This window comes from Phalacrocorax carbo, chromosome 5 (genome assembly GCF_963921805.1).
Source record: "Phalacrocorax carbo chromosome 5, bPhaCar2.1, whole genome shotgun sequence".
NCBI lineage: Eukaryota > Metazoa > Chordata > Aves > Suliformes > Phalacrocoracidae > Phalacrocorax > Phalacrocorax carbo.
In genome coordinates, this window is record NC_087517.1 from 35,126,574 (window position 1) to 35,404,689 (window position 278,116).

The 278,116-nt window shown below is 41.1% G+C and overlaps 4 protein-coding genes across 12 annotated transcripts in view; 2 read left to right on the plus strand and 2 right to left on the minus strand.

Annotated features, from left to right (window-relative positions):
- The window catches only part of MYO1B (myosin IB), a 115,664-nt gene extending 61,093 nt beyond the window's left edge, over nt 1–54,571 (minus strand). For 2 of the 4 annotated variants that reach the window (XM_064451990.1, XM_064451989.1), the window contains exons 1-4: nt 54,439–54,569; nt 35,335–35,475; nt 21,527–21,642; nt 3,039–3,133 (exon numbers count right to left, since the gene is read on the minus strand). In XM_064451990.1, coding sequence (XP_064308060.1) covers nt 3,039–3,133; nt 21,527–21,642; nt 35,335–35,475; nt 54,439–54,465 — 379 coding nt within the window. In that variant the 5' untranslated portion in view covers nt 54,466–54,569. Of the gene's footprint in view, nt 1–3,038; nt 3,134–21,526; nt 21,643–35,334; nt 35,476–52,227; nt 52,312–54,438 lie in introns of those variants that run through there. The other 2 variants (XM_064451987.1, XM_064451988.1) reach the window with 2 other exon arrangements.
- Nucleotides 54,572–90,651: 36,080 nt separating this feature from the next.
- STAT4 (signal transducer and activator of transcription 4) lies at nt 90,652–130,555 on the plus strand. The gene is made up of 23 exons (XM_064451994.1): nt 90,652–90,779; nt 92,310–92,454; nt 105,865–105,963; nt 106,713–106,805; nt 108,707–108,785; nt 110,357–110,442; nt 111,337–111,488; nt 112,725–112,883; nt 113,776–113,868; nt 114,730–114,789; nt 115,575–115,592; nt 115,672–115,765; nt 116,342–116,386; nt 119,868–119,951; nt 120,218–120,316; nt 121,524–121,659; nt 122,776–122,828; nt 123,624–123,718; nt 124,154–124,290; nt 124,710–124,901; nt 126,080–126,146; nt 126,655–126,763; nt 128,890–130,555. Exons 1-23 carry the CDS (start codon nt 90,652–90,654, stop codon nt 128,914–128,916), a joined length of 2,250 nt encoding a protein of 749 aa, XP_064308064.1. The 3' UTR covers nt 128,917–130,555.
- Nucleotides 130,556–132,312: 1,757 nt separating this feature from the next.
- On the plus strand, nt 132,313–159,640 carry STAT1 (signal transducer and activator of transcription 1). Of its 3 annotated transcripts, none has more exons than XM_064451993.1 (24): nt 132,313–132,413; nt 135,054–135,182; nt 135,820–135,964; nt 137,223–137,321; nt 139,108–139,203; nt 139,946–140,024; nt 141,093–141,184; nt 141,847–141,998; nt 142,266–142,424; nt 143,764–143,856; nt 144,238–144,297; nt 145,130–145,159; nt 145,243–145,336; nt 146,227–146,268; nt 146,747–146,830; nt 147,374–147,472; nt 147,970–148,105; nt 149,983–150,038; nt 151,109–151,203; nt 153,522–153,661; nt 155,007–155,192; nt 155,819–155,894; nt 156,349–156,451; nt 157,057–159,640. In XM_064451993.1, exons 2-24 carry the CDS (start codon nt 135,055–135,057, stop codon nt 157,078–157,080), a joined length of 2,268 nt encoding a protein of 755 aa, XP_064308063.1. In that variant the 5' UTR covers nt 132,313–132,413; nt 135,054; the 3' UTR covers nt 157,081–159,640. The 3 variants fall into 3 exon arrangements, with proteins under 3 accessions (XP_064308063.1, XP_064308061.1, XP_064308062.1); XM_064451991.1 differs by lacking the exon at nt 132,313–132,413 and adding an exon at nt 133,039–133,173; XM_064451992.1 differs by lacking the exon at nt 132,313–132,413 and adding an exon at nt 134,038–134,349.
- Nucleotides 159,641–159,783: 143 nt separating this feature from the next.
- GLS (glutaminase) lies at nt 159,784–226,776 on the minus strand. Of its 4 annotated transcripts, XM_064451996.1 has the most exons (18): nt 226,393–226,776; nt 218,672–218,768; nt 218,097–218,218; nt 211,848–211,977; nt 211,049–211,128; nt 208,982–209,145; nt 202,437–202,495; nt 194,857–194,889; nt 194,534–194,592; nt 193,326–193,392; nt 192,720–192,770; nt 190,172–190,348; nt 188,913–189,044; nt 187,076–187,168; nt 164,750–164,811; nt 163,721–163,797; nt 163,485–163,548; nt 159,784–163,126 (listed from the first exon to the last, which is right to left on the minus strand). In XM_064451996.1, exons 1-18 carry the CDS (start codon nt 226,734–226,736, stop codon nt 162,970–162,972), a joined length of 1,968 nt encoding a protein of 655 aa, XP_064308066.1. In that variant the 5' UTR covers nt 226,737–226,776; the 3' UTR covers nt 159,784–162,969. The 4 variants fall into 4 exon arrangements, with proteins under 4 accessions (XP_064308066.1, XP_064308068.1, XP_064308069.1 ...); XM_064451998.1 differs by lacking the exons at nt 218,097–218,218; nt 218,672–218,768; nt 226,393–226,776 and adding an exon at nt 212,571–212,589; XM_064451999.1 differs by lacking the exons at nt 218,097–218,218; nt 218,672–218,768; nt 226,393–226,776 and adding an exon at nt 212,098–212,116.
- Between the last annotated feature and the right edge of the window lie 51,340 nt (nt 226,777–278,116).

Consider the following 278,116-nt stretch of genomic DNA (forward strand, 5'->3'; position numbering starts at 1 on the left):
GTACCATCTGGAAATGAGGAAGGAGCATATCCTGCTGTGAGACCCATGCCATTTATCACCAGCCCTATGGACTTAAATAACTAGAGCACTCTCAAGCTAAAGAAGCCACCAATGGACATGGCACATTACCCGCTACTTTTTCATTTAGCCTCAGTATGAGGCATTCAGTAAGGTAAGAACATTATCCCTAGTTGACACACTGGAAATGTTTTAATCTAGCTTGAAAAAAATAGGTCTAAGCAGTTGCAAGATGCAAAATTCAATCAGTTTATATCAGCAGATATAAAATAACACCAGCGTAAACATACAACACTGTACACATGTAATTGTAATTGTGAAGTACACTACAAGTAAAGGAGTAACCACAATTCAACATCACACAACATAATGCAGTCTGTTTCAACATATAATGAATAGAGAAATTAAACAATTAAACTAATTTGAAGGTACAAACTTTTAACAAAGTCTGGAACAATTTTTGGACTCTCAAAGCTGGGTTCATATGGGTGTCAATCACAGACAGAAGCAAATATTATAAAAGCCGACAAACCCTTATGTTTCTGCTGGTGAGGACAAAGAGCAGCCAAAAGAGGATTCTATTTATAAACAGGCTGTGATATTTAGTATGATGTAAGATAGTGAAATTTGAGGCAATATCAGCTGATATACAATGTAATTACTAACAGCTAGAATCCCTATCAACTCAACACAGTGTTCATAAAGGACCCATTACTTGTTCTTCAGAAGTCTGTTACAAATTCAAGGGGTTTATTTCAGGAAAGAACTGACAAACAAGAAGTTATTCCTTGGATTTTGATTCTTTCCTATTTAATCAAATTTGTCTGCTAGTATTAAATCACTATCTCATATTGTAGAGGCAACTGAGCAAACCTGCAACAGAGGAAGCATGCAAGGAGCAAGAATTATAGATGTGTCCACAAGGCCTCTCATCTCATTTAATCGTACCTCAAACCCAGCTCTCATTTTCAAGAATCCATTCTCATCAGAGCTTGGAATTACCAAATTATTTGATTTTAAATATTTCCTACAGCAGTCAACATCTTTAACTAGAGCTACTCAATCACTGAGAAAAGAAAGCATTGAAGCAGAAAATAAGGTATTATGAAGTAATATGCACAAAGACAACACACAGTGACTTCAACATAGGCTTTGAACATCACCGAAAGAAAATAAAGGCTCTTTCTTTTATTAGGAAGTCTGTTTGGTCCAACAAAGATACTAGGAAGGGAATCATCACCTTAACATCTAAAAACATTTAAATACACCACTCATTCTGGTAATGTCCCATGTTTTCTTGCACAATGTTACTGTTGATTAGCAATATAAACACACAGTGAAACAAGAACAAAATTGGAGGTAAATAAAAAAACCCAACTGATGACAGCTCAGTTTCAATTCTTCTAGCCCAAATATGTCAAATGTTCTGGCTACCAAAAATCTAAGCCAGAGTTATATAGGATCTGTACTAACAAGTTTGCTTCCTCAACTTCAGGAACTTCCTCCCCTGTCCCACCCTACCACCCACACACACACCCCCCCCGCTTTTATTTCTTTTTCAGTAGAAACCTGACTTCCTAACTCATAGCCCCATTTCAGCAGCAGTAGTTACATCAAATGTTAGAGAGAGAATAGCACAGATTCTAAGTAGATTACTGACTTGAATTTCAAATCCTATATTATTCCATACTTACCTTTATAAAGAGTAATTCATATTATGTCCCATATGGCTACAAAAATTACAGAACAGTCAAAATCTCTATACAAATCTGAATCTATCAGAATATTTTCTACAAACAGAGAAGTTCAGAAACTCAACCACTGCTACACCTTTCAACTGAATCAATAAATGAAGAAAAGGTGGACCTCAGTTGTATGAGGTGCTTGATAATTCACAGTTCCTGAGAAAATCAGGACTTTAAACAATACCAGTACAGAACTCCTTTCTAAAGTTTGAACTCCTAGAGATGATCCCTAACAATCAGATTAATAATAACTTGATTATTTTAATATACACTTTTACTGAACATACATGTCTTTTTCATGTTATTGAACTGAAAAGGAGGATTATATTACAAGACTGCAAGACCTCTCAATTGGATGCCACTAATCAGGCAAAGGAAAACAGAGGTGAAGGCTACACTTTTTTTTTTCCCCTCCACAAAAGGCTTGGAAAGCAACTTCTTGTTACCCATTTTAAGTCTTGCTCAGTATAAGGATAAAAAGCTCCACATTTTCTGAGATTCAAAGGAAAAATCTCTTAAATTACATAGAAACAGACATATGCGTTCCTACCTGCTGTGTCTTTTGCAAGTCACGTCAGTTTTAAATTGCTATTTCAGAAAATAACCAGCTTCTTTCTTTTTTAAGGTCTACCTAAAATGTTCTGCAGTTATGCAATGCTCACTTGATTTCTACCATTCCAGTTTAAAAAATTAGCAGTTATTTTCAAGGCAATTTCAGCTTTGCCTGAGAAACAGAGTGTTCTGGTACACAAGCCAATCTTAGAATTGCAGCTGAGCACAGCATGCAAGAGACTGATGAATTTTCCAAAGTAATCAGCTACTATTATTTATTTTCCTTGGATAAATGGCACAATCCAGTTTAAATGTATATATGTACTAAAAGACATGAAAAAGTATCAAAGGATTGTCTTCCAGTCTAGAAGACCAAGAGCATTCAGTTTTCTCAATCTTCATGATTCCCACAGGGACAGCCTAAAAGTTTTCTGGCCCTTGCAATACTCCATCACAAAGCTGCATGACTTTAGTATGACTTTGCATACTGATGAGGATACTGTAGCAACACATGATAGGACTGCATCATGATGCCAATGTGAAAAAAACACTAGTTTATATAAATTCACACCTATAGCAACAAGCGTGACAGCATTCATTTTCTGCAATCGCTAGACACAAAAAGATACCGGTTATCTCTCAACTCTTACAAACTCTAGCATCTCTTTGCAAGACTCCGTTTAAGTCTGAATGTTTTTCAGTAAGATCAGAACTGCTTATTACCTGTTTTTCCAGCTCCACTCTCTCCTGTGATGAGGATACACTGGTCTTTGTCTTGGTCCCTTAAAGATCTGTATGCTTCATCTGACAGAGCAAAGCTGCAAAGTAAGAGAGACTCAACTGAGAATTAGGTAAAACAAATACCAACAACTACAATCTTTCCTTCGCATCCAGGTGGGGGTGGACCAAAGAAAAAAAAAAACCCAAGTCATAATGTTCTGTAAGTGGTGAAGCATTCACTTTTCAGAATATGAAGACCAACAGAAGCAAAATGGATACTTTTTCTCAGTGGCTCATTTAGACTTTCCCCAGGAAGAAGCAAGCATAATCTCCAAGTTTTTCTAAAGATAGCAAGCTCAAAAAACCTCACAAAATTTCAGGGAAATTTAGGTAGCATCCTTCATTGAACAAAATGTCAGTGCATCAACAGGACATGTTCTGTCTGAAGGAAACAGGAGAATCCTGAGCACTAACAATACCATATGCTGCGATTTCTACTCTGAAAAGTATGAAGACATCTCAGAACCTTATAAAATATTGAGGATTTTAAGCATTCAAGTATTGCTGGACTTTCATATAAAGATGGAGAAACGTTTCCCAATAAGTGCATTCTTAACTCAGTAAGGGTGATGTCATGTAGTGAAATTAAAGAATATAGTAAGGATCAACAGCTTTCATGACTAAAAATGCCTTTCCATGGAGCTCAGAACATCATGACCCTGAAACGACTGGGCTACAATTTGAACCCAGAACTGCTTTGTTGCCATGCAGCAACATATATTTTGGAGAAATGCAGATGCATTACTTATACTTAGTTCTTTAATAGTCATTTTGAGACAGAGAAAGAATAGTATTGATTTTAACTGCATTTTTTCAGTTTGTAGAATAAAGGACTCTGAAAACTCAGCATTATAACCCCTTGGGAAAACTTAAGCAAGTAGTATCTGAAAAAGAACATAAAAGCAAAATCCAAATAAAAAGGCACACTGGCATTCACAACTTAAAGAAAAAATCTGATAGCCAAACACGGCATATTTTTACATGGAATAAACATTCATTCAACAGACCAAGAGCCTTGTTAGATTACTGCACCTAGTAAAATATTCAATGTTTGTATGTACTTAAAAGTGGATATTGTTTATTATTTGCAGTAAACAAACCATGTATGAAAAATAGAAATGAACTCTCAGGTCAACATAAAATGCATAATTGTTCCAGGTTCAATGCACCTTTAAGGAACTTGATTCTTTATTCTATGACAGTTCAGGAGCTTTGCATTCAGCTGATAACTACGAATAGATCAAGTATTTGTTTTGAATAACATAGCCATACAGTGCTTTCACAGGCAGCCACAGCCCCTTTACAGATAAGCAAGCTCTTTGTCATAAAACTAGTTAGGGGTAGCATGGACAACACAATGCAAGTGGCAAGAGCCACACAGAGCCTTTTCTAGAGGCTCCTACTGCCGCAGCTTGAAAGTTTCAAGTATTAAACCTACATATACGCAAATTAGTTCATACTTATTTCTTTTTTGCTACACTGTCCCTTAGCTGAGGCAGCTCTTCCTTCCGGCTTCTCTCCCACAAAATGTTATGGAGAGCATGTCATACTGCCCACAGTTCAATCTTCACATGCATGTACAATACCATTTATACTAGTGAAGGATGGGGAGGTATTAGACTCGTCTCATATTTGCTTATTTGGATTTTGGATTTGTTTGCTTGTTTTCATGGTTGCATCATGTTATCAGCTCAGCTGATGCTCATGTTATCCTACAAGGGACCAGCATACCAAGTGAGCGGTATTCTGAAAAGGCTGGAAAACAAGTAAACAAGATACCTTACAGCTCCTTTACTACTAAGTAATCACACTTTCCCCTCCCTCCCTCGGTCATGCCAATGATGCTCATGCCATTGATTCCCCCCTCTTTGCGCTCCTCCTGTCCTCCTCTTTCCTGCAGCACATCGCCTTTCTAGCTGCACAACCAACTCAGGGCTCTGTCTTTCTCACTGCTTTTCTCGCTAACTTACACTGTCTAAAGCACTAAATTATAATTCTTCTCTCTGCACAGATGGTTGGGCCATCCACTTAACAACCATGATCAAAGATCATTATCTCCTTTTGATACATACACCATTGAACCCAAATTAAGACTGATTTCTCAAAATTTAATACTGCTATGGTGATTGAAGCATTTGAACTCAGTAGTTCAATTGGAGGTAAAAATGTGTTTATGAGAAAGTAGCATGCTGTAATGTTTTTAGCATTACAACAAAGTCAATTTGTGATGTGCTGGAGAACTAGTTTAAAAAAAAAAAAATTCTGCGGCTGCTGAGAGACCATGGACTCAATTTCTGGCATTCACTATGCTGTCCGGAGTCTGAACTACAGTAGCAGTAACACTTTACCAGACTCTCTTTACAGGACATATTTAGGAAATGAATAATATTTGTTGAAGGCTGCTGCAGATATACTTGTAAATTGAAGAGTACAATGTGCGGCACTCAGAAAATCTTATTCCAGCACACATGACATTCCTTTTTGCAAGGAAAAAAAAAAAAGCAGTAGGATGAAGAGGAAAGAATTAAGACTGCACTGCGCATTCATGGGCCATGTGAGAGAACAATAATACTAACACTCTGGTTTCCACGGATTTGATTCAGAAAATTGGCTTTCAGCAGGAAGGTAAGACTCTGAGATGCTTTTCAAACTTACAGACTGGATGGCTCATTCTGTGCCTGCTGCCCTTCAAATAATCTCAGCCATCAACTAGTATTTCACTGTTGAAACAACTTTCTTGGCAGTAGTTTCACGCCAGAAAATGAAGTCAGCATCAAGCACAGAGAAAGTATTCTCTCTGCTGATATATTGAGTTATGAGTTAATCAGCTTAGTAACCATTCATCTTTTCTAATACACTGAATTTTAGTTTCCCAACAGCCCCTTCAAAATATATTTTACCGCTTGATGTATTTATTAACTCTGTCTGCACTACATAGTTAAAAACACCAAATCATACTTTTTCTCCTCCCTCAGCAGAGAGAGCCTAATAATGCAACAAGACCTCTGAAGTTGGAGAAGAGTGGGATTTCATCCAGTTCTGGTTCTATCCAACCAGAGACACTTGGCATACATTATCTTTTCCTCCAATTTTCTACACAATCCAGCAAAGCCTAATACTTCCTAACTATATCAATTATTATCTACTACAGACAAAAGAAAAAATTCACTTGACTCCTTTCAAAATAAGTTTTGTGTACTTATCACAAGTTACCTAGTAGAAGTGTTCTGAAATTTACCTCTGACATTTCAACCACTGCTCCAACGATTCAATTGGAGGAGGCATAACCAAGAGTGTATTTAAAGAACAGATTTCTTTGTCTTTCTGGCATTGCATAAACAGCATTAGACACATTTATGTCAGAGCCTGAACAAAGGTCTTTATCTCAAAGAAAAAGATAGATCTATTCATTTGTCACATCGACTTTCATAGCATACCGTTACGTCTCAGTCTTTCCTATCTATTGTCTTTTATCTTTGCAGTTAAAAAAAACCAAACAAACAAAAAAACCCAAAACAAAACAAAAACACAAAACCAACTTTGTGTCTTTTGATTCAAACTCTATTTGTTCCAAAAATATAATTTCATTCTATGCCCTGTTAGTTACAAGCATATAAAATAATTTCATTTAAGGTCATTTTAGTTTAGCACATTTTAATGATCCGTAGACCACAAAGAATCCTTCTATTATTTTCCTTTTGGCAGCATTAAGAAATACAGCTCTGCAGAGTCAACATTTGCAACTCTAGGTTTAAAACACATACCACTCTTTGAACCACCTCACAATTACAGAGCCTAAGTAAAATTTTAAAATAGTTTGTAGTTTAAAAGCAGTTATAAACCATGTGTTTTGAATTAGCTGGAGAGTGTGTCAGCAGTGTCATTTACCATACCTTATAATAAGCTCTCCTTTGATTTTTAGGTTTTCATAAAAGAAGATGACATTTTCCTACCACAACAAACACAGAAATATTTATGGGAGTTCTCTTTTAGCTAAGATGTAACTATAGAAGCAATTTTAAATCAAAATGCCACCCACACCTAGCTCAGTAAGAAGGCTCTGCTTTTTTATAGCATGGCTTTCTCAGCCACGTAGCTCCAGATGGCCAGATCTGTCGCAAAGTCCTAACCCAAAAATTCTAACAAAGGGAAGCAGCAAATAGGCCTCCAAGGGGGATTTCCAAAGGGCTCTGGCAATTTTCAGCAGCACAACAGCATCTCTATGCTCTAACAAAACACTGGGGTCAGGAAGAGACAAGTGCAATGTTCTCACCCACTCACCCCAAAATGAGCATCAACTGCTAGGGCTTCATTTGTACGCTCAAGATTGCACCCACAATTACACCAGAGGTAAAAACCTTGCTCTTATTATCATAAATTCAGCTCACAGGAGCAGCTCTACTCTTCCACCATCTTCTTCCTTTAAGCCAAAATCAGGACGATCAGTATTCACCAGCTATCAGTATTTCTTTCCTCCTCTCATTTCCCTTAGCATTCTCAATTAACAGTAATTAGTTAACACTATCTTGAACTCCCTCCAGTTGCTTTTCTAGTCATCAAGAGAGTAAATTCCCTTCATCCCATCTTTGCTGGCTGCTGCTTTAATTCTGTATCTTGGTACCCATTTTTAAACATCTATTGCTTAACCTTGGCTTGCAACTGCCAACTCATTCCCTACTTTCACAGGAAATGACGAAAACCTCTCTTCTTGACCGTTCCAGTTCCATGTGAAGCAGAGCCCTGGTACCACTTCATTTTTGCTCAACTGTGGCTAAACACACTGGCAAGATATTAGGAGCCAGTGCTTATCAAAGACTGTATACTATGCTAGACTAAAAAGAACAGCAGTAAGATGTAAATTGTACATACATTTTTACAGTGATTTTTACATAAAATGTAATTTATATTAATTCTTTCAAGTTTAATTAAAAGCATCATTTAAGTTCCTTCCTTTTCTTTCTGAATGCATAGAACCGGTAACAACAACAACAAAAATTATTTCTTCCTCTCACAATATGCGGTGCGAAAACATCAGAATCACAGTTTGTTTGGGTATAAAAACTCCTAATAGGAGCTAGGAATAGTGCAAGCACATTTTATGCAGTGCTTTGAGGCTTTAAGTTGTAAATCATCGCTACTTGCTGTATATGTTCGCCCCACCCGTTGAAGCCCAGTGGAAAATTCACCATTCAGGAAAAACGACTGTAAGAGATTATTTATAGTATTAGCTCATAGTGCAGAATCATTTAATCTAATTGCCCTAAGGATAAAAAGTGTACTCCCATTTTCCATAATTACAAACTGTCTCATGTTCAGCACTTTGACACACTTGAAAAGAAAAGGTTGATCAGCCTGCCATTGGAGTGAATAAAGTAACAGCTAAATTGATGGAGCATCAGCTAGGACAGACCTTCACAGGCAAGCAGCTGCTCTTTGGAAAACGTCAATCAGGAAAAAAATAAAACAAATTTAAACACCGGGATAAAGAGGTGTGCTAAGACAGATGGAAAGTCTTTTCTCCTATTCATATTCTCCAATTTTATTTTCCTGGTGAGCACAGAAACCTGTTTTATCAACAATACTATGTGGGTACTATACACAGCAGAAGGGTACCTCCTGCATATGCTTCCCCACTTTGTTATTCACATTAGCAACTGTGACGTTATTAGATGCAGAATAAAGTCCAAAGCTGTGTAAATCAGCCCATTTGATTTGTAAGAAGCATCCATAATTTATGGAAGGAAAGGGAGAGGGGAAGGGAGGGTGAAGAGGACAGATAAAGCCACTCTTGATTTTCAAGGTAAAACCCTTTAAAACACAGCCTAATATTAAGCCAGAGAGATTTATTTTGTGTTCCAGTAGACTGGGAATATAATATACCCTCTCATCTCATACACACATTGCAGGTTGATAGAAGAGTTGATTCAGGCCAATATACTGAGCTCTGGACAAAAGGAAGAAAATGTTCTTTTTGAAAATCTTGTCCTTCTCAGGATGAAGCAGATTTCAGACGTGTCCAATGGACTTCACCTTGAAACCTCCCTACAGAGAAGTCCAGCCAATGCTTCTTCCCCAAATACCATGCCTACACAACCTCCCAGCTCACCACAGCCCAATCCATCCCCAGTCCTTCTGCCTCTCACAGGATGGCACACATTTCCCCTCCAGGCAAGCAGGAGGCTTTATCAGTTTTGATCACTTCCTTTTTACTGACAGTCCAAAAAAATGTAGTTTTCTTGAAAACCTACAGTGGTCTTTCCTCAGCACTGTACACAAAATCCAACACTGCAGCCTATGATTTTCTGCCTGTTTCAACATCATCTAAAGCATCTCTTTAGAGCTGCACAGTAGTACAATGGAAAACAAGAAATGCCCTTCACCAGGAGCCTATGACCCAGCTGTTGCATTCTTTTCCTTCAACCAGTGGAAAACAGGATCTCTGAAGCCGAGGATGACCGTTCCACTTTCTAATCCAGATGACAAAATTAATTCTCCCTCTAAATTTTGGTAAACACTATCAACCCCAGTAACCATGTCCACATCACATTCAACAGCTCAGAACAGCAGCGAAAGTGTAAGCCAACAGTGAAATACACCTAGCAGACTGTCAGGAGAGTGACCTGGGCCTGGGCCCAAGGTTGGGTCCTCCTAAGTGATGTAACGTGATGACAGAGCAGAGCAGAGCATTGGGCAGACCTGTGGTGCTGCAGACAACCAAGCTGACAGGTCTGTCTCCTGTCCTGGTAATGTTAACCTTGGAAAGCCCACTACAGCATTCTAAACTGAACTAACATGGACCAGCGCCAGCTATACACCATAAACACCTGCAGCTGCAGACAAACAACAGGTATAACTCATGACTTGGTTTGCCTAAAGAAGGAAATTAAAATAGTGAACTCAGGTGAAGTGAATATCATAAATCAAGGCAGGGGCAGGGAGGACCTCCATGTCATGTGCTTCTCAGAAGAGCAGCTTGGCTTGGATTCCCCCTTGACTAGTCCCATTCCTTGAAATTACATCAGTCAGCTGGATGCCACGTAACCATCACCTCCTTACCCATACTACTACTCAGCCCATAGGTGTAGTATGAACAAGTAACTCTCTTTTCCAAGGCACAGCATTAACTAGATGAGTATGTAACCCAGGCAATCTCTCACCCCACATACCAGGCAGCGTTAGCCAAGGAAGCCAACCAGCTCCTACACAATCACACAGGAGGACACAGCTTGGCCTCTTACAGACCTACAGCAAGTCTGTAGGTCTTACTGTAACATGCACTGCAAGGATTTTATTTTCTTGGGGGAAAAGGGATCTCTGTTTATGAAAAATAGTAATTTTACTGGGCCATGATATCTGTGAAGGGAAGTACAGGAAGTGTTTTCTATTGTTTTACAAAAAACTTATTTAATTAGATGTAGTTTATTTCATAAGACAAATCAGCACTTGCATGTTTGATTTAATGACTGCCTGAAACAGCTTACACTCAGTGGGTTTACTGCAAAAGTATATGCTGAATCTTTTTGGTAGCCATGTTGTCTGTAAGGAGCTCCAGACTTTTCCTTGAACTGCCAGCGCAGCTGCACTAAAGTAGTATGCAGTCACCTGGGAGGGAAGCAGTTTCACGGCACACCAGAAATGCTGGTGGCAAGAGACTCGTGTTTCTGCATGGACCTTCCGAAGCTTTGCAGCCCCTGAGCTTGGGTTTGTAAAACTTTATGATTTGTTCCATTAACAAGTGCGTTCCCCAGTTCAAATGGAGAATCAAGGGGTCAGACAGACAAACGGAACTGTAAGGACAGAGAGGTGCAAACCGATTTTCCATGCCTGGCTTCTGCCAGTTTAACTAGAGGACACAAATTTTTTTTTTAAATCCCAGTTTACTATTTCATCTACATACTAGCAGATTTGAATTGCACCTCTGAACTCTTGCATATATGTGGAAATGAAGGGCTGGTGGGACAGGGAAGAAAAGGGGGAGCAGGGGAAAACAGTCATTCCCTTTCTGCACTGAAATATCCGGACTCTCAATATTTTACAGAAAATTGAATTCATTTCTGTACCTAATACAGCATGTGTCTAAAAATTAGGGAAGTTTACTGGTCAAACACACGTGTTCAGTTCATGTCAGCTTTCACCAAATTTTATGTGAAAGAAATCTTTTCTGTAAAACACGCTTTGAGTATGCTGCTGCGCTGTGTGAATAGCACGCTAAAAGGAAACTCCTCCAATAAAACTGTAATTCATCTTGACTTAGGTGACTAAGCATAATACATATTCCATTAAAATAAAACACCGAGAAACAATTACTCCTCATTTTTAAAACACTGATTGTGGCTAAACACAAGTCCTTACAATTATCCATAGCCATTTCAGAAAAAAAACAGGCCCAGAGTACAGTTAAGTGAAATACTTAAGAGGACCACTCTCTATAATCTTATTAGAGGAGCAATGATCATTATAGCTTGGCTTTTCCTGTACAGATGGGAATATATTGTTAGTTACTTTTTTCCCTTTTCTCTTTTAATTTATTTTGTAAATAGGATGTATCTTTGGGCCTTATAGTTTGAGCTTGTCCAAGTCAGTGGCTGAGCACAGATGCTCTGTGTAAAAAATGCCAGTGACTCCTTGATCTAGCAAATTAAACCACAGTAGGGCTGTACTGGTTGCGGGGTTTTCCTGCAGCAGAGAGGGGAGTGCTGCTCTTACGATTTGACATGGAAAAATGTTTAGCGAACAGGCAGTGTTCCATGTTGCCACCTCCAAAAATGTACTCCTGCTTAGCAAAAAGAAAACTCTGCTTTTATTTGCAGCCCTAAGAAGCATCACCCTGAAGTCAGAAGGTAGAAGTAAGTCGTTTCTTCCCGATGCAGTGAGATCAGAGATACAGCAAGTCAAGTTTTGGCTTCCACAGTAAGTCTGCATTGCTACCATGTGCTCCTGCAGAGACTTCTCTTGCTGCAAATAATTTTATTGCAAAAGTAGCAATACTCTCAGAAAAGCTTGCTCCACTCTGCTAACTGGATAATTAAAAACAAATTCATTCCTTTATTCTAAAGTAATTAAACGTGTTCCAGTACTTAGGAGAAGAGGAACAGTGAGTGAGGTGCCCAGTTTCACATACTCACAGAAAGGGACGTGCTTTCAAAGGTCTCATCTCACAGGACAACAGCATACTGTAGCACAACTTAACTCCAGTATGCTGCATATAGCTAAGAGCTACAGTATCTCACATAAAAAGATGCATCTTGGAGTGACTTCACAGCTTTGCCTGGTGAGGTGGGTAAAAAAATGTCAGCCATGCGTTCGTGCAATAGGCTGCAATGGAAAGCAACAGTTTGCCATCAGGAAAAATGCCAACCACTCCACCAAATCCATATTACAGTACTGGAGAAATAGGAATATTATCACACCCTCAGAGCTATTTGTAAGCTAAATAAGTTGCTAATCGTCAGATTTTAAATCTAGGCTCTGGACCACAAAAGCTAGCATGCAGCTGCCTGCAAGTTTATCAGAGACAACAGTGGCAAAACTGCAAATAAAAGTAATTCAGTTATCTGGAAAACATCTGATGGGCAATGTCAACACTGTGTAATTACATAGGTATGTTGCTACTTTACAGGAGGAGTTACTGAATTTTTCACTTTTGCAAGTAACTCTTAAGTCCTCTTAACAAACCAAGTAGTTTGTGAAGAAATTAAGAATCCTTACACAACTTTTTTTTGCCTCCCAGCTCTCTTCTCCAAATAAAGTACCTCTCATGAACCCCTGGACAATGTGGGCTCTAGAGCTTATCTCAGCTTCTGAGAGCTTGTTAACTCAGGTACAATATCAAGCTAAAATGTCTAGTCAGTCTATCAAATGGCATTTGCTCAAGTTTGTGCATGAGATTTGTGTATATATATCCAAAATTTTCTTTCCATTAATAGTGAAAGGAAGAAATTAAAAGCCTTCTTCAGACTGCTTCAACACTAGGCTTCAGTTCAACCCATGTGGACTGCATTTCATCTACGTCCTTGGCTGGTCTGCTGATACTCAAGGAGGATGACAACCGCACACATCTTTTTTGGTCCTGTGGATACATCCTCACTAAGAATCATCTTGGACTAATTATGACCAGTTGCAGTTTGAACTCCACAAGGTTTAGCAACTAAAAATAATTTCTGTAGCATATAAAAGGAAACCGTGTACCCAAGAAAAATGCAGATTTGAACTAATTTACTGAAATGACCACAATTCAGACCTTTGTTTGTAAATCCCAATCCCAGCTCTCTTATCTATTCAAAACATAAGTAAAAGATTATTCAGTGTGCTAGACAGTAAATATTAAGACTGTGTATTTCCTGATTCATAACATGAAAAGTTGATCTTTAATAACCCAAACTACATTAACCATGATGTACCCAGAGCTGAAGAAATCAGAGCCTTTTGCATGAAGTTGCCAATAAAAAGAAATTGAACAGAAAATGTTCTGTCTCTAAAGGTAGTACAAGAGCTGGAACTTTACTGAAGTTTCTTTAAGGCTTTAAACATTAGCCTTGTTTACGCTGTATCTAAAATCACGACAAAGGCTTCTAACAGAGCAGATGGTCATTTCCTGGTGTGTTATAAATTACTAAAAAAAGAAAATAAAAAGACAACCATTAAACACAACGAGACACTTCCAATGAAAGGATGACAGCTGTTCTTAATTGCATTTTGAAATCCCAGTTCTTAACAGAGAACCATGCTGCCAATTCAGGAAACGCATAATGAAAATTCTGGTCCATGCACACACAATGCATAAAATGGGATTGCAGTCATTTCTGATAGGGCCTCTACCTGCCTGCACTTTTCAGTCTGCATTTAAGAAGCCTAACATAGCAGTGCCTCCTTTTAAGTACTTTGCAGTGTGCAAAAAGTCACAGAATTCTAATGAAAAGAAAAATGAAGCTATCGGATCCTTTTCTAAAAATCAAGTTTTATTAAAAGCTGCATGAAGTGTTTAAAAATGCTTTTATTTACAAGTCTTCTCATAACATCGGTCAATTTTCTAATCAGAACCACCTCATTTTGTTAAGCAGCACAAAAAAGGTTAGTCTTATTTCTAGCCTACACGTACATATGAAAAGCTGGAAGAACTATTTGAAATGTTGAGAAGAGACAAAGAGCAGTGTGTGTTGACAAATTTAGAGAACTGCATTACAACACTGAAAAATTACTGCAGGTCCTTTCCTTTATTTAATTAAGTGCCCACTTCATTCACAAAATTCAGTCAGACATACTCAACGGATTCCCAAGCCTTTTGTGTGAATTAGAGGGATTCTACTTTATGTGACAATGTGAATTAATGAAAAAACAATCTCAGCATTTCACATCCTAAAAATATCAATGGCATAATATGAACGCTAGCCAGAATGTTCCAGTTCCAGAAAAAAAAAAATGAGAGAAAGGGGATCTGGCAAAAAAAGTTACCATTAGTTTAGACTACTGGAGCATTAACACAGGTCTCCAACTATCCAACATATATTAAGGCGCTTTTTCAAAAAATTATCTTTGCTCTGACAATCTAGCCAAACCCCAAAGTTTTTTATGCTTATAAATAAACACAGACTATAACAAATACACTCACATGCAAAAAAAAGAGGAGAGAGATCATCACAGATAACTAAAAACATTTGACTCTCAATCCCCAGCATGACTGAAGTCCAAGGTGAAAGTATGCTGTGTACAGAGGTACTAGTAAATATTTGAAAACAGTTCTGAAAACAAAGTTATTTTGTTGAGGCTCTAAGCCAGCAGTTAATTCATGAAGGATGCCCCAAGATTATTTTCCTTCATACACCATGATGACAATTATAGAGTTACAGAAGCATCTGGAACAGATCTCAAGTTAAGTGTTTCCCTTACAATCTCACTATGTTTTAAAGGTACCCAATTCTTGCATTTTTTGCAAGCTGCTTCAAAAAGCCTGCTGGACATGTGAAGGTTGGTGGGGGGTGGGTTTGGGTTGCCTTTTTTTAAAAAAAAAAATTGGCTAGGACCACACACGGCTCTCCAAATGAGAAACTGATGGATGAGCAGGCTCTATCGGAGCCAGGTGAGTCCTGCCCAGAGAGGGAGGCCTCTGGCTGCTGGACTTCAGGAGCTGTGACTGACAGTACTGCCAGCTGGGACGGCTGTGGAAACCGAAATAATTCGTGAGCCAGTGGATTTGGTGCTTTTGAATAATTTTGTCACAGCAGTATATGCTCCTGTAGCTTCTGAGAGACAGACGTGCTAGAGGGTGGGACCAGAGGCAGAGTCCTCACTGCCTCCTGGGGTGTTCTGGAAGACAGTTTTATCTTGATGCTTTTTATACCCCCTGTAGTCTATATATACTCCTCTCTAGCCCAGGAAGTGTTTAATTGCCACAACAGCACAAAAATCCACCTGGACTCCACACCTCCAGGCCGCCTGATGTCTGGGCAAGCCTGTGTGCAGGCAGCTCCACCCGACCTGTGCTATAGCTCTGCCGCTACACACAGCACCCCATGTCCCGGGCACTGACAGAAGAATGACAGCACCAGTGCCATACACAAAGAATTTAAAGGGCCTTTTCATTTCTTAATTTAGGCAGTCCTACCTAGAGGACCAACGGAAAGGCTATATTCACCTCTGAAGCACTGGGGTGAAAAGGCTGCATTATGTGCTATCCAAACCAACTAAAATAGCCCTGCTCAAATTTCAAGAAAACGCTAAATCGATTGTTGCATGCAAGAGAAACCTTGCTTTATAACCTAAGCCTTCAAGTTCACAAATCACTTCCAAAATGTTCTTCAGAGAATCAGATGGCAATTTCACAACTGCTTTCCTCAAAACTCTTGTTTTCTCTGAAGGACTCCTACCAAGTGAAAAATTTAGGAAACTCTGCATCCCCATGAGTAATGTGCCAGCAGCCTGCAATAGAAGAGGTTCTTCTCAGGCATGAAGTCCTCCTGAGTCTTGAGGCAAGTGTGATGCTTCATCCCATTTTCATCTATACACTAGAGGGATTTACATCCATGGATACACCACATCCAGTACTGCCTCGCTACAGAGGTTAAGAGAGTTATAAAAGCCTGACCCCTTCAATATCCTCTGTAGGGTGTCATCGTCGTCGTCCTCCCCCGCCCCGCTTCTTCTTTCAATTCATTCATAGCATGGGTTTAACAATTAGGTAGTGGCACTCCTCCCTAATTGCTGTTTATGATTTCTGTCAGCCATAGATGTTCCCTCCCTGCCCAGCAGTTAATTTTGCCAACTAACCTCTGAAGTGATCATCTTCCCTCAACTATAAATCTCTTCTGAAAGAGGTACTTTGCTGAGCCACAGGAACAAGACCAAAGATCGTGTCTCTGGAGAAGTCAGGAATTATTAGGAATAAGAGCAAAAGGTCTGCAAAAAGGGGATACTGCAAGTTGAACAAATCCATAGGGAGGATTTTAAAAAAAACAAACACCCCAAAAAACCCCCAAAATGAAAGCAAATGAAGATGAGGAAAGGACAAACTGAAAAGGAAATTTAAGATAAACATACTGGGGCGATGAAGGACCCTGAAGGACCCTGAACTATGGCATAAGCTCTCACCCCACTATCCCCTTCTTCAACAAATAAAGATAGCCTCTGTGTATCTTAAAACTCTGCTACCTGTGGGGAAAAGCTTAGTTTTACATATAGGCAAAAACTATTCTTCACAGCTGGGGCTTTATCATGCCCTTCAGACAAAAATATTTGCTTTAAATCAAGGAGGAGAAAGGGTTACTATAACCTTGGTGTTTCTGAAGACATGCAGTCCTGGAATACCAGCAAAAAAAGCCAGAAGCAAAAATACAACTTCTATATGCACTGCTTACATTGGCTCAAAACTTGAAAAGGGAACAGCAAATTGTATCTATTGTCAGAGTAATTGCAAATACCTGCAGGATAATGATTTGTCCCAATAATTATTAATATAATCATCACTGAAATGGGTAATATTAATAAGTTCCTCATTGTTGCATTTTAACAGGCATCAGGTTGATACCTTTGTGCTTGTATCCTATATAAAGGCAAGCTAGTTTTCAGGAGTTGCCTGCAAAAGTTTAAGTCTCTCTAAAACTGAAAGCTTTTAATGCAAAACTATTGCTTGTTCAGAAATATTAGACTTAAAAGAACTAATAACAAGTAAATAAATATCCAGCAAAATTGCCTAAGTGGCATGCATTAGATGTCTGGTAAAAGCCTTCTCCAGATATTTTCCCGCTGTCCCAGTTATTCACCATAAATACTTCAGTGCATATCTAAAAAAAAAAAAAAAAAATGCACCTTGACTCTGAGCGTTATTTGCTTGTAGCTTGCCGTTAGCAGTACAGTTGCCACTTTCTATTCATCCCTCAACTTAAAACAATCTGTGATTCCTCTAAAGTGAGCAGGCAAGGTGCCTCAGAACATGAAGAGCAACAAAAAGCCACATGCCACCCTACCTCCCAGAGATGGAGAGCTGCTAGGAGCTAGGAGCCAATGTTAAGATAGGAAATGCAAGAAGGCACCTACTTCGCAGTCCCTTAAAGCAAATCTGTTACTGGAAGGAAAGCGATATGGCATGACGGTTACAAAATGGTACTATAAGCTTTTTATTTCCTACTGCCTTCACTTCAAAGATGCCAGCATCTGCCTTTGTCACTGGCGGAAGTCAATGCAAATTAGCAAGATAGACAGCTTGGTTCTCTCTCATGTCTAGCTTACCCACAAGGTAAGCAAAACAGCAATTACATCAACTGATAGAGTAATTACATCCACTGAAAGAGCAGAACAGAAGTGTAAGGACTGCACAAAGCAAGCAGCAAACTGTTTGAACACTGAAATGTCATACACTGCCCCGTCAAGTCAGAGACAGGTTTGATCCTACCTTGCAGATAAAGACAAAACCAGCAAGATTAAAAAAAAAAAAAAATTGAGGAAAAAAAAGCTTGGTAAATTTCCTATTACAGCTTTGCAAATAGCTACAAACTATGGAAACAGCCATTCCAGGAGACCTAGAAAAGTAACACTTTATTACATGGTGCCACAACAACAGTGGTATATTTAGAGAGGAATGAACTATTAAAAGAAAACCTCTTTGATCACATTTGATCAGGTATAACACTATCCAAAATTATCTGACCAGAAACTTTATTCCAGATATTCAGTTTGTCTGCCCATTCAAAATGTGTCCATGGCCTTACTCTAGTTTCCAAAGGTCACTTAAAAAAACCCAAACAACCAACCAAAAAAACCCCCAAACCTGCCTAAATCCTGCAATTAAGTATTAACTAGCGTCACTGAAAGCAGTCACTCTCACAGACGCTCTTGAGGAAACATGGAGCAGGTGACTAGGTGTTCACTCACTCCCTCTTTCAGATTAGGGCTAGGAAAACACATGAACAAGATTTTTCACTCCCATTAATATGTTCCTTCAATGACCATATAGGGAAAAAAATCTCAAGGTATGGATTTCCTTCATGTCATTATATACTTCTCTCTCTGTTTCCTTCCATTTTCATTTGCTCACCAAGCCTGCTATTTTACTGGGACAGTTGGCATTCTCAAGCACATCCTCCCTATACCAATCCACCACATCAACACATTTGCATGTACCTCCAGCACAGACAGAAGGTCATATGAAACTACTGGAAAATAACTAAAACCTGATTTACATTCCTTGTTTCCCAGGAGCTCCCACACAGAGCCACAGCTCTGGGAACGTCCCATGGCAGTCTGCTCCAGAGACGCTGATGCTTAAAACCTGTGATTCCCAAACCTGAAGGTTCTCTCCGAAATGAGAGACCTTGGAGAATGAGCTATCATGCCAATAGGTGACAGCACGTTTATTTCTGATGGAAGAGTTTTGGTGCCATACAGACCTAGTTTCTACAGGAATCCCAAACTGAACCACTGCTAGAAGTTTTTTGAAATAAATTGTTTGCATTTTTCTAGCTAGCACTAGTAACAAAATTAGATGGATTGTTGTACAAAGGAGATGCTGAAATAAGAAACGCACTGTATATAATTTTATTTCTAGGCACACTTTCTAGGTCATATGCATCAGTTTCCTTATAAACTGTCAAGAGTTTTGCTTTGCTGAGGATTATGCAATAGGAACCAAAAGCCTTTTCCCAAAGCACACTTAAATGGTACAGTGGGTGTGCCCACAATCCATTCTTCTGAAGAGGCCATGGCTCAGTGGAGATTTACACATCAAAGAAAAATAAGTATGTACATCTCCACAAATCAATGTGGGGTTTTTACCCCCACATCAGAAGAAAAACCACAAATTGCAATTTGTCTCACAGCATCTCTTCATTAAAGTTCCTGAGCAGCTAAAAAAAGAACAAACCACCTTGAAGATTGCAAGGTCTCTGTGGAAGTGTAGCAACTTCCCCAGATATGTCTGAACCCTGCTTTTAACAGTGGCTTGCTACTCCCAAGATCAGTCAACCCCAGAACTGGCTGCAAGCTCCAAGGCTGGTGTAACACAGATTCCATAGCACTTATTTCATACACCTACAATATTTTAAAAGTATCTTTTAAAGATGGTGAGATGTTTAAGAATTTTAGCAGAGACAAGTGTGACCTTCTTGATTCTGCAGTTCTCAAACATCTACAGACAAGTAGGAAGGAAAGCAAGGTCACCATAAAGTATCTATAAAAGAAACCATAACAAAGATTATTTCATTTAGCAGGTGTCAGAAGACAAAATTTTCATACAGAAGCAATACCAAATAAAGCAAATTTGTGGAGAGATCATATCTGTCCAAGACAAATTAGTCTTACACTTTCCATGACTTGGCACTCTATCCAAACTGGCAAGGAAAATCCGTTAGTATCACACAGTTGAGATCTCCTGAAGTAAGTTAAAATTCAAATTTTCTCACTTCCAACTACCACTCTGAAGGTGGATTTCTAGTGTTTGGACTCTAGAAGACTTTGCTCCGAGATGGTTAGCAGCCTGACCATACAATTATTATCATCAGTGATGAGCAATGTTCATGAAACTTTTTCTACCAAGACTCTCATAACACATACAAGAATGCCTGTTGACCATTTCTAGTCTGGAAAACCATCTCTCAAGAGAGATGGAAAAACGTGGAGATCAATATATTACTATGTACTTGGTTCAACAGGTAAGCAAGTACATAGTACTGACTCAGAATGCCAGACAAACGGCAACTCTCAGATTTTATTTTTAAAATCCTCCATCATATGACAGCAAATTTTATGCAGCTGAACAAAGTTAGCAGAGCAGAAAGTTCTTTTAGCAATCAACTGTGTTAATTTAGCAAGCAATTGTGCTTTCTAAACAAGACTGTGAAGAAAGAAAACCTAGAACATAGCCAGTGTTCAGATCCAAGAGGGACAAGAACTACCAGAAGCTTATTTGATCTGATTAATTGGCCATCTGCATTTCAGTCGAAGTATCTGGAAAAGTTGCAGATGAAGAGGAGAGGTCTAACACTCCTCATTGTAGTAACCACTACGACGTCTAACAAGATAAAAGGATTACTGCAACATATAGACCATGAAGACAAGGTACCTCATTTTCAGCCATACTACCCACATCTGTGATCAAATTCTTGTCCTATTATGAACAGGGCTTAACTTCCATTACGCTCAATAATTCTGACCAGGCCCAAATAATACAGGTCATGTCAGTTCTCTATAACCACAAGGCAAGGCCTTTGACTTCTTTGCAATATGCACCCCCGTAAAGGAATTACAGAAGGTGAATGAAAGTCAGAATAAGACTTCCATTCCTAAATTTAGACTTGGAATTTACATCATGTGCAAATCATGTTTTGCAATATTATATGTCTGTATATATGCTATGTATTTTAGCCTTAAAATCTGCATTATATATTTACGGCACTCTGGCTGCTCTCTTGGAATGAGCTCATTTCCACCCAGCTCAGAAGAGACCAAGCTTTTATTTTCCTACAATTACCATTCAGACATATCCAATATGTTTCAGCATTCCTCAGGAGTTTGTTGTTTGGGGTTTTTTTTTTCGTATTATGCAAAGAGAAATTAAGAGTTTTGGATATGAAGAGTAACACTATATGACTCAAACATTTTTGAGACCTAGAAGCTTTACAGGGCAATCTGGACTTTGAAAGAAACAGATATCCTCAAAACCAGGCTACTTATTTTACAATACAGTAATAAAGGCTACTGCCAACAATTACAGGAAAATGTTCTGAAATGCACATACCAGGATCTAAATACATGAAACAGAAAGAGTAACACTTCTTGACTTCTCTTTAAAATAGGGATGAACTAATAAAAATTCATTCTGGGGAAGTGGTAGGGTGACTTTTGTTTTGTTTGCTTTAATCAACACAGACATTTTGATGAGAGAGACAGCTGGTACCATCTGCTTCAGGACAGAATGAAAACTAAAACTTTTTCACAGTACTTACATGTGAGGACTGAGTTCATAGAAGTTTCGGTTTCTGTATTCTTCCACTTTCTCTGGAGTATAAATGGGTAGAGATCTGTAGGGGTTTATTGATATCACCACGCTGCCAATGTATGTCTGTTGAAGGAAAACAAAAAAATGATGGATTTTTCTTTTTAACATACTTTTGCTGCTTATATATTATTCTCCCATTTAATACTTACGCAAAAATAAACAACAAAAAGCCTATGAATAAATACGTACATACACTCTGAAACATCTTTTAGATGTCTCTCAACAATCACTGTTGGGTACCAAGCAGCAATTGCTACAAAACCGAAAGTCTCTTATGAACATTTTTTGAAAGAAAGCCCATCACAATATTTCTGTGACTAATTCAGTTGGGGGAGGGAAAGGGAAAAGGACACAGATGTTCACGAAGAACTGACTCCATCTGCATGGCAAATGTCACACGAGCTTTCCTGCAGCCCTTAGGCACTCATACGAAACCACATAAAGGCAAGGCTGGAGTTGGACTGCGCTCCCTCACCCGAGGAGGAGCTTCGCGCCATCTCTTCAATGCCTCGAGCACAGAAGAGCTTCACAGGGAAGAAACCCAAAGGCTAACAGAATCTGACAGGCTTCTGTCAAAGGAGACATTTACTGTCAGGATTCAAGTCAGTCAAAGTCCTACCGTGGTTCCTCAGCAGACATGAAACATTATTTTTATTTCTGTATTTTAAACATACTCGCCATTACCCTTGGAAAGCAGACAGTGCAATGCTTTGTTTTACACTGTTAGGTCCCATTCACCACCGAGCTGAGTGAAGACCGATAGCGTACACCATGATTACCATGTCAGTGCACAACACAGTTAATTTGCCTTCATCAAGCCTACTGCCGGGTGCCCCACAGCTCTCTACACCTCCCTCCAGCTGGCAAGAGCTGCATTCAAATACACCTGAGTGGCAAAAAAATGCCAAAACCCCAATTCCACCCTGCCTGCAGATCCTGATCAAAGATTAGTTAAACCTCAGGCATTTGGTAGCTCTTTCCACAACCATGAAATAAATAAAACCTGGTCAAACATGATTTTCCAATAACCAGGGACCCCCTGGGAGGTGTAAAGGCTGTACACAAAAGCCACAGGTTCCCATTATTTGGATTACATTTGCTAGTAACTATGGAAGAACAACAACAGTTTTTACCTAGATCTATGATTTTAAATGGCTTCTTTGCAGTGATACCTTAGTACCTCGCAATCACCATTTGGTTTTCTCCCCACAATTACTCTTACAGGAAAGTGGTGTAATACGCATTTTTAAATGGGAGCAGAGGCACAAGGAGCCCAAGAGTTACTCACCAACAGGTTCAGCAGACCAGTGAATTACCTCCAGAGCTGCAGTCATAAATTTAAAATAATAATTGCTGCAACTCTTCCCTACCCAACTTTCATGTCTAAAGCAATTTTCTGCTGAATGCTAACCAAATTTGGTCCTAAGCAGAAAGCTAGGAGAACAAGATTTCCCGTTTTCGACAGCATGCATATGCACAGGCAAAGCTGTGAACTCACATCGCATTTTCTATCCCATTTAAAACCGAGTTGAACAAACTGATAAAACAAGTAGCATGAGGCCTCCAGAGACTCTCACAGTTCATCCTTGTAGTGTTTACTACCCACAGGATGAAACAGAAGCAGCCACTGCTGACAGTTCACGGTACAACTGCTGCTACAATGAAACACAATACTTCACTAATTGGGTTCAAAACTCACCATTTCTAAACAAAACATGCTTTCTCCTCTCCTTTGGAACTAGCCAGAAACATGCAAAACATTTCCCCCCATGTATCTGAGCCCAGAACAGACCAAATACCCTAGAAACAGGCTGGTTTCACACCAAGAACCCATGCAGAGTGCTGCAAGGCGGAGCAAGCCTGAAGGTGCCTCATGTCTTGGCAGCCAGGCTGAAACTTCAAAGAGGGACAACCCCAATCTGCCTCGCACCTCAACCTGGGAGGGAAGCACCCCTAAAGGCATTCGGATACAGACCATTGAGAAAATCCCAAAATAATTAAGATTTTTGCTTCTTTTAGACACATGCCGAAGTGTGTGCTGATATATATTTTCTTCAAATTAAAAAAAAAAAAATAATAATTGTTCTAGTTTTGTGGTCATCCTCCCCCTAAGAAGGAAAGAGTTTTCCATCTATGTCTAATCTCTTTGGCTGAACGAGAAGAAAAGTCAAGAATTGCCTTTCTACAGTGTTTACTTTACTCTCTCAATATATGTAGCTTTGGCAATTTGCAAGTCTACAGATGCTTGGCAAGAATAACAGATACCCAAGAGTAAGAAGCTTTCTAGTCTTTGCAAGTGCACCCTAATTAGGACTCGTTCCTGATAAAACATAATATATTAACTTGTTTCCTCTTAAATCGTAAAAATTTGTGAATTCAGCCTGTTGTGAAATCAGTGCTGGAAAGTGTCAGCAGAAGAGAGATGAAGGCCAGATCTTGAAGATTATATTTTGAAACAGGAATTCTTTAGAACCTGAAGACATGCCCTTTTCAATTATTCTGTTACCATAATAGCATACAATTTAATTGCTAATTTCCTTGAAGTACCCTGAGATGTCAAGGTAAAGAAAGATGAGTGAAAGTGAAAACCTTGATTTTTAATTTTGAATACAGGAGTTCAAGTAAGATTTATTTAGAACCATCTCTTCATAGCTAAGTATTGCTTAGACGATGTATTTTGGGAATTCAAGTCAGCTGTTTATTGTCAGAGATGAACAAATACAGACCATTTCCTAAAATACCAATATTTCAAAAGGTCAAATGGCTATATAGAAACAAAGACATACTCATTTCCATTTTAAACACCAAGCTAAAGCATGCCAAGAAATCATTGTTTTTGCTGCAAGGCCATTTACAAGAACTAATACATTTCGTCTTCTAAAAATGCCAATATCTCCAAGCTGATGCCTAATAGCTACTTGCTATTGGTGGTCTGTGAGATTCCACATAATGGGGATAAACAGATCTGGAAAATAGCTTTCCCACATACCATCTGCCTTCCCACCAGAACTCTATTATAAACAAACAAAATAAATGGCTTAAATCCTTGAGCAAGCCACAAGCACAGAAACATTCCAGTGCTCAAAGCAGAACGCCCAAGAGTAGTGGGAGACCATACCATGGCATGCTGGGGACTAAAGAGATCCTTCATTTAGCCTGTTCAATGAAAAAATGAAACACCAGAGGAATGGCCTCATGATGATGAAAGCACAGAATACAGTCAGAAGATTATATTTCTTTCTTTGTTTTTACATAGTCCTGTTAGGCAAGTTTGGACAAGATCTGCTGTCTCCTCAAGTTTTGCTAACTAGAGACTCTTGATAATACTCCTTCCTCCAAATTTCTACTTTATTGCAATAACGCACAAAGGCAAATTCTACCTCCTTGGCATGTTTGTCCAGAATCCAGACTAAAAGGACGCTCACTCGTCATTTATCAGTGTATCTGTCACGTAGCACAGCCACACTGAAATGTGCTAACATTTCATCTGCAGAAATCATTCAAATTTCCATCAGGTCAAATGACAACGCATTCTGCATTCTCCACCAAAATAATGCAGACAACTCATTCTTTTTCAGCAAAGGGCTCAAGAGCCTGAGTATGAAGAAAATTCTAAATCACAACTCAACTGGAAAAGGCTGGTATTTGTTATATCACTTCTAAGTGCTCTTGGAGGTGCAACATCCAAGACACTTTGACGTCTCATTCTCTCCCCCTAGGACTGAAAGCAAACATAAGCCCTTGGGGCAACCTGTTACTACTAGTTCAAGTTTGTGTCCATCTTGCAAGGTCTTCTGTGCCTTTCTAACCCAAGCAGCTTTAAGACTGGCTTAAGAAGAGGCTTGAAACAGCATGACAGTGCAAGAGTCCCATTGCTCAGGAGAAGGCTACAGGCAGCAGCCTCTTCCCAGCCAAGGGCTGGCGAAAGCTATTGCTAGAAACTGGCAAACTGCCTGAGACATCTGTGGACCTCTTCAGCTGAGAGGTTGCAAAAACCTTACAGAGAGCCCAGCAAAAGGTCCCCAAACACCTCTGCAGCCAGGACGCACAAGCACTGCAGTGAAATCTGATAGACAGGGAAGAGGCAGTACAGGCCAACTCGAGAAGGGGAGCTTTTAGAAGACTACTAGTAGAGCTTATGGAAGAGTACTTCCCACCCTGGGATACAGTATATCAATAAAGCTATTTTACCTCGGGGGGGGGGGGGGAGGGGGGAGGGGGAGGGGCAGGAGAAATCAAGCAAAAGAAGAAACTGAGGCAACAGTATCCACAGTTCAAGCAAAACCATATTACTGCTAAAGTAGACAAAATTCAGCATTAGTATGTGTCACAGTCACGTACCAAATATGTTGATGGCTGATGGGCAGAAGAGCACATCTATACCCTCCCAAAGCAAACAATCACAACACAGACCACCTGTGTCAAAAAGGGTAACAACAGTGCTAAAATATTCTTCAATATGGACTTGATCCCACAAGTCACTGTGCAAAGAGCAGCAGCAGCTTGAACAAGCTACAGGTAACCCACACCCATCAGGATCAAGCCCTTAATCGTACTACAACCTGTTTTAGATCTGAGCCCCGAAGTAAAAGCAGAGCGTCTGCCAGAGAAAGACACCCACATGACAAGTTGAAGCGAGTGCGTAAAGTGGATGCATGCACATAGATTAACAGATTTCTCTTCTGAGTTTCTTGAGGGCACAGAAATCTTTCTGCTGCTCGGTGAATATTGCTGCTAACTTCACAATCATTATGACAGACTCTAATGTTATTATTAACAAAGCAGATTAATCGTCTCAGCCATCCGCCTCTCTGACTACATTGGGATGTTTTTATACAAACAAACAGAATTCCTACACAGGATGCAATTACAGATGAAACCTATAAAGTAAGCGATGAGGAAGTCAACCCAAAGCAGACACAAGAAATTTTAAGAAAAGCATTTAAATACCCCAGAATGTCAGTGCTTGCTCACTTTTCAAAAGATGAAGACTTGTTTTCATAAGCAAGCAGTAGCTGGAGATTGGATAGAGTCTGTGCCAAGAAACCACTGGTGAAAACATTAGCAAGAGCACTCATTCCAAAATGTTTTATTATTTCTATACAAATAAAATGGGGTGGGGGGAGGAAGTCTCCTGCCATGCTGCAGCCAATGCTAACCTATGTTCTTCAGGGTGAAAACCATGTTTTTACAGTACTTGGATGCTTTTGCTTCTATTTCTGTTATTTGCCAATCTTCCATTAATCTTTCTTTTGTGCTTTTATTTCATATAACATGCACTGAAACCACTAGTAAATGCTCAAAACGTCATCCTCACCTTAGTGGAGAACTACACAGCATTTTGGGGCAGAGCCAACACTGTAACCATCCCTGCAGCCCTACAGGAGGCATTCCCTACACCACCTCCTCTCTTTTTTCAAAGCGTCACATCAGAGGCAAAAAAGAAAGAGTGCGTAGGGAAGACGACCCCTACACACAGCCCACAATACGCATATAATCTTCTGTAATCTTTATTAATGTTTTCTTACCCTTTTATGCAGATATTGCATACTGCCCTACCAACAAGTGTCTCAAACACTATGCTCAGCATCGTGGGAGCCATAAAAAAAGGAAAGGAAACAAAGCACTGCCTTGAGATAAGTAACTCTCCTCCCATGAAGCACTTCAAGGTAAAAAGCAACCAACCTGCTGGCTGCAAAAATCTCTACTCCTGACCCCGGGCAAGTTACAAGGTTTGTTTTACCAGAGTGGCCTGATGCAATGGGCCAGAGGACCAACAGAATTTCTATCTAGATAACTAGCAAAGCAAGATTTACAGGGAGGCAGAATACCCCTTCTTAGACCACAAGCTATCACGGGAAAAGATGTGCCTTGGGCACACAAACCCTTCTTCACATCTGAAGGAGAAGCAGCAGGCTTCTAGGTCCTAGCCTGTGGCAGCTGCAACAATATTATTACTACAACTCAGTAGCTTCCCTCAAAGAGGGAAACTGTTGAGGCACTGCTGGGAAAATCACTCAAACCAACACAGGCATCCCCCAAGGGAGGAAGAGAAGGAGATCTGAGGAAACTCAGGTCCCCTGGGCTACCATCACAGGCAGATAGATGGCTGCTGTTCTCCAGCTCTCAAACCATCCTGCCTTTCAGAAACGACTCAGTCACCATCCCTGCCACTCCTCAAACTCCCAAAGGAAGACCAACAGTCCAGGCTGGACTTCCTGGATAAACACAAGTAAATACTTTGTGGTACATGAGAGCAGAGGGATAGACTCTTCTGCGTGCTGCTGCAGGAGCAGCAAAGGCACAGCCCTGCTACCGACAGGCACGCATGCAGCTAGGCCATACCCAAAACCACAGGGGTCAACAACCCCCTTCAAAACCCAAGAAAGGACTCCAGCTGACTGCAGAAACAGCATACTAAAGATGAACATCATCATGCTGACATCAGAAGGTAACAAAATTGGGAATAAAATTGAACTTCAACAATTATTCAATCATATTACAATGAAGATTTTCCCAGCAGGCTGCATTTACGTATCCCAATACCATAAAACCCTATTCTTCACAACAGAGTTATATAGAGGGATGGTCACACTAGGCTGATGGAGGCCAAGACAATTGGTCTCAATCACATAATTCTGTCCTCCACTCTCTTCTTCCAAATGTAGCATCTGGAATACCACGTATGAGTGCAGCAGGAACAAAGAAAGTCACTGTGCTTGACAGCAATTCAGTAAACTCCTAAATACTGTAAGGTAGCTGAAAAATGAGTGAATCAATAATGTAGACAGACACAGTGGAATAAAGTCGAGTCAGAAACAAAAAGGCTAGCCCCAAAATATCAAAACAACAGAGATCAACAGGAAGCAGCTCAGTCTGAAACAAGCAAACCGCAACAGCCATGCCACCAGAAGGCAGCCACAAGATGCTACCTCAAACAGCTAACACTGAGTTGCTATACTGGAATGCCGAATATGAAATATTGCAGTGATAAAACAACATGTGTTCAGTACCATAAGACTGTTCCTGCCCAAAACAGCCCACAAACTGCACGCACAGAAAATACAAATTAAATGCTGACATCAGAGAAATATTCTGTTTTGTTGTAAGAACAAAAAGCAAACAAATGTTTTGTTGTAAGGAACAAAATGTTGACCTCTGCAAATTTGGGAAGCCTTCAAGAAACAACATAACTGCAGGGAAAAATGTGCAGGGCAGCAGAATAAAGCAGTATCTGGCCTCTAAAGGCCTACGCAGCACCGCTCCCCTCCAGACTCCTCACACCTCCCGTGCCACTTCCACACGCCTCACAAAACAAGCCCAGCACAAAAATAAGTTTCAGACTTATACATAGACTACAATTTATCCCAGATCTCTACCATTTGTGAGTTGCTGTAAATACACTTATAGACAGATGCCACCCTCTCATTTGGCAGCATCCCAAAACCTGAAGGAAAAATAATTACTGAGCTGGGTCGGCTGAGCATATTTCATCCAACTGAAAAAAAAAGAACACCACAATAAAAAGTTCAGGGAGGGAGCTCAACAGAATGACTCAAAATTCATCAGTGACATACGAACTGAATTTTATGAATGTATTTGAAGTTTTCCATGCGGTCTCTAGGTCACACATTTTAACCGCACAAACTGCTCCCTAGAACCTTCAAATAATCAACATTGTGGTTTTTTTCTACTTGCTGAGTGCACTGCCCATGAGCCACATTTTACTCTGTAAAGTTAAAGAAAAACACTCACAGGTTTGTTACTGATATTTACAGATAAGAACTTTTGAAAAAAAAAAAAAGCAATGCAAATTTCATCAATGAAAATTTTAAGAGTTGCAAAAAGAATATAATAAACAATTACAGCTTTTTAATGAGATTTTTCTTGGTCAGACATACCCCAGACATTTCCAGACATGAATAAACTCCAAGATTCCCATTTCCAATTAACACATGCGCGTTACCCATTGAGCCCTTCTCCACAAAGCCACTCAGCATGAGATTACTGCAAAATCTGATAGTCTTTAGTAGGATATTTGGCCAAACTCCAGCTCCACCAGCCTTCATGCTTATTTTTATAGGCACAGCCTCCAGCTTTGCGCTCTGGTATGCAACCTAACACCCGAGGCCATTAAACTTTCCATCAAATACACATAAAACTGAACAAGAGGTAATGAAGCTGTAGTCTGTTCTCTAACTGTTAGGAGTGCTCTTATTGCCCTGCTTGCACCATGGCATGAAACTTAACTAATTTTCTTGAAGGGCTTCCAGTGACCATGGCCAGGATGGTACAAGAGGACCATCAGGGGATCCAGATCTGAATGCTCTTTGAAAGAGGAGCTCTTAGGGAAAAAATCTGGAATTTCAAACAGAGCTGGCACTAGAATCTCCAATATCAATCATTCAGCATCAAACACAACTACCGTTAAAAGACTAGGAAATACAAAAATTGTATTATCTTCCAGTGGAATGAACCCATTTATCTTGTCATCTCTGGCTATGGGGAGAGATTTGGCACTGTTCACTGATGGCTTGATCTCTTACATTTACCTACCAAGACTGGCTAACACGATTATGCAACGTCTGGCAACTTTACAGCATTTTCAAAGCTATCCACATTACAGGTCTCATTCCTCACAACAAACCCCTTTGCAGGTTGTAACCCCAACTCCATTTTAGAACTAACATGTGTAGCACAGACACAGCCATCAGTCTACAGAAAACTGCTTAGAAACTGATATTGAGTAAGCCCTGGTTTACTGCTGCAGAAACATTTCAATCCATTCATATGGCTTCAGTTCAACTTAGGTTTTTGCACTTGGACTCAACTTTTGGTAATGCCCACAATGAAGCACTGACATGAGGGGTGAATTTAACCCTACAACTGAGCCATGAAAGGACAAATCTGTTCCTATTGCCCTTTGAAAGGATCCTGAGGCATCAACTTGTGTAGCTTTTTAGAGCTGAAGAAGCCGGCAGTCTTTGTTAAGCACCAACAGTAGCTCTTTAATAGTCCAATTTGGTTTCCCCAGGATAGCATGCAAACTACAGATTTTAAATGATAAGACAAACATTACTTCCAGAAGTAACAAAGGCTTCCTTGTGCTCATCTGACTCTAAAAACAGAAATGCAAAGTGTAGTTTTCATGAGTGAGGTTCAGGGAGAAAAGTGGGTGGCAAGACGGGAGAGAAGAGTTTGCACTTGAAAATTAACATGTGGTTGTTACCATGAGCACTTGTTCCAACTGTTACTGTTTTAGAAGTTTTCTAAAATATGCAAAAATGACATGAAGTTTGCAGGGCAGAATTCAACTGATACAGAAAGGAGATATTATTCCTTGAGTGATTTCATAAATAAAACCATGCAGCATCCCAAACTAAGTAACTTGTATACTTGGTAGCACCACGTGGCACAGACATAAGCATCTATGTTTTTCAACCACAGATGCAGTGAATGTCTTAATACTTGCAAAGATCTGCAAAATTTTGCCTTCACAGTGTGGATTCACAAACAGTACTCTAAGACCTTAAAAAAAAAAATCACATGATCAAACAAACCTGAAGATAAAAAGGGTAAATGATAATAATAATCTGGCAAGGCATGTCAAAGATACCAAGAAGGGCTTCTTTAAATACATCAGCAGTAAAAGGAAGCCTGGGGACACAGTGAGCCCACTGCTGAACAAGGAAGGGGCTCTGGTAACGGAGGATGCAGAGAAGGCAGAGTTACTGAATGCCGCCTTTGCCTTGGTCTTTACTGCTAAGGTTGGCCCTCGGACATCTCAGCCCCCAGAAAAGAGAGGACAAATTATAACAGAGGAAGACTTACCATCGGTTGAGAAAGACTGGGTCAGAGATCACCTAGGCAAACTGGATCCTCACAAATCCATGGGACCCAATGGGATGCACCCGCGAGTGCTGAGGGAGCTGGCAGATGTTCTTGCTGAGCCACTCTCCCTTATCTTTGAAAGGACGTGGAGGACAGAGGTGCCCGAGGACTGAAGGAAAGCAAATGTCACTCCAATCTTCAAAAAGGACAAGAAAGAGGACCTGGGAAACTATAGGCCAGTCAGCCTCACTTCTGTCCCTGGAAAGGTGATGGAGCAGTTCATCCTGGAGGTCATCTCCAGGCATGTAGAGGAAAAGGTGGTTATCAGAAATAGTCAACATGGATTCAGCAAGGGAAGATCATGCTTGACCAACCTGACAGCCTTCTACGATGGCATGACTGGCTGGGTCGATGAAGGGACAGCAGTGGATGTTGTCTGTCTTGACTTCAGCAAGGCATTTGACACCGTCTCCCATAGCATCCTCACAGGCAAGCTAAGGAAGTGTAGGCTGAATGAATGGACAACAAGGTGGACACTGAACTGGCTCAACAACAGAACTCAGAGGGTCGTAATCAATGGAGCAGAGTCTGGATGGAGGCCTCTCACTAGTGGTGTTCCCCAGGGGTCTGTGCTGGGTCCAGTCCTGTTTAATATATTCATCAATGACCTGGGTGATGGGATGGAGTGTAACCTCAGCAAGTTCACTGATGATACCAAGCTGGGAGGAGTGGCTCATACACCAGAAGGCTGTGCTGCCATCCAGCGAGACCTGGACAGGCTGGAGAGCTGGGCCGACGGGAACCTCATGAAATTCAACAAGAGCAAGTGCAAGGTCCTGCACCTGGGGAGGAGCAACCCCATGCACCAGTACAGGTTGGGGGCTGACCTGCTGGAAGGTGGCTCTGTTGAGAAGGACCTGGGAGCGCTGGTGGACAACAAGCTGACCCTGAGCCAGCAATGTGGCCTTGTGGCCAAGAAGGCCAACAATATCCTGGGGTGCATTAAAAGGAGTGTGGCCAGCAGATCGAGAGAGGTTATCCTCCTCCTCTACTCTGCCCTGGTGAGACCACATCTGGAGTACTGTGTCCAGTTTTGGGCCCCCCAGTTCAAGAACGATGTGGAACTCCTTGAGCAAGTCCAGCAGAGAGCTACCAAGATGATCAGGGGACTGGAGCATCTCCCATACGAGAAAAGGCTGAGAGATTTGGGTTTGTTTAGCCTGGAGAAGAGAAGACTGAGGGGGGATTTCATAAATACTTATAAATGTCTAAAGGGTGGGTGTCAGGATGATGGGACTAGGCTCTTTTCATTAGTGCCCAACAACAGGACACAGGGCAATGGGCAGAAGTTGGAACATGGGAAGTTCCACCTAAACATGAGAAAAAAGGTCTTTCCTGTGAGGGTGCCAGAGCAGTGGCACAGGCTGCCCAGGGGGGCTGTGGAGTCTCCTTCCCTGGAGACATTCAAAACCCGCCTGGACGCGTTCCTGTGCCCCCTGCTCTAGGTGTGCCTGCTCAAGCAGGGGGGTTGGACAAGGTGATCTCCAGTGGTCCCTTCCAACCCCAACCATTCTGTGATTCTGTGATTGTGCAACAAACCACAAGGAAATGATTCGGGGGGGGAATCCCCAAACACATCATGAACAAAAAAAAACTCCCTTGGTTTTGGCAGCATTTCACACTTCTCAACAGAGCATGTTTAAGTATTAGGCTTTCGCACCTACAAGGCAAAGGATCCTACATTGCCAGAGAAAACTGACACCTGTATCAGCTGCCAAAGCACATAACACAGGTAATTACAATGCACGTCAGTGCCAGGCCCAGCCAAATCAGAAACTGAGGGAAGTACATGCTTCACTGTCACTGTCTCAAAGAACTGTGTGTTTGAACATGGTTGTCAGCTAGCATGTAATAGCAGATAAACATAACACAGATTACCCATTTGTCATTCAAACTGATTTCTTTCGAGAAAAAGCTATCCAGTCTACATTAAGTAGAAACATGTAATTAAATGCTTTGCAATCTATAGTATTTTACAGTAAAAAAAAAAAACCAATAACCTTGAGAAATCCACTCCCATATGACTTATAGCAATCCTTTTTAAGAGACTGCGTAATCTAGGGTACCCTCACAGAATAGGTTTCTATCCTTAATGCTTTAAGTTAAACTTCCAAATATGACCCAAAGATTGTACAAGGTAGTACTGTCTTCTTCAATCTGTAGACAAATAGCTTCCTCTTCTCCTTCACATTTTCTTGAGCTTAAGTGGAATGAGATGATTCGGTATCACCCACTTTTACTGTAGGTATTAGGAATATAGTTAACCCTAAAACTTATGTGACACGGGTTAATCATACAAGCTAATGACTGAAAAAGACTCTGAATCCCAGAAGAGGCAGCCACTGCAGCTGTTGAATACGGAGGACTTGCCAGAACAGGATGAAAGGGCAGCAAAGAGGAGTCTGATATCTACCTGCCTGTATCAGTGTCTAAGGATTATCAAGAGGGAACAGACTACATCCAAACGTGAAAAGGAAAACTTAAGACACAAATTTTTGGAAATTTAACTCTCAAAGTTATCAGACAGATTTTTTTTTTTTTTTTTAACCACTGTGGAAGAAATCATTCTGCAAATAAAGATCATTTTGGTCTCTTTTCCAATAAGGTTTTAACAGATACTGAGAGTCCTTGTCTTACTTTAATTTTCTGGTTAATTTAAATTGTCAGTCCAAACTTAAGGAGCAAATAGGTGAAGGTGATACAATAGCAGAGGTGATACAATAGCAGACAGGTGCAACTGTATATTGCCAAGTAAATGCCTACAGAAAAGGGAACAGGCATAACTGTGTAGGGAAATGACTCCAGAAGAAAGATGCATCAGACAATGAATAGCAGAGGTACAAAAGCACAGACTATAAGTAAGGGACAGAAGAAGCAAACAAAAATAACACAGATCCTCCTGTACTGGAAGATGGAAAGGAAAAAATATGAAGATTGAAACACTTACCAAGAAGGAAAAATATAGGCATACTAAAAATTAAAAAGGGGGAGGGCTAAATTAAAATTAAGTACAGAACACATCTATTTGATTGTAATAAGCTGCAGACACAGTTGCTTGCAGATCACAGCTATACTTTGGCATAAATATTTCAGCTTTACTCTTAAGAGACTTACCTTTTACCAGCGGTCTTGGAAAGCCTCTACAAACCATTACACTCACACATCTTCAGCAGCACAATAGATACAATACTGTGCACATTTTAACAAAAATGGACTAAAGAGAGATGAAGCAGGAAATGAATGGCTTAACTGGAATCAAAATTTGCCTCTTCATTCCCAGCCTGCATTTCAACTGTGAGTTCACAGTATCTCTCCTATTGATCATCACTCAGAGATTAATATGCCTGAAGATTTTAATGACTTCCATAAATATCCAAGCTCATTGTTTTTCATTTAAAATCCAACCATTCTAATAAACATAACTTTTTGCAAATCAAAGATAGCAGACAACATTTAAGCTAGCCCTAGCACATTCCAAGCATATACTGTTTCTACATCAACCTGCTCTAACATACTGGAAGTACCTTCTCTGGGAGTGAATTAGTTTTAACTGCAACATCCTCTGATAACAGCAGTATCAAAGTAATTGTCATCATTGGTTCTGGAACTGGTTTTTATGAAAATCAGAGGTCCACCACGTTGTGCAATGGTGAAAATGAAAAAGGAAAAATATCCCAGATGGAAAAGATCAAATGCAAACAATGCAGTACAGGAAAGACTACAGTGCAAGTAAGGTTTAAAATATCCCTAATACAATAGATTGTGTTCAGGCATTCAGTCTATTTGTATCCCTAGAAATAAACACATATTTTAAGAATGACAACATAGCTCCTCATAGGATGTTATTTGTTAACATATACTCACATATACTTCATTGTGATCATAGCGCTTTTTCAGATTATTGATGAATGAATCTTCATCAAGTGGCTCTAAAAGAACCATATCTCCAACCCCTATCATGTTGTCTAAAAGTGACGTCTTGACCTCCATTTTGGCCATTTTCTCCTGCAAAGAAACGAGGAAAAAAAAAACACAGAAAAAAGTTAGCTCAAAGTTATTCTAATTATTCACAGGCATTATGCACTAACACTATTTAAGGAATACAAGTTAAAAACCCATCGAATGGCACAGCTTTAAAATCTTTTTCCAAGGAACATTCTCAAAGTCATTCTATCTATGCAGGTAGTCCACACAATCCCAAAAATTTAACTTCTAACAGTCAACAATGCCTTCTGGTTCACTACTTGTTAACTCTGAAGCCGCATGAAACAGGAATTAGGATTCCAGTGGGCACCACATCCAGATTTTCTGGACAACTTCAATGGTGTTCAAGTGTATGCGAACTCAAGTTTTATCAAAAGCTTCGTCAACTTGTTCAGTGTATCAAATTAGGGTTTAAATTTGTCAGTACCCTAGCCTGAATTTCTTTCTCACGCTTACTTGCATTTCTCCAACACCATCAACTTTTAAGTGGAAACCAACTAAGTGAACTCATGCAGAGACAAAACCCGTGCTGTTTTATCTTATTCATGAACCCTGTACTCGAGTGCCTATATTCCAGTACAGTACTGCTCGTTGTTAACACAGTGCTACCAAATTACTTAATTTCCTAACCAGACTTATTTGGATTTATTTGCAATTTTGTTGCTTAAGAGACCGTTTTTGTTGGGTGGCAACAATCCAGCTGACAAGTGGAGACTCTGCATCTATATAACTGGAGAGGCAAAAGGCAGAATCCGGGCTTAAACCAAGGGACCAGGATCAAACAAAAGTAACCAAGTCCAGTAAACAAAGTAATTCAAACAAAGAAGTCAAGGTCAGACCAAAACTCGCCACCTATTTGATCATCCCAGCCTTTTATCCTTCCAATCCAAATGCTAGTGAAGATTAACTGAGCTCCTCAAGAACTCTAAGCACACAGTTACTACTTTCAGCTTTCATGACAAGACTGAAAAATGAACATATTAGCAGTGACGGCCTGCAAATGGGGAACCAGAGGTGAGAGAATGACTTTACTGACAACACAAACCAAGAACCAACTACTGTAGAGCTACAGCTACACAAAACAACAGTCGAACCTCACCAGTCAGCTGTAACCACTCAGCTATGAAATGCTGTCAGGCTGTCCTTGCTCCCCCAATCACTGCAGCATATTTTAATTCTAAATATTTTTAATCATTTTTCAAAACTTCTTTGGACAGCTATTAGCTTATACAATCACCACTAACTTGCCATAGTAGCTATCCATCAGATAACTAATTTAAAACAAGGAAAGCCTTTTATCTTTCTTCTGACCACAGCCACTGCGTTACTACATGCTATTTGATTTTTGAGAAGTGAGTGACACTTGAGGGATATTAGATCAAGACTTAAGTCCTGTTTGATGTTTTTCCAAATTCAACGAAGTGCAGCTCCACAGGCGGCTAACGGAAGTGATGCAGCAAGATCCCCAAAACCTGAACCAAGCCTGGGAATTACTGGAAATTCACATAGAAATGCAAAAACAGTGCTGAATTATGGTAACCAACCAAAGCTGAGTCAACTCTGCTAAACAAACAGAAAAGCATTTATTTTAAACAAAAACACTGGACAAATATTTTTGTAGAGAAAGATACTTGTATTCTTAAAAGTTCACTTCCCTGAATCACCAAAAAAATTTTAAATATTCACAAAATCTTTTCAGATTCACTTCTGCATCCCATCAAGATGAATTATTTAAACTACCAGACTTCTTTCAATGACCTAATTACTTCTCATACATCAACTAATGCTAAAATTTTTGAAGGCTGAAAAAAAAAGTTCTTCTCAAGTATGGAACTTATTAAATATTGGGTTTGTAGCCAAAAAAAAAAAAAGCCAACATAAAAATCCTAATATGGGCGATTTCAACCTCAAATTTAAGTTCTAAGTAGCATACCTCATCTACCATTGTGAAATTACATACCACCTACCACACTTCATGCATCACTGCTTGGGAATTTCAAGACCAAGAGCAGCCAAACCCATCACGAACATTCATGTATCCCCAAGCTCAGAGGCACGTTTTGCAGAAGAGGTGCACAAAGATACCATATCTACTACTAAAAGCTGGATCAGAAAGTTGTATACAAATATTAATTTACCAATATATCTGAAAAGTTCAATTTTATGGTCAAAGGTGAATTTTCAGCCTGGTTTTTTCCCCCCACAAAAATTTAACATCATACTACGGTTAAAATGTTTCCATTAACCTGAAAGCTAGAAATTATTAGAAACATAGGTGATGAAAAAAAAGGACAACATGCCTAGACATCTTGTTTAACACTGAATTCTCAAAATCATTTGCAATAGCTTAGCCTTTGCAAAATATTGTTAAAGATTACCTCATACACTGATGTATGATTCGTGTATTCTGCCATACCAATGTTGTTAGCCCCCACTTCGGTGGAATCCAATCATAATCCCTGCTCTGGGTTAGCTAATGACAAAAGAAAGTGTAGCAAGCTTGCGGGATAATTTGGTTGCCTATCTGAGGTAACTAGGTGGGGAGAGAAAAGCCAATGATGTTTAAACATACATTAAACAATTAGATTTAATCTATAATTGAATTTAATCCATTAGAAGAATTTGTCAGAAGATTAATATATACAACACTTTCAAAACACCAAATACTAATTTTAAAAAATAGCTTTTTGTAAAAAACCTCTAAAATCAACACACTACACAGAAACAAATATATCAAACCCTTGCTACATTGCAAGACTTTAGTCAAGTTTTTTAACAACACGTCACTAAGCTCAGAAATTCAATCCAAATCCACATCCAAGTATTTGGATTTGTTATATCTTCAAAGATGCCTTGTAGCTGGAAATCTTTTCCCATCAGTGCTGGTGACAGCATGCACACCACTATTTGGAGAACAGTACATAAAAGCAAGCAGCTGCTACCTATATATATATTTATGCACCTTTAAAAGGATGAACATTTCTCAAGAACCGTTTTCAAGAACCAGGACTATGAGAGGGTCAGGACCAAAACACAATCCCGGTGTCTGAGAGATCAGTAATGCTTGAAACCACAGCTGTGCTGGGGAGAGAGCACCAGCAAACAGGAAATTAGGTTAGAGGAAAGAACCAGAATGGGTTGTGTCCTTTAAAACAAGGACACCTTTAGTTATTTTCAAATGAAGATTGCTGAATAGGGGAAGGTGGATGCAGGTACTGCTGTGAGGCTTTATTTGAACTGTGCTGCGATTTCATTCTGGAAATTCAATAAAAAATAACCTAAAAATATAAGTGGTACTCCATTGATTTACCTAATAAATTGCTTCTGTGACTGCAACATCTCATACTGTTGACACCAAGAAAAAAAACAGCGTTGTATAGAAACTGCAGCTGCAAATTATTAATATAGCAACAAATTAGCTCAGCAAAAACCCCAGAATTCTTCTAATGCTTGCAGTCTGCAAATCAGATTCCTCCTCAAACATTCCTTGATCTCTCCCACACCCACTTACCACTTGAGTCTTCTCCCAAATTTACCTTTTTTTACCCCTAAAGCAAACATGGGCAGCATCTCAGAACATCTCCCTTTTTTCTAGTCATTTGTCAAAGCTGTTCTTCCTCACTTTGGTCTCACATTTGGCCTTAAGAGAGCGAGAACACTTTCAACACATTTCCATTCTCAGAAAAATAAAAAAGATTATTCAGTAATCCTTCACAGCTTGATCTGTTTTGTGTTAGACAACATGCTTGGGAGGAGAAGTGCTGGCCATGCTATGTCTGTAAAATGCTTTTATCCACATGCTCCCATGTTACTCGCAGCCTTTTAAAATACAGACTGCTGTATCTCCTACTTGCAATGCCTGGGATTGCCATCTGGCTAGGCCAGTTGAATCTAAATCATTCTTGGCCAAAAGGATGGCAAATTAAAAATTACGCTGTTCCACAGGCACAGCAGTCAGCCAATCTGAAATGACACCTAATGAAAACTCTAAATAGAAGATGACACAGAGAATAGGCAAATCCCCAAAAGCCTTGTACAATTAAGTTCACACATCCTCCAAGGGGGAAATGAAGCAATACCCTGTTATTAGCGTACAGATTGTTATGGAATTGTCCAAGGTTTTCCACATCACCCTCATACAGTAAAACAGCAACAACTGCCAGCAGCTTCCTACGGATGTGTAGTCCTTAGCACACGTTTGCATTTGCTGCACTGGAATTATCACTGGCTGCAGAAGTGGCTTGGTTTTCTTCCTTTGTAGCATTGTAGCAAAAGGACAATTTCCTTATCATCAAAATTGTCACAATAGATGCACTCACATATACTTCAAGCTCTACTTAACAAAAAAAAAAAAGCCTTTGGTTTCACTGCCACCAACTCACTGTAGAAAATACCCACCACCTTCTTTTGTAAGAGTTAACAAAAACAACCTGCAACATCAGTAATTCAATAGCGGTGTTCAAACTGATTTCTTGTTCCAGGTCTGATCCCAAGCTCCTACCAGGCTGTAATTATCCTTGCCCACTCGTTCCCTTTTTCCTCTGTCAGGGAGCAACTGGCCCACAGAAAGCAGGGACACTGACAGGCTGCTGCTGCAAAAATGGCTGGGGACACAGTGTCATTACCTGAATAAAACAAAACCAAAAGGGACTATAGCCATCTTGTACTACTCATGACAAGCTTAAGTACCAATTTAGCAAGAATCACAGAATCACAGGTTGGAAGGGACCTCAGGGATCATCTAGTCCAACCTTTCTGGGAAGAGCACAGTCTACACAAGATGGCCCAGCGCCCTGTCCAGACAACTCTCGAAGGTGTCCAACATGGCCGAGTCAACCACTTCCCTGGGGAGATTATTCCAATGGGTGACTGTCCTCACTGTGAAAAATTTTCCTCTGGTGTCCAACCGGAATCTCCCCAAGAGCAATTTGTGTCCATTCCCCCTTGTCCTCTCCATGTGACTCCGTGTAAAAAGGGAGTCCCCATCTTCTTTGTAGCTACCCCTTAAGTACCGGTACATTGAACTTGGTACAGTACCCTTGTACTGATACAAGAGGCAGGATTTAAATTCATCCTGTCCAACAAACCCCACGTATCTCTGACCTCTGACTGATGCCCAGAAGGTACAAGTTCATTGGGAACACCTTGTGCTGGTTCACCAGGTAAACTGAGGCAGGCTCTGCAGGCGAACTATTATAGTGCCCTTTTCTCTCAAAGCTGGATTTCCCAATACCACCATGTAAGAAAATGTTGATACCATACAAAGAAAATATTTGCTTTGCCTCCAGATCCCCTAACTTTTTAGACACTGGATGCTGCAGGGGTTCAGTCCAAGCAGCATCTGCTGCCTGGCCACTGCCTGCTAGGAAAACCTGCACCCTCCTGCCCAGCTGTGACAGCTCAACAGATGTTGCTCTGTCACCATCAACGGGCTGCAGAAAACAGCGTGATGTTGCAGCCCACGATTTCTTCCTGCAAGAAAATGGACTTCAGAAACCTGACAGACAGATTGCAGGCAGGAATGTTAATAGATATCACAACAGCAGTAAAAGTACTCTTAAAGAACTAAAATGCTTCATCTCATTTCTCCATCTTTCCTTTGGATTTGGCCAATGTCTGAATATCTTCTGAATTCCTTTTCCTCCCAAAGTCCTACTGAACCAGTGTTTTCCAAACTGAAAAAGGTTATAATTTGGGGCTTTTGAGTTAGCTAATGCTTCTCACATCTTACCCACAAAGCAAGGGCTATTATTTGAAAGCCTTGTGCAACTTCTCTTTATTTTCTGTAGGCATTGAACCAGATTCCTTGAGTAGTTAACAACAAACAGCTCCGGTAAATTACAGAAGTAAAATGCGGCATTATGGGGTATATTTGTATTAGGACTGCTGGAATGTTTGCATTCAGCATCAGCTAAATGGGAACAGCACTTTAGCAACATCAGATTAGGACAGAGTTTCGGGCCAGTGACTGCAATTTAGATGACAGAAGATTTGCCTAGCAGAATTCCATAGGAAGAACAAATGCTCCGCTGGCTCTTGCTACTAAATGCCACGCATTTAGCTAAAGATTGGGCAATTTTCAAGATAGAAACAGGCCACTTAAAGTACTGCTGAACAAACAGCTGCAACCATGTGAAGCAATATCATCTTTTAGCAGTTTAACAACGGAGGCTTCACTGCAGTTTAGAAAAACTGACAGTACAATAATTAGAGTTTGTTAGGAAGTGTACAAGATGTTCACTGGGACATTATCTCCTACTGACGTAAACAAGGGCTGAAACTTTCTTCACTAACAGGACTCAAGGCCTTTATAAATGCAGAGGGAAGAGGTTTCATTGCTGTTGCTGGAGTTCTTTGGCATTTGTTGAGGGGTATTGTTGGGGTATTTTTGTGTTGTTGAGGGTTTTAGGTGGGTTTCTTATTTTTACATCAGGTTTGTTACAATCTACATTAAGCAATAATTAGTTGTTATCAATCCCCCAAAAGCGAGACGCTTCTTTCATGCCTTTGTTCACAACCTTTGTCACAAGACTATGTACCACGCCCCTGTCATGTTAAAAAAAAAAAAAACAAACAAAAAAAAAAAAACCCCCCACAAACCTGAGCCACGTAGGCAGAAGATACAGCTTTGCCCTCCTCCTCTTCCCTAAAAAAAGACAAATTCACGAGCCTGGAGGAAGGAGTGAGAGGCTGTGTTTGTGTTTCTCCAAGGCTACTTTTTGTTATTTTTGCATACTAGTTTGAATAACACTAGCATAGATACTACCTGCTGTAAAAGACCATGGGGTGTATTTATACTACTATTTCTACATTTTATGCCCAGCAGTACAGGTTTTCAAATTACTTCTAATAATTTTTTTGCAACCACAACACAACAACCTCCACCAGCAATTGCACTCAGGGGTTGATCTATTTCCTAAGTCAACTTGCATTCTCGCTTTAACTCATATGGGTCAGTCATACAGCCACGCTAGGCTTTGGCAAAAACATTCAGTTCTTCAACATTGCTAAGGCAACCTTCTTTAGCACCTGCTAAAATAGTCTTAAAACAATCAAAATATGTTTGATCCTCCATTTTTACCCTGCAAAAATTCCTTTATGTTTTGGATTATATTGACAGGTTTCAAAAATTATAGATGTGGAGTAGCCTTCCCATAAACAATTATTCCAAAGCCTGATTTTTTTTTTCTTAATTACTTCTGTTTGACAGGGAGAACACCTTGGGCACTTTCAATGCATAATGCATCTGGAAATAAGTCTTCACTAACAAGGCCGTTTGCAGTCCGAAATTCTGGTTAAATTCCCACTGACTTCAGCAGAAACAGGATCCACGGTGGTTTCTTACATTTAGGCTTTTCTTAGTCATTGTCTAACCACAGAGTTTTACAATCATTCCAGGTCCACATCTACAGAAAGGGATAAAACATTCAGAAACAGAGGGGGTCTCCTTTTGGCACATACCGTGCTAAGATTCTCTTGAATCTTTTTCAAAATAAGGAGCAAACTGTGACTGCAAAAGCCAAAGTTGTCAAAGGTCCTGCCTTCTTCCCCTAAACCAAAGACTAGATTTCACAGTAACAGTATTCTTTGGACAACGTGATTTTTTTAAAAAGTTGTCAGTACAGAACATGAACACAAAGAAAACACACTCATTGTTTCAAAAAAAATCCCCAAAAATTAGCTTTTACTACTAGATATCTGAACTCAACTAAGTAGGGGGTGTCCTTTTAAACTGATTATCTTCATCTCTCAAGCTGCCGCTTAAAGTTCTCTGCCAATTTTTTGGGATCCTGCCCAATCCAAAGGTTACGTTTGCCTAGCTGTTGCAGAACAGGGTATGAAAACCAAGGTAGCACTTATTTATTTTGTGGGATCTTCTTTGTTTGTTGTATGTGACACACCAGTAGCTTGCTACCACACCAGAGCTTGTGTTCAGAAGATCTTCCAGTAGCAGCCCTCAAAGTCAAAACATTTCTTTCCACTGGGGTTTCACTCCTTTGGGAGCAATCCAGCAATCAACTGTAATCTATATCTTCGTTTATACTTTCATTATAATGAGGTTTTTTACGTTCCCTTCCACACAAGCGTGCAGGCAGAGAGCAAGCCTTGCTTTCCTCCAGTCAGCACATGAATCACAGATCCCCAATACAAGCAAAAGAAATCTACTTGGTGGGGCAACTGGAGGGAACACAAACTATGTCATGTCATAAGGTGGATATCAAGAGATGTCTTAATACTACAGGGTTAAAACACCAGAGTACATGCTAATCTTCTCCTTAAATGCTTGCATGCATTCCCTGTTAAGTAGTCTGCGATAAGCCTCAAAGATATGCAGGATATGAAACCACAGAACAGGTAACACTGCAACTTCACTCAGCTGCCAACAGCAGAAGGAAGAGCAGCCACAGAAATTCATCACAGCAGCCACTGAACCAGACTCAAAACGGGGCACGAACAAATATAAAGCTAATCAGGAGCTTTAGGAAATCCAGATCACAGAAGAGGCTTTGGTGCCCCTATCTACCTACCACCACGCCACCCACAATAACTAAATGTACCCGTAACTCCTAGAGCAGCTGCCAGGCACCATCACACTCACAGTTACCAACAGAGCAAGGCCCAAGTTTCCATGCACCCATATTCTCTTCCAAGCACTAAAAGTCTGAGTAAAGCTAAAATTTACATGGCTGAAAGCCCCTTCCACACCACTCGCTTTCTTATTCAATTTAAGACGGAAGGAAAAGAAGCCACCCAAACACCACCCCAGAGATCTTACTCTTGCCCATTTCAATTTCCCCTCCTGGAATCCTCAACCGACAGGCTCCTTGTAATATCTGTAAACAATATTTGGAACAGTTTTAACCTAGTATTTTATACAAACAAGACAAATCACGCTAGCTGTACACGTCCTGGTATACACGTCTACTCTGTCATACATGCTCAATGTTGAATTTCATTCAAAGGAGAGAGGAGTAAAGGACAACAGAATAGCTAATTTTCTACACATCTGTAAAAGCAGGCAGGAGAAGAGATTTGGGCATGAGAGTCCCATCAGAGACATGGGCTGCTAGGAGAACAAACACCTTGTTAAGTACCACTGAGCCATTGCAGAAGCATTTCACAAGATTCCCTAGCTGCAGAAAAGCTTCAAATGGAAATTATTACTTCTTTGCAAGTCAATCCATCACAAGAGAAAAACCTGCAGGAAGTCAGACTCGATTAGCCCTACTTCTCCCAGGACTAGCTGCCAAGGTAACAGAACAGTGCAGGGTTTCACCCTACAACTTGCCATCGCTGTCTATTCTGCACATTAATTTATCTTCAGCAAAACACTGCTATTTTAAATGAAATTTTAAAAAAATATGGATGCAAGTGGTGCAGGAAGAGGAAGTAATATTCACCTAAACCCAAGCTAAGCAAGCACCTATTTAAGGGCACGGGAAGCTTAGACACATTACATGTACTGTCAGACGTGTTTGCATAAGTGTTAAACAACATCCACAGTCAGTAAGACACCTGAAATCACAGGATAAAAGTAATCAATTTTTAAATCAAGCCATCTCCTGCTATTCCTGTGTATCTCTTATCAAGAGATATCTCGGACAATGGGGGCAGTTCAAGAAGGTGCATTTCAACACAGAGTAATCACTCTTGTCCAGTCAGCTGTGAAGTTAGAAGCCAGCACACAGTGTTTTTATTAATATCTAGCATGATAAACAAAGGCATTTCCAAAGGAAATGTAACACTTTGTGGATTTAGAGAGGGACACCTTCCTAAAACATCAACAGAAAGCACCTCCCTCCCACAGAAGGAAAACAGCCAGTCTCACAGTGAGCAGAGAAACTCAACATATACTCACAGGTAGAGTGTTTTCCCTTGCTTTGTTTCAGCAAGATCTGTCATCTGAAAGTTTCAGGAAGCAAAAAGATCTATTCGCATGGAATACATGCAAGCTTCCCCTGTGGCAGAAGTATGTTAGGAGGTATGAGGAGCTCCAGCTCCACCCTTGCTTGCCAAAAGATTTTCCAAGGTTTCTCCTGGAGTGAACTTTGTTTTAACACAGGCTTGCGCTCTTTGATCACTGAAGGTAATCTCCAGAGCACTTTTAACTCCCGCAGCCTGACAGTCTGTAAACTGAACAACGGCAAGAGTAGCTGTATCTGTTCTGCATGTTTGAGGCCCATGCCAAAACCACTGTATCATGCAATCATGACTATTACACTGCACTAGTCCAGAGCACGGTTTTTCAGCCTCCTGACGTTTCATGAGAGATAGTTCCAGCAGGCCTAATTTCTTGCCTAAATTTATTCATGGCCAGCCAATATCCACTTCTTGCTTGGGCTAATGCTACAGAGGTTTTTTTTTTTGTTGTTTGATTTTAAGTTTAAATGTGTTTTCTTCCTCCCAGGAAAATATTTAGAGAGGATCTACTCACAGCCCTCATTCTGAATAAAGCATAGCCAGGATTGCTTATTTTCCTCTCAGCAGCTTCTCCATCCCCCAACCATCCCAGCAGCCCTTTCCACTACCACTACTATCTGAGCCCATCTTTACTGAGCAGGGCTAACCAAGGCTGTACAGAGGATTCCTGGTACGTTGTGGCAGCGATATTTCCTCACTGTGACCAGGAATATTTCTTCCAAGAGAAGGGGATTAATTTTTACCCTCTTCACTACTCTTTTACCATCTCCAAAGTTTCACCTGGAATCAGCGCTTCCCTGGCTTACCCTGTGCAACTAAGCTCAACTGCCCCATCAGTCACACACCTACTCTCACACACAAAAACTAGGAAGGGCCTCCAGACACTCAGTAACCAATTGGTTATTGGTTTAGCCGTAAGGTTTAACTTGTGTAGCTTGTAGGTTTAACTACTCCCAAAAATTATCTGCCTCTCAATCCCTACCACCTTCCTTCTGACCTTTCTCCAAGCCTCTCTTGATGAAAAAGGAGAGGAACTGGCATTCCCTGTCGTAAGTTAGACATCCCAGGTATTCCTTCTTTCACATCCGAGCATGCACCCCGCTAGAAAAAGATTTCTTTCCACCCTCAAACAAGCTCTAGCAAAGCTATTTGGCGGAAGGTTAACTGGTCCCTGGAGTCCCAGAAAAAATGGCACCTCTTCATCTCTCAGCCAGCATCGCCAGCACTTCTCTGTTAAACTGCTTATTTGCGTCCTCGAAGGAACAATGGAGAGGATTAATACCAACTTCACTTCCTTCAACAGCTCTCCTAAAAGCAGAACTAGCTTCTCATTACAGTGCCATCCAAAGAGTCCTTATGCAATAAGGACTTTAAGGATACCTCTTTGATCTAAAAAGACACCAATAACTGTCCTACAAATTGTTTTAACACAAAGGCACTAAAATACAGAGTAGGTACAACTTCCTCTGCTCATGCTTTCCCAAGATACAGAATTCAACACCCAGTAGTTTCCTTGTTTCATTTCTGGGGTGCAGGCTTTTCAAAGGTCAGTGGAGAAGTTAAAGCACAGTACCACAACATTACATATGCTCTACTGTGCACAAAAACTGGTTACCTTAAGGTCAAGCCTCTACAAAGGTAATCAAACACCAGTGTGCTCTTGCAGACACCAGGAAGAACAGATTCCATATAGAAAATGCATATAAAAGAGTAGAAATGTTTCAGGATGTGACTGCTCCATACCTGTTTTTATTTCCATTGTAGTAAGTCCTGCAGCTTCAAATATTCTTATTTCTAATTCAAAGTACCCCTGGTAGCACTTCAGAGCATACAAACTATGAAAATTATGGACAATTGCAGAAGAAGGAGCAGAGAGAAAAAAGCAAGAGATCTCACATACAGAACATATTTGTGAGCCCAGAAAACTTGTACCAATGCTGACCAGGCTGTGGTCACAAACTTTTAAAAACTGCTTTCTGCTGACAGTATGGAAAAATGAGTCTCGCCTTGTTGCCTGTATTTAGAAAACAAAGAAATCTACAGCAAGCAATTCTGATAGTACAGTACAACCAACTCTCCTGTTACACAGCACCTATTCCTCATAATTATCTCCTCTTTTTCTCCTTCCTATATACTTTTTCTTTCTTCCTGCTATCTTGCCTTTTAACAGTACTCTTGCCTAGCAGCATAAGGATTTCTGCTAATACAAGAGCCTCGTAAGGACTGCTGCCTCTTCAAGAGGAGAACAAGGCAAAGTTTATGAACATAATTAGTACACCCACACCAAAGCAATTCAGAGGCAGCACTGCACAAAGTCAGGGACAAAGCAATTACCTAAAGTCCAAGATACACCCACTCCCCACCCCTGCAAAGGAGAAAATCTTTGTGACAGTAAATGTTTCTCACCCTCGCTCCTTGGGAGTCTGGGTGTTTGGATTCCTTATCTTGGGCCTTCAGTAAGTCTGGCTGCTAGAGGCCACCTCTTGATTGCTTTCATCCCAAAGGCTCAAACATTAGTGTGCGTCTGTTTTCCACTGGAGAGAAAGGATGCTGCTCTTGCCTCTGGGGTCCAATACGCCTGCTATAATGTCTGCACAGAATGATTCCCCAACCAGTTTGCATCTGAGAAGGGGACTTCATAAGTCTACTTCATCTCTGACACCCTATTTTGAAACTTTAGTCTTTCTCATTGAAATGCTTTCATCACCACAGTGACTTTGCTAGTGGAATTAAAATATATCAAGAAACAGACACAAGTTTACTTGCTGATACTGTATGGGAAATTTCCCAGGAACAAGGAGCTGGAAGAGACAAAAGGATTAAGTGTCTGCATGGTTTTCTCCAAAAGCTATGCCACTAGCTCTTCACATGCAAAAAGACAATTTGGATGATTCTAGCCCTGCAGTCAGATGATACATTAGTCTAAAACCTTGAGTCTGCAAGCAACTCCAAAGACTCTACAGTCACTTAAACAAAGGTAAGCAAAAGGTGAGATAAACTGCTTGGTTTTACAACTTTCTTCAAACACTGAGCAAAGGATTAAAAATGGCAGGAGTCACTGAAAATGGCCACACACACCACAAAAGCACGCTCCAGCTCTACTGAAAGAAGAGCCTCCCACAGGCCAGGCTGGTCCCTGAGGATCAAGCCACACATTTCACAGTTACTCGCCTCCCAGATACAGGATATGATGGCAACAAGCATGATATGCCAGTGGCTTTGGGAGGATGGGGGACAGGCACCAGAGGTAAGCAAAGAAGTAGAGGCCACTTGGTTAGAGAAAAGACAGCTTGGCAGGACAACAAAGACAAAAATGATAAGGAAGTGTGGAAATGAGTTAATGTCCCTACTGAGGTATGGAAGCTGGGAACCCCAGACAGAGTTACAGAAAAAATTTATTTGCTCAGTGAGCAGAGGTACTTCTGCTATTCAAAGGAGAAACACCTACTACATTTCTTTCATATGTTTTTATATACACGAAAGCACATGGAAAAGTTTTGAGAACATCACCTTTCTCTTCCCCCATCACTCTTCCTCAAAACAGGGCTTAAGTCCAACAGCGAAAAAGAGGAGATCCTGGTCTCCACACTCGGTTCAGACGCCAAAATCTGGAGTCATAAAATCCAAAAGAGCAAAGCTTTCACAATCTACAAGCAAAGTGGGGCACGACTGTAAAGGGTGAATATCTTGAGACTAATGCTCAAACCCAGCAGGAAAGATTAACAAAAAGACCCTTGTGGCAGTTCCAGCATTCTCCTTAACAGCTACCTCACAGTATATGACAGAGAGTTGCAACCCTTTCCACTATCACATCGGCGCAAAAGAAAAATCTTTACTTTTACTCTTTTTTTTTTTATTCTAGGAACTGCAGAACAAAAGAAAATTAATGTTATTCTTTACTGCTTCTTTATGACAAAGAATGCCTTGATGTTAGTTTATACATCAGAAATCAAGCTCTGGTTTCCTTCTTTTTGGAGGATATGAATGGAGAGGTTACATAAGGGTGTAATAGGAGCTGTTACTTCCTTTCCCAGTTGAGGAGAAAAAGCTGTGGATCAGGTTACAGACTCAAGGGCTAGTCATCACTACTGCAGCCTTCCTAAATTTTTTGCCAGTAGTCCCCCAGCAAACAGGAGAACGCTACTTAGATACCTTTTATTTCAAAGTAAGAAGGCTCCAAAAATTTAAAAGACTAAGTACCTACCTACTAGCACTAGTATCTAGTACCCAATTTCCCTAGGGGGAAAAAGAAAGCCTTTTTTTTTTTTTGCCTTTGATTAAACTCAGGAAATTCCCTAAGCCTGGTGCATACAATCACTCAAGTCACCATCTTCCATTTCAGTTTGTTCTTCATTAGCACAATAAAAAGGATGAATGAAATATAAGGTAAGATTTATAGGATGGTCTGACACGTAAGCTGCACTAATAAGCTCAGGACACTGACAGAGCGCTTAACTTTGGCCGGCATGGTAGTGTTTGTCCCAGCTCTGACCACACAGGGCAAGCAAAAGGAGGAAACACGGTGTCCAGATGGGCCTGCATGAGCACTAAGCTGTTCTCCAAACCATCCCGCTTGTGCTTTCTTCACCTTCCTCTCCGATTCCCAAGCCACTGCTATTACTGCTGCTGAAGGAAGATGAGATCAGGCTCCAACATGAGGAATTTCTGTTCCCACAGAGCTCAGAGAAACCGGATGATCTCAGAGGATCATGTGAAGCAAGTCCATGACACTTCCATGAGGCAGAGAATCTCCAGTATACTGCCAGCAGTTTCTTAAGAGTGCAGTGGGAAAAACTAATGGCTTTGCTTATGTTTCCAATTTCTCTCTCCCACTTCCTCCTCTCATTTGCCAGACCTTTATTTTCCCTTCCCCTAGAAGCACTCATAGGCTTGTAATGTACATTTGCCCTTCTAAAGGGAATTACATGAAGTCTTGCACAACGTTTGAAAGGGCTAACGCACATAGCTAAATTAAACTACCATCCCCTGGCACCGTTTCCTCACGTAGTTCCCCCCCACAGATGTGATTTAACAGGGTCTCTTACAAAAAAAAAAAAAAAGGAAAGGAAAAAAGGTAAGTTTCTGTGACCTAAGATGCTTTCATGAGTTCTTTCACCTTTGCCTTGTGGAGCACTCAGTCTGTTTGTGGTGCCCATATGGAGCTAGAAGCTTTTAAGGTGTCCATTAAACACGCCACCTAATACCACACCAGTGTTTCCAGAAGCATCTTCTTTCCTAAGGAAAGGGGGGAACTCGTAGTAACCTAACACATCGGTAGTTGCTACACGGTGGTAAACACGAATATGAGCGGTGACCACTGTATGCCACTCTGGGAATAACGGGAACGCTGCAACTATTACACCTTGACACAGAATCAAGCCAGAGGCAGCACGTTGCATTGAGCACTAAATTAAAGACATTCTTAAACTCAGGCCTGGGACAACTGGAAATAAAAACACATAAGGAGAAGAACGCCATTACCTTTAATATGTTTAAAAGCGGCCAAGCACTTCACTCAACTTTAACAGATGGGTCGGACTATTTCTGTTCCCAACCACTGTGTGCTTCTGGGGAAAGCCTTGTTTTTGACACCAGGCTTGACAAAGTGATGATTCATCCTGGGAAAGATGGGCAGCTTGTTGCCAGCCTTAATTCACAATTAACAATAGGACAGCCGGATATGGGAAACTCATGATTCAACTCAAAAATTGCAGAGTCAGCTATTTTACCTGACCTTCACATTTTCCAGTAGCAATTTCTAATCTTTTTAGAACCTATTTTAAATAGTTTCTCCAACATACGTTTTAAGAGGAGTTTGGTTTTGTTTCATTACTGTTATGTTTGTCCTTCAGGATAGTCGTCCTGATTAAATACATTGTAACTGATTTAATCACATTGTCTGAAATGGCAAAGGTTTAAATGACTCAAAAAAGCAAACAGCACGCATGCACACGGACAGATGTGCACACAGGTACTGCGGTAAGGCAAGTGCGTGCTGGTCCTATGCACGTCGTGACCGTACCGCCAGCCCCACTCCCTACAGGCCCTGCTCAGATGGCCATTGTTTTGCACGGGAGGCTCTGGCCACTCCGAAGAACAAAGGGATGCCCTTCCCAAAACACAGCAGTAGCAGATGTCCTACACCACATCCCAGCAGCCTCGGCCTCCACAGGCGCAAACAGATGGTCTTAGCTGGGAGGCTACACCAAGCCGTCCTCACAAGCAAGCTCTTTGGGACAACAACCCTGTCCTGGAAAGTCCTTCCCTCAGTCTCTTCTCCAAAAGTTACCCGACGGCAGAATTTATCATCCTGCTCCAAGTTAGCGACACTCTTCCCATGGTCCTCCCCTCTTCCCATAACCGAACCCGCTCTTTTGAATTAAGCGAAGCTGCGCGCACACAGCAATTATTTTAGACAAGAAGAAACAGATGCCACGGTCTCTTTCCAGAAAAAGCACGCACACGTTCTTATTTTAAAGGGTAAGATCCGGACCATCTCTGCGTGCGCGCACACCAGCATTCAAGCCTAAATTAAGCTGCCTAAAAGCCCACAACCGTCCACCCGATGCTAACGAAACCCACAGCGCCCGTAAATCCTCCCAAAGCCGCAGCTTTGCCCCGGGAAGGCGCCGGGGTTCCCAGGCTCGGCACCCGGTACCACCGCTCCCTTCTCCCGCAGGACCGGGTGCCCAACTCCCCCCTACCCCAAGCCTCTGCGGCACCGGCCCCGGCCCCGCGGGGGGCGCGGCGGGTCACGCCGGGCTGCCGGTACCGGAGCCCCGCCGCCCCCCGATCCCGCACAACAAAGGCGGCCCGGGGGAACCCCAACACCCCCCGCGGGGGGAGCCGTACCTCTGCCGCCGAAGGGCGCTGCCCTCCCGCCGTCCCGCGGCCGCCCGACGCTTCCCGCCCGAGCCGGCGGCGCAGCGGAGCGGAGCGGGGCGCACCCCCGGCCCCGGCCCCGCCCGCGGGGGGCGGAGGCGCCGCCGCCCCCCGGCCGCGCCCGCCCCGGCCCGCCCCGGCCCCGCAGCGCCGCCCGGCGGGCACCGCTCCCGCAGCCCGCCCGCGGCGCCAGCCCACCCCAGCCCCCCCCTTTCTTCCGCGGAGGGCGCTCCCCCCTCCGCGGGCGACCCCCAGGTGCTCCGGGCCGGAGTCCTCCTCGCCCCATCCTCCCCGTGTGCTGTAAAGGTGGGGGGCTCGGGGCGGGGGTTTCACCCGTCCTGTTTGCCGTACGACCCAGACCTGTAAGCCTCTGCAGTTCTCCAGCTCTACCCTAGCATCGTCTTTTATTCCAAACCCCCCCACCATATAGTTCACCTTTCACCTTCAAAAACTAAACAAAAAGAGGAACTGACCTATCTTACCATGAAACCCAACATCCCCGCCTAGATTCCTGCAATAATGTTTTCAGCACCTCCTCAAAACATACCAGCATTTTAAATGCAAGCACCCAAAAGTATTTACAGCAAGCTCTGACATAACCTATCTTATCTTCCCAATCCTGCCCCTGATAAGCGCATAAGCCATCAACAATGTAGGGCGACTACCCCATTGTGTGAAAAGGGAAGAAAAAAAAAGTAAAAAGAAAAAACCCTAAGGGCCATATTCATACCGTGTCACAGCCATTTGCTGGCCTGAAACTGAGTCTGAAGGAAAATAAGCAGACTTTTCTCCCCACCCCCATAAAAACTCCCCAATGCACAGATCAGCCAGGGGAGTATTTAGGTCTGAGTATTACACTCACACACTTCCTGGCAAAATACTCACGTGAAAAGTTTCACTATGTGTACTTTTTCCTAAGAAACCAATTACCACATTGTCTTTATGTTATTTTTTCATTATTGCAAGTAGGCTTTTCAAGCTAACCAAATTACATATAAGAACTATTATATTTAAAGAGAAAAAAAATTTTAAAAAACCTAAAGGAGGAGATAAAGGTAAATTTGGCTTTTTTCTCTGGCTCTTTAAGCCTACGCACTCCACTTACTTCTGCAAGAGTTGAAAAGGGCTGAACCATTGCACTGTTTCTGAGCTGGGTTGTTTTTAAGCTGCAATAAGCTTCAGTTCAGCTACAAGCTAAGCCCATGTTTGATAGGTAACAGCAAAGAGGACCTGAACTGCAGACACACAACCAAAACTTCGTATGTGGCAGAAATCCAGCTTACATCACCCAATTCCATGTGATCAGAACCACACAGTAAAGGTGCAAATTGCACTTTGAAAGCCTTTCTCATTAAAACACTTCAGTTATTTCAACGTCAATACTATATTTTCAGCTACATATGCTATTCCTTGGTAGTCCTTCTGCTTATAGAAAGATATTGCATTCTCACACAATTTTTCAAATCTGTAACTATATAAATGTTAACGACAGCTTTCAGATGAGTTCTAGGAACTCGAGCCCTACAGCCCTACCAATTCATAGACTCATCCCTATTTTATTATCTGTAGATATTCTGAGCAGATGCTTAGCTCCCTAGATTTGTTTTGCCCTGAAGTTTTTATATCTGTAAAAATAATGACTGCTTTCATGAGAAGTGATCAAAACCATTTCAACAAAGTATTTTTCCCACTTGACAATTGAAGGCTTGGTCAAAACTCGGTTCTATGGAAAAAAATTACAGTTCTGATGCCGGTGTTCTCAGGAAGAGAATTTAGGTTTTGGTTGGTCTGAAAGGCACACAGGCAAGAACCATTCCTGAGCAGCACCATTGACCCCATCCCTTTTGCCCTGTTCTCCATTCAGAGGTGAGTGCTTTGCTCATGACTCAGCTTGCTGTTCTGGGACATGGTTATTGCATTCTTTCCCAATCAATGAAGGAAAAAAAAAAAGAAGTAATAATTTCCTTTTACTCCAAATCTGAATGAAAACTAAATTCAAGCTTTTGTAAGGAAAACAGTTACTGTCCGGCCAACACTATTTATCAACAACGCACCCAGAGCAGTGAGTAGCATCACAAGACAGTAACTGCAACCATTTCACAGAGAAAGCACCTATTTCAACTTTACACATTAAAATTATTGTAGGTCATTGCATTGGCATGAAAAGACAACATTTTCTACCTCAGAGGTTAAAATTCTCCATTTCATCCAAAGAGAAGCTTCAACACAGGAAAAAACCAGTGTCGCTTTCCTTCCATGGTCTTACTGCTGTGCTTCAAAAGGCTTAATCGTGCCTGCTTCTCAGGCGCACTCTTCATGCTCATTTGATGCTTAGATTCCTGCAAATGAGAATGACCATCTGTAATAGCTGGTGACATTAGGTAGCATTTGTAACACAGATAATATTAAGCATCCTCGTGAGGCTGCCTTGTCCTCCAGGAAATTAACCAAAAATATGCAGTTTTCCCCAGCCTTCCAGCACTCCATTCCCTCCTTGTTTCAGATCTGTGTGAAAGAAGATATCTCATTACCCATCCTTATTCTGGGGCAATTTTCTATTCTCAGTCTTTATAAAATGTGAATTAGCAGCCAAATGCTACATCTTACACTCTTTGCTTTGTTGTGGCTTAATAAGAAACATTGGTCCTGAAACCGGTGTTCTTTCCTGAAAGCAAGTTAATACAATACAACAGGTATCACAACTCAATCTATAATTTCTTTTTTTTCATTCTACTACATCTATTGGACTACCATAATTACCACTGACTCAATCTGCAGTAAATGAAAAGAAAAACTAAAATAAATTAAAAGGTGTGCCTGGTCACAGATGATCAGGCAGACACCCAGAATTCTTTTCTTTAAGAAATGGCTCATTTCTTAAAGCCAAATGGTATAGCCTGGGCCATATCTCTTGATCAGGGTTAATCAATATTCAACACATAGTCAGGCCTCTTTTGAATGTTAGATATAACCTAGAGAATATTTAAGGGGAATTTCCAACACTGAATCATTAAATATGCTTTCTTTAGCATGCACACGTCATCCTGAAAGGGCAGAGCCAGAGGCTTCGTTTGGCAACAGCCTACAGCAATTTCAGAGTGAAAACAGGAACGTGGCTGCATCCCTGTTTTGCAGCTGGGGAATCATGGACTCACCAGAAGCTGTGGCAGACACCTGTGTACATCAGAGCAGTTTAGGAGCTGCTTATTTACAGATGACCCTTTTTTTTTTTCTCCCTTTGGACATTTCCACAGGTTGGATTATATTCTCTTGACTACAGCCTTAAGGCCTACAGCTTCACAAGTCAAGCAAGTAAACCAACTGTAAAACTAGCTATTGCTAAGATTGGAAGGGAAAAACTAGTGATTCGGGCACCCATTTTGACTGATAAACCACGAATCAAACCCACAACAGTCCTTCAGTCTGCCTAGGACAATCCTTGGCAATTGGAAGAGCACTAGTCAATGGCTAGAAGTACTTCCTAGCCAACCTTGCCGAGAAATAAAACTCAGCCAAAAACAATAGAGCAATTACTTGACAGAGCTGAAAACACAATTTAGATGTCCATGTTTCTAATCTCGTGCTTAACTACAAGACCAAGCTTAGCCATTTTTCCTATACTTGGTGAGAAAATTCTGCACACTTATAAAATGTTGCAGCTATACCTCTGTTCTAACTCAGTGGGACTGAGTGCATACCAGAAGTTTTGGAAATATACCCTTACGGTAGTTATAATACTTTTCCACTTCAAGAAAAAAAAAAAAAACAACAACAAACACAACAGTATTCAGAAGACATCAGCAGGAAATCTTGCTCCAAGGCTGAGCACAGGGATTTAACAAGTCTGTGGCTTCTTTGTCATGGAAAATGGCCACAGGTTTGAGCTCTGTCTGCACACAAGTGAATGATTCGACAAACAAACTGCCAGTAGTCCAGATAATTCCAGTTTTGTGACTGCAAAACCAGAAAGCAAAAACTGTACATGAACACAGCTGATCCTTCACCCTCCTGTGGCAAATTAAATTGCATGCAAGTTAGAACGAACAAGCAGTGGCTCTGTACAGCCACGTGCTGGAAAGCTCCGCAGGTGCTTTGGAAAGCATCGGTTAATTCAGTACTCAGACAGATCATCTGCCGTCTGCAACAATATACAGGATTTGTATTCCCATCTGTCTAAAAACTGTCAACTTTCCATTTTGCCATAACGTCTCCTGATTTTGCCAAATAGGGAGTTTCCCTTGTTGTTGAGAGGCAGCAATATGCCTTCAATTAGCACAGGATTTTTGTTCTTTGCAGCAAAGACCTGCGTAAGACAGCCTGAGGGTCTAGACTTAGAACTGAAGAGAAGAGGTTTCCCCAGGGGACATTTCAGCCTGTGTGTTGGCATTAAGCACAGGACAGGATCTGACAGGCAGCATTCACTTTTTTTTGCTAATTCAGGTTTGAAATAATTTTGGTATGTGATGTAAGCTACCAGAGTCCCCAAACTTAACTTGTAGGTTTCATGCTAACGGTCCTGTGATAGCCGAGAAACCCCTGGTATGGAGGTGGCTCAGCCCCTGCCTCCTGCCATCACACACCAGGCTCTATCTAGCAGCTGAGTGCTCCCTGGAGGCATCAACACATTCGGGCTTCTCAAAAGGCACATCTGGAAAAGTTTTGCCCTGTCAGTGCTAACACTGGCGAGATCTTTACATCAGCATGACCAAGTTACAACGGGGATATGTTAGAAGTTTCATTTCCTCAGTTCTTTCCTTTGAAAACACATTTGAAAACTGACTGGGTATAAGTCTGGGGCTGGCTGATTCAATTCAACAAAATTTCCCCAGAAATGGATTTGGGTGTCCTCCTTAGCAGCCAGCAGGAAGGAAGGATGGAAAAACTCCTGGAGAGTTCAACACTGGCAGACTCCGTGGCTCTGTAAGCACTTTGTACAAGGGCACATGCCCAGTCTGATCCAGTGGTCTCAGCAGCTGGACCCAGTTGCTACCAAGCAGAATGAACCTCCTTGCACTTCATCTGCTCTGAAGGGCTGAGCACCTCCCTGTTACATACTCGGGTGATTATTTTCTGGTTTCTCTTCATAAGTATCTGGGATGCAGCGCACAGAAAAATGGACTCCCCAGGGAAGCAGGTACTACACTGCCCGATGGACTCACTAGCTGCTGGATCAGCACGCTGAGTCATGAAACCAGGAGTCCCCAAACAGTTTGTCTTCTCTTCCTATTTTTTAAACAAACCACATGCAACTTTCCCTGCTAACCTGCCTTAGTAACTTTTCCCAGGATGGATTCGCAGTATGTGTCTGCTTTTCAGTTCAAGGTAAAATCCATTAAAAAAAAAAAAAAAAAAGCAGAAGAAAAGAAAATTAAAAACATAAGAAAGCTATGAGAACCTTCTGAACTGTCACCCTGTAATTCTGCAAATGTGGAATGTATTTCAAGGGCTTAAGGAAGAGTTTGCTGAGAGGTAACTCTTACAATTGCAGCCTTCCTAAATAATATTCCCACACACACCCCAATGAGGTGCACTGTTGATGTCATGGAACAGGAGAAGGCCCCTTTTTTCCTAGTATAACAAATTAATCTTTCCACCCTCTGAAAAAGAAACTTTTTTGAGACATGGCTGCATGCATTCCTTCACAAACACCCCCTCAAGCAAGTCATAAAAAAGCATATTTAAGGGAGGGAAAGGCCCAGTGTCCTGCGAGATTCAAAAGTTCACGTCAGATCAGTCTTCTCATTAAGCGGCAAGGGAAAAATCTTTAGTTTGAAGCTTAGGGAGCACTAGGGAGAAGAGTTTCTTTGGGTACTGAAAAGTTAAGAAAAGCAGTAAAGTATTCATGCTGCGATCTCTGTGCATACAGGAATATACAGTCTGCAAATCTTTGCAGCAGGGCAATTACGGATATCTTTTCCCATTTTATATGCTTCTCACAGAACTCTTTGATTTTGTAACGTATGTGTTTTTGTGGGTTCCCAAGCACATTATGTGATGTGTTAAAGACAGAGTTGCCCTTATACTGAGACTTCTAACCACGTGTAACATCTGTTTGTGAGGATCTTCCTTCCCACAGGCATATGAAAGTAGCAGTGACGCGTTCTTGTGCTTTGTACGGTCCTCTGCTATCAAGGACTCTGCTAAGAAGGAAAACTTGTACTTGGATTAAGGATATTGGACTGTACTGTTCTTGCAAACAAAATTACCCAACACAAAAGCGTTGGAATTGAACTGTAGGTATATTCAAACTTCTTTTCAGAATAAAGCCAAGTATATCATAATAGTAAATCCCACATGTCATGTATCAAGGCTTAACAAGTTGCTGCAGACTGGGAATGACCATTCCTGTGTGGTAGTATGAAAACATGTGGAATTTTCTACAATATATTTATCAAGACTTCTAATGAGGAGTTATGTTTTATTATTATTTTTCCCACCATCTAAAACTGGTCTGCAGTTTACACTAGAATTTGGGGGGTGGGGGGGACCCAAACAAAAAACCAAAACAGCCTACTTCTTACAAAAGTAACTGACAGAAGATGGTGTTAGAAAAAAAGTTGCACCATTTAAGACAACAGAAGTTTTAAAAGAGAATGACCTGGGTCTTTAACAGGAAACTCTGAAATCTTAACAAAGGCCTTATACAAGGTCTTATCACAAATACTAATACTGAACTGTGTACATGTAGTTACATATGAAGAAGTTATTTTATGTATATTTCCTTTAATTATGTATGATTCTCTCACCTTTGTGATTTCCTTAAAGAAGAGTTTAAACAGGAACTGACTATGCAAGTTTTAGGCTGTGGACTCAAACCTTTTTTGGCTCCAAGCAAAAGTGCAGACAGATGGACAGTTCAGCCAAGCTCTTTGCTGGCTATCCACCAGTCTATGAATGGTAGCAACAATGAAAGCAGAAAAAATAATAAAGAGAAATGCAGCATGAAAAAAAATCAATGGCTAAAGAACTCAGAAATAAGATATTTCTGGAAGTTTTATCTTAATAGTTTTCTAAGCCTGAGAGTCTTCCACTTCCCCTGCTAGCTAAAGAAAAGAGATCAACTTATCTAGGGCACATAAGGACAATTTTTTCTTCCAACTTATTTGCAAGAAAGGCCTGTGGAAGGTAACCCAACTGGGATGGATGTGACTGTACATGCCGGACAGATGCTGCCAGCATCAGAGTTCTTCCTATGTTCCCCAAATGTTAACTACTCACTGGAGATTATTCATGTCTTATGTGTAGGGAAATAGCAATTTCTTTGTTCGCCAGCTTTATTTCAACATAGCGAACTCTTTAGGAGTGCAAATTTTTGCCAACAAGAAGCAAATCAATAACATAAGTATATGGCGTGTTTCTGCTTCCATCATAGGTGAATGCAGTGCTTGTAAGAGATGCTATTTGCAACCTCTTGAAGCACGGATCTTGAATCCAGCCTCAGCTACACCAGCATGAACCAACTGCAATTCTAGTGGAAGAAGCAAGGCAATGTAACTGATGCCTCAGCCAAACTTTTATCTCTGTCCAAACAGAAACAGAGCAAACACATCAGTGCAACTTCCCTCTACATTGCCCTATTAACTCTTCATCAGTGCACTTACTCAAGCTACTCCACTACCTGTTTGAACCCAAGAATATGCTTTATTAAATGTATAGTCTGTCAAAATGTATCTTACATGAACGCTTCCAGCATTCATTGATTGTGTATGATTTAGCTATTCTGTGATTATTATTCTGCATAATATATATATCTTCTCATTTTTACACAAGCAAAATGTACATATTATAATCAAATCCTATATATTTATGGTGTTTGGTCCTGTGCATGTGTTGTCCTATGGTATGTATTACAAACCATTTGCTTAAATAGATCTCATCAACAGGCAGTCACAGTCTATCTTTTCTTCAAAGCATCCACTTTGCTATTTCATATTCACTCAAGAAACACTCTTATTGTGAGAGTAATAAACCATCCTTATCTCCACAACTGGTTTAAGTAAAAAGGCCCTGCTACTTCTTGAGAGACTGCAGCCAGTGAAGTGCATAAACCATGTTCATGTTTAAGTACTATTCCTAAATGCATGGTTATTTGAAGCAGAAGAGCTGGACTGAACCAGGCTTTGAACATTGAGAATACCCTCTGTAAAATCCATAATAACTGCTTAACAAAGATCACTATTTTTGATCCTCACACAGATGCTGACTGTCCCACAAGCCCCGGGTATTACGCCCACTTCCAACACCGGGTGAAAAAAGGTAAAGAGAGGAGGACATAAATTAAAACCCTGTACCAAGCCATTTTGGGGGTATTACCCAGCAGACCACAAGAAGACTGAAGGTCACATTTCACTTGCATGAAGAGAGATATTTCTAACTGACACTTACTAAACAAGCAGACTGACTACTTGCTTTAGACAGTCCTGAACAAATATTAATTGAAACCATCTGTAGGACATGTTATCTCTGAAGTAACTAAAGACGTTCAGTTGACTTTGGACTAAATTACCCAACAGCTTCCACACAGAAAAAGCACATTCATGAAAGAAAGTGATTTCCTGTTTTAATATAACAGGCAACTAGAAAGGGCATACACATGACACTATTTTCTTTAGGAAAGCACAACTAAGAGAGAAAAAAATAGCTAGAAAGCTGTCATTTCATCTGTCTGTGAAGTCTGAAGCACCTGCTTAAGGGATTAATTACTCTTTTTGCCTTAAAAAATTAATGAGAGACTGGGTCCTGAGGGAAAGAGATAAAAAAGGAACCTTTCCTCCAACATATCACCCTTCCCAGGGGCCAGGGAGAGTTAGATGCATTGTACTTCGTAGATCACAAAGATTGCTCCTGCCATACATTTTATAAATACTGGAAAAGAGATGAGGGAGAAGGGTGCCTGCCCCTCTTCTCCATCTCATTTGCTGCTTACGCCTATACAAAAAGAATGAGAAGAGTCCAGATTGGTCCAAGTTCTTTGCTGTACTGCCTCTTATATCTAGCAGTTACCTCAGCAGGGACAATGCCAGAAAAACTTCCACTATAGGGTGCTTGATGAAGGTTACTGCACCATACTTTACAGGCAACCACTCTGTGTAATGGTTTAGCATCATGCTAAACATGCTGTCAAAGCCAACGATGTGTCATCAAGGCCACAGAACTGAGCAGCCTGTTGAAACACAGGGCAACAAGCAATGTAAAAAGGCAATGGAGAAGCAGATACTGAGGATACATATGCTATTCAAGCCCTTGAAAGGAATACTCATGGGGAGGGAGTTTCTGTGATCCGATGAAAGGATCACAGATAAAACGCATTTGCTTTGGTGCAAGAATTAGGATTGGTAACTTTATCAAGATAGCACACCAGAAAAGAGAGAAAAATCTCCCAAAGGCTGTATTGCAGCAAAGCTGGTAGACTTCAAGTAAAACTAGGTAGGCTATAATGAATGTTTTTGACTGTAGGGAGGAAAATTAATGACTTGAATCCAGAAACCACCTCTGCCTACATACAGAACTAGGTCTGTAGTAGATCCTTATTCAGCCTGTTTCCTACAAAAGACATTAATTTACATTTTCTTGTTTAAAGAATAGATACCTTTCTCCATGTGAGAAAATCCAGTAGACACAGGCTCAGAGGAATGAATGAGCACTGCCGAGACCACTGCACATTTCATACAAACACTCACCAACGGTTATTACTTTGAGATTTCAAAGCTCATGAGGAAAATGCATTGTTGGGTTGTTGGTTGTTTTTTTTTTTTCAGAGCAGAAACTGGGATATCAACCCTGTTAGTCTGCAGCTGCTCACCTGACAGCACAATGTGAGAGGCATGAGGCCTTAATCAATCTCAGACTTAAGGAAGTATTTCTTTTAAAGGCTATCAACGTTAATGAACAACTTGGTCTTGTTTAAACATCCAGACTATGATGTGGGCAAGTATCTGAGTTCATCATGGCCTCGATCTTTTGAACAGCCAGATTTTATTTGCTAAGCATTGGTCAGGCCAAAAAGAATGAGCTTATCCTGAGTGGCGGTGGCTGGACTTGAAGTCTGGACTTTAGATAGCAGAACATTTAGGATTTGATGCAATTTTGCCTCGGCCACCTATGCCAAGTTTTGGGCTGTCCTTGTAAACCCAGAGAGCAAAGGAAACTGTCCTGGAGCCTCACTGGAAACTGGAAAGGGACACCCTCACTCTAAAAGCCTTTTACTTTGTGCTTCTGTATCTAAAAGCTTAAAAGAGATGACAAATCTTTGTGCCAAAGGTAAGAATAAAAACACAACTGGATGTACTAATGTTAGCTATGGTTTTGCTATTCCTTGCACGTGTTAGGAGCAGAGGATTCCAAATTAAAAGCCATACTGAAAGCCAGAAACTAAATATCGCATCAGTTTTAAAAACAAACCCTTCAGAAAACTAGTCCTTTCACCTCATTTATGAGGTGAATTTATATGGGTTCATTCTATCCTTTGATTAGTTTTTATTGTTTTTTGATTATGCCAGTAGTCTGCCATATTGTTGCAAAAACCATACAGGTGTTTAATTTAGAGTAAAAAGGCTTTTGTGCAATTTTTTAAATCATTAAACTCTTTCTACTAATATAAGATTTTTATTACGCCTTTTGAACTTATACTTTTCGTACATAGTGGTTCAGATCATATTAAAATATCTCCTGTGAAATTGGAATTGCCCTGCATGATTACTAATCTACTAAAACAAGGCTTTTCTAATGCTTACTGATCTGTCCTGTGTACTGTTGCACAACAGCTTCTTACGAATTTATTAATGACAGAGATATCACTATTGAAATATTCAGTACGTTACACTGGGGTTTCCCACTCCTTCCCTCAGGGTAGACTCTTATTGCTCTGGCTCACTCAGCATCTGTATTACTGATACAGTAATACTGCAGTTTTATCTTTGAAGTTTTTGAAGAAAAAAGTTGCACCAGAAAGATGTGCATAGAAAGGGGTATGAAATACCAATTAATATGTTCAGCCACCTGCAGAAACAAAGCCCTATCCTCTGAAAGTAAGATTCAACTAATTAAGGGGCAAGTGCACACTTACTTGCCAGTGACACTCATTTGGTCCTTTACATCCTTTTCAACTGGAGAAGAAGGGTTGCAGCTACTTCCGCAGCCTCTTGTCCTTCTTGCTTTTTCAGCCTTCATTGCAACGAAACTTTTAGGAATTTTAGTGAAATTCATATTCAGCAAATAAACTGTTTCCTGAAAACCATGCTCTAAGTCTACACTGAAGGTATCAGGTGGTGAAGAACTTCACCTTTTAGCTTGATCCTGCAGCTGCATTAACACTTCCTCAGGATAGTCGAGCTTTGTTCCAAAGCTCTTATCTGCCACCACTCCAAATACAACACATCATGAAGCTCAGATTCAAAGCTATGTACACAAAGATGTGCTGGAAATGTCACTGCCAACGTAATAATCCCTTGTCCACATTACATGGATATTTCAAAACAGACACACATTTCAGGGCATTTTGTTTAGAATAATTTTATCTCTGTATTTAAGAAAAAGCATAATGCAAGACAAACTTCCTGAAGTCCAAGCACAGAGTAGGATCATGCAACTGCTTCACACAGGGTTAAATTCACCACCACGCTGAGATCTAACATGAGAACACCAGATTATCACTTAAATAGTAAATTTTTGCTTTAGGACACACAGCTTGCCAGTCCTCATTAGCAGAAGACTATGGCACAGCTGAGGAAACTGCTCCCCTCAACTTATATTTTCCTAAAGGATCCATAGAAATGTAAGCTGAATAAGAGAAAGGAAAAGAGAAACAGTCTGCCCCAGATGCCAGCTGACTGTTTAATCTTAGGACAACACCTACCAGCTACAGCAGCTGGAACGCATGGATGGGAGCCCCCAGACTGCCTCTGAACCACCTCTGAAATGGCCAAAGCTGTAGCCATGGCAGAACGGAGCAATACAAGGACTGGTTGCATGACCTGAAGTCATGCTTTAGCCTTCACTGCACACATTCCCTTAGAGCTGGTGTTTTGAGGCATAATTGCTCATCTAAGTTAATATTAAGCAGTTTGTAATTTTAACTAGGGAGACCATGCATCCTGTAGTCTTGTCTTAAAAAAATTTCTAAAAGTAAGGCTAATCACTTACAGATCTTAGATGTCACATTTATTTTTCAGTTGGCACTTGAAGAGTAAACAAAAACAAGTTGGGTTTGTTTTTTTTTTTTTTTATAAAAAGCGAAATCCTGCCCATCTGCTTTTGTCCTTCCAGCATCTATGTTAAAAAGTCTTGAGCAGCATATACTTCCTCCCCCCCCCAACCATTTCCTTGTGAACCAGTTAGCTACAGCTGGTTTCAAACATAATAATCATCTATGGTAACTCATTTTATTTGCACAAGGGATGTGTTAAATATTGTCTTATTCTCTTTCTTCTGTGTACTCTTCCTAAAAAAGAAGAAAGTGTTACGTATTCCAGCTCTACAGGGTGCCAAACATAGACATCTCCTGAGCAAACAGAATAAGTTACTCAGTATAATAACTATAAAGACAAGAATAAGATTACAAGAAAACATTCTCTACAGCTGCAAACACTAGCTGCAAAGGCTTAATATTCACCACCATAACATTTTCATGCTGGGCCTATTCCGATCCCTTCTCTTCCCATTGCTAAAGCAAGCAGAATTTTTTTCCATTATTATAGAACTCCTATGTACTATTTTTGCAGAGAGGAAGGGATGTGTGTTGATAAATTAGTCTGAAAGCCAATCAAAACTAACACTGGATCATGCGTCTCTTATTTTATGGTTTGACACCCCCCACCCCCCAAAAAAAAAAAATCAGAAGTGAATAGCCTGAGGAGTTTCTGCTTTGGCAGGACTAGAGTAAGGCAGTAGCCAAACACATTGCTACTGGCATCCAGTCTTGGAAATTTTAAGCCAGCGAAATCATAGCTTGCTTCGGTATAATTCAAACAGATGCTCAAAGGGAGCACTGCAAGGCTAAGAAAAGAAATTATGCTAAATGTATTTTAATAATCAAAATGTCTTGAACAATCAGGAGAGGAGAAATATGGTATTTCTGTGTTGTGAAACTAAATCAGGAACACTGACAAAAAAAGACCAACAACCAAACACGCATGGTAGTAATTAGATGAGAATTCTCCCCTGTGCCCTAAACCAGTCAGTTTGGCCTAGTGCTGTGTATCAAATCTTGTATTTTATAGGTCTGAATTTTTGCAAGCCATGCATCTTCTGCAAACATGCAAAGATTTTACAAAGAATTGTAAGCCATCAACCAAGGTCTGTCTAAATGCATGTATTGCCATTTCCTCTAGAACACTGTTAGATATTTTGATGTCATTGCTCAGATAGGAAAAAAAAAGGGTTCATAGCAATAATGATCTTACTCATTATCTTATATAGATATGTGATATAAAAGTATGTGCATCACTGTAGCTGCTTTACATTGATTGTGGTGGGGAAAAAAAGCCATTAACAAATGTAATGACTGGTTAAAGAAAGCTCATGCCTAACACCGTTAGGGTCAATCTCAGCTATTCTTATGAAGCTCCATATGGTCTCTATAGGAAACAACTATCACTTTATGAGATAACACAAGTTTCTGTCCAGCTTGTTCAGTTTCTAATGGAGTTTGGAAGTGTCTGTTCATTCTGCTATTTTGAAGTCACTCTCCTCATTTTTTAATGACTTTATAAACAGAGCTATTGTCTCCTGGATAGAGTACTAGGTCTGATTTCCATCTGTATTAAATACTCCTTATGACTCCCTCCAGCAGTATAGGGAACCTTCAAGGAATAGTACGAAACTCAGCCTGACTAAGGCCCATTGACAATGCCACAATGAGGCAAAGGGGCCTCGTTAGAAAGTGAGAAATTAGGCTCCCTGGCATTTAAAGAAAAATAAAGCAACCTACAAGATATACATAACATTTCTGTTTTCTTCATGAATAGCAATGATCCATATGGTGACATTTAATCTATGACGGCTGTATTCATTTGCAATACTAAGTAATAGCTTTCTAGTCCTGTATTCTGAATTGGTGGATACTGTTGTCCTCAAAATCCTACAGTGGACTTGTGGCAGGGAAGTTACAAGAATCTCTGGCTTCCAAGGCTTAGGCACTGATGATTTTGTGGCAGAATGAGGGTAATTCAGACCACAGCATTTTCACAATCACACTATGCAAGTCCATGTGGATAATAGACAGGCATGGCATACAAAATACAGGGTAAAAGAAATGCCCTTTATCCAGCCTACAACATGGCTCCTGCACTCCTCAAGATCAACAGTAGAAGCAGCTTCCTGCAGCCTCTCTTTAGAGAAACTTGAGGGGGACCATAAATCAGGTCAATACGATAGGGTTGTTAAAAGAATGAAGTATTAACTTATTCCAGATCCAGAATATTCTAAATTGCTTTACTGAAACACTTCCAGTGGCTGCAGACTGAGCTCTGCTCTGCTAGTCACAGAACCCAGAGGCATCCAAAACTTCTCACGGGCAAGACCGTCCTCTGCTGTACACTTCCAGCCATTTTTTTACATCACTATTTCAGTGTACTGAGCAGTTGGGTTTCTAGGCATTACACAGAGAAATTGTTCCACATGCTAAGAGATACCTTACATGTCACAGGTAGATCTAACTTGTCTTCTTACCTTAATTTTGAATAGGCCCATGATTATTTTACTGTGATGATTTTTGTTGAATGTATTTATAAGAAAATATCACTTATTTTATCACTAATTGGGAATGAATGTGAATCCAGCACGTATCTTTTTTGTGTTGTAAAATTACATTCTATAGTGGCTTCAGTTTTTCAGAAAAAGAACAGAAGACACATTAGTGGAAGGCAAAGGATTGGTCTCATGATCAAATTTAAGATATCAATTCTCTATTTGTCAAAGTTATTTTGATTAGCCTTATCATGTATCTTATACAGCATAAAAATACAATACAACAGAAAAAGTAAAAGCGCCATTCATTCACCAGATAACTTTTCACATGCACAGAAAAGCTGTACTTGATAATACAAAGTACCACTACTGACTCAAAATCTGGTAGTCAGGCTATCTCTAATGATCTCATGCTTCTGCTATGATTCATGAATACAGAAATCCATTAAAATGCTTTCATTAATCCCTGATGCTTTTACTGTATGCAAAAGGCATGCAACTTAAATGCCGAATTATACATAGGCTTTAACCTTCTGCGATGATTCCCTCCTGAGTCTCGTTGGCTTAGGGAGGGAAGCAAATGGTGAACTTGAACTATGTCAATGAAAAATTTAAAGACAAGTTAGGGCAAAATGTTTTGCAGTACGTGACTATCATGACTATCACATCTGAGTGAGTAAATGATATTCTGAAGGCCATGGTTCATCACCTTTTTACATGAATGGGAAAGCCTTCAGCTTTACCTTGCTGAAAATAGCTTGTGTAACCCCTGTACAAACTGGTACAGCCAGGAGCTGAGGGACAAAAATAAAAAGTAGTATGCTATAGTTTCTTTTATTACAGTTTCTTTTATTAAAAACAAGCAATTTGTTTGTATTTCCCCCCCAACACTCATTGATAGTCATTTACATGCAATGTTACATGAGCGCTTTTATTGTTGTTGCTCTGAAGACAATCATATTGTAAAAATTAGGTTCCATTCCTTGTGTTTTCATTAAATTAGCAGTTAACAAAAACAAAGAAACAAAAAAATCACACATGCGGACAACAAAGATACACACTAACTCACCAGCTCTATATTCTCACTGAAAAGCAGCGATCGCTGTCCTGCATAGCTGCTTCCAGAGCTGTTGGAACTGCTTCCACCCACAGGAATCAAGAGAAGTAGTAAAATGCAGCGTTTTAAAAATTAAACACTTCTATGAACTGAAGGATATGGTTTTCCACCTCCTACATCCTTTTGGCTGCCTCCTTTCAAGAGGCAGCAATCAGGCGACTGCAAATAGAAGTAAGCTATAGAGCTGGCCCCAGCTGGTAGCCAATTGCTACCATTTTCAGGCTGTTTGAAATGTTTAGTTGCTTCTAGCTCTCTTCAACCTCAAAATTATTCACTCTTACCTGATGAAGTTCTTCATGGACTTCCCCAAAAGTCTCCAAAATACCCAGGTGCTACTGGAGGAACAGTTGTCCATCAACACAAGCGTGTAGGAAATCTGCAGAACCAACGTAGCTAGAGCGGCTGCTGAGGGCTCACCAGCATTGGGCAATGCTGCCACCTACAAGAAGTTAACCAGCCTGGCTAGACACTCCATCCTTTCTGCAACTGCCTTCACCACCATCACCAAACCATTTCACAGCAAGACAACTCACGCAGCTGTTATTTCATCAAACCCTCTCAGAGAGGGGTCACTCAAGGCTTTTGCCTCGCAAGAGACACTCAAGGCCAGCAGCAGTGCTAGGTCTCTGCCGCTGGCCCCTCCGCCCCACACCATTTCTGCCTCAGGCTGTTAGCTGAGGTAAATACCTCTGCTTTGTCTCCACTGTGATACTGGAGCACAATAACTGGATTCAGTTAGCTGTGGCATTTTACAGGGAAGTATCCCCCTGCAGGTAACTATTCCACCAGAAAGCACTCCTTCCTTCTCTGGCAAACACATTACCTCAAATGCCCAATCCCACAGCCTTGATCAAGTAATTTCACTTTTGTTACTGACACCTACAAAACAACCAGCATGTCCATCTTCACCACAGTAAATCCAAATTAATCAGATCAAGGGAAAAAAGAAAAAAAAATATGTCGCACCTAAGGAGGCAGTGTTTGCACCACGGGAGGTTTGCTTGCAAGCTTCTTTCAAACCTGAATTTAGCACTTGCCCTCTTGTTCTCTTCAACACCACCAAACATTTTTCCAAGATCTACTGACTCTTTAAAGCAGCACAATCACAACAGCAAGTCCTGTAGCAATCAGTGACAAATGTTTGCCAGAACAAAGACAACATACATCTATATATTTAAAAACCAAGCAAGAAAAACATATTTTTCATGTCTCTGTTTGCAATATAAAATCAAAACTGTCACATTTTTCCTTTTTTCTTTCTTATTTTTTAGGGTAAGTTTTAAATTGACTGCTATACTGGAAATACACTGAGGAGGATTCATTCTTTTTGTTCAGATTTGAAAGATTAACTCTTCAATTATTAAATTATATCCACAGCCAATGACCTGTTGTGCAGTCTATTTTTAAAAGCACATTAAAGGTTAGTGTAACCAGAATACCTGGAATAAGAACATTTAGCAAAACTCTGCTATGTAGAAATCTGAAATTAGTGTTTGAGATGAAAACTGTGGAGATCTATGATATCAATTTACAGTTAATCCCAGGCTTGCTCTCAGGGGGGCTCAGGTCACTTTTTAATGGCTTGTAACAGCTGCACACCCACACAACCCTTCCCTCCTCAAACCACCATGCAACCCAGAAGCATTGTTTCCATCTATAGGGATGATCCAAATCCTTACTAAAAAGATGTGATGCCTCCTTTACTTTCAAAACTATATATTAATTTACAAAAGGAAGCATATCACAAATTAATCTTTAACGAAAAAGTGAGCAGGGTGGGAGTGGGCTATTTCAAGCTGGGATTGATGCATTTCTCTAGAGCCACCAGGGGGTCCCTTTGAGGTTCCGCTAAAATCCTGGTGTCCATATTCCAGGGGATTTGTACTCTGCAGCATACTCAGCAGAATAGAGGGAGGAACCAGAAACCTCTCCAAAGCATCACTCTGCTTACCGCTTAGTTCTCCTCTTTGCAGACTGAGGCCAGTCCCTCTAACAGAAGCATCATTCCTCCAGGAATCACAGGCAGATTAGTAAAACAAGGGCCCTTCATGCAGGTCACTGTCTCCTCTACATCTCACCCTGCCTATAAACTTCAGTGATTTCTGTGAGCAGGCTCTCAGAATGCACTTTTCAGCATCTGTTTCCTCAAGAATTCTGCATGTCTAAACCCACTGGAGCACACCTCTCCATTTAAAGGAACAACACCTCATTTTGCAAGAACCCACATTTTCAGCATCTGTCCCTAGCCAGAAAGTCTAATAGACATTGCCCTCAGTCAATGATGTCTGATGATGTCTCTCAGAATTTCCTTCTGAAAATTACACCCCATGTCAGGCTTTACTGTTGTAAATTCCTTTAACTTAAATAACAACCTCAGAACTCAATCCATAAGTGACTAAGCTGAGACACAAAGGGACATGAAATAAAATAAGTGCTAAAATTATGTGACCCCTTGAGAATAAGCTTTATTTTTGTGGTAATTTCTGTATTCTGTAAGCTCAGGCAGGAGACGATTCGTGCACACCAGCAGCCAGCTGAGATGGCATGCGAAGACTGATCCATTTTGAAAAAAGTATTACCACACTAGCAGGCATCAGCAAAGCATCAGCACAGCAAGAGTTAAGAGCATGTGCTGTACTTCACTGGTGGGAATAGTTTGGGAAGCAGAAATAGTAGGAGTAGGATCCTTTACAATGACTTCAGTTTTTAACAACATATTTTTACAGGATATCCCAGTTAAGCCAGGCAGCTTGTTTACAATAGGGCCCTGTCCAAGGACAGCTTAAAACTATTACACAGTACATACAGAAGGACAATACAGTCCCAGTACAAGCTACCAGCAGCAGTAAATCATGTCAAAGCCTCATGTTACACCTGATTAACTGCTTGGCTCCAGTACTACAACCTATTCCAAGAATGCTTGCTTCAGTATAGTTAAGAGTTGTCAGAGAATTTATGTCATCTGATGGCAAATTGCATAAAATAGTGCCCTAGTGTATCATTGAAGAAGCATTACTTGGCATGAGCTGCAAGAGAGCATGCTGCACACCTGCAGTATCCTCTGGTGCTATGTACTCCTTAAAAAGGGATTCCATTTAGACGTCTCATTTACTAGGAGAAATTGCATCACCTCTGTCCCAATAGGATTACAACTCTATCTGAATTACGCTTCATCAAACACATCCAAAATTTTATCACTCGCGAGTCAGTCCATCCTCAACATGGCCACTGCCATTAAACTAAATTTCCCACGAATTTTCTCTTGATTTTGTGCAACAGCTTAAAAATAGATGTCCTCGTAAAATTGAAGAACTTTTATTTTCATTAAACATACAAGCCTGTGAGTGGACCAAACAGTGAAATCTTTACACTACCTGAACACAAAGGAAACCTTCTTTCTGTGAAGCTCAAAATCAACCCAGGCCACTAAAGAGACAAATTTCAAAAGCATCCTAAGTTTCATAGATTGCATGCTTGTCAAACAAACAAGACACTATGAAAAGCAGGCAATAAGCCTTATGAAGTCTATGTTTATCCAACTGTCAATCGGTAAGCCATATGGCATTAACTGAGATGTCATGCATCTTGATCAAGAGTTAGAGTCCTGTAAGTCAGCAAAAGTCTTTAATAGTAAAATCCATTAGCTCTCTGTATGCGCAGCTTTTTCCAGAACTGCTCAAGAACTTAGCAGAAAGCTGGAGGTCTGTTTTAGCAGAAACACCTTTTACACACACACTTGAACAAATCCAACATTTCTGTAGGGTTCGTTGCACCTGGCCAGCAGGAGGCTCATTTATATTATTTTATAAGATTAATTGATCACCACCTTTTTTTAAAGTACAGTCTCATAATTATTATCTTTTTCCTTAGGCAAGGCAAGTGATACTTCAGCTTTACCCTTGATTTCATAAACTGTTGACCTGGTTTGTACTTTATGGCTCTGCAGGAAACAAAAACCCAGTAAAGAGGACAAAAAAGTCCATGCATTTAGCATATTGCAACACACATGGTGGGCTGAGCACCTGGAATTCTCCTTCTTGTTTACTGAGTGAGGCAATTTCTTATTTTAACAACTGTATTGCAGACCACAGTAAAATATTTTCTTCTAAAATTGAAAAAGGAACTTAATTAAAATAAGAACAAGTCTTCTAAAACTAACAGCAGAACAGCAGAGCACACACCCCTGGACTGCAAACCTATTTATCTACTTTTTCTGCTCAGTTGTTACAGCATTTCCACAGCTATTACAAGAAGAGTAATTAACAAATGAAAAGTCTGATATTCAATCACTTTTCCCTGGTAGATATCAAAAAGTACCTCTGGATTTAGTATGGAGTAAGACCCAAACTAAATATGTAGGCTGTGGCAAAGCAGATATGCAAAATCTTTTAGAAATCCAGATACGGAAAAGCAGATCATCCACAAGCTGTAGCGACATTTAGGGCAGAAGAGGGCATGTGAACGGTACCACTGTGGTGGCTTTTAAGCATAAGCGTCCGTGGAACTGAGAGGTAAGAAAGAAACCAGCACACGTCCACTAGCAAGGTGTGACAGGAGACACAAGCACAAAGCACCAAGGAACAGCAATTTGACATGGAAAATGCATACAACAGCATCTGGGGCTGGGGTGAGGCTTTCAGGTAAGCAGTTAATGCTGGGACAAATGTTTGGGGATGGGTTAGCTGAAGCCAGCTTTTCAGAGGACTCCTATCTCTGAATCCTGTGCAGCACAGGACTTGTCTTGACAGATGGCACAGCTTCAAGCGACAGTAACACTGGCAGGACCGTCTCTAAGGCTGCCATGTTTTTGGATTCAAAGGTCACAGCTGCTTAGCTGGGAAAGGAAGAAGGGAGGATGAGGGGGGAAGCAGCTCAGCCATCACTGAGCTCAGCAGCTGTAAGAGTCAGCAGGGCTGAATACAAGTGCTCACAGGGTTTAGCAGACTGCTCTCCAAGCCTTTGGGTGAGATATGATCAGAGGGCTGCGCTGCTGTGACGCAAGCCACTGGGCACAGCGTATCGGTTCAGATGCAATATACAAGATCATCTTTGTGGCTAGAAGTCACGCTGACTGCTCAGCAGAAAGAGTGGTCATGCTGCAAAGGGACAGCTAGGTCCAGGAGGGCGCTCACCACTTGTCACTGCCATTTAGTTGCCATTTGCAGAGCTCAGCGTCTTGAGCAGCCTTGATCCTTGCAGATTTGAGCTGAACATTTTAATCAGCTCTGGTTTGGAAAATACAAAATTAGTAAATTTGCTTTACCCAGTTTGTTAATCTCCAGGATGTTTTATCAAATGGCGAGAAGAATCAGAGGTTCAGCCTCAGTTAAGGTTTCGGTAAGTTCAGCCATTCAAAGTTCAAGGTGTAACTGAAAATATGTGACTAAAGCTAGCCACGTTCATTGCCTTGCTCAATTACCTGCAAATGCATTATGTGGAAGCAGCAGTATCTGCCTATACAGACTTGGTGACTAAGTGCAGATATTACTTACACTTGATTTTCTTTTCCTGGTCTTGCAAGTCTTCACCCAGAGCATCAAATACCAGAGCCATGATGTGTTAACACCACCTTTCCTGTTGAGCTGCGCTCTACCATTCCATAGTACATTTCCAAGAAGTTGTGTGCCTCTGGTAATTCAGCCTGCTAGAGGCACTTGTAAGGCAAAATTGAATGGAAACTGCTGCATTCCTTTCAAATGGATCCATGCAATTTTTAAATCGACTTTCAAAAATACACCAAATATACCTTGTGGAAATAAACTAACAGTGTGGGTTGCTGCCTGAAATCATTACACAGCTAGCTCAGGGCATTTAGTGTTGTGATGAAAGAAAAGAAACAAGAGATTAGCAAGCTTCACAGAAATAACATGGTTTAGTAAATCTGACCCTTACCCTTCCCCAACAGAAAGTTTTACATCACCTAGATTTATAAATACAGTACTGTATGTGTCGGTTTTCCCAAATTAGAACTCCGCACTGGTAAGTTCAATATTATACAGGAAACATGCCTACAGTAGAGACCTGAGTACTGCTCTTATTTAGACATTCCTGCAGATTTGTGACATTATCATTAGTTCACTACACAGCTTTGTAAGAAGAAGTGATTTTAGTGCAAATAAGTCTACCTTCTCATAAAAGGGCATGTACATTCAAGTGTGGTACTGAAAGACAATTAAAGTTTTGCTTTGCCAGTGTATCAGGCTAGATCAGTTTTTCCTAAGGAACAAAACAAAGATAGGTAATGGACTTCAGAATGTCTCAAAGCCAGAGAATTAGGAGCTGAACTGTCTAAATGCATAGCAATCCTCAAAATCCTGACAAGCTTTCCCTTATTTAACTTCAACAGGCACCATTTGTAGATGAGCATATTTTGACGAAGTTCTGAAAAATAAGTCTCTGGTTTTTTAATATTTCCTTTATTAAATATTCATATGATAGTATTTAAACAATATAGTGGCAAGTTTTAGCATGCGCACTGAAATGGTATTTTACTACCTTCAAATAACTGGCAGGATGAGGCTGTATTATTCTTCCACTGAAACTACACCTACAGTATTTCAGCATTACAACAATTTGCACTTGCATCATCTTTTCCCTTATTAAAAAAAAAAAACTAACACAACTTGACCAGTGTTTTTACAAGCAAATCTTGCTCAATTAAAATGATACATCCAAACAGATTTATGCTACACCCTGTTTTCTCATGAAAGTACTTAATTCCAGGTGATGAGTATATGTGGGTGTCTGCTCATGACTCTGAACTCCTGTTTTAGATGTATGTTCCAAAGATACTTTCCATACAGTCACGGTCAATGTGAAGGAAGCAGGAAAAACTGAATTGTTAAAATTTCACAGAAGGATTAAGAAAGTTATGTACAAGAAAAGAGTTTGTTTCAATGCTAATTTTAGCAGGATTCAAATCCATATTTTTAAATGTTTTACTTTTTTAAGGCTTCAAATCTTGGAATCCATGAGAGAATAACAGAGTAGAAACTACAGTGTGAACACTAAAACAATAATAAATAATCTGGAATGTTTTCCCCTAATTAAGTTAACAAGAGGCCTGCAAACATTTCTAGTACTAAACCTGTCAAATTACACCTAACAGTCACTTCTTGGTGTGATCTCACCAGTATTTCCTTGGTTTGTTACATATCACATCCCTAACGTGTGATTTTCAGCAGAAACACTGGCTGTTTGGGATCCATGCATCATGGGACCCTCATACCTAGTTGCACAGCTGCTCCCAAAAAAGAGTAACAGGGAAACAAACAACAAAGTTAAGAAGCAAACAACAAAAGTTGACAGATAATGACTGAGGTGATCTTTAAAGTGACCTGTACTGTACTTGAATATCCTTATTTATCTATATCATGATGATTTTAGTAACACTATCTACTTGAAAAAAGTTAGGTAATGCAGTTCTGATTATACCACAAGCCCCTATTAACAAAACTAATGCCCATGCCATCACAATAGCATTCACGTGCAAAAACAACAAGAACTTCACAAGCAGGACAACACTGATAAGCACTTTGGGCGAGAGATGCATGCAATGTTTAGCAAAATTGAGTCAGGACCTCTAAGCACCATCACAGCACACACAATCTGAGACACAACAGTCCAAAGCCTGGCTATAGGCTGGATGGGAAGGAATGATTGCAAGAGGGAATTTTTATTGTAATAAAGCTCATTACACATTAATCTGATACTTCTATTTTGTATAAATGATGCACAACCTCACCAGTCTGAAGCATCTGTGTGTTCATCATCATGCTTTTGTTCCTCCAGGTCAAACAAGCATATCTATTAGTGATTAAGATAAAAACACTAAAAAAGAAGGAACAATAAAGGAACCATAATTAGAAAAACCTCTCTGAAGGCAATACCAAAATAGTAAAGCAGATCCTAGAACAAGTGAAATGTTTTATTACATGCTTACTACTGTAGCCTGGCAGATAACATGACATACACTAACCTGAACATTGATGGAAGGCCAAATGGGCTTCTACAGTTTGAATCTGAACTTTGCTTCATATTGCTTGAAGTGCTTTTTCCAACCAGCACTCTCTTTAGTCTATTTTCTGTATTCAGAAAGAATATTTACAGCTCATGGAAGAAAATACTGATCTTACGTTTTAATGGATAACAGCTCCTTGGACAGTCTGAATTTCAGCGTGAGACATTACTTGCTTTCCAATATACTGGAATTAAACAAGCCTCAGAACACCCATTACTTTGGCTTAGTTTCAAGAGGTTCCCCATGTCCCACCCAGCTGGCAGACTAGGAAGCCAAGCCAATGTTTAGGCGAGTAAAGGTAGCTATGGGAACAAGATCTGGTTTTGAAACAAGCTATATCAAGCAGGTCCAGAGGAAGGCCATGAAGATGATCAGCGGGTTGGAGCATCTCCCTTATGAGGGCAGGCTGAGGGAGTTGTGGTGGTTTAACCTGGAGGAGGCTACGGGGAGACCTTATAGCAGCCTTCCAGTACCTAAAGAGGGCCTACAGGAAAGATGGGGATGGAACCTTTACCAGGGAATGTGGTGACAGGATGAGAGGTAAAGGTTTTAAACTGTAAGATGGTATATTTAGATTAGATATTAGCAAGAAGTTCTTTACTGCAAAGGTGGTGAGACACCGGAACAGGTTGCCCAGAGGAGTTGTGGATGCCCCTTCCCTGGAAGTGTTCAAGGTCAGGTTGGTTGTGGATCTAGTGGAAGGTCTCACTGCCCATGGCAGTGGGGTTGGAACTAGATGATCTTTAAGGTCCCTTCCAACCCAAACCGTTTTGTGATTCTATATCCTACCAATATTATCTTTCTGTAACATGAGGTAGAGATCAGTCTTATGTACTTTCTCAATAGGATCTTTTTGAATGGCAATGCAATCCTTTTACTTTTCATTTTGGTAGTTTCATCAGGATATCTCCTTATAGCCTCCTTCTTGCTAATTACTCACTACCTAGCACAACATTAGCTTTTGGTAAAGAAACGCACATGGAAAACACAGTCTTTACCTTGGTGAACTCAGGCAATATAACCACATTGCTTGAAAACAAAAGCATTCATGCAACTCAAATGTGGCCACCTCTGAGGCACCACACAACTCCCACATCAGCGCACAACCTCCTTTCATTTCAGAACCTCATTAAATCTATCAACACTTGTATCTCTTCAGAGTGATGAAACAGAAAAGGTTTTTAGACAGTGGTAGGTTTGCTGTCCCCTAGCTATAATCTGCTGAATTTGGGAATTCCCTTCACAGTTGTTTCCCCTCTTAATCCTAATGGAAATGGCACAAAGACTATAGATTCCTGCATTTATTCAGAATTTGAATCCTCTGTTTGAGAAAAAAAATATGCAGTTCACAAAGCAATATAAAGATACTTGTTCTCACCAGAACTGCAAAATAATAAATCTTCAAATAAGCAAAAAAAAAAAGTATTTTCAAAAAAACCGACTTCAATTAAAGTGTGGTTTGGTCAGTTTTCTTTTGAAGATGCCTAACATATGGTATGATTTACACAATGCTGGTAGTGAGTTCAAGACAAGATTAAAATCTAGCTATAGAAGTATGCAAAATTTAACTCAACGCATCAAGATCACTCTTCTCATTAGCTGATGAGTATGGCCATTTAAGTTTGCATAGATAGCTAATTCCTATTGCTAAATATTCTCTTAATATTAAGAAATGTATTTTTATATTTTCATATGTATGGCTTGTAGTCATAGCTGATGACATTGGAGCCGCCAAGGGGTGGATATCACTTGCTTCCTCAGACAGGGCAGTCCTCTCCTCCCAGATGTGCACTTACACACCTGGCTCCAACAATCTTAAGAACAATAAAGAAGTTTGTGTACAAGGGAATGGCACTTTACAAGATGTAATCTTCAAACCATACAGCATACAGACTCCGGCTGTACCTTCTTCCCTCAAGAGTTTTTGCAGGCCCCTTCTGAGGTGCCCCTGGGGCTCAGCCCCCCACGGCTGTGCCAGTCATCAAGCCACTGCACAGCTATCTCTCCCAGCAAAGGGAGACATGACAAGCAGGTTGGGCAAAACCCCTCGGCTGTCCATTTTCTTTCTAAGGCTTCAAGGAAAGAAGTTACAAATTGGGCCATATACTACAAAACATTACAACCTCCAATAATATCACACCTTTTGGCATCACTCAGTGCCCTGCACCTCCCAGTGCTGTGGCCTCTCTGTGCCTTCAAATACAGTGTTATGTTACTTCCTTCCCAGTAAAAGCACTTTTAAAAACAACAACATATGGCTTGTAAAACAAAGTTGAAAAAAAAACCTAAACCACAAGAGACATTAACATCAGTTTAACTGAGAACCTCTTGCTCAGTTCTCAGGAGTTCAGAGAACTCAGCGGTTTCTTTTTTAACAAAAGATAGTGTTGTAGGTTATCTGCACCGCTGTACCTATTGGAGCAGCACTTCTCAGTCTCTGGGTCACAAGTAGGTCACAAACCTTCATGCAGCAGTCTGCAAAACAACACCACACAAAGTAAGATTTTTGTGAAAGATATGCATACATTCCTAAGTATGGAAAGAACTAAACAAAATCAGCACTGGAAAAATGGTAATAATTCAAAAGCTTTGCCTCATTTTTTTGGCTGCAAATGATAATTACTATGGCAGCACTCCACAATGCATTTGTGAGTTATTTTTTCCCCAAAAGAAGTTAGGCAATTCTCAGATTTTTTTTTTCCAATAAGTTTAGGAGGCCATATGAATAAAAAACCTTGAAAAACGCTGGTCTAGATGGCCTCACCATCAGCATTCCCTGTCTGAAAATCTAAGAGTTGCAGATTCTCACCAGGCAGATGCTAGGGATCCTGAACTAGAGGAGAGAAGAGGAAAATTGAGATCATAGATTTCCACTCATGTTGGTTTTAAGATCAATGATACAAACTGTACAAAGAGGAACTCTCTATTCTATATTCAAAGTATTTAGAGTTGTGAGAAATACATATCATTAAATATTAGAAGTGATAAATGAGTCAAAGAACATCAGGGAAAAAAGGTGAGTTATGGCTTGTATTTTTAAAAAGTACTTTCATAGTACCTACCATTTTCATGTCTTGGCAACATTTACATTACTAGACACTTAGGACAGAAGAGAAAAAGCCCTTGCTTAATTCCTGTTAATCAGCGTGAGTCTATCACAACACTGCTTGCTGAGATGCTCCCCCAGCACACAAAGGCCCGACAAGGACACATGCAGATACACACAAGTAGTTCTTTACTGTGGCCCTTCCACCCAACTTGGCCACATGCACAGAACAGCAACAAAACAGCAGTTTGTTGTCTAACACAAGGCCGCATATCAAAGCAAACCTTAGCCTCATTTTTAATTAAAGACAAGATCCTAAATGCACTTAAAATGAAATCTGGGTGGCGTTTAGGAGCTGAGCTGAGGAATGCGATCCTCAGAATTGGTGCCCAGTCTTTTACACACCTAGAATTTGTGGGTGTCTGAGTGATGCCGTTGAAGTTGTGCCGCCCATACCCGGATTTGTTCAACAGCTTCCTGCTCACTTCAGCCCTAACCCAGTTCTGATTCAGGACTCTCTAATTTGGCAAGAGCCTCAGCATGCTCTAACCCAGAGCACAAGCTCAAACAACACACGACACGCACCAGTCTCAGGGAGGAATTCTTGCTGCAAACATCACCCTCCCCTTCAAATCCATGCACTGCTCTGCAAATAAATTCGTAAGTCAGTATTTGAGTTCTGGTGAATGCTTTAAAAACCTGGTGTCACTTCCTTACCAGGCTGAGGGAACACAGGCATACCTTCTCTTTTCCCCTCCCAACAGACTCCTGCAATCCTGAAACTGCAGGCTGTTTCAGAGTGTTACGGAGGGAGGATGAGGAGTACTTTCTCCCACAGCTGAAGCTGTGCCACTTCATCCAGACCAGGAACGAAAGCATCATTATACCCAACCACAAAAGCCCTCAAGCTTTTACTGAGAAGGCGGCTGGGCTTTGATTCCCACTGCATGTACTCCAGACATCATAACTTCTTCATATGAAGCACAAAGTCCTTGGCCCGTGATGCTGGACTGCCTGAATGACCAGGCTACAATGAATCAGCAAGCTCTTTCCTTGAGTCTCAAATCTGTTTCTCCAGGGGAAATAAGAGAACACCCACTCCCACCCTAGAGGATGCTCATAACCAGAGCAGCTTTGGGTACAGCACAAGATGTGAGCTCAAATGACCACAGGCCAACAAAAGAATTGAGCTTTGGTTTTACCTAATGTAGCCTTTTGTAGCCACAAGCTGCTTTCTTTCCTACTGGCATTTCACCATGTTAGCCAGCTCTAGAATCACTTTTTCCTTCTTGTGAAGACAAGATAACAAATTTGGAAACACACTATAAAAAGCCGCCTGGAAAATTCAGAAACAATCATGATTTTCAAAATAAATACAGGGTCATTATACTCATCCATACTGCTCCTCCTTCCCTGCTGCCATGGGAATCACACTGAGTGAGGGATATGCCACTTTGCAGCTAGCCTCCCCATCACAAGGGCCGTTACCTACAGCATGCTGAGGGGCTGAGACCCAGGAAAAAGCAGGTTTACAGAGCAAAAATAAAATCCCATCTGACTGGGATTTGTTATAGGAGGCTGGAGAGGAATAGAAGGACCCAAGCAAATACCACTTTCATACATCCTAGAAGGAAGACAACGAGTCCATAACAGGCATGAGATTGACATCCTCCTTGTCATATCCAACAATACAATTACAGTCAACTGTACAACTGCTTCAGATTTCTTGATATCTTATTACCTAACCAAGGAAAAAGCTGACATTATTTCTGAATGTGTGCTTTGTTATACAGATAATAAAAAAAGATTTTTCAGACAGTTACATAAATCAAGAGGTTCTTTTGGTACCTTCAGAGTTAAAACCTGTAACTTTAATATAGAATATTTCAAGTATTATCAAGCAGAGATAATCAGACTTTGGTTTAATTGCTCCCTCTGTGAAAAGACTTTATTAAATTAATTAACCAAGTTATCTTCTCAGAGCACGATCCATTACTAATTCTAAAATTATTGATCTTTTCATTTGGAAGTCATTGTTCAGCATCAAACTGTTTTTTGCAATTAGCATATACTAGCAAGCTTAAAACTCAAGGACTCCTCTAAGGACCTAAGAGACTGCAAAATGAAAATATTCCTAAGTATGCTCAGAAATTACCATTATGCATAGTCATCTTGATCCCAGGCAAGGAAGGCAGTAAGAACTTAAGTAACTATTGACAGCACAAATCCCAAGTGAGCGTACTATGAAAAATTTTTCTTTTCTCTCATCCAGCCAACATTGGCTTACATACTAATCAAGTTGCATCACCAAGGGTCTCCATTTTGCCCTCCAAGCTCTACCTCACGTGAACATATACACAAAACCACAGCATTCCCCAGATCACACTGACTTCGTATTCTTTTCTCACACTCTACTTTGGAAACCACTAATCACAAAGTCTTCAGCTTCTGAGCAAACAAAAAGCAATCATTACCAATTGACAGAAAAGCTGTTGTATAAAATAAGAAAAAAAGCTTCCCGAGCACCCACAGACTACACTGAGTGGAGCCTATTAAAATAGCACTACTAGCATTCCTAACAATCTACATAACTACAAACACACAAAAAAAGGAAACCTGACTCCAAAGTAATTCAGGAAAAGTAAAACTTAAATTTGCACAATAACATTTAGGAAGCGGAAGGGTTAAAGCAATCGTATAAATATCAGCGATGAAAATCCTGAAAAAGTAGTTACTGGAGGAGGGATACAAGGCAAAGTAGATTTGTGATGATATTCCACATATGCAGTTCTTAATTATCAGAAGAGAATCTCATTTATACTAGAAGGTAATTAATACAAGGCCCCCAGAGTTACTCTCCTTCTCCTTACTCTTCTAAACCATTTTCTTTGCCCTCACTTCTTTCCATGCCTCCTCCATTTCCCCACATGTGCCCTTTCCATAAACAATGACAGATTGCCATTCAGGTGGAATTGAGACCTTTCAGATAATTTCTTCCTCCCTTAATTTTGTCAGTGCATAAGTTTTCATGGTGACTGTAGGACCCCACATGGCATTGGCCTTAACTTCTACAAGTGAGATGCACAGGCTTCCTTCTCCTTAAAGGAGTACCTCCTTCCTAGAAAAAACGAGAATATCCAAATCTTTCCTTTTGAGAGCCAATATCTCCAAGTCTTCCCAAGACACACATTAAACCACCCAGTGTGAAATTGCAAATATGACATCAAGAGGTAAAATGATAAATAAGGCATGCATCAAAGCAACATACCTATTGTTCACAGATAACAATAAAAGAAGAGAATTCTTGATGTCCCAACTTGACAGAAGAACTTGACAGAAGAACTTCTCTCTTTGATCTTACAGTGAACCGGTGTAGAAGATCCTCTCCCCAGCGACAGGGATGGGCATGGAGCCTCCATTAGGGCTCAAGAGGTCTGAGCGCAGGCACAAGCCACAGAAAAAAGCCTCACAAGGGAAGTTCTCTACCTACAGGGCACTAGTTTGGATGCGTTCCTGTATTGCTGAGTGGTCGCTCTACCTGCACCTGCCAAAAAAACAAAGCTAGAAACTGCAGTACCCAAAGGCCATACTGCCACGAAAGCAGAGACCTGAGCCCAAGTCAGTGGGAGAAAACTTCATTTTCTATAATTCCTGATTTCTCATTATTCTCTGCATGTCAAGTTGATCAGTTGTTTCTAGCTAATATCATCTTGAATTTGGGTGAGATATGTATCTTTGCTTCATATCGATTTATACATCTGCACAGATGGTTCATTCATTACTGGAAGGGGGAAAACAGCAAGTTTTTCAGTAACTGAACACAATGAAACACCCAAAACCCCCCATATTTTCTAAGTGTAACAACCATTCTTTTAGCTATACACAAACACAGAGCTAAGAGTTCTTTCCAGTATTCATAACCAGCTTGTTACAACGTGTAAGTTGAGGACAACATTGCTGTTCCTGTCTTTTTCTCCAAACAGAGGACAGTAAGGAATGTGACCTGCACGCACAACTGCTGATTTATGCTGTGCTGACTAGGAGGAACTACACTGTCAGAAAGACAATTTCTCATGATTACCATGTTTACTAGTCTCACTGAGACCAGAAGTCTATGTGCTGAATGTAAGAAGAAAAGCTATGAACGGTTCAGACACAAGGCATAATGCATGTAGAACATGTACAAGGTAAATCTCTCCTTTATGTAAAAGATAGATGACACATAGTCTAATTAAAGGTTAGTCAAGGAGTATAATGACTAGAGGCCAAACATAAGAGATTATAATCTTGATTACATGTTGGTCAGACAGATCAAAGTAATAAATTGGCTCAGTGTTCCTAGAAACAACTTTGTGAACTTTTGATGAGAAGATTACCATGTCCTGAATTCCTTCTCCATCACTTAAGACTTTTTCTTCCCTTTAAATAGCCCGCACAATTTAGACACTTGCTTCTTATTCTCCTGCTTTGACCAGTGCTGAAACACTGGTGAAGCAGAATGAAATGTTACACTGTGAAGATTTAACCTTGACCTGCTGAACCCAACAGTGGCTTGAACCTTTCCTGGCCTGTACCTATCTGTACTCTCCAGGGCTGCAGCCTGCACCCTCACCGTACTACTGTGACTCAGCGCAGCTGAAGAAACTCCTTCCTCTCCATGGGCTGCCCTAGGCTCTTTACTTCCTTGCCCCCCACTTCACAAGCATCGTTTCAGCATGTCCTGCCTTGCCAGTGTGCCTCACTGAATTCTTCCACTGAGTGTGAGCCACAACTCTTTGCCCCTGAGCTTCTCCTTTCAGCCCACGCAGCTGCCTCCTTCACACCCTCCTCGTATGTTGTTAGTTCAGCAGTAATTATTGCATGCCTTGAGCCATCTCCTCCAGGATCCTGCCCACGTAGCTCTCCTCCAGAGCTTTCTTGAACCGACCTAGACCATCTCTTTCTTCTCATCTCAGTCCTGCTCTACAGCAGTTTCCCTCACATGTCCAAGCATCATCACATCCTTCACCTAACACACCTCACTGGCCCTTCTTCCACCAGCCTCAGAAGGGAACCTCTTAGCCCTCAGCTCTCTGACAGCATGCTCTGCTGCTCTACACCCTCATCTCTCCCACCTGTGCTCCTCAAACAGCCCTCCCCACTCAGGCTGCCTTATCTTCCCATGCACACCTCAGGCCTTTTCATGCTCGACCATACCTCAACCCTTTTCACCATCCAACTCTAACAGCCTACAAGCCTCTTTATTCCCCTCCTCCAAATAAAGCACCCTTCCCTTCCACAATCTTCAGTGAGCTTCAGTAAAGCCCCAGGGTTCCCCCTGACTCTCCATCACAAGTGACTCCATTCATTTTCCTGCACCCCTTGCTATGAGGATCACACCCCTGTTCTCCTGCCTCCACAGCTATGGTTCATATCCAGCATCCTGCACCCCCAACAGCTGGTTTCACAGCTGCCCTCCATCCCAGCAACTGACCTGCCTTCACTGCCATACCTGCCAGAAAGTGGGGGGAGGAAGTAGGGAAGAGGGGAATAGGAACCATCTTCCCAGAAAGCTGATCTCTGAACCTCAGATGAGGAATGACCTCTGACTATCCTAGGTTCTGAGAACAACACCTAACTGAACTTTTTTCTCACAGCCTCTTGAAGCAAGCCTGAACAGATATTTGCATGAGTTAATAGGAAGTGTAGTATCCCGTTAATAGTAACTGCTCTACCATATAGCTTCTTTTCTAGGTTAAGTGGAGAAACAACAAGCCAAAAGGGTATTGGAGACCCGTTACTGTCTTATTTTATTGGGATGTTACGAACTCCCTGTCTTCTTATCATTATGGATAGCAGTTACGTAAGGATGCTCAGAGAACAAGTACTTAATCTGAAAAGAAAAATAAATAGTTACCAATATTTATTTAAAGGCTAAAGAAAAAAGTACAGTGCAATAGTTCCCCCTACTGACAGCACGAAATAAAGTTATTAATCGTTGTTATTTCCTGGGTGGTCCTCAGATTACTAATTCAATGTCCCAGTGTGGTACCTACACAAGCTTACCAGTACACAGTAAAACACATGAAAATCAGCTACCTTAGAAAATTATAAAGATTCACCAAATGGTAGAGAACAAAATTTGACAAAACTCCAGCTGATCCCTAAGACTATCACGTATACAAAATAGCAGTATGCAGTCCTATGAAAAGATTATAAAATGTGTGTGTGTATGTATTCTGAATGAAATGCCAGGATATTCATCAGCAAAACCAGAAATGTAAGTAAAGTGCAGCTATATAGCTTCCTATGCTTGCTGAAATCTAAAAGGGCAGATGGCAGGCCTGAGCAGAGACTTGCCAAATTCTGCCTGTATTTGGGGACTGACCTCTTTGGACAACAAGCAAGTCTGACATTCAGTCTTGTCCCCAGTTCCCAAGAAAAGGCAGTGAAAATGTTTTCATTCTGCTCTAGCGTCAGCTCTTTTAAGCCAGTGGCAGCTGAGTTAAGTCGGAATCAAGAACAGCTGCTTACAGAACTCAAAATGCAGTTTGGGACTAGATGTGTGTCTGGCCATGAACAGCAATGGAAGCATTCTTCCAGCCTTGTATGCCTAGCTTTCATTTCTGAGTTGTAAAGCTGACATGATTTTGCACTCTGGTCATTTAGCAAAAAAATAAGAGGCTGAAGAAAGTCCTCTAGTACATTATAACCTCATCTCACTTGAAAAAGGTAATGAACAAATATGCAATGATACAACATAAAAGAATAACAGGAACATGCACTGGACCACACAATTACATAAATCAGGATTTTGCAGACTTCTGTCGTGATCCTGGCTCTCTATATACAAATGCACCTGAAAAAATCCTAAATGCTATTAAAAATAATGCCAAATCTCATTTCAAGCACATTTACAGTGAATACAATACCTACCTAGCCAATCCTCAGGCACAGGTCAGCTGCTGCTAAGTGTATATAATCTTCTAGAAAAGTTGCCTACGTATCAAAGCTTCTCACCTCACTGTTCCCTCTGCTCTGTTTGGAAAAACGTAATTACACATCAATAGGGACACACACTTTCCCCTTAACTGCATCTCCAGCACCTGGCTTTGTCGCTTGAACAATGTTTCGTGTTCCTCCCAGCGCACAGAATGTGTTAATACCACTTGGTCAGCTCCCCGGCAGGTTCTGTGAGCATGCCTCTTCCTCTAGGTTTGCACAGCCTCGCACAGAAAAGCCTTGCTCATGACTGGGGTTTCTGGTAAGACAAAATACGACAGCTAAAACAATAGTTGCTCAAAATGATCCTCCCTAGGGCAGACTGCAGCTGCTTCGCATCACACCAGAGCCACGATCCTACCATTCAGGTTCTGTGCCAAGGTAAGATGGATTTGAAAAGGTCAGAATTTAGCATCTTCCACTTACTTTGGTTTTAGCAGTATTACACCTGCTATCTAGAAAACCTCTTTCTGATAATGTACTTCTCTAGGAAAAAAATACTTAGAGCTTGTCTCTGTTGCCATAACCCTCGCTGTAAGAATATTAAAAATAGGTACAACATTAGATCGTTACCTCCTCAGGACAGGGACCAAATCTTTTATCATGGAGAGAAGCTCCCGTGTCCCAGGTACTACCCAAAATGAGGAATGTTGTAGGAAGCTACAGCCCATGTAATTTCCATGTTCTACCACCAAAATCCTCAAAGAGCTCCCCTTTGCCTTTTAATCGGTGTTTGTGGCGCAGAGGTGGGATGGCAAGTGCATGCGTGGGGTGGCCAGTGGCCCCATGGTGGCCCCATGCATCTCACCATAGCAGCAGAAGCCTGGTACCCGAGGGGAAGGCCCTGTGTATTATCATAAAATCAAAGAATGGTTTGGGTTGGAAGGGACCTTTAAAGGTCATCTAGTCCAACCCCCCTGCAGTGAGCAGGGACATCCTCAGCTACATGAGGTTGCTCAGAGCCCAGTCCAACCTGGCCTTGGATGTTTCTAGGGATGGGGCGTCCACCACCTCTCTGGGGAACCAGTTCCAGCGTTTCACCACCCTCATAGTAAAAAATTTTTTCTTTGCATCCCATCTAAATCTACTCTTCTTTCGTTTAAAACCATTACCCCTGATCCTATCACCCTCTAAGTACTGGAAAGCTGCAATAAGGTCTCCCCGCAGCCTTTTCCTCTCCAGGATGAACCACCCCAACTGTCTCAGCCTGTCCTCACAGGAGAGTTGCTCCAGCCCCAGGATCATTTTTGTGGCCCTCCTCTGGACCTGCTCCAACAGGTCCATGCTTTTCCTGTGCGGAGGGCTCCAGCGCTGGACGCTGCACTCCAGGTGGGGTCTCACCAGAGCAGAGTAGAGGGGCAGAACCACCTCCCTTGACCTGCTGGCCATGCTGCTTTTGATGCAGCCCAGGATATGGTCATCCTTCCGGGCTGCAAGTGCACGTTGCTGGCTCACGTCCAGCTTTTCATCCACCAGCACAGCCAAGTTTTTCTCCACAGGGCTGCTCTGAATCCCTCCACCCCCCAAGCCCATATTGGTATTGGGGGTTGCCCTGACCCAGATACAGGACCTTGCATTAGGCCTTGTTGAACCTCAGGAGGTTCTCACAGGCCCACCTCTCCAGCTGGTCCAGGTCTCTCTGGATGACATCCCATCCTTCTGGTGTGTCATCTGCAATTAGAAATCACAGACAGAATTAGAGAGATTTTAATGTTCGTTAAGCCTCCTGAAGACCCTTCTTCTTCTGAGCTTTTCTTAGACAATTACCATGGCTTTTTTCCCTTCGATACCTGCCCCGCGCGTTTCACACCACAGCCGTGCTGAGGCACCGGGGCGGGGCTCGGGGGTGTCGGGCATCCGTTTGCGGGGCTCCAAGGGCTCGGCGCAAACCCGGCGGCCCGGTACAGAGCCGGCAGAGCCCCGGTACCGGCGCAGGCCCGCGGGCCGGGCTGACGCACAGGAAGGCCGCCGCCGGCAGGCCCGGGGGCGGGCGCGGCATAAAGCGCGGTGCGGCGGCGGGAGGCAGCCAGGCAGGGAGGCAGCCGCCGCCGGCAGCAGCGCTGGGCGCAGGCAAGTGGGGCGCCCCGGGGCCGGGTGGGGTGGGCGGGTGGCCGGGGCGGGCCGGGCCGGGCCGTACCCCTACTCATCCCCGCGGCGGGGGCGTCCCGTCCCGCGGCGATGCGCTGGGGCAGGCGGCGCGGAGGGGCGGGGGACAGCCCGGGAGCCGTGCCGAGAGGGGCTGCCCTTTGCGGGAGGCTCGCAGGAGAACCCGGCGGCATCTAAGCGAGCGCTCGGCCGCCCGAAAAGCGGGACGCGAAGCAGCCGCCGCCGCCCGCTGGCTGCTCGAGGCACCCGCCGCCCGCCTTCGGGGGCCCGCGAGCTCCTGCTCGAACCCTTCCTGCGCGAAGGGAAAACGCGGGCCGGGACGCCCCTGGCCGAGCACGTTACAGAAACCCCATTTGCAAACCGTACCCGTGTGCCTTGCAAGCGTTTGGGCACGTGAGCGTCCCTGCGCGTTACGTAGAAGGCCTAAGGGGGCTGCAGCCTGGGCAAAACCTTGCCCTTTTATCTTTATTTTTTTTTTTTTCTTTAGATAATAATAATAAGTTTTCTTGCTAATCTTTTCAATATATCATAATCACCAGAAATTGCAATAAATGTCCCACAGTGAAAGCGAACAGGCTTACAAAATCTTTGTTTTTCTGAACGGGAGCTATTAATATATCATTATTTGGTTCCTTGTATGTATCTCAAGAAACAAGGTCTGTGATTCTTTCTAACTATCAGCGTAGCAACAAAAGCAGCGAAACATGCTATAGTTACTCCTTCTCAGCAATTTAAAGAAACAAAGTAAACTTCCGAGCAGTATTTTTTCCTCTTCTGAATGAAAGTACTACAGAGAAGGGAAATGCCACCGGGCACATTTCCACTGACGTTACACGGTGTCCTTCATACCACACACAGAATCATCCCATCCAGCCTTTGCTGAGGAGAAACTAAAACTTGTCACTTTTACTTTTGCGTGAGCAAGTACTCAGGACTCTGCTACGCCTTGAGATACTTCATCATTTATTTTTTTTTTTAATCTCTAACTTAAGAAAATGCAAAATTAAAGACCACAACATTAAAAATATGATGCATTCTCTACTTCAAAATGTTGATGTTCTGAAACTATGATTCAGAATTTGAAATAAGCTGTTTATAAAAAGGTGAACTTTCTATAAAAATGTCCATTTTGATGAAATCTTATCTGCTTTTTCAGGAAAAAAAGTTCTATCCGAAACATTCAAACAGATGTAATATGTTGACATACTGCAGCGTAATCTTTAGTCCACTACTGGATTTTGTGTAGTTTGTTAACATGAACAAACATCCTAACAAAAGGGAAGACAAACTCTAGTATGGGATCATGGTGTGGGGGCAGAGCCCACCCGAGGAGCAGGGTCCTGGGCACAGGCCCCAGGGCATCCCCCTTCCCAGCTCATCCACGATGGCCTGTTCTCAACTGTACCACTGACTTTTTATCTGCATGTCACATCTAGAATTACAGCCTGGCATAGCCTGTCCTGAGACAAGATTTTATCTCTAGTCTTTCCCCAAACTGAAAAAATCACACTGAAAATGGTGTTTTCACCAGTGGGATTAATGGTGACGTGGTGCAACCCTGGAGCGCAGGTATCCAAAGGGTAATGTTCTGAGTGGATAGAGAGTCATGCAGGCTGAGGTGTCTACGTGGACAGCCTGCTCACCCAAAACAATTTGCTTAGTCCATGGAGAGGAGCAGATATTAAATTCAGCCCACCTAAAACCTGGAACAACCAAGCTTCTAACTCCAGTATCTCAGTAAACGACCAAAACTTAACCTGGGATAGTTTTTTTTTTGAGTAAGATTTTCAGAGCCTGCCGTTGGGTGATGCTACTCTTGCTTGTCTTACAGTTCTCATATGACTTTACATTTCCCAATTTTTTTTTCTTTTCTTTCTGTAACATGAATCCTATGGCAATTAAAAATGGAAAGGATGTACTAGATAAGCAATTTAGGTTGTAAAACAAACAGTACTCTCCAAACAGAAGATACATAACGTACAACCATTATGGCTTTAGGAAAAAAATGAGTAGTATGAATTCACTAAGAGGAGAGCAAATTCATTGCTTTCTACTACTCTTTCATAAGAATAGGTTTACCTGGATTTGAGGAGTACAATCCTAAGTTACTTCTCTTGATGAGAGATGCCCTGTGAATCTCCCTGCTTTATAAGCATCATACAGTACCCCAAAACATTTGCATTAAGGAAGAAAATTGGCAGAAGTGTCCATTCAAGTGTAAGAGCTAGAACTTCTTTTAACCATCATGCTCACTTTTCTCCCTCTTCCCTTTAACTGACTAATTTTAGTCACGTACTGTCTGTTTTGAAGGACGGAATAAACAGGAACATTGAAGTATATAATAAGAACTACAACGAAAATAAGTGATTTATTCACATTGGATTATTAATTCATATTCACCTTTCAAAGCCAAACAAGTTTAATCTTTTCTTTTGCAGTATGTCCCAATGGAGTCAAGTTCAACAACTGGAAATAAAGTTTTTGGAGCAGGTAGACCAGTTCTATGATGATAACTTCCCCATGGAAATCCGGCACCTACTAGCACAATGGATAGAAAGCCAAGATTGGTAGGATTAAATTTATTTCCTCTCTTTCTATGTCAGTCCCAAGCAATTCTTTCTTTATCTGGCAGATTTTAGGGTGCTTTTTGTAAACTTTGGAGGCATCTGTGCTCCAAGAATAGTATTCCACTAGTTGTGGATTTAGCCCATTGAAATGTCAAAGTTTAAATTTAAGGAGGTGAGGTTTCATTTGAACCTATTCCTAAACAAAAAATCCAATAAAAATTGTCTCACAAATTAATGGTATTACAAGTTTTTCAGAGAAAAAAACAATGCAAGTTAGTTTTCAATGGAAATGTTATACATTTACCTCTTGCAGCGTAAAAGTATTTACTTGTCCAAAACCACACTTAAAGCTGGATATATAATTTTGAGGAACAAGACAGCTATTTTCAGGAACTGTTGTCTAGAAGGTGAATTTATGCACAAATTTGGATCAAATTCACTGGATAGTTATCTTAAGAAAATTCAAAACTAGATGCCAAAAAAAGTTTATTAGTCATACCAGAAAGAGGCGTCAATTTTTCAAGCTAAAGCCACAAGACTATTCGAGGACTACTGCAAAAAACCAACAACCATCTGCTAAGGAACGTAATCTTTCCTTACGGTTTACAGCTCAGTGTTTATGGAGCTGTAGGAACACGGGAAAGGTTCAAGTCTCCTTTTCACCAGATTTAGCAGGCATATCTCAAACAGACGCCGGCCATTTGGGGGTCAAGGAGAGAGAATATCCCAAGGACAAGGTTGCCGTACAGTCCAAAGTCTATCTTCCTCTGTTTTGCTCGCCAGCGTTACTGCTCTTCACGTACCAAGCTGTTCCATAAACAGCAGAACCAGTAAAGGCTGTTTCTGTGTGTGTTCCTGTCCTTTGTCCCCTACATACCCTTCACCAGTAGCTTCAGAGTGTTCCTGTATCCCCAAATAGTTTGGCCGGGCGAAGGCTCATCTGGTGCCTGGTGTGAAGATACATATCTGCTGACTGGCCATCTGGCTGTTGCCTCCTGGAGCAAGTCATTACTGCCATTTTCCTCGGTGGAGGCTCTAATTTGGATTCCTCTCTTCTACCAACCTGCCAGTTTTCTGTGAAATTTGTAAGAACATACTATCTTTTGGAGTTTGAATCCACTGTCAATTTTGTCTGAAACTGAGCAGCAAATGCAGAAATTATATTTGTACAGCTGACAGAGTGAGAGGGACAGCATGAATAAGCCTCATTCCCTCTGGGAAGTGGGCTAAAAATATTTAAGTATTCCCTGGACTAGAGAGTAGAAAACCCTGCTTGTCTCCCCTCTGGCTGACTCTATAGCCTGTGCTAAGAACATCCTCACCCTGTCCTTATAGCTGCAATCTGCGTGAGTATAAATAAAAGCATCATAAAATCAATTATTCAAAAACCTCTAACTATATGCAAGTCACCATATATTTAAAGCCTTTTCTTGCTGCCTAGATTTCCGAATGGATTATAATTTTCTTTACAGATAGATTGACACTTCTTACATTTTAAACGTGTGTGGTTCTCCTTCATTGTTTCTTTAGGGAGGCTGCGTCTAACAATGAAGCAATGGCAACGATCCTTTTGCAGAATTTGCTAATACAAGTGGATGAACAGCTAGACCGAGTTTCACAGGAGAAGAATCTTCTCTTGATACACAACCTGAAAAGAATCAGAAAGCTGCTGCAGGTAGGTCGTTCACATGACAAATTGCATACTTACTGGTTTCTAAAGGTAGTGCCTGATCTCTGTTGAACGTGGTTTGTTCCTGTGCACAGCTCACAGCTGTCCTGATTGCTAGAGACTCCAAGCAGCTATAGGAAGACCAAGCCTTCAATGAGATAATTCAAAATAAGAATTTCAGTGTCTGTTGATTTGTGGAACAATAATTCATATTTTAATGCACCCTGCTCAGATACAACAATGCTGTGACTTTTTATCTTTGTGTGTATCTGTATCCCGCTCAGCTCTTAAAAATAAGACTGTGTAGTGCTTATGGATGTTCATGTTCATTACAAATGTAATTACCACCTTTCCGACGCATACAGATTTTTAACTGTGATTAGCTGTGGTTATCTCAGAAACAAAAATGCGTATTTTGGGCTTAAAGCAGCACCCTGAAAAAGGAACCCCTATAAATCATTAGCATGTTTGCTATTTTATGCTTAGCTGGGATAATTTGTTATGAATGGCTTAAAGGATTTTCCGCTAGGGTTCTGCAAAATTATTTTTATTCTGATTGGCTGAATGTTTCTCTAATAAATGTTTATCTAAGGCAAGGATTCTCAGAGTTCCACTTCGTTAGTCACCTACTTCCTGACATCTATCTGTCTTCTCCATAAACCAGATATGCATCTGAGTTTAATGAAAGTTTGGGGTTTTTTCTCTTCTTTGATGGTATTTTCCATAAGTACTTAAATGACAGTTATATTGCTTGCAAAAAAATTTTCTTTATTTGAGATAGACATATATATGTGCATGTATATTTATACACACACACAATGGTCTGGAAAATCTTAGCATGACCTTGCCAATTATTTTGTTCTTTTTATGGTTCTGTGTCTTTCTATTCTTTATCCCTAATGGTGGCCTCTTAAAAATGTGACAATATTTCCATTGCTACCGGCATTATGCAAGCAGTTTCATGTAACTTGAAACTAAAGTTGCTTTTTATTTCTTTTCTGGTTTGTGTAGCAGCACTATCCAAAATTTCAGTACTGCTCAAACAGCAAACTTACTTAACTGCTTTTGGAGTTAACGGCAGAAAGGTTAATCCTTTTCCTTCTGTCATGGTCTTGGCACACTTTACCACAGTAGGTCTGAGGTAGAGCTGTATCACTTTAGTAAAGATATTCTCCCACAGTAGCATACACATGGAAAGAGGATTTCAGGGCCCTGAAACAAGCAGTTGCATTGGTGTATTCCTGGTTTAACAGACCGTGCATTTATGATTATACCAGCACAATGCGCACATGCAGAAGGACCGGCATATAAGTACATGGAGGCGCTACAAAATTAAAGTCTCTCACTGTTCCTTCTTCTCTTCACACCACTTATTTTATTCTAAAATTTTTACCAAGACTTGAAGCAGCAGCTCTGCGTGCTCTGTGAAATTTGGTGTACTGAGACAAGCAATCAGGCCTTGGTCACACACACACACACACAAGTTTACATAATAGCCAGTGTGAAAACGGCCAGAATGAAAGCCATCTCCATTAAGTCCTGTTGTGTTTGGAAGTTATATTGTGATGTGCTTTCCCAAAAAGCACAATGCAAAAGAGGCTTATTCCAGAAAAGCAAGAGAAGGGGAGTTTTAAGTGATTTCTGATTAAGTGGTTTCTCAGGTGGCAAGGATCTGAGTCACGATTGCAGAACAAGCCAAAACTCACAGGTGTCCCCATTACCACTGTACAGCTAGGTTAGTTACAGTCACCATATATTAGGTACAGCAGCAGCGCCAGCACCAGAGCTGTTTTTTTCCTTCTCTAGATAAAGCAATAGTAAAGGTCCACGTGGAGTAGCCTAACCCGTCATTTCACCTGAGTGCTGGCTCTAAAAAGAAATGCTGCACAAGTTGCAATGTGCACCAACATGGTCTCTCTATCACCCTGTAGCACTGTAAGGCCCTGACTTAAGCAAGCAGCGAGGTCTCTCTGCTCCCTTGGGTTGCAAAGGTCTGTAGGCTTGCAGTCTAAAGCATTATGAACTTCTTGAGAGGATATGTGGGATGCTGGAATTATACCACTTATTAAATAGGATCCCAGTCTTGAGCTTTGCAGTAAAATGTTTCCAGCTGAGCAAAAAATACATCATCTCTCTCCATCACTGAAAATGTTGGCCTTTCTCCATTATATCAAGATGGCACATAACCTGTAGTTAGACAAAAAGCTACTCATTCAGTTTCAAAATACACATGCGAACCACAAGATACTGCACGGCACCTTTCACTATTAGAGTCTTTTCCTGATTTCTTATGACCTTTCACACTATCACCCAACAGTCTGTTCTGATTTCCAAAATAATTTCTATAGGACCAGACCCTTGCAATGGGGTTACTATTATTATTATTATGGGTAAGGCAAATAACTTAAACTATGTCTTAAGAAATCTGACAGAGGTATTTTAGATTTTTGCATAAAATATTATGTTACAAGTTCTGTATTTAGAATATAGGTGATAAATGCATTTTCAGCCAAAGTATGGGCTGCATGTTCTATAAAGCTGCACAGGCAGTCTCCTGAGCTTCAGCTGTTAAAATTATTTCTTTATTGGTTAGGTAAGTACATCACAAAAAAATGCTATAGTAGTTGTAGTCGGCTGACATCCTATCCTTGTTATTAACTGTCAGTTATTATTAATGGACTATGAACTGTATGTGACACACAGTACGGATGGTATCTGCTGTAATGTCTTTAAATTTCAGTATGCATGTAATTATGGGTCTACATTTTTTAATGAATCTCTGGCTATATTTTGTTGCTGAATATATGAGAAGTTTGGAACTGGGCTTTTGGCTCTCCACCACCCACCAGCTGGGTCCACTTGCAGATATCTAACTCTTGCAATCTGAGCTAGTTTGTGACAGTTTCACGAGACACCACCAGGAAAATGTGACTGATATACACAGTACAGTGCCATGGCCCCTTTTGTCCCAACATACCACCTAGAGATAAGGAGACTGGCAGGGTATGCTGTAAAACTAGTGAGTTCTTTCACCAACTTTGATGAAGGAAAGGCTGGGTTCCTAAATAGGAGAGGAAGCTGCATCTTTTCATTTCTGGTGACTCCACGAACAGCATTGGTTTGATTTTTCTCTGAATGTTAGTTACCATGAGCCCACCTTTATCTCTGCTTTGCTCTCTAACACAAGCACTTCTTTGAAATTTCACAGTTCACTCCTCTTCCTTCCCCTCTATACCACACACACAGATGTACAGACATGTACAGCATGCACACATACAAAGCTGTTCAACGTCAATACATGATCTGAGTGCAATGTTTGCTCATTATTTTGAGCCAAATTGTGTTACAATATTAAGTATTACTTGTCAAACTAGATTATGCTGGAAACCAGCATTTATCACTAAGTATGCAGAGTAGTACATTGAGCTATGGTATAGGTTCCTAAAGACTATGACAATGGCAATAATAAAGTAATTAAAATTAGAGAACACACAAAAGCCATTCAAAAGTGATCTGTAGTTCTTGACAAAAGGCAAAATGAGAGACTAATATTTAATTAGAAGTACAACTAGATCTTTAATGAAGAGCAGCCTTAGAAGAGGAAGCAATGCACGCTTTACAAATGGCTTGTGCAGCTGTTTGCTAGATAGCAAAGAACTCATTAGGATCAAGATTCCTCATGCTGCTACTGAATCTAGAGACAATTATGCCTGAAAGTTACGAGCGCTGCAGCGAAGCACACCCCATCTGAAGGAACTCGGATGAATGGGATTAATTTTTGTTATAAAATAGAGAAAACATTCTATTCTGAGCTTCACCTGTAACATTTTTACAAAAGCATCTGAGTTGCTCTATGAAAATAATGATGGAAGCAGTGGAAGAAGTGAGAAATTGCCTGCCTCATACTTGCAATACAAAGCTTTGGGCAATCTTAGGCATTGTAGAAGTCGTATCAGGAACACGGATCTGCCTGACAGTCTTGCTTTTGAGGCCACAGGGACCATCCCTATTCTCTCACCATTAGGAAAGTAACTATGGAATGTGGTATTTTTGCTCAGGCTGCTGACATTTCCAAAATTATCTTGGGGCAAAAAGAAATATTGACCAGGAAATGTGCAATTTGACAAAGTTATAAGCACTTGAAAAAGTGCTGAGAAACTTGGCTAAGCAGCTGAGTTTACTGCTAGCTCTCAGTAATTTGTTTCTCTATTTCTTGCTTTCATTGAAACATTGCTTTTTGACAGTAATCTGGTATAAGTGCACATATACTAAAATCAGGGTCAGTGTTTTAGATTAAAATTCTTCATATTTTCTTCTTATGTTATTATAACTTCTCTAGTCAGTAAATCGGTTTCATTATGGTAGAAGAACAGCCTTTTTTTGCAGTGCTCCTCGGTGGGAGACTACAGCGCAGTCACTTGCTAAGGTTAAATTCTCTGTTCATCCTCCTACAGAGCTCCTGCTCCCCCCACAGCAGTTCTGGAAAGGGATGAAGAGAGAAAAGTGTTTGGAGGCAGTAGGGGAAGGAGGGGGGAAACTATGTCTGTGGTTCTTTCTCCTGCTTAAAACCTAGATGGAGAAAAGCAAAGCAGATGAGTAACAAGGAGGTGGTTTGTGCTGTTGCCACGACAACAAAACATAAAGGGCAGATGTTAAGCTCAGAGAGCTGCCTAGAACCTTTAGGCATGAAATTGCAGATGCAACAGTCTACATGACCTTAGCCCATGAACAATTACATCTTAGTTTTCAGGAGGAATGTTTTTAAATGACAGCATACCTGTCCCTGATGTAAGCTCCTGTGCAACACATTAGATTTAGTACACAAAGACTACTGCTAAAATATAGAGATACTCATGTAAGACAAACAAAATCTAGGTTCCTGACTCACATGCCAAAATCTTTGGCTAGGGGAGAGCAGCCGGGCTGCAGTGCACCAGGGGAGCCAAGGCAGCGGAGGCTCAGAGTAGCCTGGGAGTCAGGGATGGCCACCGTACCCCAGTGTCCCACCACTCCATTTAGGAATGGCTCTGGCGGGCGATTGCCTGCGGGTCTCTGAGTAACACAGTGCTGTTCACCTCAGGGATGTTCTTCCCCGCCAAATCCAAGCTGGAAATTTGGAGCACTTGGCAGGTACCTGCAAGATGAGGTATAGCTCCGTGGGATGCAGCTGGGCCTGTGTGTGGGTTCAGGTGAGCTCCCAGGAACTGAAGAGCCGCTGGCTGTTCTGCACACTGTGATGGGTGCACGACAACTGCATCAGGAAAAAGCAGAAATTCCCGGAATCGCCCTACCCATAATTGAAGCTCTCATTTATCCTCTAGAGTCAAGATAACTTTTGAAACCAAACCCTTCTTATTAATGGCAACATGCATCTGTCTCACATCGCTGTTTACAATATTCAGGGGAAAATCTGATTACACAAAGCTTCCTTTATAAAAGTGAAATAACAGACTTCAGGAATAGAAAGAAGGGCTACTCTGCTCATTTACCATTAAAGCCTGAGTTAATGAGTATACTGTGTGCTCCATAAACATTTTGCTGTAAATGATATATATTCATTTAATACTCACAGCAGATTCTCAGGTATCGGTGAACTTTACCCACTCACCAGCCCTGCTAAAGCCTAAGATGAGGGGAGGGCAGGTAGTGGGGATTCTGCCCGAATAAGCAGGTCTTTGTGCACACCAGGAACATCTTGGGACATGCTTACAAAGGGACAAGTAAGGCAGAATCACCAGATTTGCCATTCATACCAACTAACTTTGGAAGCGCTATGGTTATACTGTGAAGTTGGGAAATAATACTTTAGTTCTATTTCTTCCTCCTAGATAGCCCTACTTCTTTATGGAAAGATCTGGCATAGCATCTGAAAGTATCTTCTGTCAGCCTAATCGATGTATATTAACATTATGGCACTTTGTTCCATATAAAATCCACCGTTTCTAAGTAGTGCAAAAAAGTAGCATCTTACTTCACATGACGCCACTTACAACAGTAACACAGTAGTGCATTCCTGATTCTGTTTCAGGTTTTGAGTTATACTGCGCAGCCTATTTCCATCTGTAATGAGAACTGAACACCTTTGTGCTTCTCCAGATAGAACTAAAGTGAACATATAAAGGTTTTTATTTTAGTTCAGGTGACCGTTCACGCAAGTCGCTGCACCAGAAAGGTTTGGCCTTGATCTCCATGAGGAATCCTAAAATTATTTATTTCAGTGCATCAAAGAAAATGCTGAAAATAGCATTAGATATGAAATAGGACATTCCAGTTGTACTTAACAAATATTTCTAATAAGCACTGTGTTGGGAAACAAGTTGCGAATAATGGAAACATAGCCATTGATGTTTAAGTTGCAGTTTCCTGTTAAAACTTACAACAGGGTGAGAACGGAACAAAACAGAGAAAGTTTCTAATACACCACAGAATATCTATTTTAAAATGTTATTTACACATATTTTGCACTCATGTAACCTGCCAGATCAACAAAGCAACAAATTATAGTAGGAAATGTGTTTCAAACTAATGTGTCCTGCTGCGTAATACAATTCAGATTGGTTTTTCATATTAGTATCTTGCCTCCAGTGAGTTCTCCAGTTCAACCATTAAAGCTGTTTACAAAAAAATTTGGCTTACAAATAGGGAACCCCACATAGAAGTCTGTACACTAAAGCATCTAGCTCTCTACTCTTCGTGAGAGTGACTGCACATCAGCTAATAAAGATTTTTTAAAATGGTTGGCACAAGACCGAAAAAAGGTTACTTATTAGATAATAACTAGGAAATCAAAAAACATTTTATTTGAGGAATGTAACTAACAATTTATAAACATTTTAATTGTGTTTTGTAGAAGCAATGAAAGAGTTAGCTTACAAAAAGAAGTAAAAAAAACCCAAGCAAACAAACAAACTAAACAACATCATCTAGGCTTTGTTCTTTCTGTAGTATTAAGGGTCCAGTTTGAGTCAAACATCTGCCTGAGAGATTAGTTAATAATACTCAGGTCTCTGTGTCCAGAAGATGGAGGAAAAAAAAAGAAAAAAAAAAAGAAAAAAAAAAAGATCAGTCTCTCCTCTGCTGCTTTACCCTTTTTCCTAGGGAACATTGTACTTTTATTTATTCTAAAATAAATCCCATTTAAATAAGAAGCATTGCTGCATTATTCATCTCCCGTAGCAGCACAGCTCTACTGCCTGATGATGAGATCTACAGCCATATATTTTCTGTAGCTGTCTCTCCCCCTACCTGCTTAGAAATCTGCTGTTTCTATAGACTGTTCCTTTGACTAGTCTTAGCGTCTGTTGGGCTGGATTCAGCAGTGGAATTTGGGGGCAGGTTGGGGGAGAGAAGAAAAGACCTCTGTCCTCATAGCTTATTCACTGTGTTTATAGCTGTGCCTATTGCAATTTGTTTGCACGTGCCCTAAAAAGAGCGTACAATCTTTTGGAAGTTATGCATTATACAATACGAGAAAAGCACAACTACAACGTTGCAGACTTATGCATTAGGATTTCCCACACATCATAGGAGTTGTCTAAAACAATGAGGTTGCCTTTAAGTTCTCTCATGTATTTTGAGAGGGGGAAGGGGAAATCTAAAAATAAAAGTCTAACAAGAGCAGCCTAAATAGATAGTGTCACAGGTACTTCCTCTTAAAGACCTACATAAAGCAGAGCCATTTTTCTACTAGAAAATGATTTTTCAGGAAGAATGCCACCTGTTTAAATACAGGCTTTCAAAAAACTCCCAAGCACTTTACCTTTATCAGGGTACCACAAGGACCGACTCTTTCTTTGTATTCTAGTACTGCCTTCATTCGACTTTCTGTCTGGATGCACAAACAAAGGTAGAAAACAAATCAAGGCAAAATGTTGTTTGTCATATTTGAAGGTGAAAACAGGAAACAAGTGTGTATGGTTATGCCTAACCACCCACACATTTCTGTGAGATACACAACTATATCAAAGGTTTTTTTCTTTCAAAAAAATGATAGACAAAAGGGGTTTTTTGTCCCCGTTTTTTAATTACTTGAAAGAAGAGATATTTGCTTATCTAGAAGGATGCTGAGCATCAGCCAGTAAAATAAGCATATCACAAGTGAGCAACAGGGAAGGAAATGTATTTTTGTTTGACTTTATAATCCTGTTTCCTCTCTGTTTGTGTCCCACCTCCCTTCCATCAGCTTCTTTAAATATTCATTCAACTTCAACAAATACATCAACAGTCATACTAGTTAATGTTCCATGCCTCCAGTAAAGCTCTTACAGTATAACAGTTAAAAGGTTCAGTTCAGGCAGGGTTATTCTAGCAGAACCAAGAAAAAATACAGCTGATTTTTGGATTGTTTGGGGGGGAGAAGAAAAGAGAAAAAGCAGGGGAAACCCAAACATATTCTGAAACACTTTTTCAGAATTAGAAAGCACTAAAACCTACTCAAGTCCTCTATAGGTCACCTTGAAAACCAGGAGATAACCAGGTGAATCCCTGACTGACTTTGTAAAGGTTGCACAGCACGTCTTTCTATGTCACAAGTACAGACCAACAGTCATTAATACCTAATCCTCTACCTTAAGCAGTGAAAACAGACTCGAGATGCTCAAGCAGTGCATATATAGTATTCATCTATAGATGTGTGCAGTATATGGAGACCTTTGACACATGAAATGAAAGCTTTCCAATATAACTGTGGTTGGGAGTGATCCACTTGGCAGTGATGGAGCTGCCCACAGGAAATAAGCTAAGTTTGGGAAAATTAAAAAAAGGGGAAGAATAAGAGAATGAGTCTCTGGCATAGTTTTCTTTGTTCATCTCAGGAAAAGCAATAAATTTCAGATACTAAAATTGGCAGTAGTTTGGTGTTCTTTCTAAAAGCACACGTATTTTGAAGTGTCATAATAGGTATTTTAAAGTTTCTTCATGATCTTACAACTTACAGAATCAAATCTTGCATTTCCCCAGCCACTGTTCCACGCATCTTAGTATATCCCAAATAGTTCAATCTGGTTAAAAATTTAGCTAAAGGGTCTAAACTCTGCACACTATAATGCGTAAATTGTTTTTGCACAAATGCCTCTGGTTTTTTTCATGCTCTAGTAAGATACTATCACAACAGATGTCTCTGGAGTAGAGACAGCACATGCTGGGCAGTGGTAGGAAGGTTTTCTCCCAAGGAAGTGTCATCAGCCTTCAGAGAAATTTTCACCTGTTCAAAATGAAAGTTTAATTTCCCTTGTTTGCTTGAATTTAGCATCATGCTGGTAGTTATTGAGAGGAAGCCAGTCCAAATAAGACTATTTGTTGTTTGTTGTAAATCATAATACGGAAGACCTCATCAAAATGGAAAAGGGGGGGAAGAAAATTTCTAAGAACAATAGAATTACAGTAATATTAGCAGATAAGAAAAATTTTGAAACTTCAGATTAAAAAAGGATCCTCAATTTCTCTTTGTTGGTACTTATCAAAAGACAATTATAAGTTTTCCCTATAAATATCGAAACATAATAATACAATTTTGCATAACTACAGAATCCACACCCTTCCTCCTTTCCTGGCTGCCAACCCTCATGTCACACTAAGTTAGGATTCCCCCGTCTCAAGCCTTTTTTTTTTGTTAAATTTCCTTTAATTTTTCAAATAATACTACTCTTTCAACGATAGAAAATAATTTTCAATTAGTGATTCAGAACCAAAGGTCATCTTGAGCAAATTCTGCCCTGAACCAAAGACAAAATGGAAGTGCAGAACAGCAAGAGTTGTCACTAGATGTATAATAAGGGAACACCGAGTCGCACACTCTGAAGCATATTTACCTCTGAGAAGCATAAAACATGGGGAGAAAAAAATTCAGTGTTGTTATTCTAACAGAGTCAAATACATTGGTTATTGTAACTTTTAGTAATTATTGTTATTTAATAATTTAATTTAATTAATTTATTTAATAAGTTTATTTAATTTATTATTTATTTATTTAATAAGTTATTGAGATACTTAACGTTATGACTTATTATTTATCAACCTGTTGAGTTGCAATCTATCTGATAGATTACTGCAAAAGAGACTATCAGTATAGTATATATTGTACTAAATAGCTGGTTTAGGAGAAGGGAGCTCAAGACCAACGGAAGGGGATGACCGCTCAGGCTGTAGCACACAGCTCAGCTCTGTGCCAGCTGTCCAACATTCAAAGCGTCTGTCTATCGCAAAGGCAAGGCCTGTTCCTAGCCTTTGCAAGCGTTTGTACTGCAGATCCACCATTATTCCAGCTTTCGTCCAAGGGTTGCTGCTCTGGGAGGGCAGGTGGCAGTTCTCTGTTGACCTGCTTGGTGTCTGCTCAAAATTATTCAAGTAGAGCTGAACAGGCACCAGACAGACACAAGTACGGGAATCACTACGGGCACAGCTTATTACTAGAGCTTTATGAGTTAGAGAAGAAAGAGGGGGGGAAAAGTGAATTTCCACCTCATCTCTTGATTCAGATGGTTTTATCTTAATGAAACAAAGAAAAAGAGAGAGAGAGAAAGAATTTCAACGGGTTTTGCATATGAATAGTATCTAGAAATGCTAGGAAAGTCCCCAATACCTGGCATTTTTTGTGGGGGATTTTAAAACATCCCACTGTCAGAAGATTTTTTTGAAGTGCCTCTTCTACATAAATGCATATTCCAGGCCCAAGAAAGAATTTTTATTTCTCCTTGACTTTATTAAAAAGCTTTTGTTTGACTCCTTTTTGTCACAGGGCAAAGACAAAAGGCAACCACCAGCTCTTAGAGTGCTTGAATTCTGTTGGGCAGTGGTAAGCCAGGACTAAACACCCCTCAAGCTTCAGGTAGCCTGCAGATACCAATGTGTTATGGTCCTTATATACTAGCCATATATGTGGAAGGTGGGACCCTGTTTTATGAGCAAAAAAATAACAGCAGCAAACAGAAACCAACAGGCATTAACTGAGGAATTAATATGCGCATCGGTGGATTTACACCAGTCACAGATTTCTCACCACAGCTTTAATCCTAAGCCTTATTAAAAACAGGACTTTTATTTTTTCCCCCTCTCATCAAGGCGCAGGTAGATGTGACAGGCTTAGCAGCTGAAACAAGGCACGCCTGTTCTCCCCTCTCCCAACCAACCTCTCCTGACTTCATGTGCACTAGTCATAACAATAAACTCATCCTTTGCTGAGCAGTTTCAGTCCACTGAGGAGCAGAAAACCCATTCAGCAAAAAGTGCAAGTGGTTTCCATCCCAGTTAACAATCTGGATTAACTCACTAAGGGGTCAGACAGTCACTAGACTGGCATGAGACAAGGGCTGGCACCACGCAGACAGGAGCACAACCATTCTTTGCAGGAATTAATTTGCTCTGGCTGTTGCGGTTGGACCCTACCTTTACCTTCCTTCCACATGAAGCTCCACTCCACTTTCCATTGTTTGCAGGAAAATCACAGCCATTTCCCATATTCCCCTCCCAAAGTTACATCCTGACACTACACAGAGACAGTTTAGGAATATGCTTAATAAAGGGGACCACGGATATTCACCTGGACCTGAAGTTCAGTTGTGCTGAAGGAAGTGTGCAGGAAGAACATGGTTACTACCCTTCTAGCCAAGAAGCTGGCAGGGAGAAATGAGTAACGGCAGATATTTAGCACTGTCGTTTGACATGGAAATCAGCAGTATATCCTTAATGTTAAATCCCCCGTCACCACCCAGCAAGAGGCAGGCGGGAAGGGGGAGCTTAGTGTTTCATCTAAGACATAGCGTGTCTTGGAGTAGTATTACTCACCACTTCTTTTTTTCCAGAGAAACTCCTAAAATCAGAGTCTAGACCATAACTCCTGTTCCTCAGGGTAATTGATACAGATGATTGCTGGAGGAAAGCACCACCCTGAACTGCTTTTAAAGAGGTCAAAGGAGGCACAGCACTGGGACTACTTTGGATGTGCACTGGTTGCACTGTGGGGCATGTACTTTATATGTCCTGGCTGCAGAAACCTTAGAAACCCTGGTTTTATTGCCAACAATACCATGGCAGTCAAAGCTTCTCTAGAAGAGAACATTTTGTACATCAGTTATTCAGTTTTAAGAGTCCTGTGTCTTTCACCTTAGTCTCTACTTGGAATCAAAGTATAACCAACAGCTTGGTATTTAATACCAAGCAGCTCAAACCAGGTCTCCATGATTAAAATTACCATTTTAAACAGCATATTTCTTTATCTTATAATTGAAGTCAAAACAGACTATGAAAAAAATCTTTCAAATTACTTAGATTTCATGCAAAAAATTATTCCGTTTTGTCTGTCTATTAAAAAGTGTTAGAGGTATGTTCACCATCATAGTACTATTTGGAATACAGAAGCAGTATGTTCACATTTCTATCATATGTGTTCACACCCTTGTTTTTAATACACCAATTAGTATAAGATAACAAAGGAAAATATAGCATCACTTTACGTAGGTATAAACTTATTGTGCCACATTCAGAGAAAGCAAGAATAAATGAAGGCAGCAAAATATTGTGAAAATAAAAACTGATCAGAAAGAGGGAAAAGTAGAACTAGTCCAAAAGTGGAAACTGTACAGGAAAATAAATGAACTGGATTAATTCTAACGAATGGCTGAAAACTGTATGAGCACTGGATAAAGGGCATCTGAATGAATGATACATGAACACTGAATAAAAGGCATGAAGGATATTGGGAAACATTGAACAAATACATCACTATGAAAGATGCTGCTTGAGAGTCCTTGATCATTCCAATTTGATAAATACAGCACAAGCCAATATTTGGTCAGATTGTACCCAGTCCTCACTCGCGCATCAGCAATTCTGCACCTTATTTATGGTGGTGTAAAAACAGAGAAATTTTTTGGTTCTTTGGCCTGGGTCAAGAGTTGCTTCTTCCTTCATCTTAGGCACATTATTTGTTGAAGGAGAAAAATTGTTCCTAGACATTAAAATTTAAGTATTCTGCTTTATGCTGAGGAGGCTTTTCTGCTTGTATCATTACCGTATGGATACGCTTACAATTTTCTGTTGGCAGAAATGCTACATGCTAACAGCAACATCCTGTTGAAAATGGAAGACATGATAAAATCGTGCACAGAATAGGCTGACAGGAAAGCCCTTTCAAAACAGCTGTGTTAGCAGTAGAGCAATTTGATCTTCAGATGATGTACATCTCGGAGTTGTATCTTTATAATCTCCGCAGAACATTGTTAAGAATATTTTATGACAATAGCACTAAGTGATGCTGCACTACAAGGCTGAACCAGCACTAACAAAGGTCAAGAACAGTAGAGGAGTCTTTTCTACCTGCATCAAGCTGTAGCTCATAGACACCAAGGCACATTGATTGTGATTTCCAGAGGGACCCCTGAATTCTGAATTTTTAAAAGTTGTGTTTACTTGTGCTTGCAGGGCAAATATCATGGTAATCCCATGCATATAGCAGTGATTATCTCAAACTGTTTAAGAGAAGAAAGAAGAATATTGGCTGCAGCTAGCATGCCTGTACAGGTAATGGATTACATTTCATTAATCTGCTCCATGTTAACCTGCTCACACACTTTTAGGACCTAATCCTGTCCTCTCAGTCCACTAGTGATTTCTGTGCACTAGGGGTTGCCAAATGTTGCCCTTTAAACTCACGTTTATACCTCGTTAGTGGCTCTACTGCTGCAAACATTGCTACAATTGTCTACTGTGTCACAGCTAATCTTCAAAGAATTTAATCTGTGGGAAAGGCTATAAAGAGCTTACTCTCTGCAAAACAGATGTATATATTTCAAATAATGCAATGCATTAATTCATATTAATTATGCAATGCAAAAGACATTCCATCTGATATGTTGTGAAGGAATTGATAGTTTTGATGTTGTTTGAAGAAAGAAACTTTAAAACTAGGTATAAAACCTACTTTGGGGAAATCGTTACATGGTTAAAACCCATATACAATTTTTAAGTCAAATGTGTTCTGGTTTTTATCACCTGTGAATATAATACCTATCCTTGTATGACTATTGTGGCATGAGTCTTTTTCAGAAACCTAATAATCGGTGTTTCAGTTTCTTTAATTTACTACATGTTTAATGTTTGCAGTATACCCACACCCTTTCACCTTTCAGTTTTCTAAAGTTAAAGCAGCATGATTTTCTATCTGTGGAACTAAACAGTCTCCAGCTGGTTGAAGACCAGCTTCTGAATTCCCTCTCTATGCTACAATTTGCCATACAGTTACTATGACTCGTTATTATTACTTATCCTAGGGGCCACTGGAAAAGTCTCTGCAGAACTCCGTGGTTTCAGAACGACAACGAAATGTAGAACACAAAGTGTCAGCCATCAAGAACAGCGCTCAGGTATTTTTTTGGTCCTGTTTGCTGCTTACGCAGCCATGATTTTCATACAGCCATACCTGAACTATCTTCAAGCTGAGTAGCACAAATACTTCTGCTAACAAGCTCTGCCAACCATTTTCCATTATTCTGAGGACCTCAGCCCAGACTAACTCAGGACATACCTGGATCCTCAGGTTTTTACAGCTGCTCTGGGTTCAGTGTGAGAACTACCTATTTTAAAGCTATCACACTTATCCCTGTAGGAGTTGCAGGCAGACCACTGAGTGCACTAAGAACACATCTACTGTCTTTAAAAAGATGCGACGTTCAGTAAACATGTTTCTGCGACTTCACCTCTTGTAGTTGGGTCAGCAGTAGCTAGCCTTTGTGACCTCTGAGTCACATACCAAGATCTTTGTAAAGCTGAAGGCTACATAACATAATTACATGTTTTGGAGACATGAGGGCAGAACACTGGGAGCTAATGGTAACAATTCTCCAGGAGTTTCCCATACCATTGCAGGGCAGAGCTGAGCTGAGCCAAACCTGTAGCTATGTCCCATAGAGACATCGAAAGCTCAGAGAAGACCTGCCTGTTCAGTTCAAGGCAGAATAAGGATTCAGGTTAGCTACAGTCTTTTTGCTATCCCAGCCCCACTTCCAGCTTTGCAGCAGTCCCAACATAGAAGTTATATTTGAATTACCTGTCCATATGCTGTTCAAGGGCAACATTTCTGGTATACTAGAAAGAGGTCCCAGTAGCATTTTCTCATCAGTGCCTCCCTAAGGGTTAGAGAGATTAAACCCTTAAAAGGATAAAGCTAGCTTTAGAAAAATGAGATACTAGATCTCTATCTATGTATACAGTTAGAACGTAAGAGTTGCAGAGCAAAAGCAGACAAAGCTGCTCCTTCTGCCTGTGTGGGGAAGTGCAGCCATCCCTGAAAGACCAGTGAAAAAGGTTCTTTTTAGTAGGTAATTAAGCTGAATACAGAAATCAGCCAGCTCCTTGTGTACGTTATTTCATACCTTACACTTATAATTTAGAAGTTTAGTTTCCAAAATAAAGAGGAAACCAAAAAGGCTAATTCTGTGCAACCTAATTTAGCAAATGAGGTTTTGTATTTTTACGGACACTTAATGTGAGTATCTCAGGGAACTAAAGAGGGTTGTTTATGATTTGTTGGCAGAATCAAGCCTTCCTATAAACAGCACAGGAACAGGCCTTCGAAGTAAACCAGATGATTTCCTACTCACAGTTTTATTTTCCTTCTTTTGATGTGTTGTTTTTTTTAAATTATCATTGTTTGGTTACTAGAAGACACCTTCTAAACTTTTGGCAGTACATATGAAAACAAACCCTTGCAAAAAGCCGAAACAATAAAAATATGTTTCACTCCTTTACCCAAATTCTTAAGTAATTCTCAAAATAAAGTCTCTGAGCTCTGCTCCTCTCTCTGTCTCCACCTTTCTTGGCTTTGCACACCCCATTCCAATTGCCATTGAAGTCAATGCAAAATTATCCATTTGCCCTGCTTTAAAGTTCCAAGAAGAGTTACATTATTGGCATAATAATTTCAATTTAGCTCAGGCCAAATGTAATCATTCCTACTTTCCACTATGGCATTGAATTAGTAAAGTAAAGAAGTGGTTAGGCTGTACCAAGTACTGTTTGACTGTAGGAGAGAGGATAATAGTTGGCTTTCTGAACAAGTAAAATAAATGTGTAGTTATAAATGAACATTTATAATTCAATAATCTTTTTTAAAGTTTACAAGATAGTAAACCAGCGTTTCCAAACTGCTTAGGGATTTTCAAATGGTAGAAAAAGAAAAATACTACATTATGCATTTGTCTATTACAAAACAAATTCCTGTCACCATGAACACCCAAATAATTTTACATTCTTTTCCCTGGGAAAGATGACTGACCAAGATGTCAAATACTTGGAAGACTTGCAAGAGGAATTTGACTTCAGGTATAAAACAATACAAAGCTTAGGTAAGAGTTTTTGTAATAATTTTTAGATTCTCTAGGAAATGGCTGATTCTGCAGCTAGACCCCAGTATCATGTTTTTTTATGCGTTACCCAGATACTACATGTAAACATAAAAATGGGTTTTTAGTTTATACAAAGAACATAATGACTCTTTTGGGGTTAAGAGGGGATCTCATCAAGCAAGTATAGTTTTTTTATAGATAAGCTGCATGATGGCATGAATAGTAGTATTTTTCTTAATTTAAAGAACTTATATTTCAATTTCTTCACTTTTGACATTGCCCTTTCTTGGCAGGATGTGTAAGAGCCTCTTATTTCCCAGAATAGAGTTGTGCAAAACTGATTTTTTTTGCCTCTAACTTGGTTTTCTGTTCTTTTTTGACCACAGTGGTGATAACCAGCTGGTAAGCACTCTGAATGCATGTTTGACCAGCCTATGATGGTTGAGATATGCACATGGCAACAGTCCTTGCATGATCTCTTTCAGAAAAGAAACTGAGGTCCACTTGTGTCTGCTCAGATATCTTCGTATTATCTAGCTTTGAGCATGCAAAGATATTGGGCTTGAAATGTCCGAGTTCTTAAACATGTCAATCCTATATATTTAAGGCTGCGATACGGCCAGGCAGTCAGAAGAGATCAAGTTGCCATGGTTTAATGGATTGTTAGCCATCAGGCCAATCATAATTATTGGCCACACAGATGACTGAAGCCTGCCCTGCTTGCAAAATAAAACATGCTTACGTAAATGACTTTCAAGGCTTAAAATTTCACTGTGTCAACAAACGCTCTACACCAGCACAGCCAGCTTGCAGTAACTTAAAACGCGTATGAGCAATTGCGGTGGCTGAGCTGACAATCAGTTACTTGTCTGCCTCTATTGAAACATTTACCCTAACGTAATGGGAAGGTGTCAATCCAGAGCTTAGCAGAGACACAGTCGGCACCAATTTCTTTTTTGAAGGTAGCATGAAAGATGCAAGAAGAGCAAAAGGTGGGGGAAGAGCTGCATATGAAATAGCATCGGGCAAGCCTGGGGAAGCTTGAAACTAATGCATGATCCAGAGAAGAAAAAAAAAAGTTATGGAGAGGGGGAAATACCCAGTGATCAGTACTCCTGGCTGCTGAAATCCCCACAGTGATGGACACTTCATCTCTCTTTCAAATGCCTCACCTCCATTCTGTCAGCCAGACCTGTAATTCACATCAAGTCCAAAGAGCCAGCGGTCTAACTGCTGACAGCACAAGCATATTTCAGTAAAGATCAATCATTGATCCAAGCCAAATGAACATAATATGCATGAGTATGCATGTGAATAAGAAATTTACAGATTTCTAGGTATCATCTGTATGTTTTCTACCTTTTCCTGTTCCACATACACATCTAACAAGTGGAGTCATAGAACCTTAAACTTAGTCCATTCAAATGAATGGACTATTACATAATCTACTGATGCCTGCAGTTTATTTTTTCACTAGTTCATGCTGCAGTCTGGTCGTGGTTTTTTCCCCTCATAAACACGAACACACACCCACACATACATTTATACTGATTTTTTTTCATCCCCTGCAGAGCAGAGTGACAAAAACAGCGCCCTCATTAAACAGGAAATGTTGGCGTTGCAGGCGATGCTCAACACTTTAGACTACAAGAGAAAGGTGAGTGACATATTTTGTCATTTGTGGTTCATTTGCTTTCTCCCCTTATTTCCACACCCAATACCCAAATGTGCATGCATGCCTTTTTAAATTCTCCTCTTTGTCTGTTCTTCTAATAACAGAGGAGTTAAAAATCCATAAAAGGTTTGGGTGGGTATGGGTGATCTTGACTAGCAGTTAAGAAATCGGCAATTAAGTAATGGCTCAACCAAGAATATGGTTCCGCACACCTCAGAAGTGAGGAGAGGGTATCACTTCACAGGATGTCTTATGTACTACCCTAAATGGATAACTTAGCTGTCGATCTGTAGCTTTTAAAGTAAACAAAAAGTATTCAAAGCAAATGTAATCTAATAATTGCGAAGAAAATACAACAACAAAAAAAAACCAAACCCCACCAAATGTACATTGCTCTGTTCATCAACCGAAACTTGCAAATATAACAAATATTGCCCTGACCACTTGTTTGCTGGCACAAAAAAGAGTATCTTTAGGCAGTTTGTTTGAGTCCATGTGCTTTTTATGGATAAAAGCAAGCAAGAAAAAAAAAGTGCATGGGATACAATACAAAACAAAAGGACTTTTTGACCTTGACAGTACTTATAATGCCAACTTCTTGGAGGTGTTACACCCACAAAGAATGCAACTATCCTCCTTCCCACACCCAAAAAAGGAACATTTACCGAGGAAGAGTTTATAGAGATTCAGGATTAATTTCAAATACAATAGGTGATAAATCCAGTCACCTCTGAATTAAAGAGACTAAAGCGGTAGTGGCTAAATATGATTACTTTAAAAGTAATTGAAAGAAATGTAATCAGCACTTTTATGATAATTGCTGAGTTTTGTGGCCGTTCCCTGTGGTCAGTTTGTGACACCTTTCCTATTTTACAGGAAGTACTCAGTAAAATAGGGCGTGTGATTCATGAAATCGATATGCTTATGAGCAACATGCTGACTGAAGAGCTGCTAGACTGGAAGAGACGGCAGCAGATTGCCTGCATTGGGGGGCCTCTCCATGGTGGGCTTGATCAACTCCAGAACTGGTAAACTTGCCTTGAGCTTGTGTTTTCACTGAAAACCACAGGAAGTCTGCTGCACATGAAATGATCTTTCCTTTAGATCAGTTACCTTGCAGCAGCAACAAATTAATTAACAGCTAAGCAAGTAAACAGCAAAAATACAATTTGTTTTGGTGGACAACGTTTGTTATTCAGAATTAATAATGTTACAGTGAACTGCTGGGCCTGAGCCCTGGCAGTTGGTCATTTTTTGGTTTAACAGTTGTTCAGATACATGATACATACCCTCCTGGGAATTTTGCTTGAGTAAGAACCGTGCTGACTGAGTTTGTCACTGAGGACAGTGGGAGTTTTGTCTAGGCAGGAGCCGGGTAGACGCTTTATGCTTTGACTCACTAGGTGCATCACTCACTCCTCCAGACTTCAAACTACACAGGAATTGAATGGCAGTAGTCTCTGTGGTGGCCACACTGAGGGTGACTAAAAAAAAATTTTTTAAAAAGGCAAAAAAAAAAAAAAAAGGCATTATATTTAAAAACAACGCAGCCAGAGAATGTAATGTCCTGGTTATTTCTCTCCCATCATCAAACTTCTGCAGAAGGTGAAGTAAAGAATAAGAAGAAAAAGGAAGGAAAACAACCAAGAACCTTTTTAAGTTTGAAGAAAAAGTATTGTTTGCCTTTTTTGTGTTGTGTTTTGGTTTTTTTTTTTCCACTGAAGTATTTTTTCCATTGAAGGTGTTAAAAATAGCTAAAAGATGCGATTTTTATACACATGTACCCTATTGAACTGTTAGCAAGCGTGTTTGGATTTGGTTTTCCTTATTGTTCTTACATTTCTGAGAAATGCACGTCCTCAGTCTTTGGAACTTTTTAATTTTCTATAAATATTATCCTTTTAAAGAGTACATTTTGCAAAACCACTAAGCTGTAGGAAAGACAGAAAACTGGCATGAGTGTCCTGCATGTAAAATGTCAGAACTGTGTATCTATTTCTTCCAAATTATCACAGACAGCATTGCATGGCTCTTGAGGAGGCCTGTTGTAAAAATATTTATCTTTGAAAATAAAGTAGGAAATTTTGCCTGATGTATTTATATACCCCTGTAGACAAAAGATGAATGGACATGAATTTGGATAAAGCTAGAACGCACCAATTGGTATTGATTCTGATTTCCCCAAGCAAGAACATCTGTAGCCATTATGTTCTGAGTAGACATTTACATGAAAGATTGCAAACTAATCTTTTGTCTTGCTGTAGTTTTACGCTGTTGGCTGAGAGTCTTTTTCAAGTTAGAAGGCAACTAGAAAAACTGGATGAACTGTTGACCAGACTGACTTATGATGGGGACCCTATTCCAGTGCAAAGACCTCAGCTGCTGGAAAAAGTCAACTTTCTGCTCTACAATCTTTTCCGGAAGTGCGTAAGCCATTTTCAATGTACATAACTTTACCTGAACTGACACAAATTTATTGGCAACAAGACCACCATATTATTAAGAAGAAAAAAAAATTAAGAAAAGGTTGAGTCTCTGAGGATCTTAAAGACCAAGTTTCCAATATAAAAAGTATGTACAGCTGTCACCAAAATTCCTAGAAACTGAAGGTGCCAGGCAGCTTCTCATGTGTGCTAGTTAAGGGCTTGTGGTCAAGTTCTGCATCTAGGTGAGCACACAAAATCCACTTATTTCAGTAGGAGTCATTTACATACTCCTGAGAATGTGTTGGGGTTTGGGGGTTTTATTTGTTTCTTTGGTTGGTTGGTTTTAAAGTAAAATGGCAGGTGCTAATTTGTTCCTTGTCTTTCCAATTCCCCACCAAGACATTTTATTAATACACAAAATATCATAATTCCTCGTCTTTCGCACTGGCTATATGAGAGAGACACCACAAGTGACTATCTGAAAGCAAACTATGGTCAGATTTTTTTTTTATAAAAAGCAAAAAAAGATAAAACAACTGTTCAATTTTATTGGAGCCAGGCTCAGTGTATTTTCATGCTCTGTTTTATCATTCTGATAAAAGTCTTGGTCTGCCAGAATTTTATCAGCCTGGTATTTTAGGACTATGGAATTTGTTTTGTTTCAATTTTTAATGTATTCCAAATATCTGTTTCTTACGGGAACAATTCAAGTGTAAGTTAAACCACTGGATCATTTTGACAACTGAATGTTGGAATGCATGCCTCCTACTTGAGCATCTGGAGAAAACTCTAAGATATAACAGCACCTTCCCCCCCCCCCTCCCACCAATACAGCTGTTTGTTTATGCATATCTCTAACAATCTACTTGTTTCACTTCTTTTCACACAGTTCATTCGTGGTTGAAAGGCAGCCCTGCATGCCAACACATCCCCAGAGGCCGATGGTTCTTAAAACGTTAATACAGTTCACTGTTAAATTAAGGTAAGGGGAAGGAAATCTGATATAAATTCCTTCATTTGTGTACTGCATTTTATCCTAGGAGACTGTTTCAGAGTCTAGAAAGCAAAGTGCACCAACTTCTGTTAGAGATCCTTTTGACTCCAGGGAGAGTTTTCTGGAATAGGGAAATAGAGGCCACAGAATCTGTCACTTGTATTAAGTGTCAATAAAGAGCAAATCAGTCTGAGGAAGAAAGGCATGCTGTGGCCAAAAGTCAGCACCTTTAGGATTCTGTATGCATTGAATTCTGTTTTAATGACTTTGCAAACTGAATAAATAATGATCCACATCATACAAGCCAACATCAGAATACTCGGAGCCACTTTTGCACATAGGAAAGAGAAACTTCTGCATTTTGGGGGGCTTGGTGAATCAATGACAAGCTACCTCTTTCCCACTAGCTCCTTGCCTGACTTTGTGAAAAGAGCAAAGGTGGTGGAAATGACATGCGAGTTCCCCTCCCTTGCAGCAAAAAGAATGCATGGAGGGTTGGAGGATGGAGAGAGTACATGAAGGAAAGTACACGTACATCTATGGCGCAGTCACAGATTATTCGTATCAGTCTCTTAATTATTACCTTTTTGTTGCCTCTCTACCCATTCCCTCAAACACATACTAACTTTTCCACATACTTGCAGGGAGGGTAGTACACCTACCACTGGAACAGCTCAGCCCCTCCTTCTGAGTATATAACCCTGTAAATCACGATATAATCCTAGATGCCTAATCTGTTTTCAGATTATAACCATTTCCGATACTTTGGTATGGAGCTGCTGGTCTCTAATATTTTCTGGTATTAAATTTACCCTATTAATATTCACTTTTACATTTTCTGTTTTGAAGGTTGCTAATTAAATTGCCAGAGCTAAACTACCAGATCAGAGTGAAAGCAACTATTGACAAGTAAGGAACTTTAAAGTGAAGTTATTTTCTCTCTCCCTACAGAGACAACACAGGTTTTTCAATTGCTACTCTATCTGACTTAGAAGTTGGTCTTAAAAGGGGGAAAACAAAAACAAAAAACACACCCAAAAAAACCCCAACAACAAAAGTTAGAACTTTTTTTTTTTTAATGTGGAAGACTGTCTTTTTTTTTTTTTAAGCTACTGTTTCTAATGGTTATTTTCAAATTCGAGGCAGGAAGTCCATTTAAGATTTGTTTCAAGACTTAGATAAAATTCATCAGTCTGAAATAATAACATCACACAGCAAAACTTTGATTTAAAGTGTACTGCATTTATGGGATAGTTAGCTTTGAAATAGCACTTATCTCTGCTTGCATTAATAGGCCCAGTACCTTCAATGCAGCTGCTCCAAGTAGTACATGAAGCTTGTGCTTGAAAAGGTGGTGCTGTAATTAGTAACCACGGAGCTTAGAGTTTTACCCCTGACTGAAATTAAGACTGCTACATAGAGCCCTTTCTAAGGCATTTTGTACTTTGATACCCACATAGCATTCCAATGGTAGAAAAAAGGCTAGATAAAATACACTACTTCCATCTGGCCAGATGCAAAAGTCTAACTGGACAGTACAAATTTCTTTATTTTAAAAGTTACAGTTGTATTGGTAATACAAATTAACAAAGCAAAAAATGTAGAGTCTCAAGATAAGTTTCTCGGTGCGAGTGTGGCTTACACATTTACTGATTCACAGTCTGTTTCCTTCCCTTGCCCCTCTTCTATTTTAGGAATGTTTCAACTGTAAGGTAAGAAAACAAAATATCAGATTTCTTAGCTTATCCAATACAATATTATTTGAGTACGTAAGTGTAATGTCCTCTGTAGTAATCGTAGATTCGTTCTGTGTGGAACACATGTGAAAGCAATGAACATGGATGAATCCGCAAATGGAAGCCTGTCAGTAGAATTTCGACATTTGGTAAGTTTGCTTTTTTCTTGTCGTGCACCTCTCAAAGAAATAGAAGTGTCTTTAAAATCTATGCAGGGAGAACTGTGTTACTGTCAAGTCTCTGCTTATTTTCTTTTTCCTTATACAGAAAGTTTACTCTGTAAAGTTTAGTCTTTTGAGAGACTATAGTACTGCTTCTGTAGCTTCTCTAGTATCCCAGTGAATCATGCTTTCTGACTAGATTCCCTCACCTATGCCTTTTTTTTTTTTGCTTAACCACAGATGCAGTGCATCAGTGCAGTTTTGCAAACGGAGATGGAGATTGAGAGTCTTTAGTGCTTTTTTTGTGCCATGTCCTTCGCAGGCACCCTAATGAAGATTTTTTTTCATTAACTTAGTTCCTTTAAAAATTATTTTAAAATATCAAAAAACTGTTCACTGAATAGACTTTTCAAGGCATAGCATCAGAGCCTTCATTAGAGTACATTTGTATATTGTAAACAAAACCTTATTATACTAAGAACATCATGGTTACAAGTGACAGTCTTTATATGTACTTTTATCTGTAGTTTCTTTGCCAAATTAATACTGTTTTGCTTTACACAGCAACCTAAAGAAATGAAATCAAGTGCTGGAAGCAAAGGAAATGAGGTTTGTGCATTTATCTTACATATTATTTTTGATTACTCTCAAAAGTATTTCAGATCAGATTTTATTTATATCCAAGAGCAACCATACGCTGTTAGATTTTTGAAATATATTATCCTTATATTAAGATAGGACCAATTATCACATGACAGTATAGTATAATGAGAAGTACTCAGGAATTTTAATTACATGCCTCAAATTTGTGTATAAAAAAGTTACACAATAGAAAGTAGGAAGTAGCCATCTGAACGTACGCATTCCTCTTTAAGGCTGCCTTTGTTGTCGTTTACATTTTGAAACAAATAAGCTTTTTGAGTTTTTTGCTGAAATAATTTTTCCTATATGAATGGTTCTTTAAATATATATTGTTAGACAAATTTACAGCTGAAGTAAGGGTATAATAATATTTGCATCAAAGAAGTTTGCTTGCCTCAACCAGGACCAAAAGCGTCCTTAGTTTACCAATACTTACCCAAATCCGGTCGTAGGTTCCCCTCTTGTGGTGACACCATACTATGACACGTTCGACCTAACAAACCAGCAGGTACTTTGCAGTACCCAGATTTCAGAGACATGCATATGCCATATGCAAAGGTATTGCAAGTGCTTGCTTCCTAGCAGAGGAGCTTAAAATCTGTACATTCACAGAATCACAGACTGGTAGGGGTTGGAAGGGACCTCTGGAGATCATCTTGTCCAACCCCCCTTCTAGAGCAGGGGGCACAGGAACGCGTCCAGGCAGGTTTTGAATGTCTCCAGGGAAGGAGACTCCACAACCTCCCTGGGCAGCCTGTGCCACTGCTCTGTCGCCCTCGCCCACCACATTTTTGCTTTGTGGAGAACAGAAGTCAGAAATATTAACAACAGTGCTAATCCACACCCAGAACACCATGCTCCTGCGTTCACCTGTACTGTAGAGCGCTTCTTCCATTCCTGTGTGACCCTCCAGCACCCCTCATGTCCAGACCGCCAGTACTTCTTTCCCTGCCCAGCTGCTCTACCCTACCTCCTTCTTCTCAGCCCTGGCTTCCTACAAAGCGCGATTCCCCTGAGTGCTCCAGGTGTCACAAACAAAATCACAATCACAGGCAAGAAGGCTGCTGCCTTCATTCATTCACTTTCTGCATCGCTGGCAGGAGGGGAAAGGAGAACTGCCCTGGCAGGGGAGAAGGCAGGATGTCCTTATCCAGCAACTGGAGGCAGAGAGGGGAAAGGCACAAGTACACACAAACTCTAGGGTGGCCACGGACTATCACCGTAAATTTAGCATTGCTATTTAACAGCAAAAATCTGCAGATAAACCTCTGACTGAAGCAAGAGTCAGAAGCTTGCAGCTAATGATACAGCCTCTGCCAATGCTACCAGAACAACTAGTGTCTGCTAAGATAACTGAAGTCGTAAGATGCTTCTATGAATGTCACCTACTTACCTAGGAAAGGAAATAGCCTATACTGATTTAAAGTATCTCCATATCAGTGTAACTTTTTGGCACAGTAGAAGTGCTAAGGAAAAAGTTGTATTGGCAAGTTTCAAAAACAAAATAAAAAAAATAATGAAGTCACATCACAGCCCAAATAGGTGTAGTTATATAGGCACAAAAGTTATTACAAGTAATCTTTAAGTACAAAGCAAAGGTATGATCAGCATCAAGAATTTTAACCAAAAACCTAAACCAGAAGATACCTGTGCATGCTTCACACGGTGCTTCTGAATGTAGTAACTTGCGCCCTGATTAGCAAGACTGAAACTCAAGGCTCGCCTCCCAATTACTTTGCTACTTACAAAGTCTTTTGCATCAAGACAAACAAATGCAAAAACGTAGGTGTAAAAATATTGGTGCTCTACTTTTTGTAGCATTTTACTCCCACTTTCACACATTGTACCTTTATAACTATATAATAAATAGGGCTGGGGAGAATTAAGACAGCTGAGCTGTGGTTCACTGCTAACTGATTTCCTCAAACAGAGCTTCTCCTTGGTTAAATCACAGTCTGTGAAGTCATTATTAGCATGAACAAGCCGGGCTTTTCATTAACAACTGAAATTTAAAAACTTCGTTTGTTACAGGATGTTTAATAAGCCAAGAGTGTAGTTGTTAAGTGTGACTTTTGCCTTGTAAAAAAAGTGGAATCTCTCTGTATTTTAGATTTGTCCTTTCATGTAGATATGCATTTTTGCCTAGATTTCTCCATGAGAAAAAATTTAAGCTTTTGCAAAATCCTAACAGGGGTGAGGGAGAAGGGGAGTTTCACCAACCCTTTTCAACTTTGTGTCAGCAGTACAGGTTGAGCTGGATTGACTCAAACTGTATTAAGAGCTCATTTGATGGATGAGTATTTAATGTAAAAGCCTTCAGCTCCAAGCTGGATTTTCCCTTTGCAAGGCAGATTTATTATTCAGATGCCTGAGGATCTCCTGTGGTCTCAATCCCCCATTTATACAGTATTTTTTGTTGCAGTGGCCTGTACATATCATGGAGGAGGTGCTCCATGGGAAAGATAAGGCCACGAGGCACTTTCCCAAGGAATAGTTTTATTTTACTTTGACTGAAAGCAGAGCATTTCATTAAATGGAAGCATTTTGATTTCGGATTTTTTATTTTGTTTCTTTTTTAAAGTCTGACAAAACGAATGTGTGTTGGGGAGGGGGAAAACAACAACAATCACCACCAGGAAAAGGACAAATAGATTTTTATATTTTGAATCCTGGAGATGGAAATGTATTTTGAAAGATCTGTTTCCCAAGGGGCAGAGATTTGGATCTTTACAGAGCTATGCTGGTTTGTAATCAAAACAAAACTCTTGTACTACAATCTTCAATCTACTATGTATGACAAAGAGATTTATTTTTTTTTCCATCCAAGAAAAGCTTGAGTTTTTAATACCAGATGTATTTTGGATTACTGATTTAGACCTCTACTTCTTCAACTAGTACCATCTAAGTACACTTAAAACAAACCTGTGTTCCCAGATGAAGGAACTTGTTAAAGCTGTGGCTTTTTGGTTTGTTTCTAGTTTGTTTCTCCTTGAAGTTTAACATCTGTTTAAATTGGAATTGTCAATCACTAAAGAAACTTTAGGAAAAGAAAAACTGGAGACAATCTTTATCAGATACAGACACACACAAAAATCCTTAAATTTTTTGTGTGCACACCTGTGCTTAAAAGCACCATTTTAGAACAAGTTAAAAGCAAAAGTTAAAAGTTTAAAAGTATTGTTAAAACAATGTTAAGGGGTTTGTTTTTGTTTTGTTGTTTGTTTTTTTTTTTTAAAGATTAATCAGAAAAAAAACCCACTACATTTCTGGACTTATTTAATGTCAGAGCTTAACAAACAATTTCCTTCACTTCCTTCTTTCCCTGTTCTACTTACATATTTGATATGTTTTTTCTTTCAAAGTTGTGTAATCTCAACAGTCTGATCACTAAAACAGCGTTAGATCCCAGCCATTCATTCACAGGTTTATAACCCGCTTACTCCCGCAGGGCCCTCACATGGTGACCGAGGAACTGCACTCCATCAGCTTTGAAACACAGGTCTGCCTGTATGGATTGACTATAAATTTGGAAGTGAGTATTCTAGACAGATTTTCTGGGGCAAGAATAAAAGGCATTTTCCAGCAGCTTATAGAAGAGCAACTACATTGGGCCAGACCACAGGTCCATCTGTACTAGATGCCACCTTGAGCAGTAACTGTAAGCAGATGCAAGACTCCCAGAACTTCTGGACAGAAGTGTCCGCTTCAGGAAGGAAGATGGGGCTAAAAAACAGAGCATAACACAGGCTAACAACTTCCTTGGCAGCACTTACATACTGCATTCATTCTTTCCACCAGACCAGCTCTTTGCCTGTGGTGATGATTTCCAACGTTAGCCAATTACCCAATGCGTGGGCTTCTATTATTTGGTACAATCTGTCAACCAACGATCCTCAGGTAGGTCTTCAGTATATAAGTACTGACTTTCTGCACTTTCACTTTTCTATTATTTGGTTACCAAATATATTCATTCTAAGCCGGCTGTGTTTCCCTCTTAAACGGGCCTTATTTTCTTCACATACATCATACTTTAATGTTGTTCGTTTTATCTTTTGTTCCCTGCCCAGATATAAAACCATAGGCATGCACAGCCTTCCTCTTTGTAGGCTAAAATAGTAGTTCTTAAATGAAGGAAAGACTGTAGCCCTTCTCCACAACTTTTCCAGTTTGAATTTGTCTTTTTTGGATGCAGTTGACCAAAACTGTACATGGTACAAAATAATTCTACTAGTACAATTCAACACTGTCATAGTAGGGGTACAGGTGGGTCTGTAAGGTACTGAAGTGCTGCTTTCCCTCATGCATTTTATAGGAGCTAGTGCTTTCTATGGAGAAGATCCTATATGTCAGGTAGCACCTTCTAGTGGCTCTAACTGTGAGCAAAAGCAGAACCATTCTTTCTCGGGCTCCTGCTGGCTCAGCACGTATTTTAGATTCAATTCACTGTTAACTGCATTTGCAGATTGCAGAATAGCTCTCAAGCTTTCAGACAGGGATTAGTGGTGATCACACAGATGTTCGGAGGAGTGAAAGGGTAAGTCAGTTTACCACAGAGTGCCCCTGAGAACAATGGCAGGCCAGCTGACCAGCAGCCTGGACTTCATTATCACACAGTAATACTCCAAAGAGTTTCTGCAGTCTCCAGTATGTTCATTACATGTACAGTCTAGAAACCGAATGAAAACTAAAGAGCCAAACAATTCGACAACATATTGCTATAGGAGTATGTAACGGTTTAAGATTTCCATGCACAAAACATAGTGGGAATATCTGCATTTATTGGACAGGATTTAAGCATATTTTCACTCTTGTAACAAACAATGCTAGCAGAAGCATAGTGAGGCATTTTATCATCCAAGATGCACCCATGGACTCTTGCTCTCTCTAAGGAGTCTCCCCCTACAACTCTGCTCAGGCACCCACGTGGACCTTGGCAGGTGGCTGCAGGTGGGAAGGCCAGCACTCGTTTACCCCGATGTATCCCCCCTGCACACCTCATTTTTAACACTTCCAGACCCTGCTCAAGTACTTGCAGCCTGCTTTTACAGCCTGTAGTGTATTTCATGATTGCTAACTGCTAAACAAAGCACTAATTCTGTTGCAGAATTTGTCTTTCTTCAACAATCCTCCTGCTGCCACTTTAAGTCAGCTCTTAGAAGTACTAAGCTGGCAATTTTCATCATATGTTGGCCGTGGACTCAATTCTGAGCAGCTCAACATGCTGGCAGAGAAACTTACGGGTAAGATTGTAGAAATATACAGATTTTATTTGCTCCTGGGCTCTTATATTTGATAGTTACAGGTAATGGCTTTAAGCACGACCTCCACTTCCAGAGCTGACTTCAAAAATGCCACAATGACATTTTTTTCTTTAAAGAAAAGCATGCGTCAGCTTGTTCTTACCAAAGTGATTCAACTTCCGAACTTCCAGGCTCCTAAACTGAAGAAAGAGGGCATCAGAGTCACACTGAACTGCGATGTTATTTTGTTTCTTTAGCAAGTAATTATCTCATGCATCTGAAACCAAAAGGAAGCCTTTTTGCTTGCTTATGAGATTTGGTTTGGGTTTTGTTTCATTTTAAGTACCCGTCCTTTTGAATCTGTGTAGTTCTGGGACCCATCCTTCACTGGTGACAGCATAGCAAAGAGGCCCTGTAACTTCTGCAAGATATACTGTTGAACACACTGATCTGACTGTCCCCCAGAAGGGAGAGGCCCTAAGGAAAGCTGGCAGAAGAAAAGAAAGCTTTATCTGTTTCTGGAGAAGAAAGAATTATAAAACATATTGTGATCTGTAAGAAACTCCAAGCTGAGGGTGTAACGATACCTCTACTGACAGGCAAGAATAAAAGCATTTGTCAAAGACTGGGGGGAATCTTTTATTGCTTTCAAAGCTGGGAAGCAAAGACTGGTTTCCCTGGGTAACGGTCACTTTTTCTGATGGTTTCTTGGAGATTTCTTTCTTAGTGGAGGTAGCAGAGTTGAGAGGTGCCATTGTAAATCAGCAAAAATCATAAAAAATCAAAAATAAATTGTCTTTAAACATGGAAGCTTGAGATAGAATGAAGGCCAGAGAATTAACACTCGGGCTAAAAACTGAAACTGAGCACACAGTGTTGCAGAAAGAGTCCTAGACTACTTTAGACAAATAGTCCCAAAACTACCAGTATCAGCTGCTTCAAATGGATACAGAAAAACTGATCTACAGCCCCTTAGCATGCCCCTCTCAATCCCTCCCCAAGTCTGGAGGTACTGTACTCCCCCCTTCCCCCCCAGCTATACAGATGTTAAGCTGTATCTATTTCAAAACTTCAGAAAAACAGACTCACTTTTCTTTTTTCTCCCCCCTCTCTCAGGGCAACAAGTCAGTTACAATGAATATCAACTATCCTGGGCAAAGTTCTGCAAGGTACAGTTCCAAAAGTAAAACTAGACTCCTTTCTCTTAATTCCCACGTGTGAGCCTAACCGTCTCGCAGATGCTACTGATAAGATTCCCAATTATCATATGTGGGACTTGTAGCCCAGCGCAATCACATTTACTGTAAAAATTTAACTAGGAAAATAATATATGCAGAAGTTTAAAGCTTGGGCTAAGAGATCTACTTAGTTATATTGCTACAGATATCAGAAACTGTCATTATAGTGTGCCCTGTGTTTTCCTGTAAATGATCAATATATTATAAGCTTTGATAGCACAATATGTTTTCATAAAGCATACAGTATTTTTTTCATATGCTCAGTTGTGACCTAAATTATTTCAAGTCAGTTGATAATTCAGTAACTCTGATGAGGAATAGAAAAGTTACTAGAAAGAAGGGTAAACTCATTTCATTCATGTTAACTACATTATTTGAAGACATAGAGAATCTTGGAAGGAACATCAACTTTCTCGTCATCATTTCCCTCAAAATGTAATTTCATAACCAGGAAGAAACAACAAATGTGATTTTTTTTTCTTGAAAAATGAGGCGCTTCAAATGCATATCTTAAAAATCAACTGTTGTTATGTCAGGCTGAAAGAGAGACGTTACTCAAAATAGCAGTTCATATTTGTCATTCACGCTTGAACAAACTAGATTATTCTTAAGAAACTGAGATAGCCATGTCATGTGGATATTGGGTAACAACACGCTTAACTCTCTTGTGTGTTTTGTTTTTGTTTGTGTTTTATGGTCCGTTTGTTTTTTTTTTTTAACCATTAGGAACATTTGCCTGGAAAGTCTTTTACCTTTTGGGTTTGGCTTGAAGCTATCCTGGACTTAATTAAAAAACACATTCTTCCTCTTTGGATTGATGGGTGAGCAACAAGGCAACACCTGTATATTGATGTCTCTCTGCTTTGTCTTTTTTCTTTACTAATCTCAGTTTTAGCTATGCAGACAAGAATTTGCAAAGAGTTTAATACTTCTGTCTCACTCTTCCCATTTATAACTTTTTGAAATTTTTGCCAGAAGGAAACACTGTTGAATCTCTCAGAAATGCAGGTTTAGATATGTTTATCAGTCCTGTCAGTGTATAGTCAAGTACTGTGATAAATTTCATCCTGCTTCACTTTGAGCAAATGATATATTCCACATGTAAATCACATGAAGCTTTTGTCATAGTTTCAAGAACTTATAAAGCTTTTGTAACCAGGCTTTGAATACCTATATGAAGTTTGTCAGATGCATTGCACAGATTGAATTCTGTATTTTTTTCCAAAAGCAAACCCACGATTTCCTGTTATACTTAGGTACGTAATGGGATTTGTAAGCAAAGAGAAGGAACGAATTTTGCTCAAAGACAAGACACCAGGAACATTTTTATTGAGGTTTAGTGAAAGCAATCTGGGTGGAATTACCTTTACTTGGGTGGATCAGTTAGAAAATGGTAAGTATAATTAAAAAAAAAAAGATAAACAAAAACCACAACATAAACCTCAAACTCTGCAATACACCTGTAATACAAAAGCCACAGTTTCTTTGGTTTCAAAGTAAAATTCACATGTATCATATCTTCGTATGGTTTGGGGCAAGATACAAGTATCATATTTACTGAAACACAAACAAAGCTCTGAAAGTTTACCTGTCGGTCCTTTATATTAACTATGTAAGTTCACTACCTCCTTACTGCAGGCTTTACATTTGTTTCCACTTGTGCAGAAAGTATAACTTGAAAGATACTAACATTGGTATAAACAGCTAAAACTCACACCACTGTAAACTGCAAAAGAAAGGCAAAAATTCATTCCATCTGCAGATGCTGATCTACCAGTTATCAGCGGTGACAGTGCCTTTGTATTTTTACAGGAGACGTAACATTTCATTCAGTGGAACCCTATAACAAAGGTCGCTTATCTGCACTGCCTTTTGCTGACATACTGCGCGATTACAAAGTTATTATGGCAGACAACGTTCCTGAAAACCCTCTGAAGTATCTGTATCCAGACATTCCCAAAGATAAGGCCTTTGGCAAACACTACAGCTGTCAGCCAAATGAAGGTTGGGCTCCATTTCTGTATTAACCCTTTCTGCAAAGCAGCTGCAAAGGCAAGAGGCAATTTGAAGAATGTGGGGAAAGGAGAAAGGGAACAGATTAAGATGCCTCCTTTAATTAGCATCATTAAAAGAACTGTTTCAACATGTGTCTATTATTTAGACACCTTCATTTTGCAAATATATCCCTGGTCTTAGAGGTCACATTAGAAGTAATGACAACAATATCTAGAAGAAGCTAAAAAATAGATCTTAGGGTAGAAAGAGTCAAAAAACAGGATTTTTTTTTTTTCCTGACCGATGCATGTCAAAATTCAGCGCTCGGGTGTTCAGAAGAGACGAAATTGAAGAGTCATCCTGCTAATTGGCTTCATAATTGTTTAATACTGTAACATGCCATTTCTTTAATTTCAAGGAATTCTGTATTTTCCAAACTTTCCAATACTGCTTTATTCCAGCAGTATAAACCCTGGCAACTGCACTGGAAAATACAAACAGGCTAGACAAGAGTGGGTCCAGACATGCTCAGGCCCATGCTCTTTCCTGTCCAACTTACAAGTCAGGCCATTTTTAGATCAAACTTGCTCTCTCTCGAAAACGCCCTCAAAGCCTCGATTTTTTAAATCAATAATACACATTCTTCCAGACTTTCAGTATAGAAGGTTACAATTCCATTTGAATTCAAATTCCTACATTACTCAAAAATATTTGGAGGCTAGCAATATTTTTCCTCTTCATTTTAATTCAGTGGACTCTGCCTAATGCTCCAATCCTCTGAAAATGTATGTATATGCTTAATTTCATGCAAAAGACATTGCTGAAGCTGTATCTGTAGAGACAGAGCTCCACGCAGACTGTAATCTAGAGGCTCAGAAGCACCAAGCTTGTGGAGTTACAGTGTGTTCGGTTTTGATGCCCTACTGAGGGCTCTTTTATCAGCTACCCTATTAAATTCTGAGATGGCAATTCATATCAAGGGAGCACAGTCAATTATGTGACTAAGACCTGAACTCAAAGACTAATCTCAGGAATTCCCCTCATTTTTATGGCCGCTTATTTAAGCGTAAACAGGAACATTTCTTTTTTAATACATTATGGTGTGCAGCACTTAGAGCAGATAATCAGTTTCAAACAAATAATAAAATTACTATGCATTATTTAATTTTTCCAATATTTACTTTTAGTCTCAAAGCCCTCAGATGGAGGTGGCAAAGGCTATGTTCCTTCTGTATTTATCCCAGTCTCCAAAATGTAAGTATCCTCCCAGATATATTACACTCCAAATGTTATATTTATTAAACATACATACTGTTTCAAAGTTTTCCCTGCCCCCCTTCCCCTATGTAAATAGTTTGGGATAGCAATACATTGTGTGTTTTTATTTGGCCAAGGACTGCTGAAGACAAGAAAGGGAAGTAAAGAACGTCACTTCTACGGTGCTTTCCCATCCATGTGGCAAAACATTTGCAAAAATTGAATACACTTTACGACACTGATCTACTTATCTTTCACTGTCTCCTTTTTCTCTCCAGTAGCTGATATTACAGAGTGAGACTTATCCTCTTTTCCCTTGGTCCTATCTCCTACATTTTTAAACATATACCAGGTTGTCGGCATGTGCTTACAGGGCCACCAGCAAGCCTGAGTACAGGCTTAACTAACTTAAGCTTTCACCACATCCACTGCTATGCATCAGGTTAGAGGGATTTAGGTTGCTTTTAAGATTATTTTTGTGGTTTTTGTTTTTGTTTTTTTAAAGCTTAAATGATTCTAGAGATCCACATTCTCCATCAGATCTTCTTCCAATGTCTCCAAGTGTTTATGCTGTGCTGAGAGAACACCTGAGCCCCACAGTGATCGAAACTGCCGTATGTTGTAAACTTTTTGATTCATAAGTTAATACTAAGCTGGATATAAAAAGGCTGCTTGTAAAATTATGAAAAAAATTAGAGCTTTCATCACTTGCCGTATTACATTCTGAAACGATAGTGCAGACATTTTGTCTTCTAAATGGGACAGGATGATGCAAGCGTACTTGGAAGCACTGTGAAATCATCTGACACGCTGGCCAGTGAGCCACAAATCGAAAGATAATCAATAATCTTTCATAATCGAAAGATCTTAGAGTCCTTGCACAAATGAAGCCTTCACACTGACAAATACATAATGATTACCCTAATTCTGGAGATTCTGGGGTTGCTCAGGGAAGATGCGTAAGGAACGTAAAAATTTCCGATTCAGCAAACTTGCACAACTTTTTGGTGCGGCAAGTTTCTATAAGGGGTACCAAAGTGAGAAATTAAAAGTCAACTAAAACATTTTTAGCAAATAAAACTAATATTCACTAAGTATATAGAAAGACTGGGAACATCCTGTACCAACATCCTATTAAACATATTTTCCTCTTTTACTTACTGACTATAAATTGTGTTCTGAATTATCATGGCTTAGAGTACTTAGACCACTGATGTATACCCACTGGGGATTTGTCCAGCAGATTTCTGTTAGGAAACATCGCAGTGGTTTGGCTTTAACAGCTTTAAAAGAAAACTTCCTTTTTAATCCTAGCCCTTAGTTTTCTGTATGTTCAACGACTTATGATCTTAAAATAGTTATGTATTTAAAAGCCTGGGAACTCCCCTTCCAATGCCTCTCTGTAAACACTCCTCCTCACCCAGAAACAGAACAAAACTAAATCAGAATCCTGACTGTCGATGACTGGAAGCACAGTTAAACATTCTATAAAACCAGAGGAGTTCTTTAATACACACCAAGCTGAAGATCTGTTCAAGAGCAAAAGATTTTTTTTTGCTTCTTTACCTTTTTCTCTGATGGTGCTCACGACAAACTAGTTCTCCAGCTAAAATTGAAATACTAGCCTGAACAAAAATTCTGTGTTAAAACCTCCCATACCTGATCTGAGGCATGTCCCCACTCATTTGTTGTTTGGTTTATACATATGAAAACTGTTCTGACCTTCTGAACTGCATTTGTGAACTACACAGGCATTTGTACTTCCTGAAGTTTCAGCAGCAAAAAAGAATAATTGGCTTCACTTTTGTTTATAATCAGGCTCCAAAACTTTTCAGTTTCTTTTAGCATGCACAGTAATTCGCAAACCAGCTCAGTCCAGAGCTTCCAAAGCAGCTGCAACCATCACCATCTTTTGGGGTTGCAACCACGCAAAAAGAATGTGTTTGGTGATGAGTTAGGAGGGTTAAGTACAATCATGCTGCAGTTTTAAAAGGTACTAGAGAAGTGGTTCACTGCTGCTAGATGGTAGGTGGATTTCTGGAGGCTTTTTCTACAAATGGTTTCAAATCCTACGAGAAATCAGGGAAGAAAATAGTTTTGTACGGAAGATCTTTAAAGAATTCCTTCCTTCCTTTTTCCATTCTATTTATCTTGCTAAATGGGAATGAGGAAAATACAGAGGTTTTTTTTTCCTTTATCACCCCAAATTCACACATTGTAATGTACCCTGGGGAAGAGCTGCTAAGTACAGCAAGCAGACAATCTGCATTGTTAAAGCAATGCTTTACTCCATGAGATGCCAATAAAAACCACCATGTGAGATACTGAGAACAAGAGTGAAATCTGCAGCAGGACAAAATATCCTACAAGTCAGTCTTAGCAAGATGTACTTTCTGCAGTCTTGCTGAATTCCCTTCTATGTCCCCCCTCTCCAGATTCCCCGACCCATTGGGAAAATAAGGGCTCCAGTAACAATCCCACTATACATATCCATAGGCTGCAAGAACCACAAAAGTTCATATAAAAATACATGTCATTTTTATTGCAACTGTTTCCCACACAGTACTTTCTAATGAACATTCAAGAACTAGAAACAGGATCCTCAGATCCTTACCAGTTTGTGTTTCTTGTCAGAATGATGCTACAGTTACTCTGAGCCAGAGAAGGTTTCATCTGCAGTTATTTCTGAATGAACAACAGTAACTGCTATAAGACTGATCTTTTCCTTCTTTTCTTCTAGCTGAGTTCTCCTTACTCAACTGACTGAAGTTCACATACTGGAAAAATCAGTAATCATGTGAACACTGCATGGGTTAAAGATGAAGTAAATTTTTTTTTGCCATCTTTGTAAATCAGCATTTCCTGGGAACCATTATGATGTTATTCTTGGGCCTCTTTCTGTTATTGATACCATGTAAACCAGGAATCTTCTCCCTAGGGATTAAAAATAGCCTCCTGGAAGTCAGAATTGCTGTCCTCACTGATAAAAGGCCAAATCCTTTCTGGCTTGGAGGTCATTTCACTTCAGTGGGACCCAGCAGAGATAAATTTTACTTGCAGAATTAACATCCACAGAATTACTGTAAATATGAAAGTATAACACAATGTTTTGCTTCTGAGAACAGCATATAAGGATGAAGACATTAACGTGTTTGGGGAAATTAGGATTTATTGTATTAAAGATTTTTCTGTTTAATCGTCACCTTGTATACTAGTGGTTTAGCTTCTATTTTAGAGCGAAGATTCACATCCTTCTAAGTTCGAATGTGCCATAAGTGTTAAGGGTTTACTTGTTTTCCAAAGATGAACTACCTTCAGCATAGATTTTTATCTGCTGCCACACCACAATCTGTGGAAGGAAGGCAGAATTATGAAGAATGTGTGGGAAAAGGGAGCTCCAGAAAAGAAACAGACACAAAATTTGTGGTGCCAAAAAGGCTGTATCCACTTTGCCACCGTAAGAGAAGGTTAGTAAAACTTACCCCTCTCATAAAATAGTTGCAGAAATAAATCTATTCGTGCATGAAGCACTCAGATACTACAGCAAGTACTATCAGAAAGTCTACAAAGAAAAAAAATCCTGATCTGACACAGTTTGGATACTATCCTGGTAGATGTGAACTGGGAAGGACAGCTTTTAAAAACAGCTACTGAAGAGCTGCAGCATTTGCTGACCACTGGGAAATTTGTGCTACGTGGCAAAATATTACATGCCTGTCAGAGACTCACTTAATAAGCAGAATAACTAGTTTTTTATATAAGTGGTAAATTACCTTTTTTAAATAATCTTTTTTTTCTTTCAGGCACAGTTTCGTGCTGTGTTTGGGTTGTTTGGTTTTGTTGTGGTTTTTTCCCTTCAGTGTTATCCCTAAAAACTCTGTTAATAGAATAATAAACAGGCAATTCCAAGGCCACTGCCTTTCATGTATGCAGGCTCATTCAAGATCTAATTATTGTCTGCAGAATGTATGGTTAAAGCATGCAAAGTTCTTAAAATACATATGAACACTTGAGGATTTACACTCTTATACTCTTGAGCAGGTACAAATTAGACATCTAGGATGAAAACATAGCCTCTTTCAATCAGTAAGACCTGGATTTTACTTTCATTTCTCCCTTCTTACTCACTCCACTCACTGCTGACATTAGCTGAAAGCAAGTGAATAGTAAGAGGATAATGAGATACTTCTGTGATACACAGGAGTAGATTTTAAATGAACGAACAAATCTCTGTTCATTAATCTGAGTGATTCAAACCAAGCTGCAGACAGTAAGCCATCTTCTCCCAGAAAGCATCATGTATAAATAATTTTCCAGAACAAGAGCAATTGTGTATATAGTTTGGTAACATCTGTAATTTATATGATCAGTATGAATAAAAACAGATTTTGGCTTAAAGTCGGATGCCTAGACTTTTGTGGAATTCTTTTCAAGACCACAAAACTAGAGTTGTGCCATCTCTTTGTTGATCTCAAGTCTGAACTACAAGTAGCAACGCAGATGTCTAAAGCAGCAAACATAACTTCACCTCACAGACAGAGAAGTGCTGTAAAAAAGGTCCAGACATGGCACATGAATCGATCTTCTCTCTCCTTCCTCCCCACTTCGTGGTGCAATGCAACTCTTCAAGTCTCTCAAGTCTTGACTTGAACATGATATATTTCGTGTTACTAAACAGCACTGTGGAACAGGTTTTGGCATTACAGTTTTTACCATTGTTTTAAAACACACTTTGCAAGGGGTAGGTTTAACATTTAATTGAAAGGCATATGACTTCACATCAGTCTGCTGCTTTAAAGGAACACTGGAGTCCTCTTCTATAAGATAAACGTATACAGGCTAAGCCTCCTTCTGTAAAAAAGTGAGGATTTTGTCCTTATGCCACTATGAGAAAGAATAGGGTTATTCAGTAAAGTTGGGAGGGGGAAGAGAGAAAAACAGGCTGAAAAGGATGCCTCAGATACTGCCAGAAGAATCGAAACATCTGCTTTTAAGTACTTTTACTAACTGTGGTTGTGCTTCCACTGTGTTTTGCAGCAGCAAAGCCGAAAATAACTGAGGGGGGTGAAAAAAAATAAATCATGTAATTTTTCTGTCCTTTGCGTCTTGCCACATCACCATAAGGACTAAACAAATGTAAGAACTGCCAGTTACCTTCTACTATAGCTTTTATTTATAGTCACATTTATATCTACTGTCTGGTAGCATTTCATGCCATAAAATTTACCAAACAGGCCTTCTATGTAATTGTTTCTTCCATGGACTAAGAATTGTCTCCTCTGAGGAGAGAGGGGGATGAAAGGATCCAAGTATCCTGCAGACCCGCACCAAAGCCTGCACTTCAGTTCTTCCCATCTTTGTTGACGCTTCGTACGTGAGAAAAGAACACAGACCTTGCGTGTCTAAGCAGTAGTAACAGCATCTGAGCAAATAGGACTATTGAAAGATGACGTGAAGGAAAAGGAAGCCTCTTTATCATGAGATATTCAGTGGGAAGAAAATTCTCAACAGACAGAACTCCATGAACAATTGAAACACTTAGCCACCTTCAGCTTACAAGCATTCTTACAGTCTCTGTAACTGTGCTGGAAATCCGGGTTACAGTTCAACCAACAATCGCTACTGTGTTTGTACAACCCTTCAGTGCACTTGTACGCCTTCCTTCCACACGTGCAACGTGAACAGTCAGGACAACGGCTGCCTTTACAGACTTCTATGCCCCCGGTATTTATTTCCAGAGCCGGCCTGTCACTATGCTGGCTATTTCAAGGGGAGTTGAAAACCGGGAGATATTCTTACTGCAACGGCAAAAAGCAGGTTGCTTTCTACCGCTTGCACGTTGGAGCCACTTTTAACTTCCTTTAATGCTTTTAACCCCCAGAAGCGGTGGCCATGAAGAAAATGAGGCGTCGCCGCCCCCCCCCCCCCCGGTACAGAGAGTCGGGCCGGGCAGGTGCCACCGCCGTGCCAAGTACTCCGCCGAGACCGAGGGGTAGCGGCGGCGGCGGCCAGGCCGGGGCAAGGGAAGGGAAAGGATGGGGAGGTCAGGCCACTCCCGGGGGGGAAGGCGCCCGCCACTCCTTTCACTTTCGCCTTCCCCTCAGCCGGCCCTTTCCCCGAAGTCACGTGGGGCGGCAGTTCCCGCCTCGGCACTCCCCGCACCCCCCACCCGCGCCTGCGCACTGCGCGCTGGGGCCCCTGGGTTCCCCGAGGCGGCTGGCACTTGTCGGCGCTGGAGAGGGGTCCCGGAGCCTTACCCGAGAGGTGAGGGCAGCTGGCTTCGACGGAGAGGGAGTGGGGGACGGCGCCCAGGGCGTCGGGAGCGGCACGGCGGTGCAGTCACTGCACCTCAGGGGATGAGGGAAGGATGGCCAGTGCAACTAAACCTATGGCTCCCACCCGCTACCCCTCCGCTGGCTCGCCTGCCGCTCGGAGATCGCCCACTGAACTCCACACTTGAGTCGTCCCTCCCGCAGCAGCGGGAGCCATCTCCTAACGGTCTCCATTCCTGACAGGGTCACACCCCTCCCTGCGGGGACGCGGTAACAGCACCACCGTCTCCCGGGCAGCGGCCCCTGCTTTCCTGCCACCTGCTCACAAACCCTACTTTCAAAAAAGTCTCTCAGCTCCCTCTCGCCCCGCTCCAGGCCTCTAGCACAGCCCTGCCAACAGAAAGGGAGGCCTGCCCCCGGGGCGGACGGCGCTCACCCTGTTTCTGCTTCGCCTACTATTGCGAGCAGCGCCGCGCTCCTCGGCGGCCTTTCCTTAACGCCCGCAACCCCTCCCTGCGTGATGCGCTACCGCTGCCCGCACACCCTGCGCGGCCGGGCGGGGGAGCGGCCCGCCTCCCCAGCGCGGCTGTGGGCGGGGCAGCCCGGCCCTGCGGCGCGCCCATTGGCCGAGGCGGCGGGCGCTGCGCCCCGATTGGCCCCGCGGGCAGCCGCCGCTCCCCCGGCCCCGCGGGTATTTCTGGTCGCCGGCGGAGGGTCGCGGCGCGGATGCGGAGTGCTCCCTCGTCGTGCGGGTAAGTGCGGGCGGCGGCTCACGGACGCCAACAGCCACGGCGAGAGCGGGGTGCGGGGGACGGGACGACCGCGACACGGGCGAGCCGCAGTGCAGCCGGGGAGAGGCGTGCGAGGCCCCGGCGGCAAGGGCGGCTGTCCCCCGCCCTTTGCTCCCGGGCTGCCGTCGGGAGCTTCGGCGGCGATCGCCCGGCCAGTCGGGTGTGACACGGAGAGGGAATTGTTAGTAGGCGGCGGGGTTAAACGTAGTCAGAACGCAGGCTGGAAGGAGCCCGAATTTAGCCGTGGAAGGCAGGCCGGAGCCCGGGCAGGACCGAGGCACAGCTGCAGATACGGCCCCTTTTGTGCAGAGGTGCCTCCGGGCTGCGATCTTACTGCCGTTACCCAAGGGAAGGCAGGAAGGACAGCAAAATGGGGTTTCCATCCTCCACCACTTCAGTTGCCAGTTTGTCAATGGCAGGACGAGCTCTGTATCCCAGTATTGATCTTTGTAATGCCTTTTCCACTAAAGGTACTGACTTCCCCTTTTTCAGTGTTTCCCTGCTCGCCTTTGTTGCATTATGATATTGCTCTGTAACCACCTCTTTGGCTGGTTCTCTGCCACCGCTCCCAAGTCATTTCCCAGTCTGGCTGCTTTAAGACACGGGAAGATTGGAGTACAACCCAAACCAGACTAACTTTATGCCCATAGGCAAGTTCTTCCAGCTTTCCTCACCAATGTCACATTTAACTGTTTGCCTTAGTGTCACTACTGCATACTCAAATGTAATCTGTATCCCATGCACGTCAAAATCCTCAAAGCCCTCACTTTAAACATCGTAGCATTTGTAACTCTGATTTGCTTCTCACATATAGAATATGCCACTCAGTCGCTGAGGGAAATGGCATACATTCAGAGGAAGCCATGTATAGAGAGTCCTTCACCCTGATGCTTGGATAGGTTCTACCACCCTTTTTAAAAAAGTTACAGATGCAAGTGGACTTGCATCTCACCACTGATGTTCTCAGCCTGGACCGTTCCTCGGACATAACTTCACATGCTATTTCCACTGCAAGACACTAACCTGCAGCACAGCGAGGAGATGGTAACAGGTCTGCAGAGACCATATATCAGAACTGTATCAGCCACTCTGTCATCACAGAAGTCTTGTACTGCATAGCTTCTCTCAGTCATATCAGTAAGTGACCCGTGTCTGCTGCTGCACAGATTGCTTGACTTCACCCTGAAAATTTGATCATGGAAACTAAAGCATACCATAGAAAAACCCCAAATTTCTTTCCAATAATTCTCCATTTAAAGTGACTCGAGATCCAGTCCATTTTCAGAGTAAGCAAGTGAGGAGACAAGTAGCACCTGTAAACAGGCCCCTGGAGCTTCCTTTGGTTTCCACTCACACTCTTGGTGATGGGGAATACCTCTGCACCAACAAAAGGTGAAACTCCACATACAGGATCTTACTCTTGCAGAGTACAGGCAAACACACAGGTCCTCATTCCCATATCCCTGCTAAGCAAGGGAGTGGTAATGCTACCAGTACCCTAAATGCTGTGAAAAGGGGTTCAAAGGAAAAAAACTGCAAGTTTGCGTAGGTAAGGGTGATTCAGCTTTGAGTTATTTTTTACAGCTTCGTGCACTGTCTTAATTTACAATTTTTTTTTAATTAAACAAGCACAGAAGTTGTATTCCGTTCTAATGATTAGCATTCTAGAACTGTCAGAGCTAAAAATAAAATGTTATTGTTTGCTGGAAACACTTTTCCTTCCTACATCTCCAATTTTGCCAACGTTCATGAAAAATTTAAAAGAGTTACTTTTCACCAGTTCAGTCCAAAAACTACTTAACATTGTTTGTTTGGTTCCCCTCCTCCCCCCTTGTCCTCAGAATGACTCAGTGGTATCAGCTACAGCAACTTGATTCCAAGTTTTTGGAGCAAGTTCACCAGCTATACGATGACAGCTTTCCTATGGAGATCAGGCAGTACCTGGCACAGTGGCTGGAAAACCAGGACTGGTAAGCATAGAAATTGGCCTTCAGGCTGTGTGATATGCAATGTTCTCATACATGCAGTTACAGGCCGCAGAAGAATACCGGGGAAGCAAGCTGCTAGGTGAACCCTTGCTGGTAGGATGCTTCAGTAGCTGTGTTGGTGCTATAGCCTGTGTTCCTGCCCCTCTTCAAGGCTTTCTAGAGGGGCCTGACACCTAGAGCAACAAATACACTCTCTCGTATTTCTTTTGGTTGGTTGGTAACAAAAGCAGCTGTTTTAAAACCAATCATTTACTGCCTTGGCAGCTCAGTCTCACTGTTGCAGACTTTGAAGTTCTGCCAAGATTTCTTTGGCGTGTCTTCTTGTAAAAGAGCGGTACAACGTGCACATGCATCAGGTTCAGTTTAGCTTCTTGATGTGCGTGGAATGAGTTAAGTTGCACAGAATGTGGTAAGAATAATACAAAGAAAAACATTTCTGTATCAAGGAAGGTCAAGTCAAAGTTGAGAGAATGAAACTGGCTTATGTTTCAGGGTATTTCTTACTACTTGCATACACTACAACTAGAGTTGGGGATTAAAAATAAAGTACTCCTGTATGCATTTCTTGAACACTGTACTGAAAGCATATTTAACGCAAGCATGCCTTAAATTATTCTAGGGAACATGCAGCCAACAACATATCTTTTGCTACGGTGTTATTCCATGACCTGCTGTCACAGCTTGATGATCAATTCAGTAGATTCTTGATAGAAAACAACTTTTTGCTGCAACACAACATAAGGAAAAGCAAACGAAATCTTCAGGTATGCCTGGGTTATATGCCTATACATTTGCTTGGATTGCTTCAGTAGCACAATTGAATGCCTGTAAAGAAACTACCCTGCTATGAGGTACTTTTGCAAAGAATGTGTGAGAATCCTAATTTAAAAGCCAGAATTAAAATGTTGCTCCATTTTTGTTTTAATTGGCTACAGTTAGAAAGTTACAGTTTTGTCATCAGTACAGTTACATTTTCTGAGAACTCTAGGAAAGAGAAAGTTGTCATTTGTAAGGTGTTTACATAGAAGTATTTAGAGTGCTTACTTCAATATACTTTCACTTACCCTCCACCCCTTCCCCAGCCAGTTTCTTCAAGCGTACCAATAAGCTGCAGAAGAAACACACAGGAAGAAATCTTTCCCATGAAACTGCAGAACTACCATTAATAGCAAAGGACATGTCATTACACAGCACTTCTGTGCATAATATTGTACTGACAAACAAAAGGGCCAGAGCAATTGGTAGTGAGTGGCAGTGCAGAACATATCCTTAGTGGACTCAATTACTTTCATTAGTCAGTCTTCCCCTCCTCTCTGTAGGGCTCTGTGCCAGGGGATCCTCCTTAGAGTCACCTTCCCCACAGCCTATTTCCAACACACCTAGCTTCTCCTCACCCCAAGTCAGTAACGAGGCCACTGTTTTCTGAGGAGAACAGAACATGACCAGGCTATGCTTATCTGATAGTAACTATAGATCAGCACTGAAAGATTGGTCAAGAAGGCTGGTACAGCTCAGTGACCCCGCCAGGGCAGCACAGTCCTTGGTGGAGCAGGGCAGTACACAATCCAGAGCATTTTTCAACTTAGTATGCATGTAAAGCAATAAGGTTGAATTTGTATCCACAGCCTTGTGTTCATAAATGGCAGCTAACAAATCTCCTTCACATCACTGAAGAGCTGTACCTGTCAAACTAGAACAACCACCCTTCAAAAACAGCAGCTACACTTCAAAGGTGTGGGAGGGTGGCCCTCAAGAGAGGATGAGCTCTCTCTAGGTCTGTAGGGTAGTATCTCCCTTATCCCAGTAGTGTCTCTGACCCTTTACTCTTGTCTTGTGCCAAGTCCCACCTCTTCGTATGCTAATGAACTAAAATAGAACCTTCCAGGAGATGGTTGCAGCTTATGACCAATGTGTGCCTCAAGGCTCATGCACAGTCACCGGCTAATCTCTTTGCCAATCACTTTACTGAAGGACAGGAAGTTATAGATATGAACTTTAACAATAGACTGTCTTTAATGCCAGGATAACTTCCAAGAAGACCCAATACATATGGCAATGATCATCTACAACTGCCTGAAAGAAGAGAGGAAAATACTGAACAGTGCCCAGCTGTCAAATCAGGTAACACTCTTGGAATGTCTACTGCAGTTGTATCTACCCTTTGCTATTATTTCGGACAGAGTGAGAGGAAGAAGACTGAAAGATGAAACAGGCTGTCCTCTCTCTGTCCAACAATATGTTTATTTTGTCTTTAAGAGTGAACACTGATACATACCAGCTGGACAGTGTGGCTTGTTTGTGCAAAAATAGTTTGTATTCCTCAAGCAATGTAAAAGCTACCCTTTTTTTAATGCTTCTGTAGTATAGCCTGATGTGCTCATCAGATTATTACAATCTAAAAATTATGCTTGGCTTAATTGTGCAGCAATATTTTAGTTTTTTACTTCTGCATTTTACTCCTGAATTTACATCATTCTCCTTCCCAGTTATCTCCCAGTAGTTCTTTCTATTTGGGTTTTTTTTTTTTTTTTCTTTTTAAGACGACCATTTATTTCCTCTGAATCATAGGTAAAGCCACATTCCTCTTCCTCATCTGTCCTCTGACTTTTCATCCTTTTGGTTTTTTCTTGGTAATGAGAAATGTTTTGCAATAAAAAAATTCTGCAGTTGGAAAAGGCCTGCAAACTATATAGCTACATGTGATCCACTTATGCAATAAAGTGATGACTGACCAACCACATGAAGTTCTGATACTGAAATCCTTCCCTCTAGGGCAGGTTTTCAAATGCTTTTTGGCAGAGTGGGAATAGCACTGGGGCATAGGCTTTCAAAGGGCCTAACGCAGCTATATCCAAAACAGCTCCTCTAAAAAGGTGACTCCGGCAGAGCCCTTGTAGCTGCAGCGCAGCTGTTCAGTTTCTGTTCTGGCACATGACAAAGCACTCAACTGCCTTTCCAGCATGCAATATATTTAGGTTAAAAAGGGAAATAAGTCCTCCTATACTTACTGTTGGCACTAGGTACAACACCATACCCTACCTCTGCTTTCTGGTAAGTGCCCTCATTTCCCAAAGCTGACAAGATAAAAATATAGAACAAGCACAGTTACAATCATCCTAAAAACAAAAGGAGAATCCCAAGTGTTAAGAGTATGCTCAGATTACCTTAATAGTCTGACTTACATATATGATAGGGGACTTTTGGCCGTTTACCAAAATAAATACTTCAGATGACCTTAGCTTAAGTTAAAGCGTTAATTAGAACAACACATTCTTGACTGTCCCACATTGGAGGAACAGTTTCTAACACCAGTAGTACTGTTGATGTGTGGAATGAGAAATCCCATCTTTTAAATTACTGCAACGCTTCAAGTGATGTCATGCAGTAAACTTCCTGAATGATATTGAGGTCATCTAAAATGTGCTTGAATCTCTGTAGGAAAGAAATTGCATGCCAGGCTACCCCATTTGCCTGTACACAGGCCTGTCTTGTTCTTGCTCTTAACCCATTTGTCCCCATATCCTGTATGGATGAATTTAATACTTGATGTAGATGCCATACAGCCTTCAAGGTTGTTTTCTTGAAATACATTTACTAGGTACATGAAGCTAAGCAGTCAAAAGAACGGATTTGTGCAGAGAGAAAACAAAGTATGTTTACAGCTTTGTATTGCTATGATTAAAAATGCCTGTTGTGTGGTGATGATGCATTTTTTTAATCCTCCCTTGTTTCTTGCAAGTTCACCTGAGTTCAATTTTATATTATAAAACCTTAGTATGATTTATCAGAACAAACCACGCTTCATCAGGTGGTTTGTCAACAAAAGCCACTAACTTATATTAATGAAAAACCTATTCACTGTTATGGGTCGCTCTGGTTTGACTTCTGTTCTGCTTGCTTCCCTCAGATGGAAGTAGGGAGCTTACAGAACACCATGATCGGGATGCTGGACAAGCAGAAAGAGCTTGATGCAAAAGTTAAGGCTGTAAAAAACAGCGTTATCGTAAGTATAGCATAACTATTTATAGTAGTATTTGTTGATTCACACGTGTTGACAAGCTTTCAGTACATAACACTTTCTAAAATGACAGATAAAAGTAAGGTAATAATTCAGTTTTCAAGTCCATAACCAGCGATTGTCTGAAAACAGAAAACAATTATTTGTCAGCAGCACCATAATACAGATTGGTACTTAACTGGTTTAGCAAGATCAAATTTCTTGTGCCTAAGTTTCAGCAACAAGAACATTCTACCCATCTGAAATACTAGCAATTGAGGGAAAACTTTCGAAGTCATATACTGAGCAATTTGTTAACTAAAAGACAGATTCTCATTTAGCATCTAGATGTTTATTGTCTTAACAAATACTGTCACGACACAAAGCTTTTCACCAAGCAATACCTAAGAATTCGAAAGTTTATTTAAAATGCTGTGTGCTGTTGCAAGGTTTTCCACTGTAGCCTAGGTTCTTCTAAACTCTGTGAACTTATATGGCTAGACATTGAGGGCTTTTCCATATTTTATAATTAACAGATTTTACTTAGATGAGAAGAGGGAGGAAGAGTGAATAATAAGGTGATTAAGTTTAGGATATTTGCTGTTAGGCAGTTCCAGGAAACAGCATTGCTACAAAACTAGACTTTATCTCTGTAAAGGGCTGGTACCATGCAGTTCTTAATCAGAAGTAGTCTTGCATTACATGAGAGTATTGAATAATCGTGGCCACATTCATTTGTGCTTTATAGGACGTGGAGCAAGACATCAAGACATTAGAAGATATGCAAGATGAATATGACTTTAAATGTAAAACCTTGCAGAACAGAGGTGAGTAATTTATCAAGGACATACAGTTTGTAAGAGTAAACTCTGCTGTCTTATATCAGGAAACTAAACGTAACAATATGCAGCCAAACTTACTGGTGATGTCCCTTCTTCATTAGTTCTGCTTTATGCTGAAACCTACATTTCTGCAAATGCATTATCTACATCCATCTGTTCTTACAAAAGAGAGCCTCTTTGTTAACATAGCATTCCTGCATTCCTTTGTCCCTTTGCTTCTAGAAATAGCAAATCCTATAGGCGCTGTGACCATTCAATCATACACCTAAATAGTTAAATTTAGGCTTTTCTCTGCCATCTCGCATTTCACAACTGCCTTCCTGCTTCAAGTTTTGTAGACCCTTGCTTACTGAGGGAAGCACAGGCAGCTGTAGTTCACGCTGATTTCATTATATAGTTCTGTCCCTCTTTTTGACTACTTTGTTCTAGAAAAGGCTTCAGTTTCCCACACAAATTGGCTGTTGACTGTCCCTCAGAAAAGGGACATGTTCAGAAGATGTTAAGGGGAGCATTGAGCCATGATGTTTTGTACTTGGAGGCAGGTAGCACTTCAGTGAGGCGATGGGAACCTCTAACTTAAGGGCAGTGGGCAGCAGAGGTAGTAGCTAGGGTGACTATGTAGGATCTGTCAGTCTGGGCCACCCTCAGGAGGCTCCAAACATCCTCAGTGAGCTTCTGTTGCCAGGTTAAGGAATATGAATGATTCATGTCTGAAGTCAGCATGAGAACAAATTGCTCAGTGTGTGTCTTTACACAATATAATTATTTTAAATCAGGTTCTTGCTCTAAACCGCAAGCAAACTCACACTTCAATTAATGCACTGGGATAGTGGCTTTTCCTTGCATTAGTGCTTTATATGTGGACTGTCCTCTCAGAAGGGGAAAAGAAGGAATAATAAAAAAAAAAATCTATGAGGCAGCAAATGTTTCCTCCCTTAAGCTTTAAAGACACTTGCCATTAGTCAGGCAGGTCCCCTCTTCCCTCCAGTGTTTCCCCACCCATACTTCAGCACTCCTTCAGCCTCACCTTCACAATCTGGACTTATTTTACAGAGCATGAGTCCAACAGCGCGTCACAAGAGGAATATAAGAAAGAACAGATGAATCTCAACAAGATGTTTTTATCACTTGACCTCAAGAGAAAGGTAGCAGTCAAGTTTTTCAGAAGGCAACAGCATACGCTTCATTTTGAACATGTTTGTTTTCATTGGGTTGACATAACTCATAATATAGAAGAAAACTTTTCTACTACTGTCAGCTGAACTAAGATCTCATTCTTTGCATCATGACTGAAAATCTAGAATCTCTGCATGCAGTTTTATTTCTCTTCTAGCAGCCTTTATCAAACTGTCAGGCAAAGCTAAAAGAACAATGAGAGGGAAAAGGTGTCATATCAATAGCCATGTTCTTGAAGAAAACACCGATTAAGAAACTTGGAGCTGTATTAGAGTACATGTATGTATATATGAGCTAAATGTGCTCACTCTTGTTGCAGTGCTCAAGTCTACAGCAAGCCCTAGGTCGTCCCAGATACACACTTCGGGCATACATGGATGCGAGACACTGGCTCTTCAGAATTCAGTGATACTGAATATGCTTTGTCTCTCCATTGTTCCTCTACTTAATCTAGTAATTACTCCAGCTAAAAAGAACCAGGTGTTTTTAGAAAACATCCTCTGTTGACAGGAACTATTAACTTTGAGGTCCTTGCAGAGTTTTGCAAGACAGATCGCATTGGCTAAAACAATACTTAGTTTTCCTGTATGAAGTGTTTTTAATAAACAGCATAATTTAATATTTTCTGTAGGAAGTGGTGAACAAGATAGTACAGCTGCTGAACACCACAGAGCACACACAGAGTGCTCTTATTAATGAGGAGCTGGTGGAGTGGAAACACAGGCAACAGACTGCATGCATTGGTGGCCCACCCAATGCCTGTCTTGATCAGCTGCAGAACTGGTAAGTCTCTAGTCAAGGACTGCATTGGACAGGAACTTGAAGTGTATCATGCGGGAAAAGCCCATCTGAAATACACTGATTATTACACGTTTTCATTCTGGCACAGCTTAACTACGCTTCATTGATTTTATCACCCCACCACATTTCCAATGAGCAAGACGTGTTCTCTGTGCACTGGCTAGTCCTTAGGGACAGTCGCCTGGCTGGTGTCTCAGCACTATTACAACACAAAATCATGCTAGAAGTAATAAGATTGTCTAATTGTAGGTTCACCATTGTTGCTGAAAGTCTACAGCAAGTTCGTCAGCAGCTCAAAAAGCTTGAGGAACTGGAACAGAAATTTACCTACGACCCTGATCCCATCACAAAAAATAAACAAGTTCTGCAGGACCGAACACACAGTCTTTTCAAACAACTCATCCAGAGGTAACAGACAAGAAGGATCTTTTTGTGTTTGCATGAATAAATGGATGGGGAACACCTTCCCTTCTGTTCCCTGCACACTAACTTTACATCTGAGGTTTTCCCAAGTTTGTAACAAACATTAAACTAAATGAGTATTTTTGAGATTCACCCTATCTAGGATTTTCACAGGTTTAGGTCCAGGGAAAGGGTTTGTGATCAGAATTCATTTAAGTTAGCAGGAGTTATGCTACAATACGCACTGGTTACAGAATCGAACTCCTAGTTTGTTAATCCATTTCTTGCTTTAAGATTCAGCCCTGCAAAGTTCAAGTAAATGAGGGCAAGAAACACTCCACACCAAGCTATGCCCAAGGTAAATACACACACACTGGATTCTCCAACCCTTTGTCTCTGGACACATTTTCTTTGTCTCCAGCATAGTGAGGCCAGCCCTATGTCTGTGCCATCTCTATGAGGCAAGTTACTGTAGCTGGTGGTTGCCCTATATAAGATCAGAGTCCCATTCTGTAAACCTACAGTGGACAGAAATTCATGCTGCGGGTGGCTTGAAACTAGCAGATAAGAGCAGGGGCTTAGCAGGAAACACCCTGTGTGGGGGACTAGAACCCAAGGTTTCCAGGGTCCCATTGACTACTAATCTTCAAGTGAAAAACACAGGTACTGCTTTTCAACAAAGTGAAGGCAATTGTGGAAGTCCAGCTACTGTTTAGCTATCTTACCTGTGAGTATAGTAGAAGTAAAGCCTCCACGCTACCTAGGACTTGGTAACAATAGAAATACCTCAGGATTTACATCTACAGAGACCAGTGCTACACAAAAGGTGCCCAAGATGGCAACAGTTTGGCGTGCATCAGAACAGGTTAGCCTTGGCAGTTTGCTTCCTGGGGTTAAGCTAGCCGTCATCAAATCCCTAACTAGCTTATCTAGCTCTTGGGCACATATTGTTACATAGCACTGTAACCGTAAGAACTTAGCAAACCCTGGGAACGGCAAACGAAGCAACACTCCTCACTTGGATTATGCTAGTTACATCACAGTGTTTACGTGCGGTTTGATTTCATGGAGGTCTGAGGTAGCACCCTCCCTCCTCTAGCCATCAGTGTAGTTCAGGAGAAGCCAAACCTTACAAAATCACTCCATACTTGCAATATTTCTAGCCCCATTGATACAAGTGAAAAAAACCAACACAAAGGCCTCTGTATAGATCAAAACTGAATTAGTAAAGTGTACAGCACTACTGGTAAATCACCATTTTTTAAAGTTCACTTTTAATGTAATTTCATATTCCTTAAGGACAACACTGATAAATCAAAATGCTTTTAATCTGTTCTTTCCTTAGCTCCTTTGTGGTAGAGAGGCAGCCTTGCATGCCAACACATCCTCAGAGGCCATTAGTCCTGAAGACAGGAGTACAGTTTACTGTAAAGCTGAGGTATGTTTTCCCCTTCTTGTTTTGTGGTAAGCTTTTCATGTCATTGGCTTTCTACATCTGAAAGGGTTGCACCTCTTACAATATAGCCTAAGTGCTGAGGTCAGGAAAAGGAAAGTACCATGCGGCAGGGGGATGTCTTCTAGCAAAGTTCAACTTGCATTTAGCTTTCACCCTTTACCAGAAGCGTGGAGTACTGAGCGTACAAGAAACACAACCTAACAACAGAACATATACATGCAGACCACTGTCATGCAAAATAACAACTCATTTGCCTATCTAGTTTCCTCTTTAAATCAGGACATGGGATCGGTGTCCACAGACCTTGCTAATTCATCCTGTCTTCTGCAGCTGGAATAATTCTAAAAAACCTTCTCTTTCCAGATTGCTGGTGAAATTGCAGGAATTGAACTACAACTTGAAAGTGAAAGTGTTATTTGATAAGTACGTTGCATTTTTCTCATCCCTGTGTATGCTAATGGTGAGCAAGTCCCCACATTCAGAAATCCAAAAGGCAGTCATATTCCAAGTGTTGAGTTAGCCAGGAGCAGGCTGGTTCTCCATGGCAGTAGGTTCAGCCTCCCTTTTTCTTACCCATGCCCTTGCTCTAAATCTCTCTGCCATAAGAGTCATGTCACAAAGTACAGAAGTCCTCTGCATTTGCTTTAAGGGCAGGGAAAGAAATGTTATAGGCTATCTAGAATAGCAACAGTGGCTGTAGTGTCATGAAAGGGGGTTGTGCTTTTAAGAAAGCAGGTGAGTTTTAGTCTTGCCATTCAAGTCTTTATGGGGCATTCTGTTCACTTGAAACAGCTCTGGCATCCAGAAACTTGCAGAGTCAGGGAAAGGAAAACAAATTCTCAGAGCTGAGGCTCTGAGAAGGACACCAGATATAATGCAGCTCAGTAAAATCCAGAGTGGTAGGAAAACAGATTCAAGTGATGCAGCAATTTATTCAAGAAGTTGTATGGTTTGGAAGCAAATTTAGAACAGTACTATACAATTTTTTCCTCAGAGCAAGAGTTATAGCCTATGTAGTAAAAGGAAGGACTTGCTTTGGTTATAAAGCCCCCATAGGAAAACTTACACCTCTGTAAAAGATAGCCTGTGTAGCACAGTATTTATTTTGGCTGCTTGAACCAATTGACTCCCCTTTTGCACAAAAGATTTCACAGAATCGTTTTACCAGTACTCAGTCAGCTGCTAAAACACAAAAAACATGGGCGCCTGTGGCGGAATCTTTAAAAGATTTGTCTTTTTTTTTTTTTTTTGACAGAGATGTAAGTGAGAAGAACTCAGTCAAAGGGTACGTGACATTACAGTTTGATATATTAATATTGGGTTCTTTCAATGAATCAGAGACTCATTCTTTTCTCTCTCTTTGTGAAGGTTCAGGAAATTTAATATTTTGGGAACAAACACAAAAGTAATGAATATGGAGGAATCTACTAATGGAAGTCTAGCAGCAGAATTCAGGCACTTGGTAGGGGAATTTCTTTTATTGACACATCCATTTAATTGTGTGGCTAGAGGGTGTGGTAGGAAGAAGACAAATTGCTTTTGTTATTGAAGTCATTGTTTACTTTTGTGTAAGAGGAACTGTGAACATCTCTCCTCCTTTGTTCTTCCCTTTTTGAAATCTTTGGCCTGTTTCAACTGAAATGCTATTGCTTTTGTCACTGAAATAGGGCCAGAAAGGCAAGACTATTTGCTGCCATAGAGCTTATGATGCAATGAGTTCTTCGGAGGAGAAAGAAAAAGGCTAGAAATGCTGGTTTGGGCCTTTCAGAGGAAGGCCCATAGGTAGAAAAGCTTGGAGTAGTCTAAAGAGCCTTGAAACTGGAAGAGGCAAATTATCTAGGAGGGAGCAGCTGCAAGAAGTTCAGTGCCTTCACCAGACTATACGACACTTATCTCACAACCTGCAGATCAAATCAGATTGGTTTCACCTTTACAACAGGAAAGGAAAGATGCAAGTCCTGAACCAGTGAACACCAGAATTCTCTCTCCCTCCCTCCCATCATTGTCCTGAACAGACACTGTCTGGAGTTTATTGTCCAGTTCAAGGGATACTTTGAGAAACTAGTATTTCATCTGATCCTTCCTAATTTCACAGTGCTTCAGTTCTTATAAGGCCTTTTACATAAAGGCATTACATCATAAGGGTGCAACATCTATTTTCATAGATGAATAGTTTATAGTAGTAGTTACCTATAGTTTAATCTTTTGGCTTCTGCAGCTTATAACCAAATAGGATCAGGCAGCAAGTTTGCATACAGTTGAACAACTAAAGCATGCAAACATTTTCATCTCCTACCATTTTAATTTGTAGCCAAGGTAAATGAATGACAGGTTTTTTTGATCTGTTTGCAGCAACTCAAAGAACAGAAAAATGCAGGAAGCAGAACCAATGAGGTAAGCGGTACTAATTTCATTTGGAAAGGCGTTCAAGCATTTAAAACACCATTCTGCTCAGTGACATGAAGAAGCACACAGGACAACGAACAGTAGGAGAGGAGTTCAGTGTTTCTAGGAAACAATCCATGTAGGAGGTGTCTACAAATGGCAGCTAGTACCAGAACGGTGCTCCTGTGGACTCTGCCCTATTGGTACCTAGCTTTAAAAGGACATTCTGGCAAGGATACTTTTTTTGTGGCCTCAGGGCAGGAGCCAAAAGAAAAAAAAGCACCTAGAGTTCCCATTCTAACAGGCATTTTCAGGAAGTTGGCATTGTCACCTGGGTTTGACCTGTAAACTGTATCTGAGGCGCAGAGCAAGCAGCCTTGGGCAGAAAAGGTTTCTCCCCATGATAAATCCACTTACCTTCCCCCCAATAATTTTCAGTCCCTGAAAGGTTTTTGGTTTTTTATTACTTTTTTTTCTTTCTTTAAAGGGTCCTCTCATTGTAACAGAAGAACTGCACTCTCTGAGTTTTGAGACACAGCTCTGCCAGCCTGGCTTGGTAATAGACCTAGAGGTATGTCTTAGATGAAACAGATGGACTTAAATTCCTGTATGACACTCATGCTGACAATCTAAACTTCCTTTTATTTTTTTTTTTCAAAAGTACTTGGATGTCAAACACTTCCAGTTATTTCAAAATATATGAATAACGGTTCACAACATCTTTGTATATACACATACAGTGAGGATGCCGTCAAGTCTCTGGGTAGATAAGAGTGGATGTGCTTTACAAAGTATCTGATAACCAACCCTGCATTTTAAGCTCTCTAGGTATCAATTCCCATTTATTTCAGAAGCAATACGCTATGAACTCTGTTACTGTCAGTGCTATCATAACTGACACTATTTGGAAGTCTTTATCAGACAAAAAAAAAAATCACCCGAGTCTTTCTAGTACTTCATCATACCGACATTTTCTCCCCTAGATATAAACCTCAAGTGAGAGTTAAGACCATGCAAGGAAGGAATTACAATGGAAATGTGTGTGTGTGTAATCTAAAGGACTGCAGTAGTGGTACAGGGTAGTCTGACATGTTTCTTTTCGTGTCCTTTTCAGACCACATCCCTTCCCATTGTTGTGATCTCAAATGTGAGCCAGCTTCCAAGTGGATGGGCTTCTATCTTATGGTTCAACATGCTGTCTACTGATCTAAAGGTACTTAAAAAAAATACCAGAAATACTGTGTGTCATTTTCAAGCACTGTCTATATACAAGTGGCAGCTGCATTTTTTCCATGTAGATGACTCCTAATAGCTTTCAGGTGGGGGAGGAGGGCAGAGAGGCACAACGACTTCCCTGTCCTAAACAGAGCAATGTTTGAAACCCAAATATACTGAATACAACCTTTAATATCTGTATACAGTACACAGTGAGAAGCCAAATAAACATTTAAGAATTCAAATACAGTGCACTTGAGTAATCTAGGAATTTCGCCGATGGGGAGAAAACATGTCCAAAGCAAAGTCCCAGAGACTGATTTTCATGGTAAAGAGTGCCTGTTAGAATAGCAGCCTGCTGTTCCAGGTATGTCTCATGCTGACATTGGTTCTTAAATCTGCATTCTATTTTGGCAATATACTTTTGTAAATTCATGTGGCATTCCAAAATTAGTGTTTATTAACTGTAGATTGTATTTTTCCCTTCCATTATAGAACTTATCCTTCTTTCTGAATCCACCTTGTGCAAAGTGGTCTAAACTTTCTGAAGTTCTGAGTTGGCAGTTTTCTTCTGTAACAAAGAGAGGACTTAATGCTGATCAGCTGAGCATGCTGGGAGAGAAGCTACTTGGTATGGTCTGCTTCCATTACTTTAAACCTTTTGGTTCTACTGAACAAGCAGATGGCTCATTTGAATTGAAGCTGATTCTACATCTTTTCTGCAATCTAAGTTTTCATTACCTCTCACACCTTTTCCTACCTCATACAATATCACCTCAGAGCAATGAATGTTTTCCAGTTTTCAGAATGGTAGAGTTTGCAAATGAATGTCGGGTCATAAAAGAAACCTGCAGTTCTAACTTAGGAGTTCTGTGCATTAGGGTAGTGCAGACTGGGGCTACTTCTGCCTTTTGAAGAGCTACTGAAGTAGTACACATTTAGTCAATCTCTGAGGTGGCTCTTTCGTGGCATGTTTTGTTTTTGGGTTTGGTTTTTTTCTTAAGTCCATCTCCATTAATTTTAACTTATGCCTGCCACCAAGTACAGTGGGGGCTTACTCTATCTGCATAAACACAGTTGCAACGTCAAAGTGCAAACATGGTCATATTATTAAGGATATCAAATTGAAAGTCTCCCAGTCCTTTGTGAAAGCCTAATCAGCTACCAGTTTTGTTTTCCAAACTCCTTATCAGTTTGCCTGATAGGCAGGGCCCTTGACAGAGCTGCTGAGTTTGCATACTAGACTCTAGGTAAAAAGTACTGTTGATTCAGTATATTCCACTAATTTTTACGTTTTATGAAGCATTTATATTTAAAGGGTTCTTACGTTAGTGGGTCTAGGTGGCAAGTACAGCATTCCAGTCTCTAATTCCCATCCTCTAGTTTCCCCAAGACCTAGGATCTGACAAATAGCTTACGATTTAATAGAATACTTCACAGAATTCTGCAAGGAGAATAGATTTTATTAGTCTAATTAACCATGATGAAGGCTAAGTGACCACTGTCTATTTCTACGCTCAACTTACATTTCAGACCTTCAGAGATTCTTTGTCAAGCTCTGGTAACAGTAGGGATTCTAAATCTTACCTCTACATCTAGAAGTATTTCACTACTGAAAAAAATCCAGGTAGCTGAAACACTGCATATTCATGATCCCATAGTGCAAGGGGACACAGAATCTAACAGGGTGCCAGGACACAGCTCACCTGCTGTTTTTGTGATGTGAAAGTTAACAGAATCTTGGTCTCTAACACTAGTAGCATCAGAAACAAACTCCCTAACCCAATTTATTTTTAGAGACATGAGGGAAAAGCAGCATATTTCTGACTTTATTGAAGTCCATAGCACGATCTGTATGGAAAGAATTTGGCTCTGAATACAGTTGGTGTGCAAAGGTCTAGCTCCTGTAGTTGCAGCATAGGATTTTCTTTGTGGTTTTGATGTGGTTATGAGACACTATTGACATAAAAACAAGGTGGGGAAATGATTGCAGCAGGAATAAGATGAGCCTGTGGTTGGGGCAAACCTAGGAATTGAGTTTCTTGGGCAAAGGCCTGCACGTCACCCAAATTGAGACAGGAAAGTGCTTAATCTCAGAATGACGATGTAGGGTCTGCCAAGCTCCTACAGAAAAGCTTACGAGTTGCAGTTTTATTGTTTTGCTGGAGAAGAAATATGCAAGACTCCAGTCTCCTTCCTGGAAGCATTTTTGAAACTGGCAAGTGTTAGGTGTAGCACAGCAGAGAAGGTGTCAGAATGAGTTTGTTCCCATTACACGACGTCTGTTTAAATACATTTGGTCGTTCTCATACAGTGAGATTCTCCAGAGGGGAGCTCTGCAAGCTCTCCCTGCACTAGCTATGAAAATACTGTAGCCTTGCATGTCTTTTCTTAGTCCAACAGTTCAGAGTTGTAAACAAACATTCAAAACTTGGTGCTATAAGTACTTTCACTTTGGTCTTACTTAGTAACTTATAAAAATGACTGAAGTCAATTTACTCTGTTCAGGGCCAACAAGTGGAGGATCTCACGATGGGCTCATTCCTTGGACAAGATTCTGCAAGGTATGAACTCAGTTTAAAAATTGAGATGGAAGAGGGGGCTTTGCCTTTTTTGGCTTTTAGGTGCTTTCTTTTTCGATAGTGTACCCTAATTATGCTATAGCTTTTTGGTGGCAAGGTTAAAGTAGCAGTAGGAGGAAAAAGGGCTTGCAATAGCAAGAAGATGATGATTTTGAGATGGCTTTTATGCCATGTGAACTACATAGAAAAATGCATCTTTCAAACACAGTATCTTCATTATTATTAATGCAATTGCTAAAATGGAGAAGTATTCTATTAATAACTATTACATAATGCATTAAAACACCCAGCAAGATGAGCGATTCCTCTCTGTCATAGTGAAGGACATTTCCCAGGCCAGGGGCAACAGGATTAGGGTGAGGATTAGCACAGGGCAGTCAAGAGGGTCAGTATAATAGCAGAAAGCCTCATCATGAGATTTCACAATCCTGGCTGCAGCAAAACAGGAGGACTTCTCACACTTTCTTTGGCTTTAGGCCCTAAACTGGTACAGATAAGCAGGAGATGACAGCAGAGAGAAGTGGAAGAGCAAAGCTCTTCCTTGACCTGCAAACACTCAAGTTCATTAATACGAGTGTCTCACAAGGAATTGAAATCCAAGTCTGAACAGAAGGTGTCTCTAAGCTGTTCTGCTAGCCCCCACGGGATGGTTTGGATGTCCAAAAGCTCCAATAAGGACAGTGCCCAGGCAGGAACCAGAGCCTTTCTCTGCTCTTAGACCAGTGCTGTTGCACAAGAGGCAATGGATCACTTGTTTGTGGGTACTGAAGGCTCAGGCAGGCATTGCTCTCACACTGCCTCTTGCCTTAAGATTTAGTACATGCTTCGTTCCCAATAGTTTCTGTCCTTCTGGAGTAGAGAAGCAGAAAGGAAAAAAAAAAAATCATGGAGAATACAGGGATAGTGGAAAGGAAGAAAAAGGGGAGAAAAATGCAAGAACAAATAGATGCTGGCAGGATTGAGAGCTTGCTTCCTTTCCACTTAACAAAAGCTGTGTTTCATTATCCTTGTTATCCCCTCTCACCCCTGCCTTTCCATATTCTGAATTTCAGGAAAATATAAATGATAAAAACTTCCCTTTTTGGCTGTGGATTGAAGGAATCCTGGAGCTTATTAAGAAACACCTCCTGTGTCTCTGGAATGATGGGTAAGACTTGAGTGAAGTTAACAAAGATGATGTCATTGCCTCAGACAATGACAGTTGCCTCCTCATGCCTCCTACTGCTAGACAGTAGGATAGCAGTTGCCTCCTCATGTTGTGAAGCTGTTCATGCAGATACCTTGGATCCAGAGTGAAACTTGCAGCCAGAAGAATCAGAGACAAATGAATTCTAATAGCGAAGTAGTCTTTAATGAGGCAATTGCTTAAAACAAAAGCATCAGATAGCCAAGCTGTCCCATTTAAGTCACAGACCAGGGCTTTGAACGTTAGGGGTTTTTTTTTTGCCTCTGCTCCCGCTACAAATAGGTTCTTTTCACATCCTAGACAGAGCATCTTATGTGTTTGACATGGAAGAATAAACTGCAACAAAGTATAAATCATAAAAATGATCATCCATCTTAAAAAAAAAAACAACCAAAAACCACAAGCAAACATTATTGTGAGCATCCTCTAGGTGGCAGCAGCCAGACTCTCAACTTCTGTATCTGCACCGTGAGGTCAGACAATAGTCTTTACTGATTTTAACAGAGTATTATTAATTTGTAAGACTGCCAGATGGAAAACCTGTTCAGTTTGCCCTTTAATACCGGTTAGTAAACTTTTGGTTCTGGTATTGCTGTTTTCAGAAGTAACTGCTGCCAGAAACAAGTTCAGTCAAGGTCACAACCCAGCATTTTAGGTTTAGCCATGTTAAGACACCCTGTCAATAGCACACTCGCAGTGAAGCATCCTAGTATCCCAAAATTTTGCAGAACCTACAACAGCAGGATGGCTCTGCCTTGCTATATTCAGCAGCAGACTTTGAGTTATTACCTCCTAGCTCCAGATGAATTCCATTGAAGCCTTTTATAGTACAAGCCTTGTTTTACTTCCTAAAACCTACATATTCTTAACTAAGCGGACTCCAGTGCAGCAGGATCTTTTGCCACCATTACTGAAGCTGAGTTGCAGTTCTCTCCCATTTTGTGTTCTACCTCAGTATGGCTGTGTGCCTACGGGGTTGTTTTTCATGTGTCTGTAGTAGTATACAGTCTTGAATAGCATTACTCATTGCTCTCAGTTGTGAGAGCAATCCCCTGCGTAGGGTTTAACAGAAAGAAGAGGTGCAAGTTAAATACTGAATGTAGTCAAAATCAGAGATTTAGTACTATCAGTTTTTCTTCTTTTACCTGGCTTTGTTGCCTAGTCACGGGTCTTTGTTTTCTTGAAAGGCAAAAAGGAAACTAAAGGGAAAAGCTCTTGCAAACTGCAAAGATACTTGAGTGGGAAAGAGACAAGTCTAGTATTTATTAGGATGGAGATTCCACTTGTATACAAAAGTATAGGTATTACAGCCTCAGGAACACTTGCCTTTCTTAATACATGAGGGATGGAAAGGCTAAAGGCTATCATTATTATACACAGTACATTTGCTACCAAACAGATTTGTTACCTAAACCATGCCATTAAAAAAAATCCAGACCCACAAATGACCCAAAAAACCCCACCAAACCCATAAAACAGGACAGCTTACAGCACCTGAAATTTCTAAGCGAAGTAATGATTACTTAGTAGGTTTTGTGCAAAAAGCACCTTCTCTAACTTAATGCAAGAAAGGACAGTAGTAGTAGTAGTACTCAAAACTTCATTATTGATGGAGCATTTTGAGGAATAAGCAGCAGTGCAAAAAAAAAAGAAAAGAAAAAGCAGTTGAAGTTTGACCAAGTTATGCCCTAGTGCTGCCTCCACAGTACCTATTCAGACCAATCCATTTCTCAAAATTACCGCACTGGCGTCCTTGCCTACACTATGCTCGGCAAATGTCACTGTGCTGAAGTCACACAAGCTTAACAGCTCATCTAGAAAACATGCACAAGGAATAAAACAAACCCCATGTCTGTGTGATGCAATCTAGCTGCTGGCAAACTGTTTCATCAGCCAAAGACAAGGAACAACTGTTCCTTAACATACTTTTGAAGTTAAAACCGCTAGCTGGGATCTGACCATATTGTACACATGTAACTATTTCTGCTTCCGTAGCCCAGTTTTGCCAGCAAAAGACAATCTCTTATTCCGAGCTCAGAGAGGTTATTGTATAAACCACCATGCAAAAGGAAGAGTGCTGAGGGAAGCTGCGGTGATTCATGACTTCCACAGGGCAGCTTCAGCCTGTCAGTCCTACTGCTAACTTCCTAGCTGTTCACAGGACAAAGCCATCTGTAAGGCTGTAACAAGTACTTTAGCTTTTTAGCTTTCCTAGCTAGCCCAGCACAGCTTAGATTTTACACTGATGAGTAAACTCAGCTTTTTTTTCAACATTACAGCTGCATCATGGGTTTCATCAGTAAAGAGAAAGAACGTGCTTTATTGAAGGACCAGAGTCCAGGAACATTTTTACTAAGATTCAGTGAAAGCAGCAGAGAGGGAGCCATCACATTTACTTGGGTGGAAGGATCTCAGAATGGTAAGTCAGTAACAGAGAACATCTTTGTCTTCAAAAAAAATATAAGTTTAGATCAGAACAAGAAGCCTTTACCCTCTTTCACAGTGAGAGCCAATACAATACACCACCCTAGTAGTCCCCACCCTTACAAGCAGCCAGCCACAAGCCTTAGCAGATACATGGCTTACTTGGTGTTCATAAGCCACACAGTGGCTTGTTTAGGGTTTCAGCGAGGATTAATAATACTTCCCAGGTACTGCTTCTAGCCTGAAAGTCTGTTGAGGACAAACTGCCTAGGCTGTCTCCCCTGCCTGCTTAAAGGCTCTCTTAGCAAGGCACCATTAGTACATACATATCCACATCTCCTTCCAAACCTCTGTCACCTTCCCCAGCAGAGATTTTTCTCCTAGGAAAAGTTCACTACAGTCACGTTCAGCCCTCTGCACTATTGTTCTCTCCCACAACTTCACCTTGTGTGCAGCTCTCCTCTCTCAAACAGTTTTCCTTAACTCATGGTCCAACACATTTATCCCTTCCTTCCCATGTTTCCCCCAGGTAAACCACATATTCACTTACTTCATTTTCCTAGTCGTTCTCTTTCCTCCTGTTCACAGAAGCAGCACAGATTAAGAGCTTCATTCTTCAGCTAGCTGGGTTATTCACCCTCTATCAAGAAAGAGGGTCTAGAGACTTAAAAGCTGCAAAAAGATATAATCTCCCTTGTAGCCAATGAGGGTTTTTCCTTATCATATTACTTAAATCAGCCCCACCTGCTGGGATGCTGCAGCCGTTGACACTTCACTTGGATGAGCCCAAGACCTACAACAGCTGGAAGAGAAACTGCTTAATGTACTTGAATGACTTCTTTCCCCTTACTACCTTCATATCTGAGGCACCCAAAAATTGAGCAAGGAAGGGTGATGGTATTTGGAGCATTTATGGAGGCTTTATCTGTCTCTCCTTATATTTCATAAGAGCCCCAAGTGGTGTATTAGGCTCAAACTTCCTAATAGGCAATAGAGTTTGGATGACATCATTTGGAAGAAGGTTGAAAAGGTAGCACAACTTTGATTAGTTAATGAAATATTGGAGTTAATTTCCACAGACAGGTCACCCCAGTCATTCTGGATAGAAATTACACCAAAGGCCATCACTATACACTTCCTGTATGCTTTTCTACCTCACAAAACAATTATGCTCCCTTTGACAGTCAATAAATATTTACCTGCAGCGCATTGGGTGTCATCCAGGTAAGCCTTTTGTTCGTGTGACCTCTGAATTTGTGGAAGCGGATGCAGCTTTTCTGGGCAGTTTTAGAAAAGGCTTTGAAACCACCTTTAAGAGTCACTGCTTCTCTCACCTGCAGAGCCCCAGTTTCATTCGGTAGAGCCGTATACCAAGAAGGAGCTCTCTGCTGTTACTTTCCCTGATATCATTCGCAACTACAAAGTGATGGCAGCTGAAAACATTCCTGAAAATCCACTGAGATTTCTGTACCCCGATATACCCAAAGACAATGCCTTTGGCAAATACTACTCCAGGCCTAAGGAGGGTGAGTGCTCTAAATGGCTCATACCGTGTAAGTGTGATGTTTGTTCCCGACGTATGTGGGCACTGTAATTTCTGTGGCATAGAAAGGATAGCAGTTGGACTGAGTGTCTTGGCAGCCTAACCCATGCTTGAGTGCTGCTCAGCTGAAAGGTAAGAACGGGTACCTAAACTTCAGCAGGTTAAGAAAAGGTCTGTTTTTAAAGAGGCACAACATGAAATCTAGTCAGATGAAAAACCGAAAATGTAATTGTCACTGGCCCTCTCATTCAGCTTTCATATGAGCCTGTGAGATATTTCAGAGATGTAGGTTCCCACTAACAGCTGGAGCCATGATTCTTATTTGACTGTTACACAGGATTGATCCTGGCTGTGTGGGCCTGGCAGGATGTGTTGATACAGCTACATCAAACTTCAGGGGAGGTTTTATTCCTCATTTTCTGTAGGGGAAAAGCAAAAAGGAAAATCTGACTGAAAATTGAATAAATTAACCATAGTACAGTAAAATGCATGAGAAGGAGGCTTGCACATTATCTGGGTCACAGGCTTTATTTTTGGTACAATAAAGGTGGTAATGTGAAGTAAACTTGTTTAAAAAAACCACAAGCTTTTCTTTTTTCCTCCTTGAAGCACCAGAGCCTATGGATTTGGATGGTCCCAAAGGAAATGGCTACATCAAGACTGAGTTAATCTCTGTATCTGAAGTGTAAGTTTCCACAGAAATTCTGGATTTCTAGTAACTGATGATAAATTTTTAGCTGTAGTTCATGTCTCTTCACAGTATTTAAGATGTAGATGCCCCTGTCAAATCTTTCCTCTCTTTCTCTTCAAGGGTCTGAGCACACCACATTTCATGCAGTGCTGTGTTTGAAGCACCATTTTTAAGTTAAAACCCCTAGAAATTTGCAGGTAGCCGTACTGGAATAATTTCTTGAAAAGCAAGTTCTTTAAGACTTGGTGGACTTGTTTGATTAGAATGTAGGTCACTGAGTAGTCTTGGTTTTCATTTGAAGCCATGCTGGCTTTGCAAAGCATGGTGTATTTCTCACAGGCTAGGTCTCCTTAACAAGAGACCTCATTAGTGGCCCTTCGGGACTCAGTGCCAGTAGTCCAGCTGTGCCTCACTTCTTTAGTGACTGTCCCTGCTCTTCTTCCATTAGCCACCCTTCCAGGCTCCAGTCTCCAGAAAATCTGCTCCCCATGTCTCCTGAAGACTTTGATCAGGTGTCTTGGATGGTGGGCCCATCAGAGATTGACACTGTGGTATGTATCACAAGCCTTTTGCAGGAGGCCTGAGCCAGAACTTGCTTTTTTTCCTTTTTATTTTCTCCCCTTCAAACATACATTATGCATACTTCATGCAAGCTAATGCTTGAGAACGTGTCTCTTCAAATGAGTAGGAAAAGCTGGGAATCCAGAGTTAAACCGGGATTGCTATCAGTTGTTCTTTCTGTTGGTTTGTGGGGTGGGGTGAAGAACAGGCGAGCAAAGCTTCCAGCATGTATCTTGCAGGGGGAGGGAAGATGAGAAGGAAGGAGTAAGGCTGTAGTTCTTCCTGTGGGGCCTGGGGTGGGGAGGGAAGGTGGAGCAGGAATGCAGCTTGGAAGTGTTGCCCTGCCAACGCTGGCAATGTATTGCCTGTTACCAAAGCAGGGTGGCCTTTTTGGGGTGTACTTTGGAAAAAAACTTGCTAATTAAAGCATGGCTTTACCTGTCGTCCGTCGTCCCCCCACCCATGGTAGTTTGATCCTAAGATGTGAATCTGGTGCTATGTGGGGAGGACCTGGTTGTGCTCTGGGATTAGCAAAGGCTAGAGTATCAGGGCTTGACTTGGCTTGATTAACTGACATTTACTTTTCATGTTGCAGATGTGCTCAGCATATTCAACTTAAAGGTTGAACTTTTTACTGCATCAACACAGCTGATTAGCTTATGCGTCCCGCTCTGCAGTCAATGACTTGGTGACATGCTTCACTCCAATTCTTTGGTCTCTCAGCCTGAAGGTCCAGTCGCAATTTTTAATTAATGGGAATATAAACAGCAGTCTGGGTAGCCTCCTTACATGCGCTTTTTTGTTTAGAAGTTCTTTGTTAAAGAATTTCCAGTGAGCAGGATACTGTACCAGAGCAGAGGAAGAAAGCAGGATAGGAATGAGAGGTCCTCAGCAAGCGATGGGAGAAACATGCATGTTTTTTTTTGTTTAAGGGAATTAGTTAAAGTTTAAAACAGTTGGCTGTACACAGAAGGCTTCAAAGGAAAGCTAGTTCTTTTGCAGAGGTTCTGTTCAGAAAGCTGGTACCTTCTGTGTAACTGCTTCTGAAGAACTTTCACAGCTCTGAATTCTCATCTGCATCACAGAAAGAAGACAAACACTCTGCAGGTATATGCCACACTGAATCCATGCGCTGCTGAAGTTTGCTGGTTTTATCTTTTCTAAGGGCATGGCATACTGAGAGAACATAAGCCAGAAATGTTATCTGCATTTCATTTTTGCTTGTTTCTTAAGGCAAGGTCTTCTTGCATAGGGCATTTGGCATGATCTTTCTCATAAAGAGCGCTGCTTAGGACACCACCTTAAAGCTGCATTGGCATGTGCTGAGTTTGCCACTCCACGTGTACAATCAAGACTATTCCTCTACAGGCTGGAATCATGCTGTCCAGCAGCAGCATTGGACAAAACGAGAACCTACTCTTAAAAAGTACAAAAGCAATTGGAGTATGTTTTTACTTACTGTGCTTAATCTAGCGAGGTGAGGACCTGGTCACTTGTATCTTCTACAATAACACATGCCCCATTTAGGTTATAACAGGTGAATTGGAACCTAGTTTTCTCATGCACCATAAACCAGAGCTTTATTTAACTGTTGATTTGAATAGCTATAAGACCCTACAGGCTTTGATAATGAACTGTTTTTGCCATTAGGGATGAGGCACAGGGAAGTGAAGAAGTTAAATTTATACTGAGTAAAGGCTGCATGACATGCAATCGCTAGTACTTAAAGGCTGAAGTTGTGCTTCCACCAGAGGAGAACAGGTTTGTTTCTCTGCATGTTTGAAGATAAGTAACAACTCACAGTTAAGAGGAAAGGTTGTCTTAAGCAGCTGGTCTCTTGGACTAAGGGCGTGGATTAGTCCAGACTGCTAACTAGCACGCAGCTGAGCATAGGGGCTGCAGAGCGCTCATGCTCGCTCCAGAGGTCCCTCCAACCTCAACCCACGTGTGACACAGCTGCTACTGCAGCTTCTCAGCCCACTGCTCTCTCTTCCCAGTGCCTGGGAGGGCAGTGGTGGCCCCTGTGCCTCACAGGGATCGCAGAGCTACTGCTCTACCGTTCAGCAATACTAGATCCATCAGCCGCTGCTTAGAAAATAAACGACTGGTTCAGTTTAGTGTGTGGTGCCCAGGAAGACTAATGTCCCCCCAGCAAAAGCTCTGGAGAAAGAAAATATCAAATACCTAGGGCATGTAACGTAGGTATTTAAACAGAAAGCATTGCTAAACTGACATTTTTTGCTGCCCTGGATTACAACAGTTAACAGTGCTACACAGAATATCACAAGTGGTGACTTAATGCTTTTAGCTTGTAACTAGCTGAATGTATATCTTAACTGTAATACAAAAGTCAAGTATTTGTTTCTTGAGCTACACCTTGTACTCATGGTCTATATGAAGCAGTTTGTTTTCATTACTTTTATACTTCAGTTTTATTGACCAGGGTGAAATTTTGTGAGATCTAAAGCAATGGCTTTGTCTTCACACAGCCAGAAGTTCTAAAAGCAATGGGTTTTCTCTCCAGTGGAATATTCTTTTACCATTTTAAATATATGGAACTGTCAGTTGACACTTTTGCTCCTTCGCTTGTTTTCTGGCTACTTCTATTACAAAGATGATGTATCCGCCAGTAGTTTACTGCGTATCTCATTTTAATTGTTTTGCGCAACTACACAATTACAGCTCTGAAGCCAAAGGCAACAAATGCTTTTGCCTCATTGCCTTGTTGGAGGTCAGTCTGCAATAGCGGGTTCTTAGAAGGTGGCTGTTAGACATTTTTTTTTATTGTTGCTCACATCATGTCACTTTTTTTTCTTCCCCAACCAAACTTTAGAAATTCAAGTTGAGTTTATTAGTTTGAGTTGATGGGATAACCAATCTATAGCTAAGCTTTGTGAGCTATGAAGTGGGCCTACTGGTATGTGATTTTTCTCTGGGGCTATTAAGTGACACAATCCCTTGCCTCACACATGTCAGGCTTTTATTAACCACACAGCCAGAAGAATAATAAAAAGGAAAAAAAACTTTTGGTGAGATGAAGGATAGCAGGAGTGAAGAGTAGGCAAGAGAAAGCTGGAGCTGTTGAGGGCACTTAGCCAATCCACTTAATGCTAGGGTTCTTAACAAAAAGCAGAGCCGTGTCCTTTCACTGGTTATCAGTGTAGGTTTTAAAAGAAAAAGGCAGCTATATCTGAAATTTATTCTCATTGCCTGTAAGCGTGCTTTGTAAAGGACCAGAGTAGGTTTTCCTGGACAGCCTTCCCCATGCCTGAAGGCTTATTTCAACATCAGTCACACAGATAACCAATAAAAACCATCATCATCATCTTTGTATTTCCATTTATTATGCTGTAAAAAGCAACACTATCTGGATTTTATTTCTTAAAATAAATAACTTTCATTTTCAGAACCAGTACAGCTCAAGTTTAGATTCATTCATGGGAAACTGCTAGAAATACATTCATCACTGTCTATTCCCCACAATACCGAATCTAAAAGTCAAGATCAGCCCAGTCAGTTACAATGACCAGAAGTACACTGCCAATAAGGATAGTCACTGATAGTCCAGCTTGGAAGCAAAAAAAGTCTGGTACGATACATTTTGTTCACAAAGATAGGCTAATTAATGCTAAGACTATCACAATATTTCTCAGTACAAAGCATTAAGTTAGCGTAACGATTTCAGGTTGTGGTACAGAAGAAACATAGATGACAAAAACAAAGGAGTGGGGGAAATCCTCTTTGGAGCATAAGGAAGTCAGCATTTGATAAGATAACCAAAAAGCTATTTACGGCAAAATCTACATGTCAGTGTCATGAATGATAAACAGCCAAACCAATGTACTGCATATATTCATATTTATAAATAACGCCATCTCTAAATAGCTGCGCTGCTGAATTGGACATTACAAAATAATGCATCTTCTCACAATGAGAAAATACTAAAACTAACCAGCAAAAATGCACTGAAGCTAAGACTGGCTAAAAGCACTCAGTATGATTCAGGAAAGCATTAAGTTTAGGGACAGCCATGATCTTTAGTGTTAACTTAGTTAAAATGCCTTGTTTTGGTTTTTCGTATATGTATTATCTAATATTATACTTATATTTCAAAAATGCTAGTTTGAGCAATGCAAATTTCAGTTAAATAAAGCTAAATCAGGTATTTTTCTGATAAGCTAAAGGATGTTTTAATATGAAAAAAAACTATGGAAGAAGTCAGACTAGCTGATACAGATATACAGATACAGAATACCAATCCAGGGTCCAGCTGAAAATATTCTCTGCACTAAAGCTGATAGATCTTTTGCCAGAGCAAACATGTTGGAATTTACTTCAGGGTGCAGCAGAGAAGAGGCCTTGTGCTACGCAGTGACCGATGTGGCTCAATAAAGAGCCAGAGGCCATTTTCTTTAGTTCTTGATTAGAACTAAGGTGGCTGGGACACAGGATGTGAAAAGAATAAGTTAAAAGCCTTCAGAAAAACAGTTCATCCTCAGAAAAAAAAAAAAAGGGGGGGGGGGGGGGGAAGGCAGCTTAAGAACAGTAAGATTCTTGAGAAAAAGTGTTTGATAGCCATGCCAGCCAGCTTCCAGATGTGATTTCAGGGCTTCAGACTTCCAGACTTTTCCAAAGTTTCATCATCATGAAGACAGTCACTGCTTGTGATGAGTATCAAGCACTTTTCCATGTGATTTGTCCTCCCTGCGGGGAGGCAGTATGGCATATTGACAAGACACTGTACAGGAACTCGAGAGGATTTACTCTCAACTATCCTGACCTGCTGGGTCACTCGAGAAGTTACTTCTCTCTATGCCTTAGTGTACCCATTTGCAAGAGGAGGATAACGTGGTTCAGATCATCTTTATAAAGTGCTTGGGCCATCCTAGAAAGAATTTGGGCATTATTTCTGGAGGATTTTGGTACCTAAACACAGAAAATTTGAACTTTCAGATCTGCTAGTGACTTGTACGCTACGTGCTAGGATAAAAATAGCCATATACACAATTCTCAAGCACAAGCTCCTTTTCCATGTGCTAAACGATTCTTGCCTAGAATTCTTGTGCTAAAATTCTTGCCTGTGCCTAACAACTGCGGTGTTTGGTGAATATCGAACTCTTAACTTTGACTGCTCACTTCTGAGGTTTTATGCCACAGAACTGGCAGACGCAATTGCACATGGGGTAGGGAACTGTTGTAATGACGTATTTCTGCAGACAACAAGCATCTGCATCTATACTTCCCACAGTGGGGCATGTACCAAGCGGGCTGCGGTGGCAAGACAAGAAATGCCACCGCTCACCACAAAAGGCATCACCTACTTGTGCTCCTGAACTCCTGTTCTGCACCAGCGGAATCCCACTGATGCAATATCCTGCTCCCTGGTCGATGGTAGTGCAAGAAGAGAACATACTCAAAAATTTGGCTTAACTCCTGCTCTGCTCATGCTTTGATTGGCTCTATGCTCCTTAAAGCTGTTTCACTCCATCCATGTTCCTTATTATAAGCCTAAACTAAGTCAGATTTACATGTAGTATTTGGTTTAGTGCTTTGCTGTTCACATACTTCCATTCCCCTCGCTGGTTCCTGGCGCAACCGCCCCAAACACCACACGTGAGCCCCAAAAGGGGGTTTTTGCAGCTTGTCGAGGCTTGCTGTAGTGCGAGCGTATCTGCGAGGAACACAAGCGCATAGAGTGGAAGCACCCGCTTGCCCCAGTGACGGGGAAGTACTTTAGCAGCTGAACATGGAGAGAGAGGAGGGAGGCGAGACAAAGGGAACTGAAAGAAACGCTTGCAAAACAAAACCAAAAAACCCACTAAACACTGTTCGATGTTACAAGTCACGTTCCCCTATGCCATTTGGTCAAACAAACCTTAAAACAGACTCCCTGACAAGACTATCTCTAAGAACAAGCCTAGACCATAGACAACTGTCACCTATATACTCCGTTTATATTTATATTATGTAAACAAGGTTGTGTGGAATTTTTTTTTCTCCAGAGTTAAGTGCAGATCCTTAATTAACACACCCAGCCTAAATCTACATCAGCATCCTCAGCTTTTGAAAAACCTCACTGATGCTCATGCCTGACAGTACTCTGGCTCATCTTGGCCATACTGGAAAGAGAGGGCTATAGAAACAAACAAAAAAAAGATCAGCAGAAAAATTCCTGACCACAGACTAGAGTTCACATAGAACACAAAAATAAATTAAGTAGTGCACAGTAAAGCCAACAACAGCAAAATATTTTGTACATCAATTAAATGCAGCATGAGGTAATATTGCTCACATTATGGAGGGAGATTCTTAGTTGGTTTTGTTTCTTTTGAGAGAGATTGGATTTGTCCTGTGCGTATAGAAACTCCTGTAACATAACACTGAAGTAACAGAGACTTCTGTAAAATATATACCACTATCAGATAGAAACACACACGCTCTTCATTACTTATGTATACCACAATTAAATAGGTAAGTGATTTGATTCTTAGGATCTAGCTGAAGATGATTATAGCAAGCCATCTAGATTTTTGTGAACCGTTCGGTTCTCCTTTCCGTTGTTGGAATCCTCTGACGGTGTATATTGGACCTGGTATTCTTGAAGAATTTTAAAAACATCATGGTGTCCAAAATGTAAAGCTTCATCCATAGGAGTGTTATTCCACCTACAGGAAGGAGCACAGTATTTCTAAGATCAGCACCTAAGTACAGAGCCAAAAGCACCAGAAATGTAGTTCTTTACATTCTGTGATAATTATTAAGCACACAGACCACACTAAGTTCAGTGACTGCGAAAATACTTTGTAAGCTGAGCGTAACCTTTTAAATAATGGCTTTAACAATTCATCATAGCTTTATTCCCGTTTGCTCTGCAGACCCTATAGAGAACCAGTAGGATCCTGTTCCTTCTGCTTCAGTGTACTGGCTCAACACATTCCACTCTTATTTGATACCTCTCCTCATGGGAGCTAGAGGGGTGCTATTAGAGCATCTCTCCTCCAAAGTGGCAGTAAAACCACTCACCTGTCTTTGGGGAAAGGATTCACTTTGCATGCTTCCAGCAGAAATTTAACAACATCCACATGTCCTACAAGAAAAGCAGGACTGTGAGTGTACATATTTAGATGTATATCTCTATATGTATAGACACATACAAAATTTTAAAAAGCAGGTATGCATATAGAGAGAGTGAAGATGCTGTAAAGAAGACCGACCACATTCCATTAACAGGAAGCGAGTCACATACAAGGAGACATTACCTTCTGCGGCTGCTACATGCAGGGCTGTTCGTGAGTCATAGTCTCTTTGTTCCATATCCATTCCTGACAGAGCAAACCTGAAAAATTCAAAAACCCCCCACGATTACAGAGAAGTCTTACATAATTAAAACAAATTACAAAACTAGCATGGAACAATACCGCTGTGCTAAAATGATTAAACACCTCCTGCAAGAGGATATAACCGGTATCAAGAGCACATCATACCTTCAGTTATAATGAATGGGGCCCTTACTGCTTTGGCTCTAAAAATAAGGTAGGGGCTTAATTTTTTTGTGATATCTAGCTGTTATCAAGAAAAATAGAAATGTCTTTGCAGGGCTCGTATCAGTCAACATGTTAGATTTAAAATCTAACAGGGACAAGCTAAGCCATAAAAGGCAAAGTAAATTTATGCCGGCTGAGGAAACCCAGGAAGGACACCCAAGTCTGAAAATCCTGAACAGCGTTACAGTATTGGGAGAGGTCTTTCATCATGCTGTGGTGCTCTGGGACAGCAGAGCTAAACTATACACATCTTTCCAGCTACTAACTATATTCAGGTATATTCTAGCCACATTAATACGTTTATTTGGTCTCTTACTATTACAACACTAAGCATTGCCAGATTCTACTCCAGACTTAGAAAGCAAAGCTATATTTCCTAGCCTCTCCAACAATTCTGTCCCTTTTCCAGCCTGATTTTTTTGTGGCAGTTTCAGAATTGATTTATAAAGCAGGCTAGAGTACAGCTAGGGTTTTCTGCCATCACTATGAAATGACTGGTTAAGGAAGTTTATTTCAGTACGATCCAAATAAAGGGAAAACAATGGGATTTCAGGATAGTGTGAGGGTACCTTTGTGATGGTTAGGATTGGGGGGGTTGTTTGTTTGGTTTTTGGGTGAATATATTCAACCTCCAGTGCAGCTCAGACGTCCCCAACACAGACACAGTGCATATTCACAAGTAAACAACAATAGCAGGCACCAAACAAGCAGCTTTCCTATTCCCAACCCCACACTGATTTTTACCTCCGGAGTGCAGACACATCCCCTGTGTAGGCAGCAAACAGCAGATTTATCACAGACTTCACCTACAGAGAGAGATGAAAGCCAGTTTATTTAGCTTCTTTCCTCAAAAAGACGACAAATTGAAAACCCAGAAAAGCCCAGCATGGCTAGTTGGTCCAGTGCTTATGAACCTGTTCATTTTATCCCCTTCTCTGGCCATATTTGCATTATAGTATACAACACGAAGAACTCGTTCCAGCTTGCTTTGCTACCGTATGCTTACTTGTATGTCTGTCTTTTCAAGGCTGAAGTCATAAGGACAGTAAAAGAACCAGAAAACGTGCATTTCTATTCTACTGTGGTAAAAAAACATGAGCCTTGCTGTAGGGACAAACTGTATTTCTCTCTTTGATTGCCCAATGATACCAAGTATTGAATTACAGAGACAGCATCACTTTGTACAATTCACAAACCATAAACACCACCTGCAACAAACCCATTCTGGAAAGTGGGATTTTTTTAAAAAAATATTTTTTTTAGTTTATTTTTAACAGGAGACTCCTAATACTAAGAGAAATCTATGTCAGCAAACGGTACCGGTTTTGCTTGGTATCACAGACTTTCCTTGTGCCCGTCTAATATAGAGGCTTTCTTCAAATAAACAATATTAAGCAATTTCATCACAAAATGAACCACTACAAGAAAAGCAAGGTCTCAAGGCAGACAAAAGTAGGACCTCCTTAGATCAAATAACACAGGAAAAGTCTCAGGCAAGTATTGCTTTTCTCAGCTGCATTAATGAGGAATAAACCATACTGTTAGTCTACCAATGTCATCCCATGCACATTTTTACCATATCCTGGCTATAACAACACTAAAAGTTTTAACAAGAGCCAAAACGAATGAGATAGATGGTTTGAAGCATCCCACCTCAGCTTCTTTCATAAATCAATATGGCCACTTCTAGACACCATTTCACAGCATTTTCCAGTAAACTTTCCAAAAGCTGTGTTGTTGCTTTTTAAGTTGAGTCTACAAAGTTCTGTCGCTGCTACCAGCCAAGTAACAGAGATAAAGGAAGAAGCTGATGCTGCGTTGACCTTCCACAACAAGGAGGAGAAATAAACAACAAAAAAAATATCAAGAAAATCACCGCCCACAAGCAAGTCTCCCACCAATTTCTGCAAAAACACTGGCATATTTTCACAGGGCCACAGATGATCCAACATCTGCGCCTCTTATAAACGAAAGTCGTGGAATTGCTTGTTGTTTTTCACACCTCAAATATGCACTGACGCAAAGAGAGACTGTTAGGCAGAAGGAGACAGAGCCAGGATGGAAACAGCCACACTCCTTACTCGAGTATCCACACACTCGTGCACCTCCTTTTCAGTGTGCACTACGAGGCCCATCAGGCTTAGGAGCCTTGCACAGCAAGCGTGCGGCAGGCTCTGCAGGTCTCCATCCCTTCTCAGGGGGTTCAGTATCTCCCCCAGGCTGCTTCTAAACCTGACCGGCTCCAAAGGCTGGGCCCCTGGGCTCTCACAGCACTGACCCCAAAGCACCTGGGTCACCTCTAACTGAGGCAAACCAGAGATCATTTCCCAGACCCTTCTCACAAGCATTACGGAGGACAGGCCTGGCGTAATTCTGCTCTTCCCATAAAAATTTTTTTGTTTAAAGCTTCTGGAAAAAAAAATGCAAAACAAAACAAAAAACCAACAGCAACCAGGAATCCTACAGGACATGAGCACAGGCTTTGCTCTGGATGCAGAGCCAGCCGTCCCTGACTGAGCCCACCCACCCCTACAGCCTTTTTTCTGCCCCCACCCCAGGCAGGTCCTCTCCAGGCCGCCCCTGCGCCCCGCAGCTGGGCTCGCCTTCACTCCAACCCCCAGCTCAGTACAGCAGTTACAGGACCAGGGGAATAAGCCGTGACAAGCACCCCACAGGGACCTGCGTCTCATCCTTTCTGTGGTAAGCTTGCAGCCGTCACAGAGGCAGCATCACTCGCATCACCAAGTCCACTTAAGGGCAGCAAACTCCCAAGAGCACTTCTCACTAGGCTTTCAATAGAAAAGAATCACACCAAAACACTAAAACCTCCTAAAAGAATGTTCACCTTTTATAGACTCTGGGCTACAGATTGCATTTAAATGCAGGCACGAAAGGGGAATTTAGTTTGATAATCTCTACATTTCATCAGCACAATCAAGAGTCTTCCTTGCCGAGAGGGGAGTGGAGCATTGCTCTACTGCTGGGGCCCTGCAGGCAGACCGGGCTGGCTGCACTCAGGCGTTTCAGGTCTGCAAGGTGCTGAATACTCTCCCTTTTTCAGGACCTAGGATGAGCAAAGGACATTCTGTGCTTAACAAAAAACAGTTGCAGAGGTAACCAATAATTTTGGCTGGGCTTCGTTGTTTCTGGAAATACAAATATGTATTAAAATAATAAAATAAAAATAACACATTCCTTCCTTACAAAAAATCACTTTGCAAGTATAGGTGGGGCCAAGAATCCCTCTGGATTCAGCTGAACATTTTGCTAAAAAGCCATTTTCATTTTCTATAACGATGTGACAGATGTAATTTGGAGATTCCTGGGGCTTTCTAACACAATAATCTTAGGCCATGTTTCTCAGCAATCAGAGAGTTTAAAGCCACTCCTTTCTGAAGATAAATAACTGGAAATCCAAGGTTGCATTGTTATAAAACTGAACTTCTTGACAGATCAAAGCAAAAAAATACAAGTCCAGACAAAAAGAAAGAGATCTGCTTGTTTAGTTCAGAAGAAGGAAATTTGAGAGGAAATATGACTGCTCTCTGTACAACAGTAAAGGTAGTGGGATACAAAAGGCAGGAGAAAAACAAATTTAGCAGGACAATTATCCAAAACTGGTCAGAAACAAATTCACGCTGGAAAAAAGCTGACAGTGTAGCCATCATAGCTAAAACAAACCCCCGTAGGGCTACCTGCCCCCATTTTAAGTGAGACTTCAACGATTTTATGGAAGAATTAGATTGGATCTGCTAGCAACAAAACACACAGACTCTGTAACTTCACCCTACTTTGTCAGCAGCATAGTCAAGGCCAAAAAGTTAAGAAGTTTTATAAGGTATGCAATGAAATTGCTCAAAAGGCATCCAAAAAACAAAGATGGACATAAAAAGTGAATTCAAGAATAAAATTTTAAAATCTGCAAATAGAAAATACATTTTCAATTCCAAGTAAGAACAGAGTTTCCATGAGCATGTTCAGGAACATCTCAGTTTTTAGGAGAATATTAATCTAAGTAGCATATATATTAAACCATCATATAAGAGATTATAATTTACATTGAGAAAAGGTTATTATGTGAAAATAACTTGCTGCCAGAAGCTTTGTTGCTGCACAAGATCTCACTTAGGCTGCCACAAAAATCAAGCACAATCAAGACTTCAAAAATGCAAGTAAAAACTCTCTACCCCCAAACTCACAACCTACTAGCCTGAAATAACAGGTCCATTGCAAAAATCAAGAGCCAAAGAAACTCTAAAGTCGGAGCAGCAAGCACATGACTGTGGGGTTTTTAACTGTAGGGAAGAAAAAAAATAGCAAAGAGAACAGATGAGCTGTATCCGTTCAAACTAAGTAGGGCACAAGGGACAAGGCAATTAATTCAAGTGTTTAGAGACTCTGTCAATGAGCTTCTCACCAAGTGGTTCATTATCTCCTCTACGCCATACCCAGTACTGGTGCTTGTTAACTGCACCGATGAATGCAATTTTTCCCTCGTTTCCAGAAACAGAAAGTTTCCCTTCAACCCAACGGCTACTAGTTGCTTTTCACTACTGCACAGAATTCCTTAACTACGAAAATTTAATAAAAGGAGAAGGATGGAGTCCCTTCACTATATATGAGTTGGATCAAACATTACCATACAGCAGTGTCAAACCCAGAGCAAAAACTGTTCCGCCTGGTGCCAATGGGAGATAAAACCCCCGTGCACTGCACCAGATTAACTTCACAGCTCTCGTTACTATGCCAGAAATACAGAGCTCTACTCACTTAGCTACGATGAAACCATCTTTGTACACAAACACCCCTTCCCAAGTGCTGGATATAAACCTTGTTATCCAGGTGGCGAAACCAACAAGGAGAAGTTCCTCAGCAATATTTGTGTCACCCACCATTAAAGATCAGAAGTCCCAGACCACACACCTTGTATTTTCACCTTCAGGTCAGTAGGTGTTAGAGGTCTCAGACTCAGCTGGATGAGGCTATGACCAACTCGGTCTAGTGCTGGCAAAGGTCCTGCTTCGTGCCAGAGGGGGCCGAATGACCACGACCTCCAAAAGGTCTTTTCCAACTAACCGTTCTGTGAGTCTGCGGGCAAGAACGTGAGCAGCACAAGGAAGAACAAACCAAGACTGTTGTTAATGAAGAACTACACCGAGGTCAAGTTAAAGGAAGGAAACAGAGTTCAGAGCAGCAGGAAGTTACACTGCTGCAGCAGATATTTCAGATAAACACAGGGGGCCTAAAGGGAAAAAAGGGAAAAAACCCAACGCAAAATCCCAAAAGCACAAACTGAGTGAGATACAGCATTGAAAGGTACAGAGGAAAACTGAGCATTAAAGGGATTCCTAGTCCAAAGCTTTCAAACTGCAGTTATTTTAAATATCTCATAAGCCTGATTGTGCTAAAAGCTTTGAAGAAGTCTCCTTCCAGCAGCAGGATTCAGATGTGAAGCCAACTGCACACGAACAGAGGAAGCGCAGCAAAACACGAGGGCTGCCTCGGCGTTTCAGGGCGGGCGTGCCCAGCGCCCGCAAGTACACTGCTGTCCCCCATTCCTCTCTAACACACATCGTCAAAGGACTTTGGTATGACACCACAGCTTCTGTTTTGGTTTTCAATTTCTCAATGTAACTACCTGAAAAACCTAATGAAAAAACTAAGTTTAACTTCAGTATTAATATGCTGAAGTTACTTATTGCAAGTGAAATTTCAACACATCCAGTTGATCTGGAAAGCTTGGCAGGTATACGGGAACAGCCTTGGTGGAGTATTTGCAACATAATAGTCTTTCCCAGTTGAGCTGCATACCCAAATCCAGCCCAGATGAGAAGACTTAAATAGTCTTAGTCTCATAACAGCCAATAGCAAATCCCCATACAAGACTGAGATAAGAATCACTTCTCTCTCAATACAGACTGGTTTAGAGGATTTTTTTTTTAAATGTAAAAAGCACGTGTATCACTGTCTAGCTCTAATGCTTATCAACAGAAGATCTCTCCAAACGCTTCACAGAAAGCAAGCTGCTATCATTATCAGCACTGAGATGGGAAACTGAGGCCCAGAGATGGAAACGAACTGCTACGGTCATGTGGAGAACGCAGGACAAGCCAGCGCCTTCTGCCCACTGGCACGCACGCTTCAGCATTATTATAAAACAACCAAAACTCAAGTAGAAACCAAACCCAAGCAGCTGGCCATGCCAGCCCCGTGCTCTGTACCTGCCCACGCGTCCTGCAGGGCTGTCTGCCCTGCTCTGCTCCTGCTGCAGTGACTCCAGCACAGCAGGGCGAGCCTCTGCTCCATACTCCGCTTGTGTCGGGAGAAAAAAGCCAAACAGCTGTGCACACAAAGAAAACAAATCCTTCAGAAAAAAATTAATTTAGCTCAGAGCTGGATTAATTCCATGAGAAGCTCTGAGCTAAAAAGGTCACTGAATCTGGATTTTCATTTCCTACTGTGTCCTGCTTCCTGAGAGTACCCCCTCCCCCAATTTCTTTGAAAACATTACAGAATGTACAGGCTAAAGAAATATTACTTCCAACTTTACTGTTTCTCCAGGTGGATAAGGAATACAGTCAAGCCCAATAGTTTAAAACAGTGCTGCTAAAGGCAATACCAACGAGGATAAACAAACAAAACCCCGTAAATCTTTCCAATGCTCTTTACAGGATGTTTAGGGACAATGCCACCAGTTAGCCTTCAAAAAAGATGTTCAAAACGTTGGGAAAATAGAGGTTGTTTGCATGTTATTTCTCAAGAACTTTGCCACATCGGAACTTTACTAGGCACCAGACCCAGTGTGGTGACAGGAGACTTTCAAATACAAGGAAGATGAAATAAAGAGATAGTAGAGCTAGTTGAGAAAAAGAGGCCGCTACTCTCTTCTCTCACGTCTCATTTTTTGTGCTTAAAGTGAGCCGCAGTTTTTCCTTTTGGGAACCCTGCCCTCCAGGCCAACTAGCTTGAATAACAAAGTTTTAAACATTCCCCTGCACCGCACAAAGGCAAGGAGATAAATCAGGATACAAACCCCCACTCTTGCAGCTCAGGACTTCCCTAATGACAAGCAACTGTCACACTGAGCCCCGGTCCCTGATGCACTGGGATCTCAGAGCGGGTATATCCCAGATAAAAGCAAGACTCCTGGTGCATGATACCACCCACTCTCCTGACACATGCTCCCAGCTGTAGAAGAGCTGCACTGAGATGGGACTAAAGGTCTGCAGCCCTTCACCAGCGCAGAATACACAAGAGAAATTAGACCAACTTGTCTGGAAGTGTCTTTGAAGCACAGTTTTCCATGCCACTAAAACCTCCTACCACTGCAGCACGGTTAATTTGCATTTATGATACCTTGGCTATTTTCTGTTGGTACCTGCACCAACAGCCGAGGATGACGCAGCACAATTTCACCATTTATACAGAAAGTCCGACAGGTTTTATTTCAAAACTGCGGATCCCAGCAACGCGTTGTTACGACCAGGAGAAACATGAGAGTGCAAAGCGCTCAGTTATTTCTCTTCCACAGTCTCTGCTCACCCCGCTGAAAGCCGCCCCGGTTTGGCAGCTGGGTGATACTGACATACCAGACGCACGAGCGACGTGCCAAGCGATGCCGCACGCCTCTCCACCCCGCGCCCAAAGGCCTGCTGCAGCCGCTGCCCTACGTGCTCAGCTTTCGCACCCATTGTCAACAGCACACGGCTTCGCTAATCTGGCTCAGCGCTGGATTAACTCTGAAATTTGAAAAATAGATTTTTAAGCTGTCTAAGGTGAGCGTTTGTCTAGTGAACCAGGATTAATGTTTCATACTGGGAAGAGGCCAACTACTATAAAGTCTTCCTATTCTCCTGACCTTTGCAAATATCACATACTGACAAGCAACGCAACAGCAAAGAGTTTACATAAGTCAAGAGGGACTGCATGAAGTAATAAAAGCTCCAAAAATCAACCTAAGCTTGACTTCACAGTACTGCTGTTCTGCTACTTTTCCGGAAGCTGATCCCATGATGAGGGCCATGTGACCGTGCAGCAGAAGCAAATCAGTCTTCTCACCCTCTGGAAAAATTACAGGTTTTTAGATGCTCATTTTATCAGTGGAAAAAATCTTCCTGCTGTCTAAAAGATGCCAATATAAATTCTCAAACAGTGATGGCCTATTAAAAAAAAAAAACAACAAAAAAAAGCACACAGAAAAAGTTCATCTAGACCACAAATTAAACGATTCAGTCACCATGTTTTTACACACTGAATTGGCAATCCAACTGTGCTGAAGATTAGCCCACAGATTACTTTCTCCCTGCATGCAAGGTTTCAAAATAAAATTCAGAAAGAACTGCTCAACATTAATTTTGAAGTTTCAACTCCGAAATCAAACCTAGAATGCAAATAGTCCCTAAAAGGACAAAAATGAACCAGAGACTAATCTCAGAGAGGAACACACGTGCCTGTACATTCAGACACTAGACAGAATTGCTTATTTTAAAAAGTTGGCCATTTTAATATTTACAATTAATTTGCAATAAACTGGAATCTGCTCTCCAGGGCCCACTGACAAGGCTAGTGAGGAAAAATCACTGTTTAAGTCTAAAAGAGAGCCACAGGTTTCCTTAAATATACCATTCTTCAATATGAAGTTAGGCTGTATTTTGGAAGGAAAGAAATCTCAATTGAAATTCAGTATCTTTGCAACTGAGCTTCTGCTTTGCTTCCCCTGAAATAAAATGAAAGTTCTTACCTAAGGGTAAAACATTTACTTTTAAAAGTAAAAGCTAAGACTGCCCCTTAAACAAATACCCACCCCAAACAATTCAGGTTTGTTAAAAGCACTGAACTATTACTCTGTCCTCTCACCGAAGTTTCTTACAGCTTTTAAAACTGGTAGTTTTCAGTCTGCCACAAACTGATCTCTAACACCCACTGTATTTGAAGGGCTGAACTGATTCTTGGATGCCCACAGAGACAGCGCTGGAGAAGTGCACGTGTACCACCTCTCACACAGAGATTTCAAAACTCAGCTAAGCATTACCTCCGTTCCACAGCCGAGGCGTGAACGTCTGCACTTACCCGCATGCCCCACTCCAATGCAAGCGGCCTGCTGGGATACAACACCCAAACTTAAGCGCAGTGTTTTATTCACCGAATCCCAGACTAATTCAGGTGCCACCCAGGTGAGGGCTGGCTCTGAAGCGGACTCCAGAGCTCACCTGGTGAGGTTCTGCCCAAGCATTCCTAGGGATGGACAGTCTGTGTAGTCACCCATAGCAGCTTCTAGATTAAGCCACAACATTACCTTATGCTACAGAAAACTAACAGTTACATAAGAAAAGATAATTTCTCTAAGTAACTTTCTGAAGCATGCAAAAATAAGTCTTTTGGCTCGAGTAAGAGTGATCAACAGACCACACCTACCTCTTCAGCAACCTAACACCAAGTGCCTCTAGCAGAGCCTCTTGCCTGACATTAAATGAACACAAGGCTCACAAAAAGTTTATAAAGTTAGAATTCTTTGGGAAAGTCTTTGTTCCCATTGTACTATAAATAATTAGAGGATATGTGAATAAATTAATGCATACACTTACACACATTAATGACATACAGAAATATTTGAAAATACGAACAAGGCTAGCTGCTCCATAACACTTTTCAGTTTCTTCTTCAGGACTTCCCCCCCCCCCCCCCCCCTTTAGCCTATTTTCTGCACTACTGATTCTTGTTTCCTCATGTAATTTTAAGAAAGTGCAAAAACTAACTCTAGAATCTGCAAATATTTACTCCTCCATTTTGAAACTAACACAGGAAACAAGACTTTGTCAATTTTTTTTCTCCAGTCCATTTTGTAACACACCAACTATCATTTCTTTTCCTCTAGACTGTGCAAAGCTTGTCTTTGCAGCTAGAGACAAGAGACCGATACCCAGCTCCATTAGTTTTACAAGCTGTGGGGGCAGCATTTATTTTTGGAGTCAAAGCTGCAACAGTAACTTCCAAAGCTGCTACCATGGGGTTTATTTTTGGAGTCTCCCTGGTGGAATTAACATGAAATGCTGCTTGCACAGCAATTATTCACACAGCTTGTGCTGTTGGTCAAAAACTAACAGACTCATAAAACATTTATTCCTCAGTAACTGCCTCACAGTTTTTAGCGTTCGTGTTCAAGCACAATTCCTGTATATACTGAAAGCCTTTCCTCCCATGAGTTAAGTCCAGACTGCAGGCGCACAAGAGGCTGTATTTTCACACATACGTACCCAAAGCAGCTTTAAACCAACTGTACTGCTTTAGCTACAAAAACCTCAGGCAAGCTAGCCAGCTAGTTAGTTGTTTACCCAGGTTCTCAGTCTCCCCTTGCCTGTACCAGATGGCAATACAGTACTAACAGCTTTCAGTCTGGAATCACTTAGATGAGTTCATTACATTTATGATCCTATGAAGACCCATTCCAGCAGTCCGTAACCTACCTACGGACCCTTACTGCATCTGGATAGCCGAGCTGATTACACAGGAACACAAGAAATGCATTATTCTAGGTAATGTTACTGCTTTTTTGTGAATTTTTACTTCATTAAAAGTTAAACAAATGTGCTGGATAATTTTGTAAGTTAAAAGGGTTTCTTGACCTTTAAATTACTGACGAGATGGCAGCAGTCAGCAGCTGCTAAGAGCAGCTAGGCAGGCTATGGGAAACGAATGGCTGCTCAGTTAGCAGTCAGCAAGTAAGCGCATGAGAATGAGTTTCAAGGGCAGCCCTCGAAGGGCTAGCGCTGCAGCTACGGCCTCTCACCTCAGCATCAGACCGCACTTCGTACAGAGCAAGGAGGAAGGTGGGAAACGTTATGAGGACAGGTGTTACTGTTTGCTAACAAATAGATCAAGTCATCAGGAAAAAATATTATGCAATCCTGAGATGACTTTTTTTAATTGTGTATCAAGCTGGTCAAAATCCCAGTGTGATTCTAGATGTCTTCTTATTGCAATTCAACTTTTAAAATTGTTTCCAATCCATATCCAACCTCTTCAAATAAAGCTGATCTTTTCTTCTTCTGACTTCGTACCTTTTTAAAGTGGCAGATAGATACCGACAAAACAGTTCTATGGTCCTAAAAGTGTCCCTTTAGGAGTCTGAAAACAGAACAAGGAGTTTTGCCTAGGTTCAATTCAGACATAGGCACACTAAGATACAAACAAGCTTATACTGGTAGCTCAATCTCAGTACCTGTCACAGAATCTGTGTATGTAGCTGAATGCAAGAGGCATTTAATTAAATCAAAAATATACATTGAAAATTTCTCGTCACCAGGGAAAAAAAAGGTAATCATAATGCCCTTCCTTCACCCCACAAACAACTGTCAGTCTCCTTTACTGGATAACGTATCAGCTAAAGTCGCAAAAGGAAAAGGGCAGCCTTCCTGGAGGGGAAGGCTGAGCACAGATGGTTTCTCTCTCTTTCCCCTCACTCCTACTCATCTACCAGTTTCAAAGGTATTTCTACCATTCATGTTTCCTTCAGATTCAAACCTTTCAGAAATAGATCAGAAACTGCAGATAATCAGAGTACCAATATTGCATTTTAGAGTAAACTGATTTTCTTTACCCATCTCTGCCCAAAGTCCTTTTTTAATCAGAATACTTTAAAATTATTTAAGTATTGAGAAGTATCTAAAAATGATACTTGCTACAAGCTGGCACAATACCATAACTCTTTGCCCACCTTTTCTGCTCTGTTCCCTAGAAGCCTAACAAGGACACAGGAAGCAGTAATTAGGAGCAGAAGGTCACCTTTTCTTCCAGTTACATTTGGAGCTATGAAAAACATATGAAAGACTGTATGAGAATTCACCTCTTCCAATACCAATCTCTTGCTCATAAGACGATCAAGTGGACACATTTCTGGAAAGAGTCTGTCTCACTGGTATTCCTCAAAACACCACCTCTCTACCTATGAAAAGGTAAATTCACCTTAACTACTAACAGGCAGGAGGTGCAAGCTGTTCATGGAGTCAAAAAATATCCTTTATCTCATACGGAGAAAAAGCGTTATAAACTCAATTCTACAACTAATTCAACCACTGCATGCTCATAGATCACTACATTTAATTCTTCTAATTTTTACATGATAAATGAGATGTAGCATCTTGTAACTGAAATTTAAAATACTATGTTTTTCCAATACAGTTTGTGAATCTATAAGTAAGTCTACTTCATGCTAAGTTTGGTTTTGCTCATGTGCCTGAAAGACAGTAACAACAGCACTGACTGAATTGTCCTTGAAGATTGCAAGCTATGGAAGCAAAGATCTTATTTCATGACAAACACTGAATTTGCAATGAATTCTTCTTCACAGTTCTTCTGGTTATTGATTAATTCTGAAGTATTAGTAAACTGATTCTGTTTAAACTACAGATAGGACTATTTAATGAAAATTAATTAAGAGCTAAGCAATTAAACTAAAATCTACTAAATTAAGTGAAATATCTACTTACCTTCAGTAACAGATTCTTTCTGAAAAGACCATGCCCATCTATTCCACTCCCGAGATGTATAAACCCCACAGGGTGAGCTGAGGCTGTTTTGGCCAGCCATGTTTCTCCACTCCCACCACTGCCTCACCCACCAGAGACAGAGGAATCAATTCTTCACCAATACTGACTCCAGAACTTGAGGTCCAGAGGTAGTGAGTCACACAAACCACAGTTCAGCTGAATCCCTGCATACAAGCCTCTCCCCCCAAACCAGGGCATTCAAACTAATTTTTATCTAGAAGAGATGACATAGTACCATAATAATGTACAGGGTACATGGATGGGGCAGTTCCTTATTTCCTGTACCCTCATTAGGGGCAGGAGGTACTCAGCACGATGGTGGGAAAAGTTGAGGGAGGAGCAGTGCATGATTGGTTGTGTCTTTCCCCTTGTAGCAGAGAAAACCACGATTGAAGACTAACTGGTTCAAGGGGTACACAGAAAAAAAAAAAACCAACACAGAAGCCAGAGCTCAAGATTCAGAGCCGACAACTCCATCAGTATTAGATTACAAGATCCAAGGAACAGAAATTTATCTAGTTGGAAGACAATTCCTGCAAAAAAAGCTTCAAGATTCCCTTACACACAACTATGGTAATGCAATATTAAGAAGAGGTACTAGGATGGATGCAGCCAATATTGCCCTGTGATAGGTACCTCTGAATAACTCACACATGATCCTGAATTTTCCAACACAGAAGGCCTTTAGTAACTAGTGCTGAAGCTTCACCAGGACTTAGATGATGCAATGACTAGAGAGCTCCCTTCCCTGTGCACAGGCATGCTTGGACAAATAGGCAAGACTGGTAGAAGAGTATCTAACCTGAGGTGCTACTCACAGTTAAAGATGTCTTATCCTTTGCTTCATACCCATAACCTTTATTTTGGGGATGACTATGTTGATTTGAGAAGTTAAGAATACTGGGAAGAGGAGAGAAACTCGAGTACCAAAACTGCCTTGACCAGATTACAAGAAGCATGGTCATGCTTGGTTCCACCTGCTGTTTCTGACTTCTGATATCAACGAATTAACATACTTTTTACTTTTGGAGACAACAGAATTAAGCATATCATTGACAAAACTCCCAAAATATTAAGTAAAAATTTCATCATCTTTCACTAGACTTAAGACCTAGTTGGCTAATTCCACATGCTTTTTGTTTTTTTTAAAGAAAAAACCTTTCATGGACATTTGTAAACTCAAATCATGCCAGCGAGCAAAATTTTTGAAGACTTAATAAGGAAAATTGAGTTAGAATAACTATATATATATTTATATATATATTTATAGAACTATAAATTGAGTTAGAATAACTACAGTGAATCAGGCTGTTCCAGAGAACCATGACTTAACAAGAGGAAGTAATAGAAAAATCCAACCTGGCTCCTGTCCTGATGACAAAAAGATGTTACTGCTGTGTTGTTTGCCATGAACGGTATGACAAACGAATAGTAGTTGGACAAATTATTTCAATAAAAAGTTACTGGATCAAGTGAAACCATACAAATTCTAGGTGCTAGGTTCTAGGTGGGGTGCATTTGCCATTAGTATTTTGGATGGAAATACTTGAATCTTGCTGCCACGTCCAAAGCATAAAAGTGGAAGAAAATGAATGACCCTCTCAAAGGCTTTAACTTACTCTGCTGTCAAAGTTTTTCAGAATTTCTTATCAGCAATGAAATAATGTTTTGTCAGTAAATTACAATGACTGGAAGTCCCAAAATGGTAAAGTAACAATTCTTGCAGCAAACTTTTACAGAAATCTTCAGGTCATCATCATCTCACGATATGGACTTTGGTAGTTCCTGGTTCAGTCCTTTCACAGGATAACCCCTGCAAACACTTCTGCAACAAAAAGCATGCAGAACATATACAGAAGTCTTAACCAGGGGAATGAACACTGACCAACTGACTCCGGATGCAGGAAAAAAAAAGAAAAACAAGAGCCTGTGAAGTAGTGGATACAGACATTACTAACACTGCAAGATTTGAGACCAAAGGACTGGGATCAACGATAGCCACATGAATAAAGCAGAATGCTGATGGGTGATTTAGTGACACTAGCTGTATTAAGCAGACAGGACAAAAGAGCATCCGCCTTTTCAAGGACCCATTGACTGTGACCGATATCCACACAACTGAGTAATGCTCCCGCTTTCCACACTGTAGGTACTTTGCAATTTATGGACCACAGTTTAACTACGGGACTTGGAGCAGGAATTATACCCAAAATAAAGGAGAACATTCTCAAAAGATATTTACTGAAACTTCACAAACAAGCAGGAGGCTGACTATACCCCACAGGCTAAAAGCAGACTAGAGGAAATCCTACCAGAAATTTTCACTCTACTCTTGTTGGGAGGATTGTTTCTAAACAATTAAGAACGAGTTGCTAGAAACCTTCTAATTTTTTGACTATTTATTCAGTACCTCCTTTTCTTGCAAAAGAAATATTTGTTAGCTTAAACAGATCACCTGCCTGCATGGTTTTATCTTCAAACACTGGGAACATCATATTATTCCCCATCAGCCTTTGGTATACAGGGCAAAACATGCTCAGCTCTTTTAACCTGGCTTCTTCATGCCCTCAGTCATAATTCTTAGTCCTTTTCTGCAACAGCATGAGTGGTTTGGTTTTTGTTTTATTTATTTTATTTTTAAAACACACATTTGACCAGAACACTTTATCTTCTGATCAAGATTACATTTTAATTAGTTGTCTTGAACCAATTACAGGTTAGAGAAGATTAAAAGACAAGTCCTTTAAAAGAAGGGACAAGCGTGAAGCACACTTACCATACAGAAAGCCAAAGCTACACATACAGCCAAAGCAAGGTCTACCAGTTTAAAAAAAAACAAACTGATTTTGAATAATGAGTAATTCCTGAACAAAGAACAAAGTTGCCTGCCTCAAGGAAAGAGCTGGGTTAGTGAATGACATCAACAGGAAGCAAGCAACGTTATCTCTTCCTATCACTCCACTCGTGTCCTCAGTTCATTGTTTTGATAATGAGTGCTCTGATCACAAGGGGTCCTAACAGCAACATGCTGTCCCTCAACAAATACCACACTTCCATGTTTGCATTTAGCCTGTTACTTTTGAAAAGAAAAATAAAGGGAATATAGCATTTTCAAATCCTTAAATCACTTTATTCCCAATAGTATAACAAAAAGAAAATATTTAGGACCCAGTAGGAAAACACAGCAGAGGTAAAAATGTTAGTTATTGCTGACCAAAAGCCATTTTTAATTATGTTGCTTCTAGGATTCCCTAAAGGCCAAATTTCCACATGGTGGTAAGCTCATCATGGACAGTGAAGAGACAGGGCTCACCATCACAAGCTGCAGAAAGGGTAAATTTCAACTGGAGGTTAAGAGAAAATTCTTCACAATTAAAGTAATAAGGCATGAGGACGGGTTACCAGTGAGGTTACAGAAACCCCATCCTTGGAAGTTTTCAACACTTGACCAGCCAAGTCCCTGATCAACATGATCTAACTGATGTTAGATCCTGCTTTGAGCGGAGGCTGGACTAGATGATCTCTAGAGATCCCTTCCAACCTCTATGACCTTATGGTTTCATTCTTAGGTTCCTTACAGTCACTAGAATCTCCTGCACTTTATACAAACGTGTTATGACGATTGCACCTGGCTCAGTAAAAATGACCTAAGAAAATATACAATATGAAGATAAATTCCCAATTTACAGGGTAAACAAGAATATTTCAAATTCTGTATACCAGCTGTTTGGCAACTCAAGTGAAAAGCCTACTTAACAATAACACTTAGCTACTAAAGAACCTTCCAAAGAAAATAACAGATATTTGTTGACTGTACTATCAAAACAATTACTTAAATTTTCCAGAATATTCAACACGTAAAAAACCCCCAATCAAATTCAAGCAATTTCACTGAAAAATCATTATTAACAGAAGTGCAGACACAGGCCGGGGGGTACTTCATTCCAAGTCTGACCAAATAATAATGAAAATAATGTACACTGATCTTTAACAGGAAAAGCATTACCAACTGCGCATAATTCACAAAATAATAGTGCTACTTAACCAGAGAAGATCTAACGTAACTGATCAGAAAAAGGCACCAGAGGAAATGTGGAAAGAAGATATGCAGAAGACCTCTTTTGCCTTCTGCGAGCATAACTGGTATCAGGAAAGCATGCAGACTACAGAAGGAATTAGCTATGTAACAGCTAGGTCAAAATCAGAGTAGAGCAACAGGTAGAACAGGAAGCATTACCTTAGAACAGATACGCTCCCCGCATAAAGAAATACATGAAAATACAGCCGGCTGGAACATTTTTGAGGGTAGAAAAGCATTCTAAAATTATTACCCTTTCCCCTTGTCCTTCCTTCAACCCTGTTTCCCCATCAACCTCAGTGCCAAGGTGCCAGTGCCTATTATTTTCTCAATGTGTAAACGTGCTTGTCTTTCCTTTTTAAAAATCTGCATAGTCCAGTTAACTCCAGACACCCTTACTATACATCATGCATCCATTTCAGCTTCACTACCTCGATTAAATTCTGTTTAAACTACTTAAACAGATGCAAAAAAACCCAACTTGCCGCCGCCACCACCACTCTCCTGCCAGCCTCAACTCTACTGTAGGGCTTTATTTAGTAAAACCGCAGTTTCAGGTGTAACCACTACGTAAGGCCTGCTTATGCACAAAAAAATAGGCCTGTGCATTTTCAGAAGTACCTGAATTATGGGCAGGGCTGTGCCACTTTGGTCTTGCAAAAACTTTTAAAAGCTAGGAGTTCAAGTGATATTCAAAAGTCTGTATAAAGCAGCATTAGAAGCCAAAAATAAAATTAACTTGTACTTGCATGAAAAGCAAAAGGAAAAAGGGCGTTTCTATTTTGCGCACAACATTCTCTAGAAAGTGCAAATGGTAAATTAGAAGCCACAATTGATTCAAAGTAGGTAGTTTAATAATTTAGACTGCAACAAAGTGTTCCAACATATCAGGACATAAATTCCTGAAAGAAAGAAAATGGGCTGCATATGACCCATCCTTTAAAAGCATGTCATTACGCACACTACTTAGTCATGCGTTTTCTAGACAGGACAAGTGTGGAACAGACAAGATACTGGTATGATGAAAAAAAATAATTAAGTTCTAGTTAGATTGGTACCGATTTAAAGCCTCTTGCCATCCCTGCAACTACTATAGACATTTGTGACACTCAAATTCCTCAAAGAGACTCTGCACTAAAGAAATTATTTGGCATATTTAGTCATTCCAAGAACTCTGCTAAAAAAAGTCTATTATTTCACTGGAAAAACTGCTTCTGAACTCCCAACAGAAAAGTACAGAAATATTTACACAAAATAAAAAAATACTGAAAGCCTACAAGCAATGTTTAGGGTACTAAAACATTATAAATTATTAAGCTTGTAATTAACTACTTTGCTCACAGCTAACTACTGTGCATCAATGATTTGTATGTATCAAGACAGAAATAAGAACAATGAGAAAACAACATACTCTGTCCCCCCACCCGCCTGCCCACCCTCTTCTGACTGCATTGCCTTTTTATTCATCTACCCACCCACTGGTCTTTTGACACAAATGCACAATGAAAGCCAAAATAAGAGCCAAAATAATTCTAGAGTGAATCACCTGTGGCTCTTTTTGTATCTACTACTCTTCCAGTTTTCCTTATCTCAGTGACTTTTAGCCAACAAACTCCTTTGATATGTGATATTTTATGTACAATGAACATACATCTAATTTTAAAAACATACCAGTAACTGTAGTTTATAAACCAATCTATAGAAAAGCTAAATTCATAATTACAGCCACCCTCAGTATGGGCATGTGTAGTGACAAAAATCTTGCCTCCGAATCATCTCATTATCAATTCACCTACTATTTAATACCTCACATTTTCATGGGGGAAAAAAAAAAAGTAAGCCTGTGACAAAGGGCAAGTGCTCTGCCAGGAACTCAGGTTCAACTAACTGCCATTCAGACCCCACTGCTGCTACTACAAGGATGTGGTTTTTGGACCACCTTCCTTGCTATGTGTGATTTACTACAAGCTATATTTTTCACTTCATAATGCTCAGGATTAACAGTTACTACCCTGGCGCTGGCACCATTAACCACATATTGCCCTAGTGACTGAATTAGTACCTTCAAAAACACACGAATTCAGTGGCGTTAATATCCTACTGTACCATGACATTTTCATTAGGAAAGTCACGGTGAGTAAGTTTTGCTGCTTTGATTTTTACTTTCAACTTTAAGCTAACAGTTCAAAGAGAAAAAGAATTGGATTATCGTACAAAATGTTTAAGAAATGTAGAAGGGTTTTCAATGACTGGTTTAATTAAATCTGCTTATTCCACCTACTTTTCCAGAACTTTATCTTTTTTAGAACGGAGTGCTCACTAGCTCACTTCAACCTCAAAAATATGTTTGAACAGATCTGTTCTCCATTGAGAGAAAAAAAATACAATAAAATCAGCTTAAAATAAATTTATTAAACAATACAAAAATAAGCATGCTGGAAATCAAGATACATAAATAACATACAATGCAAATGAAAAATGGAAAACGAGACAGGTAACAACTGAGCCAAAAAGTACAGCACAAACGCTAAAATAAAATTTTAAAAAGCATTTACATTTCTAATGAAATGTTAATGATGCTGACAAAGAAAACCAAACAAACAGCTAAAATGCTTGAATATCAAGAATTGCTATTACTGTAGCACAGGTGAACACTAAAACCATTGCAGACTTCAAACATTCAATGACTGGCCTCTATCACTGCGTTCTGTCATCAGACCCACTCACCAAACATAACGCAGGCATGGGTAAGTCGTCATGGCAGACCTGACTGTGGTCCCAGCTATCTGCGTACCCTGCCGTGAACAAGAGCCATCTGCAAACATGGCAGGCCAGAACAAGAAACTGAGCATAGGCAAGTTACAAGATAATTGGTCCAAAGGAGTCTCCTCCTGACCCCTCCTAACTAGAGGCTTGCTTAAATTCTGAGACAGGCTTCAAAAGCATATATTACAGAACTTAATATGTATCTAAAGATTGTGTAAGCTGTACCCTAAATATTCTTATTATGCATATTAAAGATCTAGTAGTTTCCTTAATTTTGTACTTCCCATGCAGGACTTGCCTCTACCACAAGTTTTGTATGTAACCAGCAAATATAAATATGGTAAAGGTTTTTATTTTCAAGTTGAAACCCAGACAGAACAATTTTCCGTCTTCAACCATGTTTTTAGAATTAGCTTCAAATAGTACTAAAATCTGAAAATATGTGTAGAATTAGATCAAGCAAATCCTGCATCATACATTTTCCTTTAATTAAATCACTAATTTAGCAGGCAACATGTCACCACTGACAATACTTTTCACTAGCAGCACAGACACATTATGTTCCCTCTTGCAACTGAGGGTATTTCAGATAAAGCCATGTCGTTAGGCAAGATCTGAATACTTGTTATGTCTCTGTAACTACTCTTTTACTGTAAAATCCTCAAAAAGGTGAGATGTTTTTATAATGCAAGACTGCCTTTATTTTCAAGATAAGTACTGGCAAACCTAATCTTATCATCAGTGATAAGATTATAAAACAGCTATTATTCAGCAATTTATGACTGATGTTTGTTACTGACATGCACCACAGATTTACCTCTTCATCCCAGTAGGGCTTCAAATTCAGTGAAAATTGATGTTCTGTATTGTTTTGCTTAAACATTTTAATACTAGGCTTCAAAGACAGGAAGCCCATCCTTTTACAATACACTGCTAGATGAAGATTGTCCAGGGTTTAGTCAGAGCTTATTTCAAATATTTATGCAAAACTAACAACATTTAAAGGGAGTAATTGAAAACAGCTTGCTTTCTCAGAGAGCAAGAGCTTTGTGACTTCAGGAAGATGCATAAAGCAGTCATCCAGATGGGTCAAAAAAGGGACAGGAAAAACCTAACTCTCCCTTTATGCAAAACTCACACATGAATGCACTTTGGAGTTTTAGATAAACTAAAAAGGGAGGGGGACTGGGGGGGGGGGGGGACATGGGGAAGGAGGGAAGTGTTACTAAGGGATTATCTGGCATTGCCTCTTAAAATACTCAATAAGCCAATACCATTTATCATTACTTGGACAAGTTTTTGACAGTTTTATGAACAGGATTCTGCATGTGTAAAGGGGGTGGGATATATCAAATTATCTGCAAGCTTTTGAAGGGGAAAGCTTTATGAAAACAGAGAATAATTTTCTAAGATTTTTAGCATCATTAAGAATTTAAAAGCTAGAAGTATCAAGAACTCAGCAAGTCTGTGCCCTCTGTTCAGCATTGCCTACTGAGCCTATTCGAAGCTTACCTACACCATTTCAAGATATGCTCTACACTCAAGATACTCAGTAGTATCAAATTATGCAGATGAACAGATCTGGTTTCCTACAGAAGAATGCAAGTCCTGTTTCTTAGCAAGCTGACAGAGATGCAAACTCACCATTATTTTAAAAAGTGGCAATTAATAATAACTTAAAAATTTGCTCATGTGTAAGTAAATGAAACCTCTGATCTTATACATGAATATGCACACACATTAGCAGTTGAAAAATGAGTTAACTGTGAACAGTTTTAATAGTATCTACCTATCTGCTTTTCTCTGAATATATTTCCTGCTCACAACTCTGTTTCCTGCTCATTACTCGGTTGGTTACCACACTAAAAGCAAGATTGCTTACATTCCTCTCTAGGGTGGAGCACAGCATTATTAGTCAGGCAGAATTCTGAGTCATAACTACCAGCTGGCCATACAAGCAGCTAGCAAAACACTCAAAATAGTTTGGTAAGAAATCTGTCCGCTGCATTAGTTAACTTGCAAACAGGCATGGTTTTTCCCCCCCTTCTCCCAGTCTTCCCCAGCCATTTTTACTCTTTTTATTTAAGTGTAAGCATTTATAATTAAAGATCTGACTAAAAAAAAGTCTTCACTAGCATGGATGCATGCAAAGGATCCATTTCTGTTGAAAGCAATTTGAAAGGTCATGTTAAAAAAAAAGGATACAGTAATACCATGACCCAGAACCTATCTCCACTCAATATATAATAAATTTGCTGTATTTTACTGACACTATTTTACTTTATTTTAATTAACATTCCTCTACCTTTACATGCTGACCCTGATCAGAGGACACATCATAAGCTCTTGCTTAGATCTAAAGTTAATTTACTTAAAATACTCAGATATAAACAAAAATAAGCAGATATACACAAAAGTGGTATATCTTTGAACACATTCAGATTTACCTTTTTTTTTTTTAAAGTAAATGAGTTAAGTAACTACAAAAGTCAGTTAACAGTTTTGGGTTTTGTTGTTTGCGCGTGTTTTTCCCACGTTGAACTTTGACAGTCTTTTTGGTATAGCATACACAATTTACACAAAGTGTATAAATAAATGAAACACCAGGCAACCAATATTCAAATCAAAGTTAAATCTGGAGATGCTTGAGGGTTTTTTAAATAAAGAATTTAATGAAACTAGAACCCATTTCTTTAGTTTTGCTCTCCCCGACCTTCCATTCTATACACTACGGTTCTGGAGATGTCCTCGTTTGATTCAGGTGACACTTTTTTCCATACTGTTTCTTTTAAAGCAAGTTCTTGCTGGAGATTCTCATAGTCCATTGGTCCAAAGGAATGCTAGTTGTTCAAGCAACATACGTTATTTATTAGTGTATTTGAAGGAAAAAAATCCATACTTGCAGTCAATGCTAACAGACTCATGTTTTTTACCTCTTCACATAAACTGTTATATTCTCTTTTCCAGTTATAAAAAATTCAGATTCCAAATCGGGTATGTTTCAGACATATACATGCAAATAGAAGCACTTTAAATATCTTTCTACTGGATCTTCTCCCACTGAAATCTTCTTCATGCCTTAGTTAAAGCATGAACGGTGGTAAAAAGCAAAGAGGTTTCCCTTATCTCAAGCACCCTCACACTTTTATCTTTTGTACATGTAGTTCGAGTGGATTCAGTTTATTCTCAGAGACTGCTTACACCACCTCCTTTTAGTAACAGGCATTTGTCTACAGCACTGTAACACCTGAATTCACTGCCTGTGCGACTCAGCAAGTCACATGGTCTCAGTTATATCACTCTGGAAAAATGCTAAACATACATCTCATACATTGCAGCCCAGAACAAAAAGGCTAAGCCCACCAGATGGTCAAATCTTTAATAAAGGCAACCAGTACAGTAAAACTCCTTGCAACTTTTATCAGATACCATATAGTTACTCCAGCAAGGGAGATGAACTGCATGAAATGGAGTTACAAATCTAATATGAAGTTCTACTATACAGAATCCTGTGATAGTGTGGCCCACCCAGGTAAGTGTCCACTAATAATGTAAACTAACTAGTTCATCTGAAAGCTTCGATGCAACACATGTCATTGAGCAGTTTTGCATTTAGAGAAAAACTTTCTGTATTTCTTCTGACGTCTACAAGCAATACTCACTAAACACACATTAACTTACCCGCTGATCACCACCTTCTCTGCGAGGATCAAGCTTTTTTGCAAAGTGTCTCAAATTATCGTAGTTATGGAAATTGCACAAAGAAACCAGATCCTGCAAATATTTAGTGAACATACATTACTATTTGCATATGATAGCCAAATACATATGAGATTATAATACTACCACTTATGTTTTATGCCATATCCTAGTAACTTACACCAGTAATAAGAGAAGCTTATTTAATAAATCAACACCAGTGTCTGTAAGGCCCTTTGAACATAATACCATGATATGATTAAGTTCTAATAACACCTTTAAACTCCTTTCTAAAGGAGTACAAAACAAGTAGAAATTTGCAAAATATCTATCTTAATATATTTGTATTCCAGCTCTGTGAAACACTTCAGGAACAGGAGTAATAGTCTGGGCTAGTCTAGTACATAAAACTTCTATCAAAAGAATGAAACAAGAAAGTGTGTGACGTAATGGATTTTAATTCCATTTGAATTACAACATGAAAGGTTATAATTACTGAACTTCGCTATGTTGTATTTTTAAAAGTGAATGTTACATTCATGTTGCTTGTATGCCAATACCCTGTATCAGATTTTAGGTCTCATTATAACACAGAATAAATGCAGTAAATCCTTCACCTAGTTATTGTTCTATGATTTCATATTCAGATTATCAAGTACAAGACTATTTCCTAAGAAACTTTAAAGTATTTAAAACTAGAATTAGTAATTTCATACTCAATTTGCAGCTGAAATTGTACAGATGTTAAATAGAAGTATGAAAATTTTAGCTGCTGTTCATCCACATGAACTAAACCCATGCATACTATAAATCCCATGCTGTTGTTGATAAGCTAAGACTAGATATACATGTGTTCACCCTAGGAACTTAAGTTTGGATGGCCTTCATGCAGCTTAATCGTCATCATTACTTTAAGAGGGGTGAGTAAGGGGAAAAGAAAAAAAAAGACCAAAACAGTTATGCCTTCAATTTCCAAAGCATTACTAACCTTACATTTCCTGTGGGGCTCTAGATAGCCTACTGTTCTCTTTTGAGACCTCTCCTCCCCTGCACCCCCATTTCTGATTACTCAATCAGTATTACAAGGTGGTTTTAGCGAGAAAATATAAAAAAGGATGACAATGTTATTTACTTCTCTTCTCCCACAAAACATCTTTATTATTCATTACAAAGTACTCTACAAAATCCCTCCTGCTTCTAATACTGCTATCAATCGGCTGTCCACAGCTCTTTCAAAAATGAGACACGAAGCTAGGAAGAGCTTGTCCAATAACTGGGTCTGATCTATGAAAACATGTTTTAAGTGAGACGGTTTACAAAAATAGATTTTAAAAAACCCATCAGAACAGCAATATTTCATTAGAATCTTCTTATTTTATTTTAATGAAATAAAGAGTTACACTTCCAAAGTTCTGAGAATTGTTTATTTTATGACTGGAGAGGAAAAGAAGTCTATAAATAGAGCTCTAGAGCTTCTGATGCAGTATACGAAAGACCAGCTCTTCCATTACTTCATGAAGTGTTACTTTTCAAAGCTCTTCCACAAGAAATTTCTCCAGTGTTTCTGGCATCATACTTTCTTAATGCTCACTGAATTACAGTGTTACTTATTACTGAAATGCAAATGTCTCTTCTTGGACTTTCACCCTTGGATCAAATGAAACATGCTATGTATGGAAGAGTACCAAATCGTTATTTAATTCACTTAAATCCCAGCTATACTAACTGAAGCTTGGTAAACGTCAGCGGCAAAAGGATGGAGTAAATAAATAAAACCCCCAAAACAACCAAAAAACCCACTAAAGGCAATGCTGCTTACATGACAAAAGTGAATTCCTTTAACACTGTTGCCCATCTTGTCCAGAGGAGGTGACCAGCACATCAAACCCATGACATTAGGAACAACCAGAAGAATCCCACCAGCAACTCCAGATTTTGCAGGAAGACCAACCTAGAGAATAATTAGAAAGTTACTGTCCTCTGCAGACATTCTCCATGATTCTAACAGAATGCACTAGCATTTTGCTGAATATTATTGTACAACATTTATAAAAGGTAGATCTGGAAAGCATTTTAAGCTGGGAAAGCATTATTACTTATCTCTCTTCAGTTAGACAATAGCCTGAAGCACCATTCACGGCAGTCCGAGGTACACAATTATGAAGTTATTTTCTCCCAGTAAAACAGAGTCCAGTAATACAGTGAAAAAGATAATTCAAAACTATTATAAAAAGCAATTATGACTAAGCAGTAGTAAACGAGTGTATTGTCATGAACAGTTTGCAACTAGGCAGTAGTACAAGCTATATACCTGAAAAAACCCTTGACTGAAAAAGGTAAAAAACAACCACCCAAGAAAACAAGAAGAGTCTGTCCATAAAGTCATACAATAACCTACTTACAATCTGGATAAAAGTATTGCTTTTTTCCAACAGAAAGCACATGTCACATATCCCCATAGCTCTGTAAGCAATAACTTTTAGGTCACACAAAGCATCATAATCAATTTTACATGTATTCAGTGAGGAAAACAGAAATGCTCAAAAACAAGACGCTGAAAACACAAATAAGATGCAATACATCTTGAACTACATGTAAGAAACATACTGCTGAAAAACAGAAGCATGGTGCATATGCTGTCTATGACAGCCACTTTTATAACACATGAGGTCAAGTCATGAAAGTCTGAGTCAATGAAGAAAAAGCAATTGCCTGCAAATGCTTTCTGCTGTCCTTTACTACCATTATAGTAGGATTTCTTCAGTTATGCTGTTTCCAGTTACATCTGGATCAATCACCTGTTTCTCTCATGAACAGCCTTTCAGGGACAGTATTTATATTTCAACATGAGAAGGACTCCCAAATGTGAAGTGGCAGAGAATAGCAAGTACTATAATGTATGGTATACTAGTAGTGCCATGAACTCTAGATGAGATTTTCCCATGTGGTGTGTTCAATTTCTAAACAATTCATGTAACACCCCCTCCCTTCCCCCAGAAGCATGCAAGTAAGCCCTGGAACATGGAAAACAGATTAATTGTCCTGGTCAGCTATAATTAATAACTGAAAACCACTTACATGGAAGGCAAACTGCCCTGAGAAGTCATACATGCCACAGGAATGCATTAAACTCAGGGTATTCCGGACTGCTTCAGGACTGAGTACTCTTTCACCAGTGATTGGGCAAAAGCCACCATTAGCCAGAGTTGCTGCCATCACACTTGCCGATTCACACGTTACTTCTATTGAGCAAAGCTTATGAAAAAAAATTTGAGATTATAAAGTACTGATACTTCTAGCACAAAAAGGCCGACTACAGCAGGATCAACAATATGTCTCTATAGAAATAACATTTCAAATAACCTGTAGCATAACATTTGTTACAGCTGATGCTAGTAGCATCAGTTAATAGGGTCTGAATCTTCCTACTATGAAGATCCCAGCAACAGTGTTTGTAAGCCCTCTTACTAGTTTGTGATAGTATTTTACACAGGTTAGTGTCTCTGCTTGAATCCTCCCCCCACCCCCCCTTACACTGCTTTGAGAGGAAGAGGTCTGGAAAACAATCTTAGTATTCTGCATCTGCTTAAATGGCAAAGCCACAGAATGACTGATTTTTTTTTTATTTTGGGTTTTTGTGTGGCTTTTTTTTTAAGCCTTACAAGACCACACACATCTATTAAAAGTACATTTTAAAGCTGCAAACTCTAGTACATGCAAGTCTTAATGCCAGCACTTCCTACTGATGCAGCCTTATTTCACCTTTCTCTCATATATGCTTTTTGATATATTAATGATATGACCACACGATAGTTTCTCCCAGGAACCCTGCTTCAGTACAGACTATACATACTTTGGTGACACATCAGGAAATGTGATATGATGCCATCACCTGATGCTGCCTCATTTCTGCAGAAACCAAAAGATAAGTTGGTTTCAACCTGAAACTGAAATGCTACTCTGAAAAATAAACAGCTAGTGCTTGTATTCTTGCTGTTGCCAAACAGTCATTACATAATACTTCATGAAGTTACCTAACCCAAGTTTGCATGAGTAGTTACTACCTGGAATTCTTATTTTCCGGGTGCCAAACTCAATACATCCTAGTCCAATCAACTGGAGTTGCAAATCAAGAGATTGTCAGAGACGCATCTAAAATGGCAACTGTGTTTTAAACATATGAAGTATCACATAATATCACCTACTTTATTTAAAAAAAAAAAAAAAGAGAAGTGTTTCTAGGTTCTCAGTTTAAGTACCTGCAATTTGTACCTCTTCTCTAAAATGAGAGTAATTCATCCTCACTTTACAGAGACAACAGGAAAATAAGTTTATTCCTGTTCGGAAAGGTTCTAGGAACGAGCATTACAGAAAACCCAAAGAAATAACTGGCCTTGGAAGTAGAACCTGAGTGTTGGAAAGTATGAGTTGTACAGTGAAAAGAAAACAGAACTGCCGCTCATGTACCAGCTGCCTTTTTTGAGTATGGATTGAAAAGGGGATTTTGCAAGAAAAAAAAGAATGACACATAGTCATGAAATTAGATATCACAATATGCACAAAAATGAGGCCAAATTAAAATACACCAGAAAAGTGAGTTTTGGTATTTCTTAACCTACAAACAGCTTTGCACTCAGAAGCTTATTACTTGAGGCAGTGGGATATGAAGCATTTAAAAAGCATATTTAAACAGTAAATTCAAATAAATTATCAGTTTTGTTCTGTAATAACAGAAATTCAGAATAGACTATTAGCTTGTACTAGCTTCCAACTCAACAAGAGGCCATCTAAGGCTAATCACATATACCTTACTTCATAAACAGTCATTTGATTTAAAGATTAGAGCAGGTTAATCCCAATGCAAAAAACAAAATTTGCATTTAAAAACGTTGTTTATAGTTTGCGTTAGTAAAAGCAAGTCTCATGAATCAAAACCAGATTCATTTTGAGAACTAAGCTCTGGATTTTTTTTTTTTTTTAACTATACCAGACAGACTGAATCAGTAACACAACCTGAACTACCTCTTGAGAACTACAGGCAGCAGAGCTGACCGAGTTGTGAATGTTTTAGCATTAGGAAACCCTAACTGAGGAAATACCTCACACTTGCCAAGTTCTCATTTTGTGAAGTTACAAATAACTTACTGTAAGTTAAAAAGAAAAAAAAAAATGGGGGAGGGGAAAGTATATGACTACAGTCTTTGTTCTATTCATATGCATTGAATCAAACAAAAAGGAGACAATATTATTTCATTTATAACACTACCCTTGAGCTTACAATAGAGCATGCACATACTATTTTAGTTACACACAGTTCAAATTATTTCACAGTACAATAAAGAGCAGCAACCCAAAGAAGCAGAAGTACTTTGTCAAACTCACTGAAGTAGACACTTTAAGCTTCTAACTACTAGTGTTGCATTAGCAATAAAGACACCTAAGTACATCACCTAAACAAAAGCAAATCTGGATACATGAAATGTACACCATTAATTTCCAGAGTTTAACAGAAGCTGACAAGTTTAACTATAAGCCATTAAAGCCTTCACATCTATGAACAAATCAGCTTCTACGGCTTATAACAGTAATTCTAAGGCTATAATGAGACAATTTTAAAGTCAGTTACCTGAAAATAGAAGTCTAGTATAGCAACCATGTCCGTGCCTTCAGGAAAGCACTGAGGAAGAAAAATAAAGACAGTCTTTAGGTAATATTAAGATGTTTATTTTTTTGAAATATCACCTTTAGAGAGACAAAGTAACCTATATTCTTGCTGGCATGTTAAGCATTAGGCAGATTTAAAATTAAGTATTTATTTAAATGTAACAAATATTAAATAGAAATTAAATAGAAATATTAAAAATTATTAAATAGAAATATTAAATCATGTCAGATCTGAAAGTAACAGTGCAGTGAGGTCAATAAGCTAGGTATTAAAGTATTGTCAGTACAGCTTTCAACAACCTTAAATCAGCAAACTGCAAAATACATCTAGTTTTATAAAGTCACCTGTATAGCACAGATTATTCATTTTACAACAAATAAAACAAGTTATCATGGCTATGATACTGAAAAAAGTCACACACTTTCTAGATGACAGCATTTTGAGTATCAGTATGAAAACATACACTATTAGATTAATTTATGCCATACTGTACATTAAATAAAATCTTCACAGACTATGGAAAAAACCACAATACAGCCTTCAAAGTAAAACAAACAAAAGCGCAACCTTTTTTTCTTTCAAGTAATAGCCGATTGCAAAGTTTCTATCTCCACTCTCTCTTTCGGACTGAAACCTTGAAAAAAGATAAAAAAGTTAAAAGAAAAAAGAGACAGGACAACACAAACTTCCAAAAAACGCCAACTTTCAGAAACACATAATGTAATTCACTAAAACTGCAGGTAAAGGATACATTACTTCTGAACACAAACATTCTACTAATGGGACAGAAATTGCCATAGAAGCTCACCCCAGTACACCCAGCTAGAGTGAATTAGCTTTAACATCCAAATACGCAACACTACTGGTTACCTGCACATACATAAGCTGACTTGGAGATAAGGCAAAGAAGTGTAAGATCCTGCTCTTAGAAGCGTTTCTAAAAAGGCTGTAGTGGAATGAAATATCCCACAACGAGCCGTAGCAAAAGGGTCACTCGCAACACTGACCAAACTAGACAGGAATCTGAGGATGAGGTAGCAGGTCGAATAGTAACCAGAGGGATGGCTGCACTGTTTATCGTGATTATTAATTTCAGGATGAAGCCTAAAAGAGGAATCTGTATGGGTACAAGGGTAGGTAATTCTCTCCTGTCTGGTTCCTTCCACAGTAAATGCTTTTACATTAACAAAGCTCAGGAAAAGCACTAGTTACCTCATTCTGCTTCTCCCCACGTGCATGCCAACTAGCAACCTGGAAGCAACTCCACTACATGGAATCTTTATGATTCTCCCAGTGCCACCTCAAAAAGCTCTCAAGATTTTTGGAACACTATATATTGAGTTAATGGGGGGGAATTGTTTTAGAAGAGAATTTAAATATGCAAGATAAAAAAGCATGAAGAGGCCCAAACGCATGAAGTACACTTTCTAAACGTTTGATACGCAGTTATCAACATGCAGAGTTTAATTTTCAATATGAATGCCAGGAAGATAAGAGTTGCACTTACAGCTCTCGCTGCCATAGCGCCAACAGAGCACTTAGAATAATGAAGTTTCAAAGATGTAACCAACACTTTTACGTGTGATTTAGCCATGCTGATGTCAGACATGCTCAACTTCAGTTTTTGGAAATTTTAAGCCAAAGACACCCTCTAATCTTCAGGATTAAATGACTGTTTTAATATAAATAACTGAACTTTGCCGTAAGCTCAAAATGGCAACTCTCAGTTGAGACAATTTCCATCTAACTTCATCAAGTAAATAAAAAATACTTACGTAGCATTACTGAATCCAACATACTCATTACCAGCCATTTTATTCATGAATTGCATCACCTGTTAGAGAGAGATGAGGGGGGGAAAAAAGCAAACTAACATTTTCAGACATTAAAAAGTTACAACTGATAAACTTCCAATCCAGCCTCACCCCAAATCTTGTAACACAATTTTACAAATTCAACGCAAATCACTAAATGATTAAACAACCAAGTAAAGACAAAACATCTGAAATTACTAAGATTTCACTTTCAATTCCCTTGCCATCTTGAGACTTTTACCACTGAGTTTAGTTAAAAAAGGAATGTTATAACATTAACTTACATAGTCAAATTTTTCTGCATTATTTGCTCCTTGCTGCAAGAAAAGAAAAAATAATTTACAAAAATTGTTAACATTAGAAAGAAGTTATTTCACTTAACAGTACTAGGATTTTTAACTAAGGTATGAGGCTAATTAAGAATAAGGTACTACAATCATTTCATGTATTAATGAAAAAATTAAAGTGTTAGATAAGTAAATCTTTAATTATAATTTAAATTAAATAATCCTATAAGAGACTTAAACACCTGTATGTTGGAAATTATTTTAAACTGGAAAAGGTATGCTTTATTTTAAGTGCACTCTATTCAACTGCATGTGTTTAGCACAAGTAAATGTGGTAGTTAAAGCAAAAAAATACAAAAATAACTACAATCAGTATCATTATAATGAAAACACTAAATTTTTATAGATTAGTAACCCAAAGGTATTATATTACCAACAGAGCTGAGCATAGTAAAGTTCAGGCTACTGAAGTTAAAATTTTCCATGGCTAGCACCCATCTAAAAAGTTTAGATTGAAGACTTAAAAGAAAGTCTTACCCCTTACTATGAAAATAATTTCATTTCGTCAGAAATATCTGACTTGATTAATATCTGATTAATGTCCTACCTATTAAAAATCAAACAGAAATAGAATTTCACAACATAGAGTACATCATTGTGCTAACAATGTAAGGAAAAATCTAAATCCAGCTTAATAAAACTTAATTCTTAGGGTTGGTTGGTTTGGTTTTTTCAGGGAGGATGAGGGGTGTTATCTTGGGGCTTTTTCCTTCCCCCCCCTCCCCACTTAAGAAGATTCTCAAATTTAGTAGCTGCCAGTTAAAGATGCATTAATTCTTTACATATCTTTGACGGGCGTCCTTTCACCAATTCCTATAGCAAGAGGGGTGGGAGGTAAAAAATAGCACATGGTCTACTGGGAATTTTTAATTTTTTGAAGTAGCCAAGTAGAATTTTTTTTGAGGAAGTTTAAAAAACAATGGCATCACATACACAAGTGTAAACAATGTATCTGGAGAAGATGTTTTAATAAATAATTTTAGCATTAAAGATACTCTATTTAGATAACAAAACTGTTTAACCTCTCAAATAATTCAAGACACTACTTGCGCTGTGTTAAGTATGGGAATGGGGAAAAAGTGGAGAAACCTGAAGCTTTATATCAACCAGTACTTTACTTAAAGAAATGCGTAAAGCCAGTCTCTGTATGTGAATTAGGGTGTTGCAGATAATCTTTGAAGCCCATGCATCAGCTCATCTACAAGAGGATGCACAGTCATACACGTACAATCACTAGCTGAAAGGAACACCACACTGTTTTGTCAAAATTATGCGTCAGTGGTTACCTTATGCTTAAAGGCTAATAACCTTATTCTTAAGGCAACAATATCTAGCTAATTTGCAATAAGATAAAAAAATTCATGACACATTTCATCAAAATGTTCCTGTATAATATACCAGAACACAAGTCTCAGAAAGTTAACTCCAAATCTGTTCAATGAAAAATAATTAAAAGAAGAAATTACCAACTTCATTGAACTGTTGCAGTTGTCAAAATATTCCATAGATCCTAATGCTGTAAAATATGTAACAACATTTAAACCACAAAAACCTTTTCAACCTTTCAAATGCACAATGAACATCTTTTTCTGGGAAAGTGGGTCAGCATTAGTTATGGGATGCTGCATTGATAATTGTATGGTTAGACATGTATAATAAATTGAAACAAGTTCTTTTGTTAAAAAAAGAAAGAGGGAGAAAGGGATCATGCTTTCTTCAAAAATATAAATATATAACACTTCACTTCTTTGGGGTTTTTTTGCATAGCTGAAAAAAATTCCTAGCCCTTCAACAAAAACCTAGTTTTACTAGCAGCATATGAAATCGGTGGGCAAAAGACTCAATACAAACTTTTTCCACATCAACTTGTTATAAAAAAGGTTTCTTTTAAAAATTTACATCTAATCTCTTATTCTGGGAAGAAAACCTTCTGTCTACTAACTCAGATGACGCAGTTTTAGTCCTTGATGTTCCATACACTTGTATATATACTTTATATCAAACAAAAGCATTGTTACAGAAATCAGACTGCACGTATACATAAAATATTTGCCTAAATAATCATATGACCAAGAGCTCAGTAGGGATTTAACATAACACAACTAAAATAGAAAACTTTGCTTCCATACACATGATGCCTAAAAAACCCAACCTATTGGTTTCCCTCTTTCAGCAGCTGACAAAGGTATGCTGCTCCTCCTACAAAGCTGAAGAGACAGAGGCAACATACATTCTTTGATTAAAATTCAATTGCAAATATAAAATCCTAACATTCAGAATACTAAGCAATTTTTCCATTAATTTGAAGAAATACAAGAGACAACAAAACTACTGTTCTTGCACAAGTGCTTCTTATTTTTAGCTTGATTGTATAAACTTATGAGGTTGGGGCACTGTGACAATATTTTCCAAAAAGCATTTTTATTTAAGTTCAGATGCAATTCATCTGTCTAGAACATCAAAGGAGACATTCCATGCACTACCCTCCACAAACATTTACTGAAACATATGTTCATATACACACTTACTGTATACATGCTTGTGTGTATATACATATGAAAAAACACTTCTAAATGAATACAAAATGAAATTGAAAATGTTAAGATTGAAGCAGTTTGATAGGCAGAAAATTCAAACTTGCAGAAGACAGCCCAATATAATTTTGTAAACACTTAAAACCACTATGGCTGTCAATCATAAATTTGAATTTTTTTATTGTGTAAGGTTTTAGTGTTCTTCCCCCCCTTTTTTAAAAAAAACCCACACAAAAAAAACAAGGTGCTTTTATTATTTGTATTTCTACTAGGAAAATATAAGCAGTTGCTATAAGCAGTTGCATAGATGGCATGCCTTCATGTACCTAGGAAAGAGACCTATGGATACTCACCAGAGCTTGCAACAACAAAATTAGGCAATATTTATTAGAAAAGTAGCTAATATTAGCCACTTTACATTCATCAACGTTCAGTGTTTATTTTATTAGACCACATAAGCTCTTACCACATGTCTCTTGTTAAAATAATTTTTCTATTTTTAATCTAAGCCAAGCTCATAAAAACATAGGGATCAAGAGAAGTTTATGGTCTTCTAATAGAAGATTATTTAAAAATTAATTTCTGGTTTTTTTTTTAAGCCAAATTTATAATCTAACACTATTCTGTGATGAAAACATCCAGAAAAAAATAATAATGGTATGTCAGTGTGCAAGGAAACATTTTTTTACGTTAGTGCATTTTACATTAACTTAACTATTAATGTCTTCTAGTCTTCTGTACTTACACACCTTTTAAATTATATTTGTTAATCTGGCCTGTTCTGTGAGAACTGGTGTCTTGACTGCTTAGTATGCCATTTTCAGCTCTGAAATACTTGAGAGCACTCTGTCACAGACAGTATTTGACCCACTAAGACCAATACTATTACTATTTCAAACACACATAAAAATTACTTTTGTGACCTTCAGGTATTAAATACTCACATATGTGACCACTGAATATATGTCATATCAAATATCACTACTACATACTCTATGTCAAATAATACCCAATGCATTTGAGTTATAATAAGTAGTGCAGAATAATGTGAATGTGTGTTCTATCCAAAATTAGTTACTACAAGAAAATGAATAACTTAAGAAGAGAGTAAACTTCACCAGAATAAAGACAAGTATCTGGTAGAGAAGATCACAACACCAACACATTTTAAAGCAGTGTGCATGTACATCAGTCTATGAGGAAGAATAACTGGAGTGGGTAGCATAGAGCAATTAAGCAAAATCTGTACTATTTATTCTAACTATATTGCCAAATAAAACCCAGTAAGCCATGGATTTTCCCACCCTTCAAGTATTAGACCATAACTGGACAGGTTTCTTAATAACTGTATTCTGACAGCAAATAGACCCTTGGCACAGCCAGACAGGTTTTTCTACCCCTCTGCCACATTTATTTTATGACTTATCAGCATATTTAGAAAGCTTTAAAGTATTATCGGATACACCTCTGTTTTGCACAAAAAAAGAAAAGGCTTCATTGAATTAAGCTTTCTCAGGGTCAATAAGATCAGCATTTTCATTTTCTCATACATCAATTTTTTTTGCAAGGACTACAAATATTGCCCCCACAACACGTCTAAATGCTTCCCACGTTAATTCATACCATAGGATATCCCCCTTCCCCAAGCACTCAAGTCTATCATCACTGTCTGCGTAAGATTCTGCATGTGTTTGTCAGCACTTCCAGATTTACATACACTGTATTTGCCCAAACCTTTGCTGTTTTACTAGGAAAGCTTTTATATACAGATGGAATCTTGAAGTATACAATAAAAGTGACTTAATCTTAATCCCTTGTCCTCTGGTAATTCCTTCCACAGCCACCTGCCTTCTACATATTTCACTCTGGACCTGTCCTCTTCATCTCATTTGCAGCTCTAATGCACTACCCTCCCTAGTCAGTAAAGATACATAAAAGCAGGCAATTGCTAACACAACCAATGATGTTCCTGGAGATGACACACTTTGAGAAAATACTTTATTGCCTGTAACATGGATAGATTTTAATGCTTTGATCTGTTTTTTCTTAAACCTTAAACTCAATTCTCAAAGTGATGTACAGAAAGCTGCGTAGTTACAGAACACTAAATCTGTGCTAGATCCATACATGAACTGAATCTTCCTTTTTCAAGCACCAGTATTGCCTAGGAGACATGGAAGAATTTACCATTTTATCTAATAACACTTGCCAAACACTCCTGGAATTGCCACTATAATTTTCTTTTTATAACAATTATTTGAAAATTGTTATAACTATGTAATTTATATAACTAGTAATAAGGGAAAATGACTGTACAATTTACAAACAAGGTAGAAGGTCCTTAGGGTTCTTTGAAAATTTTATTTCATTAAAACTGGCCCACAGGACGTCTTTTTGCTAAAACATTTTTATTTTAGATACATGCTTTAAATTGCTGCCATAGTCTGTGGAGTGTAACACAAGTGGTTAGAACAGAGCCATGAGTTAAGGCACCAAAACGTAAATATATTGCAGTTCCAAGCACATGACAGTAGGAGAATCATTTAAGCTGGTAGAAGTATGATATAGTCATGCCTAAGTAAGCCAAACAAATGTACAACATGCACATACGCTTCATTATTTATTATTATGAATAAACATAACTAAACATAACATTACAGTTTAGGTCTATGATCTTTCCAAGGTGCACATACTAAATTCTTAAGGCAGCCAAAACTGGGTATGTGATGCTACGAAATCTTTTTTCCCCTAAAATATTAATGTATTACATATTCTGACAAAAAGATAACCCCAAGCATCATCTCTTATTCACATATAATCAGAATTTGTCAGATTCTAAGGGCAGTTGTGTGCAAGTTCATGCATACTAACAGCTAAATTCAGTACAACATATGTAAATTTTGAAAGACATTAATTTCTCAGAAAGAGATAAAATAATGAATATCAAAGGAGTTAAAAGCATTCTTAACACCGAAATACAGCTATAATCTCTCCATAGCTATCCAAATGCTATCATAGCTAAATCTGTCATACATGGTAAATCTGACCATGTTTAATAATCCCTTAATTTTCTTGGACACTAGGAGCCATATGCAGTCTTCAAGATATGTAAGTAACACCTTAAACAAACAGAATGAATGCAGAGGAACAGAGGGCAAAACATGGGTTAATGAATCCACCTTTTCTAGAAAAAAGTAAGCCTTAGATTAGATCAAATATAAGTGTGAATTATTTAAAAATCACCGATTAGTTAGTAGGAATATTTTTAAGTTGAAGATTGTAACAAAGTTATTTCACAAAAGAACAGCTATTAAATAACTTTATACCTGTGACCCTCTACGTAATTTTCTTCAGAGTATGTTTAGTTTGGTTAGTTATTCAAATGATAAATGCTATCTTAGTGAAAGCAGTACATAAAATAATCTACATTTTAATCACACTGAAAACAAATAATGGAGTGATAAGTATGATATGCGTCCATTAGACGTGCAGTTACCACATGCAAAAAGTCAGTGCAATGCAATACTCTTCATAAGAACACTACAGAAAAAACCAAATAAAAATAAAAAACACGACGCAATAACAATCCCCCAACCTTCTAACAAATATCAGTTGCATGCAGTAAACAAATCTATGTTATCTATTTAGAAGTACACAATTTATCAAGAATTATGTGCCTTCTGCAGGAGGCACATGCTTGTGTTTTGCCTTATGACCAGTAGGGCATGTCGTAGTAGGACTAACGTTTTCACAGTTCAGACAAATGTGTTAAGTCAAATTTTAAAATTCACTGTTATCCAAGTGAATTTCAATGCTCAGTCAACCTTTAAAAAAAATATTAAACGTGAATGAATTTACCTGTCATACTTAAGGCCATTTTCTTTCACCTACAGCTATTAAAGATAAATGTCTTTAAGCAGAAGTTCTTACACCTTCTTTAAATATAAAATAACAGAAAATCATGATCTAAGTAATTTTAAAATCAACAATTTGGAAATAGGGAGGTAGAAAACATACTGTAGCTAACGGACTTCAAAACATAACCAAGACAAAGGCTGTAAACAAGATTTTTAGACTTCAGAAGTAACAGTATAAAGTTTTCTACTTCGAAACTCCAGGGGACCGACATATTCCCCACAACTCTACACAGGTACCCCTAAAAAAGTTTTTTTGTATTAGTGGCTGCTAAAAAAATGCAGAAAATACAAGCGAAGTATCTGGCAAACATTAGCATTGCATGGAATTTATGCTATTTACAACTTCAAGAGATATATACAGCTATTCAAAGGAAAATAAAATACAGCCTTCCAAAAGTCACAAGATCATGGACTAAAGATGCTAAGTCATTATTCAGCTATGGTTTACTCAGCAAAATATGAGTAACTGTTTCCAAATACACTTATTTAAGAAAGCACATTTTACACTCTAACAGAAACTACATTACATAGATCTTAAATATAACTTAGCCTTACAGCATGTTAATAGTGGACAAATTCAGTATTAAGACTGATGTGCGAATATAGCTGCATTGCTCCTGTACAAATTATAGTATCTTCATTTTTTCTGGACAGCAAGAAATATTTCGTAACTTTATGCTATACAAGAGCATCAGACATTCAGAAACATATTTCTGAGTGCTATAAAGTATATTTCTGAGGACATACTCTTAGCATTTAACAAGTATGAGGCAACTCTCTCAATAGAATATCAAGTGTTGTGCGGTTAAAGAAGGAAACAAAAGAAAAGTAAAAACGCTAAGGAAAACCAGTGTGTCTCAGTTGCACATTACTGTTTAAAAATTGCTAGTCTAATATTGCATTTGTTTGGAAAGTGTTACTATTTCCAAAACATCAGAGCTTGTCTGCCTGCTAAGGACTAAACTGCCATCAGATATTGCACAAAATGAAAACAGTTCATAATCTGTAGAAGATTCTCTACATCTTATTAAAATACTCTGAGAGAAACTAAAAATGAACTTTTTACCTTGATTAAAGACGTGATCACAATTGCTCCAGCGTTCACCATAGGGTTATGAGGCCTGTCTGTGAAATAAAATTTTCATTTACAAGTATATCCCAAGACACATTTGTCAAACAAAACCAGTCAAGTGTTTAAGTGAAAAATGACAAATATTAATCTATGACTTAGATATGATCATAGAATATAATCCTAAATGAAAAATACTGTAAGCCAACATCATACACATTTTTGTTTCTAATTCTGAGCAAAGTATTTTACAGTTGAGAACAACAGCCTAATGCTACTTAACAGTCCAGGAAATCAATCAGTTTGGCATAATTTCTTTTCAGGAAATTTCTAGTTCTCTCTAGCTTTCCAAGATTTGATTAATACAAATCAATTTGCAAGTGGAACCACCCCTAAGGGACTTTTCAATTTTTCTCCAAGTTACCAAGTCTCAGTGATTTTAAAAGTGTTCAAACAAGTTCCTTTAAAATAAATGAGGCTTCCAGTTCTTGAATTTTCTTATTGCTGTACATAAATACAAAATCCTGATCCTTTTTAAGAATCAGAGATGTCTACTGGCAGCTGCTGAAATACAAATAATTTATTCATCCTTACTAGAATTTAACTTGCATATACCTGCTACACTTAAGTTTTTCTTTTCATCGCTAATCTCCGTATTAAGAGTATTTTTGCATTCCCAGTCATCCTTGGCTGCTTATGTGAATAAATTTTTTTCCTCCTTTTTCCAAAAAAGCTTTCCTTCTCAGCTGTCTACTTTTCCCAAATACAAGTTTTCATTCTTTTTTTTTGTAACTAAAATTTTTGCTGTGCCTTCTAACTAGGATGTTGATTTTTGATGGTTCTGATGTCTGCAAATCTCAACCAATTCTCAATACATTAATATTGTGACAGGTTTGGATTCTTTTAATTTGCTGTTACTTTCTCTCCGAATTTGAAAAAATATTCATTTTAAATAACAAAGTATTCACTATTTTCATATATAGTACACGCACACTGAAAGGAACTTGAGACAATTGCTTTTTGGAAGTTAGTCTGATATTCACAATACATACACACACACACTTTCCCATGAAAATTACACTGGTCATGGTCAATGACACTTACCCGTCTGTGACTATCAGATAATCTACAAAAACTAACAATCTCAAATTCCTTTTAGTATTTTTCAGAAAGTCAATATTAGAAAGATGTTTTTAAAAAAATCAAGTTATTCTGTTAGTGAAAAAGACCAATATCTCCTGTCCAAGAAAGTAAAGCTCCCCTAAAATACAAACTTAACGTCTATATACTATTTCTAAAGTTGTTAGTGCCATTCCTTATCTCTGCAACAGACTCATGAATGATTCTCATTTCATCTGATTGTACTTAAGATCCACCTATACTGAACATCCTGTTCTATTCGTGTCAATAACGCAAGAAACCTGGGTCAAATATATTTGACTTCTGATTAAAACCAGACTCTAAGTAGCAAAAAAGCGTAGCATTTCCATAGCTTCCTAACTCTGACTCTCCTTAGGGACCAAAAACCTGAACACCAAAGATCTTACAAGTCAAAAGACTATTCACAGCATCACAAGCTCCTTCTTGGTCCTTCTAACCAAGGAGGGACATCTGGAGGTCGTCTCCTCTACCCTCCCACTCAAAGCAAGACTATTGCCAAGGTTACATCAAGTCAGTCATGCCTTTATCTAGCTGAGTCTTGAAGACCTCCAAACATGTCAAACCCTCTGTCTTTATGCATCTTGTTCCTCCTAGATGACAGGTTTACCCTAATATCCAACCTGCACCGCCTAAGCCACAGTGTGGGGCCGCTGGCCCTTGTATCATCTGCCACTACCAAGAAGAGTTACACAAACTTACATCTTTGCAATTGCTCTTCAAGAGTTTTAAGTGGCTCCCAGGAGAGCCCCTAACGTCCCCTTGCAACTGTTCCTTGGAAGTTATGTGCCCTGGACCCCACAGCACCTTGGCAGCCCTCCACTAGAGCCCCTTCCAGTTTTCCAGTGTTCTCCTTGAACTGGGGATCCCAACTCCAGACACATAGTCCAACACAACACTGGCCTCACACATGATGAGAATACACTGTCACCCTCATTTCTTGCTCTACCTACAGTTCTCTTTTTTCCAGCTTCCTCATCAAGTATCATTCTAGTCCACAAACACATTAACGACAAATACAACCCATTCTAAAAGTATTTTTTATAAATGTTTTGCTCTTGATTCCTCTGCACACCTCTATTGTTTCAATCTGCCACACAGTATAAAGCAAAAAAAAACCTCAAATCCCACAACAAATATATATTTGAATAAAAAGTATGTGCAATTTTCATTTAGCATTCATCAACTCAAAAGCTTATCAATGTGGTAAAGTCCATATAACAGAATATACCCTCAGAAATTCTATTGTATCTCATTTCCTTGAGGACATCACCACTTTCCCTTCAATGTCACAAGGCATTCTTGGTTACCCTTTCCTCTGCTCTGAAGATTTCTGTCTCTCATTGCTTAACATCTCAAACTACATGTACCAGTTCTGGCCACTTTACAACCAACACACCACCATGTATTGACCTCACATGAAGAATGGCAAGAACCTCCTGGTGAAAGGAGACATGGACTTTTCTGAATGTGCTTCTGAAATTAAGTTGAGTTCTCTTCACCCCTTGACAAGTCAACAAGTAATAATCATTGTTGGAGCCTTAACAGCTAAGGGGAGGTACCACAGTCCGGCTTACCACACGCTAACAACAGCTCTTCTTTAAGGGTCTCCTGCTGCTGCCTAACACTAGCACGTCACAGAGCTGAGTAGGACACCTTCCATTAATACACCACTGCCTCTTCTAAGCAGAATAAACCCTGTCAGGGTATCCAGGTCCCAGGAAATCAATTTTCACTATTATCTGGATAGCAGCAGATAATGCTATCCAAACACTTCCCATACATAGGTATCTATAATTGACAGATAACCTTTCTATCCTGCCACAATAGCTACAGGCTTCTTGAGAGGTGGCTGATGCCCCAAGCCTGTCAGTGTTTAAGAGGCATTTGGACAATGCCCTTAATAATATGGTTTAACTCTTAGTGCTGAAGTGGTCAGGCAGTTGGACTAGATGATTGTTGTAGATCCCTTCCAACTGAACTGTTCTATTCTATAGCGAAGAACCTCTACACATACTTAAGATATACTGGCTTTTTTTAGGGGCCAGGATGCCTAAATAAAATCTTAAGTTCTGCAGGATTCCTGCTAATTTAAAAGAAGAGGTGTCTTCCTTTCCCATCAATAATACTTCCATCCCCAGGTATTTTTTCACCTCTTCAGGATGTATAGGTTCTGACGCTGCATTAATTTTTAAGGAAAGTTATACATAGGTTTCCTTCTAAAGCAGCAGCAACTACTGATTTACCTCACAGTGGGTGCCATCAACAAGGGGATTCCACATTGCAGAACAACAAGGAAGAACAAGGAACTGTAATTGCAACAGTTTGTCAAAGAGGTGAAACAACCTAATCTATTAATCTTTAGAAAGAGGTATCAAACTCTGCAAAGCTAACTGACACACATCACTAAAAACAAAAACACACATATATGCTCTGTATGTATAATCAAATAAAGGCAAATATCTGCTCAGACTGAAAAACAGAAAATCTTTTACACAACTTCTCCGGAAGTCTCTTATATTGCTGTATCATCTCATTTTTCTTTGGAGTAAATTCGTGTTTTTATCCTTAATGAAAAGAATAAGCCATAATAACCCTTCAACTTCAACTGGGGTGCCCTGATTAAGTCTAGCACTGATTCAACGATATGCCTCTTGCTTAAACAACTCACCTAAAGCCTCTGAATATCAAACACACTATTCTCCAATACAGCATTCCTTTTCCTTCGGGAAGAAGATATTTGTCTAGAACTGCCTTTTACATTGGGAACTACAATATATTTAACAGGTATATCTAAATTTAAAGTAAAAGAAAATATAATTTATTTAGCTACCTAAAAAAAAGAATCTCTCCACTGGACACCACTACTGAATGGTGGAAAATATGGGGGTTTTTTCCCCCCTCACAACTGCTCAACAATTAGCACAATTGCTCCAGCAACCTGCCATGCAATTATGCCATATGTGAACTAGACCTTTCCCCTAATAAGCTCAAATTACAGTGCTTTTCCTCTGCCAGTTCTTCTGACCTTTTTGGTCCATCATTGGTCTTAGGCCTTCTTTGTACATCATTGTACGTCACACATGTTGCATCATGAACTCAATAGGCATGAAAAAAACCTGCAAACTGCTGCTCAATGGCCATAAAAATAATTCCAGATGATACCTATTTCAGACACATTTTACTACATAAAATTCCTGATCTACTTCAGTTAACTAGAATAATCTGTTTTTAATTCACATGGGAATTGTTTTAGTCCTCAGGAAATCGGAATTGTTCGATAGGCCATATGTTCCCTTTGAAAAAAATTTTAAAATTGACTCTTCACAAGGCTGCAGACGTTTCCAAATTTCCATTGCACAGCACAGATCTTACTCAAAATGAATACAATTCTTCGCTAGTTAACATTTTTAGTTATGATTTAAAATTGTCCTGTAATATTCTCCATTCTTTCCAGCTTGAATCTCAATACTAGTAAACAAAGTAGTGAAAGAACATCCTGCTTTAGGAATCTTGAATGTAGTAAGTAGAAAAAGTAGCTTCAGGTGCATGTCTAATCAGTTTTCAAATACCAGCATATCACTTCTTAAAATCCTGATTACAAACATGGAATTCAACTATATCAGAATAATTAGAAAGCAAATACAATACCTATATTATATATATTTATTTTCAAATCTGATCTTCAGAGTAGTTATGCACATTCAAACTGCCAAATACTCTGCATATCCAAACTTCATACATAAAATCTACAAGTGTAATCCCTTCTTCCTTTCTCCTCTTCCACTTGCAGAAACTGAACCTTCCTTTCCCTCCCTATAACTAAACGTTCCTTTTTACTAGGCTTCTACCTTCTGTTTTAGTCTTTCATTTAAGGACTGTATAGATGAAAGGCTGTTTGGGTTAGAACTAACACATTTTCTTCCTGTCAGTTATATCAGCCACACAAGTGCATAAATAAAAACTTCTATCATGAGATTTAGTCCTCTCTATTAATTTCATGCACACTGGTCAAACTTTCAATAATCCCAATTCTCTTATTGCATAACAGTCTTATAAACACTTTTGAAGTCTAACAGTACTATAATAAAAAACCACAGCCTAACAATTCATTTTCTCTCATAGTTCAACCTTAAAAGGAGCAATAAAGAGATTAGCTACAATACTTAGTCATGTCATTAAAAATATAAAAAAACAGAACACCTATATTGACCCAAAGGAAAAAATGGGCAATTTTTAGCACCATCAAAACTTTTTTTATATGAAAGCTTTCTTAGGACAGGAAAGGCAGTCTTCTTCACACTGTACAACATTGTATTTGGAAAAACTAGGAAAGCAAAAGTGAGACAGCAAAGCTTGACAAAATGCTTAATTCCCTCTTGGAGGTATACAGGCATACTGGTATTTCATTACCACTTACTAACATAATAAAAAGACGACAAATTGTCAAGATCCATTTTATTTCTAAGTTTGGAATTATGATTTTAAGGTATGTACCTTCATCATAATTAGGTATAATTTCTATATTAAGAATATAGATATTTAAGTCAGAATTCAATTCAGTCCTTGACAAAAATATCCAAGCCTTATGCTGTTAATTAAATATTAATTGCAATACCATGGCAACAGAAACATTGTCTGTTCTCTGAGAAGGACCTGCTAGAAGAAACATTTGCCTTTCACAGACAACATCCAGTATTTCCTCTAAGGCTACATGAGTCATCCCCAAATTTTTGCTACCATGTTTTTAAAAATAACACATGCTTGACAGTTAATATAAAATGAAAAGAAATAATCTAGGTTAAGTACTGTATAATAAATTCTTGCTAAAGCTCTCCTGCTGCAGGAAAAAAACACATTGTTTTGAATCAGTAGCCAAATTCAGTTTAGAATAATCTGTGGGAAGATGTGTTCCATTTTGCCTTCTGGAAACTAGCCAGCCCTGGCCTTTGGCACCAGCATCTACTTCTCAGAGGACTGAGAAGGGAAGTTATATACATATTCCTTAAAATGAATTTAACATATCTGATTCTTTCACCATCACTTTACAGAAGGCATGATTAAGGAACACTTACTACCAGCTCAACTAAATAAATATACATCTCAAATACTTGCCTTAACAAAATTCTTTGGTTTTTCCTACAGCTGGATACTAGTAAGTAGAACAGAAGTAATAAAGCATCTTTTACTAGCATTCTAAGTTAGGCAAAAGTGAGCAACAAAGGTTAAGCCTACCTTGCTGATGGCAAAATATTTTGGGACACTGTCTAATAATAATACTGAAGAGGATACAGTAAAATGAAAAGACTGAAAAAGCCATGTAGTTTGTTTTACAATTTTCTAAAATTGAGTATTTGCGTTACCAAGTATTATATATCTCTTACCATCTTCATTCAGGAACAATTTGTTGAATCTTAATCCACTAGGCTCTTTACCAACATATCTGTGCACATACTCTGTGCCAAGATCATTAACAGCAATAGCATATTTCAAAGGCTTTACACAGGACTGAAGACAAAATGGAACTTTGGTATCGCCAACAGAATGCCTGGGAAAAACACAGATGAAGAGGTTTGAAATTTCCTGTTTGTCAGCTGAGGCAGGTCATGTGTTAAATGCTTCGTTTATCCTTCAACCTACTAGGACTATTAACAAAAACACCCCAAAACCCTAAAAGCATATTAAGTCTCATTTTGAAGAGCAGATCAAAAAGATTTAAAGGTTTTAACAATTGTCTCCATAAGCTAAACATAACTGTCAATGTAAAAAAATAAAAGCAAGTTCAGAAATAGGTTTGTACCAGAGCAAAATAATCACCTCAGAGCTCTACTATCGCACTTACCCTACTCAATTGCAAGCTCAACAGGGTACAGGCACTATACATATTTACTTCTATATGAACAAAGATGAGGTCCAATTCAGTTTTGGAATTTGAGGGAAATAAATAGCTATATTTACATTACCTTTGATAATTGTAATAATATACCTATGCAGTTATTAAATGCTATCTTTTCCAAAGTTTACTTTCAACATGTAAGTCAGACTGCATTGAAGAATGACTCATACAAGCAGCATTTGCTGCATCTAGAGCAAAGTGCTCCAAGCAACCACTTGTCTGATGGCAAAATCAGAAGTGTATTTCCTTCTTTTCTTTGCAGAAAATGTAGAAGACTTCAGAGAAACTCATAAAACCATTTTGGCATTATAAAAACCAGCATTACATAACATAAAAAAATTTAATTAGTAATGTTATAATGCCAATTTTTTTACATAATAGCCAAAAAAAGCAAAATTAAGTATTCAAAAAGGAGAACTTTTTTACTTTTAAAGCTGTTTTACTATGAATAACTTATAATTCAGACACTTAAGCAGAGAGCTGCAAAATACTTCAACTCACTTGTACAGCTCTTCCTCTAGAGATCAGAAAGCATATGGCTGATAAGATACAAACATACAGATCATAACAGATCACATTAAAATGATCCCAAATCCACATTCACCACAAGCAAGTCTGATGCTCTCTCAAGAATGCCCCATTCACTTGGGAAACACCAATACCTAAAAACTATGATACTCAGAATATGCAGTATGACTATATCAAACTGCAGGACAGCAGAGACATGCAAGCTGATGAGTATCTCACATTGTGACTAGACAAAGGTGGGCACAGAAGAGTTCATATTACTTCTCAGCTAGATGGTGAGAGATACATTTGGACTCATAACCATCTGATACACTGAGTCACTACTCAATAAAAATAAAATCATTCTAATTATATCTAAGGCCTATATATACCCTTACAGGAGACATTTTAATAAACCTGAAAAGCAAAATCATGTTAAATTCTGTCCAGTTTCCACATCTCCATTTTCTTTAAAAAGAAAATGGATCAGATTTTTTTCAATGACATACAGTGATCATACAATAAAGCTACAGTAGGAACATTAAAATGTAGGAAAAGAACTAATTTTTGAGTACATCATGACTTTCAGAAAACAAATATAGCTCAAGGCACGGGTACTATCAGGCAAAACTCTTCAACTTCCACAGATTAATACTACGTAAGCATTGTCTGTCTTGTCCTTTGGTAATCACTGAAATTACCCACAACTTCATTACTGTGTTTGGATAATAAGCACAATATAATCTAGACTTTAAATACAGTATTTACAAATACTATTTAAACAATATTTTATCATAATAGCAAAATAATTCAGCTTAAACAGGGAAGTTGGAAAAAAATGTTAAGACAGACGACCAAGTGGATTTCACTTCTTAAACAACTCCAGAAAAGCTCTTTATTAAACCTTGAGATACCATGAAGCACTGGGTATCACAGACTATCTCAAGTTGAAAGGGACCCATAAGGATCAAGACCAACTCCCTGCTTCTTGCAACATATCAGATAGTTCAAGTAATCGAAACAGTAAAATCTGGAAGTTAGAATATACCTCTGTCCATCCACTGTGCAAAGTGACACACCCCACAAATCAGGGCTGAACTTGGCCAGTTGTGGAATATAGTCAGCAACCTATGACAACATGAAATAAAAACAGAGGCATTACCACATCAAAATACTTAACTATATGTTAACATATATTGATTAAAATAAATGCCAATGGAAAGGATACACAAGTTACAACTGAATTATTCCATGAATAATCACCTAATATAGCTAAAACTTCATTACAAATTATTATATTCACTAGATCAATATAAAATATACTTTTTCAACAGAAGTACAAACCTCAGCACATTCTAAAAGAAATCTGTTTTGTTACATGTTTAGGATTTTCACTTCCTATAACATTTTAGCTGGTAACAAAGTTTGGAGTTTTTAAATTAATTTATTGAAAATAAACACTAGAATAAACTTTAATACTAACATAGGTATGGTGTTCACAACTATTTCTGTCACACAACCCAGCCAGTTGTGTAGAGTAGCATAATTGCTTTACAGACTAACTTTAGTCTGACAAATTATATAGAGGTTTTATAGTTTATGTAAAATAAAGAACACCACCATCCTATCTTTCTAGCCTCAAAATTGTAAAACATCATTAGAAGTAAGGAGCTTTATTTCTAACAGTTTACAAGTCGCAGACATAACTGAACTTCCAAAACTATTTTATCAAGTTACCAGTTTAACATTTTGCTAAAAACGTTAAGAAAAATCTGCCAACTTAAACATAGTCGGTTAATAATCAAGAAATCTATAGCAGTGTGAAGTTGGATTTACAAACAGGTTACCTTTCCTCCAGACTGTTTTTTAGCACTTTCATATAACTCATCAATATGTGAAGTAAACGACATAAAATCTGGAATGACAAACTTCCTCCTGAAAGCTTGAGTAAGCAACACAATGTTACTCTGTACACACCTGTAAAAAATTAAAAAATCTTATTAGTATTTTGACAAAGTACTATCAAAAAGCCTACTTAAGCAGCAATTACATGCTATTTAAATAAGGACTATCAGCCCCTTGAAGTTATATACCCACATGAACAGGTCTTTATTAGAAAGACTTTTCAATTTTCCACTCCGTAATTTATAAATAATTTTAAAAAATTTAAAATTTCATTGCATTTGCTTTTATGCCTTTTTATTTAGAGCCCTTATTTGAAGTTTCAACTTTAAGGCTGTACTGCAAGGCACTATCAATTTGCCTTCAAGTAGCGTCTAAGCTTGCAAAAGGGATCTCAGCCACCCATTTCTTTGGATCAAGACGTGCGACAGCCATCTAAACCAGCCCTTGTCCAAAGAAGTGCTGATTTCAGAGTTGGATCTGACTTCTGAGGTTCAGGGTTGGTTTCTCTCACTTCCAACCAGTTTCACCATGAACTGGACAAGAACACTGCCAACCATGCTGGAATGAGTTTCCATCCTAGTAAGAATAGAAACATGTGGAAGTACTTCACAACATCTTCTAAAGTAAACAAAAGTTAACACAGAGCAATACCACAAGTTTCTTACTTCAAACTATCACTAGTTAAGGAATCTTTGCTGCCTTTTAACCCAAAATACATTTAACACCTGCACCCTCTGATCATCAGCCTATCTGGTACATTTAAAAAACTGATAAACCCTTCTTCCAGGAAAGGGCTTATCTAGAAGGGGCAGGAGGGAAGGATCAAAATACAAGCTGAGACACACTGCTTAAAGTGGTGTGCCTGTGAGTGGGGGGTGAGCAGGAGCAGGGGTGGGAATTGGGAGCCATTATCACAGCAGTTGAAATATGTTCTGACAAAGGGTATTAACAGCCCTATCCCAGTGCAAGGAAGAGAAAGTGAGGTTTATCACCAAACAAACAATTTCATTAACACCTTCATTAAATGCAGAAAGAAACTGTTAATTCAGACAAATGGGAAGTTAAGAACATCTAGGCCCATATTACAAATGAGCACATATCCTTCCAGTGAAGACTTATTTCTCTAAAAATAAATTTTTTAGTTTTGTGAATACTTTCACTTGGAATAGATACTTCTAGTAATCCTCTTATTAAAAGTCATTATCAGTTCAAAATGAAGTTGCATGAAGACCAGCCAACAGACAGAATTATCTTCCCTTTGAATCCCACTCTCTTTTTTTAAAGCTTCAGTTTGACCTCCTTCATACTTAGGAGACATTATCCCAAATTCAGCTGACAACCATTTCAAATTCTGGAAGGCACTACTTTCCAACAGTGAAAGAGTAACAGTAGAGAAGTTTCCGTTGTACACACTGGCATCTTAAGAATTACTCTGTAATAAGCTGCTTTGACAGGTCTATGTTAAAATAGCCAATTGAGTTGATTTTCTTGTAATTTGTCATGCTTATTCACTCCTTTTTCACATATCTTGCAAAAAATCCTGTTAGTTTTTGTTCCCAGCAGCCTCCAATTAGTTACCTACTCCAGGTGCAACAATCCCTTTTCAAAAGCAATTAACAATTACAGCAGCTACATCTGCTGAAAGAATAACACCACACACGTGCACTAGGTTTAACCTTCAGATATACTTCTGCACTGTCTGAATCACCTGGACTGCACTAAGAACTCTTGTAAAAGATATATTTTTTTTAATTTTTTCTGAAGTTCACATAAGCCTGTTAAAACAACTGAAGAATACAAAGTGTGGAAAACAACAAAAATGCAGCATGCACTGAAATACAGTCCTGTGATACCACATTACTTTTCTAAAACAGGAAGGGCAGTTATACGCTCACCAATTCACCCCAGATCTAGGATGCTCACTTCAATAATGCAATCGTTTTAAGCTCAAGATTGAAAGTCACTGCACAAATAGTTATGCTGGTTAAGGACATTACCTATTTCTGCAAGAAGTTATCATTCCCAGACTTCTGCCTAGGTCAGTGTTTGGGTGTTTATCCTAGTACTCCTTAACCTGGGCAAATGCTATGAATTCACAGACATTAAGTACTGGGGTTCAGTTAATCTAGAAGAATATTTGGAACAATTACTGCACAGAAAAAGTGGCAGAGAGATCTTAGTAAACTCCAGTTAATGGGGCAGTAATACTTTCAGTCAGAGGACACTAGCCTTGACAGCCTCTAATATTTTGCAGCTGGCATCTCCTCCCCACTGGTGTTTAACTGGTTTATGTTCCAGATAACCCTTCTGAGACAAATGGTCTGAGGCTCAGGAGAACTGGAGCAGTAGGAAAAGATCACAGGGAGGAATTTAAGATTTATCTATCAATATATTAATTTACTTACTACAGTCAAATTTTACTAACAACATAGCCCTTATCCCGCACATACTTTAGCGGATAGGTACACTAAAAACTTCCCACATCAAATTCTTCCATTTCCCCAAACTTTATAAACTCACCCAAAAAACTTCTGTCTTGCCAAATCCTAATCCAAGCACTTCTTCCCCCATATGAAAACACATCTTTTCAAACTATTAAACTTCCCCGATACATTTGAGTTAGGAAGATTAGGATGCAAGTCTTATGACCTATAATAACTTTCAGTGAAAGTAACAGTTTTGGCTTGTTTGTTTGGGGTTTTTTTTTGAAACTGAATCTTTGGTCTCTAGCATTAAGTTAGGGTCACTTTGTTTCCTGTATCATACAACTTGTTACATTCATCCATTCTTTTTCATGTTCTGGCTCAACTTGCTGATTATTGCTTCCCTACACAAAGTAGGCATCTGCTAAAAACACTGTCTGTACTCCCACCAATTTTGAAGAGCTGTTAATTTATCTATATAGCTGAATGGATACTTTTTCCGCCGTTTAAAAAGCTAGAGGATAAGCATTACAGAAAGGAAAGTGAAGCTTCATTTCCAACTAGCAAGACAACGCCTGCACATGTGTTCAATATATTCAGACATTTTGGAAAAAAGTGACATTTTGACAAATGAGGTATTAATATTATAACAGTGGAAGTCCTCTACATCTTCCATCAAACACTTTCTAATTGCTCAAACCAAGAGAATGAAAACATAATGCCTGGGTTAAGCATATCTGAAATGAAGGTTTTCCTCAGGATTTGCTACCCAGATTGAGAGAGCAGCACAGCCACTTGGAAGCAAATTGATAACCCTGTTTGAGATCCAACAATAGACTGTCAGGTTTATGCTTAAAACACACATACCCAGATTGCTGCTTCCTACCTGCAGATCAAAGATGTGGCTAGCAAGACCACAGTTCTAGGTTAACAAATTGGGACACACAGCACCTTGTGACAAAGACTAAATCTACAAAGCCAAGTAAGTTATTCTGAAAAAGAATTAAGTTTAAACCTCAGACTCAGTAGCTATCACCTCATGTTTACATCATTACATGTTTATCATAATTTTTATCAAGTTTACATCATTTCCAAAATAAATCCATTCTGGTTGCCTCATGCCTTTTCTTCCCCACCTCTCACATTGACCAAAATATTGTTAGTTAAGAAATAGGCTTTTTGCAAGTCTTCTGCTGTTTTGTTAGCAACAAGCTGTGAGTTAAGAGAAAAAGCTAAGGGGGGTAGATTTTTTACAAAGGATTTCTTACAAAGATTATTAGAATTTTTTCTACAAATTAGCAACAACATCATAGAAACATCTAAAAAGTAGCGTATGTCAAAATGTGCATGCTTTGTGAGGAAGGTTAGCATGTACTATCTTCCATATTTGTTAAGTTGCCAGATTCATCTAATAGTTAAAAAGTACTACTATTATTTTATTAAGTAGTACCATAGCTAGGGTACCAAATAAGCAAAGTCTCATACCAAGCTAACTAGCATGCTGCGCTGCTTTCAGTAAGCAGGCTGTTCTCAGCAAGGTATCCTTCATGCTACAAAGACCACATGTTACATCACATAGATGCAACACTAACAGCTAATTCAAGAAGTTTGTCAAGCACTCTCTAGAATGTGCACCAGTGAAGCTTTCAATTCAAGCAGCTCTGGAGATGAAAGATTAAAAAACCAAGTTGTTCTGCCTGTAACATGGAGATTTCTTCCAAATTTTTATTCAAGTGGAAAGCACTATAAAGCCAAAAATATTCAAAATAAAGCACTTTTAGTCACACTAACCACTAAAAAGGTGTTGAAACTTCTGTTACAAAGATGGACAGTACAGATGCATGAGCTAAAAAATTTTACAGGTAATTTCTACTGGACTTGATTGATTTAGTCAAGCTACGCTATCACTAATCCACATCACTGATCCTTCATGCTTTATTTGATCTAGAAGCTTTGGATTCAGATTCAGCAGGAGAATTACACCACTGACTTTTATGCTTAGGGAACTGAAGATTCAAAGTCCTGAGGTAAGTACAGCTGAGTAGATATATTTCTCACCTCAACACCTGGAGAAGAACAAAAAATACAGTAACCTTGTACAAGTCTCTACACAGCAAACAGCGTGCCTAGAAGGAACAGATAACTGAAGTTGGGGGGTGTGTGTGTGTAAATTTATAAACAAGATTAACACCTGCTGCTGCAAAGGAAAAACTAGTGTGTGAAAAGAGATTCACCTCTCCATCCCATGGATAATCTTTATGTTCAAAACTCTTCCTACACAAGAAGCAGCCACGTAAGCTTTCAACAAATTATCAGAGTAACAACCACTCCCCTAACACAGAGGATCAAGTCCTAGAGATATGACATAGAACACAGGCTAATATTCAGCCCTCTAATTAGCAATCACTTATCCTTTTTTAATGTAGAGCCCTTGCCTAAAACGTAATTCATAGTTTACTATTACAAACAAGTCTTCTAGTATAAATGTAATGCATAATAGCAAAAGCATTTCCTTTTCAATCCAACCATACACCCAGGAAGGTTTCTGACTCTTAACAATTTACAGTTTTTACTGTGCTGACAACCAGAGAAGACATGGTCTTGAACTTAAACACAAGAATAAAGTTAGTCCGTGTTGTACATTTAAGAAGAATGCCACATTTGTTGAATCAATTGACTTTCTTACTGTCACACACAGACATTCAGTTTTTCTCAATGTACTTCCAAAAATGTTTACATGTATTAGAAAATAAACATATATACTTTTGTTTATATAAATGATGTAAATATACAGTATAAACATACACTGGATACTATATAATTTATAGACTTATATGTATATAATATATATGCAATTACATATGTAAACACACCAGGTGTTATACACATACATTATTTTAAATTTTAACTGAGAGGAAATAGCACTAAACAGCATTAGCTCAGAAATTCAAAAAATGCCACAGAACAAAAATGTACCAATTTTGACAAAAAGTATACTCTTCATGAAAGAATCAAGTTTTAGATATGTCATTTAGCCTGCAAATGGAATAAGAATATAGACTTAAAAATAGCCTACAAATTTAATTTCAAGATTTAAGAGCCTCTAAACTTCCAATCTTTTGGCACACAAAAACTAAGCAGGGGAGCAACAGAGTGTGCTTGGAATGAACTGAAGACAGCCTGAACAGTGCTTATATTGTTCAGCTAACTGACCACAGACTTTTCTTTAAAAAAAGTATCACTAAAATATGGCACATAAATCTTTTCCAGAACAGACCAAAGCAGTGTCTACAATCCTAACTGCTCTCCTCTCTACATATCTTGAAATTTAACTTCACTGTTTTTCATATACTCAGTTTTAGAATTAACTACACACGTGCTCTGAACATCACACTACACAGAAGCAGCATCCTGAACTTCAGATTAAATATTATAATGCAGCAAGAGAGAAGTTTTATGTACTCATACCAAATACTCCATGCTGCATCAATTAATTTATTTGGCATCTGACCAAGAGTTGCAGCAGGGGGTCAGATACACATGCAAACAACACTGATACATTAAACTCTTGTGGAGATCACACAATCTGTCTGCTGCATGAAACCAGAGAACAGACTCATGAAAACGGCATCAGTAGGAGCGTGTGCTTGACCCCCTTTCTATTTACACATTGGTTTATATACCTTACGTCTCTCCTAAGATGGCAGTCAGTAACACACAGACAACATTCACTGAGAATTATAGTTACATTATCGACAGAAAGTTTACTTTTTAAAAAGGTCTTTGTCCAGCATAACACCATCTGAAGTTGTCTGAAGGGTCAGTCTTAACATATCCATGCACTCTTTCAAGCGGGGATCAGATGTACGTAATCCAGTAGATTTGAGTGCCTATTACAATAAAACAATAATTACTTAAATGAAAAAATATGCTATTACAATCAAGTTCTCTACCACTCAGTCTTGTTTATCAAGATAAGAGACATCTGCCACCGCATAATCAACACAGATATTTTGACACCTTATTGATCCTTTTGCCATTTTCTTCTGCCATTTTGGCTGCCTCTGATGTCAAAGTATTACGGTCATTTGAAATCCACAGCAGTGTGACTACATTTTACACAAGTGCATACTCTTTGGCACAACAGAAAAAACAAGTGAATAATGATACACTCATTCTCTCACTTAGTTACAGAAACAGTGTTGGGGCAGGGAAAATAGTTACACTCCTTGCTGCAGCTAACCATGTATAACAAATTCTTTGCTTTGTATTCTTGCATTTAGAACATTAAAAAAGCTGGTAGTAGTTAGCTTTCATACAGCACTCTGGAACAGTAAACTTACAGTTATGAATTTATGAACTGGTATTTTTTCTTGTCCTTCTGCAATGGTATAGAAAAGTAGATCTTCTAAGCTAGGAAGAAGACCTTGCTTCATTTTACTGGAAAAAAAAGAGATACATGCATAGATTAGTTTAGTGTATATTTTTATTTATACACATTTTTTCATTACTCACAAGGAAACGCATTTTCACTATCAACATTACTACTACCATTAACTTCAAAGAACACTTATCCGTGAACACAAAGCTTACTTCAGCTTTAAGTACGGGGAAAAAAGGGTAACATTAAAAATAGTATACATATACATTACAATAGCAAACATTTTTAACTGCAACTAGTCATGTTTTTACAGACATTCATTGCTAACATTGTATTTAGAAGTCTTTTGGAGCAGATCCATCACATTTCCCTCTTCTTGATGTTACAGAGAATAGACACGTTACTTGCACAGGGGAAGAAGGATTTGTAAGACTCAAAGCCCTACATGCCTCATAATAAAGCTGTAAGAACGGACTGACCCAGTGGTTCCACAGGTGAGAGAAGGCAAAGAGATGATGCGTGTGTATTATTTTCTTTAAAATAGTACTCCTAGGAGGAATCTGGAAGCCCTTGTCCTTCTAGAAGCTTATGTAAGCCACAGCAGTGACAGTGAACGCAAGCAAAGCCATCTGCAGCATAGTACAGTAACCTGAACCAGCTCCGCCACAGAAGCAGTAACTCTCATCCCGTGTACTTAGCAGAGTAAGTGAACATGCAGTGCAGACACATCTTTAATGGTCAACATGTTTATCAATGTAAATATGCTGGCTCTCCAGGGATTCCATGTGTTAACTATTTTACTCTGCAATATACTTCCTGTATGCTTGCATTTCTTTGTAACTTATATTTCTATTTTAAGTGAAATGTGAAAGAAACCTACCAGATTAAGAACCAAGAGTCCTTCCAAGAGAGAAAGCTGTACTACTGACAGCTTTCCCTCAAAGCTTTTGATTTAACCTCTAAGTTTTGCCCTTCCTTGATGTTCCAAAGCACCCTGCAGCAGGCAGGAGCACAAGTCTGTACTCAATTCTTTATGCTTCCCCTTTAAGTACAGCATCGCAGCATACAGCTGGAATGTACACTTCCAAACTGCTAGAGGCAGTGATAGCAAAGGGCTTCGGATCAATTATTTTAGTCCCCTGAAGTGCTTAGGTTTGTTTCTAGAGAAAGTCAGTTTAGAGAAAGCCAATGTTCTGATGGTTGATAAGCAAAACTAAATAAAAAAAACAGTTCTCCAGTAAACTTAGAAATAAACTAAACCACAAAGTATGCAGTCTTACATTATTTTAGCCATCAATTTTCAAGCTCAATCTTATAATTTAGTAATATTGGCAATACTTTGTTACTCTACTGTAATATATAAAAATTATTGCCCAAAACCAGAATGCTTAGTGGCAATTTATCCATTTTTATGAATGTATGCATGTGTGTACCAAAAGCATGTCTAAATTCTAGTCATGAAAGTTTTCACAAGATTAGTAATTCTTTGAATATCAGTCCTCAGGGTTATAACTATGAAAACAAAATACTACAACTAAGCACAGACCCTAGGTAGGCCAATGCAATCTTACAGAATGACGTTTAATCCTCCCTCCTCTCCCAATACTAGCTTACTTTAGCTCAACAACAGGCCAGATTTATGATTATTTTTAATAAAGATCTGATTATATCCAAATACCCTTTTAAATTTAAGGCAACCTTTAGATTGCACTTGCCTCCCTCCTCTCCCCGTAACTCGCGGCAAAACCCAGTAGTAAAAATCTCACTTCTCATTTTCCAATTTATTTAAAACACTGTACTTACATACTAAGAACAGAAGAGAGCTTTGTAAGCCAACAGAACTTTCCTTGTCTTCCAGTCTGGATTTTTTTTTTTTTAAATGATGCTGGCTGAGTAGTACACAGACAGGCTGGTAATTCAACCAAGACAAACGCTCACAACTACCTCAAGCAAATTACTGAACACCCTTTATCCTAAAGAAAATTCAAGTCTTCCACGCAGCACACTACGCTTTCAATCTTTTGAGAACAGTATTCCCAGTCACGCCAACAGAACCAACAATCAAAGCTTCATCCTGTACCATCCTAATTCTGCAGCTATGTGCTTTGGGTTTTAAAGCCATGCTGAGTTACCTAATCTACTCCCCTACATTTTCCCCATTTACACAGAGCATTTAACTAAGCTCCCCAAAGTTTAGAGCTTTCATGTTTTAAGGAATGCCTGTGCTACCTTGTTACTGGATTGCTGAAGGTCTTACAGAGGAAACTTCCATATTTCACTTTGACAAAACAAGCCAGCAAACACATTGAGAAATGTTAACTTATAACCTATTTAATTACAAGTTTCTTTTACAGCTGTTCCCAATGTGGAATTTCTATCTGGAAGGGTGCAGGAGAAAAAACTCAGACATTTGACCAAGATTTTTATCTGCCTCTTTGCAAGATTTTAATCTATTAAAGAGATGTGCACCTCAGCATAAATTCTCTCTTGACATAGTTTCCATATCTTTCACATCTGCTGCTGTTCAATATTGGGTCAGTCAGCCTAATTTAACAATGGATCTGCACTGACTGCCAAAGCAAAGAGGATGGCATTCAATATATTTACAGAAAATTGCTCTTTGTCAAATAGTCCATCTTTCGATAAAGTTTATCAGCTAAATAGAGGTGGAAAGGCTTGCTCTGCAGTTTATCAGGTCAGTGATGTCAGTAACTAATATTTGTTTAACCTAAAAGCTGTGTTTTAGCAGCACGAGCACACTTAGCAAGATAGTGCTGTTCAGCACACATTATGAAGAGCTGTTTTTCCAGTCAGGGAACCTGCAATTTCCACAGTCAAATTAAAATGGAAATTCCAGTTTGTTCCATTTCATAAATAATGACTTTTGGTACTTATTTTCCTTCTTTAAAAAAAAAAATTAAGCACCTGACTATTATATAACTTCTTCAGTGGTACTCTGTGGACTAGAAAACTGGCAGATGCTCCAAACTTATCTTTAAATATGAAGAGAAACAGAATACAGGAATTCCAAGCACGAGGACTTCGCAGTCCATATTGTTCCTTCCCTCAGCTCTTCCTTTTGCATCAGTATGATGCTTATACCAGATCCCACAAAGAATTTCATTTTAACAACAGCTGAATTATAATTTCTACAATATAGAGGAGATTAAATTTCAAATACGGTGAACATTCCTGCTTCATACTTCAAGATGTAACTGCCAAAATGGAGAACAAGATTTATAGAACAAAAGATATAAAAATACGTTACTGCTAGTAATAGTTTCAGGTTCATTATTAACCATAAGACATCAGTCAAAAATATAAGATCACAAGAGCTGTCACAAACAATGGTCTCTCAGGGGTCCATATTAGGACCACTACTGTTTAACTTCTTCATCAATGACGCAGACAGTGCGATTGAGTCCACCCTCAGCAAGGGTGCAGAAGACACAAAGCTGAGTGGTAAAGTTGACACACTGGAGGAAAAGGATGCCATCCAGAGGGACCTGGACAAGCTCAAGAAGCGGGCCCACCTGAGCCTCGTGAGGTTCAACAAGGCCAAGTGCACAGTCCTGCGCCTGGGTCAGGGCAACCCCCCAGTATCAATACAGGCTTGGGGGTGGAGGGATTCAGAGCAGCCCTGCAGAAAAGAACTTGGAGGTACTGGTGGATGAAAAGCTGGACATGAGCCAGCAACGCGCACTTGCAGCCCGGAAGGATGACCATATCCTGGGCTGCATCAAAAGCAGCATGGCTAGCAGGTCAAGGGAGGTGGTTCTGCCCCTCTACTCTGCTCTGGTGAGACCCCACCTGGAGTGCAGCGTCCAGCGCTGGAGCCCTCCGCACAGGAAAAGCATGGACCTGTTGGAGCAGGTCCAGAGGAGGGCCACAAAAATTATCCCATCCTAACGAGGACGGGCTGAGAGAGTTGAGATTGTCCAGCCTGGAGAAGAGAAGGCTCTGGGGAGACCTTAATGCAGCCTTTTGTACCTAAAGGGGGCTTATAAAAAAGACAGGGACAATCTCTTCAGTAGGGCCTGTTGTGATAGGACAAGGGGTAATGGTTTTAAAACTAAAAGAGGGTAGATTTAGACTAGATATAAGGAAGAAATTTTTTACAGTGAGGGTGGTGAAACACTGGCACAGGTTGCCTAGAGAGGTGGTAGATATCCCATCCCTGGAAACTTCCAAGGCCAGGTTAGACGGGGCTCTGAGCAACCTCATGTAGCTGAGGATGTCCCTGCTCACTGCAGGGGGGTTAGACTAGATGACCTTTAAAGGTCTCTCCAACCCAAACCATTCCATGGAAGCTGCAAGGGCTGCAACCTGCAGTTGGTAGCCACTCCATCTAAACAGGCATTTTTAGTTACCTGTAGTAAGATGGCAACTTCAAGACAACCAAATGTCAAGTCACTAAATAACTACTTTCTGCTTTAAAAGTCAGGGTTGGCCACATTTTGCTCCTCCCTCTCACCTTAATCAAGACCTCTGCAATTTAGAAATAGCTTACACTAAGATAAGCTATGTTTGATCCTACTACTGTCCAGCATAAGATGTAAGAGTGCACATTTACTCTGAAAGTAAAAGCAAGCAATGCACAATTATACTGAAAGTAGAAATAAACATTACTAAATATTATACAAGTTTATGAATGTACTGGGTTATTGTGTTTCAAGTATTTAAGCATGAACATAGATATGATTGCATTTTAATCCGCAGCCTTCATTAATCAAAATTACCAGTCTCTAACCACTCTCAAGTTTAAGTTCAAATATTTTTCCTTTCCAAAAGATACTACTAAGTTTCAGGTCGATACATAGAGTGAAGGCTGGATAGCAGGGATAAGGAGGTGGTGGAAGACATTTAGGAAGAAACACAGAAGGGGATCTGGTTATGCAATGGGATACTAGTTATTTCATCAGCCACAAGACCTCATAATTTATTCCCTCTATGAGGAATTAAACTGTTCTAAATTTCTGTACAGTCTTTGCACAAAACATTTCAAGTTTTCACTTGCAACTCCTACTCTCTGTACACAAGGACTGGTTAAGCAAGCAAACAAGCAAGAAAACCTTTGTGCGGTCCTTTGACACTGTAGGTTGTTCTAGTAACCTAGGACCATGACCTTACAACCAAATAGAAAAAAGTAATGCCCCAAAACAAGAGAAAAGAGAAAACATAGAACGGACTACAGTCTTCCCAGCTGGGTTCCCAAACCATCTGCCAAACACAACTCAAATGATCCATACTGCTGGATGGCAAAGCGCTGGAATCAGCGGAACACACAGACTACACTGACTTAGCCTAGCTGTCAGTTTAGTCCAGAAACCTGTCTTTAGGAGGACTTCTCTTCTGAATCCTGTACTCTGCCTTAATAAAGCAATTATTTCCACATGCAATTTACAACTGCTTAAGGAAGATTGTCGTAATTCTGCATTAAGAAAGCAGCCTGGTTAACGTGCCACCAGGAATTCCTGCACAGCCTGAACTGAAAAGAAACTGTTTGCAGCTTTTTCCTTGTTCATAACTATATGCTGTATGTTTTATGTAATTGTTCTTTGGGGTTTTTTTTTTTGTAGTAAGGCTCAAAGAACACGCATCTGACTTTCAAATACATCCTTTCATCAAAAGCCAAAAATGATTAAAAGTATATAACTGGTTTGTGACTACATAGCCTTACCAGATGCATTAGAAGTTATAGGATTTCCCTAACTAATGCTAGCTATAGGAAGCTGCTATAAAAGCTCAGTTTAAGAGAATGTTACCTCTTTAATAAACCACCTTTTCAACATTGTCAAAAACCCCTCATGGCTGGTATACTGGTTTTTCCTAAGTTTTTAACGGTACTGTCTGTATTTCTCACTGAAAATAGAAGTTCAACCTTTATAAGCCACACCTACTTGAGCCACAACTGAATACTATTTTTTTCCAAAACATTATGTATAGAGCTAATTCAAAGAGGAAACTTCATATATGTTGAACAAGAGTATAAATAACAATAATACACATGATTGTGAATTATATTTTATATGGTTATATAACCTGACACTCATGCATTTTTTTTTTTTTAAGGCATTTGACAGCAGACATTAAAACTGATACCTCTGAAGATGACTATATCCCATTGGAACAAAAGGCTTGAACCAAGCTGAGCAGCTAAGACATTTGGTGTGAGAAAGGGGAGAAGAACAAGATGATAACTTCTTTCCCCACCTGCCATGTTAAAGGAGTACAAGCTCATGCTAAAAAAAAAAACCACCCCAAAACCACAACTCAAAAGGAGAACTATTGACAAGCTAAGGGATGAAGCCTTCCCAACTGGCCTTGTGGAATCTTTTCCAGACTTCCTCTTAGCATTAGGCTGGCAGAGACTTTGCTCAGTATTAAAGAAAGGTACTTCTTTCTTGGCCTTACTTCCTCTATCTTTTGCTATAAGCATAGCAAAGCCTGGGAAAGCACCTTTGTTTTAGATTTTAATTATGCTGCCCCATAAGCAGCACAAAGAAGACACATGGGCTGCCTGCAGGAAAGCCAAAGGGCATGTTCCAAACACACACAAACGAGATGGATCTTCATGGGGCTTGCAGTTAAGCTGTCAAACTTCTCATAAAAGGCTATCAGAAATACTAAGCATACTCAGGTTCAAACAAGCAAGGGGCAGAGTATCAGATGGAGAAGTGAAAAATGAACAACTTTTTCAAAACCTGATTAATGCTGAGGACTAACAGGGCAGGGTGCTAAGAAGAACTATCAATTCATTTACCTTGCCTTTACACTCTACCCCCGGTATCCATTAGTGGTCATCACCAGGGACACAAACTGGAGCTGAAACACCAATTCTTTCAAGAATATTTCAGGTTCTAAGCGAAGGAGTACTAATTTCACATGTATATACGGTATTATCATTCTATTACCTGCATGTACCTTTGTCACTTCGGGACAAGCCAGGAGCTCCTGGCACAGGGGCACACCCTGCAGCACCTAAGGACGCCTGTACACAGCACTAACTGGCCGTGACATCCATCCCCAACTGCAATAGATGTAGGCACGGCGGAGGCAGCGCCGCAAAACTTCCGAGGCAGGGCCATACACCACGTACGCTGCCTTTAATAATTAACATAAGATGACACAGCTTCCACTTCTCTTGGAAAATATTTTAGGCAAGTAGCAGCGCTAGCAGGAACACCCTCACGCACGGCGTTCTCCTCTGAGCCAAAATACGAGCCCTCCCCCGCCCCACATACGAACGTGCGCTTACGCGGGAGGGGCCCCGCGACGAGCGCGAGCCCCAGGCGCGGCCGGGCCCCCGAGAGCTGTGAGGGGAGCCCCCAGAGACCCGCCCGCTCCCGCCTTTCGGGACCCGCGGAGCCCCGGCCCGCCGCGCAGCCCCACCCCGCGCTGCCCCACGCACAGGCCCGGCCCGCCCGGGGCGCGGCCGCTGCAGACCCCAGCCCGCCCGCGGCGGCGAACCCCCCCGGCCCCGGCGGGGCGATCCCTGCGCGGAGCAGCGCCCTCCCCGCCGCCCGGGCCTCGCACCTGCCGGGGAGGCGGCCCGGCGGCCCCCGCGCCCGGCCCGGCCCCCTTCCGCAGGCACCACGCGTGCCAAGGGGGAGGCGGCGCTCACATGGCGCCTCCGCATCCCCCGCCGCCCGGCCCGGCCCTGCCGCCCCGCCTCGCACTCACTTCTCCCCCCCGACGCCGCCACCGCCTCCCGCCAGCTCCTTGCCGCCGCCGTGGTTATTGTTGTGGCCGCTGTCGGCGGGGGGCTCCCCGGGGGTGGGCGGCGGCGCTTGCGCCCCCTTCCCCGGCTCCTCCAAGGCTCCCTCCGAGCGAGTGCACAGACCCCGCGCCGAAGGCGGCGGCCCCGGGCCGCGGCGGGAGGCGGGCGGGCTCAGGCCGAAGGGGGCCAGCGGCGGCGGGAGGCGCCTGGGGCCGGCTCCGGGACCCGCGCCGCCGCCGCCGGCCGCCCCCGGCGGGCCGAGCAGCAGCAGCTCCCGCAGCAGCGCCGAGCGCCACAGCCGCATCATGCTGCACCGCTTCCCTCCGCCGACTGCCCCCGCCGCCGGCCTGCGGCGCCGATCGCGCCCCGCCGCGCCCGCCCCCGATCGCCCCTATTGGCGGCCGCCGTGTAACTGTCAGGCATGTGGCGCGCTCATTGGACGGGACGGACGCCACTCCGACAATGGGCCACGCCCGCCGGCGCAGGACGAGCCGCCCGCGGGCCACTGGGTCTGGGTGCGCGAGGCCGGCGGCGCCGTGCTGCGCAGCGCGGCGGGGCGGGGCGGAGCGCGGCGGGGCGGGGCGATCGGTACCGCCGGCGAGGCGCGAGTGGGGCGGGGCGGGGCGCGAGTGGGGCGGGGCGGGGCAGCGCCCCCCCGCGGGGAGGCCCGCCGCACGGCAGGGCGGTGGCGAGCCGGGCCGGGCCTGCTGAGGGGAGCGGGTCACCCCACCCTCCCCGCCGCCTCCATGTTCTGCCGGCCCCGGCCCCGGCCCCTGAGGGGAAGGGGAGAAGTTTGGGTAACCGCTCGCCGCCCCCCGCCGCGGCTGGTCCGGGCCGTGGCCCAGTGGCGGTGGGGAGGGGGAGCGGGGCGAGACGGGCACCTGCGGGTCGGCCGAAACGCTCCCGGCGACCCTTCCCTTCCCCTGCGACGTGTAAAGGGGTCGGAAACGGGCTGAGCGCCGGCCGTGTCGGGTTTAGGTTGCCATGGATACAGCCGATTTTTATTTGATTTTTAAAATTTTAAGGTTTTTAACTATCAAGCGGGCCGCCTCTCCCGGGATAGAGGAGCGGGCGGCGGGTGCAGCCGGTCACCGGTGCGGGCAGGACGCTGCCGCCTCGGGGGGGGGGGCACGCACCGCCGTCCCACCGCTCAGGCGGGGTGCGAAAGGGCTCGGGAGGCAAAGCGGGAAGAGTAGTTCCCAAACTCGTTGGGGCAAACGCTTCTCTTAATGCACAAATCTGCTAAGGGGTTTCCATGCGCTTGCAATAAGAATGGAATTGCGTAGCCCATTGCCTAAATTTGCTGTGGAGGCCGAAGCATACAACTTCCAAAAAAACCCCAAAAAGCGGGCGAGGCATACAGCACCTGGGCACCGAGATGAACTGGGCACGGCTCGTCTCATCATTCGCATCAGCAAACATTCGATCAGAGCGTGAAAATTTTCCTGTTGCTCATTTACAGCCCTCAGTGTGGGAACCGCCGACCCATAGTAACGCAATGCTGAAGGCCAAAACGAGAAGAGTAGCAGAGAATAACCACAAGGCTTCAGTGAGAGGTATAAATGTCACTCCTTACATAGACTTAAGCTTCTGCCACAGCATCCTGCCATGCTGCTTGCCAGCATACAGCATCTTGGAAGTCACAGATTTTGCAGTTACTTGGAGAAATTCTTCGCTCAAGTAACCGACTGCTAAATTTGTCCCAGATGAGTACAAACCTCTATTAGTAAATTGTATCCATTATGGGTAACAGTAGAAGAGGAGATCCAACTTCACCAACACAGCCGACCTAGAAACAAGTATTTAAATCGCCACTAGCTTTCTCACTTCAGGAATCATCATTTTTTGAGCAAAAATGTAAATACTTCTGGCATTCTGAGTCTATTACAGCTGATTTTCCTTGTGAACAAGTGCCCGGTGTACTGAGGTTTATTTCTTTTGGTATGTTTATCATGTTTGGGGGAGGGGGAGCTGGAGAAGTTGTAGTTCTGAGTGAAAATGATCTTGCTGCACACTTTATTGGAAGTGTTTTACTCTGGAGATATGGATATTTTGTTTTCCACCATCCCCCAGTTTGAAAGTTTCAGCTGTCTAGGCATAGTAAATGGCTCTGAAAGAGCCACGTAAAACACAGAAGGTTTTTTGTTACCTGTTTTCCATGCACTCTGCGTTTGAGATAATCACACAAATAGGCACGGAGAATAGGCTTTGCTTATATTTACACCACAGCACAAATGCTCACAGGAGTTCCTTCTGCTAATAAATTGTCACAACAGCCATGACAGTTTTTGGAAGCAGATTTAAAGATAGCTGATAATCTACGCCTGTAAAATAAGCCACAGCGCACCAGTGGTTTTCCTTCCCGCTGAACAAGGAAACTTGAAATACCAGTGTGGGATGTGTAATCCTGGTCTACAGTTACTTCACATACAAAAATGCAAAGTACCTACAGCTCTCACATATTTATTACATTACCTATTATATTTCCTGGAACTCATTCTGGATTTCTATTTGCTAAGCCTTTTTGGCAAGGCAATAACTGCCTCTTTTATCCTGCCACTCAGTAATAATATTTCTCATCTTTTAAATTCCGTTATGTAAAACACTGTAAAGATAGAAGTTTCTCAAGCACCTTTTCCATTCTCTCTGCAGGGGCTACTGCTGCAAGACTAGAGACTGCAATGGCCTTTCCAGTATGTGCATTTGGTCACTAACTGAACACGCAGTTCTCCAGACATTTACAAGATTCCCCGCTGATTTTTAGCGCCAAGGTGGTATTTTTGGTGGGACAGCTGCACTCTTTCACAAGCCAGCTGTTTAGTAACTGACCTGGTTCAAAAACTCATCTAATTCATCTCTCATACTGTAGGGGAGAAGAGGAGGAAGAATGCAAATTGTAATGATCTGGATCTTTCCTTTCAGTGCTTTAGTTTCATTTCAAAGCATTGCAAATAAGGTTGTGGGAAGGAAAACAAAAGTACTATATTAACAAAAATATTTGCCTCTCATGACAGTGCCCTGTGTTACACATTCTTGACCCTACACGAACTCTTCAATTTTACTCATTTCCTTTTTTTTTCCTGCTTTGTATGCTATTGCCTTGTTCCTTTATTTAACCTTTTAGTATCACCTTCACACCAGAAATCTCCCAAATCTAGTATTCTTCAATAAATCTTTTCTTAAAGCTCACCACAAGAAATTAATCCTCAACTTCTCTCCCTGGAAATGCCCTTGTATGTGTTTTTTAGCTCTGGAGGGCAGAAAAGGCAAGTTGCTCTGTGTGTGGAACTACAAATGCACAGCTCAGGAACAATGCAAAATGAAAACTGTAGTTTCAGATTCACAGTTCAAGGGCAGCAGTGACTCATTCCCTATTCTGAGAACTTTTGCTGCATACTTCAGGCCATCACTCCTTGCTCCTGCTATGACTAAGCCTGAGAAGTTTCACCCAGTGATTCTCTCCCTCCCAAAGGCACAGGTATACTAGTAAGTCTTAATTTAAAGATTAATTTTTTTTTTTTTTTTACTTTTAAAATAAGCCATAAGAAATGTGGTAAAGACAACAGCAGAAATACATTCCTTTGCTTGTGAAAAGTATTCTGCATTAAACCTCTTAAACTGACCCTGAGTTTTGTTTTGATCCAGGTGTTAGACTGGGCTTTTCCATACCTCAGTGAAACCGTCTTTAGACTTCCCTCTTGAGCAGAGTGATATTACTCGTCTCTTTGGAGATAGAAGACAGGCCATCTGCTCTGCCATTCTGTGTTTCACACAGTATCCCAAGACAAACAGAAAATAACAAGAATGGTTTCCAACATAGTGCAAAGAAATTTGAAGTTAAAATTCCCTATAGCTTTTATTTCAAGTTGGTTACACAACTGGCAGTAACCATAAGCCGATGAGTCTCTTTTTAATTTCCACAACTATACAGACAAAAATTGAGAGAGATAATTTAAGAAGACATGGTTCTTCAGTGAAGGAAAAAGTGTATCTTTTAAACAGGCATTATTTTTTAAGTATTTCCCTTAAGCTGTGTTATAGCAAAATATTCCTAGTGTAACCTTCTAAAAATAATGCATGTTTCAGAGGTTTTTCTTTCTAAGAGAGGCATAGCAGCGCTAATCTTGTAGGAGAAAGGGCTCTGAAAAGCAGGTGGAAAGAGGTCTTCCCAGTTCAAGCACACACACTGATAACAGCTTTCAGGAAGGTTAAATCCTCCCATCAGATCGGCAGGGCAGATCTCAGATAAGCAGCAGAAATTAAGGATTATCTTGACTACGACATGAACTGTTTACTTTGCTATTTTAAATGGTTGTGTTGGCTCCGTTTCATTTGTTGCTGGGTAATGCTTTCCAAAAGAGAACTGAGGACCAGACACCGCAATTTTGACTCTATTTGAGTATTCCTACCAATTCTAGCAGCAGTTCCCAAAAATAATTTTTTCTCGTGAGGCTAACTTGCTGCACGGTTGGGTAACATTTTGATATTGATTCGAGTGAAAGGCGCTCAGTCACAAAAAACATCCCCCATTGGATTGTCCAGACGATACGGAACAGCTACCTCTGAGCATAGAAGCATAAGCAGTAAATAAAGTTACTATTTAATCTAAGAAAAATGAAGGTTTAAATGTTTAGGCACAATAGCTCAATAGAAATCCAACAAGTAGGGAAATATTCAGAGGAATAATTTACCTGGAAGGTAACAGTAGTTGAGGGAGTCACCTCAAGTAACAAGCAATAGAAAAAAAAAACCCAAAATAATCTTCCCTGTGTAAAGCAATAGAAAAAAAATCAAAATCAAAATCATCTTCTGTGTGTAGTGCATCAATGAGACCATAGCTCATTTCTCATCGTGCTCATACCAGGCAAATATGGGCAGCAAGGAATTAATTCAAAGGAAAGCAACAAAAATATTTGGAGGATTTGCTGAGACTGACATGAAGAGAGACTACAAGGGCCTGGAATGTTCCTTGCATGATTAACAGACAATATATGATGCTTTCTAGTGCATATGACAGAGCAAGGAAATTATAGAAGTATGTTTATCAAGTATGATCTGCAAAGTCTGGCACAATTTTTTCTTATTACTCTATTAACCTGTTTCCTTTCATCTTCGCCAGTGAGACAGCACCATCGTTCCTCGTGCACATTATCAGTTACAGCACTTTTCAGATGCAAAATTCTGTATACATCGGAATATTCACCTTTAGAAGCCAACAGCTTACCTACCAGAGAAGTATTCTCTGCTGCATCCAACGCACTGAATATTATTTGCACTACAATATATACCTAAATCATAGCATTACAAACCCCGTGCATTCCATTCACAATCATGTATAATGCTTAATTATGATGACATCTGCCAAACCACAGTGCAGGTCTTGATACCACAGCAAGCCAGGGAGTGGGAGCAAACTTGGATTTTCTGGTTTTGTTCCTGATCCTCAAATGTTAGCCTTGGTAACCTTGTGCTAGCAAATAGAAACGAGGAACAACATCATCTGGCTGCTCCATCGTATCCCAGGTGCCTGCGCCGAGCGTGCATGAGTGAGCCTGGGAGCTCAGGGGAGTCCATGAACTCATGTCTAGCTGCTTTTGAGAACAGACATGTAAAATTGCTGCCTACATTTAAGCAAAGGTCAGAGCACTTAGGCTGACCACAAGCTGGCTCATCGTGTACAAAGCTATGCAGTGCTGGTGATCGCTGGCTGGCCAGTAACATCTGCATGTGCCACCCCAGCCCCGAAGTGACGGAGGTGACAGTGCACTGCAGCCACACCTCATCCAGAGCTGGTTGCTTTCACCTCTGAATTCCAGCACCTTACGAAAAGGCACTTGGAGAGATGCAGTCTTTCAGGTAAAGACACATAAGTGAATCCCATTGAGTGGTCCCACATCGGAAGAACCCTCTCTCACCCATCTGGTTTTGCCCTTTCACAAGTTGAGGTTGAAATTACTTGTGGCCATGTAGAAGCTTAAGCTTAGAAGGGCACCGAGGCTTAGGAGCAGGGCTATCCACCCTGGAGGAAAACAAAACAAAACAAGGTAAAATCAAGCAAGCAAAACAAGCAGTCGGACTGTAATGGGAACTTCTCAGCATAAGTGGTAATCCAAAGAGTTTAAAAGTCTGCGATCTCCAGAAGGCTCCTCGGGCGTACATAGAAACCACTCTGACCAGGTGCAGGGAATAACGCTAGCACCAACAAACCCCACTACTTCTGAAGTGGCAAACTAATCAGCAAAACCAGGCGTTTCTTTCTGCCCAGGTATTTTTGGCACCTTCTCATTTTTGCTGCTGCACTAAGGGAAGAGGAATGGACACTTGAGGTGATTCAGGGCTCAGCTTCCTTTGCAACTGCCATGTGTTGCAAGTCTCCTTGCAAGCTGCAAGACTGTTTCAGTCTCTTGTGGAATTAAAAACAAGCAGCCCTGTAAAGACTAATGGGAAAACATCCGATGTTTTTTAGTTCTCGAAGGGTGTAACCTTGACAGATTCTCCCCTCCCCCACCATCTAATTCCCTCTTTATATAAACACCTAACTTTCTTCAGGAGGTGAAAGGAAGGAGGCAAGGGAGCATAACAAAGCAGACACTCTTGGTACCCACGGGCAAGCCTACGTGTTGCTGGTGACTGTGGACATGCTACCAGTGGCACTTCCAGTAGCACGCAATGCGCCATCACACTCCAAGGGTATTTAATATTTAGACAATTACTTTTGAACAGTTCCACAGCAACAGGCCAGTGGGGACCGAAGATTTGTGAAACTGGATTCAAAGATTTAAAAAATAGAGCACTCAAGATGGTAAATTAGCCTGGATTAAGCATGTGCTTTTCTAAACTAGTTTAGTGCTTAAATGTGTGTACGTCCATCCTAACTTCCAAGACAACAAACATTCGAAATCCTTGTGAGGTATTTTTGGTGCATTTGAAACATTTGTGAAAGCACAAGATTTGTGCTTCTTTAGAGTTAACTGCTGTCACGGAACATCTTCGCATCGTCTTTAACTGCTCCATAATGCTCCATCTTTTCAGACAGGGCTTGAAACGACTCTCAGTGAAGTCAGGAGTTGATGGAAAAATGCACAAGAGAAGAGAACTCGACTTTTTAAATGGTATTTTTAGCCCTCACCACAGTTTCCATAGCAGTATTAGACCCAGTTATGCGGGCTTTTGCATCAACTGACTGGTTTGAAATTTGGAATGTTTCTAACATTACATGATCTCTGGTGGCAAAGTCACTTATTCCCACGTACATGCCATGGCTTGTCACCCCCTCACAGTTGCTCTGAGCCAACTATTGAATTCAGTCATGCTGTAAACTGCGTGAGTGAGACAACCTGGGTTAAAAATCGATGGGTGATAATTCTCCTCTTTGAGAAAGAGGAGTTTCACATAATAAACCTGTGAAATATGTCTTGAGGAGCTTTGAATTAGGCGTGCCATAGGATAGCTCAAAGGAAGAGCAGTAGCCAAGAAATCTTGATAACTTTGTTTCTCTCTGTATACTTGGCCTTGTACCACAGGAAAGGGATGTTGTTGGACAACTGACTTCACAGGCAATTTTTAAACCATGACAAAATGCTTGGATATTTTTAATATTTAGATAAAGTTTCATTTGGTAGCTCAATCAACAAGCAGGGCTTCAGGCAATTAGATACCCTCACAATAAAGCATGATGCTAAACCAGTTGTCTGTCTGGATCATACAGTTATATTGATTTAGGAGGAAATATAAGCAGTTACAGAATTACTAGAGCATCCCTCATTCTGTCACATACTTGCGCACAAAGTAACCTCATAATACCCTACAGTAATCACCCAAGACACCTAATTTAAGAACAAATCTAACAGAGCCTGCCAGTAACCCATTTGATTTCTGGGGTTTTTTGGGTCTTCAGGCTGTTTGCTATATATGCTGTGTCAGACTAAACTCTCATTAGACACTTAGGATCGGCTCTGCTGAAACAAAGTCTGAGCAACGAGACCAGAACCTAGCTGTGTCAGGGAGAATACTTTTGGGCTAAAAGGACTTTAAGAGAACAAGTTAAAAAGTTAACTATGTTGAGTATTTTGGGCCAGAAGGGCATGCAGAACAGACACATGTAATTATTCATGTATCTATGGTTAAGAAAACATCGCCCAGACACCTTTCTATTTCCTTCCCAGCTTTGACTCACTGCATCATGTCTGTAGCAGAATTATAAACTCTCAAAATAGGGCACGTGTATTCCTTTTAGTCATGTTTAATCAAGAAGTTAATTTGGTTTATTTTTTGGCCTTTCATTATGTGTATTCTGATGCAGAAATGTATAAGTTGAGATAAACTGAAGCTGAATAAAAGAACAAGTTTTTCCTCTGGTTGTCTATCTTCTAAGGTTTACGTCTGTCTTTTGATTGATATACTTCAATAAAGAAAGCAAGATCTAAAATAACAGTTTAAATAGTGACTCATTTTGTTCTGCTTTACCTGTTAGCTACGTTGTTTGATATGTCAACATATTTTATTAATATTAAAGGTGAAATTCAGAGTTGAGAAAGCACAAGCAGTAGAATACATTGCTTCTTCACACAGCAGTATGGTTGAAGGGAATGGTAATAACTGCTCAGTGTGACTTAATCTACCTTGGTGTAGAGCCAAATAAATTCTACCCTTTGAAATAAAAAGTAATTCTTAAACTACCAGTAGTTGTTAATGATTACTAGAACTGGAAATAATCAATCAAAATCCACATCCTAGTGATTAATAATCTTCTACAAACATCCTGAATATAGAGATTATACCCTTTATTTTAACAGCTAACAGGGAAAAGGTTAATTTACATCTCAATGCTAATATGCATAACACGAACCATTAACTTAAGAAGTTTATGAACTGATACATGCACCAGCTCAGCCCAATGACCCTGTACTTAGGGGAGAAGCTGAGGGATGTGTGTGGTCGAACAGTGCTGATCATTTGCCAGGGATGTGGCCCGGTTCTGGCTGCCCAATGCACCCAGCCAAATGGCATTCAGCCCCGCTTGGGATTACCATCAGCGTAAGTGATTGTTTGCAAAAACCACGAGGAACGGTGCTCTTCCCACATAGTAGTTCTAAAAAAAGATCGCTAGCATTTTTTTGCATCCCTGAATAGATCTCGCACAATTGCCTCCAACGCTGTCTTTGAAACGTTACAGGGAGGAGGAAAAGAACGAGCGCCTTTAATAGTGCTACAGCTGTGCTTCCTCGCCTGCTTATTTCTGTTCCCCGTGTGCTTCTAATGTTTAGGCAACATTTATTGGCATGCTGGGACTTGCATCTTAAAAATCAGAAGAGCATTGCACGCCTGAGATGGAGGGTAGAAGCAGCGTAGTCACCCGATGGCTGTCACCCAGGCAGACGGTCATGAGCCCGTTGAGTAGTGTTGAAACTCAGCGTTGGGAATTTTGTGCTCCAAAAAGAGCAGCAGCAGAGCAGGCTGGCTTCGGCCTCCCCATGGCAGGACAAAACTAGCTTCTCTGTACCTCTGTTACCTACTAGTCTTCTGAGTTCAAGGGCATGGGTAATAGGCAGCTGTGCTGCAAAAGTTACAGGTGTAACCTTTGAATGCATGTTTCAGAGTTTATGTATAAAGTCAGCCTGCTTATTCCAGCTGGAACTTGAACTGCTTAACCTTCAGCTCTCAGAGGCTTTCAGATTGGAACTGCAAATGGATGGAGAAGATTTTTTCCCAAGAGGTCTGGCAGCCTGTTACACATTACCTCAAAGCAGAGTGGGCAGAGGGATGGCAGGGCACTCTGTCTCAAGCCAAAAGGGATGTCCTACGAAACAGCCAGTCCACTGGTCACAGCTTGCATCTGTGCAAAGGTCTGGGCAAGTTTGTTAAAGGGCCATGCGACGCCCAATGGGAGAGGTCATGCCTTCCTCAAAGGTGTCAGGGAGGAGATGCTAGGCTTCTACTGAAGACAGGAAGAGAGCTAGGTGTTTGAAATTCTTTAGAATTGGGCTGCATGAGAATAAAATTAGTCTTAACTACTTTACTCTTCCTCCCTAAAGAGTTACATCGGTTTTTTACCTTATAATAATAAAGTGACAAGAGGAGAAAAGTGATGAGAAATGATGCTACTTGTAACCATGAGGCATGTAGTATTTTTAATGAAGCTTATTAGTTTTGTTTTTATGGAAGAAAAAAAAAAAAACCCAAACAAAATAACCTATGTTCCGTAAGTGATCCTATAGAGATGAACTGTGCCATATTGTACTAGAAAAATCCAGAACTCTAAGTGCAAGTTCACACAAAAGAGCAGCCACTTAAAGAAGTACCTTTTACTAAGCAAATAATCTGTTTGCTCTCACTGTTGTGAACCTTTTCAGTTTTTATTCATATCAGTGCAGCAGATTGAACATCCCTTTGCATGGAAAAGGTTTCTTTCCATCGCATTTTATGCATCCTCGGTAGAATTGGCTACAATACAGTACATTTTAGCGGGACTGCCAATCTGTTCAGCTTTTGTGCGGCATGAGGCAGCACACGGGAGGACTGCTCCTGGCACAGATGCAGCCATTGGTGCTCTGCACGCTGCCCTGAATGTCAGGGAAGATGGGCTTTTGGAGCTTGGGCTGGTGTCGTGAGCAAGTAGGAGCAGAAATAGTTTAGCAAATAGCCAAACACAGAGGGAAGCTTATCATTTTTATAATAGTCTTTTAGAGATAAACCTTGTTTAAATCAACTGTTCTGAGGAGAAGGAAAAAAAAAAAAAGGCTTTAAAAGCCTTTTCTGCCACGAGGAAGTTCATCTTTCATGAAACCTGGAGGAACAGATGTTACTGCGTTCCCAGGCAAGTAAAATCTGGAAGGAAATGAACACCATTATCCAGGAAATGGAAATGATTGGAAGCAGCTGTAAGCTGGAGCCTGCTGGCACTCCCCAGCAACTTCTGTGGCTGTGGCTCATCCCTGCAAAATGGGGCTTTGGTGTCCCTTTAATTCATTTTACACTGTTGGGGACACCCCCGTGAAGGCTGGCTGCCATGGCCCCACTAGCACGCTTCAGTATCAGTTTAGGGAAAGTGCAGATGCTGTCCTAATCCCGTGTGGAAGCCACGACAGAGTGCAAACCCGGTATTACACAACAGGGTCCCTTCTCTGACTCAGTGGAAAGGATTTCCTGGATGCCCACGGCAGTGTTCAGTCAGGAGGATACGCAGGCGAGCAGGAGCACAGCTCAGTCAGTTACACCACAGACATGACCTGTCCAAGCACTTGAAATAAGAGTTACTGACACATGTCTACACTTCTGGGCAGCCTTCCTGCACACAGGACCGACACGCGTGTTGCAAACCCATGCAGCTATTTGGCTCTAAACCCTAAGGATTAAAACAGGATCATGCAAGGCTTCCCCTGTGTTCTCAGGTCTGTGCAGCCAGGGTCCATATACCTGTGCCTGGCTCCTCCTCACCACAAAAACATCCTTCCTAGATGCTGCCAGGAAAGAGCGCTGTGATTACTGTCACCACACAGCCATCTTTTGCACCCTGGCCAAGGGCCATCAGCACTTCCAAGGAGCTGAAGATAAATGAAGCAGGGGCTTTTGGCAATCTGATAGTGCTGCAACTATGCAAAGCAAGATTTCCCTGCCCCAATAAAGATGCATGATAAAACAGACTATAATACTGTAGCCACAGCACCACAAATGCAACGTCTTGCATTGGAAAGCATTTGCAATAATATGAACGGGGTTACTAACTGCTTGCATTTTTGGATGTGCTAAATCATCTCAAGAGCTCTGACACAGGGCAAGTGGAAGAGATCCTCTTTTGTTCATCTGGAGGTGAACCCCCTCCTGCCCCCCTGTGTTTATTTCACTACTCAAGCCCTGCTGAGAAGTCTACCAGCGGTCATGTGCTTCATCAGCTGCCTCGGGACGTGCAGGCGACATAGCCACAGCATTGAAGAGACTGCACGACAATAACAAAGAAAGCACAACTTATCTTGAGTGAGTTAGTCTGTGTGCTCCAACTGGCTCCGAGCCCTAGCTCAGAAGGTCACATAACAGACATATCATCCTGTGAGTCATCCCCTGATACTGCATGTGTCTGGCATAACTCACGTGGTTTGGCAGCGTCGAGGGAGGTTCTTTCTCCTTTCTTGCTGCCCAGAGTCAGTGTTGCCCTACAGAACATACAAGACAGTAAAGCCACCAGAAGGCACATGTACAGCAACTTGACCATGTTGTTAGTCATCAACACCTCCTAGAGTGGCAGCACCGGACAAGATTCATGTCATAAATGTCACTTGCAAAGCTGTTCAGATGGCGAAGTCTGTATCAACACGGCCAAAGTACACCTACCTACACCAAAAATAAAGACTTACGACCCAGATCAACTAACTGACCTACACCCTCTGAAGTCCCTGCTTAAATACCAGAAAGGGTGCAGAACTTAGCCAGGCTTAAACAACAGACATATTCGTGAAACACTAAAATAGACTCCTGATTGACACAGCACTGTGGAGTCAGGCCCATCAGGTAATACAGATTTTATTTGTGGTCTGTAGCATTACACCGTCTAAATCCACTCCCTAACCAGACAGTCAAAGCACTGGAGACACGATTGGCACCCTGACAGCACTAAGATATTGCCGAGCATCACTCCATCATACGGGTGCACAGTCAAAGCTACCATTCTCCTGCACAACCACCGTTTCTGCTCAGGCTAGCAGGTAACAGAAGCTAAAGCCACAGCCTGCAGCAGCTGGCTGGCATCAGCTGGGAAAGGAGGCACTGAAGACACACATAAAAGTGACAAGGTACATTAATCAGAGAGAAAGGCGGCAGAAAGCTCAGATGCGGTAGATCATCTGGCAGGTGACGGAGCAGAGGGGTTCGTGAGCAAGGGAAGAAGAAAACAACAAAAAAGAAGCCATGCAGTACACGTGAAAATTATAATCCTCAGACCAAAGTCAGGCCCGAGGCCCCTGAACTTTGGCTAAACTTAAACATTAAAAAACCCCACATACACCAGAGGGAAGAAACGCTGTTTCGGGAACAAGAACATGGAACTGACAGCTGAAAGAAGCAGAAGCAAGGTGAGACAGGAGTCCCTCCGGCTTGCCAGGTGTGCCTCCCTCCCTTCCAGGTGGGCACTGCCAGTTAACCTGCAGGAAAATGCCACATTTAGAAGGAAAACTGCCTCACTGGAGTGTGCAACAGCACCTAGCATGCAATTTGTCGGTGTAATGACAACAAAAGGATTATGCTAATGGCAGGTAGTTATAAAGAGAATACAGTGACACAGATCATGCACAGTACATCTTTCCAGATGCAAAAAGAAATTGCTACTGTGATTGAGCAGTCTGTTGACCATGCAGACAGATGTTTAAGATGGGTGCTCAAAATCAATTTTTTTTCATGAAGAACAGAGCAAGCAATAGTCTTGTCTTATTCTGTCAGGGTAAGGTGATTTCCACAGCATTAGGTTCTGATGATCACCAGCTCAAGGACAGCTGGGTTTTTTTTCCACAGTGAAAGAAAATATATCATACATTTCAACTTCTAGCTAAAAGCTGTTATCCCATAATGCTGGGTAAAGTGCTGCAAAATTCCAGGCTGTTCCATGCCACTGGAGAGGTTACGCATGCCTGTGCAGGCTGTACTAAACTCAGAGAGATGTTAAGCCATGAGGCTACTGGACATAGCGCTCAGTATGTGCCACTCCAGCTCTGGTCAGTTTTGAGGCCTGTTGCAGGAGGAGTGCTACCAGCAGGACCTTAGTGGCTGCTTTTGACCGTCCTCGCTATCAGGTTAGTGCTGCAGCTGGTGCAGTGGCTGCCCCAGGCCTGCTGCAAGCAGCAGCAGCACTACCTGCTAAGCGATTTCCAAGAGTTTAGAGACCACCAGGGTGAGGATTTTGCAGCCTGAGGCATTTAGCACCTCTGGCAGACACCAGAGCCACAGTGGCTGTTGCTTTCTGCCAGCAACACGTAGCAGATCCCAGCCTGCGCAGCTGTGACACTCGAAAGCACAGCACAAGTGGCCGCCACCATCACCCTGGCAGACGCTGAAAGAGCATGAGTTGAGTGGAAAATCAGCCCAGATGACCCTGTGAGTCACAGGGAAGTCATACTGTATGCCTGGAACAAGACATCTATCTGTATGACTATGTCCACTCCAGAAAGCTACATTATGCATTTAGGGATAGACACCATGTGAAGAAGAGTGATTAGGAAAAGCACACACAAAAAAATCATGGGTTAGAAAAAAGATGCTCAAGAATACTTTTCTAGATGCTGCAATATTTTCAAGAGGCAAAGCTGAGTGATTTAACCAAGGCTCTTACAAAAGAGCTTATACCCTCTTTTGCCAAACTTTTTGCTGAAGTAACTCATCAGCAGTTCACGTTCAGACACAGGGATGTTTCTTCGGGGCACATTTGTTTTTATTTTTTCAGAAGCATGTAGTTTACATCTGAGGAAGATCAATTATTAACTCCAGCCTGAGACGGAAGTGTACAGTTTCAACTTTCCTGAGGGACAGGTACCTCATTGTGTTTCTAGATCTGACAGGTTCTGGTGCAGTTTGCTCTCACCCAGGAGGTTAAATACCAGCACGCAGTGATGCAGTCCTACTGGGAGAAAGGACACGGCACTAAGTGCTGGTGGGAATAAGATAGGGATTGTTTTAATTCAAATTTTTACAGTGTTAATAGAAACAGTGTTGTGAAGAAGGATTTATTATTCCTAATTATTCCTAGGGCTTAGGTTTTGCTAAAACCTGTTAAGAGTTTTTGGCAACGTATAATATTCCCACACCTGTGCTCAGCGGGTGATGTTTTAGACCTCTACAGAGCCACTTATGTATGTATATATTTACTGTGGGGAAACATCCTTGTGCTTCAGAAGACTGCTCTTGAAATGTAACTTTAAGCTCATTTATCAGACCTAATTGAGCTCTTGGATATCAGATGTTTCTGCACAAATAAAGTTTTTCACTGCACAGCAGTGTATTTTTACCATTTTATACTGTCGATCCTTTAGTGAGGGGAGCTGTAGCTTTCATTTAATAATGCCAGCTTTTTATCATTACTACCTAAAAATTATCCCCGCTTAATGGCTATGTGACACAGCAACATCACCTGTACATAGTAACAGCAGTGGCAGCAGGTGGTACACGAGTGCTCCCGCAAGCAGGTTTCACATGTGACACGACCCACTTGCCCTCAAGGCGTATTATGGAGCTGAGCCTGCTCCCTCAAAAGCCATACCAGGTTTGGGCATCTCTGATGATCTGCACTAAACACCTTCCTCAGAGGTGCCTCTCCCCTTCAGGGAGGATCCATTTAACTCCAAAGCAGAGGGGCTGATCGAGTGTTTTCAGGGTAACTGCTGAATTCCCAAGTCAGTGGGAAGTCTCTGCCCTGTGCTGTGGTCTTGGAAGTTGGGCTCACAGCGGGTAAGATCAGGTGAAGCTCTTCTGTTGGGTGACAGTCCATGCACAGCAAACGTGGCAGGGGTTTATCAGTTTTGGCCCTTCTTTTCTAAAATGAGCAAGGGAACTTCCCCACATCTGCTCTTTTGCAAATTCAGTTTCTGTCTGACAGTACGTTTCACTAGCCTGCAGTCACAGCACTGGAGGAAGCACAAGTAGAGCCAGCGGCTGGAGTATTGCCACAATGCTCTGCTTTGGGAGACTTTACAAAGTAAGTACAAAGAAGACTTTATACTCTCCCACCAAGGCTGCATTTCATCCCGCCCTGTCCCAGCGAGCCCTCTGCAACCGCTGCCTCGCAGCTGAGACACCAAAACCCGAGGGAGTCACGTGGCTGTGTGGCAGACTAGCAGATCTATTTAGATTGATTATACTTCAAACAAAACTGCTGCTGTCGATGTCTATTTCCATTAATATTTCAGGAACATTTCATAACCACTTGCCCTTTTAATTAAAATAATGTATTACCTTTGTTGCTGAGCCAGCAGTCTTTGCAAAGCATCTCTGCTGTCTTTCTAGCACCTTTTTAGCTCAGGAAGAGACCCGTGGCACAACAGAGCCTATTGGCCTGATTTCCCCTCTCGAAACCTGTGGGCTGCTCAGGCATGCATGCAGACTGATGAGGCTCTTGTGGACTGCAGCATGAATGATCTGCCCCGGAGTCAGAGAGGACAGCTCGGACTGGGTGACAACGAAGAGCTACAGCCAGGAAAGTTTGCTGACCCAGGGAAAGGACCTCTGTCCACCCAGCGGAAAGTGCCTGGTAGCCCAGAAGGGATTTATAGCTCCCAGCTGAGAAGTCAGCTGAAGTGCCAGTCTGTAATAGAGACGCTCTGCACTGGCTATTACAAAGAAGGTTCCTGTTCAGGCAAACTTGTAGATGTTCCTTTGGCATGACTGCACACACTCCTCTGCAGAAGGAAGCTGGTGGCGTCCTTCACACTGAAGTTTTGCAACGTTATTTAAAGGAGCGTTGTTTTTCTGGCCATCCGTTCACCCTCCTTTGTGACACATCACCGTGTTGCTTTATGGATTTCTCTGCCGAGGAGAGGCTCGCCAGAGAGCTGCGCTTTCTGGCAGTTCCCTTATAAGGCAAAGCTCTGGGCTTAGCTATTCCCTTAGTCTTTAGTCTTCATTGCAAAAATAGACCTGTGCTCTGGTATCCATTGTACCAGTATCAAACTGGAAAGAAGAAAACCAGAGTTGTTCTCTTTTCCTTTGCTAAATGCCAGATTACTTCACTGTTTAAAAAACCCCACCCCTCAAAAAACAAACAGTGCAGATGAATTGTAATGCCTGTACAATTAGCTTTGCACACCAACAATAGCTTGCGATCTCTTCAGCACTTGTCTGTTTATCACATGTTCATATAGGGCTTAACTCAACAGAGCTCTGCCCCTGATCCCTGGGCATTACAGTCATGTAAGCACTACAGAAAACAGGGAAAGCCCCATCAAACAATGCCCTGTGATGACTTGAGTTACCAGAGGACTGGGCTGGGCCCATACTCGTCCCCCCCAGGAGCACTCTCACAAAGGGTACCAGGGAATGGATAACAGCACATGCACCAGTCCAGCTGACTCCCTTTTGAGCCTTTAGCCAAAGCCAACTGTTGTCTCAAATCCAGGGACTGCAGAGCAATTTGAAAATGACAAGCGCTTCAGTTACTGCAGTAGCAATACTGAGAAGTGAAAGGAAGGGACAGAAGAATATTCAGACAGTGGCTACATATATATTTATACTACATTCAAGTTGGAAGCCACGTTTAAGCCAGGCCATGAATATGGCCTTGAACTGATATATGCTTGAACTGATAAGGCTCAGCCCAGATCTTTTCATTCCTAAATTTTCAAAGGAGGTGCAGGGAGGTCAGTCTGTACTTAATTCTGCACATGATTGCGATACACTGGGCAAAGTTATCCTCGTCAACCATCCTAACCCATAAAGTCTTAACAATTAACACCTCGCTGCTCTGTAAAGTGGATTAAACATTTGCCAAAAAAAAAAAAAAAGCTTTTCTTATAGAAAACCTCATTGCCCAGATCCAGTTTCAGGCACAGATTCAATGAACTGTTGAAGCAAGGTGACAGAGAAGATTATAATCTGCAGCAGACAGGGCAGCTGAGGATAGCAAGCCAGTGGCCAAAAATATCTTTAGCCTTCGGCCTTCTCTGCCTAAGCAACAGCAATTGCTTTGGGATAGCAAATTAACCGAAGTTATCATTTATTTGTAAATGATTAGCAACATCCTCATTGATTTTTCTATAGGCCTGCCATTGGTCTGCTTAAAGGTTGACAGCTGGAGCTAGAAACACAAGTCACCCTGCTCTGCAAGGCAATTGAAAGGAGTCATTGTGTGCTCCCTAGCTTGGAGATGACTCACTTCCAAAGCTGAAATGCCATTAGTTATGTGGTGGTTTCTTAAACCCCAAGAGCATTCAAGTTGGAATAATGTCATGGAAAAATAAAATGTCATGTTAGCTGAAGGGACAAGCTGAAATTCATCACCTTGCAGCTGCTGCCCGCTTTATTTGTCACCTGTCTGGTGGGACATCGCCTTACTAAGCATCGTTTCCTTTTTGAAGGGACACTGATGAGTCCTTTGCAAAAATAGCGCATAAAAGAGTCTCCCTCCAGAGTCCCATGATCCTTCTTTCTCTCCAGCAAAATAGCTGTGCAGCAAGGAGGCCACACGGCCTGCGCTCGGTTGGAGGGGAAGGGCTGCCTCCGTGCGCACTTGAGCCCTGCTGAACGAGTGCCTAGTCATGTGCAGAGTCAGTGGGGGGTTAACTGCTCCACCCAAAATTAATCTCATAATAATCAAAGCATGCGCTTCACTGTAGATAACGTCCAGGGCTACTGTGTTACAGGAGGCTTGTCAATCAGGCAGAATGTGTAGCATCTCCCATTGCTTTCATGGGTTATCTTACAAATACTATTGCAGCGATCGGAACAAAGCCCAGGAGGTCATAGGTGCTACTGGAAGAAAACAGAAATATTTTTGACTGGTAGGTTTGTAGTGCAAGAAGAGCTGCGGTGCACTTTTCTTGTTTTGTTTACTTCCTTGAGTAATACCACCATGCATACCACAGCGGTGGCTTAATCCAAAATAACATTTTTTGTGAGCGTGAGAGAAGGAGGAGTAGAACTGAGAAAGCAACATGCTATAAAAACAACGCCAACTGGACATGCAGAAATGAGGGATATTTTTTTCTTCTACAAAGTCATTAACCAAAACAGAATAAAACCTGTTGTAACTAAATTCAACTTGCTCTGAGCCAATCTCCCCGCTTCCTCCTGTGCCTGCCACATCCAAGTTACTTCTCTATTTAGCAGCACAAGGCATAGCCCTTCCCCACTGTAACAGCAAAATCAGCCCAGGCTTTTCACCGCATTTCACAAAGTTTGAGAACTGGCACGTTATGAGGCGTCGCCGCTGACAGAGATCTTTCATCAGGAAAAACAAACAAACAAACAAGCCAAAAAAAACCCCTCAACCATAGAAAATGTATCGGCATTTTCCTCATACCACTGACATTATTGCTTGCATAATCAACATTACTGCTCAAACATCCCAGCTATATAAGGCATTTCCTTGCTGCCCTTCCCCTCAATGGCTGTTAACTTTGCAAGTGCTGCAGGGCAAAGATCTATCTTCCAAGGCTTTGAAGTGCTTAGCACACGTTGGCATCATATAAAAGTATTGTAAAATATACACAAGCATATATCTGCATAGATTATTATTATTAAGGCTGTTGCTATATTTGCTGGTTATTTTACTGTGCAGCAGCTATCTGACCCTGATTTATTATAAGCTCATTATAGATTTATACAAATGCAAAGGTAATCTAGCAAATGCGAGCAATTTATAATTTTCCCGACAAATATAATCTGCAAAAAGATAGAAAATGCATCATTTACAGGACAGGTCTAGGAGAGGGATTAGAGCTGATGAGAAAAGCTGTCCAGAAGCACAGCCTGCAGGTGTAAGCTGATACTGCATTTCAGTCTGCAGGGCTCAAACTGAGCTTATGCTTATGAAAAACCAGTTTGTTGATGAAGGTAAAGCCCTCCTTACAGGATAAAAATGGGTTATGGATGTGAAAGGGGTGCAAACTTCACAGTTCCCGGGGCATAGCATCTAAATACACCCTCACAAGAGCAAAGGCCAGCCACTTACCTTTTCTAAGAAAGGGGCCGAAAGAGGACTTCCAAACCAGTTATCACACAGAATCACAGGTATGAATATAAACACAGGGTACTGGGAAAAAGGGAGAACGAAGGTTGAATCATCATATTAGTGATGATTTATTCTTGAAGTTCTTCCTTCCTTGAAGTGAATTAAGCACTATAATTTGTAATATCACCTCTTTCTCCAACAAGTCGGGAAGACTTGGATTCCACACAATCATTATTTTCACCAGATACAGAGAGGATAAATGCCAAAAGGAAACATGGCTTTCCTCCAGGTGATGCTCCCAGTCTTCAGGGAGCTTCCTGAGTGAGCTGCCTGCAGCCTGCTCACCCTGCCACCTACCCTTTCTGTCTCCATCCCCTTTCCCACAGTGATTTCACAGGGAGAAGTCCAAACTCCATATTCCTACATCCCCAGGACATCACTTTTATTACCAGGCAACACCAAGAACACCCCGACGGCTTCCCTCCTGTCCTACCAGCACACCCAGGACGAGCAAGCTTGGGCAAAACCCCAGCAATCTGCTACAGCCAGGGGCCCCAGGGGCTGTAGGGCACCCACCTATCATAGGCAGGGCTATGCTGGTACTAGGTTGCACTGGTTATCCAAATCATGGGTGGGGAAGAAGAGAGACCCCTGATGGGTCCTAATGCTCAGACAGCTGTGCTCCCAACCACGCTCCCTGGGGGGTCATACACCAGAAATGGAGGGTCCTTTCAATTCTTCCCTCGCTGGGGACCTATCTCTCCATCAGTCATGGGACTCCCAAATACATGAAAATTGCAGTACATGTCTCGAAAAAATGCAGGCGTTCAGCCACTCCAGAACTAATGAACAAGTGTGTCTCTGGTCTGACATTTCTAAAAAACCTGAGTTTCAGCTGCATAGCAATTTTTCAAAATTGGCTCCATTTGAGAGGTTTCAAATAGGATGGCCAATGATCACCTACAACTCTTCAAACTTTCAGCCTTAATATTTGCCCTGTAAGGGCCAGATACAATTTGAAGACACTTATTGCTCCCAGGTAATTCAGTCATGCTGCTAACAGCAGCGGCTTTGCATGTGGAAATCATGCAGAGTAACTATTTCTGAATCACTACAGACATTTTATTTGGGTATAAAGGGAGCATTATTTCCTTGATTCTTTTTTTTTTCTTTATTCTTTTCTTTTGGGTGGAAAGTCATATGGAGGCAATTATCTCACAAGCATCTGGAACAGACACCAGAGCAGAATCAAAGAACAGGTTGTTGTTTTGGTTTTTTTTTCCCTGTTGCTATCCTGGTAATTTCCTTCATATGGAAAAGCCCTGACAACAGGCAAGCTTGCAGTGTTGCTTACCTCTCTTAGGGCATGGAGAGGTGTCACATGCAACCCGCTTTGGTCTTTGCCATTTCAGCTACACACATTATAAGGTCATTTTGGTAGGCATATAGGTCTAGTAGAGAGATTTCCAAACGCATTGGGATCTGCTGTGGGAGTCCTGCCAGTCAGGCAGCCTCCTGCAGCTCCCGCATCACTGCCCGTATTTTCAGAAATGAAAACCAAGAGAGAGGTACCATGGAAAAAAAGTTAATGTAGATTATAAAAGAAAGGAAAGCTGCCTTTTTATAAAGTGTATGTATAGTGCCTTTGCACTCTCCCTACAAGCCAGCAGGGTGTGCCTGTGGACCAGCTTTCTTACACAAACACAACTCATTTTTTGCCTTAAATGATGCAAACTCTCTTCTTTATGCATCATATCTTTCTTCAGTCAAAAAAAAAAAAAGAGGCTTTGCACCCAATTAAACTAACAAAAAAGGATCATCCTTGCTGACACGACACCACCTTTCTGGAGTTTCTCGCTAAGGGTACAACTAAACTTGAGCAGCACTTAAAATGAGCAGTAAGGCAAGAAATGGAAATCACCTCTGGTTTTCTAATAAACATAAAACACTCTCAAACTCCTCTTTACACTGCCTACTCTTAGGCGGATCAGCTTGGCAGCCTTCCCACCAGGACCTCTAAAACGAGATTTCCTGAGAAGGCAAACGAGGGCACCGCAGTTCCTTCTTCCGCCCCAGTCCCTCCAGGCCCCGCTTAGCACCACTAAATTTAGTGAGTTCTCCAGCTCACAGGGTTGAGCAGGGACTGTGCCTCTGTGAAGTGCCCCATCAGCAGCACAGCCAAAATTGCCTCCAAGAACTGGATGCAAATGCTGAATTGCAGAAAATTGAAAGCTAAATCTATGCAGAATAATATCTTTATGGGACCAGGAAATTTAGTTTACTGCTGAGTGAGACACACAAGGAATTAAGCTGTGCAAAAAGACATGAGAAATAGCATTTTAAGCCATTTAAAAGCACTTTGTGCTGCTAAAAGGAATGCTTGATTTTTCCCTGCTGCTGCATGTTCAATATTGTGCCCATCACTCTGTGACTTCACCTCTGCTGACCCAAAAGAGCTACAGCTGGCATTTGATCTATTCTTGACACTAACGCAAAAAAGCTGTCCTGGATCACTAGCGAGTACCATCTGCTCTTTGCAACTGAAATGCCATCAATTCACAAACTGGGGCCAGGAGTTTCAAAAATAGCTAGTCTAAAGTGAGATGCCTCAATCCATATTTAGGCACCTGCTTGACTTTGAGGGAGAGCTGAGCGTGCTTCAGCTCCCATTAACCTGAACCTGAATTCAGTGCCCCCCGCCATTCCAGCCTTGGTGGTTTCCTCTGGATTTCTCCAGCCTGGACACTAGCAAAAAAGGACTGGTTTCTATTAAATGCTGATCTAGCAGTCTCCCAGATAAGTGAAATTCTCCAAAGCATCCAGACAACCAAAGTTTGAAGTGACTAGATTGCTACTGACTTTCCATTTCTTAAGCCAGAACTACCTTTCATCTCAGTTACTTCACAAAAAAATGAAGTTAGAATGGTAATTTTCACCTCACAGAGAAAATAAAAGACAAACTCGAGTTTTAGTGTTTACAAGGTAGAAAACAGTTTGCAGAAGTGATGGGAATGTTATGCTAAATTTGCAGCAACCGTTCATCGTGCCCTATTTACATGAAGGGTTTTCAGGAACGTCCTTGTTCCAACCATGCTGATAAACCATATCCATTTTCTTCTGGAGGGGACCAGGGAAATGCAGTCTCATATCTACCGTGTACGTCCAGGAAGACATTTCTGTACCATGGAGGTCTGGCATTTTTACAATGCAACATAAAAATCCTGAAAGCCGTAAAAGATGTTTTTGCTGTATTAGTGACTATCATTTTGATGTGAAACCCGCTTTAATGAATACCTGACAACTAAATCTTTTAAAGGAATGATTTCACTTGACATGAATGCATTCAGCTACTGTTTGTTGAATGATATTCTTTTTAAACAGCCAGCCAAAGAATACAGTGACACCGTAAATCAAGGATTTGCAACCTTTGCAACGCTCAGGACCACGTTTGAAATGTGTCAGTGGAGTCAGGGCGATACTGGAATTAGGAATAAGCTTAGGGGGATTTGCATAAGCAGAGAGGCCTTCAGCAAGTTGGTATTTGCTACATAGCCACAGAGCAGTCCTCACCACAAATGTTATCAAGTACTGTACACAGAATATCTTTTTCCAGCCAGCATATTTATCTTTTTCCATCAAATGCAGACTGACATAAAGCCAGCCTCCATGGGACAGGTGCTCACTGCTTTCAGGTCAGGTCTGGCAGCCTGTAATTCTTGCTCAGCTCCAGCCTCGCTTCTCCAACTCAAGCAGAAAACCTGGCGTGTAAATACGCCTTGCAGCTCCACAGCCCTTCCAGGCTCTGCAAAATGCCGTTCACGCACCCTTTGACTGAGTGGGTCCCTCCTGCACCAGAGCAGTCCGCCAGGTTTTTGCTGGACCCATGGAAGTCAACGAATTTGCAGTCATGGGGGTCTCCACGCTCCTGCGCTCCATCACTACTGCCTTCCTCCCGCAAACACAGCAGGCAGTTAAGGGGACATAGAGGGCAGAGCTTGCACAAATCTGATAAACTCTTTACAGCAAAATGATAAAGCATAAAATAAAATCTGGTGATGTTCAAGAGCTTTGTTTCTATCTGAAAACATGGTCACCTTTCTTCACGGCAATGGCATTAAGCTACGTTGCATTGGTTCGCATTCAGAGCAGGTTCTGTTGACACTGAAATAATTTGAAGTTTAATTAGTTTAGAGGTGGATTTCTTTTTGAAAACTCATTTTCTGCAGAACCAAAGAAATCCAACATCTAGAGAGATACATCCTGTATGCATAAGTGCCTCGGACAAGTACTTTCCAACCTGCCGAAATGAGTCAGAGTACTGAGAATACCAACTCCGAGCACCGAGAAAGCCCGTACTGGCAAGTGGTAAGAGATGCATGCTTTCTGGGAAAATAAAAAGCCACAAAGTAGATCCTGTTTCTAAAGGGCAGCCATGCCTTTTTTTCACCAGCAGGTGTCATATGGAAATAAGACGTCGTCTCAGCAGATACTGCATCTCCTGCCCTGGGGCAACAAGCCTGTCCTCGGTTCAAGGTGTCTGGGGTACACGGTCCTGACAGGGAGATAAATGGAATTATCTTCCAGCTGGACAAAGACCGTGATCACTCAGGGATGTATTACATCCCACACAGGGGACCTGGGGAGCATTTCAGAAGCTGCCTCTCACTAAGCAGTTGTCTAATGGGTCGCACCACCCTTCTTTCTCATACGAGTTCATTACTGATATAGGGCAAAGATGCCGGCCAGCTGACACTTAGGTGCTTCATTAGGGGCACTAGCGTTTCCTTACAGATGCCTCGTGAATTTTTACCAGGAAATATTGCTCTTTTGTGCCACTTCAGCCTGCATTGCTCTTTGCACTGAGTCACAGCTGGGTCCTACAGGCTGCCTGGTGCCAGGCTGCCCTGCTGCCCAGCCCAGCATAAATACACCGATGGGGGATTTTAGCAGGGCATGTCAGAGCGAGGGTTTGAGTCATGTTTCTTTTTGGAAGCACTTAGATTCCCAAAGCGTCCCTTCCCAAGATGTGAGTTGTGAATGGTGAGCAAAAAACTACAGGCAAATAATGATCTCTCATCTCATGGCAATTTCTAAGCTTTGGGTAAACACTGTCTAAGTCATTTTTTAAAACACCTCAACAGCTGCTCTCACTCAATGGGATCCTATGGAGCCCAAACCTCTTCTCTATCAGCCTGCCAGAAACACTGCAGGCCTCAGCATGGTTGCACAGCAGCTACGCTAATCCCCACCACTTTCAGAGCATCATCTCCTGAAGGAAATCTTCATGGGTGAGTGCCAGGAACTCACCCAAACCTCTATCACCACTTGCATTGCAGACTCCCTTGCTCCTGAGGACTTTGCTCAGGGGTCGGTGAAAGGTGCCCCCAGGTACACCGCAGGCTGGGGCACCTTGGTGACAGCCACTTTGTGAAACCTCAGCTCTGCAGGGGAAACCTTTTGATGGACACCAGGATGAAGGGAATCTGGCCCTGGGTAAGTGCCTTCAGCTCTGCTGGACCACTGGTAGGAGGGAGTGTCAACAATTGCTTTGCCCAAAAGGCGAGACCTGAGCTTTAGTTTATTAATACCCAGAAAGCAGGCATTACCTGTGGGAACTCCCCACGTTAGCAGCTGCTGGACCACAAAGTTTCATCTGCTGAGTGGTTAGGAGTGAAGCAAATCAAAACAATTCTAACTCTATTGAATATAAGCATTGATTAGTATGGTTCATGGAGTCAGGGGTCTTCGTGATTTATGCCATATTATCTTGCTTTGGAGAAAGGTTTTTCTTCTAAGTTTGCTGCCAGAAAAGTGGGCCTCCTTTCCAGAATCCACATAGCCTTGTATTTTGTTCCCCTCCTGGATGCTTCATAGAAATCAATTTTCAACAGCCCTGTGAAAGTGTGGGAGTATGAATGTCTGACATCGACCTGCATAGCTTCAAGCATTCTCAGGCCCATCTACTGCTTACAGGCTTTATCAGCCTATGCTAACCTGAAATACCTTAAAATAGAAATGATTCATTTGTAAGAACTGGTGGCTAGCGTTTCTTCCATCAGCCTTCTTTGAGCAAGAGAAGAGACTTTCAATAAAATAAAAAAAGACCAAGGAAAGCATGAGTTTTACTGAAATGAAATGCTCCAGCAAAGCTTTAAAACATAAGAATAAAATAATGGGGTGACCAAAACACTCGTTACAGCTGGGGGAAAGGAAAAGATGATAAAAAGGAGATTTACATTTCTGACCAATGCTCTACTTGTTGGTCACAGGATTTGTTTTCCTTTCACAATCTCCATTAGACATGGCCAACACTTCACCTGGACTTCCCAAACAATTTCACTGCTAGTTTATAGCACCTCTTCCTTGTGGATGAACCATTCTGCAGCACAGGAGTAGCAGTGCCAGTTCAGGCATGCTCCAGCGCTTGCTTCAGCGGAGGTTTGGGTTGCCAGTCATCCTGTGGCCGGCACCTCCTCTGCTCCATGTGAGACTAGCCTGACAGGAGCCGGTCCTTCGCTCTGCGCTTCTACTACAGGATGGCTTTTGCTCCCTCCCTTTCTGCGTTTGGCAGGCACGTTACCAGTACAGACCTCAGGAAAGCAAAACGCAAGATATTTGTGCTTCACTGGCTTTGAGCAGGCAAACAGTCCAGCTCAAGTAGCACAAGCAGCAGACACACACACGTGGCCCTAGCGCTGCTCTGCAGCACTGGGACTGAAATGACCCATGCTCATTTCTGCCAGAAGAGAAGCGCGTTCACAACTGAAGTCATCATCTCAGGATGGAGGTGCTCTATCAGGGTTGCAGGGTGGATTTCCCATGCGCACGCACAACACACACAGGGAGAGAGGCAGACAGAAAACACTCACACAAGCGTTTATATGACCCCAGTGGCTTTGCTTGAGCACTGCACAGCCACATTACTCACATCATCTCACTGTCCATCTACTTTCCCACCAACTGTTTCCAGCTATCCCTTTCCAGCCCTCATTCATCCTGGGACCAGCAGCTCCAAGAGGCTCATGGCAGGGAATGCGTCCTCATGCAAGTCCACTGCAGTGGCTACAGGCAGCAAGCAAAAACCCACCTGTTCCCACATCTTCCTCTCCAGAGGATAACTGACTTTGACACCCCAACATCTACCAATGCTCAAGTAGGGAGAAAATAAGAAACTTATTTAAATAAACAAATTCTCTCTGTAAATGCTATGTGTGGCCAAACCTGACCTCACAAGGCACACGGAACTGCTCCTCAGCTGGTACACAGGATATCAGTAAAGGATATTTGCTCAGAGATAACAGCCCTGGGAGGAGTGAACGCCAAGACTTGTGACAGGCAGAGATAAAAGTGATTGGAACTTAAAAAAAAGAGGAAGAATAAGGAGAAAATTAAATGTCACCTTTTTCAACTACATATTAATGGTCATTGAATGGACACTAATGTTACACTGAAAAGCAAACCAGGTTTTGCCTTGAAGCTGTCACTTAAGCTGTAATCTGACGTATTTTTGCCATGACGGTGTCGCCCTGTGCTTTTTTCATCAAGTGCAGCACCGTCAGTGAAGGGAACAGCATTTATCCCTTCATGGGGCCTGGAGGACCCCTCTCTGCTTGCTCAGAGGGTGAGGGGACAGGGCGTGAGGCAGAGAAGGGGCCCGTGAGGCCAGGGCAGCTCCAGTGCTCCTTGCTCCAAAGCCAGAGCGGTGGGGCTGGCAGACCCTGGTAAGGTGTTGCACCAGATGAACTCTGCTCCGCCCCAGTCATCCTTATGAATCGCATCTGGAAAGGCACCTGGAGGAGCACAGTTGTGTTTTGCTCCTCAGATGTCTCTTCTCTTGCAGAAAGACCAGACTACAAGCACACAGATCATGATTTTCTCCATATGAGTCTTTTCTGACCAAAGCCCAAACTGCCAGAAATGTGGGCCTGGCTGCTACTTATAAAATGACTTACCCTTTCCCTCTTACAGAAGGGGAGCTGTTATCAATAAAGCACCTTTTTTTTTTTTTTTGTATACTTAGTTGAAAAAACCCTTGTTATTCTTATGGTTTTAAGCGTACGTGTCAGAGCTTTTCTTGTCTTGCCCAGGCTAATCCTCCCACGTCAGTTTGCTCCCACAGTCACTTGTGTCTCAGCGCAGGAAAGCCCCTGTGCACGAAACACTTATATTTACAGACCATTGGCTGCACTGACCTCTTCACATGCTCAGGGCTTGCGGCGAGCCCGGGGCAGCCGCAGCCAAATTGTTTGGCTGTATCAGAGCTCTGCTGGGGTAGGGTTGGTGTCTGGTGGGAACGAATTAGCCTCCCACATCCATGGCATATCACCCATCCCACTTCTTCCCTTCTTCATTTCAACGCTTACTTCAATTATAAATGTTTAAATTGGAATTATTTATTTTTTCCCTAATCCAAACCCCCTTTGCCTGTGCAGCTCAGGTAATGAGGCATGATCAGAGTTTCAGGTCCTTCTATAGCCAGTTGGCCAGGTAGCACTGGGAAGACTCAAGAGGAGACCCTTCGATCTAGGAAAAGAGGTGAGAGGGATGATTTGGTATCAATGATTTTGAAAACATTAAAAGTCAAATGCTCAGCAATTATACAATTATGACATTTAGCAGAAGCAGCATAAAAATAATTCTTGTTTACATTTAGTGAAACAGAAGAAAAAATAAATATGCAGGGTTTTTTAACAGAAAACAATTTTTGTGAGTTCACAGAGGAAAAGCACTCTCTTCTCACTCCTCCCCCTTTGCTGACTGCAGCTGGTCCACCCCAGGTGCCTGTGGGGGGACAGCAGGAGCAGCCCCTTCCCCTCCTCCCTCGGGAGATGTCCCCCCACCTGTGTGCCTGCACCCCTGCACTGCACCCTGTTACAGGGAACCACTGGGGTGAGGTGACGCTCCCCACTGCCCTTTTTTGTAGCTTAAAAACACCCACAAAACTCATTGCCATTGAGCTTTGCTGCCTCGGAGAGGCCATCGGGCTTCTACCTGGTGTCCCACCACCTTCTTCAGGAAAACGAAAGTCAAGGGAAGTGCTGGCCCTGCTGGGCTGTGAGATCCCCGTACTAAGAGGGGCCCAAATTTTTAAAGATCACAGGGATCTTGGCATCAGCCCCTGAAGCATCTGGGCAGATCCACAAGCTGGTTGACATCTTGACCAAACTGCATGTAGTATGAGGTGAAAAGCCAGCATGGTAAAAGCCTGCCATTTGCTGTCATCCAGGTGGTTCAGGGGAATGGTGAGAAAAATGGATTTGATTTTCAACTGCTTCAAGAGCCTTGGGGGAAAAAAAAAAAAAAAAAAAAGACAGACGCGGGGAGTGGAGAAGCAGCGAACAGCAGCGTGCAAAGGCGTGGTGGCAAGAGGATGAGTCAGTGTGAGCAGGCTGGGGCGAGGGCCGTGCGTGGGACTGGGGGAGTGGGGACGCGGGCGGGCAAGGGCTGGCGCCGGCACAGCCCCATGGGTCAGGGAGGCTGCCTGCTGGTGCGGCTGGGCGGGCGGCACGCCCCAGCGAGCTCTCGCTCAGGGTCCTTGCAAAACACATCGGCTCCAATTGCCACAGGGAAAAATAAATAATAATACCCCTCATTTTACACAAAACTAGAAAGCAGAAAACTCCTCCAGTTAATGACTCTGGGTTCTATCCTGTGTACCAAACCTCAGGCAGTTTTGCAGTCATCTCAACCTGGTTTTAAACCTACGCTGCTTCTCCCATGAGATACAAAACTCTCCTGCCCGACTGCACGGTCCATCCCATAGGGTGAAGCTTTAGGGGAGCAGTCTTGGCTCTGGGGAGAGCCTCTGAGCAGGAGAGGGCTCAAAACGCCCAGCCCTCAGCCCCCTTGAAATAGCTTTCCAGATTGAACGATCACTGTAATTAAAATGGAGTCAAGTGTCATGGCAGGACGGCAGCTAAATTACAGGTCTGAGAGGTGGGGAAAGGCACACATCTGACTGCCTGACAATCAAAGATGGTAAATGAAACTCTGAGCTCCGATACACTGTAATTGCACCCCAATCCAAGAACAGACAGGAATAGAAATTTGCCTCAAAAAAAATCGCGTTGCAATTTATTCTCTCCTTTTCTAATCCATAGTTTGAAATGTAAGTATTTTACATTACAATTGGTGATACCTCTAGACCAGAGGTTGCCGAAAATGAAAAGGGAAAATAAAAAGCTATGTAAAAAGTAAGCCTGGGATATCTCCAGTAACTTATATTCCATGAAATTGCTTGCGGACAATGTCCCGGGAATGGCAGCAAGTAAGGTGAGCACCAGGGTAGCTGAAACTGCCAGAGTTTCAGCTCACCTCCATAGAGTTCCTCACCCCCATCCAGGTGATCCATCCAGGACATCCATCACCCAGCCGGAAAGCCTCCCAACTCATCACCAGGTGTCTGTCCTTCCTGCTGGCAAGGATAACCAACTGTAAAGGTATCAGGTTGGGCAATATTTTCGGTGAGACCTTGTCTAGCTACAAAAAGCAAATTGTTGTACCCAGGACTTCTCTAGAAACGAAGCGCGGTTCGGGCGCAGGAGCTGGCGGTGGCCGTGTCGGCGGTGGCCTTGTTGGCGGTGGCCGTGCACAGCTCTGACGACACTCGGCAGAGGACAGTGTTGCTCACACACACTGGGAAATGCTGCAAATGCGTGGGCAGCATATGCTACAGTGGACACATTTAGAAGCACTTATACTGACACTTTTAAAAATAGATTTATTTTACACATCTACTACTTCAAGAGATTGTGTTTTTTTAATTATTCAAAATAACACCCTTTTTCCCCTGCTAAAGTGTGCTCTGTGTAGCAATCAGAGCGAAGAGCAATCTTTTGGTCCCTCGCCTGTGCAGAACATCTCAAAAAAAAAAAACAAAACAAAGAAAAAAATCAATAAATTATAAATCCTCCTTTCCATGTAACAGCCATCTGCTCGGAGAAGGAAATCCCCACTACATATATCCCCTTACAAGGCCAGCTGAGCAGGGTGCAGGGCAATAATAGTTATTTACCAAGCAATATCTTAAAAAGGACCCATGGACGTTCTTTAGTAAAATACACTGATAGACACAGGGACTTTCTACCAGAAGTTGAGAGGTTTTGTGGAGCACACAGGTAATCCTGAACAGGCAGACCTGCACAGTCTGGAAACATGCAGGAACCCACTTGTAGGACCTAGGAGGACACCTCTTCTGGGAGCTGTGTTTCGGCACACAAGATGCTTATGGCTCATGAAACGCCTGAGCCGCTTGCCCCTGTTGGCAGCAAACCTAATTACAATTCATCATTAAATCAAACATCTCATTTTTACAGAATGGCAAAGCTGGGCTTGGAGGGTAACTTTTAATTTTTTCCCCCAATCCACTCAAAAATTACTAAGACTCAAGTGAGTTAATACTATCAATTAAGTCAGTGGCACTGTTACATAGAAATAAAGCTTAAACATTAAAGGTACAAAGGTCAACTGAAAGCAGGTATCTGGTACCCCCAATCTCTCGGCCAGGTCACGTGCAGGGGTTTAGCTGGGTACGCAGGTTTGTGGCCGCAAGCTTTGTATTTCCTTCGTCACGTATTGAATGAGGCCTTTACTGGTTTATTTATTTTAATCAGATTTCCCTCATGCCATGCAGACTTATCAAATCTGAGTGGCAGGGCATGAAATAGCAATACTTAAAAATAGCAGCGAGGAAGAGAATCTTGCTCCACTTCCCCGCCGAAAGCTCGTATACGGGGCTGCCAGGAGGTGGGTCCCACAGTGCGGAGTCGGCAAGCTGGTATAATACGGGCCCTGTTGCCATTGTGGGGGCACCAAGACCAATAGCGAAGGAGCCGAATCCAGGTCCTTTGGAGGCAGTTAACTGCAAGTGGTTTGCATTCGCTGCAAAGGCAAGAGGTACAGCCCAAGAGCAAGCTTTCTGGACTGGATTACTGGGGTCACATCACAAGTGGGATCCAGTGCCAGTATTTAGAAGCAATAGTGATGGGCACCATAGGAAAAAAAAAAAAAAAAAACCACAAAAAAAAACCACAAAAAACCAAACACAAAACCCACCAGCTTTAGCTTTTCTGTGAGCTCTGGGCATGATCCTAGTCCCACAGAAGTGTGTGGGTGTTTTGCAACCATTCCCAGTAAATGTAGATCTGTTCTCCTCTCCTTGTTCCCTTACCACCCCTTCCTCCTCCCAGCTTTCCTCCGCCAGCAGGAGATTGCCAGGGTCAGAGCCTGCAGCCCCAGGCAGGGCTCCACCACCCGTCCCGTGCCCTCCCCATGGTGTGCATGGCAGCTGGAAACCAGCGAGTTTGCAGCAAGCAGCCGCCTGACTTGCCTCCTACACCAGGAGCGATAACTGGCTCCCGGAGCGGAGCATCCGACGGGAAAAGCCCGCCGGCCCCCGAGTTGCCAGGAAGGAACTATTTGGGAACACCGCATTTGCAACCTGCGCCTTTAAATTCATTTTACTATTACAGTCATTTCGCTAACTACTTAATTGCAGCCATCTATCTGCGTCTGTCTCGGTCCGACACCCACAGATGCAGCCGCCCACGCAGCCACCCACGCCGGCCCACGCTCTGACTCATGCTCCGAGCCGTTGTCAAAAAAACCCCGCTCCCTGCCGAACACAAACGCTCTCTTCAAACGTGTGCTGCTACTTTGATCTATTTCCATAGATTCCTGTGAGTCATCTGATCCGTCTCTGATCTAAACCCAGTAGACTAGAGCCTACATGTATGTTGTTTTGCATGAATTTGACTTGCATGGAGAGCTGACCCTGCTGTAATGCACAGACATGCGAGCGCAGAAGATTCCTGGGAACTTCTTCCAGGAGGGAGTTGCTTACTTATCCAAAAAGAATAGTAATTATTTCCTATTGTGCTAAAAAAACCCTCAACAATAACACACACACACTAAAAAATGAGGATAACATTATTCTGGGATATAAGACCTCAGTGATGCTCAGAAACCCTTTCCATCAAATCCCCTTGCAGTGCTTTACCACACAGCCTTTTCCAACCCCTACCAGCTCAATACCCTCTCCCTTGCTTTGCAGATGGTGACACGGTGGTGCCAAACTGTAACGTGCCCGTTTCAGCAGGAGCAGGAGCCAGCCCACCACTGGCAACACAGCTTAATTAAGGCATCGGGGATGATCAGTCCTGGGCTCTGCAGGGGCTGTGTGGTTTGGCTGCTGTCACAAACGAAGGCAGTAATGACACCCAGGCTACCACCAAGTTGCCGCACTGGTCAAAGACTTCACACCTACTGTCTGGTAGGTTTGTGACCCCTCATTAACCCATATCCTGAGACCTGTGCCCCAGGGGTACCCAAATTCCTCCCGAGTGGGTATTTTCATGCAGTGGTCCATCCACACATAGCACTTGTGGGTGAATCCATGAAAGCCATCAGGGAACATTCTAAAGCCTGTGATCTCTTCAAGCCATGAAGTGGTTTGGGAGGATGCTGATGTTGGCAAGTGCAGATACTCAGGGGATGCTGGTTCCCACCTGGATGCTGTTCCCCAGCTCACACCAGCCTGTACCTGATCTAGCCCCCCTGCCCCCAGCAGGCAGCACTGCTGGCCATGCCTGCTCTTGACCTTGCAGACATACCCTCTGCCCTCATCTGCGTGCGAATATTGCTGCTAAATTGGCTGTTATTATTCTCATTGCCACAGCCTCTCTGTGCGCAGCAGGCAGGCAGGATCCCTTCCTGAACACTTTGCAGGCATGTAGCAGATGGTGCCTGTCACTAAAAGCAAATAAATGCTTTGGTGCCCTGATTTATCTGCACAAATACCACCTGAATTATCGAGGACAGGAGGCCCAGTTAGAAATGCCTTTCTTGGTGGATTTGAACTTGGTGGTTGTAAGCACCAAGCACACAGAGTTCATGCTTTTACAGAGTGTATGCTGTATCACTGTCGATAGCTTATTTAGATTTGCACAGATGCATTTGAAAAATAATTTAAAAAAGAGAAGCCAGATGGGTTTCATGAAGTTGTCACAAGGATCATTCTAAGACATGCCTAAAATGCTAAACATTAAGAAAAAAAAAAAAGTGAAACTTGGAACCTACACCTGAGCTTCCTGAAGTCTGTGGCAAAGCTCCCGTCACCTCCCTGTGAGAAGAGGGCTGCAGGCATGCAGTTAGAGATGGGAAACCCAGGGCCAAATTGTTTCCTTTTGCTCCCTGGGTATAAATCCAGATCAACTCCCTTCTGCATAGAAGATTAGTAACTGAAAGCCAAATCTTGCTGCTAGATTCAAAGCTTCCCAGTGGCAGAAGTTTGGGCTCACCCTTTTGTTTTCCCCATCCATCCTCCTAATGGGTCTCAGCACTGCCATCACGCCTGGCACCAGTGGGGTGGGGGGGTGCCCCTGCACATCCATCTCCCCCTGCAAAGCACAGCCCAGTCGTAAAGGAACTCCGGGAGTGGGAGGTTTATTTAAAGAAAGTCAGCAGGGCCGGGTGCTCGCTGCACCCAGCGTGGCTGATCTCAGCTCTCACTGGCAGCCAGCAAAAGAGGTGGCACCATATCTCCCAGCCATGCATCATGGCGAGCAGTGCGTGGTGCGTCACGGGGAATGCTCTGACGGGGCGGAGTGGGATGGTTATTATTTTAAACATCTCGGACTAGTGAAGCACGAATTTCAATCAGATAATTTGTTGCAGGAATAACATCCGCATCAGGAGGGTGACCAGCCCGTACTGCAAAATACAGCTGTGCCCCAATCCTGGACACCCCAAAAAGTGCCAAAAATAGGCTGAGTGGCCTGGGGAGCGTGGAAGGGCTCAGCAGCTAAGCGTAACACCACACCAGGTGTTTCTTCCAGGAAATCTCTAATTATGTAGCACTTTGGTACTTTACAACCTCTTCTCCCTTTTTCTCCCCTGCTCCTTGTTGTTAATTTTTTTTAAATTTTGTTTTTGTTTATTTTCAGAAGAACAGGAGGAAGAAGAGAAAGGAGTAGAAAGAACATTGCATGGCTTGATTTCAATTGCATTGCACTTTCCCTGTGCTTTTTTTATGCTCGATAGGAGCGACGCACACGAGTCGGAGAGAACAGCACATTTCACTGGCCTGAAAAATACTGCCCTGGGCCTAACCCAAATTTTCACTGGTTTCGTTGGAAGTTGAATCAAGTCTTTTGAATAGCCAGAGCTGCAATCTATGATACCAGGGGTTTTAAGGAAAAGATATTATATGGCATCTTAAGTCTCAATGGTCTCAAATATTTTTAGCACGTCGATGGCCATCAGCACTGCTAAGCATCACACTTAGAAAGAAGCATGAAACCCTTGCCGGTCCCTTGCAGCACATCTGAGTGGGACACAGTAAAGCAATCACGGCTCAAGAGGAACACTTTTTGTCTTCCAGGCCTATAAATGATGTGCAATATATTAGTGGAATCGAAAGGAATCATAAAACCACATGGAAACTGCCCATTTTCCCCTCTTACTCCTAACACATCAGCTCTAAATAAGATACCCTGGAGGAGCTGCAGTTAAAACATGGCGGTTTATTCAATTATTTCCATATGTGTCTTATTTATTTCAGATGGAGACAAATACTACTTGCATGCCTGCTCTGCCGGCATTAATCATCTCCTGCATCCTGGGCTGCCGGGGATGCAGGAGGTAGAAGGAACGTGACAGCCGCGCACGTGGGCAGGCACGGAGGTGGGTGTTTGCTTGTTGGAGCAGCGGTTTGGAGCAAGCCAGAGTGAATGTTAAAATTCAGTGCCTTCCCAGGGTCTTGCACAACACTCCCTGTTTATTCATATATATATATATATTTTAAAAATATCTTTTCTTCGCAAATTTTACTTGCGATGAAGATGCATGTTGTTGGGATTTGGGGCTGAACCTCTCTTGGAATGAGGCAAAATATTTGTTTCTCTTTGGTGGAGGCTCACACGTCTGTGGTCTTTGAACACCTATTTTCAGTCTTGCCTCTGCGCTGTGGCTGTAGCATCTTGGCACTCAACTGCTCTCACTACAAGCCCTCCCTCTCCATTCAGAGCTGCTGAAAGCGCCTTGGCCACGTCTGAATGGGAGAACATTTGTTCCCACTTGCTACGGCACAAGGGGAAAGTTGTCTGGCAAGAATCAACATCGGTACACCATGCGAAAATCCAATCAATGTAGCCTTTAACAATGCAGGCAAGTAAACACGGGCACGGCTGGCACCGCTTGTGGCAGGAATTAAACCAATTCAGAGGAGTGAAAATACACTTGTTGGGAAGCACCAGGTTGCAGAGGGGAGGGAGCCCACAGACACCCGCTGTAGGGATGGGGGTTATGGTTTTCCCTCCACAACCAGCTCTCTGTGGTGCCCCAGCCACTGACTCGTAAACCAGCCCAAACCCTTTCTTGAACATTTATTTAGCTTGAGAATGGCTAATTTAACTTTGAATGTGGTCCTAGTCTATTTAATTAACATTGATTAATCCTGTTTCTAAACAAACTAAGGCATCCAGAAAGGCTTTTGCACCAACACTAGTAAAGCTGATTACGGTAAGCCTGACGAAATGCTCCTGAGTTAAACACCTCACTTAATATGTGCATAGCCACACCTGAGAGGCAGTCCTTTAGATTAAACCCCAGTGGCAGCGTACACCTTATGGCATATTAGCCCACCCCTTTAATATCTGAATGCTACTTCTTATTTATCTTAGAATCATAGCGTCGTTTAGGGTGGAAAAGACCTTATGGTCACTGAGTTCAACCGTAAAGCTTAAAGTCCAAAGTCACTGAGTCCAAACCATAACACTGCCAAGTTCACCACTAAACCATGTCCCTAAGTACCACATATCTTCTTACTTCCTATCTAGTTACAACAGCACGGAAACCCATATCATCTCCTATAGGCATGATACATGACCCAGCTGTTGCCACAATGAATTAGGTGGCTTTTTAGCTTGGCCAGCAGAATGACTCCCCTTGCTGCGTACCCTCTGCCACAAACAGAGCCTGAATTGGTATTACAGGACTGCTCATGTCCCGCTAACATAAAGATCAGCCTCACACTGGACAAGCTGGCAACAGGCAAAGCTCCACAAGCAGCAAAGCAGAAACCAGCCTCACCCACCTTTACCTTCGGCTAAACAACTGCCAGTAACAGCAAGGAAAGCTTTAATCTCACCAAAGCCTTAGGCAGCATGATAGGATCCATCTTTCCCAAGGAAAGTCCTCACTACAGCAAAGAAGAAAATACATTGAAATGTAGCAACTGCTTAAATATGCTTTTTTGCCTTCTTTTCACAAGAGAAATTTTAGCAAAGATCCTGACGTGGGAGCCCAAAGAGGAGCAGGCCGCATCCCACCCTGCCTGGAGGAAATGTAATCAGCAAAGCCCCTGGAGAACAGGGGCCAGCTGCTGTCCCTCTCCCAGCTGTGCCAGCATCACCACTTTGATTTCAGCTGGGGAGCTAAATGTAAAAAAAAGAATGGCAAAAAATGAATGTGTTTGGCTCCATTCACCAAGCAACAAAAGGGTGGTGTGGGTATGGCAAATGGGAATCCAAGGTGATCTGCAGAGAAAAAATGGGCCTCATGCCTTGTATTTCGTCTTTGAAATTCATATAAAGAATAGCTTTAAAGGATGGTTCTTCTGTTTTCTATTTAACAATGGAAAGAAAAATATAAGCTTGGCGTTTTTGCCCTCAACCACAAAGACTGCAAATTTATTTTGGGAGAAAGCAAAATGGCATCTCAGAGCCTAACACATTCAAGACTCCAAGTGCTCCAAAAATAAACCCGAGCATCACAAGGCAGGCAGCACCGTAAGCAGGCTCCGTGCGGGGATCGCCTGCCCCTGTCAGAGCAGATTTTGTGAGGCTTTATAGCAAAGTCATCTGGTGCTGACTCTGCTGCCTAATCCGCAAAGCACACCTGATATTGTAGGAAGAAATCTTGGATGTACTCAATATTCACGTTGTCAGACTGGAGCTCCAAATAGCACCGGCAGCCCTTTCTAAAGAGCTTACCAAAAAGGGAGTGACTGGGGAAAGGAGGATGAAAAAGGGAGTAAAATACAGGATAACACTTATATAGATGTAATGGCTAACAAGTGGCTTACTTGCTACTTGAAGAAATGTGCCTGTTGAAAAATGCTGGATCAGTTGTCTCCCAGTACTGGAGGTTCTACTGGATGCCTTGTTCTTGTATGGAGCACAAGGTGAACATGGTCTGTATGGTGGAAAACTGGTGGGGGTTTGTTCCACCAACAGAAATGGATCATTTCTGGAATTGATACTCGAAGTCAATATAATCCTATTTTAGGCTATACACATTGGGTTTTCTGAGTAAATCAGTGTTTACACAACATGAGCAAAGCGGGGAAATTCTTTGAGCACCGCTGAGGAATGGCCTTATTGGAAAAGCCCCATTTTACAAAGTTAATTTGTCATTATCAAGTTAGTCTTGGCAGAAGCTCTTTGATGTGTTTCTTGCGCACCTGGAAGGTACCATCATTTTACGGGGACGGGGTGTCTACTGGGCCCAGGTACAATGAATCATAGCAGCCAGCCCCAGCAAAGAGCTGTCGCTCCTGCGAGGAGGAGTCAGAGCATCCTACTCCCTCCTCCTCCTCACAGCCCAGTCTTCAGCATGACAGCCCTACACCTACCAAAAATACAGAGGCAAGGATTCCCTCTGTGTCCCGGTACAAGGCTGAAGCACAGAGCCCCCTGACCCTCACAATTTGCTCCCTTTGCACTACTGAAGGAAAGGAGGGTGTTTTTGGGGTGCATCTCACAAGCCAGGCAAACTTTACCACAGGGGTTCATCTGCATTTTCTCTGTTTAGAGTATATTAGTGAAAAATAAAGATACTATTGTTATGGGTAGATGTTAATAGCAATATCTAGCCAAGCAGAGTAATTTCAGATGCTATGTTAAGGCTGTAGCCCACAAACATCTATACTCCTGAGTGAATAAATATGCATCTGTTTCTGTGGGATCACTCCCCTGACTTGCTTTTTTATTGGTGAAATAAAAGGTACTGTCACCTCCACTGAAACTCAATATTTAGGCTTTGTGGAAAAAACAAATCTTTACATTCAGTGGAATGGCTTTGCAGGGGGTGTTATGCAGCATCCCCTGGCCCCAGGCACAGCCTCTGCTCGTGGCCTCTCTGTGGTGAGGAGCCCAGGGCTCCCTGGCCTCCGGTCGTCGGCTGTGCCAAACACACCAGGCTCCGCACGGGCACCCGGGGCTGTCACTGTTCCTGCTCTGCTTTTCACCTGAGCTTTTGTATTTGGGAACGCTTTACACTCATTAATTACTACTCTGAGCAGCGTGATGGATGGGGATGGGTCTAGGCTTGGGGGGTGGGGGGCGAGAAACAGCGGTTTGGTGTGATCCAGCTTTTGCAATGTCTGCATCTCTTCCCCCTCGTTCTGGCGGAAAACAACAGCCGTGACAAGCGGGGGCGCAGCATCGCCCGCTGCCTGCTCCCACTTGCTTCAGGAAGAAAACAGCCTGCTCTCCGTTCCTCCTCGCTTGTGTCGGCTTCCAGCAGCATGCCGGGCTTCCAGCAAGGCAGGGAGGTCGTGTCAGCCGAGCAGGTACACCTCTATATATGGGAGGAGGTCACAGATTATACAGCGTATTTATTCATTTCCAAGGATGGGTGTTATAAGAGTGCTTGAAGGGGTTCCACATTGTCATTGTAATGGGAAGAAATTCACCTTATAAGGAGTAAATAGCCATGAGCAGAGACTGGGTGTCAAGGTCACTTATTTGCTATTTATGTCCCTGGATTTCCACAATACTAAGGTGGCACCGACATAAAAAGCACTGGGCTTGGCACCGTTATTTAAAACGCGTACATCCAAAGCTATCCAACCCCCAGAAGCCTCACCCCCAGCAATACCCAGCTGTGAGTTTCAAGGGGGAAGAAAGGGGGGGGAGGGAAAGAGAAAAACAAGAAGCAGTCCCAGTGCCTGAGGTCTCCCTTGGCCATCACACTCTTCTGTGGGAGAAGCAGGACCTCCCCATAATGCCCAGCTCCTCATATTCTCTCTGTCTACAACCAGCCAGTGAGTCAGGACAGGTGGCAAACCCCAAACCCCGGCGTCAGCTAACAGCACCGCCATGGCCTCGCCCTGAGACCTCCTCATGTCCCTTAGGTCACAGGGACATGGGTGGCAATGCCAAGAACAAGGATTTCTAAATCCTGGTTTCTGAGCAGTGAAACCAGGACAAGAGACTGTCTGCGAGGCAAGGGAGAGCTTTTTCCTCGAGCCAGGAAACAGAACAGTGCCTCTTAATATAGCAAGGGGAGTAATATAAAAAGAGTTTTCCCTATCTCCCACCTCCCATCCCTTCTACAGACTGACTTATTTTAGTGCCTGGCTACATCCCGGCATGCAGAAAACCATTAGGGTTGCCAAATGCCTGTTTCAGGAGACAATTTACATACACAAAATAATTAAAGTTCTATTTGCTACTCCTCTCCAGAGCACCTGAGGCTAAGGCTGGCCAGAAACCCCACTGACAGCTCCTGAAGTTTCAGCTATCTTCATCAGCTGGTTGGGAGCAGACTGTGACTTTTGGCTCCTTTCCCAAATCCCAGGAAGCTTCTCTGGTCCTGTCCATGCCTCTGAGCATGCTGGTGGCTAGGCTGCAGGAGCAGGATGCTGTGGGGCACGGGGAAGGGCCACGTCAGGTCCCTGCCTGCCCCGGCAGCCTGCAAGGGGTTGAGGGGGTACATTCAATGGGTCATGGCTACATAATGCCACGGCTGTCGGCAACCTGGAGTCCTTGAGTGAGGAAAGTGAGACCCCAGCTCCGGCAGGCTAAGGAAAACCCCCCTCCTATACCAGCTTTCTTCAGCAGAGAGAGACGTTAGTCAAAGCCATAAAGTAAGACCACAAAGTCATAAATTAAGAGGACAAAAGCTGTTTGCACGCAGTTTTGGAAAAAGCCTGAGAAGTAAGTCTCTCTTGGGAAGAAATCCTGCAGCTTCCCCACTTTTTAATGGTCATCAGCACCCCCCTCCTAGTCTCAGCAGCGCAAAGCTCTTATATTGCCCCTGATGCAGGGCACATCTGCAAGAGCATCCCTGCATCCCAGGTGACTATGCACCACAAACTCCAAGCTAATGAGAGCCATTTCTTAATTTTTGGTGAAACAAAGTATTTTCCGCCACAAAGGCACTTGCAGCAGAACTCGGTTGTTGATGAGACATGCATATCGATGAAAATTGCCACTTTATAAATGAAGAATTCTCCATTAAAAAAAAAATCATTCTTATTTTATGGAGTTTCCTTCTAATAATATTATTTTTACCTATTAAATTACATGTCAGAAGTAGTTATTGTATCATGTCATAATATGACAAGAATAATAGTTGAAATATTCTCATTTTATTTTCCATTACAATCACAAAGAGAAACTGTTATCTGGTACTATTTGAGACATCTTTTCTTTGTTCTAGATCAAAGTGGCTCCTGTTTGTGCCTTAGCAAAGCTGACAAACCGTTTCGTAACAACGTGAACAAGAGCCACTTTGATCTAGAAACAAAGGCAAGGTAGTTTAATCAGTATCAAGCCCAAACCACTCTTAATTAAAAAATAAAAAATAAAAATTGTTGAAGCTCTTATGCCATATTATGATGTGTCAGTAATTGTAAGGCACGTAATACGTTGCCTTCACAGGTATGACATGAGAAGTTGGAATGGCAAAACATGCCCATGCACTAACCAAATTTTGAGATACCTGAACAATTTTTCCTCAAAATTAGAAAAAAAATTAGATCTTTTGACAATTCCAATTTATGGAAAACTGAAAATATTTGGGATTGTTCTAATTCAGCAGCTGTAGATTATTTTCCTTTGTGACATTTCATAAGAATCCTGAAACCTGGTGAGCTTTATACCTCTATCACTTGCTGGTTTTCCAAAACACCATCTTCAAATGAGTTCTGCTGAAACCTAATTCGTTCAGTTATGTGTTATCACACAGATCTGCTGAATTCTTTCTGAACCAATGATCTCCGGGGGGGAGAAGCCAATTTAGTGAATCCAGAGTATTTCAAAGGGCCATTTCAGTTTCATCAAGAAGGTCCCAAGATAAATAACCTAAGATTTTTCCTTAAATTTATGATACATTTATAGATTAAAATAGCAAAATAAAATTAAAAGATTTTGATAAAAATATCAACATAAAGTATTTTTATATGAATTGCATGAAATAAAGCTTTAAGAATGTTAAGAGACATTTCAGAATCCTTAATTTTTAGATTATAAGGTTACGAGTTTAAGGACGAAGTAATATTCCCTTGGTTTTTCTCATCAGCTTTACTGGCCATCTCTTTTGCTGAATAGGGAGAGGAAAAGCCCCATCATCTCCACTGTGCAGAAACGGTTCCTCGCTGGAGGCTGCAGTGGCAGCAGGAGAGGGGGGAAGGACCACGGCTTTGTGTTTTCGTCAGGAGAACAAAGCTCCTTGAGAAACCCCGTCTCCTGTACTACACAGCATCTCTGCTTTCCCTTTTGTTTGCCGCCCCTCAGCCTTGATCGTTGCTTTTATTTATGCAAACTTAAAGCCACATATTTTAAAGGACTGTTTCAGCACTTCAGCAGATGCAAAGCACAACAGCTGGATATTAATGCAACTTGGCATCACAACGGTTTGGGGGCCTTTTTTCTTTTAATTAACGCTCTACCATATTACAACAAGGAAACAGTTTCTCTTCTTTTATTACCATCCTAACCCTGAGCCAAGTATTAAATAAGATTTAATTTAATTAGTTCTTATATTCTTCTCTCTAGCAGGATTATTCAGTAACACAAGGTTCTTACCCAGCTCCCTTTCTCGCAAGCAGATAAAAATCCTGCTGATGGTGGTGGGAACACATCAGACACCTAATTTACATGCAAGACATGTTATTGAGTTATGAAAAGTAGAGATATTTTCAACCAGTCCTGCGGTTCACCTTTTGCTCTGCTGCGTGTTCACAAGCTGCTCGGCTCTACGTGCTCTTCCGCAGCACATGGGGACGTCAGCAGCATCAGACCCCACACTCAGCACCGCAGGGCTCATCCCTCCTTTGGGTCGCTCCTGAAAAACTAAGGCTTCAAGCTGTAGGTTCAAGTTTTATATGCTGGCATCCCCTTATCCTGCTGGCATCACTCCTCTCCCTCATCCCCAGCTTTTCTCTGCAGACTAGATGAGCCAGTTTTCCTTACCCTTGTGTTCTGGAGGAAGGATCGGTGGTCCTAGGAAATGCTTCCAGTCTCATATTTAAGCACATGCCTGCTCGGGTGTGGATCTCTGGCGTTTTCAGCCCCACTGGTCATTTGCATCCGGAAGACATCCTGCCAGCTCATTCATGCGACTGCCAAGTAGGACCCCACCAAAAGCCTTGCTGAAGACAAGGGCTACAGCATGTACCGTATCCCCACACTTCACCATTGAAAAAACTGAATTAATTGGGTGGCTGCTCTGCCCCAGCAGAGCTATGCTTAATCAATCAAGGGGAGGCTTCAACCAGGATTTGAAGACATGGAGTCACTGCTGCATGTGCCGAAGGTAGAAACTGACCAAGTGGGACCTCGAGGGATGGAGCTGGTGGGACAGAGCTCCCCAAGGGACACGAGCCACATGAACACGGGTTGGAGCAGGAGTGAGCCTGGGTCTCGCACTGAGCAGGAACAGCTGTGAAAGGCTGGCTGTGCCTCCAACGCAGCCTCAAATGGTCCCCGGTGCTCACTCTGGGTGGCAAGCAATAACAGCAGCTGCAAAGGATGCTGCTGAAGGGTTTGACACCGCCGATATTTTGGCACTGCTAACCATGGCTCATCACTTTGATTTGTCCCCTGGGTGACCAGGAGCAACAACACGTGCTGGACAGCCCAGACCAGACCCATCTTCAGAAATCTTGTAGATGTTTTGCTTTGGAGTGGGTGTCTCACCCTTTTGAGGCAGCAATAAATAACTTAAATGTTGCGATTAGTCACTTAAAATCCATTGACATTGACAGCCGCAGCCTGGATGGAGCACGGAAAGTGAAGCCTTTGCAAGGAGCCCTTGGGAAGGGGAGGCACAGTGTCTTGTCGCACAGAGTAAAAAAAACTGTGCCCTGAGTTTATTAGCTAGGTGGTGCCTGCTCCGCAAGCACGCACTTCTATCCAAAAATGAAGAGCATCACCCTGAAGCAGCCTATTACAGCAAAACCCAGAGCATCTGGACAAATGCATCCAAGAGGGCAAGCAGTACCCAGCTCTGAAGGTTTTGTTCAGTCCAGAGCAGAAAACCCATAAACTGAATCAGGCTGCTTTGCTGTGAGTCACATCCACTGATATCATGATATTCTTGCCAGCAGGCTTGCCTGAGCGGGGGCTAAACCCTGCCCGCTGCCGACCACCCCCCGCACCCAGTGCCAGCTCTGCCCCCCGCACCAGAACCACCCCTGCCTCCGAGTGCACCGCCTGCGGCAAAACCGATAGCGATGCCTAAAAAGTAGAGCAAGGAGAAGTTTTGGCCAGAAGCAGTATCTGGAGGAGACGTCGAGTGAGCGGCAGCAGCTCTGTGAGGGGAAGGGAGAGATTGATGGAAAGAAGGAGGAGGGGGGAGAAGCCTGGGCAGGAGTGGGCGTCTGGTCCAGGTACTTGTGACAGCATGCCGGGAGGCTTTCAAGTCTGCAAAAAGCACTCTGTGAAAGAAAAAAACCCCAACATTCGAGCGGCAAGGTGAAAGGTCTGGAAAAAGCGGCGAGTGAGAGGGAAGGAGGAGGAGGAAACGTGGGCACAGAAGTAGGTGGTGCCACATAGCAAGTTTTTGATGTAGCCGGGAAAGGCATCCAGAGCTCCTGATTCCCAGTCCCACGCCCTCACTGGGAGACCATCTGTCCTCTCCTGGGGGGAAGGAGCCCCTGGGTCAGGCGAGAGAGCTTTCTTCATCCCGTGAAAAATAGCAGGTGGCGCCAAGCCTTGCCACAGCACCACTTCTTGGGGTTCCTGCTCTGGCAGCTCTGCTAGGGCTGTGCTTGCTGGTACCCGCTCTACAGGAGAGCAGCATCCCTCCTCTGGGACTCGCCATACCTACCTGCCTTCTAAAATGGTGGCTTAGCAGATGCTTTAAAAGCATCAGATGATAGCTCTGATTTTTTCCCCGGTGCACAGCCATAGCTAATCCAATTCCTCACTCTGAAACATTTTAAAGTGGGGTTTGGATTGGGCTTTTGTCTGATGAAAGGTTGTCTTTCAGGAAGACAGACATGCCACCAAATTCTGCTGAATGCAGACTGTAGAGCAAAGCAACCAAACAAAACAGGTTAGAGGTGGGTCTTCCCCCGCCCCAGCCTTAATTCGAAGGAAGTTAACAATTCTGAACAGTAATTCTTTTTCATGGTATCATTTGTGGTTGTGAGAGCAGGCACAACATTCACCCGTTTCCCTAAGTCCTGACACTCAGGCGCCACTGGAGGAGGACTCACAAGCAGCGTTGGGAATGCCTTCTGGCTTGTCTGTGCTGCTCAGCTGCAGTGAGGGCACATCCCCAACGCACTGACTTCATCCCCTGGAGCTGCCAACGCCCCGTGGATCACCTGCCCTTGCCCTGCCTGCGCTTGCCGAGGCAGGTACCGGTGCCCTGAGCCACAGGGGTGACCTGCAGCAGATCCAGAGCGGGGAGGACATGGTCAGGACGGGGTCTTCGGGAGGGTGCCAACCTACCAGCATGATCAAGGGGAAGCATGCTGGTGGCCCAGGTGTCTCCTGTCATGGAGACCTTGCTGCCCAGCATGGTCCAGGAGACTTCTCATGCTGGTCATGAAAAAGCAATGGGATGTAGGGGATGCCTACACGGATGTTGGAGGACTGGATGCACGCACTGTCAGGTGGACCCAGCCTCTCACCATCAGGCTCCCTCTAGGTAAGTGAGGTTAAGCATCTGAGATTGGGAGACCAAAAAATTGTGAAACAGTTCTGAAAATCAGGGCGTAGGTCACCCACAAAGAACAAGGCATCTCTGGTAGGTGGTTTAGCAGCACCTCGTGGGGTTGGGAGCAGGGTAAGCAGCAGCAGGTGAAGCATCCTACCTCTTCCTCAGCATGGCTGCAGAGCTACCCAGAAGTCCTTGCCCACAACACATGTTTCAAAGTGCTTTGCAAATATCACAGCACATGAGGAGCAAAATACTCTACACTAATTTAATCAACAGGGTGTGTAGCTGTGGGGGGCAGGGTGGATGGCTTCGCCCAGCCTCACTGCTCGCCAGGGTCAGACCACTAGCAAAACTGTCGGCCTCAGACCCACATCCCCCTGCTGTCCCCTGCCAGCAGCGCACCCCTCCTGGGTGCACAGGGGTGCCAGCAGCTCCTCACACAGCCGCAGCGAGGAGCAAACCAAATCAGTCTCTTTCCATCCCATGGGAATGCAAACTTTTGACATCCTTCAAGAGGCCCCATAGATGTAAGCCCTATATTTACATGTCTCTGCTTTCTTCCTGTGAACCGCGGGTGCCAATTTTGCTGTGTTACTGGTAATAAACTTTTAATGCCATGTATTCAGGATCCCTTGTTTTGCCGTGTAGAAAGTTTCTCTTCATACATTAGAGTTGGAGAACAAAGCACGGGCCGTTTAGCCGCAGGATTTAACCACCTGTTGTAATACTTTGTTGATCTAATCTTTTGTTTTAATTAAAAGCCTTTCAGTTTGGTTTGTAGGGTTTTTTTCCTCCTTGCACTGAACACAGGCTTGCCACCTGCTTTGCCGGCTCTATCTCAGCTGTGGAGTTCACACCAAACCTCTTTGATTTCCCCCAAATGCATAGAAATGGCTAGAAAAAAAATGAAAGCCACCCCAGCAAGCTCCCACCTGGAGACCGAGCACTGTCCAGCTGATGCTTGGTACAGCAGAGGGTGAAATTAAATGGCTCCAGGTAAGCGGGGAGCCAGCAAAGTGATTCACACAGTGTCTGCTGCTCTTCTAGCCTGCTAATCTCTGTTTGAGGGAAGAAAAAAATAATGGTCTTTGGGAATGAGATGGGACCTCGCTCTGTGGGCACCCGGGGGATTGTTTTGGACAGCAAAAGAAAGTGGTTTGCACAAGGATGAGATTTAAACTTGGTTTCAAGCACTGACATGACTCTTTATCTTATAATTGAAATATCTATAGTTACATCAGAGATCTACAATGGATGCATACTTTAAAATGGCCACTTTGAATATCACTCCAACTTTTTTCCTCTGCAAATTTAAATAAATCCCAGGCTCCACCAGCCAGCAGAAGTACTTTTTAGCCTTTTGAGTGGGTCACTCCAGGAGAGGAAAATCAGCAACCAGAGAAGCAAGTTTTCAGGAGACACAAAAAAAAGAGAAAAACCCAGCCGCAGAGATGCCATCTCCACTGAAGCAGTGCACTGAAGTACTGCCTTCACCAGCCATTCATGATAACCCCTCGGCAAGAAGCTATGAGCCGCTTTCCCTCCCGCTTATGATTCATTGTTCTTATCAAGCTTTAAAAGCTTTTCTTGTCTTTCTGAGAAGTACAGTGATAGCCCTTTAAAACTGGCCACATGCTTACCACACCAAAATCATTTGAAAACTCTGTATTTGCGCTATTTCCGGAATTTCACCTTTCAATGCTAGCAATACATCAGGGAATCCTACACAGCCCCAGCCAGCCCTATCAAATCATCTGCAGATAACGTGGCCACTGCCGTACGTGAGAAAGAAAAGCCAAAATAATATCTAATACAACCACTGTAAGGCTTCAGGCATAGCAAACGAATGTGGTTTTCCATGCCTTACTCCCTGCTTTTGCACGAGACATATATTGAAAGCCAAGACACCTTTGGTGCCATCACCATCCGCAGCATCCAATGCTTTCCTCTGCTTCCCCGAAGGTGGGCTGCTGCTGAGAGCCGGTGGGGCTGGCCAGCAAGGCAGCCAGGGCACAGTGGAGATGGCAGCTCTGTGCCGTACCATGCCGTGTGCCAAGACCTGTCAGGATGTGCCACAACACACGGCGTGTCGTGCCTCACCGCTTTGTCAAGCAACAAGCCAAAAAAAAAAAAAAAAAAAAAAGAAAAAAGGATTCGGATCTAATATGTGAGTGGGCCGGTATGTGCAAAAGAGATGAATATGAAGTAAAACATGCTGGATGCTACAGTAATAACCGGGTGCATGCGGGAGAGGCTGGAAGCAAGCCAGGGAGGGGAGATACGAGAGGGATGCTGCTGAGATCAGTCTACGTGTGGCGGCGAAGCTGAAGCTCCTGAATGAGCATGAGGCGGATCCCAAGGCTGCCGTGCAGGCGTGAGGCCGACACTGCTCCACCGAAACCAGCTGGAGCCCTCGGCCGTGTCACCTCCAGGCCGGCCGGGACCACGACCCCCCCCCCAGGGTCAGCCAGGGGCTCACCAGACACCTGGGGAGTTTCATTTTGTGTACAGGGAAAAGGCTGGATTTTGTCCCTTAAAAATAAGGCAGTTCTTACGCACACACTGGGTCAGTAAACTGCCCTGCCAAGCACAGAGGCAAATGACTTCAACAGGTTCTCGAGAAACATAATGTGTCCCCCATATTTCTGTATTAAGGAGGGGACCATCTCGTGTTATTTTTTATGGCACAGCGATGCTGAACCTAAGGGCCCCTTGGGTAGTGACCTTGCGGCCGTGCAAATCCCTCTTTGGGGACTAGCAGGAGGAGGGCTGAGGGCACAGGCAGGTACCCGCCGCCGCCGAGCAGCATCCCAGTGCCTGCACCTCCGTGCCCTGCCCGTCAGAGGTGGCGGTGGGAGGAGGGGCTGCCTTCCCGAGATCCCGTGGGCGTTCAACGCGGCCCCTTTTCAGCAGTCAAACACACATTTACAAAGTGCAAACTTTTAATGGCATATGGGTGAGTCATTATGGGGTTTCAAAATGCGTAAATATGATCACATCCTAATTCGGTGTGTCACCGATGAGCTACCCTGAATCTGTGGGGTTACTTGGCTCCGCAGAAACCTCGGAAATTCCTGCCCAACCTTGTGATGAAAAAATCGGTTTGCATTCCTGTCACTACATGCAAAGAGTTAATTCTTTTTTTTATTTTGGCACTGGGTTTTAATGGAGGTTTATATGCAGTTTTACAACCCAGTACTGCTATGTTTTGCACCACCAATTTACTACCGAGTAATATGTAAACACAAGATTTTTTGGCTACATAGGATTTTCCAAGGTGATTAAATAATTTTCTAAATAGCTCTGAGAATGAGGCTGTCTAAAATCCCCAAGGTAATAGGAAATTAACTGCATATACACACACTCTAAAGATATAGGAGGAATTCAAATTTACTGAGAAGTAATATAAAATATTTAAGAAAGCAAACAAAATTGAATAAAACCCCTTGCAATGTAAATTAAATCTAACCAAACCAGCAGCAACTACCTTTGCTGCAATGGCTCCTCCGGGGGCCTCCACATGTGCACCATGATCTGCACAGCCCCTACTTCATCAGAGACCGTCACAGATGGTGCACGTCTCAGATGAACACACTGTAAAGACCTCCGAGTATTTTGTTAAATGGGCAAAAGCATTCATCAACCCTTTCAGTGCCTCCAACTACAGCCCCCCACCCCCCAAGAGCAGTATTCTTTGTGGACTTACCCAAAGAACAGGTAGTCAGGAGCATCACAGATTTGGCTGGGGAGGGCGGGTTGGGGTGAGCAGCTGTCTGGGGCACCATCTGATTACCCAGAGACTCACAGGAGCCTATGTTAGGGTTTCTCAAGCTTTTCAATAGTGGAAGCCACCTCCACTGCATCCCTCAACCCTGGAGATGCTGCCAGCTTACAGAGAGATGGGCAACCAGCCTTGACCCATCTCCTTGGGTGGGAACAGCAGCCCAAAACCACGTGAGAAGGGGACTCGCCCTTCACAAAGGCTGCAGGTGCAAGTGATGGGGCAGGGCGAGTAGCCCTACCTGGGGGCCTTCCCTGGGCAGGGGCAGATCTTCATCCTGGCACAGCTGGGTGGTGGGGCAGGGGGAGCACAGAGCCACCGGAGGAAGGGCTCTGGAAATCCATCCCTCCTGAGCAGCTCGAGGAAATTCATATTTCATGTTCTGCTCCTTCTCTGCCCACGGAGTTCTTTCTCGTGGTGGTGTGTAGGTGTATGTGAGGGATTTATCCTTTCCCCACTGAATCACTGCAGCACAACATCTTTTCAACCCTTCTGTACAGCAGAAAAGAGCCTCATGGCATTTCTCATTTTCTTGCTTAAGGAGACAGCCAGTGAGCTCCACAGCGCAACCCAGCTCAAACCTGGGAAGCAGCACAACCCCTCCTTGACCCAGCAGAGACATGCCTGGGGGAGCAGACAACCCCCCCTCCTGCCAGCTGGCACACCAAAACCGCAGCCCAGCCTGCCTGCAGCCAGCATGAAGGTGCTAGAGATGCTGCTGCTTTTTCAGCAGCGAGCAGGGTGCCCTGAGCACAATGCGCTCACCCCACCATCTCAGGAGCCCAGATCCAAGCCAAAGTGTTACCAAATCCCAATTACTGCAGTAACAAGCATTTGTGCTTTAACTAGGGGCCACTGGAAGATGCTTCATCACCATGTCTGAACATGGTGTTTGTGTACGTTTTCTGTATTTCAAGAAGAAAAATGTGGAGGAAATTAGCTCTGCAGCTGTTGTCATGGGCAAAGCCATTGCCGTCAGTAAGGGCGTGGCCATGAGCGAATGCCTTCTCTGCTCAACCTCATATAAATCGCTTATTTAGAAAAAATGACGCAGGAGCTTTTGGCAGGTAGCCAGCAATAAAAATTTAAACCCAAGTTTTTTTGGCTGCATGAGAAACAGGACCTCCTGAGATTTCAAATTAATGACCCTTCTGTAACAGTTGTTTAATCCAACAGTGCTTTCCAACTGAGGACCTCACAGCGTTAAGCTTCACAGCACCTCGGTGAGACACTGAACCTGGTAGGCCTGACATAAGCCTGTAGGCCGTGGTAGGACTGTGCCTGTCCAGCATCATGGTGTTTTTATTGAACTTCAGCCAGTCGCTGCTCAGCCCAGATCAAGTTAAAAATAAATACCTAAAGGTTTCCCAATTATACTTGTGTGCAGTCTGGAAGATCAATAACTTGTGTCATGTTCTGTCCCATCCTTGCACCTTCAAGACAACAGTGACTAGCTCCTCCCTTCCTCACCCTATTTCCTCTCCCAGAACAGGGCAAGATCACACTGAAAGTGCAGACAAAAACTGGCAAACATTAAGCCATTGGCTCCAATTTCCCACATTTACTGTCCTCTGGGCTGGGAGAAGGCAGGGGGGTTGTACCCTGCTCTGACCCCACCAGGCTGAGTGGATTTTCCCCTCTGCTTTGAATCACACCTGACTTCTGTGCCATCTCAGCAACCTGGATGCTTCTGAAGGCCTTTGGCAGGTTTCCACCCAGCTTCTCTTTGATATTTTTGCTCCCTTGTCTCTTTCTCTTCCCTTTTTATACCTCACCTCCCATTTAGTTTCTGTCCTTCAACGATGCTTCAGCTGTGGACCATCAGTGGCTCACCAAGGCAACTGCAGAGGGCAGCCACATGGCTGGGCAGGGCTGCTTTGTCTCCTCAATTCCCAAAGACCATTTCCAATTGCCTAGTATCACCTCCCAGCAGATCTGCTCTGTTTGCATTCTTCTGCAAATATAGGCACCCATAGAAGCAAGAGTGCAGGAGGCGGAGAGGGCGTTAAATAAGACTGCCATGCTGCAGACCCTTCCTGGGTTTTAGCTTCTCCCTCTTTGCCTTGGCCCCCTGAAGCCCTGCAGGTGCGCAGGTAAGAAGGCCACCCATAAATAAGGATTCAGCCACAAGAGCAGGAAAAGGCTTCCTCCAGCGAGAGCTGCAGCGCAAGCTACTCCCTCCTCCCCTATCCCCAGAAAATTAACATCTCCTTTCAGAAAACACAATAAAGGAAAAAAAAAAAAAAGGAAAAACCCTGGGGAAACAAAAGAGTTCTCACGGTGAGTTTTATTTTGTAAGCAACAATATAAACATGTGAATAAGAACAGGCATCAGTTGCAGGGCTGGCCTTTGATCCAGAGTACCCTG

Coding starts and splice junctions, on each gene's coding strand:
- STAT1 (XM_064451991.1), top strand. CDS start 133,148: ATGCGGAGTGCTCCCTCGTCGTGCGG. Junction 141,185..141,846: donor CACTTGACCTCAAGAGAAAG/GTAGCAGTCAAG, acceptor TATTTTCTGTAG/GAAGTGGTGAACAAGATAGT. Junction 156,452..157,056: donor CATCAGAGATTGACACTGTG/GTATGTATCACA, acceptor TTCATGTTGCAG/ATGTGCTCAGCATATTCAAC.
- GLS (XM_064451996.1), bottom strand. CDS start 226,736: ATGATGCGGCTGTGGCGCTCGGCGCTGCTGCGGGAGCTGCTGCTGCTC. Junction 189,045..190,171: donor CAGGGCAGTTTGCCTTCCAT/GTAAGTGGTTTT, acceptor ATTATTCTCTAG/GTTGGTCTTCCTGCAAAATC. Junction 164,812..187,075: donor GAGAAGGTGGTGATCAGCGG/GTAAGTTAATGT, acceptor CTCTCTCTGTAG/GTGAAGTCTGTGATAAATCT.
- STAT4 (XM_064451994.1), top strand. CDS start 90,652: ATGTCCCAATGGAGTCAAGTTCAACAACTGGAAATAAAGTTTTTGGAG. Junction 113,869..114,729: donor CAGTTCACTGTTAAATTAAG/GTAAGGGGAAGG, acceptor TCTGTTTTGAAG/GTTGCTAATTAAATTGCCAG. Junction 124,902..126,079: donor CAGCTGTCAGCCAAATGAAG/GTTGGGCTCCAT, acceptor ATTTACTTTTAG/TCTCAAAGCCCTCAGATGGA.